The 288,358-nt window shown below is 41.9% G+C and overlaps 1 protein-coding gene across 6 annotated transcripts; it reads right to left on the bottom strand.

Moving 5' to 3' along the window:
- Nucleotides 1-91,504: 91,504 nt before the first annotated feature.
- NRP1 (neuropilin 1) lies at nucleotides 91,505-228,882 on the bottom strand. Of its 6 annotated transcripts, XM_064591869.1 has the most exons (18): nucleotides 228,868-228,882; nucleotides 227,979-228,505; nucleotides 224,384-224,558; nucleotides 171,175-171,356; nucleotides 165,748-165,975; nucleotides 159,378-159,533; nucleotides 156,742-156,908; nucleotides 131,875-132,030; nucleotides 128,521-128,665; nucleotides 121,397-121,728; nucleotides 116,639-116,783; nucleotides 113,331-113,435; nucleotides 108,898-108,957; nucleotides 103,531-103,668; nucleotides 99,356-99,630; nucleotides 98,762-98,858; nucleotides 96,481-96,531; nucleotides 91,505-94,373 (listed from the first exon to the last, which is right to left on the bottom strand). In XM_064591869.1, exons 2-18 carry the CDS (start codon nucleotides 228,049-228,051, stop codon nucleotides 94,084-94,086), a joined length of 2,775 nt encoding a protein of 924 aa, XP_064447939.1. In that variant the 5' UTR covers nucleotides 228,052-228,505; nucleotides 228,868-228,882; the 3' UTR covers nucleotides 91,505-94,083. The 6 variants fall into 6 exon arrangements, with proteins under 6 accessions (XP_064447939.1, XP_045730169.1, XP_045730171.1 ...); XM_045874213.2 differs by lacking the exon at nucleotides 228,868-228,882 and having other exon boundaries at nucleotides 227,979-228,546; XM_045874215.2 differs by lacking the exon at nucleotides 228,868-228,882 and having other exon boundaries at nucleotides 113,352-113,435; nucleotides 227,979-228,546.
- Between the last annotated feature and the right edge of the window lie 59,476 nt (nucleotides 228,883-288,358).

Raw genomic sequence — 288,358 nt, 5'->3', positions numbered from 1 at the left:
CAGAGGCAGGGTTCAAGGGTGCACTTCCCAGATGGATATAGGCTCTGCCGAGAGAAAGTAGTTATCTTCTGGGGGGAATACTGAATGCACCTACCTGTCCCGTAGTTCCCCTGGCTTTGACCACAGACACACGCTCAGAGGGTTTCCTTCATCTGACCTCCCTGGCTCTGGCCTTTCACTGGGTTGCCGTGTCTGACAGCGATCACAGCCCTGATTCCAACCCCGCTGCATCCTCCCTACAATAAAACACTTTTACCTCCTATCCCTGCCCGCTTAGCCTCTGGATTTGGCTTGATATTTACATATCTGGCCTGAGAGCTGGTCTGGTCTTCCCTGGCTACAGGGTGGAAATAGGACACTTATGAGCAACTGATATGAGAGTGCTATCTCTCCTTAAGACCAAGGATGGTGCAGTAGGTTGCTAGAGCTGCAAATTGGGTGGCTTAAACAACCGAAATTTATCATCTCACAGTTCTGAGACCAGAAGTCTAAGATCAAGGTGGTAGCAGGGTTGGTTACTTCCCAGGACTATAGGGGAGAATCCGTTCCATGCTTCTCTCCTATCTTCTGGTGCTTTGCTGGCAATCTTCGGTATAGATGAACCACCTGACCTCTGCCTTCATGTTCACATGGCATTCTCTGCGTGTGTGTGCCTGTGTCCAAATGCCCCCCCCACCATTGTTTAAAAACACTTTTTATTTATTTATTTATTTATTTATTTATTTTAGAGAGAGAGAGAGCAAGAAGGGCAGAGGGAGGGGGAGAGAGAACCTGAGTGCGGAGCCCGACCTGGGGCTTGATACCACAACTCAGATCACGACCTGAGCCAAAACCAAGAGTCAGACACTTAACCGGCTGTGCCACCCAGGCACCCCTAAACCTCCCCCTTTTTATAAGGACACCAGTCATACTGGATTAGGGGGCCACTCTATTCCAGTATGATCTCATCTTAACTAATTACATCTGTAATGACCCTATTTCCAAATAAGGTCACCTTCTGGGGTACTAGGGGTTAGGACTTCAACATCTCTATGGGGAATACAACTCAACCCCTAGACATGCTGACTTTCTCTGCACGAGTACCTAGTAGGGCTCCTGACCAGACTAGAGGGAAGGTGAGACACTCCTATGGAGTGCTAAATTTAGGGGGCACGAAATAGCTCAGCAGTCAAGATAAATATTATGATGATATATTTTTAAAAATAAAAAATTACTAAAACAGCCCAAGATGAACAAAATATCAAAATTTTAAATAAAAGCAGTGTCTGACCCCACTGTCCTCCACAGGGAGAGGCCTTTGTCTTTCTTTACTCTTGAATATGATTCCGCGAAATTTAGAACACCACTGAAGACACTGTTTTGGTTTTTAGAATTCAGAAGGCTCATTTAACACTAGGAGTGAACTTTATTAATTTCCTACCTCAGTAATTCTCTGCCAAGTACTTTACACTTCTTTCAAACTATGTGTTTAATTAGAATACCTTGATTTCCCAGACTCACTTAAACACTTCCTGGAGGGGGGTCTCTCTGCTTCAGTTTGATGTCATTTGGCCCTGTCATTTGTTCCCTAGTCTTTGGTGTTTTGTTTTGTTTTCCTTAAATACCAAATGATGGTGCACTTGATTGAGCAGGGCTCTCTCTGCGCTCCCCTCCCTCCTGGCCTCTTCTGAGGGTGGACTGGATCTCTCTGGATGCTTCTTCCTCCTCATTGTGAGGGTAAGGGTAAGGGCAAATCCTGGGTGTGATGATGAAGTAGCAATTTCCACAAGACTCATTAAACTAACCCACACAATTCTAGAGAAACCACCTCAATTCCTGAGCGATTAGCATTAAGGTTTTTTTTCAGGGGCCGCCTGGAGCTATTTTGCCAAAGTAGCAGAGAGAAAAAGGTAACAAGAGCAGGTAGGACAAAATGCTAACAGGGAACAACGACCCCAGAAAAATACACAATAAACAAATCAGAAGAGACCCGAAACCGGGGGAAAAGAAAGGGAAAGAAAGAAAAAAGAAAAAAAAAAAAGAAAAGAAGGATAGGATCAAATATGATCAAGCTGGTGGATAGATCAGTGCCACACACTAGATTTTGGCATATTTTGGTCTGTTAGAAGAAACTGCCTCCCAAAATTTTAAAGAAAGAAAAACTTATACGTGTACAAAAATAAGGGTAAATATGATGAAGGGATGGAATATGACTGTAAAGATGAAAATTACAAAAGATTTTATAAAAGGAATTAATAAGTTAAGAAGTTGGTTGAAAAAAGAAAGAAGAGAAATTAAAAAAAAAAGAGAGAGAATGTGATCAGGCAGGAGACTAGAACAAAGCCATACACTAGAGATTTAGGGTATATTTTGGTCTGTTAGAAGAAACTGTATCCCAAAATTTTAGAGAGAACAACTTATATATATATCCACCAAAAATAAGGTTAACTACTATGACGGGATAGAATATGACTCTAAAAATGAACAATAAAAAAGTTTTTTAAAAAAGAGATTGATAAGATGTTGGTTGTAAAAGGGAAAAAGAAAAATTCAAAAAAAAATAGAAAAAGAAAAAAAGAAAATTAAAAAAAATAACTTTGAAAGACTAAAGAATCATGGGAAAAAAAGCCATGGATTCTATGTGCAGTATTCCCGTAGCGCCGGAGTTCTGCCGTTTTCATTGACCGGTAAACTTGGTCTTGGCAGGCCGTTCTGCCTGATCTTCTGAAGTAGGGGCCTGTTGCAGTGATTCTCAAATGTCTTTGCCTGAGGCGGAATTGCACAGCACTTGCTGGGGAGCGCTGTGAATTGTGTAAGACTGATGAATCACAGAGCTGTACCTCTGAAACAAATAATACATTATGTGTTAAAAAAAAAAAAAGAGAGAAGATAGTAGGAAGGGAAAAATGAAGGGGGTGAAAATCAGAGGGGGAGACGAACCATGAGAGACTATGGACTCTGAGAAACAAACTAAAGATTCTAGAGGGGCGTGGGGTAGGGGGATGGGTTAGCCTGGGGATGGGTATTGAGGAGGGCACGTATTGAATGGAGCACTGGGTGTTATACGCAAACAATGAATCATGGAACAGTACATCAAAATAAATAAATAAATAGAAAAAAAAAGAGCAGGTAGGGAGGTTAGAACTGGGCCTTTTGAGTTCTGGTGAACAGCACAACCCTTTTACAAACTACATAGTTTGCAGCTCGTCTTTCTCCATGGCGGTCAGGGTGGATGGGTGACTGGACGTGTGGCCGTTCGTTATCTCTGTTCCTAGGCTCTTCCAGCTCCCTCCTGGAAGGACGTTTTTCTTTCCATCACCTGTCAGACCCCCCAACTTCATTCTAACTTAGCTTTCCATAACACGCATACACATCCAGCCCGTGCATTTCTACACCTACACCAAATTCATTTGCCCGCCACCAAATTCATTTGCCCTCCACCTAATTCAATAGCAGAGAATATTTCTTTAAGCCCTTGATTTCTTTTGTGAACTGCAAATATTGACCAGGCTAGTTTCCATGGTTATACTGAGGGGGACGATGGTCTCTGCAGTGGATTTGTTTTATCAATGTTCTGATCTTTTTTCTATACTGTTCACTAATCCCCTAAATTTCATAGCTTTGAGCAAACAATGGCTCTCTCACTGTGTTAATGTGCACAAGACTGCACAGTCCTTGGCACCCAGCTGGAGTCTAATAAATCATAGCTCTAATTATATACCCAATAAAGAAAATCTAGGAATCATTTTGTTTAAGAGTAAGGACATTTTACAGGGCTAGCATTTAGGCAAAAGTGCTGTATTTCATTCTTCTTTTTTTTTAAGATTTCATTTATTTGAGAGACAGAGAGAGAGTAGAGTGAGAGAGAGAGCGGGAGCTGGGGGGGTGGGGCAAGGGGGAAGCAGACTCCCCGCGGAGCAGGGAGCCCCATGCGGGGCTCGATCCCAGGACCCCGGGATCATGACCCAAGCCGAAGGCAGACGCTTAACGGACTGAGCCAACCGGCCGCCCCCTGTGCCATATTTCAGTATCCAGAAGACCAACATCTAGGAGGCTGCAGAGAGCAGGGGCCACAGCTGTAGACTGGCAGTCAGCCTTGCAGAGAGCTAACTGCAGCTCTGCTGCCGGTGGGGGGGACTAGTTAGCAAGTAACCTCTTTCCTGGTGTGTAACATGAGAGCATTAGCACATACGGTGGCGAAGAACCCTTCTGGCTCTAAGTCTGTGACACGTTGATGGCTCCTGTGCCCGGATGAAGGGACACGCCGGGAGGAAGCGCCTGCTGCGCCCGTCAGCAAACGGAAACGGGAGCCCTTTGAGTCTCTGTAAAGGTCGGTGCTGCTGTCGGTCACAAGTCTCCTGAACTCAATGAACTGCGCGATATTCTGGAAACAGCTGCCTCTCAGGAATGGTGTGCAAGTCATCCAGTTGGGAGGACAGAGAACAAGAAATCATCGTAAAATGCTCTCAGGGAGACAGAAGATGCTCGAAATGGAAGCCATGCTCTTTACAGAAAGAATCAAAAGCCGTTGCGCAACTATTTGTGTGACTTGTGCCTAAAATGAATATTTTTAGTTTTTAGGCTTTGCTTTTTTTTCCCCCCCTTAAAGAGCCAGGGAAATTGGAAAGGGAGCGATTTCTTCAGAAGTCGAAGAGAAAGAGAGGGAAAGACACGGGGAAGCCGGCGAGCGGAGGTGGCCGCGTGTCTGTGCTGTAGTCTTGGCCCCGAGCGCGCCGCGACCCCACCTGGAAGCTCTCGCAGGCTTGGCGGCAAGACCCGCGCGCTGTCTCTTCCCGTTTCAGCCGGGCGGGCTGGGAGAACGTGGCCCAGTAGTGCCCCGGTAGTTAGGCTACACAACAGCTGGGGAAAATTATAAGCTAACAGAGAGACAAATGGCTTGGGAGTGAATAAAGTTAGCAAGTCTGGAAAGCTCAGTAACAGTTCATCATGTTGGGCTTCTCCCTAGACTGAGATCCCAGTTCCTAAACGGGAATCCAAATGGCAGTAAACTTTTTAGGTCACTCGCCTCCCTTTTTCTAACCTCTTGTTTTTATGTTGTCGGTTAGAGCTCAGAGTAGATGGCTTCATCTTATTCCATTTCGTTCCTCTTGGCCTTGAGCCATCCTCCTCTTTGTGCCATCATCCCAAACAAACGCATGTTCGTGGTCGTGCAGCGCTCTCTCACACACACGCACACACTCATCCATGTGCATCGCCTCATATTCACACACCTCACACCCACACACTCACATGTGGACACACATGTGCACACACTCGCCCATGTGCATTCCCTCACGCAACACACACTCCTCACACTCACACATGCAAGCGTACTGACTTGTGAACACACACATGCACACACTCACCTCTGTGCATTCCCTCACACTCATGTACCACACATACTCCTCACACGCACACTCACGTGTGAACACACCCTCTCACACATGCACACACTCACCCATGTGCATTCCCTAATATTCACTCACCACACACTCCTCACACACACAGACTCACATGCGAACACTCTCTCACATTCATGCATGCACGCACATACATACTCTTGCACACACTCATGAGGCTCCCAGTTTATTACCGTCCATGTCTGGGCTGTGGTCATAAGTCCACTCTCTGAATTTCTTCTCACTCTTCCAGGGAGCTGGAACTGCATGTGTCTACTCCTGAAAGTTGAAAGCTCACTGTGTTCGTATGTGTAACTGGTTTATTAAATGGTATAAATTGGGTGAGGAACACACATGAGGTGATTTTATTATTTTTCCAAATACAACCTTCCAATATGCTTTATTGAATCTCCCTTTCCTTCACTTAATGGTAGATCCCAGGGCTTCTCAGGTATTGTCAGGCATCTAAAAAATACAGTCTGGGCCAGATGAAAACAGTATGTCCTCAGCTTTAGCGCTCATTCACTCACTTCCCTGAATGCTGTCCAGGCACCCAGGACCCTGTAGAGAGGAGGCGGGTGTTTGGCTTTTTTGCTGCTTTTCACCTCTACTTCTAGCCTCTGTTGAGAGGAGGGGGAGCTATGATCAAAGGGGCAGAAGCTTTTATGTAGTTGTAGCTGCTGGAGTTCTTTCCTGGCCGTTGATGGTCCCTATCAGAGGCATCAGAGGGCCGGCTCTGGAAGGGGTGCAAGTGGGTGCTTTGGAGGGTGACGTGCTGCCTCCCGACAGACAGGTTCCTGATGTGGAAACCCAGCTGGCTCAATGTTTTCTGACTGTCACCCCTCAGCTCCTACGCCATCCAGCACCCCCACGGCAAGCCTACCTCCAGGATGCTGTAGTGGGAAGGCCGCTCAAAACAGACCGAGTTCTGCAATGTTCATGAGCAGCTCACACGTCCTTGTGAGGCAAATGGTGTGGTGCCAACCTCGCCATTGCTGCTGGTCTGGCCGTCCTGTGGTCTAGCCCAGAAAGGCATCGAAGGCAGACCTATACGTCCAACTGAGGAGATGTCCCTAGTAACTTTTCTTGCATTTGCTCTTATTCTTCCCAAATGAGACTTTTGGAGCATTTGGCTTTTTGGAGGGAGTATCTGTGCTAGGCAATATTGTAAGAAAGCCCCAAGATCCCTGCCCTGCATTATTCTGAGATTGTGACTATGATGGGTTTTACTTCTATGATTAGGTCATGTCATATGGCACTGTGGACTTTAAGAAAGGGAAGCTGTTGGCGTGCACCTGACCTGATCAAGAGAGTGCTTAAGAGAGACTGGGGCTCTTCCTGAAAAGAGATGAAGTGGGAGAGGGAGCGGACGCAGGAGCTCCATTTCTGACTTCGAACGTAGAGGGGAACGCATGGTGAAGAGCGTGGATGGTCTCTACGAGCAACCCTCAGCTGACAGACAGCAAGGAAACTGCGACCTCAGTCCTACAGCTGCAAGGAACCAAGTTCTGCCACATCCAGGTGACCTTGGAGTTGAACCCAGAGCATCAGGTGAGATCCCTGCCTGCCGACACCTTGATTTCCGCCTGTGAGACCTTGAAAAGAGAACCCGGGGGCACTGGGCCTGGGCTTCTGACCTACAGAACTGTCAGCTAACGAGCTCCTGTTGTTTTGAGCCGTTAAGTTTTTGGTGATTTGTTACAAAGCAGTAGAAACGAATAGGCTGCTCCTTCTCCTGCAGGCAGGGACGAGGAAGAGAGGACTCCGGTGCTCTCCATCTAAGTCAGCAATTCCCAATCCCAGCTAGTGGGTCTAGTTTGTTTGTGCACATACCGAATGGAGGCAGGTGGTGGGGTGGTGGTAGCCGGCTCAAGGAGCCCTGGGGGAACGTCTGGCTGCCTCTGGGGCCAGCTCTAGTACTATAATTGTCAACTTGGGATTTTAGCTGCAATTCCCAGACAAAGGAAAAAGACATGTACAGCGTCCCGCTACCCACAGGGAAGGCAGTGGCCCCAGTATCTTCGTCCCTTTGTAGCCATTATGTTGACTCAGTGTGGCTCGAAGGTGTAATTGCTCAGCGATATTATTTTTGCTCCTACGGTTCCTTCGTTCTGTGGGACGAATTCGTCTCTGGCTCCTGGATGACCATGACTTTTATGGTCACCTTCAGGTAATAAAAGGTCTTCTAATCAGTAATTAATACGTCTAGTTCCAAGTAATAGCCCAAACTTCCAACTTGGCTCAAGGTCACAGCTGCACCTCTTTCCCAGCCGCTCTGCTGGTGACTTGCAGGGTGGAGGGGAGCAGCTGACTTGGGTTTCCTCCAACCTGCTTTGATCCACCGGCTCCCCTTCCCCGCACTCCGCTTTCTTCCCTCTGTGAGGCTGGAGAGGAAGAGGAATGGAACGTTCCAGGCTTGTCTTTACTGTAGGTAAAAGATCCCTCATACAGGAGGGTGTCCTGAAAGCACCCAGAGAGAAGCCATGAGAGGACCAGCTGTAACCTCTGTCATGCCCAGGGAACAAGAGGCCAGCCCGAGTGGCACTTGGAACTTTCCCTTCCCTTCCCTCCTTGCCTCCTTCTGATTTATGTGACCCTGGCCTCCCCAGCTTCTCTGGCTTCAACATGCGCGCGTCCATCACGTTGCCTCCTTTCCTTCTCCTGCTTCCCGCTCAGGTGGAGAGGTTTCTCAGTCTTCTGCCTTGGATTTGCTTCCCTTGTTCCCCTGCACTCCGGCCACTGATCTGCACACCTGCTTCCGTGTGGAGGACCTCCAGAGCTGCGTTGCTGGTTCTCTCTCTCCTCTGAGCTCTCGTGCTGGGTCCCTGAGTATCTGCTGGGAATCTTGACCTGAAGGTGCACAGTCTCCTACGGTTCCCTGTGTCTCAGGGTCAGGTCATCCCTCTCCTGCCCCTATTCCTCCTCCCCCTTACTTCCTTGTTTTTCTTAACCACACCACTACCCCGCCCTCTGCCCCCAGGCTGCTGATGATCATGATCTTCCTTACTCTCGGCATCGCATCCCCTGCCAAATCCTTCCCTCCGCCCCCCCCCCCTTCACACTAGCTGCGGCTGGGTCTCCTCCTCTCCCTCACAGCTGCTTCTGCCCCACATCTGCCATGCAGAGGTAGGAACTGCTAATATTTCGGTTCATATTTTCCCAGCTTTTTTTCTGTCACTATATTAAGTAAATAAATAGAATGCATATATTTCCATAGACTAGGATCATACTGTTCATATTGTTCTGTAAACTCCTTTCTTTTTCACTTAGCAATGCATTGTGAAAAATCTTTCTTTCTTTTTTTTTTTTGCGAGAGAGAGAATGAGAGAGAGCATGAGAGGGAGGAGGGTCAGAGGGAGAAGCAGACTCCCCGCTGAGCAGGGAGCCCCATGTGGGACTCGATCCAGGGACTCCAGGATCATGACCTGAGCCGAAGGCAGTCGCTTAACCAACTGAGCCACCCAGGCGCCTGAAAAATCTTTCTAAATCATTTCATATTCACCCACAGTATTCTTCAAATACCGTAGTAGTTGAGGATTTTGGGGTTTGCCTTCTATTTTTTTCAGAAAGAGTCCCTATGGCCTTTTTCTCTTCAGTTAATGGTGACCTAAATTCCCATGGAAGGAAGAGGAAGATAAAATTATGCTTCACATGTGGTATATGCCAATCCTGGTGCCCCAAATTCATTAGGAAGACTGCAGTGTGAGGTGAACCTGGATGTCTGACTTTAGAATGAGTGTCTAACAAGTGTTTGTGAATAAAGGAAAGGTGACACGGGAAGGCAGGATGAGATGCAGAGCCTGGCTGGGTTGCCAAAAGCTATCCCCTGGCCCAGCCCAGGACAGATCAAGGGGCCCCTCCCCAAAGGGCTTGTGCAACTCCCATGAAGGCACCCTGCCAGATTCATCTTCATCTGTGCACTGTGAAGAGGCACTGGGTGATCCTTGACAAACACTCCCAGTCTGGGGGGCTCCCAGGAAGGGGGTCTTTCCGTGATTAAAGGGGACGGTCCTAACAAACCAGGACAGTTGGTCACCCTACTCAGTGGGTCCCACCCTGGGTTCAAATTCTTCTCTAAAGGATGCCGATTGATTCCAGAAGCTTTGCAGCCACCACCTCACCCCTGCAGGAAACTTCAATGTGGTTTCTGGTGTGGGGGGTGCTATACTTTCCAGCCAGAGGAGAAATGTGCAGGAGAAATAAATGTTAATTATTTTTTATACCTCTGTTTTTTGGATTCTCTGTCACGGGCAGCCAAACCTAATTCCTACTGTTACAACTGTATAAAAGTAATACTAATTAAATTCATTTGCATAAACTCACCAATTTTATTCTTAATTACTGTGATATGCAATAATGAAGTAGGTACCCCAGAGTGCCATTGTAAGTTTTATTTGATTATAGCACTAAACTTAATTTATAGGTATGCTTGGCTTCCGTCAATAGTTTGTTGATTACATAGTATACTCATCCATTGACAACTTAGAATCTAACACAGGAGGACACATACTCCTTCTGGCGTGTGAATGGAGGCCCAGGGCACCAGGGTCCACTACTGAATTGGAATAAATAGCGGAATCTCTTTTGAACAAAGTCTGGGGGACAGCATTGACGTACACCTCACGGCCAAAGTGCATTTTATCCAGCCTTCACTGCATGCGGTTGTTTTTAGAGACACGGTGTGACCTTTAGCATATCCGCATCTGTGAAATAATAAAGCCACTCTACATCAAGATTTTGCTGCATTACAGATGCTTGGAGAGGGTTTTCACAATTATTATTCTAGTGCTGGTCTGCTTTTCTTCTTCTCTTAAATAATCTGCTTTAGGCATTCAAAGGGTCTACTCATCCCAGGACATGACTATAGCTAATTTGCTGAGAGCATCTAGACATACCCCAAGCCTGCTTAGGACATCTGCTGGGAAGTTAAATCATTTTAAGTGGAGGAATTAGGCTAATGTTTTCTGCTAGGAAAAAACCCTGAATCTTGATATTCTGCACAAGACTTGTAATGGTGGAAACAAATTATGCTGCAGAGATACAAAAGAAAAATAAATCCATCTACTTTTACTAGGAGCTTGACACTTTTATTTAGAAAATTTATACTTCTGAACGCTTCTTTCATCCATTACAGATGCATTTCAAATGTGAGTCTCTTAGGTTAACAGTCTCTGCCTTAAAAACAGATCAGGGTGAAAGTGGGGATTGGGGCCACTTTGAAGTAAGAAAGAAAGAAGAGAGAGGATTTGTCTAATGATCAGATGAATTGAAGAGCGTAACAAATCCTTTTCTTGCAAAATCAGGGAAATTCTGATATGCCTGAAAGATTCGGAATAGAGAAATATTTGCTGGGGTATATCGCCAAGGCTTCAACATGGAAACCTAAGTGGAATTCTATATAATGGACCATCATCCTCAGCGTGCCAGTTATGGACGTACACATCATGTGTGTTTTTAAGATGCTCTGCTATTTGTCGGTTCAACACTGAACGCTATTTGCTATGCACATGGGATAAACTGGTGAGTGGAGGTTATTTGCTGGAGGCAACTTGGAATTCTAGCTAAGGGAATAAAAGGCAGCACTCAAGGCGATTCTGATTGGTGTCCAAAGAAGGCCTACAGTGGGGCTCATGATGCTGAGAGAGGTTTGGTTTTGAGCTAAATAGGCAGTTACCCTTCCTCATTTACTCCTGGGCGCTAGTGAAAGCCAAGTTGTCTACACTGTGATTCACCTATATTTATGATTGACCAAGTCCATGTAATCTATTTCCCCTGGGAAATAGCTGGGGAATCATAGGGCACCACCCACCTCTGACTGCAGACCCTGTACCTTGCTCTGTGGAGTTAAAACACTAATAAATGTCTTTGCACAAAAATGAAACCTGTCCTCACTAATCTTATTGCTCTTGTCCTTCTTCACTATTAGCACCCCCCCCTTTTTTTTTTAAAGATTTTATTTATTTATTTGAGAGAGAGAGAATGAGAGAGAGCACATGAGAGGGGGGAGGGTCAGAGGGAGAAGCAGACTCCCTGCTGAGCAGGGAGCCCGATGCGGGACTCGATCCCGGGACTCCAGGATCATGACCTGAGCCGAAGGCAGTTGCTTAACCAACTGAGCCACCCAGGCGCCCCGAGCCCCCCCTTTTTTAAAATCTTAGTCTCCTGACACAGAACGTTCTTTCTAGAAAGACATCTGGTAATTGACTTCTTCACGTTGCCAAACCACTGTGAGAAGGGGTAGGTGAAGGCTCAACCAGTTGCTTCTGGCTTTTCAGCTGTAAGATCTGATTAGCCTCCTAAATGTGTGCATGGCCAGGAAGCCAGGCCCGTGGGTAAGACTCCAGTCCTGCTGTGTCAGACTCTGGGCCCGCTTAGGGTAACTGTTAGCTCATTTATAAAAGAGTGATTTAGAAAGATTGTGGACCACTTGCTAAGTCCTTTGTCATTGTGAATAAGTATCACGTTCTCCCTCCATGCCAGGTAGCATTATTATTTTTCTTATCTAGCTGGGGAAGGATGGTGCCAGGGAAGTTTCCATCTTGCTCTCACAGAGGGCACCCCAGTGTGACAAGGAGCTCATTCTTCCAGAGAAGGCCTATCTTAGTGTCTGTTTCCTGATCGTGATTCATGGTCCTGAATATCTGTGACCCTGTGGTACTCCTTCTGCCTGGATTTCTCTCCTCAGCTAATTGAGAATGCAGAATTCATCTTCAGAGAAAGTTCAACATTTATTGTCCTTTACTCACCCTCCCAAGGGTGACTGTAGGGGGGCAGGCAAGCGGGCTTCAGTGACTAGAGCCTGTTTGCACAGCTCCTGTGAAGAAAGGTAAAATGTGTTTATCCAGAGAAGAGCCAAAAATGTGCAACATCCCCCACTGTCTTCCACAAGAGCTCTATCAGAAAAAGTGAAGTTCACATTACCCTTAGAAAGATCTTAAATTGTTTTGTTTTGTTTGTGGTTTCTCATTTCCTGAGACTTTGGGAAAGTTTGAACTGGCTTTGGTTTTTTTTTTTTTCCCCCTTTTTAATATATTTTATTGAAAGGGGAGAAGGTGGTGCTCTTGTCACTAAGCAACATGAATAGAGAAAGGAGCCCATGGTTGTTTTTTGTATAAACAGTGCAATAATGAAGATAAAAAACTGAAATCCTGACCTTTTTCTGTTCCTTCATAAACCAGCAGTGCAGTGTCTGAATATGTTAATTTAACGGGAGAGACACAATTCACATCCTGAACCTTGACCTTCACAAGCATGGGGAAGAATGCTAGTGTACTAGTTGTTTTATGAGAATGACCAATATAATTTTATCAGTAGGCTGGAAGCACAATATACACACAATCCCTACTTTGGATATTTATTCCAGGATTTTGTTCTCTGGCTCAATTTCAAAAGAATACTTGACCAACTATTCTGTGTCTGTAATTGAAAATTTTGTCTGGCATTGTTCTTCAGTACAGGGAGACACTTAAAAGATTGAGTGATATGAGGGCTTGTTTTCTTATCTAACAGAAGAAGAAAGAGAGAGGTTAATTGATTTGCCCAAGGTCACCACACTGAACAAGCTCCAGAATTCTGTCACTAGAATTCATCAGCATTGTTCCACAGAACTTGGAGAGCCTAAATAACGAATTTCCCACAGTAAAGTTCCTTCTCTGAAATGGGTGGTAAACGTGGACGTAAGAAGGAAAAATAAAAAGGCCTTAATCTGTTATTCACTCCATAAATATTTACTGAGCAGTCATCATATACCATCTGGTGACTAGTAGAAATAGGATCTTTAGAATTCTTAGCATGGCCCTAGGGGAGAGGACTTCTCTCCTTTGCCTCAACATATAGTCATTTTCATTCACTCGTTCATTAAGTCGGTCATATTCATCCAACATTTACTGAGCACATCCCGAATGTGAGGTACTGAGCTGGCACTGAGAATACAAAGATTCTGAATAGGTTAGCCTCTGTGTTAGAGAGCTCAAAACCCGAGAGAGGGACAGATCATTTCGATTTGACATGCAACATTCGAACAAAGTGCAAGATGTTCTGAAGTATAAAAACTGGGTTTCTAATGCTATGCTAGAATGGGATGGTGGTTTGGGAATGCCTTTTGGAAGAGGTGCTCTGACTTCTGTCTTATGGGAATGAGTGATCTATGGGGATGCTGAAGGGATAAGGTAGGAAAAGACCTCCCAGGCTGAGAGTTCAGCATACACAAGACTGCCTGGTAAGAAATGCTATATGTGTATGAATATGTACTTGATGTTAGTGTGATAGCCTGAGGAAGTTGGTCGTGGACCTCATGCAGAAATTCTGGCTGAAGAAAACTCCGTCTCTACATCCCAGTGATTGCCAAGAGGGAAAAGGGAGAGTGGAGAATCGTAGACTGGCTCTTAAATCCTCTACTCGAGAGTGGTGATTGTTCTTGCTCACATCTCAAGTTGCCTGGCCATGCCTAACTTGCAAGGAGACAGGGAAGCACAATCCTCCTAGTTGTACAGAAGGAGAAGAAATAAAATGGCTCTATTTACCACAGCAACTGAACTACTAGTTGGATATTATAAGAACAACTCAAAATTTAAAGCTATTATGCTTGATGGGTGTTACCTATTTTTTATCTAGGCCATAAATAACTTCCCCCATGAGAAGTAATCTCAATTTGTTCCTTGGGTCATATTCCCAAATACTTTATTTTGGAAGTCACACAAAAACGCAGTCCTATTCAGAATGAAACATTCTTTTGATGTGACTACTTTGACTGAGGTGATCGCTTGGTTTTATCTAGTTTGTAAACTGTGTTCATACTATTTTATTAGAACTTTGAGGGTACGCTGTCCCATTTTCCATGCATTTACAAAAAGGTGTCAATGAAACTCCTAGCTCACCTGTAATGGAAGATGGGTGTATACTGATAACTACGTATTTGCTAGGGAGTACTTAATATTGCCCAATATTTATGAGCAACTCAGTGGATCAAAGTATGCTAAGCCCATCACTTCCCTCAGAAATTTAAAAATTTACACTCTGGATCAAGTGGGGTAGTTGGAACCTGAAGGCTCATGTTACACTGTAATGTCCACCTAAAGAATTGCTTCTTGCAAAGAATGTTTTGGTGTAATGCCATACCCACTAGCAGAAGTAGGCTAGTGTAAAATGTAGCCTTATGTAACTTATTATAAATCTGCTATAAGAATGTTGTCCTACTTAGAAGGAGCCCTCCTACTTCCTGGGGAGAAAGTTGTACTTCCCCTAAGCAGTGGTTTGTTTTTAATGTCATGGACACTGTGAATCACGCTTTTGTTATTAACTGTTGGAGACTGTAACACCTACCTTGCAGTCCAAGAGTTATAAGGGAAGGGGCGCCTGGGTGGCTCAGTTGGTTAAGCGACTGCCTTCGGCTCAGGTCATGATCCTGGAGTCCCGGGATCGAGTCCCGCATCGGGCTCCCTGCTCAGCGGGGGGTCTGCTTCTCCCTCTGACCCTCCCCCCTCTCATGCTCTCTCTATCTCATTCTCTCTCTCAAATAAATAAATAAAATCTTAAAAAAAAAAAAGAGTTATAAGGGAAGAGTGGGCACCTCGGTGGCTCAGTCGTTAAGCATCTGCCTTCGGCTCAGGTCATGATCCCAGGGTCCTGGGATCAAGTCCCACATTGGGCTCCCTGCTCGGCAGGAAGCCTGCTTCTCCCTCTCCCATTCCCCCTGCTTGTGTTCCTGCTCTCGCTGTCTCTCTCTCTGTCAAATAAATAAATAAAATCTTAAAAAAAAAAAAGAATTAAAAAAAAGTTATAAGGGAAGAGTTCATTACGGAATGCACGCTGTCACCATCTCTGGTTCCATTTACATTACTGTCTTTGTTTTCTTTCTTCTGTTCTTCCTTCTTTTAATTTCTGTGGCCCATATTATATATATATTTTTTCTTTAAATCCTTTCTGGAAAAAAGGTGGAGCATACATATGTAACAGAAGGGGAACATCTTCATATTTCTTATAATTAATCTCTTCTGCTCTGGAACCTCCTTTCTTGCTGGTAGTGAAAACACAAGCAGCTCAATTAAAGATAACAGCCTCTTTTAGTTAAAAATGATATTTCTCTGGTAAATATTTTGTATTTCAAAGTACACATTTACTCTGAGGGATCTTTCTCTCATCTTAAGTGATTTCTCTCTATCCCCTGTCTTTTCTCAGAGGGTGCCTAGGAACAGGGGGAGCAGGTGGGGGTGGCTGGGAGTAGATGTTTACTTTTATTTAATATGCATATGTATATATGTGGGGGGGTAGGTGGTGTGTAGACAATAAATTAAGATAGAAGCATATTATCCCTGTGAATATTGCAGGATGCAGATGGCTGGCTGAGTTCATTGTTCAACAAAATCTAATGAGGCCTTATTATCTTGATTTATGAGCTAATATAATTTTGATTACCTTGGGGGTTTACCAATGGAAGAAAGAGGCAGCCATCTTTGTAGTACTCCAGTGCATCTTGAAGACTACCAGGGCTTCTCCAGCTTCCAGATAGATCCCGCTTTCTCTACCTATTTAGTTCTCATTTTCAGGTCACTGATCCATATCTCAAAGCTTAAAATAAAAGTGTTTATGAAAGTTGTCTTAAAAAATAGAAATACTTTAGGATAACACACATTAACAAGTCACACAACAAGACATTACTTCCTGGAGAAAACTGACCAGATGGCATTTAGTGTAGCTAGGGTGGTGGTGGGGACCTGAGGGTCAAGGTGAGTCTGGACCCAGGCTTTGGTGGTGAGGGACTGCAACTCCTCCACAGCCAGAGGTCAGAATTACGTCGTTGAAAAGGGACAGTTTGAATAAAAAAAAGGAAGGATATGGAAGGCAAAGGCAAGGGTTGACAATTTTGTTGAAGTTCTGAGGATGGTGACAGATCCTAGGGGTTACATTTTAGGTAAAATTGGAAGGCTTTTTGAAGCAAATGTGTCCCCCCTGAGGCAGAAGAGGGAATTTTATACCTGAGGAATATATCGCTGTCCAAATACCACAACTCTTGGATGCATCCAAGCTCCATCATGTTCTTGAAGGAACCATATTGCCTTCACTTTCAGCTCTAATCTGAGCAAGGCTCAGGAGTAAAATAGATGCAAGGAGCTCCACAGAAGTAGGATTGGCCTACTTCAAAAGACCTCTGGTCTTTTGGCAAGTTGTTTCCATCCAATCATAGCAAGTATCATGTTGCAAGCCATCATATGACAAGACATTCTGTAAGGAGTTTGCTCATTATTTACTGAGCATGCCAAAGTGTTGGTTGCCTCTAGGGCTCTTGGGGGAGCACATATTTGCCAGAATACTTCCATGAGAAATATAAGCAAAAAATAAGTTTGCTACTCATTTTCAGGACTATCACTGAGAACACATATTCTATCTGCTCCCTCTCCTGCTGAGCCTTCTAGGTACAGAGAAAATACCATTAAGAAATAAATGTAACAGCCCAGCCTGGGTGCCTGCTATGAACTGTGCATCCACCTAAAGTATGCATATGGTCTCCTCTCCTTTGGGTTTTTCAACAGATGACTGAAATCCCCACATACTGTATCAGTAGGAAGCCTAATATCTTCCTCTTGAGCTTTTCTCCCCTGAGCCTGAATTGTGAAAAATCTCTGGGAGCCTTGGACAGATTGCCTTTGATCCTCACTGCCACACAGAGTTGCCATCGAAAGCTTATCCTCTGCAGGATGACTGGTGATGCTGGTCCATTTTGCAGTGATGTCCTGGTGGCACAGATCCCTGACCAGGCTGCCCTGGACCTTCCAGGTCCATGGTCCCATTATCATCCAAGTGGGGCCAAGGCCCCTCTACACTTCAGCTCCCCAGGTTATAATTCTTCCTGTTGGGCTCATTTAGTAACCAACTCCCGCTGTCTTAGATGCACCAGTCAGGGCTGAATTGAGTGTCTCCCCTTTGCCCACGTGGGCCCATAGCCCTCTTTGCCTCTCTCAGGGTCTTCGCTAAACACAAGAAGTTCAAGGTTCTGCGGATGAAACAGTGCCTGAGGCGGACCTCACCGCTTCTTGGTGTAATCTAGCGAGTAGACAGGAGCTTAAGGCAGGGTAAGCTAAGGAAAGCCAATGTGGAAGGGATGGGCAAGAGAAGATGAACCTTCAGATACGACTGAAATGGGGTGTAGGAGAAAATTCAAGAAGTAGAGGAGGTAAGAAGCAAATGAAGAGAAGATAGTCTATCTAAAGGGAACATTGTGCTTTAAAAAGGAGGGATGGTCAACACTGACAAACACCACAGAGGGCTTAAGAGAAGGATGAACACATATCTGTTGCATTTAGCAATTAGGAGGTCATTGATGGAACCCTGGTGAGAATAGATGGTGCGGGGAGTCATGGACGTGACAGTGGAGTGCATGGGAGGTGAGGAGGCTGACACGCAACCAGTATTGATGAGTTCTCAGGTTTTCTGTGGAAGGGGGGATAGAAATAGAATGAATGATAAGAAGAGATTTTGTTTGTTGCTTGCTCCCTAAGATGGAAGTGTCTGCAGGGTTTCCAATGCTGACAGAAGGGAGTCAAGCATGAGGTACAGATGCAGGATAAAGAATAATCCCTACAGAGGGCCCTGGGCCCAGAGAAGGCAGCCGCAACTGGGAATGGGTGGGCAAGGTGGAGATTCACTTGTGGTGGAGGAAGTATGTCTTTCTTTGTAACGGGAAGGAAGAAGAAGAAGGTGGATGCTGATCAGGCGAGGTGGTATATTTGGTGTGTGGACACTGAGGCCGTTTTAATACTTCAGCAAACAGGAGACAAAGTTATGTGCTGAGAAGGAGGGCCAGGCGCGGGCAGGTGATGGATAGGGCTCCATGGGAGACACACACATGGCCAGTTCAGACCCAAATGCTGTGGCCTTTTGGGGGTCTTTCTCCAGTGAGCACAGGTCTCTTCAGAATGGGAGGTGGTTTATTCTGGGGCTTAGCTTCAAGTGCATGAGATGAATAGATGAATTCCAAATCTCATGTGTGTCCTCTGACTCTCCCATGTCACACATACACGTGATAAACACTTTGGACTTTTTACTTAGTAAATTCAGCTCAAAAGCTATTTCTAGGACATCTACAATGAGCAAAGATTTGAGTATACGAAAAGGAGTTATTGGTGTTTCTAGTGTTGAGGATTTTGTCCTCTAGTGACATAAAATGCATTTCAAAGGGCAGCTGACCTTAGAATTGACTTTTTGATTATCTGCTTTCTTTGAATATCTAGTCCATGAGTCCTTTCAACAAATATAGATGATAAATAATGGCTTCTTTGGGAATACTGTGCTCTGTTAAGATGAGCAAATTAGGACAAAATTAACTTAGTGAATTTATATAATAATTAATAATAAAAGTTTCCTGCTTTATGTAGTGTTTTAGCTTTCAAAATGCTTTATATTTAACGTTACTCTTTAGGGCTTATGGGACATTTTCAGATACATTATTTTAATATTTTAATTTATATATCTTTTAATAAGTACAATATTCAGTCTTAAAATGAATTCTTAACACTTCCCATTGGAAGAAAAGGAAAGGGTTAAAAGGCTAACATTTATTTTATACTGCAAATGTTCCAGACATCTTACATATATTATTTAATCTTTACAAACCTCCATGAAGGTGGTATTATCCCCATTTGACAGACAGACATATAAAGGCTCAGATCTTGACTAAGGTCATTTAGTTGGAGGATATCTGAAATTCAGACTCAGGTCTGCGGATGCTATATATAGCCCTTACTACATTTTCTTGGGGAGGTATTAAAATAATCTTCTGCACCTTTGCAGCCACCCTCTGAAATGGGTAAGAATGCCGAAAGATTAGAAGTCTCAGCCCAGGGGTTGGCCAGGCGGGTGTCGGGCTTCTAGTCGGGCATCCTCCCCTGCCCCTTCCGCACTGACTCCATGTTGACCATGACTGTCATCCCGCTGAGCATTACCTATGCTGATCTGCTAAAGAGTCTACAGTACTCTTGGGGAACATCTTGTGGGTCTGACCTCAGGGAGCAAGTCAGCCTCAGGGCGAATCTGGCGCACTGGCTTGTGATGTTTACAGCATCGGATACTGGCTGCATTTCTGTGCTTGACAGACACTAATATTCATGTTTCCTCCATTTCTTACAAAACTTGCAGGTGAGTCAAGGCGGGGACAAAGCAACAAACAAGAGAGGTTTGTTAATGGCTGGGGCAATATGGACCGATTGTGGCAAATTTCAGGAAGAGTCCCAGAAGTGTGAATGATCTGAAGGACAGACCCATGAGGGGAAATGTAACAGCAAGAACAATATTAACAATATACAAAAACAAGCCAAATCTCAACTACATAGTTCTTGGCCTGTCCAGGGAGTAGATACAGTTCTCTCTGAGGCCCAGTGTCCCCTCAGGGCCCCCAGGGTGCACCGTGTCTTGGATATTTCTAGCACTCTTCTTTCAAACATAACTCACTTCTGTCCCACTTCCTCTTTCTTTCATAATGAACAACAATCAGATTCCCTACCGTTTCAGTGATATATCAATTATCCAGGAATATTTGCATTTTAAACAAGCACCTCTACATCCCCTCTCCTTTGTGAAGGAATTAAAGCCTTGACCCTGAAAAACATTTTCAAAGGGGAGACTGTCCTGATTCCTCTCACACTGATTCTCTTAAAGACAAATGGCAGATTCTGAGGTTTTGTTTACTGAATTAGTATCACTCCAAAAAAAAACCAAAAACCAAAACAAACAAACAAACAAACAAACAAGAAACAGGCTGCAAGATATTTATCATTTCCCAAGATAGCAAACTTCCAATATACTCTAAAAACCCTAAGAATGACTCTTTGTTAACAGGTAATGTATTTGTTAAGCAGAGCTCATTTTTTATGTGTTTGTTTGCATCACTTTCCTCCAAGAACTAGAATAAGCTCATTCTGATCATTTCATGCATTTAGGAGGAATACTATGCATTTGGAAAAAAACACGTAATTTAGTGTTTTCATTAGTTCAGATATTGCCCCTACTTCTGAGTTTCGGTCTGCTTTACATAGAATAAATGTTACTATGGAAATAAATGTTGCACTGGGACAAAACACACATTTAAGAAAAAGATGTATCTACAGTATACTTTCAGGGCTCTTGGCTTTACATAAGAGGACAAACTCTTCTTGACTTAAGTCAGAGTGGAATTGGCTCGATGATGTTGGGGACATCGTACAGTCAATGGCAAGACTCAAGAACTAAATGACAGGAACCAAGGGAAGCTGGGAAGCTGAAACCACAGCCAAGGTCATGCCCAGGGCAAGCCAGGTAGGCTCCCTTCCCCGCCCCCACCAAGGCCATTCCGCCCACTGGCGCCCCCCACTGCCCCCCCAAACGGTGCCTGTGGGCCATGCACTTGTCAGAGCTACTGCTTCCCTGCTCCATTCTGATCTCTGACTTCAATTTTAGAGAGATGAACCGTGAGAGATTATGGACTCTGAGAAACAAACTGAGGGTTCTAGAGGGGAGAGGGTGGGGGGATGGGTCAGCCCGGTGATGGGTATTAAAGAGGGCATGTTCTGCATGGAGCACTGGGTGTTATGCACAAACAATGACTCCTGGAACACTGCATCAAAAACTAATGATGTAATGTATGGTGATTAACATAACAATAAAAAATATAATTTTAAAAAAAGTCTCAATTGGCGGAGACCAGGCCATATGCTTGTGCCGTGTGGCTAGGAGGTGGAGAAGGGGGAAACTTGCCCCTGCTAGTTTCAATAATGGGAGCGGGTCCTGTTTCCCACCAGCCCCGAACTAGGGAATTCCCCAAATACACAAAGGGGTCTTCTTCATGCTGGATATCCAAAAATACACAGAGACTTGAATCTAACTCAAGCCGAAAACTCAACACCCTTTAAGGTAAAATTCTCAAGCAAGTGCAAACAAAATTTGGTTTGTTTTAATAACTAACCCAGATTTCAACTTCTTTTTTACCCTGTGGAGATGAACCTGAATCTCTCTCTCTCATGTACTTTGGGAGCGTTCTGATTGTTTTCCCAAGGGAAAGGCAGTTCTATAAGATACAGGGCTCATGTGCAATAGGATACGTAGTTAGGGAAAGAGCAAGCAGGCTGTCCTGAGATCAAATTCTTGCATTTATAATTTTTCCTCTAGAAAATTATGCAAAATAATGAATAATGTTATATAGGAAACAGTAAAGATCTGGATTTAAATATATACACAGCACAATTCCTTTATGGTAATAGGAATTTTTTTCTGTTACAACAGAGAGGCACACTGGAGCAGATAGAACTGGATACATGATTTTATTTTATTTTATTTATTTATTTATTTATTTATTTATTTATTTATTTATTTATTTATTTATAAAGATTTTATTTATTTATTTGACAGAGACCAGCAAGAGAGGGAACACAAGTGGGGGGGGTGGGGGAGAGGGAGAAGCAGGCTTCCCGCTGCGCAGGGAGCCCAATGTGGGGCTTGATCCCAGGACCCTGGGATCATGACCTGAGCTGAAGGCAGACGCTTAACGACTGAGCCACCCAGGCGCCCTGGATACATGATTTTAAAAACAAATCAATGAAATTCAGTAATGATCTTTATGATGAGTTTTTGCTCTTCAAACTAAATTATATAAATAAATGTTATGCACACATTTGATACATAACTCAACTTATTCTATAGCATGATGTATATGTTACACATTAATATATAATGTATAAAATATAATCATCTTAATAAGCGACATATAACTACTTATATATTATTTATACTCTATGATTTATATATATACATAACATAGTATAACATATAGTTTGTCTTATTTCTCTTTTTGCTCAGCTTCTCTCTTTACCTTTTATGATTTGTTTGCACATTTTGAAACTCATTAAATGATAGTTTAATAGAAGAAGTATTATTACTTAAGCAGGTGATTGGAGAGAGGGTTACAGTAGTATTTTTAATGATTTCATTGGAGTCTCTTTTTGTAATTGTGTTCTTTGTTTCTGCCAGTGTAATGGGGAAATTGAAAGTTGGCTGCATATCATTTTAAGCTACTATTCATTCTCATTTCTCCATTTTATTTTTATAAGACAATTTCATTGGCTAGTGCAAGATATGAGACACATTTAATTAAACCATCAATGAGTGGCCAATGTTAAGAACAGTTGGAAGCAGAAGAGGAGAATTGAAAAGGTTTTCGAAAAAAAGCAGAAATAATAGGAGAATGGGCAGGAAAATAAATGGGCGAATGACACCGAAAAGCCTAATGAAGTACATGATAAACAAAGCCAGGTGTGGGAGAAGAAAATCTTGCTTCCTATGCCTTTGCTGGTCCATCCAGCTGTGCTCCCTGGGAAGCCACTCTTTAATCTGGGCCTATTCCTTTTGATAGTGAAAACGGCTGTTATGGACTTAGGAACAAGCATGCACACTTATTGCTTTTTTGTTTGTTTGTTTATTAAGAATGGCGTCATTCTCTATTCTGTTAGTGGGGATGGTTTCTACCTACCCATATGTATAGGGTGGGGATTCGAAGTTCCACCTTATACCATGTGTATTTTACAGTGAAGCACTTCATAAGTTCTAGCCAATATCACATCCCACAGAGCTTGAGAAAGCCCGTGCAGTGCAGAATCTGGCTTCCCATGGTGTGGATGCATCTACTTCTGCACTTGGATTCCCTTCTTGCATAAATGACAGGAGAAGGTTTGATTATGCAACACTCACGATTAAGGGCTCTGGAATTGGAGAAACCTGGGGTAAATCACAGCCCCACAAAGTGCTAGATATGTGCCCACGAGCAAATTGTCCCAACTCTCTAAAGCCCTCTACACTCATCTGCAATGTGGGGAGAGTCACTGTGCTCACTTCCCGAGGTTGTTGGCAAGAGTGCACGAGTAAAAAGCTCTCAGAATGCTGCCTGGCATGCACTACTTATTATAATCAGAATATGGCAGTTAATTCTTCTATGCTTTATAGTTTTATAAAAACTTCCACGTATTTTTTCTCATTTGATCCTCACTACCACCTATGTTGTTGACATTTTTAGTATTATTCTCTTATGCATTTTATAAAAATTCTTCAAGCTCACAAGTGTTGAAACTGATTGAGGTCCCACCGGCTAACAACTGGTGGGACTGGAGTTTTAACTCAGGTATTCAAATTTTAAGACATTTTCCTGGACTGTTGTCAACCAATTTTTTTTTTAAAGATTTTATTTATTTATTTGAGAGAGAGAATGAGAGAGAGGGAGAGCATGAGAGGGGGAGGGTCAGAGGGAGAAGCAGACTCCCCGCCGAGCAGGGAGCCCGATGCGGGACTCGATCCCGGGACTCCAGGATCATGACCTGAGCCGAAGGCAGTCGCTTAACCAACTGAGCCACCCAGGTTTTTTTTTGTCTCCTGCTCCATCAGAATACTCCTTTTGTCTAATTCATCCTTTAAATATACATGTTCAGATGTGTTCCTATTTTCTGTGCTGTAGTAGGTTAATGTGATTATTTTTTTGGTGTCTCAGTTACGATTTCACATTTCTTGTGGGTATATACCAAAACTTTTGAATTAAAATAGAACTACAGTTCTTATTTAATAATGGAGTGTCTGAAGATATGGGTGTTTTTGTTTAATGCCATCTTGATGTACAATTGAAGCACAATAAGCAGCCTATGTATAAAGTGTAAATTTGATGAATTTTGGTATATGTATAACTCATGAATCCATCAGCATAGCCAAGGTAAGGAAGATTTTCGTTGCCCCAGAAAGTTTCCTGGTGCCCCTCAAAACCTTTTCCTTTTGCCTCCTCTCACCCCTTCCCCACCTTCGAGCAACCACTGATCTGCTTTATAGCACTACCGATAAGTTTGTAGTTTATAGAATTTTATATAAGTGAATCATACAATATTACCCTATAATCAGGACATAGATCAGTAATCTGTTCCTTCTTATTGTGGTATAGTTTACACTTCAGGAATGTACTCCAATTGTTTATTTATTGAGCTACTGATGGACATTTGATGGTTCTGGTTTGGGCTATCACAAAGAAAGCTACTATGAGCATTGGTCTACAAGTCTTCGTGTGATTATATGATTACAGTTCTCAACCCAGGAGGCGAATGGCTGGGTTATATGGTTGGGTAGGTGTATGTTTAACTATGTAAGAAACTGCCTAAACTGTTTTCCAAAGTGGTTTTACCATTTTACATTCCTACCAGCACTATGTGACAGTTTCAGTTTCTTCACATTTTTGCCAACACTTTGTAGGCCAGTCTTTAATTTTAGCCATTTGAGTACCCACTGGTACCCAGCGGTTATCACCTTGTGGTTTTAATTTGCATTTCCCTGATGACTAATGAGTATCTCTTCATGTAGCTAAATGCCATCTGTATATCTTTGTTTTGCTTGTTCAAATTGGGTTTTTTGACTTATTACTGAATTTTAAGGGTTTTTCCATATTCCAGATACAAGTCTTATATTGGATGTGTTTTACAAATGATTTTCTCCAAGTCTACAGGATGCTTTTTATTTTCATGGTGGTCAGGCATAAGAATTGTCACCCTGAGTTTTTTGAATCTCAGGACACCCCCTTCTTTGTCTTGGATCTCATTGCCAGCTGCCTGTCTAGATACTGCTCATTGCTCATTGCCTTTACTATACCAGCTCTGCTTCTCAGCTTGGACTTTCTTTCAGTCCTTGTGGTGGTCATTCTTCTGATTCTGTGTTTGGTCCTCTTGCTGTCCAACCATAAGATGTGTTTTTAGCTCACAGAATCATAGACTTCAGTGGAGTAATTGCATTACTTAGAACCCTTAGCACATTCAAGCAAAATACAGCTACCTAGGGACAAAACCAAATATTGACCAGTTTATGATATTGGTGGAGAATCTAGTCATTCATACTTATTTATCAAACAGCCACTATATATAAGGGCCTTCTCTATGACTCTAATGGTCAAGAAAGAGATTCCAAATAGCTGACTACAGATTTCTGGAAGACTGACACTGCATGCTAATTCCATGACATTGACAGAGGCTAGGTGAGGGTGGTTATAAAAAATGTAAGTGCCACTCTTAGATACGGAGGCTCTACAGTTTAGTTCAGGAAACTTTCCAAGACTTTCCAAGATGGATGACATCATCATTCAACATGAACTGTTTATCACTAATCTGGGGCTTTTTGCTCCTCCACTGAGAATACATATGAATTTCTTTCCAGGACTTATACAACTTTCAATGCTTTATTTTCCTTCTGAGTTCACATAACTATCAAAGGGAAATTGTTTATAATGGTTAAAGAATATCAAGCTGCTGACTATTTTGTGTCAAATTTCCAGGCGTCCTGATTATAGACTATGGAATCTCAAATGGTGCGACTGTATTTCAGTTCTGGGTAAGTTTAACTGCAGATTTAGTTGGTACTTAGGTCCATCCATTCCCCATGTTCACAAATTTCTCAGAATTTACTGCATAGGCTTGTCCCTCCCACCTAGAATGTTAATTCAGGATAGATCCTTGGCCCATTTTCTCATGGGTGGGAAAATTTGAAAAAAAATAACTGAGAAGGATCAACTCCCTCTTTGTTGCCCCTACAGCCTGTCTTGGCAATCATTGCTCCTGGAAGGCACTTGGCTGGCCCTGGCAGGGACAAGTTCCTCCTTGTTTCTCGGATGGCCTCTAGCTGGGAACCGTCATCTGTGGCCTTTCCTCGAGTCATGGACTGACATGCTCACACTTGGCTTTCTTTTTGTACAGAGTTAAATAGTCAATTGTTCCTTGCCATCTGGACACTGCTCACTAGCAAATTATGGAACAAATTTTCTATTTTTATTTTCTTATTTGGGGGAAAAAACCACATAGGGTACCATTATAATCAAGTATAGTTTTTTTTTTCTCTGTTCTTTCTGCCTTCAACTCTCCTTTGTAGATGGCTGTTCCATGGTAGAATCAAGGTGAACTCTTGGTTCATTCTGTAGAAACTAGCTGGTTTCCATTACAACTTAAGATGAGCATTTTATAGTGAATTTCTTATACAGGTCTTTCTAAGAAACGAGTAACTGAATAGAGAGAAACCTAGCAAAAACGCTAGTGTTTGGCTTCCTGAAGGGAGGGAGTTTGGGCATGAGAGGGTGTGAATCATAGGGAAGGCTGGTAATAAAATGGGGAGTCTGCAGGAAGGAGCCTTGGAAGGTTTTGAAGGTAAATTCCAATTAGAAGATAAAAGAAAAAGAAATCTATTGCTAAAACAAGGTTGTGTGAGGATATTTGCAGCTGGGAACATGATTAGAATGCAGAGGTGATAATAAAACACAAGTGGGGAAGGGAAACTTTAAAGAACTAAATGAATAAAGAAGTAAGGTAAAATATTTTAAATCATGTTTAATGAGCTTGAGATAGAACAAGCCAAAAAGCAGAACTGAAATGCGCTGAGAAAAAGTGAAAAAGAACCTAAATACACCTCTTCCCTATAATGAGGTGGGGGATGGGAAGGGATGCCAGGATCCTTCTTCACAAAGGGTGATGGGGAGGGGAAATCGAGGCAGGAGGCAGAAAGGAATGGGGGCTCCCCCTCCAGCATTGCCCACTGCGTTGCCCTCCCCCTCCATGTAGCTGCTTTTCTGGGCTGATTATATACATCTAAGTGCCTTGAGTCATTTTTACCCACAGTCCCCCTGCATCCTGACTCATGTCATTGTGCATTGAGCTGTAGCTGGCAGGCCAGCCTGCAGATTAACAGCCTGACACGCCACTGATTGATCACCTCCTCATTTGGTACTTAATCATACAGTGCAGCATATGCCATTTCTCTTTTAAGGTGAGCATGTTTCTTTTCACCGGCCAGATTGTAAGCACTGTGAGGACAAGGACTATAGTCTATTCATCTTTGCTTTTCTCATGGCCCCCCATCAATTGCTATAAACATAGAAAGCGGGTAAGAGATACATGCAGGATGGAGAACTCTGCCCTATAGCGGTTACAGTTTCTAAAAGGTCTTCAGGAAAAAGGCCATCGAGATGTGGGGACCATCTCTAGTGATTCTGCTGTCCTCAGACTAATCCCAACGTTCTCGTGTGTCTAGGGACTGACGAGCAGTCAATCCACTTCCGAGCCTCCCTTTTTGCACCAAATCAGCACTTGAGTGGTTCTGTCTTTCCAAGTGATAGAGACACTAAGAAGCTGCTTGTTTACTGCCTTCTAATTGTGTAGTATGGTCAGTTGTGTGTCAATACTGATGGAATCACATTGCTAGAGGAACAGAGGATGGGGTGCTCTGGGGCCGGTTATGCAACCCACGTCTCTGCACCTGGACTCCTGGACCATACTCACTGTTTTGGATTCAATGGGGATTTTCACTTAGCAATTTGAAAAATAAGTGTGTGAGAACATCTATGTGGCTGGACTATACAGCAATGCATGGCTGATGACAGGTGTAATGTTCAAAAGACATTCAAAAGAATGCCTTTTTTTGGTAAGTAGCAGTTCTTCTTCATAATGACTGGGTTAGCTGTCCCTCATTGATCCCCATTCACTCCAGGTTGCCATCTTGGCCTTAGCTCTAATATTGTGTTCTTGGATTTTTGCTTTCCTAAATCTTGAGTCTTACTCAATATTCCCTAATTTTTGATATGAGGATCTCTCAAGCCCTTGATTAGCTCAATGCTTCTTCAAAGTGTCACTGGACCTGCTACCATTGCTGCATTTGTGGTAATTGTTGATGTAGATGCTACGGTTTCTCTTTTTGCTGCTCCATTCCCTGTCTTGAGTCTTACTCTCTCCTTCTTTTCAATTCTGGAGTCTCTAACCATAGCAGAGACTCGAGTGATTGCCAGGATGATGGTAGGGACTGTCACAGAGAGGAAGGAAGGAGGTTTGTCTTCATTTGGGCTGAACTTAGAAGGATGGATAGGATTCGAGAGGTGGAAAAGAAGGGAATACAGAGGCACTTTTTTAGGGTTGTGGGCGGACCAGGGAGACCATGCAGTGAAGAGATTGGAAAACAGCCAGGATTTGGGCTGTAGATGAGCTAAATGCTAGGCTGAAGAGTTTGGCTCTTCTCCCATTACTATGACAGCCTGATGAAGATGAGCTGGGGACTGAGGCAATGAATGCTTTGTTTAGGAAGAAGATGAAAGTGAATTGATATAGAACTTGCTTCTTTAAATCCGACACCACACTGGTAAAACATTCACATATTACGTATTTCACAGGTGATTTTCCTGGTGCACATTCTGAACCTACTTGAAAAATTTGCCAAGACAACTTTTGCTTGCTTTTACTTGATGTTTGAAACATCGAGTCTTGAAAATTTCAACTGATCATTTTCTCTAAGATATTTTAAAAATATTTCTCTATTGATATTTGAACTGTGTATATGCATGTGTTCCTAAATGTCCACTGTGATAGTCATTCTAAGATGGTCTTAAATGACACCTGTCTTATGAATTCATGCCTTTTTGTGATTCTGTCCCCTTGAGTGTGAGCTAGATGTGGTAACTAACTTCTGACATATAGAGTATGGTAAAGTGATGGTGAAGCACTTCCTAGATTAGGGTACAAAAGGACTGTGGCATCCATTTTGGGTGTCCTCTCTCACATTCTTTCTCTTGGAACCTTTGCTCTGGAAGCCAGTTACTACATTGTGACATGTCTTATGGAGAGGCCCACATGGCAAGGAATTGATATTGTCAGCCAAAAGTTAGTGAGGACTTGAAGTCTGATAATAGCCATGTGAATAAGCCTGGAAGCGTATCATCCCCTGTTTGAGCCTTAAGATGACTACGGCCCCAGCCAAGACCCAGACTGTAGCCTTGTGACAGACCCTAAGTCAGAGAACCCAGCGAAGCTGTGTCCAGATTTCTGATCCACGGCAATGGTGAGACAATAAATACTTGCTGCTTTAAGCCACTAAGTTTTAGATAACTTATAATACAGCAATACATCCATTAATCATGAGCTTGTGGGATAAAGTTATGGTATGCCCTTGTAGTAGGATATAGGTCAGTCATGAAAATGACAAAGTAGAAGGCTATTTAATAACATAAGAAAATATTCACAACATACTCTTATTTGTCAATAGCAGATTGTTACTAAATATCTTGTACTATATAGTCCAAGATATATATGAAAAATACTGGGCGCATTTTCACCAACATATGTGTGCAATATGGATGATGGAATTTATGGCTGGTATGTTTGTTATTTTACAAATTTCCAGCAATGAATGTACATTAATTGTAGAATCAGAAGGGAAAAGAACATACTCTTAAACTGCACACACAGGGCAGACCTCAAACTTGGTCCTACTAGTGTTGTACTTGAAGTTATGAGGACATTTGTGAGTGGATTTCCTTTTTTTAAATTTTTTTTATTATGTTATGTTAGTCACTATACATTACACCATTAGTTTTTGATGTAGTGATCCACGATTCATTGTTTTCATATAATACCCAGTGCTCCATGTAGTACGTGCCCTCCTTAATACCTACCACCAGGCTAACCCATCCCCCTACCCCCCTCCCCTCTAAAATGCTCAGTTTGTTTCTCAGAGTCCATAGTCTCTCATGATTCATCTCCCGCTCCGAAATCCCCCCCTTCATTTTCCCCTTCCTACTATTTTTTTTTTAACATATAATGTATTATTTGTTTCAGTGGTTCAGGTCTGTGATTCATAAGTCTTACATAATTCACAGCGCTCACCATAGCACATACCCTCCCCAATGTCCATCACCCAGCCACCCCATCCCTCCCACCCCCCACCACTCTAGCAACCCGCAGTTTCTTTCCTGAGATTAAGAATTCCTCATATCAGTGAGGTCATATGATACTTGTCTTTCTCTGATTGACTTATTTCGTTTAGCACAACACCCTCTGGTTCCATCCACGTTGTTACAAATGGCAAGATTTCTTTTTTTTTGATGGCTGCATAATATTCCATTTTATATATATATATATATATATATATATATCTCACATCTTCTTTATCCATTCATCTGTTGATGGACATCTTGGCTCTTTCCATAGTTTGGCTATTGTGGACATTGCTGCTATAAACATTGGGGTGCACGTACCCCTTTGGATCCCTACATTTGTATCTTTGGGGTAAATACCCAGTAGTGCAATTGCTGGGCCGTAGGGTAGCTCTATTTTCAACTTTTTGAGGAACCTCCATACTGTTTTCCAGAGCGGCTGCACCACCTTGCATTCCCACCAACAGTGTAGGAGGGTTCCCCTTTCTCTGCATCCTCACCAACATCTGTCGTTTCCTGACTTGTTAATTTTAGCCATTCTGACTGGTGTGAGGTGATATCTCATTGAGGTTTTGATTTGGATTTCCCTGATGCCGAGTGATGTTGAGCAGTTTTTCATGTGTCTGTTGGCCATTTGGATGTCTTCTTTGCAGAAATGTCTGTTCATGTCTTCTGCCCATTTCTTGATTGGATTATTTGTTCTTTGGGTGTTGAGTTGGATAAGTTCTTGATAGATTTTGGATACTAGCCCTTTATCTGATATGTCATTTGCAAATATCTTCTCCCATTCTGTCGGTTGCCTTTTGGTTTTGTTGACTGTTTCTTTTGCTGTGCAAAAGCTTTTTATCTTGATAAAATCCCAATAGTTCATTTTTGCCCTTGCTTCCGTTGCCTTTGGCGATGTTTCTAGGAAGAAGTTGCTGCTGCTGAGGTCGAAGACGTTGCTGCCTGTGTTCTTCTTTAGGATTTTGATAGACTGCTGTCTCACATTTAGGTCTTTCATCCATTTTGAGTCTATTTTTGTGTGTGGTGTAAGGAAATGGTCCAGTTTCATTCTTCTGCATGTGGCTGTCCAATTTTCCCAACACCCATTTGTTGAAGAGACTGTCTTTTTCCAGTGGACATTCTTTCCTGCTTTGTCGAAGATTAGTTGACCATAGAATTGAGGGTCTGTTTCTGGGCTCTCTATTCTGTTCCATTGATCGCTGTGTCTGTTTTTGTGCCAGTACCATACTGTCTTGATAATTACAGCTTTGTAATAGAGCTTGAAGTCTGTATTTGTGACGCCACCAGCTTTGCTTTTCTTTTTCAACATTGGGAGTGGATTTCTAATTAGCTGGAGGCAAACCGATGGCTAGTACCGTTTTAAACTCAAATTCAACATTGCAAATGAGCAGTTTATTTAAAATAAACATTCATTATTTATGAGGATCAAGAAATGCCTTCTGGTATAGGTGACATTCAGCACATCAGAAATGTCCTTGCTGCTTTGGTTGTGCTGGTTATTGTTGCAAGATTCTAGGCCCCTACACTGGCACCTTGTTAGAAAGTTCATGTGGCTCAAGAGGAGGGTACTCAGACCACAGCTGGCCAGCCAGTAAGAACCAGAGGAGGTCTGTGAAGACTAAGCATTTAGGACTTAGTTTTGAAACTGCTTCTTGCACTAAATAGAAACTTAACATTTCCAAACGATTCCCATGCTAGTTTTCTCCCAAGTAGAAAAACACTGGAACCTGTCCGTTGTAGCTCGAGACAAAATCTGTGCACCATAATTAAATAGCTGCCACAGCAAAGGGAAATGACTTTGGTGGTTTGCTCCTAATAATGGTTTTAAATTTCTCTAGGACCCATTCAACTTTGTGGAAGACCTATTGGATTTTGGAAACAGACATTACGGTGATTTGGCTCAAACAGAAAGACAGGCTTTTTTTTCTGACAGTTCCAGGATTTTCTTCAGTTTTGTGTCAGTATTATTTATGGTTGACTTTGGTTTCTCTGAAATACCAATGCGGAGCTCACTTAAGTGCAGAAGGAACAGCTTGGGTTAGTAACTGCTGCGGAGGATAGCAGAGGTAGTTCAGGCTCTGATATCAGATGGTGGAGTTTGTTCTTCATCCTACATTTAGGTACATCTGTGACCTTCCAGATCTCAGTTTCCCTTATCTGCATCAAGAGTACTCATTTCATAAAGAGCGTTAGGAAGAGAAATTGAAGTGATGCTCTTAGAACCACGTCTGCTATGAAGTATGTGTTCAACAAATATACTAACTACTTTGGAGACTTATCAATAAATGCTTAGTAGAGCCCTTCCTGAAAAAAGACTTAGTTTTAATGAGCAGATTTAATCAATGGGAAATATTTTGTAGAAATGGAAGATTTATCAAATTCTTAGATTATCAAATGGTGTATGATAAATTGATGGAGTTGGAAAGAAAAGTGCAGGGAGGGTAATGCAGCCTTGCAGGATATTGGGTAAAACTCAAATTCCACAGTCCTTTGGAAATGGGAAGTAGGGCTCATTACCATGGATCAGGGAGGTTTGTAAAATTCCCAGGAAGCTTCAGAGGAGGGAATGGCTATAAATGTGCCTGACCCCAGGTGACCCTGGCCCAGGAAGTTACAATAGCCTTCCAGTTGGATCAGGCCAGAGGTCTTCTTTTTTTTTTTTTTTTTAAGAGAATGGGAAAGGCAGTAGTGTGGGAACTGGTTAGGAGAGCCTGTGGTCACTGCCACTCTGAACTCTTCTGGAAAGAGAAGAGAACAGTTGAATCACTTTAATGAGGGTTGCAGGTTTCAGGATTTAAACCAGTTTCTGCAGCTGAGAACCCATGCAGACGATCCAGGAGTTAAGAGCAACAGGTCAAGAAGATAGATGGAAAGATGGACTAACTGTTTTTTTGTGCAGTCTAGTGTGTTACTGTTTGGATCTATTCTCCTTTTGTATTCTTGTGAATCTTCTTTCCAATTTTCTTCTAAGAGTCTTCGTGTACGTTTAGGGTTGGGGCATGTCCTTACCAATGGACCAAAGGACAACAACAAGAGTAATATGTGCGTACTTTGCACCACATGCCTCAAGTATATCATCTCAATTGATCTTCACAGTGACCTTGTAAGGAAGAGACTAGAACACTCATTTTACAGATGAGGAATCTGAAGCTCAAAGAAAGTAGACAATTTGTTTGAAGTCACATAGCTCAGACATGGTAGGTTGAAGTTCAAGCACAAATGTACCAGAGTGCAATGCCTATACACTTTTCTTTACTTATTCCAGGGTCTCAGAGATTAGAAAAGGAATAGTTTATGCCCGAGGAATCGATTTGTCCAAAAAATGCTAGGACTTTGTTTTGTTGTGATCATTTCTAAAGCCTGGTCTGTTCACAGAGGGCTCTAGTCATAGTTAACTGGGTGCTATCCTCCTTCATGGAGAGTAATTAGAACTACTCTTCGGGCGCCTGGGTGGCTCAGTTGGTTAAGCGACTGCCTTTGGCTCAGGTCATGATCCTGGAGTCCCTGGATCGAGTCCCGCATCGGGCTCCCTGCTCGGCAGGGAGTCTGCTTCTCCCTCTGACCCTCCCCCATCTCATGTGCTCTCCCTCTCATTCTCTCTGTCAAATAAATAAATAAAATCTTTAAAAAAAAAAAAAAGAACTACTCTTCAAAACCACCTGCGATGTAAGTGACTGTAGGGATGGGACCTTGAAGTGGTTTGTGGTTGCCAGTAAACACAATAAGTATAATAGTGAAGCTCATTAGTAGGGAAGAATGAGAGAGCTTCTGAAACACAGCTTCTGAGAGTCCGGAAGGCCTATGTAGGCAGGACAACTTAGTTTCCTAGGGGTTTCATCAATCCGCTCCCAGCTACAGGTTTCAGATGTATGTGCATATATACTTTTGAAGAAGTTCAACAGATTTATTTGCCGACAGATGCTCCAATCTACAAATGGGCCAATTTCCATTTGAAGTTGAAACAGTTATATAGAAATTGCCATGATTTAGTCCATTCACTACATAAGCAGAGGCTGTCTAAGTCAAATTAGGTGTTTAATTTTCTTCTCCATTTTATTTCTATCTTTAGTTTCCTTCCAAAGATGTATAACCAAAAAGTTAAAAGAAGAAAGAAAGAAAGATCCCTTCTCTATGTATATTTTATCAACACAGCTTCAGCTTGAGATCCCTTGAGAAAAGCCTTTCAAGACAGGCAGAATGATGTCCTTCCTGCCACAACATAATTTTCCAGCTGCCAGGGGAAAACTACATATTGTACCCTAAACAACAACCAAGAGAGACTAGATAATCACTCCCTAGGGCACTTGCTTCAGCTTCCCTCAAAAAGGCAATCTTGAAGTCACTATTAACTCTACATTTTAAAAGAGACAAAATGGATTCCTGTCCTTACTTATTGGAATGGTTGTAGTGCATTTCACAGGTGGGTCTCCATTTTTATTTAACAAACAATAGCACAACTGGTCTAAAGCATGGGAACAGCGAGAGTGGGGCAGATCACATCTGGGCGAAGATTAATCTTAACGGGAAGAAAAGTCTGTGGAGGGGTTCAAATTTCTTTCTTGGTCTTTCTCCCAATATGTTCTTGTAAGTGCCCGAATCCTGTGATATCTACAGCAGTATGTGTGAAAACCACATGTTTTGATGCAATACAACTCTACACAATTCTTATCTGGAAGCTTTTAAGAAACACGTGCAACTTTCTTCGAAGCACCCCCATTGAGAGCAAGTGTAGCCTGAAAAGGCTTCTTTTGCATTTGCTCAGACCTCAGAGCTCTGTGGACCAGCAGTGACCCAATCTCTCCAGTACCTGCCAGGTGAAAACTCAAATGTCCTCTTTTCTTTTTTCTTTTCTTCTCTTCTTCTCTTTTCTTTCCTTTCCTTTCCTTTCCTTTCCTCTTCTCTTCTCTTTCTTTCTTTTTCCTTTCCTTTCCCTTCCCTTCCCTTCCCTTCCCTCCCTTCCCCTAGCCTCCCCTTCCCTTCCTTTCCTTTCCTTTCTTTTTCTTCTTTTCTTTTCTAGAACCACACAATAGGCATCCTAAGGGGCTTTGCAAAGTGGCCCGGAGTGGCCTTGCCCCTCACGCCTCCCTTCATGAAACTCTTATTGGAGGACTCACAGTCGAGCTGTGGCAGCCTCTGACAAAACCTTCCAGCATCCCCGCCAGAGCTTCTGCTAAAACCCCAGAAGTGGTTAGTACTATTTTTATCAAGTGCAAATAGAAAATAATAATTTCCTCAGGATACACATCCTCTTAGCACAGGGAAAAAAAAAAGAGTTCTCGTTTTGACAGAAAAAAGAAAGGTATAAACAGAGTCAGTTGAGAGCTCGCTCCGTTTTTTTTTTTTTTTTTTTTTTTACGTTGTCTACTTTCCTCCAACCGCAGCGGTGCGGGGACTGTGCTGTTCGAAGGGGGTCTCTTGAGGTGGCTTGGATGCCCGCAGATAGGGATCCGTCTCATATCTAAGCCTGCCAACAATGGAGCCTGCCGGCCTCGTCCTGGTGTGGAACAGCCCTGGCCTGGCAGGAAACACATCCCAGGCCGCTGCGGTCCGCGGCCGCCTTCTCCCGACACGTCCTCGGGGAGGTGGAGCATCCCCGCTCTCGCCCGCGTGTCGAGGTCCTTCACAGACTCAGAGACTCAGAGGCACTCACTTCCCTTTGCCAGACCCTACACGGGAAATTCCTTTCTTTCCCTCTGTCCTTTTGGGTCCTGCGATCTCAGTGGTGTTTTTGGCTTGGCCCCCTGCCCCATGGGCGTGCGGCCTCTCCTGAAGGGGGCGTGCGCTGTTGGGAAGAGCCCCCCCCCGCCCCTCTGGGCGGGGGGGCTCCCCCAGACTGGGATTCTCAGATTGTATCTCAGCTCCAGAAATAGCTCTGTTCACTCAGGATCGCGATGAGATTTTTTTTGACTAACTCCTAAAAATAATGCTAGCTTAAAGTATTTCTCAATTTTGTGTCCCTGTGGGAGATGAACTGCACATTTCCCCACAGAAGGTGATACGCACAGAAGGCCTGAATCTATTTGCTGGTCTAAATTGTGGCTGGGTTTTTGAAGGTGAAGAACAGTTACGGTAGAGTTAACTTCAGATAAAAACAAAATCATCAATCGCTTCTCATCTTGTTCTGGTGATAATAATATGAGAAACATAATTTATTTATTTATTTTTTAAAAGATTTTATTTATTTATTTGACACAGAGAGACACAGCGAGAGAGGGAATACAAGCAGTGGGAATGGGAGAGGGAGAAGCAGGCTCACCGCCGAGCAGGGAGTCCGATGTGGGGCTCGATCCCAGGACCCTGGGATCATGACCTGAGCCGAAGGCAGACGCTTAACGACTGAGCCACCCAGGCGCCCCGAGAAACATGATTTATTATCCTGAAATATTAAAATTCGACATAAATGGGTCCCCACATAGATTGATGAGTCAAATCAAACAGAAGGAAAGAAACCAATTGCTAATGAGTCTTGCAAATGTCCATGGAACTCTTTGCACTTTTTGTTAATGGCAGTTAAAGCCCAATGTTTATCCGCTATTTACATAGCTATTCTGGAGATGTGTGGGACCCTTTATCCAGTTCTGAAATAGATCTGGGTGTCCCCCACTCGGGAGTTTATATTCTACGAAATTTGGTTCAGCATGTGCTGAACAACTACTTGGCATTAACTTCTCATGTACGAAATATAAATTACCGCCATGTGAAAGAGACCTTTTGGGTGTAATGTCAAGTTTTGGCTCTTGGTTGGATACCCCCACTCTAGAAATGAACCAGTGAGACCATTCCAGATTTTCCAAGCGTCTTAAATTAAGGAAATTCCAGCTCACCACGTGAAATCCTTTTGCAGAGAAAAGGAAATATGGCCCAAGCTGGTGACTTACTCTGATAAACAGCTTGTAAATTCCAGGGGAAAAAAAAAATCAGGAAGATCATGGTTGTAAATAAAAGCGGTAACTGAGTGCACTCAAAATATTCTTTTTGAAGGTTTAACTTATAAAAGGGAGCACAATAGGTGTTGTTTTAAAAAATAAATATTAGTTACATTTTTAGAACATTTACTTTCATGGAATAAAAAAGGTAAGATGTTGTCTAATTAATTTTTATAAATGAGATCTGGTCTGGTAGGCAGTTTATCACCACTTACAAATGGATAAAAGAAAAAGGAGTTTTAGAGACTCCCCGAGATCACAAATGACTCAGCAGTGGGATGATGAATTCGTACCCACACGGAAGTGAGGGGACTAACATCCTATTCCTTTTCTGAAATACATTATGGAGAAGCCCTCCAATGGACCAACGGCACGTGAGAGTTTTCTGATGTCTTTTGTTTTTCACTGCTAGGTGATGAAATTATTCATCCAAGAAGACAAAATCACAGAATATAAAGACTGAATGAATTTTGGAGAACGTTTAAGCCAATTCTCTCCTTTCTACAGATAAAGGCAAATTAGGCCTCAGTGAGATTATCCCAAATCAGGCATGCATGCCTAACTCATGCCTATAACATGAGTCTTCTGTCTCTTCCATGCCATTGACTGAAGGCCACAGTGAAAAAAATTTCATTTATGGAGTAATAAAACAAACTCAAAGTCCATTTGGGCCAGGATGGCTCTTTTCTTCATATACTCGACACTTCTGGTGCCTATTTTGGGGCTTACTGTTAAAAGTGTTCATAGACTGTCCATAAGGTACTCTGTTTCTTTTGGTAAATCAAAAGTAGTTTTTATGTTAGACATGGGGGCAGATTTCATCTACTAGCATAAAACACTACCATAAACTTCCAATTCACCACCCCCCACCCCAAAGGCATTCCATTTTGCATGTTGTTGGCAACTGCTTGCAAGGAACATGCACCATGTGAAAAAGTAATTACTGTCTTGCCTAAGGAATGAAGCTGATTCTATCAGCTTGCCAAGGCTTCTGCAGATAACAAGGGAGCAAACCAGGGCTTACTAAGAATGCTGCAGGGTTTTCACCTTTTGAAAACTCATTCTTTTCTAATGATTAGGTACGGAAAAAAGTGAGCTAAGGACGACTTGGCAGTTTGCTCAATAGAAGCTCTGTAATATCACCTCCCCTCGTCTCCTTTGGTATAGAACCAGCCATCTGTATCGATGGCTTCTCTCCCTCTTTAATAAGTTGTAAATTGAGCAACATAATTCTTCCCATGTCTCAGACTAGTCAGCCAAAATACCATGTTCAGAAATTGGCTGGCTGTATGTTATAGCTTGTCTGTCATCACTTTCTTTCATTACAGTCCTGTGGTTGGTTTTTGTAGACTTTCAGGACCTATTCACTAGCAGGTCACTTAATTTGGGTGTATGCTCTGTGTTCTTCGGGGCTTGCGTTAGCCCGAAATGCCACATTCCACAACTCCGTCCAGATGATCACGGAGCATGTAAAAGGGCCAGTGTGGGGGTTTGCCAAGGCTTCTTCTGTAAGACTTCTCTCTTCACAATTGATCAGATTGATCACATGGATCAACTTTGGTCTGTTGTGTTGTCATTGCACGGAAATGGCTCCTTCTTGAGTCGTGTAGTTCACTCTCCTTTTACTTCTGAATACATCCCAAAGGAACACTTACAAGGTCCAGTAAGAGAAAGAACTTTCCTTTTGATTATCCTCTGTTGGAGCTCCTCAGAAAGGAGTGCACAACCTTTTAAAGGCAAGACTCTTCGTCAGTGGATGTATTTAGAAAGGAAATGCGTTTCTGTGTTAACCGGAAGATTGGAATAGACAGTTGCAAAATTTCTTCCGAAGTTCAGATTTGCCCAAACTGCGCCAACAGTTCAATGTAGGTGAGCCGAGGGAAGCTGATAAACGTAAGTGGAAGGTTTTTGTTTTGTTATTATTATTATTATTATTATTAGTTTTACCTGAAAAAGTAGCAGCATTCTTCATTGTTCTTTATTTTTAAAGATTTTATTTATTTATTTGAGAGAGAGAGAGAGAGGAACACAAGCAGGGGGAGTGGGAGAGGGAGAAGCAGGCTTCCCACAGGGCAGGGAGCCCATGCGGGGGCTCCATCCCAGGACTCTGGGATCATGACCGGAGCCGAAGGCAGACGCTTAACTGACTGAGCCACCCAGGCGCCCTCTTCATTGGTTTCGTTGTCATTGAGACAGTCATATGGGATAAGGGTTTTTGTTCTGGGAAAAGAGCTGAGCAGGGTTGTTGTCTGGTGTGTGAGAAATCAACTTACGTCGTGACGCACGTTGCAGTTGCTTCTGAAGAGGCCACCTGAGATGGGTGCAGCATTTCCTGAAGGAAGGAGTCCCCTCTGGGCGATTCAAGGCAGAGGTAAGATGTTCCCAATCTATAGACCATCTCCCCATATGTTGAGGATGCTACCCTTATCTACAACCGGCAAAAACGTAATCATTGCATCTCCTGGTTGAGGTGATAAACAACTCAAGTGTCGACTGGTAGAGCATATCTGTGGGCTTCCAGTTCAAGTCAACCGTGCAGGGAGGAGGGAAACAGAGGAAATACAGTTTTATTTCCCAGTAACTCCCCTGACCTGAATTAAGATGGGAACTGAGGAAAACATCTGTAAAAATAGCAGCATGCAAACTTCTGAAAGACGGGGCCATGCCCATTTAACTGTTTGAGTCCTGAACACTTTCTGGTTACTGTGCAATGAGTAAAAAATCCTCAGGGATAAATCAAAGCTCTAGAATTTCCGATGATCTCTGCCTAGGACAAAGAACAGCCGCCATTCTATAGCAGGCCAATTTAAGAAAGCCGTGTGACATCTACTTGCCTGAACACCAAAGACAATGGCAACTGGATGAGAAGAAAAGATCCAAATGTTCTTTCTCAGACAGTCATTATTTCATTGACTTGATCACTGTCAGCCAACTTCAGCATAATTACAGGACAATTTTGAACATATCAAAGACTCTTCAGGGTATCTATCTCTATGGAGATTTTCTCCAAGCCTTGATAAACACAGTGATTAATAAAGCAATTTTGAGGGTCTATAACCTTAAGCTGTGATTCAAGTGAACGGGCATTAGTGACACTAAATATCAAAATGATTTATATATGTACGTGGGGTCACTTAAAATGGGCGGGGGGCTGCTTAGCCACCAGAGGAGACCTGAGACCTCATTGCTTGCCTGTACGTATGTGGCTTTCTGTCAAGTGCGGAACTGTGGACCAGTCCCTCCCCACCCTGGGCCCGGTTTTCTGATCTGTAGAATGGTGCCACCAAGGTCTGCCCTCCCTTCCTCCGCAGACTTGTGAAAGCAGTAGTCAGTTATTATCTGCATCCTGGCCTGTGGCTCTCAGAAGGTACCATAATGGTAGAGAAGTGAGTGTCTGAGTGTTAAAGCGAATTACCAAGGATGCTTCCATGTGTAACACTGTAGGCAGAGCTGACACTTACTGGCCCTTGTGTCCCAGCTCTTCCTTCAACTCACAGCCCACACAATGCCCCACGGCCACTGGGCCGTGGCCAGCCCTACCGTGAGCAAGCCCATCAAATGCAAACATCCGGAGGTTTTCGACTCTCTAGTGTCTTACAGAAAATAGAGCCAGGAGCTCCATCTGGCACTCCATTTGCTAAATGTCCCATTGATGTCAAATACCCGAAAATGTGGCTGTTTAAAGTCCCAGGGAATAAGATTTCCACTCAGCAGCTTTCTAATGGACACGCACCACACTCTGAGAAGCAAAAGCCCTCCGCTGCGCGGGCTGGTCACAGGCCCTTGCACACCAGCTCTCTGGGCCTCTGCTGTGAGGCACGCAGACACACGGTGGAGGGAGATGGGCTGCTCAGCTTCGGGGGCGTATTAATATGCCAGATGCCGACAGAGGGCAGTGTTGCATATCTGCAAAAGCCACGCTCGGGCAACCTAACAAGACCACCAAAGCGCTCAACCTCCGGCCTTCCTCCTCACTCCCGCACCCGTTTAATAACAAACAGGAGCAATCAAAACAACTGGCCCACGAAAACTCGGACTTCCGGCCCAAGCTCATTATTGCTTCATCACCACTTTTATGTTGCTAGGGGCTTCCTAATAATTTTCAGTTGTTCCTTCCCAGTCCATTAGCCTCACTTTTCAGAAGACAGATCTGGGGAGGCGAACTAGATGGCATGAGTCATTCAGTCCAGAACCAGACAGGACTAGAGAGAAAACTCGGGGATTTTGCATTCCAAGCTGGGGAATTCTCAAAATGGCACCGTGCTGTCTTTGAATGAAAACCATCGACAGCCTTCATTTACTCTTGATTAATTAGGGATGGTCGTCTGGCTTGGCAGTTCACTGGGACTTCACAGATGGGTTCTCTCCCCACCAGCCCCTAACTGCCGTTGATCTCCTTTAAAGTTGTTAACTGATGACCAAACTGCCTAATTAGTCCTCTTCTGCAGCCCAAAGGAGTCAGGGAGGGATGGGAAACAGACCCATAAAATCAGGCCAAAGAGTGAAACTGATTCAGGCGTTCAGGAGTATTAGTGCTTCATCCCTCCGTGTTTCCTCCCTACTATTAGCTAACTGAGAACAGATTGTCCAGAGCTGGGGAGGTGTCAGATCTTTCTCTTGCACTCCACCACCATTGACGCCTTTAGTCCTACACAATCGCATTTTGCATCCCACATTCTGAAGGCATAGAATCATTTTTTGGCTAATCGCATATTGGCTTTCGTGTCACCTACACACAGAAACTTACTGCTTCATCTGAGGCCTGGTGACACGTTCTATTATGTAATGTGCTGGCAGTCGAGTGAGACTCAAATCCTCCTTGTTATGTATGAAGTGTCATCTCTAAAGCGCAGACCGTTTCTTGCAAAATGGCACTGATAAACTGATAAATGGAATTCACTGACAAACAGCCCCATAACAATGCAGTATCCTCTCATTGCTGGTTTCTCTCTAAAACACGCTAGGCGAAAGAAGACTTTATGGCCTAAGTAGGTGCCGTTATATATTCTGGAATGACAAATTAAAGTGACAAGAATTTACAGGCAAATCCTGACAGTAAGAGTGTACTTGTCCCTTGTCACAGTGGGGCCCGGTAGAGTACAAGGGTCAGGCCTGGATGATTGGCACATCAGGTGGCAGGAGTATCTGGTTTGAGGCTGTGAAAAATTCACCTCTCTGGCGGCAGCTCTGTCTGGCACCTCATTCACCCACCTACAAAAGACTGTTGGCCCCCAGATAAGCAAGTGTTACTTTCACTCTTAGTAAGCCCTGTGCCAGTCTTGGGGCAGTCGGAAGGGTGGAGGGGAGCTCAGAGTGCTTTGATGGCCCTAGCCTGGTCTAAAGGGACACACCCAAGTCTGAAGGGTTTGTGCCCACATCCTTTCCGCTGCAGCTGGGTTATTGGTGGCAATCATCTCTGCAGGATCAAGATCTGGCGGACGCAGTACCAGTTAGAACTGGATCTTGATATAAATGCGCCATGTACTTATTCTTCTTATTTTAAATCCATCCGAGGGATTCAGAGACCACTGGAAAAACATTTGGCCCAAGGTTTGTACAAGTTCCTCCGATCCAAAGTGGCACCTTGTATCCAGGTGCCTTGGATGCAGCCTCTGTTTCATCTCAAGTCATCCTCAAATGTCACCCATGAAAGGACTCCTAAAGCTAACGTAGTCCAACCTCTCACCTTGTGCACAGGGACACTGAGCCGCAGAGAAGTGTCATGACTTATCACCAGGTTGTGACGATGTGCGGTATAGAGTCTGCTTCTCAACTCCAAAGGGCTCCAGTTTGACTCCTCCAGTCACCACTCAACAGAATCTGTCTTTTTTTTTTTTTTTTAAGATTTTATTTATTTGTTTTAGAGAGAGAGTGTGTGTGTGGGTGCGTGTGGGGGGAGACAGGCGGGGAGGGAGAGGGGGAAGGAGAAGGAGAGAGAATCTTGAGCAGATTCTGCACGGAGAGTGAGACTGTCACAGGGCTCGATCCCTGGACCCTGAGATCATGAGCCGAGCCGAAACCAAGAGTCAGACGCTTAACTGAGTGAGCCACGCAGGTGCCCCAGAACCTCCCTGAATCTTGCATTACTCTTTGCTACCTTTTGAATTATTGAGAAGATGACATGGATGAGCACACATGTTTTAGTGTGCCTCAGAATTGCCTGGAGTATTTGTTAAAAATGCACTCTGGACTCTCTCCCAATACTCCAGCAGAGATTGGGATTCGGGTTTCAGGGGGCCATTCTCTGTGGAACACGGTGGAGACAAGTGTGAGTCTTGCTACCATGGTGGAACAGCCACAGGCAGGTGTCTCTTCACTCTGTTTCCTAGTCTCAGCTCAGCCATCAACAGATAGGATCCTGAGAGTGTAGCTTCCTTTGCTGAGTAGGAATACCGCTGAGCCTTATTCTCCTTACCGCCCCCCGCCCCGTCTCCATCACTCTCTCCTCTGGATCTTCACTTCTCTGCTCCCTGGGCTCTAGTCAGGACACAGAAATACACATCCTATCTAGCTGTTTGCCTTGTCGTGCCTATGGAAGGTCTGGCATTGAGGATAAGTGTGAACCCACGCGTACATTACAGAGCAGAGGCCATTATGTCTTAACTTGCTATGCTCTATCGATAGGACAGGACGCGACAAAGCTGGGACTTTCATTCACGGGCTTATTGGTGAAGGTTACATGGTATCCATAAAATCCAGTGCTTTTTGGGATGCCTGGGTGGCTCAGTTGGTTAAGCATCTGCCTTCGGCTCAGGTCATGATCCCAGGGTCCTGGGATCAAGCCCCAAGTCATGCTCCCTGCTCAGTGGGGAACCTGCTTCTTCCTCTGCTTGTGCTCTCTCTCTCTCTGACAAATAAATAAAATCTTTAAAAAAATAATCCCGGTGCTTCTTCACGGTCTAACACTTACATTGTTCATGTAATAGAACACATTTATAACTGGCATTTAAGTACAGATATATATATCTATGCCAACCCAGTGAGGCTCAATGTATTGTCATTTCTAATTCTGACCACAACAAATTTCCTACCATTTTCTCTAGAACTAGAAAAATTAAAGTCAATGACAACAATGAAAACATAATTCACTAAGTAGTTTCTGTTGTGCCCACAATTTGAGTTATTTATGTTTAAAATTACACACTTCAAAATATTTCAATACTGTCCACTTTATAAAAACCTATATTTCTTTTTAAAAAATGTCCTGATTTTGTTTATTGAAAGGACAAAATTGTAATCAAGGAAAATTGAAGAGAAAATAATTCACTATTCAAATACATCAGCTGACTTTATTCTTTTTAGTTTCCTTTCTGTCCTGTATAGCTATACTGGCAATTCAAGGAGCCGTGTTTTCTCATCTCAGCTCAGCTATTAACAAACGTGATTCTGGGAAAGGAGCTTAACGATTTATTTTTTTTTAAGATTTTTATTTATTTATTTGAGAGAGAGAGAGCATGCACAAGCAGGAGGAGCTGCAGAGGGAGAGGGAGAAGCAGACTCCCCGCTGAGCAGGGAGCCGGATGCAACACTCGATCCCAGGACCCCGGGATCATGACCTGAGCCGAAGGCACACGCTTAACTGACTGAGCCACCCAGAATCCCAGGAGCTTAACTTTAATAAGTGGGAATAAATGTCCAGCTTATTCATGTCCCTGGGTAGTTACGGGCATCTATAATACAGGTGAAAATGATTTACATATTGTGGAGCGCCTTAGATGCCAAAAGGATTGTTATTTTGATCAAAGTCTCTCATTTCATGATGATGTTCTCCCTCTCTCCAAAAGCTGTTGACATCTGTTTTTAGAGGATGGCAAATACAAGGTAAAATGAAGAAAGATAAAAGGATCTGCAAAGATTTCAAAGTATTTGACCCAAAGAAGAAAAAACTGAAAATCTACTTACTTACTCAGTATTCTCAAGGATGTGAAGGCCTATGATAAAATGAGAGTGGAAACCAGCTGTTACCCATCTCCACAGAGGTTAAATACAGAAGTTATGGGCTTTAACTAAAGAAAAAAATTGATTTTTTTTTTTAAGATCAACTTCCTGACCGTGGCATTTTTTACCAAATAGAAGGGGCCAGATTAGCATAAGCTCTTCTGCCTTGAGTCTCGAAGAATGTAGCGTTTATCTATTGTCATGTATGAACCGCCCCAAAACTTCGTGGCGTAACCCAAGCAAGCACCCTTTTACCGTGCTCATGGAATCTGTGGGTCAGGGATTCAGACAGGCACAGTGAGAAGGGCTTGGGTCTGCTCCACAGTGACTAGGGACTCAGTTGGAAAGATTAAAAAAGCCGGGAATAACTTACATGGTTGGGCTGGCATCCTCTGTAAGTTTCTTTACTCACATGTCAAATGCCTGGGGTAATGCTGGGCATCTCTGTTTATCTAGTATGGAGACCTCTCCATGTCATTGCTGCACGTGGCATTCCAACATGGCAGCTCAGCATGGTTGAACATCTGACATGTGACTCTAGGCTCCAAGAACAAGTTCAAAAGCTGCACGGCCTTTAGCACTTAGCTGTGCAATCATATAAATGTCACTTCTGCTCAACTAGGATGGGGAGAGTACTCAGAAACCAATCCAGGTTCAAGGGAAGGGAAGGCAGACATTACTTTTAATGGAAGAGTCTCAAGGATTTTGTAGCCATGCTTGAAAACCAACACAAGGAACCAACTGTAGTTCATTTATTTATTCAACTAACCAGCATTTGTTAAGCACAGTTTCCAGGCTCTAGGTTGGGAAAACTAAAAAGAACTCCTGCCTTGAGAAGTTCAGGGTCTGGTCATGATGGAAAAGACAGCCCCGAGTCAAGGTGACACATTTGGAGAGGGACCCTGAGAAGCCCATTTGGCTTTTCTGCCACGAAGGCCCATTGTCTAGGACTAAATGCTCTAGGGGAAAAAATTCCCAGTCCTTCTGAATTCAACTGAGCTACAAGTAGTTTTTCAATTTGTTTTTATTTCTACCCTTTGGCTTGTGCTTTCTGGACTGTGGGCTCTGGGACTCTTAATCTTTGGCAACGAGTCCCATTCTAAATGTAAACAGATGGAGAAAGTACTGGCATGGCTGAGCATAGTACATTCTAATGCACTAACATGCTGACCCTGGTTGGGCAAACGTAGCTTCATGAAACAACTGTGTTTGCTCAGCCCTTTCCAGGAGGGCTCAAAAGTTTCACATCAGGGAGGCACACAGCCCATGCCTCTCAGGGTCCACCTGGAAGAGGCTGGGTGGCACCGTTTCAGTTCAGAAGATGTTTGTGCAACAGCCTGTGTATGAGCTTTCAGGGGAATATCCTACGTTAGCCACAGTGACTTTTAATCATCATTTTTTTTGTGTTCTCCAGCCTTTGGATTTTTTGCAGTACAATTAAGCAATCTCATATCAGTCTCCTACTGCCACCACTTAAAATAACTTTATGACTGAAATTGACCCCGTTGCCAGGCTGACCACACTTGGCTCAGAATCAGTTTTTTATTCGTTCTGACCACACTTGACTCAGAATCAGTTTTCTATTCATTCTGTCTCTTCCTATCCTTCCTCGTTGGCACAGGAAGGATTGCACGAGCTCAGTTCACCTTCCAGCCCAGTAGCACGGTTTTCTTTGCTTTGCTTTCCTTGGTCAGGGCCAGAGGAAATAGCACTCCATTGCTGGCTGTGAAGGGATGTCTGCCCAGACAACCACTTCTCCAAAAATCTCTCCCTCTGGCCTGGACAAAATGTCCACCACCGATTGCCACTCTGATAGTCTTTTGGCATCGTCACCTCTATAAAGAGTTCAGGAAAAGTCAAGCAATAGTGGCCATAATAATCAACATTTACTGAGCACGGAGAATGTGCCAGGTACTTTGCTGATCTCTTTTTTTGCAGTCTCATGAAATCCCTATTCCACGAGTGACAACTTTGAGGTTCCATCACTATTCTTATTCATTTCCTCGATAAGGAAACGGAGTCTTCTGGAGGTTAAATAGCTTGCCCTAGGCACTGTGGATAAGTTATCAGGGTCAGGATTTGAACCCAAGCCTGTCTTACCCTAAAACTCTTGTTTACAGTTTGCAGCTACTGTTGGCAAACCCAGGACTCTGGGAGTTTGGGAGACCTGACAGGCATGTTTTGATGGTGAGGGCTGGGGGAGAGAAAGAGTATGGTATTCTTCCTTAGGGAGAACACTCAGGACCTAAGAAGATGCAAAAACAGGATTGGGGGGGATGCTAGACGTAAGTCCACACGTTTGGGATTTACTGAAGACACCCTATGTATAGAGAATGATACCAGGCGCAGGGGTTTGTGTTAGCCTAGTTGCCCCACGGCCCAGCACGCTTCATCTGCTCCTACTCGCTGGCTCTGGGTAAAGGCAGGAAGCGTCGAGAAGCTTCCAGGTGGCCCCATGTTAGGTTGTCCTTATTTCCTGGCTTTGAGCCCACTGTATTTCCCTGCCGTTTGCCAGACAGACATCCTTGTCATTGATGGCTGGGGCTGATGATGGCTTGTCAAATAAAACTGACAACAATTATAGCAACAGTAGCTCCTATTTACTGAGCACTTACTAAGTGCCAGGCAGTTGTAAGCTGTTTACGTTTAGTGCATATGACCCTCCTCATCACTCAGGGTGGTGACTGCCATTATAATCCCCAGGAATTGAGGCACAGAAAGGTTTAGGGACTTAGGAAGCTCTGTGTCTTTCTTTGGGTCAGTTGGGATCGGTGTCTCACACCACCTCCTGCACTGTTTTCTGCCCCTACAGCAAGCAGTGAGTGGGTTTGGAGGAATTGCTGGTACGGTGAAGTCAGGAGTACTGTGTAGGGACCGGCAAGGGCAGAGCAGGAGTCGCTCCTGAGAGGCAAGAGGCAAACCTCTTGTCAGCCTCAAGAACCGCGAAGTGGGCGCTTGCCCCTCTGGAAGACAACCACCCACCCGGCTCAGCCAGAGTGTGTGGGCATCCCCATCCTCTGCGATCTGCAGGAGGCCTCCCAGATGAGGCTCACTCCCAGGCATCCTGACTTAGCCCCTGAAGTCCCACGACACCCAGAGATGGCCATTACATTTGTGTGTAGCAGGGACACCAGGTGGAAGAAAATAAGGAAAAGCAGGCCCCCAGAGCCCCAGGGGGCTTCAGTCTTCTGCTGAGTGGCTTGGAAAGCCACGAAAGCCCCCGATGGAGGCGGCAGGAGCTTTGCTGGTGACCCAGTGGACTCCGGCAGCTGGGCTCGCGGCATGTTGTCCTCCTGGGCTTGTCCCTGATGAACGGGAAGTACTCTCCTCAGAGTGAGCACTTAGTGCTGACTGAGAGAATCGATGGGAGAGGGGGGGCGTGGAGGTGCCAGAGGAGTCATAAATATTTTATACTGTTGAATCAAATGGAAAAGGCAAAGCTATTTCTTTTCAAATGGAAGTGGCGGAGACTTCATTCCATTCAAGATTAATAGGTGCACTGCCCAGTCATCAGAGCTTGGAGAACAAAGCAAACGAAGAGCCAAGATCTGAAGCACAAAAGTAGAGCTAGAACATCCAGGACCGGAGATGGGTGTTTAGGCATAAACCCTGAAGGCCACGAGGTAGGCTGGTCTGCAGATTCGTCTTCCTTCACACACTCCTGGCCAGCGTGGATAGCTGGGGCATTATTTTCAAAGCACCAGGAAGATTCAGGTGATGCTTATTAAGTTACAGTTGGCCCTCGACAAACACACGGGTTGGGGTGCCAACCCCCGTGCAGTCAAAAATCCACGTGTAACTTTTGCCTCCCCCCAAACTTACCGACGAATAACCTCCTGCTGACGGAAGCCTTACTGACAGCATACATGGTCAGTTAACACATATTTTGTATGCTATATGTATGCTATACTTTGTTCTTATGACAAAGTAAGAGAGAGAAAAGAAAATGTTATTAATATCCTAAAGATGAGAAAATACATTTACAGGACAGTGCTGTATTTATTTTAAAATCCGTGTATAAGTGGACCCACACAGTTTAAACCCCTGTTGTTCAAAGGCCAGCTGTACTTATATAATATGAATAACAGTGCTCAAAGGGAGCCTGTGTCTTGTGAGCCTGGCTGGGGCAACAAAACCAAAGCTTTAGTGTGCAGCCCTGCGGGTGGAGGTCCGGGAGGAGTGGCCTCATCCTTCCCTTGCCCTCAGCCAGGGCCATGACTCCTCGGATCATTCCAGAATGCTGAGTATCTAGGCTATTTGTAGAAACTGACTGAGACAGATACCTCCCCTCTTCCTTTGGGAATTTCCTTTCGCGTTTAGTAGCCTCCCAAGGCAAATGGAAGGTGATTTTCCAAGGCATTCCCTTTGCTTGACCTATTTTCCCAAACAGTGTCCTCACCTCTTTCTAACAAAGAAGATTGTGGCATGTGGTGGGACTTCCTCAGGCAGTGTCCTTTTCTCTTTTTGAGACCTGACATATTCTTAGGAAGTCAGTTCAGAATTTATGGTCAGGCCAAGAGGTGGATGAGCTGGTCCTTTGCGAAAAGAAAGAGAGCAGGGTGGAGCCCGCTGTTCTGGGGCTTTCCCTGGGCATAAGACAGACCCGCAGAAACACTGCCATACTGCTTACCCTTCTTCCCAAAACTATCCACAAATCTAAGTGGGTCACATCCTGTGTGTCAGGCCTGCCCTAGGCCATACGAAGACTAGAAGATCAGCTCACATTTCCGGCCTGCCAACGACAGGGACATGAAGCTTTTGCACTTGGTCTCCTACGTTCACAGTTCTAGCCGATGCCCAGATCTCCGCTGTGTTCCTGCTCACCCCGGGGACGGCTGGCCTCTCTGGGACTGCCCTTTGCAGCTCCAGAAAGGAGGACCATCAGTCTGAAGACTCCTGACCTCAGGGAAAGTGTAACCTAGTTTGGTAGTCACGGAGGAAAAACAATTAGCAAACAAAGCAAGCTAGAACATTTCCTTTCAGGGTCGCTCTTAACCTTGATACCCGCCCCTGCAAGAGACCGTGGACACACCCGGCTTTGGGCCAGGGGCACAAGGACTTTCTCTTTTCCATTCATGTGTTTCTGACCACATGGCCCTCTCAGCTGCGGGAGAAGTGCTGCTTGGGACCCCAGCGGTGACCCCAGAGGGGCAGCGGCGTCACACCAGGAGCATCAGGCCCCCACCGCCCTCCCCCATCTCCCCCCTGGAAGGTCCCCGCGGTCACACTGGCACGTATGCAGGTGCCACCCCGGCCTCCTCAGTCAGTGCGGCACAAGGCTTAGGACAGCGTTGGCCTTCCCTTCAAGTTCAGGCAGTCCAGGACACCTTCACCATCCACCGCCGCTGGGAAACCAAAACAAGATGTCCCCTTCCCTCAAACACACACACTTGGTCCCAGGGAATCATGGACGTTCAGAGTTCGAGTATGGGAGAAGGTAACGCTACCTCCCTCTCGGGGACCTTTTCTCTCTTTCTTTTATTTCTTTCTTTCTGTTCTTTCTTTTTCTTTTCTTTTCTTTCTTTTTGCTTTTCTTTCTTTCTTTCTTTCTCTCTTTTTTTTCTTTCTCTCTTTCTTTCTTTCTCTCTCTCTTTCTTTCTTTCTTTCTTTCTTTCTTTCTTCTTTCTTTCTTTCTTTCTTTCTTTCTTTCTTTCTTTCTTTCTTTCTTTCTTTCTTTCTTTCTTTCTTTCTTTCTTTTTCTTTCTTTCCTTTCTTTCTTTCCTCCTTCCTTCCTTCCTTCCTTCCTTCCTTCCTTCCTTCCTTCCTTCCTTCCTTCCTTCCTCTCTCTCTCTCTTTCACGGCATGGAAGATTCTTGTTTGGGATCACAGAAAAGGAGCAGGAGCATTTCCTTTGCTCTCTCCGCTCGCTGCCTCCCACCTGCCGGCCGGTACGCGGGGCCAGGAAGGCGGTGGGCAGGCGCCAGGTCCTGGCGAGCGGCAGGTGCGGACACAGGAAGATCGGCCCGTGGAGCAGGGCTGGGCCTCCCCAGCCTGACGACGAGCAGGAGCACTTTGCTCACTTAGAAAATGGGCATCCACTGTGTCGGATGAAGCTCTGTGTGCGTAGTGCCGGGGACAGGGGGTGGTGATCAGCTCCGGGGTCTCCGTTCCCACAGGGCCGGGCGGGGGCCGGGGTTCCCGCTTCCCCTGGGGGCCCGGAGCCACTCCCCAGGCGGCGCGGTCCCACGGGACGTCGGTGAGGCCACACGCAGGCCACGCGCAGGGCGGTCAGCCGGCCGCAGTCACCGTCAGGGACACGCGAGCATCCTGCCCTTCCAACACTTCAGGCTCCAAGTCACCAACTCATTCCACCACTGACGTCAGCACTGGCAGTATTTTTCTCCTTCTTTCCTGCCCATGTTAGGTGCCATGGGGACGGAAGGAAATCAGCTACTAATCTCACTGAGCTGCTGAGGCAGCGCTTTCTGAGGCTGTCACAGCGCGCGTGCCATTCTCGGCCAGGCGCAGCCCTGCCCCTGCAGGGGGGTGACCTTGGCTCAGCTCCCCACTTTGCCTCAGCATCCCAGCGGAGCCAAGCAGGAGCTATAAAAGATGCTGTGGGGGCCAATGAAGTAATGTCTGAAAACGTTTGACAGATCGTTGGGTTTCCTAAGCCTTTTTCTTTCTAGTTCTAGAATGAGACTGCCCCTTTAAAAAAAGAAACAAGGCCATTTGTGGGGTGAATTTAAATATGTTGTGAACAATAATCCGGTCGACAAGCTGTGGTTGAATCCACGATCCCCGGCAGGGCCAAAATGTAACCATTTAAATTATTTATTAAAAAAAAAAAAGTTTTTTCTCATCCCCGCATGGATATTGAAATGGTTCTCTAATATTACAGTTTTAAAAATAAGCTCTCGGTTCAAGACCTTGGCTTCGGGGAATGATTCCGTCCTCATCAGTTGACAGCATCAGTAATCAGTCAGCTCCAAAAAGCATGCTTCAAAGAGCCTGACTCAGCCCTGGCCTTTATAGGACTCTCCTGTGGGATGCAGGCTTGGGTTCAAGGGAGTTTTTTCTACACCGGGCAAGTTCTAGCAAAGCAGGGTTGAGACAGTGGTGGTAGGTTTGTGATTAATCTCCTCCACCAAAGATTAAGCAAGAAGTTAACGTGGATTTCCCAGAAGCTGCTGAGGCTTAAAAGAGTTTGTTTTAGTGAGAATTTCAGAGGCAAGACCTGTCAGGAGCATTCACCATCAAGAATGTAACCTACCCAAATTGATTTTCCTTTATGCCCACGAGACCGGGAATCTGAGGAATGATGCAGATGTCACCAGTGAATTTTCCAAACTGTCCAGAGGTTTCCAACCATGTGAATTTGTTCCAGCAGAAGGAGTGGGTTCCCGGGAAAGTTGTTCCCTTGGAAGCCGATGTGAAGATGCTGGGGATCAGCACCAGCCACACCTCTTCAGCAGGCTGTGGGAGCCATAGCACCTGTTGGGGTTTCTTTGAACGGAGGCCTCAGACCAGATAGGATTATTGTATTGAATTTCATGAGATTGTTGATTTTCAACTATATTTGCCTCAAAAAAAAAAAAAAAAGGCAGTTTCATATTATTTGACCTAGGGTGTGCACTTGAGACTTGACTGTGATCTTTTCACTTCATGGAGGTAGAAAGAGCCCATGTGGCATCCAGAATGAAATCCTACTCTTGCTCAAAGGTCCAGTCTGATTCATAAAAGCATCGTCAGCCCAGGCGACCCGAGGCCTATGAAGCCTCTCATGATTTCCCATCACCCCAATCAGAAGTAATCTCTCCCACCCTGGGGTTTTGCTGATAGTTGGCTCTCGATACTTATGAAATACTACCTGTATTTATACCTATTTGTATTCATGAATGCCTTTAAAATTACAAATTCTTCGAGGATGTGGGCCATCGCCACATCTTTGCGGCTCCTAGATGCTTTTTCACATAGTAGGTGTTATTAATTATTTACTGGTTGGCTACCTGAATCTTGATGCTTTTACTAATGTAGCAACATTGAATCCTACCAGTCAGCTCGTTCAGAATTTGTAATGGAGTTATAGTTTTTGCTTCATGTCACAAAAGTGATTGTAGTCTTTTATATTAACTTTTAATTTCATGAACTGCATAGCGTTTCGATGGTGTGCACTAATACAGTTCCCTTTGTGTTTATGTGATTCAGAGAATACTAGTAGCTGACCTGTTTCCCAGTCCTGCACTACACTTACCTACAGTTCATCGTGCTGTGTCCCCTCTGGGAATGGGGAGCGAGGGTCCCACGGGGCACGGAGGGTCTACAACTACCCACACCTGTGACTCTGGACCACAGGCATGCATGCTGCATTGGACCAGAAATCGAGGAACCTGGGAGCTTCCAGTTTAACACGTTAACCTTCTCAGATGGAACTCATCATCCCCTCCTCCCCCTCCCTGTCCCGCTTCTGCTGACCTGCTCCCCTTGCTGTGTGCCTAGTCTCAGCAAGTGGCTCTGATGTTCTTCTAGATGCTCAAGCCGGAAGCCTGGGAGACCAGGTGCACCCCACCCTCCGCCCCTCACCAACCCCCACATGTCATGGAACGTCTCACGGGTCCTCTGTTCCAACTCCTTTCCTCGTTACCAGCAAGGCTTGGATTCCAAGTCATCCACGTTTCTTTCTGGACTTCCCTCCTGATGGTTCTGCTTCTACTCCTGCCTCCTTCGCTCCTCCACCAGAGTAGACTCGATCAACTGCACTTCTGGTCCTGTGGCTCTCCTGCTTCAAACCCTTCCTGCAAGTCACACAGACCCTTCTTGATCCAGTCCTGCCTTCCTCTTTAGAGCCCTCATTCAACCCTCTCCACCTCTGCAGCTAGGCTGAACATCTCACACATCCTCACTCCTCTGAGCTTTCAGCTTTGCTGATCCCTCTGCATGGTAAGCTCACACCTTCACATGGCCAATTCCTACGGAACCTCGGGGCTCAACGCAGGGGAGGTCTCCAGCATTTCATCACCAGAATGGGTGGGATGTGGCTCCCTGGTGCCCACAGCACCCTGAATTTACCACTAGCAGAGCAGTTGGAACCTTCAGTCCAGCAGCAGCCCATCTGAGCTGGGGACAATATGTTTTCTACTTGGCTCTGCTTATGTGATGTTACATGATTCACAGATTCTTGTCCTTGGTCTATCAGCCACTTGTTTCCTTTGGACAGGACAGGGACTAATGATGAAGATCAAGCTCCAGCTCTTGACATGCTAATCCTAACCTTGAAGGTTTCTATAAATGGCATTTACAATGGGCATGAATTTATGGGCAGTGGAGGTAGACAAAGACCCTTTTAGCTAATTAAATAAAAACGCACCACACCACTACCATCCTGCCCCCTTGGAAATAAAATACAAAGGGAGGAGAAAGATGACATGCTGGTCATTGAAGGTAAATCTCCTGAGGTTTCAGAGTGGAGATCTAGTGACCAAATAAAGAAAGGAATAAATTCTCCAACTATCAGACAGGAAGACCCAGTTCTGGCTGTGAGCAAGGGGCAAAGGCACCCATAGACTTGCCAAATCTGAACAGAAATGATGAGCAGGGGGCAGAAATCTCGCTTTCCCCAGGGGTTAAAAATTGTTATCCACCCTGTGCTGCGCTCAACTTTGTCACCTCCTTCATAATGGAGGAAGAAGGGACAGGCAGCTCTTGAGTCCCAATTGGACGAGGCCTGAACCCTCAACTAGGTAATAAAAACCCAGCCCTGGGGCCTGTGCCTGAAAGTTGGCAGTGCCTGTGACTCATCCGACTCATGCAAGCTTAGTCATTTCAAAGTAAGTCAGTGCCAGTTCAACACTCAGTAATACTTTCCAGTCAACGATCGTCAATAAACAGGAGATAACCAGTCATCTCTAGATTCTGTTTGGAGCTCAGCTCTGGAGCTCAGCCAGCTCAAAGGGACCGGAGGTGGCAAGGCGATCACTTTCACTTCCAGCTCCTCTGCCCACTTGCGCATACACCGTGGCTCCTTTCTCACCCGTGCAGCCCCCTGGCACTGACCTAAAACTGGGGGCTTTTACCTATTCAAGGGGCTTCGGGGTTCAAAGAATATTCTATAACTGGAATCCCATTTAAAACAGCCATGCCACTTTGCTCTACTGGGTGAAGCTAAGTAGAGGCCAGCATCCAACTGTGCTATGAGTTACAGAAACCATCAGAAGAGCACCTTACAGAAAATGTAGCTCATGGCAGAAACAGCGAGGCTCAGCCCAGACCGGCCAGGGGTCTCAAAGGTTGTGTCCAGAGGTGACGGAGGCCAGGCAAGGGCTTCGGAAGTCCTGGCTTAGAACTTGGCACAGCTGCTGTGGAGATTGCTCATGCTGCTAATTCAGGCATTGATGCACGGGCAGAGCAGAAAGGCAGGGGGAGTGGGGGTCTTGCTGCTAATTGGTTTCGTCTAAGCCCAAGTCTAGCCTCCCTTGGAGGACACAACTGTTACTGTTAAGAGAGAGTGAAACTAATCAAAGCTATTGGGGTAGATGTGCCAAGCCACGGAGAAGATGCAATTATGAGCACAGACCCATGTTGACGAGCAGTGCGTGGCAAACTCCCCTGCACAAGAGGGGGTCATGTAGTAGCAAAATGGAGTGCTTTGAAGAGAAAGCCTGCTAATGTAAAATGAAGAGCTGATTCGGATACAACATGACAGGAGACAGGTGTATGCTCCGAGTGCAGCCTCTCTCCATGGAAATTATGGGGCGGGCATGGCTAACCAAGCAGTCTGCAACTTGCTCATAAAACTCTTCTCAACCCAAACAGACATAACCTCTTTTATCTTCCATTAAGTAATTGGTTGGGATTTAAAACTAAGAATGCATGTTTCTTATACATCCTTTCTGTTGGAAGAGGCAGTGAAATGATCAAGGGGTTGGGTGTGTGGGTGGCAGGTGGGAAGGTTACAGGAAAAGGAAGGGATGCAGAGATTAATTAGCAACCATTAAGTGCGCCTCACCTATGTTCTGATTTATCCTCCTTTTTTGGTCAATGTTTACATTGAATTTTTACATTTATATGTAATTCTAACAAAAACCCTGGAGATGGCTAGTATCTCCTTTAGCAGATGGGGACAACTGAAAGAAGGTAAGTGAGTCACTCTACATCACAAAGCTAGGAAGAGATGGAGACAGATCTCAAACCCCAGTACCAGGTCTCCAAACCCAGTGCTCTTCCCTCTGAAATATACTCTCTCCCTTTGGAAAATCATACATATCAAAAGAACAAGACTTTTATTTTCTAGGATTATTTGGGACCCTACACGCATGCTACCATATTGCCTCAGGGGCTCTAGGATTTTCGGTCAGAATGTTAGTTCCCCTACAATTTGAGGTTTCCCTGTCTGGGAGAAGCTTTGAAGGGGGTTTTGGGATTGATTGCCAGACTCCTGGGCCCCTGGGGATGTGAGGAGAAGACCCGTAGACATTGAGATCATGATATTCATACAGCTACCCAGGGTAAGCCTTTGCTATGCACCAGACTTTGCTCAGGGTTGAGAAATCCTAGAGGTGAACACAGAATATGATGGGAAAACAAAGGAGGGGCAGGTGACCCAGCCAAAGGGAAAGAGAGAATGGTGCGGAGGACCAGGGGAATTAAGCAGTGAAGTTGTCCATTCATTCATTCATTCATTCATTCATTCAGTAGCTATTTATTGAGAGCTGACCATGTGCCAGACACTCTTCTGGGTGTTAGGACTATGGCAGTGAACAAAACAGATGAAAAAAAAAACAATCCCTGTTCTCATCCCTGTGGAGATGGTGGGCCTTGATATCCTTGAATAGGGTTCAGTTTGGTGGAGAGGCAAAAGAAGGAGAGGGAATCCTAAAGACAGAGAGCAGTAGAGTGAGATGGGAGAGGTGCAAGCGATAGATGAAGAACAGCTTTACTGAGTAGGGATGGCCGGAGGGGTGATTGGGAGGAAAAGGAGCCTAGAGACAGGGGCTTCTGTGGAGATGCAGAGCAGGACCACTGGGGGAAGAGGAAAAACCGAGGGGACAGGGAGATAGGGGCACAGAAGGGGTTGCAGAAGATGTGCCCACGGGAGCCACATTGCGGTGGAGTAAGTCGGTAGGAGCTGAGTGATGGCGGGGCAGAGGTGCAAGGCGCTGTTAGAGAAGGCAAGTTCATGGACCTGCCCATCCACGGAAAAAGAAGTAACACACAGTCCAGTTTTTGCATCTTCTGCTTATGAAAGGACACATTGTTATTGCCTGTGAAGTAAAACTAACCGTTGGTTATCACCTCAAGCCTTTGGGGTTTGTTTTCTTTCTCTTCTAGGGGAAGTAACCACAGGTAGGTTCGCGTGTATCTCAGTTTTCCTCTTAAAACCAAGCTGGTGCTACATTTCCATAACAAAGTGTATCCTTTCCTGTAACCAGTTTAGAATTGAAAGAAAGGGCTGGAAAGTACCCTATGTATTCCATGCTTTACTTCTCTAGTGGAGGAAGGTAACTTTTTGTGAAAACAGGAATTTCAGTTTTTGTGTGGGAATCACACATATGTGAAATTCCCTGAATATGCATGTTTGCTTTTATAGTTTGTCCCCAAAATAATACACTGATAAACTCTATGTTCTTCCCTTGTATATCTGTCTAATTTTTGTTCTTAATTATAGCTTTGCAAAACAAAAAACTGGTTACATAATTTTTTGTTGGTTTTTTGTTATGCTTTGCTTTGCCTTATTTTACAAATTTGATTGCAGTTTCTAAAATGCCTTGAATTCCTTAAGGGAATCGTGTTATTTGTGTAGATGAATATCTCTACCCGATAGGCCTGGAAGCTAATGCTAAAAGTGCTGAGCAAAAAATGGATACATTGGTAACCCTTGTGTCCCCAGAAAGTTCTGTTCAGAAGGGAAAAATAACTGAAGAACCAAACTCCCAACCACATGAAATGCCAGCACCTGTGTGGGTTTTGCTAGGGCTCTGTGAGCAGCGTCTTAACTAGTCCTTTTATGTAGCAGCGTATAGTGGGGTTGGGAGGCCCACGTTTACACCTTCCCTTTGCCACTTTGTAAGCGTCAAAGCTTTGGTTTCCTCAATTTCACCCTGAAAGTAGAATCCCCTTCTTCCTCTCTCACCTCTCCCCACTCTAGGCCCTCTTCAAGGAGGCTAAGGTCCATCATCTCTATGAGAACAAAGATTTTTTTACCATCTTTTTCGTGTACCAGCATAGTCCCAGCACTCAGGAGACTGGCCGGCACGTCATCAGCTCTCAATAAATGAATTCTTGAGTTCTTGATGAAGGAATGAATGACTTCTTGACATAACTCCCCTGGTCTTCTGTGCTCTTCTCCCCTTCCGTCTAGATAGGGGAGCTGTTCCTCCTTCCTCCTGCGATCACGTTCTGTGTGTACTTTCAGGACTTCCCAACCCCGAGTGAACATCAGGATGATCTGTGGTGTTTTAAAAAGGTATATCCTGAGGCTCAGCTCCAGAGATTTTCAGGGAGGTGTGGGCTGGAGGCTGGGTGTGGAAGAAGTCTGGGTTTCCAAATAGGCTGGGGCTATGTCTATCCCGTTTTATAAGCGCTCCTAAACTGAGTGCTCAGATGACTCGAAAGGTGGCTTTGATTGAGCCATCCTTTGGGTGTGAGCGTCTGCGTCTGGGAAATACATGGTTAGAGTAGTCCCTTCTTCATTTCCTTTGTGACTCTCAGACTTTAACCACTTCTACTTTTGAAGTATGCTAGTCAGGGTGTGGAGGGTCAGTTTTGAAACCTGGTTATAACTTGAAGGCAAAAAAGAGTCGTATAGCTGGGAGCCTATGACCTGAGTGATACGGGGTCTAAGGCATAATGAGCGCCATGCCTGATTTACATTCCTCTTCATCTGATTTGCTAGGGAATCTGGACTTGTCAAGGCTCTTGACTCCTTTGCTTCAGGCAGATGCTCTTATTTGCCGAGCACACCTGGAGTGCAGACGGACCTAGGTCTGTAAGAAGGGAGAGGGCAGCGCTGGTGGGCGGGCTACCTAGGAAGACTCTCCCAGCCCCCACGTAGTTTTCGGGCCAACTAGAACACCAGATGTGGGGTAATGGCTTGACCTAGTCCTGGGGCTTCAGTGAGGCTACCATTCACTCAGGGGCACTGTGCAGCACAAAAGCAGATCAGGCCTAAAAAGACACAGAGTCTTTTCTTTTCTTCTTCTTCTTCTTTTTTTTTTAATTCATTTGACAGAGAGAGAGACAGTGAGAGAGGGAACACAAGCAGGGGGAGTCGGAGAGGGAGAAGCAGGCTCTCCGTGGAGCAGGGAGCCTGATGTGGGGCTCGATCCCAGGGCCCTGGGATCATGACCTGAGCCGAAGGCAGGCGCTTAATGACTGAGCCACCCAGGCGCCCCAAGACACAGAGTCTTATCAACAGGGGCCTGGTCCTTGAGCGAGGAGTTTCAAGGATGTCTCCATTGAAGACATTAAGAGGTTTCCTGGATTGACAAAGCCTTTAAAACCCTCAAATCTGTTAGGAGCTAGTGAAAGATAGAAGCGGCTGAAAACTAGAAATTGACTTTTGGCACCTCCGCATCTCCCCAGCTGAGCACTGCCACCAAAGCCTTTATCGCTTCTCCAAGGTCAGCAGGGAATGATGGAGCCAACAGGGAGGAAGCTGCTGATGGAGGAGAAGGGGGGCGAGGAGAGATTGATGGGGAGGGCCCGGGCAGGGACTGACAAAACCCAGGCAAGTCTGCTCCCAGGGGCTGAGGCTCTGGAAAACAAATTTGGAAACATTATCCCACAAGATCTCCATTGAAGACATTAAGCCCAGAGGCCCAGAGGGACCCATTGAAGAGAGGAGGCCAGAGCTAGGGATCTCAGAGGCTCAGCCGTTCCGGTGAAATCAAAACAGCGTGAGCCAAACAGCTCATGAAGAGATAAGGGATTAGACCACGCTTGGAACCAGGGAAAGATGAGGGAATCTCTAACATTCTTGAGGTCCCCATAGAAAAGGGGTTTGTTCAACTTAGGAATGAACTGTGAAAAGCTGAATTCCACTCTGGGGTCTCTGTTGAAGCATAAAAACCAAAAAATTCTCCCACAGGCCATCTGGGAAAATGGCACGTGATATCGTTTCATACTGTTTCTGGGCTGGCAGCACAGAGCAAACCCCACAGACCCTTGCTTGGGATGGTGCCCCAAAATGCCAGGCAGTTGTGAGTTTAGAGGATTTGGAACTCACTGATGAAGTAATTCAAAAAGTAAACATGAACCAGGGGTATTTAGTGGTGAAGCTTTGTCATCTTGGATTGGATCCCAAGGGCTCTCTGGATAGCTGCCATACGGTGTTGAAAAGAAAAATAAAAATTAAGCAGAGAAGGCTTTAGGTAGCTATAAGTAATAGAGGTGAGTGGTATCATCAGGAAGGAAGCTGCGGGCGGTTGTGGGGCAGGTCCCCTGGTGCTAGGAGGATGCACGGGGCAGGTATCAGGTCAGGCACTGATATTTTATGCGGAACATATTCTATGCTGAACATTCAAAAAGCCACTTCCTGGAACAGCATGGTTCACACCAAGATTCCCCTCCTGAGTGTCAGGGACACAGTGTGAGTTCCCCATCAGGTTAGGGAGTGAATTTTAATGTTAGGCAGAGGGCAAGACCTTTGGCGATCTCTCAGAATTCAGAAATGCCGAAAAAGACCCACTGAGGCTCATCGTCACCTCCCATAGCACCGACTCAAGTTAATATTTAAAAATGAGCCAGCATTCTCTGCTTTTGTGTTCCCAAGTGTCAGAAATGATGTTATAGCTCATTGCATTGTCATGATTTGGGAAGGTTGGGTGGCGTGTGGTGCTTCAGGACCAGGAAGGAGGAAGATTCTCAAGGGAGAGCTGAGGGAATGAACACTAGACCCAGATCCCCGAGACCTGTGGACAAGGCGCTAGACACTGGGGGTGCCAATGCTGTCCTGGGCCTCGAATTTTCTTAGCCCTCTGTTTGGCACCAAAGCCCATGGGAACCAAAGATCTTTCTGCTCCCTCCAAACTGGTTATGTAACATGGCAAGGACATCAACATGGTCTACTCTTAATGGTCTATATGTGACAGTTTCGGCCTCAGTCTATAAGGCTGCCTCCACAAGGGAGCCTGGGGAGCCCGTCCGCTGAGCTGTGTTGGCTTACTTCTATGTAGCACAGTGGTTCCCTCCCTCTTGTGTGCTGGGCCAATGCTGCCCTCGTCAGTGAGGTATTGAGGAGGGGTAAGAGAGGTGAGTTCCTACCCTTTCTTTGCCCTCTGCCTATACATCCTCTAGGAGATTTGAAGTTTTTAAGTATTGTCCTTCTGATAATACACAGGGTTCATCTATCGGTGTGAGGATAACTGAACAGGAGCCCAAGTGACAACAGTTAGTATTATGCAGACAACTGGGATACTAAAGGACAGGAAGATACCGGTCAGAGTAGAAGATTTGGGGGCGATCAGAAAAAATGTATTGAATTATGTAGGATAACCCTAGATGCTGTAAAAATATAAACTCTTGAGTTTTAATGTCTTAACACAACAGACATTTATTTCTATCTCCAACAGTTTGCAGGCATTCTTGAGTGATGGAAAGCTTGCTACAGCGTGGCCATCGAGATACTTGGGTCACTCCCTTTTGTGGTCCAGCTGCCTTAGGGCCTTGGGGAAAGGGTTCCTATAGAGAAGACACCCCTAGTTCTTCAGTGCTTCATCTTAGAAATGACACACATTGTTGTCACTTGCATTCCTGTCCCGGTTCTTTGTTGATGCATAACAATCACCCCAAACTTAGTGGCTTACAACAATGACATTTGTTTTGCTCATGAATTTGCAGTTTGGACAGGGATTGGTGGGGACAGCTTATTTCTCTTCCATTTGGTGTCTCCTGGCATGACTCGAAGTCTGAGGACTAGAGTCTGTTGGCCAACTCACTCCTTCTGCCATAGGCTGGTGTCTGCTGGTACATCAGCTGTGGCTATGGCCAGAACATCTACGCTTGGACTTGCCATGTGGCTGTGGGATCGTGGTGTGTGGGGCCACACAGCATGGTGGCTGGGTTCCAAGGGTGAGTGTCCCAAGAGGACTGGACAGAAGCTGTGTCACCTTTTATGATTTGGCCTGATAAACTTCACAAGCTCACCCAGATGAAAGGGAGAGAACATAGAGCTCCTTGCTTGGTGCAGGAGGACAATGTCTCATTATAAGACTGTGTGAAATGAGACCTATTGGCGTGGATGACTTTAGATAATATGACCCATCAGAATTCTATTGGTAAGAAATAGTCGAATGAAGCCATCTAGATGCAAGACCAGCTTAGATAATATAGCCCTTGGGCAGCCACTTGAAAGGGACAAGGATGGCAGGAAAACCCATATTCTGGGTGTAGCTAGGAACCTCTGCCACATGCAATAAGGAGCTTTTTCATTTCATGAATGGGCCCATTGTAATGCTTCACTGGTCAAATGGAGACATCTGCAAAGACACTTTGTAGGGTGTTGGCAGAGAAAACAGCATCCTGCTGTGAGCACTTGAGGTTCTGCTTAATGGGAAAGTGTGGCCATGTGGTGCCCAGATGGCATTCTGACACTCTCCACCTTTAACACATTCCAGTAGAACCCCCGGGCTAGCCAGACTTTAGGCTTGGCTTGGTGGCTGCAGAAATGTGGTAAGACTGGACGCTTGTCACAGGCTCTGTCTTCACCAGCTATTCTGTCTGCATAGCCTCTGGCCCCTTCGTTCACAGAGCTTCTCTGATTTCTCATGGAAGTCAGGCATTGCAGTGAGGAAAGTGAGCCTCTAGAACATCCATTCATCCATTTAGCCAATGAATTTAATAAGCACATATGACGTGCCAGGCACCATTCCGAGCCCTGTAGAAACACTGGGCATGAGGCTGACGGAGGGCTGGGCTGCCCACTGCTGGACTGGTGCTCGGCGTCAGCTGCGGTCCAGCATGAGCTTGCTGTGCTGTAGGAAAACAAGGTGGGTGGGTAGCAACGGGTCTAGTGACTTCCATAGCATACTGGTGGCTGCGTCAATTAACCTAATTAAACTGCCTAACTGGCAAACGACATGCTCCCCATGTCAGACTTGTAAATCGATGATGAAAGATGAAATGATAGGGATATCCTTGCTTTACACTTATCCGGGGGTAATTAATTATAACAGTCTGGAATGGCATTTGTGCTTTGGAATATGGAGGCAGCTGAAGAAATTATGTATGTACTATTGAGCTAATTTGCATTTAATTGTAATCGGCATTCATTTAGGGCCTGGCAGCCGAGCTGCACTGTGTGTCAGCCAGACACTTCAGCAGATCATGAAGTCACCCTATGAGTGCTTCAGGGACGCTGACTGCATTTGTAACAAGTGGCATTTTGGCATACAAGAAGCGTCTTTTCCTCAGAAAAGAGACAAACCATGAAAGAAATGTCAAAATTGGGAATGGAGAAAATCACTGGGTGCCTTTGGAAATGCTTCTCCCCACCTACTCTTGAAAGAAAAAAGTCCCAGGCCCTTTTTTCTTCTCCCTTTCATTTGTAGCAGTAGAACTAAAGAGTGTTTTTCGAAATTGGCAGAGAATGAGTGGTATTTAACAAAGAACACATCAAATGTGGGACAACTTCATAGGAAGAGCTTAACAGAAAGAATAAAGAAAACAGAGGCCAAACCCTTGCTGATTTTGATGCCTGTCAGAAGAGAAGACTTCATTGGTCATTGAAGATTAATCCTTGTTTTCTTAGGGAGTTGGAAGCTCTTGTACTGGATGTGCCTCATTTGAGTATAACATGTAGCCATAAAATCAAAAGACTTACAAAATATTCATAAGCAGGGCTTATGAATTCGATGGTGTGCTGTCCCTTTCAAAGTACTTATCTTTGGTGGCTTGAGACTTAAGCTGACTATGTCATCACTCAAAACATGCTTGGAATTCTTCAGAGACTAAAGCACATTCTTTTGAATATTTTAGATTTAAAATAACTTAGAGTCAAATCTGGGAACTAAGATAGATGTGCAAGCTGAGTCTAATCTAATCTAAGTTGTGTGTGTGTGTGTGTGTGTGTGTGTGATATCATGAAAGAGGTGTGCCACATGCAATGAGAATGATTTTCTTATACGGATTTTAAGCTGGCTCTGGAGGCATTTCTTGAAGAGTGCTACTCAACTTGTTCGAAAGATATTGGCATTGCTGGAAGCTGTCTGTGGTCTAACGTCTCCCATGCTTATTTGGCCATGAGATCCTTCCTTTACATATCTTTATTAACAGCCCGTGTAACCACTGTTCCTCAAAATGTCCTTTGGGAAATGGTTGGCTAGAGCAATCACAAAGAAAAGGACATGCAGGAACTCAGGAAGGTAGTGGAAACTTCTGGTAAGACAAGGTAAATTGACCTCATGTATCTTTTTCCTCTCCCAATGTGCCAGCAAAGGAATAAGAAAAAAGAAAGATTTAAACTCTCAAAGGCAGTAGAAGACAACAGTGAGCAAAGCATCCTAATAAATTCCTGGGAAATGCAAAGCCCATGGAGATGACAATGATTTAGGAAAGTGAAGGGAGCTGAAACCTAGCAGGAGGAGTTACTGTAGAGAGGAGAGCTGATTTACCCACATCACCCAGGGAAGCGCAGAATTGGGAGGCACAAGATATTGCTTTAAAACATAGTTGGTTAGATGAGATGCTGTTATGGAGTGAATGTTTGGACCCCCCACCCCACCACCACCACCACCACCAAATTCCTATGTTGAAACCTGAACCCTTAAACAATGGTTATTAGGAGGTAGGGCCTTTGGGGAGGTAATTATAAGGATCAGATGAGATCATGAGTGTGGGGCCTTCATAGATGGGATTAGTGCCCTTATAGGAGTCACCAGAGAGTTTGCCTTCCATCTCTGTTCTCCACATGTGAGGCTATGCGAAGCCAGCAGTCTGCAAACTGGACGAGGTCCTCACCAGAACCCAGCCACCTGGGCACCCTGATCTTGGAAGTACAACCTCCTAAACTGTGAGAAACAAATTTCTGTTATTAGCCGTCTCATGTATGGTATTCTATTTTAGCGGCTTAAGCTGACTTAGACAGGTGCTATAATATGGAAGCCAATAGCAATTCTACATGAAGAAATGTTGGGTCCCTGGGTACATTTCCTTTTCTTGTGTCCTCTTTCATCAAGAACTAGAAGTTCATTCTTTTGGGGGGGCAGTTGAACCCAAGAGGCTCTGAATTCCAAGACATCAGACAAAGATATAGAGGGTGGGGAATAGAGGAGGACACACATGAAAACAAGAATATTAAAGTAAATGTATTTATAATGAATGATGGGCTCAATATCCCTTTCCCCCACCCCCACCCTGCTTCCATAGTACTGATAGCCAAGCTAATGACCCCAAATCAGGACATCAGATGGTAGAAGATTCTTCTATGGAAGAATTTGGACACCCCAGAGAAATGCTTGTATTGACATTTAGTGATTCATCCCTTAAAAAGGCTGAATTGCCATTTTATCATCTTAGAGTAAAGCCCACTATTTTGTTCTGTTCATTGTCACTCATGCCCAGTGAGTCCCCATCAGGCTCTTAATATCTCACCTTTAAATCTGAATAACTGCTAAGGCTTAGTAAGTATTTAAGGAAAAACTCCATTATGAAAGACAGAACCAAAACCCAAAACAAAAAACCAACCAAACAATACAAAACAAACCAGGAACAGTGACACTGAAGAAAACAGAGATAATTCAGGCAACAGAAGAAAATGTAAAAAATCAAACAAGCAAATTTGCAACTAATATACTTGCAAGACGAAAGATGCTATCACAGCCACGAAACTAGATTGCATTAGTATTAAAAAGGAAATTAGACATACACCAAAAGCAGAGGCACAAAAGGGGGAAAAATAGGTAAGTTGGACTCATCAAAAGTTTTCTGCATCAAAGGACACTATTGGAGAGTGAGAAGACAACCCACAGAACGGGAAATATATTTGCACATCATATATCTGATAAGGATTAATAATCAGAATATATAAAGAACACTCACAACTCAACAACAACAAAAACAACCCAGTTTAAAAATGGGCAAAGTACTTCACTAGGCATTTCTCCAAAGAAAATAAACATACGGCCAATGAGCACATGAGAAATTACCTAACATCACCAGTCTGGGAAATGTGAACCAAAGCCATAATGAGGCAACATTTCATTCCTGTTAGGATCACTATTATAAAAAAAAAAAAAAAAATCAGAAAAATAGCAAGTGTTGAATAGGACATGGAGAAACAGAACACTTAGGCATCTAGAAATGCGAAATGGTAGAGCTGCTGTGGAAAACATTATGGTTCCCCTCACTCTACCGCTCCCCACCCCAAATGAAACAGAACTGCCGTGTGATCCAGCAATTCCACTTTGGGGTTATAGACTCCCCAAGCTTGAAAGCAGGAACTTGAACATGTTTGTCCACTAATGTGTAAGAAGATATTTGTACACCAATGTTCACAGCAGTCACCATTGCCAAAAGGTGGAAGCAACCCGAATGGCCCTAATGGAAGAATGGATTAACAAAATGTGGGTACATGCAATGGAATATTCTTCAGCCTTAAAAACGCATGAAATTCTGATGCATGCTACAGTGTGGACGAACCCTGAGAACATTATGCTGGGTGATATAGCCAGACATGAGGAGATGAATATTGTATGAATTCACTTAAATGAGGTACCTAGAGTAGTACACTCACACAGAGAGAAAGTAGGATGGTGGTTGTTAGGGGCTGTTGGGGACAGGGCAGGGGACTGCCTGGGGAGTTGTTGTTTAATGGATACAGAGCTTCAGTCTGGGATCATGAGAAAGTTCTGGAAATGGAGAGTGGCGGTGCTTGCGCAACATTGTGAGTGTACTTAATGCAACTGAATTGCACATTTAAAAACAGTTAAAATGGAAAATGTTTATGCTAGGTGTATTTGACCATAATGTTAAAAAAGATAAAAAAGGGAATAATCAGAAAACAGGAAAGAGATCATGGAAATTAAAACTAGGAGACATTCTATTAGGAAGATCAGGAGAGAAGAGAAGGAAACACCCTAGAAAAGAAAGGGTAAAAGGACAAATGGACATAAGGAAATGAAGAACTAGGAATTTACAGATGTAGGAGGTTGAGTATCTGATGGACAAGAGTTCCAGAAACAGAAAACAAAGCAAATGAAGTGCACAGAATTACAAAAGAGATTAATTCAAGACAATTTCCCAGAACCAAAGGGCATGAGTGTCTAGATCGAAAGGGCCCACGGTGTGCTCACAATGATACTCTGAGGACTAAAGAAAGGCCCACCTCGAGGTATAGCATCATGGAGCTTGGGGTAATAAAATCACCCTAAAAGATTCCAGAAACAGGTCACATACAAAGGTGTGGGAATGGGAACAGCACCGAACTTCACTGTGACACGATAAGGCAGGATATGATGGATCAAAGCCTTTGGTATGCCCTGGGAAAATGATTTCCAACCTCTAATTCTCTGCTCAGTCCACCAATAAGAATATGCTGGTAATCATATTGACATCTAAACCGAATTCTTGTAAGATTATTTATTCCCATGGCTCTGCTCTGAGCAAGTCAGACTAAGAAAGAATCTTTGCTATCAAATACTTTTTAAAAAGCATTTTCGGTTCCTCTGTTCTTTCTTTCTTTCTTTTTTTTTTTTTTTAATTTCAGTTTTGTTTTATAACTGACATACAAAATTGTTAAGATATTTCAAGTATAGGGCGCCTGGGTGGCTCAGTTGGTTAAGCGACTGCCTTCGGCTCAGGTCATGATCCTGGAGTCCTGGGATCGAGTCCCGCATCGGGGTCCCTGCTCGGCAGGGAGTCTGCTTCTCCCTTTGACCCTCCTCCCTCTCATGCTCTCTGTCTCTCATTCTCTCTGTCTCAAATAAATAAATAAATAAAATCTTTTTTTTAAGAAAAAAAAGATATTTCAAGTATACATGGTATTGATTTGATATATGGATACATTGTGGTCATCTGCTCCTTGGGAAAGTGTTAAAGGGGTCTTTTCCCAGCAGAGAAATGATTCAGCTTCCTTTAGCCATTCTCCTGTTCTCGAACTCCTGTGACTAGGGTCTGTGACCTCCTGTTTCTTGGTTTACTCTCTCATTTGGCAGGAGCACATCCTCCAATAATTTCCTAGGGAAATGGATAATTTGAGTCCCTACCTGTCAGCAGATGTCTTTATTCCACCCTTAAATTTATTGGACAGGAAATAATCTAAGAAACAGGAGACCCAAAGTAGAGGAGTCCAAAGGTGACGGCTGCACAGTTAGGCAAGGTCCAAAGGACCCCAGGCCATTGTCCAAACAGGATGGAGACCTGTGGAGGGGGACATATTTGTAAGTGTATGGCAGAGGAAAATTTATAGACATCTGACAGAATTATTGGAGTATCTGGAGAGAAACTAGGATATTCATGAAGAAAATCAGGCAAATGAATTAATGGGAGTAATTACTAACCCCAGGACAAGAATTTGTAGGAAAGGAGTATTGACCTGTGTACTAATGGGCTCAGTGGTGAATGATAATTATATAAGCATATGCAATTGACTATTGATACAGCTAAATACTGTGAGAAGTCTGGTCTGAAGGGTGGGGGAACGCAGCAGGGATATGGGGAGTAAGAGGTCAGTTCTAATATACCACAGTGGGATGTTAATAGTTAATGTCTAAAGTGGACAATCAAGAATTAGAAATAGCAATCTATTGTTTAGAAACATGACCATAAATACTTGGGGGCACAGCCAAGAAAGCTGATTATAGTTAGCTCTGGGGACAGTGCCTAGATCATTGGGACTTGGAGGGGCAGGAGACTGCCTTTTAAAACAATTTGATTTTTTAAAAACCACGTAGGATGCAAAATCTGTGTTTGACAAAAATATAAATAACCAAAAAGAGTGTTCTCAATGTATGAAAATTTACGAAATAGGAAGTCCTTGGGAAGATAAGGTTGGGGTAATTTACACATTAAAATCTAGAGATGAGCTTGTCTATGGGATGAGCCTCTCAATGACTTCCCCTGACTACTCTTGGTGTGGAAGTGGTTCGGAGGATCCTGTGGTGCACAGGTGACTGTCATAGCCCGGGACAATCACAGGCCCCTTAACAGTTCATTTTGGGAATTGGGAAGTTATCATCCATAACCTGTTATTTTCTTGCCATGCTCCCACCCATTTTTGACTCCTGTCATGGCATGATCACATAGGGTGGCTCTAGCTCACTGTCCAGGGGCCTGACTGAGGGACCACGCCCCTTTCAAGGATGGCTCCAGGTGCCTGACAATTCTGATCGCAAGCCTCTCAAAGGCAGAGATTTTGCATTCTTTAATCAAATGCACGCTTACTGACTTCCTACTGTGTTGAAGGCAGGATTCTTGGGCTGGAAAAACAAATATGAGCCAGGCACCACCCCCGACTTCAAGAGAGAGATGGACACTCGGCCATAATGCCACAGTTAGATGCTTTAAATACTTTAGTAGACAAATTGGAAGAAATTAATTTTGAAATGGAGCTGCTGTCTTAGCCTGGTTTTCTTGGACAACAGAGCCGGAGGCAGAGCTTATATGCTAGTACCTAGGGGTGCTCTCCTAGGGCAGCAATAAGGAAAAAAGGGAAGGGACAATGCGGCATCTCTGACAGACTTTAGGGACCCCCTTGCCTGGAACAGTCCATGGGTGTGTGTGTTGGAGGTGGGATGGCTGGATATTTCTCTGATGGCTCTTCCTTGTCTTGTCCCTTATTAGTCAAAGTTTGCCCTCTGTGGGACACCTCCTTCCCCTACTAGCCTTTGAGCAAGTGAGATCCCACACACTACAGGGAGCATCCTGAGAGCCTGGAGGTGAGGGGAGAAGCAGATTTTCCAGGGAGTTTGGGCAGGTAGGGCCAAGGCACGGGAGCTCTGGTTCCTGCCTCAGCGACCGTCAGGGCCAGGGCCACAGAATGTGGGGGGAGACTGAGGCAACTGGCAGTGCGAGGGGGTAAGCCAGTGGCCTGGATGCCAGACACAGCACCGAGCTGTCAGCGGAGTCAGGATGTGGAGAGTGGACTGGAGTGGAGGATGCAGTTCAACCTGGGGCGGGACAATGAAGTCCATTTCTCTTCCTACCACCAAGCAATTCCATCCTCTGAGAAGTAATCACTGTAAACAGCTTAGCTTGTGAACATTAGCAATTCTGATCATTGGTCGGGAAGCATGACTCCATTTTTTTTTCTTTTTGGTCTCAAAAAAGGAAAACAAAATCTCTCTCACATCATGGCCAGTGGTCTTGACAGATGAGTTTACTGGAAGACTGGAAGCTCCCCGACTGTCTTTTTCTCTGCACCTGGCACTCAGTGAGTGTTGGTTGAATGGACAAGTGAATCAATAGATTGCTGTTGCTTTATTAGATAAGCAGAACTTGCAGGGAAAAAAAAAAAAAATCACGCCGTCTGGATGAACTGTTCTCAAACACTAGTGCACACAGACAACACGAAGGGGAGTTTGTGAAAACCGCGGACCCCGTTTTTCAGGGCTAGAGGTTCCAATTCAGCCCATGTGGGTTGAAGACGGGAATCTGCGCTTCGTAAACAAGCATCTCAGGTGATCCCTGCGCAGGTGGGTGGTGGACCACATTAAGGGAAACCCTGCTGTAAGGTTCTGATCATTTGTGGCCATATGGATTTGAAGTCTAGAAAACAATCGGGCTGTATGTTTACTTGCAACAAGGGCCACACCTAGAGGGCACAGCTGCAAATACCACACTTGCCTTCCTATCCGTGTGGTATTGCAGTGGCCCCCTCTACAGAAAAAGGAACTTGGCAGGGATGGTAACAAACAACGTATAAATGTACAGAGCGTAGAAGTGTCCAAACAGGATGGTCTGAGAAGTGCCCAAAGTCCCATTTCTGTTCCCAGTACCCCCAGCCCGGAGCACTGAATTCTACCAGCATTCATTAGGCACTGAGTTTGTGCCAGGCGCTGGAGACTGAAGGTGTTTAAGACACAGAGCTCTTAAAAACTTTCACTGTGTCTACACTTGGGGTAAAAATGCAGCCATGTTCCCTGTGAAGCCAGTGGCCAGACCGGTGAGTCTGAAGCTCGTGATGGGGAGCAGGAAGAGGTTGGTAGAAGGTGTGAACCGGGGAAAACTGCCTTTGTTCATTAAAAGCAGTGAAATTATGCTGAGAAACTCTTTTCTCCCATCCCAGGCTGTGAGAAGCTTTGCTTTTGATTCATTTCAGTGGGAATGAACGCCCCACTCTTGCCTGGAGGCTCTGAGCCGGTGGGTCACCTTGACACAGGGATGCAGCCTTGGATACCACCCCAGGCAATGATGGGTGTGGACACAGCATCGTGCAGTTAGCTTAACTTGGCGGTTTCCAAGAAAACAGGACCCCGAGTTCACTTCTTAGCACTGCTGCTAATTAGACTGTGATGTTCCTAGAACCTAAAAAAAAAAAGTTTCTGATGGGGTGTGTCCAAGGCCACAGAGACAGGGTATCTCCAAGGCAATTCCACAGCTGCAAAACGATGGGGTGACCTCTCTCCTGTCAAATGATCCCTGCTTTCTTACCTAAGGGCAGCATTTGTCCCAGTGGCTTCCTCAGCCCCACTGCCTTCTGCCTCCTGAACAACGGGACGACTGCCACACACCCCGTTCCGAACCTGCCCTTGCTTCATGGCAGTCTCTGATGTAACACTGTCCGCCCTTCCCCAGTCCCTCTTAAAACTCATTTTACATGAGCCCAAAGCCCACAATGGGCCCTTTCCAACTCCCTCTTTTTAAAAAATTTTTTATTTAAATTCAATTTAATTAATGTATAGTGTATTACTAGTTTCAGGGGTAGAATTCAGCAGTTCATCAGTTGCATATAACACCCAGTGCTCATTACGTGAAGTGCCCTCCTTAATGCCCATCACCCACTTACCCCACGCCCCCACCCACCTCCCCGCCAGCAACCCTCAGTTTGTTCCCTAGAGTTAAGGGTCTCTTAGGGTCTGCCTCCCTCTCTGTTTTTGTCTTATTGTATTTTTCCCTTCCCTTCCCCTGTGTTCATGTTTTGTTTCTTAAATTCCACATGTGAGTGAAATCATATGGTATTTCTCTTTCTCTGACTGACTTATTTTGCTTAGCATAATACCCTCTAGTTCTATCCATGTCATTGCGAATGGCAAGATTTCATTCTTTTTGACAGCCAAGTAATATTCCATTGTATATATATCCATTCATCTGTCGATGGACATCTGGGCTCTTTTCATAGTTTGGCTATTGTGGACATTCCTGCTATAAACACTGGCCTGCAGGTGCCCCTTTGAATCACTATGTTTGTATCCCTTGGATAAATCCCTAGGAGCGCAATTGCTGGGTCGTAGGGTAGCTTTATTTTTAACTTTTTGAGGAAACTCCATACTGTTTTCCAGAGTGGCTGCACCAGTTTACCTTCCTACCAACAGTGCAAAAGGGTTCCCCTTTCTCTATATTCTCGCCAACACCTGTTGTTTCCTGAGTTGTTAATTTTAGCCATTCTGACACATGTGAGGTGGTATCTCATTGTGGTTTTGATCTGTACTTCCCTGATGCCGAGGGATCCAACTCTGTCTTAATGAGATGTTCCACAGTGCCCATGGTGCCCCTTCACCCTTGGTGCAGCAAGTTCATAAACCCGAATTTGTTTGGCTGCAGGTGTGTTCCTGGTGGGCTTTATCAAAGGGCAGACATTGGCACAAATGGGATGCTTCTCCTCGCGGTGCTGCACTGGTAAATGTTTCACAACTAGATCTCCGAAAGAAAGGAAAAGGAGAAAGCCCTGATGTGTAGTGCTTGGCAATGTGTGTGGTGTCAGTACGCCCACTCTGATCCATTTCCAGCTACCAGTGTGGCTTCACTGAACATGGGGATGGGGAGGGCCGCGCACAGTCCACTTTTGGGAAGCCCACGTTAAGTGGGTGCCCCCCACCACTGCCACCTCCTCACCCGCCTTTCTCAAGCCAGAACTTTTTTTAGCCTTCGTTGAGTTTCCCAGAATTTGTTTCTCCGTGGAGTAGCCTATGTTCTTTTCTTCCCCGGAATTTGTGCGAGGTATCTGGCACTTTGCTGATGTATAAGCAAGTTCCGAGAAATGTTATGACTGAAATAGATACGATACTCATGGATAGAGAACTTGCATATAAAAATTGGCAAAGAGCAAGGAACCCCGAGCTTTAGAGCCTAGTAATTATGCATCCAGCTAGCTGTCACTGACGACATATGTTTCACTGATGGTGGTTTCATGGCGAAGGCAGAGGCCAAATGGTTTTGTCCTGGAAAAAAGAAACACCTCCACTTAGATATCAACACCAGCTCATCTTGCTTTGCCCAGGGCTTAATCTACAAAATCCTCCTCAAGACCTGCCTTTTTTTATCCTTCAAAGAAAATTATCTGTGTGGAATACCCATGAAGTAATTATAGATAATGGTCCGTGATGTGGCAGCTTGAAGTCAGCCATTTGGCTGAGGAGTGAACTCCCCATCCTCGGCTGCAAGGGCTCATTACCTGCCGTACCGGCGAATTGGTAATGAAGAGGCTTAAAGAGTGTCTGATAGCAAAGCAGCTCCTTTCTTAGCCTGACCGGCCTACAGAGCAGGGCCCTGGGGAACAGAGGCCTGAACTCAGGGCAAATTTCCAACAAGATTACCAGCGGCTTCTTATCATCCTCTTGGAACTCTGGGAATGCAGGAACTGTGAGAAGCCCACAGACAAAGATGGAAAAACCGTCACTAAAAGAAAAAAAGCGTACTTTTCAATTTGATGAAGAAAAAGAAAGTGGTTTAAGGTAGGCCAAGAAGGTTGATATTATTTTCTGAAACGGTGTAAGCCCCTTTGACAAGAGCACAGGGAAAATAGACCTCACTTTTTCAGTACTTTACTCAACAGATTCATGTAGTGTCTTTCTTAGGCTGGGGATACCGAAATGAAGTTACAGTCTCCTGAGGGAGAAAACTGAGGCAAGCCAGTCACTGGCTTCTTGGCTCTCAGATCCCATGTCACACCTTCTCCTGAGAGCTGCCTTTTCCAGGCCCCTTAGCAACCGGCTCGGGACCACAGTTAAGGCCGTGGGAGCACTGGCGGGAGATTGGAGATGGGCGTTAGGGAGATGCCAGCGTATCTGTCCCCCTGTCTCTCTGCTTTGGGTGCCCTCACAGTGGGCCCAGCTCTCATGGACCAGATCTGGCCGTGGCTTCTGGGCTTTCATAACAACTCCTTTTACCTCTGTTCATCCAGCCCCGGAAGCTCGCTGGCCCTTTCTAGTGTCACTAAAATCTGCATTGTCTCCTTCTTCCCTCTGTGGCTTCTCAACTCTTTGAACACCTTTGTAACTGGGTGATTGCACTGAATTCCTCCTATTGAACCACCTGGAGTGGGCTGTATGTTATTGTCTGGAGGCTGACCAATACAGGGAGGAAACACATAGTTATAAAGTTAATGTGACGCTACCATAAACAGAGTCTGTGCAAGGTGCTACGGGGACCTAGACAGTGACTCTCTCTCAGTTGTGGGGACTAGGAAGGCTTCTATCAAATGGGAAATTTGAATTGCAGCTCCAAGAATGAGTAGGAAGTTCCAAGACAATCAACTGTGAGGAGGAAGCAGGAGAGGAGGGAGATTCCTGTCATTTGCAACAAGCATGGCAATGTGATCGAACATGGAGTTCAGAGGAACAGCAAATAATGGAAAACTGTCGAAGGATGGGCCCGGCACAAATGAGGAGACTACTCAGAGGATAGCTCTTTAGGTTCCAGTTTCTGTGACTGTAGGTGTCTCTACTGCCAACAGAAGCCTTAAATTTCCCAGGATGCAGAGGATGGGAGGACTCACACAGAAAAGTTAGCACTGTGTCCTTCACTCACTCTGTCAATACAAAGGACTGTTTTCTGTATCAGCAACCACTGTACATGCATATGATTCCTATGTTACTTAAAATCTCTACACGGCAAGGCACTCTTGTTGAGAATCATAGTGGGGCACCTGGGTGGCTCAGTTGGTTGGGCGTCTGCCTTCGGCTCAGGTCATGATCCCAGGGTCCTGGGATCCAGTCCCGCGTCCGGCTCTCTGCTCAGTGGAGAGTCTTCTTCTCCCTCTACCCTTCTCCCCCACTTGTGATCTCTCTCTCTCTCTGTACTAAATAAATAAAATCTTAAAAAAAAATAAAGAAAATCAGATAGTAACCTCCTAGAAGATTCACTTCTTGCTTACCTTTGTTCTGCTATGGAGTGGAGAGGCAGAGGGACACTTTCCCAGTCACTGATAAGCCAACCAGACCCAGGGCTTAGAAACAGCCCAGAGCACAACTGTTTAATCTTTTTCTTTTGATAGTAAGACAAATGTGTCTCAAATTTAATCTTCAATGACCAATGAAGTCTTCTCTTCTGACAGGCATCAAAATCAGCAAGAAAGAATGTGTCTCAAATTTAATCATCACCCCCTCCCCCAAATACACACCTCCACAAGGCAACAGTGGTCTTTCTGCTGGGAGCAGGTGTCGAAGCTTCCAGCTAGAGAAACAAGATTTGAAGACAGCCGCCCATATCATTCTTTTTTTTTTTTTTTAAGATTTATTTATTTATTATTTGAGAGAGAGAGAGAGCAGGGAGAGAGGCAGAGAGAGAGGGAGGGAGAGAGGATCTCAAGCAACCTCCCCGCTGAGCACAGAGCCTGTGGTGGGGCTCAATCCCACGACCCTGAGATCAGGACTTGAGCAGAAACCAAGAGTCAGCCGTTTAATCGACTAAGCCACCCAGATGCCCGCCCCCCCAATCAGTACAAAGCGGAAGTATTTGTTTGCTTGCCTTTGAGGAGGATATTTACAGTTCTATGCTCTAGCAGCAGAGAAAGGTATATTTTCAAAGATGCTTCAGTTCACTTAGCACTTGATGTTTCCATATGGCCCTGTGAGGCGAATGGAGACAGTTCAGCTATTTGCCCCAGAGCCTCCAATAGACTCATCAAGACCAGGGGTTGCACATAGGTCTCTTTATTTATGGTAGGTATTCCACCGTTCCACAGTCCTGGTAGGGATGGCCATTCTTGCTCTCACTTTACCAGGAGCTCCAGGGCCAACATTCCAATCTCTCTTAGGCTCCATTTAGGAGACAAGGCTCAAAGAGAGATGCTCAACTCCAGACGATGCCTCCAGGGTTTCCCTTTCTCACTACCAGCCACTTGACCCCAGAGAGAAGTGCCCTTCTGACCCCTGCTGGCTATCATGGCACACGCACTAGGCCTAGAGGATTGTTTCTGAGCTGATGTCGGAACCCACTCCACACGCTCCCTGACTCTGATTGGACAAGGAGGTTAAACAGAGGAAAGTTGACTCAGTTCTGATTAAACAGGCTGGAAAGACAGAAACAAATAATCACCCTGTGTGTAGCAATAATGGAGCAACAAAGTAAATATTAAGGGAGCCGCTTGCTATCAATATTTAACTAGCAGATTAATGTACAGAGGATGCGCTTGGGAGAATATGAAGGTGACCAGAGAGGCAGAAATGGCTCAATTATGATACCCTGTCATAGTCAGGGAAGAGGAAAGTCTTGTCTGCGTTGTTGAACCTGAGGTTCTGAACGCACAACAGAGGCAATCAAGGGCGATTAAGCAAGGCGATGATGATGAGTGATAATGCAGCGTTCATTAGCATAAACAATCTGTTGAAAGAAGGGAATAGGGAACGAGTTGTAAATTCTGTAAGTTCTTGCCTAAAATTCCTAAACATCTGTGCCCCCTCATCAATAATTCTCTTGTGTTTTTTGGTCCTTTATCTGCTCAACCAGAACAAAGGATCTGAAGGACCACTTCATTTTGAGGCAACGTTTCCAACCATGACGTGCCCTGATATTTCTGTCTTTTCTTTCATGCAACTAAATATATCTTTTAGTCTATTACTAAGTAACCATTTCTCAGAATGGGGATGTTATCAAAGTATTGCACACACAGAATTTTTCCATGGGTAAATAAATGTGGGGAAATTCTGAATTAAAGATTAAAGCGTACATTAGCATATCAAAGCAACTGTGATTCGTTCTTCAAGAAGGATGTAGTTGGATGTAGTGTTTCTCAAAAACATTAGTTCACAGAATCCTTTTTATAGAAGTATCTCAAATAACCAAGATTCCTTTGGAAACTTTTGGTGAGGAGGCTTTCTCTCCTCTTTTTCTTCTTCAATCAGCCCACTGATTTCATTTCCTTTGTTTGCTCTACAACACAGTAGTGTTTGGTCCCCCTTCTTCTCATGTTTGCAGTGAGACAGCCATGAGTGCTTTTTGGAGAATCTTTGCACCAGGGAAGTGAAAATGCCCTGTGGCAGCCTCTAGAGAGCCCACTCTCTCATGTGCAAAATGATTATGTTATCCCAAGCCTTCTTTACAGCAGTGGTTCCATCAATGTACCTTATCTTTCATGTTAGACACCTTGGCACCTAATAAATAAAAATCAGTGTTCTCAGCATGAACTGACAAGTTTCAGTCCCAGTGGAACTGTGCCATATTCTGATGCTATTCCTCTAAGAGCTAATGAATTGTGAACCTCTACAATTCCAGGAATTTATGTATCACCTCTCCATGACTTAATATGACAAGATCCCCAAATTTTCCTCCTGTTCCTTACAATTTTAAGGTCTTTAAAATTTTTTCTTATTTCAAGGTTAGTACATTGATTTCTTTCTTGATGTTGAAGGACAGTGGTACAATCCTTTTATAATAAACCCTAGGGGATGGCCCAGTTTCAGACAGAAATTAATGAATGACTTGGCTGTGAGTCACCTTTCATCACGTTATTTATATTCAGACTGAGATGAGTGGCAGTCTGATTACAGTTATGGGCGAGGGGACAGCAAGACACCTGCATGTTTTCCTTGTGTCTTGGTCGTTGTCTATTGACTATGGCTTTGGGGCAGAAGTCAGGGAGCCCTGGGAGGCAGCCCATCTTGCCCAGGGAGAGCAGGAATCAGCGAAAAACAGGTTCATCCCAGGAAGAGCAACCGGGAATGTGGCCAGTAGAGGACATCAGTCAGAGGCCCAAGACCGTGCCTTGCTTTAGTCAAGGCCATGGGATTGGATGAGGACAAGACAAGAAAGCTGACATTTCTGGGCACCAAACACTAGGAAGAGTTTTTAGCTTGGGGCCTGGAAGGTCAGTAAAAGAGAGACCAAGAGTCTCTGGTAAGGAGAGACATGGTGGGTTAGGGAAGCATGCCACGTGACCTTGAACTCCAGATTGCTTATCCCTGAGTTCTGCCTCCATGTCTTTACCGGGGCCACCTTTGTCATATTCCTGAGCCTCCTTGTACCTACGTTTCAGACTTTGTAAATGAGGACAGCAATGATCATAATGATACTCAACTCACAGAACTGTTGTAGGGATTAAATAATACATGCTTAAAATAGTGCCAGGTACACGGTAAGCTCTTACATATCGGTAATGTTGTCAACACTAAATAAATATCAGCTGTCACTAGGGTTGGGCTGGGGAGGGGTGAAGCAGGAGCAGTGCCAGGAAAGAAGGAACAGAAAATGTACCCATGCATCTTAGCAGCCGAGGGACTGCATGGGGTGGCTTGTGGGCCCCAGGGCTTTCTGAGAAGAGAGGCCCATGGAGAAGTTCCCCAGTGTTGGGAATGGCTTCTTCGGGACTTTTAAGGGATGTATCATGCGCAATTCTGTTTTTTTTTTTTTTATTTTGGTATAATTCTGTTTTAAATCATTTGATATGACATGGCTCCTGTGTCTGCTTCCTACTACCCCACCCCCAACACACACACACACACACACACACTCACTTTACTCCCAATCTTTAAATAAAACTCTGTTATAAGTAATAGCTTGCAGGCATGGTTCTTTGGGGAAATCAAAAAACAACAAATGGTGAGTGCTGCTTATTTAGGGGGCTGTTTTGTGATGTGGGGAAAGGAGATTTTTCCTAATGGATATCCTTGTCTTTTCTCCTTACTCTACTCACATCCCCTGCTCAATCTACTGCTACCTAATTAAACCTTTCTAATCAACCTAAGTAATTCTTCTGCCAAATATCCCAAGTGTCTCTCCAATGGCAGATAAAAGTAACTTTTAGAATGGAAGATGTGTTGAGCATCAGTGAACTCAATACTGTTCTTGCACTGAGGGAGATTTCAGGATCTGGAGAGGTCATAGGACCTCATTATTCTTATGGGAGAGTCAGAATTTGTATCCAGCTCTTCTGACTTCAAGTCTAGGATTCTTTTAAGAAAAGAACTTGCTGGACAATTTGCTGGGTATTTTAGACACATTGCCAATTTACACTCCACAGGCAGTCTTTGAGTCAGAATTACCTTCATTTTTATAAGTAAACTTCATTTTGATGAGTAAACTGAGGTTTAACCAAGTTAAGTAATGTGAATGAAGTTACACAGTCTGTGCACAATTACATTTGCATTTTCATCTAAGACTGGTAAATTTCAAACCCATGTGATGTCTTTATCATCCTGTCACTCATATTTCCCATACAAATCTACAGATCACTTGAGGGCACAAACTGGATCTTATATATCTTTTTATATCACATAACACCTTGTGTAGGTAGGTTTTAGTGAATATTTATGGAGAAAGGAAGGGGGGGAAGGAGGAAGAAAGGAAGGAAGGAGAGAGGGAGGGAGGGAAAAAGGAAGGAGGGAGGAGAGAGGGAAGAAGGAACAGAGGAATTAGATAAACACTCAGGTCTCCTGAGGACAAAGCTATTGTCCTCTCCGCTATGCTAAATGCTACCTTGAATATTATTGATCAGAAGAAATGCAAGGTATAAGCCTACATTGAATTATCTTGATACATTTCTGGTTTCCATCTTTCTTTTATGTGAGGAAATATGAATATATTGATTTAAAGTAGCATGTGTTGACTTGCAAGTTAGCATGAGTTGTGAAGAGTTAATGTTAAGTTTAACAAAGAAATTTATCTCCACCACTTAAATGGCAGTGTGTGAATTTAGAAATAAGATTTGTACAATGCAGATCATTCAAGATACCTGCTGCCAACTAGGTGTGAGAATGGATTGAAATGTCACTATATAAACATTAACGTTTTGCTTTGTTTTCCTTCATCCAACAATCCTTTATGTATTTGAGAAGTAAAATGGAATCATTTAGAGTTTCTTTAAGATCTATAGCACTCTAGTTGATTTAAATAATAGATAGATCATTGTGTTTGTAACTCTTTTCACTTATGGTTTCTGCCCAGTGTACTAATAAGAATGGGTCAGAGGGGCTTAATGGTAGCATTTGACATGTATTCCGCAGAGCTCAGAGTAACAACCTGAAATGGATGCCACCCAGCGTGACAAATCGGCTGGTTTAGGAGGTGCTCTTTACCTCCTGACTTCATAATAAGAATACTTTGCACTTGCAAGTGTCTCTCTGTGGACCTGTATTTTGTAAATATTCCCTCCATCTCCCTGCCCCATCCCCCCAGGATGGAGGAATGGCTCCCAAGGTAAGCAGGCACAACTCTGTGCTTGGGCTACTCCACAAAGAGCTTTCACGGAATTCAAAAGGAATTCTGAGCATGATGGGAAAATTGGACCTAATGATAACATTTCCTTTTGGAAAAGCTCCTTTTCTAAGGTGCTTACCTGCAAGGTGCTTTACCTATGATAGACATGCATAAGCTAAAAAGAGGGGAGATGCAGGAATTTACAACAAGGACTTACCAACTTGGGTGACTTAGTGGGGTAACACTGTCATGTGAAGGAACAAAGAATGCCACCTTCAAGGTGACCTTCAAAGGCCAAGGATTTGACAATGAAGTGTGACAATGGAGTGAGATTAATGGGCGTGGTACCCTCAACTCTGACAGCTGTCATAGCTTCTCCTATCTAGAGTAAATTACTCCCACGGTGGTTTCCTTTTTTTTTTTTTTTTTAAGATTTTATTTATCTGAGAGAGAGCAAACAAGCTGGGGGTGGGGGTGGGGTTGCGGCGGAGGGAGCAGATTCTCCGCTGAGCAGGGAGCCCAACTCAGGGCTCAATCCCAGGACCCTGAGATCATGACCTGAGAAGGCAGACACTTAACTGACTGAGCCTCCCAGGCACCCCCCAGGTGGGTTTATAAAACAAAGATGGTCTTGAGGCCAGTACTATTTAGATGCTTTATTACGAGCGGTTGTTTCTTTCTTGTGATTTACATTGGCCAGCCAAATATAACCATCTAGACCCCACTCCATGGAACCTTATATTCTATGGATTACGGAATTTTCCAATCATTTATTAACTTATTTATAGAGTTTCCCATTTACTTCTTTTTTTTTTTAAAGATTTTATTTATTTATTTGATAAAGACACAGCGAGGGAGGGAACACAGCAAGGGAGTGGGAGAGGGCGAAGGAGGCTTCCCGCCGAGTGGAGAATACCATGTGGGGCTCGATCCCAGGACCCTGGGATCATGACCTGAGCCGAAGGCAGACACTTAACAACTGAGCCACCCAGGCACCCCTCCCATTTACTTCTTAACTCACTGAGCTCCTACTTTGTGCCAGGCTGTGTGGATTGACAACCTACTGGTTTGGAAAACCAAGGTAACCAACAACTCATCTTCTTCCTGGGACCTGCTTGAGAAATGAGAATACAAACAATTTGTTTTTGGTTTTTATGCCTCCTTCCCTTTTTGGAATCTTCTTTCCCTTCTTGATACTTTGTCCAGGTATCCAGGGCCCCCTCCAGAGCTGTGTCCTGGGCCGGCTTGGACAACACGTCATGCTCCTGGTTTCCTTGCTCTCCAGAAGGTCTTCTTGACCTGATGAGTCATCTTCTAAGAGCCACACTTGCATTCAGTGATAGTGGGTAAAACTAGCGTTATGAGATAAACCAAGCCCTAGCAAGGTTTCAACCAGCTAATACATTATCTTCTTAGTAATGCAAATGCCTTAAGAAAAGAACCCAAGTGGGGACTTTAAACTTAGACTGATGCTTTTCATTATTTTGACAATGCATTTTATTTCTTATTTACAAGGTAATAAATATTCATTTCAATTTTGTTTGAAAATTTCTTCATTGTTCTCACCTTCGGGCTGTGAGAAACTGTAGGCCTGTAGGATCTCCCCTCCCTTCTTAGATGCCATTGTGGGTTGTCTAGAACTCAAAGACTTTCCTTCCATTTCCAATCTGAGCGAACCTCAATAACATCATTCCTTGGCCCCCAAATCTTTTCCCTCTTCTCTCTCACTGTAAGATTCTTAATGTTAATTTTTATTGGATTAATGTTTTTGCAAAGTTGACATCAGCTGCTTGTCACCTAGCAAAAATGCTGGAGGTGAGGAATTACAGTTGCCTGCTAAAAGTGAGAGGAAAAGGAAAAATAGATAGTAAAAGAAGCACATACTGTGAGTCAATAAATTGCCACAGCACACCGGGTGTTTTCACCAGTCAGATACAAGTTTCTTTCATTCATTTATTTATTTGTTTGTTTGTTTATTTATTTATTTTCTTTTGTAAGTAGGCTCCACACCCAGCATGGAGCCCAATGTGAGGCTTGAACTCACGACCCTGAGATGAAAACCTGAGCCGAGATCAAGAGTCGGCCACTTAACGACTGAGCCACCCAAGCCCCCTGTAAACTTTTTAAAAAGAGATTTTATTTATTTATTTGAGACAGAGAAAGAGAGCATGGGGGGCTGCAGAAGAAGGGACAGAAGGAGGGAAAAGCAGAAGCAGATACCTCAAGAAACAGGGAGCCCGATGCGGGGCTTGATCCCAGGACCTTGAGATCATGACCTGAGCAGGAGGCAGATGCTTAACTGACTGAGCCACCCAGGTGCCCCACCTTGTAAATTTCTTTTTTAAGTACAGAAAAATACAGGTTAAAAAATAACAGTCATTAATATTCCTACTTTTAGAACAGTAAAGATATAATACAGATTGATAAATGGATTGATAGAATTATTTTATATAAATACGATTATATTGTAGATGCAATTTCAATGAAAAGTAAATTTTAGTTCACTCAAATTCAGTTTTACTCAATGGGAAAAAATTAAAGGAAAACAAAGGAAATGTGGAACTTCAAAAATGGTTCTTTACTACGAGTAATATTAGTGACTAAAAGATCAGTTTATGTTCAACAAAGGAGTTTGGGGAAGTCAGAGTTGTGAAAAAGAACAAACAGGTGTTGTAATCTAAAGCGACACATTCTGAATCCTAGATCTGAAAGAAGAGGGCATCAGCAATCTCTTGCACTCTCTCTACCCACTCTCCCTACATCCTAATATATATATTCTAGCCATATCATTAGTTCTACATTATTTAGATATATAACATTTACATTCTGTAGTGCAACTTTAATTCCCAAGTGGCTTTTACCGTTTGCCATTTTCTCTCTTCTTGGCTTTCTTATTTTCAATTCATCTCTTACTTGTATAAAGTTTTTTTTTAAATGAGTATACTACATTTTTTTATTTTTTATTTTTTAGAGAAAGAGAGAGAGCACATGCAAACAGGTGGGGGAAGAACTGAGGGGGAAGGAAAGAGAGAAAATCTTAAGCAGGCTCTACGTCCGGCATGGAGACTGATACGGGCCTCGATCTTATGACCCTGAGATCATGATCTGAGCCGAAATCAGGAGTCAGATGTGTAATTGACTGAGCCACCCAGGCGCCCTGACTTGTATGAATTTGAGTGTTCAGTAGTTCTTTCAATAGCAGCTCATGGGTACTGTGCTCTTCTCATTTTTTGTTTTTAAGAATGTCTCTTTGTTTGCTTTACTTTTGAATAACGTTCTAGATTGGCAGAGTTTCTTGGTGTTACATTTTCTTCCCTTTGGCACTGTGTAAGCTTCACTCCATTGTTTTGAATGGAGTCTTGCATGTTATTCTGAAGAAGACTGAGGCCAAACTGACTTTTCCCCTTATTTCTTAGTAATTTGCCTTTATTGCTTGGATATCTGAAACATTCATTAGTATTCTTGTAGTCCAACAGCCTAACTAGGATCTAGCTCATCGTCGACACTCGGTACCATGTTTTCCTGAAACACAGTATTCTTTTCAATAAGCAGATTCAGTATCCTCTTTATTTCAAGGTCATTTTCTTATATTATCTCTCAATACACCTTCTTTTCCTTAGGTAGATTCTCTCATTTAGGCACACAATGTGTTTTTATACTGGACTGCATTTTATTTTCCGTTTATAGTAGTGTTAATCGAATTGCTTTAATATATTTTTCTTTTTCATCTGCAGTTATCAAAATTATCTCAAACCTTGGCTTTCCCTGTCGGTAATTCTACTTTCAATAGCATTTTGATTTTTCTTAAGTTATTTATTAAACCTGAAATAATGCTATTTTGCTCCTCAATGTGTCTTAAGTTTGAAAGCCCCATTTCTGTCATTTTATATTTTTGTTTATTATGTTCATGTTCTCTACATAAGACCTAATAATTGTGAGTAAATCTCTTTTGGTTTTTGATTTCTGTTTTCTTCTAGATTATGTTACTTGTTTTTTTCATGATGTTTTCATACTTTCTGTTATTTGTTTTCCTGGTGCCATCGTGCTTCTTTTTATCTTATTTATGCTCGGACCACTTGGCCTGGACCTTCCCTTTGCTCTGATTTAGAGTGGGCAATTCTTGACTCTTTCCCCACTATATCTGACCCATAGCATGAGAAAATGAGAAAGGAGGGGCTCCTGGGTGGCTCAGTCGTTTAACGTCTGACTTCGGCTCAAGTCATGATCTCAGGGTCCCAGGATCCAGCCCCCCCATCCAGCCCCGCATGGGGCTCCACCCTTGGTGGGGAGTCTGCTTCTCCCTTTCCCTCTGCCCCTCCCCCTACTTGTGTTTTCTCTCTCTCTCCCAAATAAATAAATAAATAAATAAATAAATAAAATCTTTAAAAACCAAAAGAAAGAAAATGAAATGAGAAAGGAAACAAGGTCATCTTGGTTGATCTGTTGGTCAGTATCTGCGCTCAGTTCTCTCTTCTAAGATTTTGTTAAAAGTTCTAAATTACATATCTAATCCGATGTTATAGCACACCCGTATCCAACCAGTGCAAAGGGAGAAAGAGGAAGGAAACGGCATGATTGCTCTCTTTTTTAAAGCCATTAACCTGAGGTATCAAGCATCCCTTCTTCCATATGATTGGCTAGGGCATAGTCACATGGCCACACTTAGCTGCAAGGGGTCTGGGAAATGTAGTCTTTCTTCTGGGCAATCCTGTGTGCAGGTGAAATTTGGGAATTCTTTTATTAAAGGAAGAAATTGGAGAAGCAGCAGGCTCTGCCTCACCAAGTTTCCCTTCACCTAATGGTGGAGTGTAGCTCTTTCCCGGGGTGCATGTATTCTTGGGCTTCACATGCCTTCCCCAGTTCAGAGAGCTTCATGGTGCCCTCCTCTTCCCAACCCACCAGTTTTCCCTTTATTTTGGCAAATAATTTCCAAAGTCGTTTACACTTCTCAGTTGAAAAAGGAAAAAAGATGGGCACATCTGTTTAGTTTGTTTAACTCAATATTTGGCACTGTTAATGAGAATCCTTGGTATGTCTTCCACTCACCTGGATGTGTCCCTCTGGGAGTAGAATCAGGTGAGAAGCCAGGCTGTGTTCACCCCCCTCCCCCGGGCTGCTCCTGGATGTTCTAGAGTTTTCTGTTTGTTTGGTTCCAGGTTTTGAAGTTAATTGAAGTAGGTTTAAGTCAGTACCAGTTTTAGTTACTTTTCATGATTATTTTTGCTGGTTTTTTTATATTTTTAATCTCATCAAGGAAGGAAAGTTTGTGATACAGGGTTTTTTTAATTACAGTTTTTCTCTATTTTCTCTTTTACTATTTAAGCTCCCCTCCTAGTGTTCTCTGTCTCCCTCTTTGCTTAATGTTCTCCCCTGCACTCATGTGAGGCTGTTAAAACTACTTGCTATTTTAACTCAGAAGGTCCAGAGTCTAACTTGCTTATTTTCCATCTTCCTAGATTTCCTCAACTTTTCCATTCTGCAAGTGTACTTGTTTTTCTATTTCTAGCCATACCACAGTTTTATTATTTTGAAAGTATCATTTTTATATATAAAGTGAAATCTTGGGAGAAGAGAAAATACTAGCTTATGCTTCACATCTCTTCTGGAATTAGAAGCAGGGTCAAAGCTAGGTATACAGAGATCTTTCAGTAATCCTCAAGCAACATCACTCAGGAAGATGTCTGCTTCCCTCACTGATCCTGCTGGTGGCCCAGTTGTGTTCCCAAAATTCATCTCTAGTGTTGGCATCCCACAGAGCTAAACTGATATGCCTTCTTCAACAGGATATCTAGGAAGTTCATCTTTCCATGGTTGTTAGGAGATGGGCAGCTATGAGACCGGGGGTGATTTCTCACTTGATAAACCGTATGTGATGACGATGTTGCCATTGGGTAAGAATAAGAAAAAGAAATTTGGGCAGGAGGATTGCTTGCCTCTATGCAAGAGATAAATATTAGAGGAGACTCCATCCTGTTATAGAGGAAGTCTGTAACAAGCAGGGTGTGAAAGAAATTTCTTTTAAGAAAAAATTGCGGTATATCAAGCCTCCAAGTTCTTGCTCCAGAAGAATCTCCCAGTAGGTTAAGCCTGCCCCTAACTTTGTCTCTTCATGTCTCATTTCCATCAAAATTCTCTTACATCAGCTGTTCACCACGGCTCCTTTATTCAACAAATATTTATCACTGCCCTCATGGAATTTGCATTCTTAGTGTGGATGGATAATAATATACATAAATAAAGTCAGGTGACACATTCTATAGAAAGAAATATAATAGGGAGTGGAGATGAAAACTACAATGGAGAAGGATAGGTAGAACTCTGGGTATCGTTTGCCTTCTTTTCTTATGTTTTGGCTGCATATGGACAAAAACATTTCCCTGTCTCCTATTTGGATAGCTGAGATGTATAGGGACTTTAACAATTACTAAATAGTACTAAAATGACTAAATAACTAAATATTACAGGAAAGTCAAATAGAAACACACAGAAGGCATGAAAAATATAAAAGTTGGCTCCCCAAACTCACAGAGAGCTCTCACATACTGCCTCCTAAGGTCCCTATTCTCTGGTCCCATCGGTTTGACATGATTCCATACTTCCAGTCTCCTGACCCACCTCCACATGGAGGATGCCCCCTCCTACTCCAACGTTCAGGGGTCTCATCTTCGATAGGAGACATCTCATCTCATGTGACTACTCAGCCTTGGTTATTTCTCTCCCTGAGGTTTCCAGTCTGAGAGACCTCACTTCCCTAGGAGGCAGGCGTAGTGACTAATCCCTGCTCCCTTCTACAGTAGGAGGGTGGCTTTGCCCTTGCAAGTTGTGGCAGAGACCCCTCCTATTCTTGAGTCTGCATGTGCTCCCCCACTTTTGTCAGAGACCTTAAAACTAGGGCCATGTGTCAATTTCAGCCTGTAGCATGCAAGAGACAGTGAACAAATTTCTAGTCCTCTCTTGCATGGAGACTAGAAGCTACATGTTCTGGTTGGTATTGCAGAAAGAGGCAAACAGCCTAGATCCTTGAGTCACTGCTTGGAATACAAATGTCCCGCACAGTCACCTGATTCACGGTAGCCTTTGTGTAAAAAAAACATATACCTTTATGTGTTGAGCCAGTAATGCTTGGGAGTTGATTTCTTACCACTGCATAGCCTCGCCTAAGCTAACACTTGGCCCGATAGTAAAGTAAGATCACAGTTCTCTACATTCCAGAACATTCCTACAATTGACATTGGTAACAAGAAGACCTTTTCTTCAGCTGAGGAGGCGGTTTCGAGGAGCATTTAGGATGGTAGAGCTGGGTTTGAATCTTGGAAATGTCACTTACCAACTAGTTGTGTGACATTAATTATATTTCTCAGCATTTCTGGACTTCAATTGTGTAGACTTCAATCATAATAACGTTGTTTTGAGGGTTAATCGAGACATCTAGTAAAGTTTGGTACACAGTGAACATTCAGGAACCTATAATGGTTATGATGATAAGGGGTTGAGAAATTTATGCCAAGTAGATGTGGCCATGTGCTCACTCATTAGTTAAAACAAACACATCTGATGTCATAGTCTGTATGCTAGAGACCAGGGAAAAGACAGAACTGGTGTTACTTCCTGGACCCCTCCACCTACCCAAACTTCCTAATCAATAGGTGAAACTAAATCAAAGGACTGATTTGTTATTTGGATACCAGAAAGAGTATTTCTTCTTACAGTTAATAGCAATTTAGGTGACATAGAGGATTACAAGTTGACCCAACAAAAATTATGTTTGTCTCCAAAAATAAGATCCTTTTAGATGGAGGGCTTGAATCACAGAAGAATTACAAGAAAGACCTGAGGATAATGGATGAATCTGCTTTAAAGATATCACATATTCGAAGCCCAGAAGCAATTTAATCAACATTGATGATTTTTCAGAAGCTGGACAAGCTTAGGGAAATGATAGCCCTAATTAACAATGGCGCCGTTTCCCGACAGGATTACATCAAGATCACTGGCAGTGCCAGCACCGCATCTCTGCAAGATGATGATGGGGTCTTGAAGAAAGGTGTGGCATTAGAGGTGTCCGAAGTGGCGGGTCGGGGGAGATGTCCAAATCAGTGAAAGGAGCATCCCAGGGCACCAGGGCCTGCTTTCCATCTGGGCAAGTCATCTCATTCACGCAGCACCAGGGCGAGACTCAACTCAACTCACGGGACAGCAGGTTCATTCCCACCAACACTCTGCAGCAGCAAGCGACTTCCCAACTCTATGAACAGGGCAGGGATACACGCAGATACCGGCTATAAATGGCACGCATTTCTTGAACTCCTATACCATAACAGGCACCATTTCATTCAGCTGTACAGATGAGAGACAATCTTTCTGTAGAGGAAACCTTCTTCAGGAGTCACTGTTTGACAACGAAGCTCTATGACCTGTAACAAGGACCTTAAGGAACAAGATTAGAAATCACCAAAGAAAGATTAAATAGCAGGACGCCTGGGTGGCTCAGTCGTTAAGCATCTGCCTTCGGCTCAGGTCATGATCCCAGGGTCCTGGGATCGAGCCCCGCGTCGGGCTCCCTGCTCAGCGGGAAGCCTGCTTCTCCCTCTGCCTGCCGCTCCCCCTGCTTGTACTCTCTCGTCAAATAAATAAAATCTTTAAAAAAAAAAAAGAGAAAGATTAAATAGGATTCAGTCTAGTTTGACCATTCAGGACTTTAACATCTTTGTAAAGTAGTAAACTGTGTGTGTCCAGTAAATAAGGCAATTTCTTTTGGAGAGGAGGCTTTGGCTCTTCACAAACTGGTCTTCCTTTTCCTCCCCGACCACACTCCGATGAGTCACAGAGTATTTGCTGTGCCCGGTAGCACTTTCAAATGTTTGCCCAGCAAAATACTTGATCAGCACTATTTCTTCACCCTCAGAAAAGCCCATGTGTAGATCCCTGCTGAGCCATCAGGCCGATGGCCACAACGTGCTCGGAGTGGGATTTCGGGTTTACTAATTTTACTGTCTGTTTTCCAGGCTGCATCATGCTCGGACTCTTCTGAAAAGTGTTCCATGAAACTCACAGGGATATTTTCCCCATCTTTGAGGGTCTCAAAATCACCGTTGGAAGCAAGGCACACTCTCAGTCCCGGCTTAGGGTAACTGCAGACCATGTTGCACCTTCTCAAACCCGAATGGAGGGGAGTAGGGGTCATCTGGGGGTATTGTTAAAATGACTCGGTGTGTCTGGGGTACGGCCCGAGATTCTGTAGTTCTGACAGGTGTCTGGATGATGCTACCACTGATGCTGATTCTTGGGCGCCGCTTTGAGTAGCAAGGCCCTGTGTGAGCACCTTGCAAGCTAATGCAGCGCTGGGAGGTGGTAGAAGCAATGGAAGGGAAGATGAGATCAGATACATACTGAACTCATCACTCAACCTCCCTCAACTTTGGATTCCTCACAGAGCTGCTGTGAGAATAGCGAATGCTCTCAATAAAAAGTACAATGACATGGCCGTAGAAGATTCTCGTGAAGTGGAGTTTACTCCTTTCCTCCTAAAATGTTAGGATCGGTTCACTGGACCTGCATTGCTAACACGTTACATGCGTGTGATAGTAAGATGCACCCATTTGCATCATCTTGCTTTGCTTCTTTGGAATAGTTTTTTAAAAAGGTTATTAGTCTGATCTTGCCTGCTTTTGGTGCTTGGTTGTACTTACTTTGAGGCTCCCTTCACTCCCTTTCTCCACCGTCAAGTTGAAAAGCTGGTAAAGATCCCTTAGTGGGTATAGTTTAGGGAACTAGAGCTAATTCTTAGCAGAACTGCTTTTTAATGCTACACAACAGCTATAATTACCATTGGGAAGCAGACACATTATGGGATGTTACAAAATCCATTTGATTTGCAGAAAGACCCAGTGCAATTCAGCCCGAGTGGCAATTAATAAGTTATTAGGGAAGACAGGAGATGGAACAATAAATAATTTTCATGCTTTAAGTTAAATGTTTCAACCCTCGTGACACATTTAATGCCTGACTTTGGGAAGTATTACACAATGATGTAGCTCATTTAACCCAGTAAGAAGAACCTAGCCTAGCAGCTAACCAGGGGTGACGGACGGGTGAAAAGCACGTATGTTTAAGGCCTTTTCAAACAGTGAAATGGAGATCGTGTTACTCGAGGACCCTTGGCAATTTTCAGAAAGCATCTCTAGATTAATCCTGGTAGACTCCTTGCAAGTCATCATGCTTTCTGGGAACATCCTGGAAGGTAGGTAGAATTTAACTTCAGTGAAGTGATTACCCAGCTCTGTCTCTCTCTGACTCTTCTCTCTAAGCAGAGAGTTCTGAAAATCCCCTCAATAGGGTAAATATCCTATTCTTGGATAAATCTGGGAAAACGCAAAAGGCAAAAATGTCCAGAGAGAAGCAGGAATATTGAATCACTGCAAAGAGCTGTGCAGAGCAGCTTACTTTTCAAGAAGTTCCTATGCTTTCAAATTTTCCTACAATGGTAACGGAAGAATTATTGGTCTGTGGAGAGTAGAGTTTAGCCTAGGCCAATTTTGTTGGAGCAAGTTTTATAAAGGGCCTTACTCAGCATGCTTTGGCTTAACACATCCGTTGCTTTGTTGTTGCTGCTGCTGTTGTTGTTATTATTACTATTACTATTATTTTGGTCCCAGATGGAACTGGAATTTTCCCAAGAACTACCAAATAGCCAGTTACAATGCCATGCTCACCTTTGCCTTACGCCTACATTTAGCATCGGCACACACATAAACGCTATCAGTTTATTATTTGTTTTCTGCAAGAACAAAACTCACCAACAGGTATTTGTGAATTTCCTTTAAAAAAGTGGAATAGCGATAGACCATGTGACACAAGATTTGGGGTTGGAAACTTTGCACGTAGAAGGCTAAGTTCTCTATTCCTTATCCTGACAGGGTCCGATTTGGGTTGATTGTCTACTTTCAGCATATGTCTTCTTAATCTTCTCTCCTTACTAGGATATACTTTTTCAAAAAGAACTTTAAAAAATCTTGAAAGTTATCCAACGCTGGAATAATACCAACTTCTTTAACAATAACAAAGCTAATAGAACAAAAGCCATCAGGTGTGGGTATTTTATGAAAATGTTTAATTCAACTGTCTCTTTGGAATGTAGTAGTCATAGTTTGGGATTGAAGTTACAGTTCGGTTCTATATGGTTTTTATGCTACTCAGTGTCTGAGAATACAAATGTCATTTAAAGTTAAGGCTTCGCTGTTCATTTTGAAACAACAATTTACAAGTGTCATATTGTCATAGAAAATAAAAATTTCTGTAAAAAAAATTTGCACAAAATTTGATGATGGTACAAAACATGAAGCAATCATATACCAGTAAAATGAAAACATTTTACTACAGAAAGTCTTATAGATTTCAATAAAGAAAAAATATGTTATTTTACACCTTTAAAAATTACGAAACAATCTAAAACAATATAAACTGAACATTTTGTAACACTGCCTTTACAAATTAATAACTTTATAAACATATAATTTTTAAATATATTTATCAGTGCAAGATACTTTAAAATTTAAAGTCGCAGTATCATTTTTCCTTGGCTAAGGACAACTTTAAGTCTGTTGCCTTAAAAAAAAAAAAAATCAGGTCTTACTTAGTGCTTTCATCCCCGTAGGATCCTAACAACTGAATGAATGCCTCTGGGGATAAAAATCTATTCTTTTTTCATGGTGATCGATACTTTCCTGGAAACAAAAGGCATCCTTAATCCAATTAAACCAAGATGAATGGACTGACCCATCCATGATGCAAATGTGACTCCCACAGATGTATCTGAACGGGACCCCACAGCAATGTAGAAAGGGAGGAAAATCTAAAAGTTCTTCTGTACACCATGGCCTGACAGGAACATTCTGAAAACAACCACAGCCTTCTTTGGATTAATTCACATGCTGCCTGATAAGATATTTACTTCTCTGTGCTGTTGTTCGAGGCTTCGGTCTTAACCAGCCCCATGGCAGGCTTTTTCTTTGTGAGCCACTGGAAGTTTCTAGATGCATTCATTCAAGTCTCTTTTTTCAGGGTTGCTCCTGAATGGATGTTTTTAAAGATTTGTTTTGACTCTACTCGTTTTCTTTCCCCCGTCTTATCTTAAAATACTTCACCCCAGGCACCAGGATTTATAGTCACTTTCTTAAATTAACTGTTCTTTCTTCTACTTCCCTTGTCTGATTCAATAGCAAAACAAGCAGGTTCTCAAGGGCCATTTTGTAGCTTTGGATGTAAAAATCTCATATATTTGGATATTTGGAGAATTGTATTCAGTCTTTCCTTTGGGTCTCACTTGAAAGCCAATTAGTATTACTTCTTCCCTCAGCTTATCTCTCTTTCTATTAAATGCAAATGCTTCTATCACAGATCATTTTGATTGGAGCAGACAGACAAATGGCTTAAGGAAAAAAGATACTGTCACTTTAACCAGTTAACAAGAAAACCAAAGTTAGACTTTGGAGGGCAAAGTTAGGAATTTCCCTTATTTATTTATTTTTAAACATAAAGTCTAGCAAAATTGTTTGCCATTACCAGCAGGTTAAAGCTGCAAGTTTCTTTTCTGGACAATGGCAAATGCTTAAGTTCTAAGAGAGAAGAAAGACAGACAGAGAGAGAGAGAGGAGAGAAAGAATTTACATTTGAAAATACATTCCATATGAAAGACCAATAAGAGAGAATATTGCAGCTTTATACAAAAGGGTCAAGAGACATGAAATTGAACCACAGAAAAAAGCAGAGCAATTAAGCCACATTGCCAAATCTTCGGAGCCCTTGCCCTCCCGGGGGCGGGGGGCTGACATCTCACACTAAATTATACTTTCTTCTTAGTCAGTGGGCCACCAGGGTTTGATTAAAGAGTAGGGCTTTCACCAGCGAGAAACGTTCATGTAACACAATGAGAACCAGTACAAACAAAAAGGCACTTGAGAGGACATAGACTAGCCAGTGCCAAGGAGTTGCCGTTGCGGTGGCCAGCAGTGTTCGGTGATGGCACGGTTTCCTGTATGGAGTTCACAAGCACGAGGTTTAGTACAACACTGGAAAACATCAAGAAAATTTGACGGTATTGCTTTGTAAACAGAGCTGACACACGATAGCGGTACTGAGGCGATACAGTACGTCCACGTGAAACATCCTAATCCTTCTCTGCCTACGTACGACGTGGGCAATTATACACAACTACGGCTTCAGGAGTCCACTGAAGGGCGGTTTTTCTATGAGATTCTGGGCACTGGGCTGCAGGTAGCATGTCCGTCAAAAGGGCCCCACTGAATACACTTGGTGCCAGCATCTTGGATTTTGCACAGTTTCCGAAAGGAATCCATCAAAGGAAGAGGAGAGAGAAGGGGAGGGAGAGTCGAAATGAATTATTAAGTCATTCATACTTGGTCTCAACACCAGCATTTGATTATTCAAATGAAACCAACAGAAAAAAGCTGACTGTACATGATTCCGATTGTGAACACGGCGAACTTGTTCCTGTCTGTCGGCCATACTCCTCGAAGCTCCTGAGAAAAGCCTGGCTCAGCGTCATCAACGCACTTCCCAGCCTGGACAGTGAGAGAGATCAACAGTTCCCCAGCACGCTCAAGTTCTCTCCTTCCACGTCAGTTCTCCGACTCGTCTTTGCCTCCGTCTGTCTTCAGGCCTCCGAATAAGTACTCTGTGGGTTCAATTTGTCTTTTTTCAACTTCACGCCATCCACGAGTTCGAAGTTATAGTTCTCCAGGGCAGACAAGTTTCTCTCTGAGAGCCCGTTGTGCCAACAGGCACAGTAGAGCACTACTCCGCACACGGCGCCCAGGAGGACACCCAGCGCGCTCATGGCTATGATGGTGATGAGGATGGGATCCAAGGTCTTCAGCACGTTGCCCGGCTTCCTGGAGATGTTCTCATCACCCTCTCGTGGGCCTTCATAGCCGGGGGTGCTCCCTAGGGGAGAAGCAAAATGGGCCCCGTGAGCACCGCCAACATAACCAGACGGAAGCAGACAGAAGACCAGAGAAAAAGGAGACAAAAAGCAAATCACATGCTCCACATTAGGCTGTCCTCTCTCGAGAGCCTGTGGGGGATTTCTAAGTGGGGTCTGGCTCGGCATCGCCGGAAAACACCAACATTTGTGTTTGACTCGTTGCGAACTGAGGCGTGGCAGGCGCTGTGATTCTAATACATAGCTCAGCACACGGAAACCACGGATTCTGGACGAACACGGAGGGCTGGGTTCTAATCTAATTCAGATTCCACACAGCCCACCACCTGCACTAGATTATAATCTGTGTTTATAGTCCCTGGCTAGAGACCAGCCAGGTCGTTAAAGCTTTGCAAGATGCTTAATCACACATTTGGCTAGTGGGGGGATTTCACCCTGCCCTGTGCATTTGCCTGCTCCCCAAACCAGGCCCAAGGAGACCTTCCAAGCTGCCCCTCGTGCCGTGCCGTCTCCAGTGTGTCTGGGCACGGGTTATACACGTGTTTGCTCCCCCACATGTAAAATCTTCCAGTCAAACAGATTCTAACCCCCCCTAGTCCAGCATGGTTTCACTCAAGAAGGACAGATCTTTCAGAACAAAGCAGATGCTTGCAGCTGACATTTAAAATGGGTTATGGCTCCAAGCTAGAGAGCGAGCGTGTCTTGTGTTGTGCTGAACAGAACACATTTAATAATCAGCATCTTTGCAGCCTTGGTGGTTTCACGGGAGACAGTCACTCTGCTTTGCAGTTCAGTCACTGGGGAAATGTTTTCTTTAGAGTGGAACATGAGAAATTATTAACATGGGAGCTTTGAGCCTAATTATGTGGTACTAGAAACAAGACTAAAATGTTAATGCACAACATGCATAGTGTTTACTTAATGGTGTTCTGATCAACAAAGATTCCAATCAAAGACAACTAAAAATATGAGATGCAAGTCCCTAAACAGGGGGAACAAGCCTTGGGGCATATTAATATTCTCTCCCTTGAAACATTGTTTTGAAACAACCTCTAATAAAGTTTACATCTCAGCATGGGCTGTGTAACTAAGCTCGATGAGCCGCATGTTAATGTTATTAACAGCTTAGTACAGTGCCGTACTTATTTGTCTCTATCAAGTCCTAGACTGACTATGGTGGGTCCACATTTCTACCGGCCACAGGTGCTGATGTTGACGGGCAGGACAACACAGAATTGCTGGCAGCAGCTGTGAGTGATGCTGGGGCAAGTCTCCAACAACCCACAGGTGCTGGCTGGGAGGGGTGGAAGCTTCTAGAAATAAAATAACATGAGGCAGGGCCCAACTCTGGTCAAATGTCCTGTATCTGATCACAAAGTAGTCAAGGAAAACACACATTTTCAGATTAATCGGTGTAAAGTCTGAGGCTACCACCCAATTAACTGGGCTACTGAGGGCGATTCCTGGTTCCAGCCTCCTCATCTGCAAAATGGGATCAATATGCCTCAGACAGCGTACAAGATAACACCTGTAAAGTGCTTGGGGCATACTAGCTCCTCAATAAATCCTTACCATCATCATCATCATCATCATCATCATCACTGTCTTCATTATCATGAAGTTAGGGTTCCCATGGAGAGAAGGAGGGCCACAAATGGATCAAACACAACAGCTTATCACAAAAATTGGACTCTGGTCCTCAAAGATCATATCAGGATATCAACCAGACAAGAATTTAGGAGGGTTTCAAATTACCGTAAGAAAATCAGTGTCGGTCTTTGGGTAGGTCATGGGCTTCACTGGTTTCCTATTTCCATAGATGTAAAGGGAGAGTATTTCATGTGGTCATCCTCTAAGTCCTCCTTCAGCTCAGACAGGACAGGGACAGCGCGAGCACGCTCCCCTGGGGCCCCGGTGCTCCCCTAGATCTCCAGGCGGCTTAGAAGAGAGCCCTCTGTGACAAGAGTCCAATGCACAGCAGCACGGGCAGAGATTTTTATTTTATTTGAACCGCTTTGATCTACCAGTGCACTAGAGCTCCAGAAAGTTGCTTCATAAATATAATGAAAGCCATAGTAAATTTTTAATTGGTCAGCAAGATAAACTTACCTGTTTCATCGATTTTGCTTTCTGGGTTCCTTTTATCCAGGTCAGCCGGTTCTGCCAAGTCAAACAAAATTGAAAGGGATATTTGAACTGCCAACAAAATCCAATACACACAAACTACATAAACCCTTACACACACACACACACACACACACACACACTCAGACTAATGGTTCTGCTGGATTTCCTTGGTAGTTTGTAGTGCAATCCAGCCCCACCACATAACTGCAGAACAATGGAGAGGTGGTGTCAAAGGACTAGGAAACTGATGTCACATCAAAATCCAGCAAGCACTGCTGTTAGCAGAGCGTGTTGTTTCAGAAGAAAAGAGTGGAGCGAAATAGTTCTGGCACCTGGAGTGTGGGGGAAAGCTGATGGAAACAAGAAACAGTAATGGGGTTGTGCATGGGGCTACCATCTTGTGCTTTTGTAGAGAACTTCTTCCTAAATTTGGTGAGGGCTAGTTTGTTTTCCCAAATAGTATTATAAGCTCTTTGAGGCAAGAGACTGTGTTCTAGGTCTTACCTCCCCTCCCCAAATAATAATAATAATTCTAAAATAATAATTAAAATAATAAAGTAAAATAAATGAAATCTCTGGGAGTAGAGTCCCAGTAGCCCATGTGGTTTTGAGGAGAGGGCAGGGAGTTTTGAGTACTTTATTCACTGCTATATTCCCAACATTTGTAATAGTGTCCAGAACAGAAAAGGTGCCTTAAAAATATTTGTTGCATAAATGTGTGGATAACTAATAAATAGTTGAAAGTTTCATAGCATCCATAGCTAAATATTCAAGGATACATATTTGGTGACTCATTATACAATTATCTGAGGCATCTTTTTATCGGGACAGCAACATAGAGTATTTTGATGGTGCTTTAGTTGTGACTTTCTGAGTATAATGCCCAGCAACAACGACAGCCATGTGGACCAGTCCCATGAGAAGAAAAAGGCTCATCGAGTTGTCTTATCCCTTTCTATATTCCCTGGAGCACTTGGATGCTGCCTTGCCTACAGTATGCAGTCCGCTAAAACTTGTTGAATTGGAATTAAATTTTCTTTCTTTGTTTTCGTTTATGGAGTTTGCTCGCACATTCTAAAAACCTCATTTTCATTTTGGGCTAGGAAAGCAGCGCATTGCATACACTGTGTAACTACATGAAATACATATTTTCACAACAGTGTAGACCTGGGTGTGGGCAATCTGGAGCGTAATCTCAACTGACATCTTAAGTCTTATCATTTTCTGTGAAGATTGGCTAAATGTGTAGCATTAAGTAGATCCCCTTACGTAGTACGAAAAAGCAGATCTTTATTCACTGTTCTTTTTCCCCCATTTTCTTTAATCAACCATATCAAATTATTGCCACTTTAGGATTACATATGTTCAATATATTGTATAATAAAAGCTTTGTAAATTGCTGAAATGACCAAAAACCTGTTACAGCCAACAGACCTCCTTTGTCTTAAATTTGCCCAATAGGCTTATTCCATTTTGTTATAATTAACATCCTATTATATGATATATAGCAAAAGTTGAAGTGTAGCAAATGGAGCTTAAGACTAATTACTGTGCGATTACATTGCCATTAGTGATGCTATTTATAATTATACATCAAGAACCAGGGAGTACGCATTGGTTTTCGATGTCAACTTTCATCCATATACCAGGCCAATACAAACTCATAAACTCTGTAGCACTAGGCAAGGTCTCAAAATTTCACTTATTCTTTTGAGTCATTTCAACTACTTTTAGAGTCAAAAACATCTACTTATTTGTAATAGAGCAAAGAATTATGGCTTCTATGATTCATGAACAATGTAATCTTAATTAAGTTCACTGTGCTCAAAATTTTCAAAGACCTGCTGTTTTGTTTATACACCCAGATATTTGGAATCATCCAGATGTCTGAGTTTTCCACTTTTCATCAAAATGTTTTGGTATGGAATATATAGCCTGTGAGCTGTGAGTTTTCTCTTTCTTTCTTTCTTTCTTTCTTTTTTTTGTGAGTCTTTCTTTTTAGCTATAATTTTTGGATTCCACATTATTTATGTGGTTTTGCAGGTACCAAGCAGGCACTAAATGAACGAGGTTAGGGAATGGGGTAACTAAAGGTAAACCGACCTGGTTTTATGCCCTGTTGCAGCAAAATATGCGTTTCATATGATGTGCTTATAGCCCACATTGAAATTCTAGGTCTAAATGAGCAAGACAAAGACCCTTGCATGAAAATCTTCATGCCCTGGGCAAGCATGTCCTGGCTTGTACAGCAGTTCATACTCACTTGCACAGTCCTCTTGGGAAATGTGGTTGTTAATACTAATGTCATCCACTGCAATCCCACCAAGATTTCCTTTTCCAATTTCACCTTCAAAAATCACCTAACAAGATAAGATCATTTTCACAGTATTGAAATGTTCAGTCCCGAGTAGCAGTGTTTACAAATGCTTGTTCAGTTCAATCTATGGCACGTAAATTAAATTCATGAGATTTCACCGAAGCACGCGCTTTGCTCATCAATCTATATTAACTGCCTGGTGATGGCATAAAACTTCTCCTAACACTCTCTTTCCATAATTCAAAATTTAAAACTGAGGAGAGCAGCGAATAAAAGGAATGTTCATTGTGACAGCCCAGAAATAGATTATAAAGTAGTATTCTCCCTTCTTTCACAGCAAATTGGTTCTATTCCTGTAATCTTAGAGACTGAAATATGCTACTGGGAGGATCATCGCTGCGGCAAAATCCCAGGTTTGGGAAACACCTGAAATAATTGTTGGAATAATTCCCGCATCTCATTTACATAATTTCCAAAATATCATCCCCATCTCCCGTCTCCCTGAAGGAGCTGTCCTCCCACCCGGGGAGGACATCACACCTGATAAAGTTTCAGAGACTTGTGGAGCAGGACCCGCCCTTCCTTCCAGTGGTCTCCTTGGTGCCCGATGGCCATCCAGACCAGCTGATCATACTCCTCTGGCTTCTGGTAGTGCAGCTTGACCCGCAGCGTGCCCACGTGCGAACCAGACATGTGATACCAGAAGGTCATGCAGTGCGCAGAGTTCTGGGAATAAACCACGGGGCTCACCAGACGAGCAACTTTGCCCTTCTGGTTTTCATCCGCCTGGGAATAGATGAAGTTGCCATCACCTGCTGTGACAAAAAACCAGGTTAGGGATAGTGGCCACATTCACGACTCCTCCATCTCTTCTTTTAAGTTCCACGACTTGAACCTTCTCTCCGAGGCTGAGCACCAAGAACCCAAATATGCGGTGGAAAGGGAAGAGTGTGCGGTTTTGGGGGAACCTTTTTGGTACCTAAGGCTGTGCGCCAAGCCTCTGTGAGTGGGGTGTTTGATGGGGAGAGGGTTGTGAAGCCGCACTAATTCGGGCACCCGGGATTTGGAAGGCATTTTCACGTGGCCATAGATGACGACTCCCATTGGCCTTTGCCTCGTTGGAAGCCCATTGAAAGCAGAGGGCAGACCTATTTTCAGGCCACTTTAAAACAGTTTCAGCAGCACAGATACGAACACAGACATGACATGGAATAATTTAGATGTTTTCTTACTTATCGTTTGAGCTGGGTGATGATACTCTGGTTACTATAACTGCTTGATAGTAATAAAGTTGCTGTGTTTCCAAATCATCTAGTAATCTTCTTCCCACAAATTCAGATGACTTTCCCTAGTTTATTTTAATGGCTTATAAATCCCTTACATGCACCTGAGAGTTTGAATCTCAGCTGCAAGCCCCACTCCTGTTTGATGTGGGCTTCTGGTTCAAGGAGAGGCAAGGTTGCATTTTTGAGGCTTATTAGAACGTGCCATTTTGGCAACGCAGATACTTGCCGAGCTGCAAGGACTTACTCTTGGCTTTGCTTTTAATTACCCCCGGTGGGAACATTTCCTCCTGCCACCACCTGGTCTACATACACAACTCATGTTTCACTGTTTGCTCTGCAAATAGAAATACCTACTCTAAGGCCTCACCTGATGTAAGTGTGAATCTGATGCTCAGGCCTCAGTGGGCAGCGGGAGGTTTTGTTTGCTGCCCAAGGGCTTTGCGTGTTTGTGAGATACTTTTTCCCCGTGCACATGTGGGCACGTCCTTGTATCTTTTCGCCTGTGTCCAAGTTTCCAGGTAGAAGTGGGTGTGTCAGCGGGCAACTTGCTTCCCTCACCTGGCTGCTTAAACGAGATTGCACCAAGACCCTCTTAAGAGAAGCAACGGGTGGAATAATAAAAGGAGGGTGGAAATAAAACTCACGGCTCCGGCGGCATGTTTGACGCGGTCTTTACGAAGCGCCCCCTGTGACCACGCAGACCCAGTCGCTCTTGGGGTTTGCTTCTCTTTACCAAGTGGTGGTTCCCTAACTGTGTGACAGCACCATCTCACTGAGGCCAGTCGGGTCTCAGTCCCCCAAGAGGGACAGGTGAAAAAGGCACCCGTCTTGCCTCTGTGCCCCATACCCCCATTCTTAGGGAAAAATACTGAGGTTGGAGATGCTGCAGAGAGGGGGGCACATAGATGGAGCCCATGACGTTTATTCTGGCTCATCAGAGAACAGGTGGGAGAAAGGAGGAGAAAACTGGACCTGGGTAGAGGGGGGAAGGCTGCCTGGGAAATCTCTCCTGGCCTCTGCCCTGACACCTCTGTGGGCTTTTAAAAACATGTTCATGTCACTGTTCTGCTCGAAGCTTCTCAGTGGCTCCTCAAGACCGTTAGCCTAGCCACACTCCTTCATGGGGCACCCGAGGCTGCACACCCCTGCCATATAGCTAACGGCTTCACAGAGAAGCCTGTCCCCCCACACCACCTGCAAGCTCTCCTCCATACCCGCGCACGCCAATCCTAGCCCAGACTCTCTGGGACAGGACTGCTTTCTCTGAGCCCCCATGTTATCTCTCCCATCGCCGCTCACCTCCGCCTGGGGCCCCCTCACCCCCTGCGCGGTAATCATTTCCCACCTTGTGCAAGCAGACCGTGAGCTCCTCAGGGCAGGGCCCCCCTCCTTTATTCTCACATCTCCAGTGCCTGGTGCAGCATCTACCAAGTAATAGGGCTCCTCAAATAACACTTGTTCGACAAACCAGGGAAGATGCTGGGTTTCAGGAATCCTCTGTAAGGAGGTACATCGCTTCCCTCTTAGAAGTCAAATGCAGAAAACCAAGTGGGATTCCTTCCAATAAATTCCAAATTGAACAGCAGGATATTTTACCTAGATTGTGTTAATTTAAAGAAATCTCCTGATTTGCAAATTGCAGAATATTGTCTAATGTCCGTCTGTGTGCATGTGGGCTGCTCTTTTCATCTACTTTTTTTTTTTTTTAATGTTAACAAGTTCCTGCCTTTCAGATGTTGGGCTCACTCCCCCTCTCTCAGAAAATGCTTGTGTTTCTAGGGCTGTAGGAGGCTTTTTCCCGTCAGAGCAGACCTGGCACCACAGCCAAGTAAATTTGGGTGTCTGGGAGAACAAAAGAGACAAATCCTTCCGAAGGAATCACACTTCTCAGCTGTTACTCTAAGACAAGCCCCCCTTTTCTGATACTCCAACGCATAAAGCGTTGATATTTTTCCTTTCAGGGGTTTTATCACAGTTCTGGGTCAGGAACTCTGTCTTCATTTTCTCAATTAGCACTTTACTTCGGCAAGCCTTTTAGCTTTTGTCTCTGGCTAACATAGCTTTTAACCTCCTTTGAATGTCAGATCCTACTGAGCCATTTTGCTTCACTTTGCATCAATTTTTCCACCATTACTGCCTTCATTTCAGCTAATTGCATTTGGTTAATTTGATGCCATTTATATGTACAGTGCCATTTACAGTCAAAGTATTTTAAGTTTTCTAAAACTGCTTGTCTTAAGATTCAATTGAAAGTGTCTCAGAATTGAAGGAGTCCAATTTTATCCAATTTCCTTGTCATTCTCATTAGGCAAAGAGGTAGCTGTGGTGGAAGGAGGCCAATTCAACCTACTTAATGGTTATGTTCACTGGGGGGAAAAAAGTGAATGACGAAATGGGAGAGGCATGAAGTGCCCTCTGCCAACGCATTGGCCCACTGACCCACTCATCCAAAGCCCCAGCATGGGGGAATTTTGTTTAATGAGATTTCTCAGCATCAGCAAATGGCTCTCTGGTGTATCATTTGGGAAGCCACCTTTTGAGCAAACAGTCCCTTAAGTTTCACTGAGTCGGGGAGATGTCGGTTGGTTGAGTGTTCGTGGTGAGTGTGTGGGAGCGTGTGTATGTGTGGGCATTGTAAGGACAACCGCTGGATCTTCATGCAGCACCTCAAGCTGGATGACAAAATGACTAAGAGGAAAGCAGGATGGCAGTGGATAAAGAGTTCACTGGAGTGGCAGTCAGCCCCCAGTGACCCCCAGCCCATCCCTCTGCCACTAATTAATCCTAGCAGGAAAGTAAGACAGGAGGTGGGGCAGGGTGGGGTGAGGTTTCCACCCGCTCAGAAAAAAATGGGCCAGATTTACAGTCTTCCTCAAATGAATAAGAATCCCACCCCACCTTGTTCCATTTCAACTTCAAGGCTCAAGAGAGAGGGAGCAGGAGGCTCACTTACTGTTTCTTTAGCTGCAAAATAAATGAGATGACCCATGCCCGGATTTGCTTCAAAATAATCCAGAGGCAGGGGTGCTAGACATAAAGTAAGAGTCCTGTGACTCGGTGCTTGTTGAACCTGGGTTATATGCATACAGGGTTCATGTCACTAAGCCTTCTCTGCTTTTGAATGTATTTGAAATTTCCATGAAAACGGTCAGGAAAAGTATAAAACAGGTATTTATTCACACATCTTTGCCCAGTTTGCTATTTTTCCGAGAGGCAATCAGTTGCCAGATTTAATCGGGCCTTCTCTGCTACCAGGCATCGGAGCACCTCTTCTAGGAAAGGAGATCTCAGTAATTCCAGGAAATGAAAGCACGAAGTGAATGCTCGGGAGTGTTTTCTAACACCCCTAATCTCACAGACCCCAGAAACCCTCCACAATAACACCCTCTCTAATTTAAAGCAATGAGGCCGCAGTGAACTCTCCATTACCTGTGTGATCCTGAATGGGTCCGGTTTTGCTGGTCAACACACTCCACTTGAGCTGCACGTGATTGTCGTGTTCCCAGTGACAGAATGTCTTGTGAGAACCCCAGCCAAATTCACAGTTAAAACCATATGTTGGAAACTCTTCAGTGGGTGGAAAGGAAAAATAGAGACAAGCAGAGAAAGACAAATTTAATCATTTAGGTCAGAAAGGCCCTTAATTTGCTCACGAAAGGCACGACTTATATAACTTAACGTCTGTTTGAAAATTCTGGGAAAGCCTCAAAACCCAGGATTACCAGGAAACTCAAAAGACTGCATGGAGATGTCAAAATGTTTGCAAAATCACGTTTTGGATTTTTTTTTTTTTTTTTATCCAGCTTTAAAAAGATTATGGACTGCCTGTCAAATTGGTTTTACATAAAATTTCCAGGAAGGTTACTTTCCAAGGCAGATGTATTACATCTATAACATTCTCCCTATGCCCATGATATTTAATATGAAAGATACTCTGTTCGTGAGAATGAATCATATACATTGTTATCCACCAATGAGAAGAATCTTAAGTACAGATTGACCCGTGAACCTCAAAAGTGAAGAAATGTGACTTGGCTGGATGTCTCATTCTGGAGGCTATCTGTATTCTTACCACACTGGGTAACACTTCAGGTCTTTATGTCAAATCTCTGAAGCGTTTCTTAAGGTTATTTAGTCTCCTGTGCTTCGTATCAGGTCAATTAATTTCAAGTGTAAGTTTCTGCTTTTTTAGTGAATTTTAAAATTTGCATGTAAATTAAAACCTCCATGCAAGTTTATGTAGAGCCAAAGCATTTTTAAAGAGCTGTCCACTTAAAAGTTTCTTTTAATGTTAAAAAAAATGTTTCCTTTGAATTTGAAAAGAAAATATGAATGGATTCTCAGGAATGATCTGTCTTGTGTGTTCTACAAGGTGCTATTTGACTGTCGTGTTTTTAAGCCTCTATAGCTTTATTTTTCACTCCCCCCCCCTTTTTTTTAAGAAGTAGCTTAACTTTTTAAGTATGAAAGAAATGAAATCATTGTGGCTTGGAATTTGTTTTCGGTAATCTGAAGCTAATAATTAAAATAATCTTAAAGATAAAATTCTCATGCTTCAGTCAGTCCTACTCCTCCCCCCATGTAAAATTAAACACACAAAGCAGCTGTTTTCTCTAATGAAGGGAGGTCACTGCTTCTCATTGAGTTTAGGTAGTCCACAAGATGGCAGCATTGAAACGGAGAGAAAGGTGCCTAGGGCACCTTGCCAGTTAATCTTGAACATGTCTCAAAACCATTCGTATGTACAATAAGGGAAGTATAGTGTCGTACGCTGTATTAGGGTCAGGCTGAGATTAGATCTTGTTTTGATCTTTTCTTTAACTTTGTCCGTGTTTAACACGACAGGGCTTGCTTGCGTTCTTCTGGGAGCCCCGTCGCCATGGCCCCCTCCCCCACTTTAACAATGGCAGTAGGGATTTTTATGGGAAGATTCATTGAATAGATAAGGATGATTTACCTTGCATGTTTCGCTTCCAAGGAACCCTTTGCAAACGCTAATGTAGAATTTTGGAAGGAATGCACCATATGCATTGTCAAAATGGAGCAGGATGGACTCCCCCTTCTGGTGACAATAAGACCTCCCAAAGGTGCGCAGAGCTAGTTTGGGAAAGTCACTCTAGTGAGCCACATGACGTGTCTAAGGTGAGTACTTTCGGTGAGTGCAGAAGGGCTGTATTTCACAGCTATGGTGTCACCGGAGAGATATATTTCATGTCTCGTCTATCATAACCATGAAATAGGGCTTCTTAAAGCATGAGAAACCTTCTCCAAAATTTACCACACTTTTGAGCAGCAAGATTGAGTTATGCAGATGAACTATAGTCAATTGAACAGTGCCTGAATGGTTGAGCAACCTTGGATGTCAGCACCCATGAACCTAGAATGTACTGTTGCATAATCTCCTATTAGAAAGTGTTAATATTGGAAAATGTTAATACGTGTGTGGTTTTGGGTTTCCTCCTTAAAATGTAGTTTATAAGACGTGCACATGCAGGACGGCAGCCAGCCATTACAGCACACACATTTCTGGCTGTATTTCTGGCTAATACATTAAATTTATCGTACAGTATAGAAACCACACCATGCATTATTTTGGCTCTTAATATTCTGGTGATACCATAAAATCTATGAGTTTGGATGTGTTGCTAATGACCAGGACATAGGACAGCCTTGTTTGAGAGGAGGGCTCAAGCATTTCTGCAGCTGTCCTGAGTGACGGTCCACGTTGATCTTCTCATGTGCTCTCCGATCCTATGACTGTAACAAGGGGATCTGCTCTAACCTTTTGTATTTTACTACCCTTTCATCTTCTTGTCCCGATCATATAATCTACGGCAGTCTTGTTAATTTAAAAGAACTATTCTTTTTTTTTAACCCATGTATATGGTGGGGGAGGAGTGTGGGGTGAGAAGATGTTGACAGTTCAGGGCTGGCCAGAAAGGCTATGAGACACATAAAACACACACAAACATTTATAGGGAGGAGAAAGAAAGAAAGAGAGACAGAGAGGAAGAAAGAAGGAGAGAAGCAGAAGAGAAAAGAGGAGAGAGAGAAAGAAAGAGAAAAAAAGCAAACCGAGGAATGAAGTAAGTATAGAGGACTAGTGACCTTTCAGTCTTCAAAATATTACCCAGGCCCTGTGGCTGCACAATTCTTATTAAATTCATTGGGAATAATCTGGCTAAATCCCTTCTTGACTCTTAAAAATAGCAGGAAACAATATTCTGAACTTAAAACAAATTTATAGCCGCTGCGCGCCGGCCCCAGCTGCGCTTGTGGAAACTATCCTGCCCGCATTTGAATCATTAGCACCATATATGCACAAGGATTTAATTTTGGAACCTGGTATTCAAAACGTCTTTTGAGGATGTTAACTAGCTTACTCTCGGACGGGTCTTTCAGTCCAAATAAGTGGAGATGCTTAGGCCCATGCAATCATAGGTTACGAATCGACCCTGAGCTGCTCTAGGAGTGTTTGAAGATCCTCAGAGCGTGAGACCTTTCAGTGGGGCGAGCTGGCTGGAAAATGCAGGGTTTCTCCTCATTTTCTGGCAGAGCATTAATAGGCTTTGATGCATTTGATCACAACCTAGACAGTATCTGAGTATTATAGGCCCACTGAGTTGATGATATTGATAAGAATCCTCAAAAATGAAATCTTAAGACTTTACTTGAGTCTATAATGGCTTCAGCAAAATCAGATTAGATGAAAGTTTAGGGGTCCAATTTGCTGCTTGTAAATATGCCTGGAGAATCTGAAACCCGCAGAAGAGAGTGGATCAAACTATCAGAGAGGTGGGTCCCACCCTGGGTGAACAGCTCAAAGTTAGGCTTAACCTCGGACTTGATTCACATGCAGGGCTTCGAGAACTGCTCTGAACACTGGCTTAGCCAGATGGTGACAATGAACAGAGCTCCTCAAAGAAGGTCAGACAGTCCATTATCCACAAAGACTGGGAGACAGGTTCATGACTCAGGCAATGAAAAAATGAGAAACCAGGGTGATTTGGAAAGGACTCTGGGCTGACCGTGGAACTCAAAACCGGAGCAGACCCCTTCTATCAGTAAGCTCTGCGGTTTGACATGAACTGATTCAGATGGTGGTGGCCATGGGTCTTCCTGATTTGGGATTTGTCTGTCTGCGCTCTGACCACAGTACACCCCACAGGATGGCTGGTCTTTGAACTCACACACAAACCACATGTGTTCACAAAGTCATTGCTGACTTTCAACGTCCAGGGGGAATTATTCCACTTTGGAATCTGGTGTGTACCTTTCTCTTGTCTCCAGAGCTGTTGCTCAACTTTCAGTTTTTCAATGATCCCTAGCTCTTTTGATAGGCAAGAAGAGAGAAGAGATAAGACAAGTTCGCTGGCAGCTTTAGAGGGGTTTTAATTAACTCTCTGGCAAGAGAAAAAACTAACAGGGCAGTTAACACGTTTGTTAGGTTACTAGAACTTCAGTTTGTCACCTCAGCCCTCTTCCTTATGACAGAGGGTCCCAGACAGCCAGCCAGTGGGTACTCCACAGAGAACCACCCGAGAAGGCCCAGGACCCTCAGGGAAGGCAGGAAGTGAGCGAGAGGCCAGACTCCTGAGGGTCCATGCAGGGTGATGGTGCAACCCTGAAGCCCGTATCTTAGACCTCAGAAAGAGTGTCCTTTGGACTACAGTGTTTTCTGAATTAAGGGGAACAGATATTCCTTTGTTTCACCTTTTGGTAGCTGGGGGTGTTTGAACCGTGGGGTCACAGGAATTCTGTCAACCTGAGCCCACCACAGGGAAACTCAGGGTTAAGTTCAACCATAGAGAAGTTTGTTTTGCAGTTTAATCAGGTCAACAGTGACAGCATCCTTTAAGGAAGCATACTAATTAGAGTAGCCCTTTCTACTTTCTGCCTCGCTGGGTGGTGTCATACTGTTGAGGAAACATTGATATACACCACACACCCCATTAATAAATGACTGTGGAGGCCAAGGCTCAGTGAGCTTCGATAAAGGAAATGGGAGAAGCTGGAAAACTGACCTGTTCACCTTACTCTAATGATTAACTTTAAAGTATTTAAAACCTCTGATTGCTTGCACTGACGATTTCCCTTCGTGTGTGTCTGTGGGGAAGAATTTTACCGAATACCAGCAAAATACAAAAGGCGGGGGAGGCTGCCTTTTAACTGCGGCCAGCCCCTGGTAAACAGCAAGCCACGGGTTTGAAAAGTCATTAGGCTTTTCTATTAACAAAAGGATGCGGAGGTGCTGCTCCCCAGGGCGCCGCTCTCCCCGCGCACAATCGCAGCCGTGGCTTCCGCACCCCATTTCGTGGCACGCCCACTGGAAACGCTGTTGTCAAACTGCCAACTCCGTGGCAGGCAAAACTGACAAACTTTGCCTGTCTCGGTTTTGCAGAATTGTGATGAAAATAAATAGTCAGGCTGCTGCCTGTGAGCTTTCCTTCTCTCGGAGTTTGCAAACACAGTCCATGTCCTAGATGTGCTGCGTTAAACAAAGTATGTTACCCAGTTCCTTCCTCCGAGAGCTGGGATTGTCACCATTTGGCAATTACTGATGGAGAAGGAAACCTCACTCCCTGCTGCATATACATGTGGATGAAAGGAAAGCAATATTTATGGCTCATGCTTGGAGACCAGATGCTGCGTGGCATCTCTCTTCTAGGACTTTGAGAGAAACTGAAATTGAGAAGCGCAGCAATGCACTACTTGGGGGTGGGGGGCGGAGAGGCACACGTGAAATCTACCCCATATTCTGTTTTTTTGTTGTTGTTGGGTTTTTTTTTTTGATACCTGATTGTATGGTGCTGTCTATTATGGTTGGCTTTTCTGTGGCCAGCACAGTGGTACCGCCTGAAAAACAAACAAACAAAACAGTAACATACGAAAATCAGAAAAAGGAAGCATTGTGGATAATACACAGTAAAGAAATGCTCTATGCTGACGTACATCTGTTGGAGGCAAACTTCTCCGTAGAAACTCCTTCCTTTAATTCCGCCTGTGGTAATCGTTTTACTTAGATTTTGCCCACCACAAGATCAAGCGCAAATAAACCACGATGTTTTACTCAACACATGTATTCCTAAAAGCATCCAGGCGGTATGGAGAGTCTGAGGCTTCCTTCCAAGGGCATTCCCTGATTCCCAGGTTAAGCGTGCTACACAACTGTACCCATGAAAAGCAAAAGCCTCCACACATCCTCAGTGACTTGGGAATTAAACTAGACCCGGGCCTCTGAGCTTCAAATAGTTTCCCAAGGTCTCAAATGCACACGCAGGGCTGCTCCCCACAATCTATTTTAAAAACTGAAGGTTTAAGTGGGTGGTAGCAGTTCCTCCTTTCTTTAGCTGCTTGGAGTTGTTTGCTTTTCCCAAGGACAAATATTCTGCCCAGCATGTGATTTGGACAAGCTGCACAAAAAGGCAAGAGCAGAAACCCTGCCTCACAGGCCCAGAGCACTGGAAGATGGCACAAATAACCTCCTGAACATTGTCAGCTTCCAGTCAGTTGGGGTTGACTCTGGGATTCCTGGTGAGGGAACCACGTGACAATCTAGCTTCACCCTCTTTTGTTCTGCATCTTGGCACTTCCATTTTCTGCTCCTCTTCATTAAACCTCTGTGTTTTTGGTTTTTTTTTAGATTTTATTTATTTATTTGACAGAGGGAGAGAGCACAAGCAGGGGGAGCGGCAGAGGGAGAGGGAGAAGCAGGCTCCCCACCGAGCAGGGAGCCCGATGCGGGGCTCGATCCCAGGACCTTGGGATCATGACCTGAGCCGAAGGCAGACACCTAACTGACTGAGCCACTCCCGTGCCCCTAAACCTCTGTTTTAAAGTAGTGTTCTTGACCTTGCCAACCATAAGAATCACCTGAGGGCCTGTTGAAGCTGTGGTTGCCAATCCACTAATCCTCCTCAGATCTCACTGAACCAGAATCCGAGGTAAGGCCTTGAAATCTGAATTTTTGAAAGCTTCTCAGGTGGGTCTTAGAACCCATTAAGTGTGGGAGAAGCTGGTGTGCTGTTTATTACTTAGGTGTTTGAGAAAGCCATTTCTCCTAGCGTGTACCTGCTATGGTCCGAGATCATCTATTTGTTGCCCTAAGAGATAAAGCCCTGGGTAGACTCCGGGGCAGGGCATGCGGTGGGCTCCTGAGTATCACAGAACGCTGTCGAGGTCGTTCTCAGGTGCCATCGTACACCTCCCAATAGTACCGTTCAGTCAAGCTCTGTGATCATCTCTATTCTGGCCGGGTCTTCGTTTTACCCTGCGGCTTCCACAGATCAGAAATCATCCAGCTCGTGAATCAGAGAGCTGTAAAATCGTGCTCTTGGGATGGTAGGAAGATTTTGGAGCTAATCGACTGCAGCACCAAGTCATGTTACCCTTGCTTTCCCAGTAAATATGCTGGATGAGTGGTCACACGTGTGTGTGGCCTGAATGAGGCAGGTGCTAGGAAGAAGGAATTATATATATTATGGGTTAAGAAGGTGAATCTATAATGGCAGAATTGGAGGGAGGCCAGAATACATTAGCGTTCTGTTCCTAGTGGTCTTATGGGAGAAAGACTCAAGGTGAAAATTCACTTTTTAAAACCGATATGCATTATCAGTTTTGTTATAGGTTGGGAGCCAAATTCCGCTGTTGGGTACGCACAGATCGAATGTGAAATTTGGCCTCCTGGTGCCTTTGAAACCAACTGTATTATCTAATGACTTCAAAGGCATTTGCAAATGAGTAACTTCAGGGGTGAATTTTCACCTTGGCAAGCAAGTACCAGAGAGTGAAATCTCTCCTCATTTCCATGCATTCTGTACAGTTCACCTGGAATTCAGTGTTGTTTGTAAGTAATGAGCATTTTGCTACAATACTTATTTCCCACTATATTCAAAGCGGTCACCCCAGGAGGAGAGATTAAAGTGACACCATCTGCGTGAAGGAACCAAACACCACCTCGCGAGAGGGCCTTCATCCTCCTCTCCACCTTCCCTCCTCTCAGGGTTAAAGTGAGGATGTTTTTACTTTGGCTCCATTACACTCAACGTGCCAAGTTTGAGGCTGGGACGGAAGGAGCAAGAAGGCTGCAGAGCTGTGTGTGAGCCTAGGACGTGAGCTGCTCCCATGCAAGAGGATATCTGGGTGACGGGAGGCTTTTGCTCCTCACAAAAATGATTACATATGAGCACACCCTTTCTCAGAGGATAACCCATAGCTCCATAAAACAAAATAAGTAAAAAAACAAAACAAAACAAAAACAAAGACAAAGACAAAACCCAAGTTGCAGCAAATGAAGTTGAAACATGAGATTCCTTCTGAAATCACCTCTTCTTAATGGGGGCGTGGAGCGGGCATTAACAAGACCTCTGGAAATTCTTCATATATGTATGTATTTATAGAAATAGACAAATGGGCGTGGTTTTGTTTTTTTGTGGTTTTTTTTGCCATGGTAATACATAAAAAAATAATTAGAACTTTTTTCTATCTAACCAGTAAATGATTTTAAATGTTATAGATAAACTATAACCTTGTACTTTTAGAGGACTGTCAGTGTTTCCACCATAAATGACCCATTTTCTGTGGTGTGTGACTCGTTGCCATACATAATTTGCTCCAGGCTAACATACTTGCTCTGTTTCATTCAAAGGCTTTAGTTTCAATTGATTCAGTCATGAACTGATGCAAAAATGAGAAGGTTGGTTGTTCTGATATGAGGAGTAAATCTGAGGCTTTGTTTCTAATCAATATTAACTGACCACTTTAGGGTTTATAAAGAAAAGAACCTCTCCACAAGAGGGCAATTGAAAGGGTATACTGTGATGACTATAGTCGTTCCTTTTTATGAGGAATTTCACTACGGATGTGTGACAGGGTCCACAGAAGGCCTGAGGTCTGTGGCAGGGTGTTTACAAGCAATCCTGGGAAGGTTCCACAGGACCTGGTTCACAAAATGGTACTCTGTTCTTAACTCTAGCTGTAGGGTTTTCAGCTTGAACTTGACATCTCACAAAGAAAATGCCTCTGCATTAATTAATTTTTGTGGCTTGTGGCTACTTACATACAAGATTTGTTTTCAAAATCCCATGGTAACATTTACTGGACCTATGACTGTAGGCGATTATCCTGGAAATTTAGAGGGAGGCAGCCTTAGGAGCTGGGATTTAAATGGGAACCCGGTTCATGGTACTAAATTTCTGAGCTAGATTTGACCCCTTATTCTATCTGAGTGCCAAGCTCTCTCACTCCTTCAGAGGAGAGCTTTTGAAGTAATTGGAAATGTACTGTGGGACGTTTCCTTGCAGATTTTACATTAATGCATTAGCCAATAACATGGCGAGGTTACAAAGTTACATGGTAACACCTTTAGTTTCGCCCATGGAAATTAATTATGTGGGCTCTCTGAGTCCCTTCTGGGTAAAAATACAGACCTGCAGCCAAGGGCTCATGTTTAATCTAAAATGAGAGTCAGATGCTAGATGGAACCGCATTTTGACTCAGGTGGCAGTAAAGGTCCCACAGCGCCTTTGGCCACAATAGGGTGAAAATCCTACTGCCTTGGCCCATTTCCAAGTGGTACAATCCTATTTCCCCCCTTGTCTAATATTTCCTCTGCCATTCCAAGGAGAAGAGAAGGTCACTCTCTAGCTCTTAGGGTTTTAGAATGTTATGGAGTAATACTCTAAATGAATTAGTGAGGTATTTGGCACCCACCATCCCTGATACATTTGCTAGTTATTTCTGATGTGAAATAGCAACTAATTCTGCCTTTGTAAATTTTAATGTAACAGGATTTACAAAATCCTCACTTAAAAGCAGCATTTCAAATATAAGCCCAGTTTCATCAATTCGTTGGGTAAAGGTTCCTCTCAAGACATTTTACCCTTGTTAGAAAATGAAAATAAACAATCCAAAGTGTGTGGTTATGTATGGGTCGTGCGTGTGTTCTGGGGCAGGGGTTTGAAGATGAGGATGAGTTGAGCGCGTTTAGCCATGGTGGAGAAATTCTTACTCGATGAAGACCATCCTAGCCTCTGGCTCTGAAAATGGCTCAAATTATTGTTTTGAATGGTGGTGGCAGGATAGCACAAGGGAAGGAAGATGCCAGCCACCACCCCGACCATGGCCACGGCCGGGAGGAGTTATGCAAACACACAGAGACATGAACTAGCCGGTCTCAACCGCAACGTGACTGAAATGGCACAGCAATGGGATGAAGATGGTTTCTGCACCTGTGAGCTGGAAGTCATCACCTGTTCCGCTGTGGCAGTTGGCCTGGTCGTCATCACATTCGTCCACCAGGTTCCCGTTGGGAGTGGTCGGTCCAGCTGTAGGTGCTGCAACAAGATCCAAGGGTTATGATCTCACACCTCTGCAATGTATTCGCAGGGCTCTGGCTAGGGAATCCACTAATGCCTTTGCAGAAAACTCCAATCCGTGGTAAGAAGGCCACGAGCATGGTTTGCCTCTCTTTCAGGAGCTAAATATACTTGGATTTGGCAGAATGCATTGGGGACTGCTTTGTTTTAGTATTTGATCTGTATCTGCCGAGGAGAGTTGGCAGCCCTAGCATTTTATACATTGCTATCTACATAAACATCCTTTTTCTGAAAAGTGCTTGAATTCTCTCACTGGTTATTTATTCATGACCCTGGAATTGAGAACGTTGATGATAGAGATTCTGCTTCAACTGTTTCTCCTTTTGTTTTCATTGTGCTAGAGAACTCGCTTGTCATGAACTCTTTTACATTCTTAGTATTTGCTAAGCTGGTATTATAATTTTTCCCTAAAAGGGAGTCTCAAGATTCTCTTTTAGTACAATATTGTTCTTTTTTTTCCTAATTGTTTTGAGTGACTCCATTTCCCTCAACTTGGGATTCCTCCTCTCCTGTGCAGGTGTTTGAGAGGAGCTGTCTTAGATATCCTGGGGTCATTTTCCCTGAGCCCCCTGGGGGGTTGCATTCCACCCCTGGCAGGTATTCTTGTATCTTTGAGTTGGCAGTTGAAAGGTAGGCAACATTAATCAAAGACTGCTTTTGAAGTTCTTTAAATTAGTTTGGTCTATTATTTTTCAGCCTGTTACTCATTCTTGCAATCTGTTTAATATTTTACAGTTTTCGGCATTCCATTTCACTTTACAAGACTTGAGATAAGGTACAGCGCTCTTGATGTCTGAGAACCAGACAAGATACTGGGAGTGGAGGGGTGGGGGAGCCTGTTCTCTGAGAGCTTCTGGCCAGTAGGAATGCATCGGTAACGGCTTCCTTCTCAATAAAAATTGGATACTCTTTGTTATTGTGCTTAATTACTGAGCAGAGTTATGACAAATATAGAAATGTAGCTAGTTTCAACTTCCCCAACTGCCCAGAACACACACCAATAATAACTAGGAAATCACCAATAATAACTAGGGAGAATGTGCGTACCATCTAGGCATCCAATGTAGACTTTGTAAAATGTCTACACACACATTCTGGGCTCTACTTGTCACTATCACTGGATCAAGGGAACCCTCTCTGGCAATCCAGATGCTGGTCTTAACTAAGTTTTGTGCCACTTTTAAGTATTTAAAACTCTATTCATCTGCATTCCTTATGGTATTTACTGGGGAGGAGATCCTCATTGGAAGAGGCCCAGGGTAGGACCTGGTTTAAATTGAAAAAGTAGAAAGTGAATAATTTTTTTTTCCCCAATTTTACTACTTGAATATATTTTCTCTTCTGTGATTCTCTAATTGTTTCTCATAAATGCTAGCCCAAAGTAGGATGGACACGTGTGCAAGGCTGAGTTGTAGCTCCCCCTCTTTCTGTATCCCTCTAGGTGTCTTTCAGAGCACGAGGCACAGAGCAGATATTTATTAAGGGCCTGTTAATTGTTCTTAAGGAAGAAAACAAAAACAAAAACAAAAAAACCCTCCCTTTCACCAATCGTGTCAAAAAGCTTTGACATGACTTTCCCCGGATGTTGGCTTCTCTTATGGCTCAGGGCAACTTCCTCACTTCTGTGAGTGCTTGGGAACGCTTGCAGCAAATCTCTTCACCAGCCATTTCCACCTCGCTACAGAGTTGACCCTGGCAAACTTTCTCAGTCTTTTCCACCAACCATTCATTCCACCTCTTAAATCAGTGCTGCTGTCCAGAATCCAGGCTAAGGACCTGCCTCATAGCAGCAGACTCCCTTTTCCAGATGAGCACATTTCTCAGCCAATGGAATGAATATGTCTGCAACTGGTTCGATCTGCCCATCTCTTCTTCTTCTCGGTATCTTTGCCAAAGTCCTGGCACATAGTCATTCTTAGTCTGTGTTGATAGTGACTGGATAATTCAGAGGTCTGAGACATGACTCCAGATATAGAAACAACTACACAATAAAGAATGGGAGATAATGGCCTGCTTTAAAATAAATACATACGAAAGTAGCTATGAATTATTCACTAGTGTGGTGATTTATAGCTTAAGATTCTCTAGTGCATAAGAAGAGTTTTATGATGTTTAACGTGCTCAAGAATGTAATTATATTTGGGTAGCTCAAAACACAAATAATTTTGAAACCACAGAAGGTGATATTAAAAAGCATTCTTCAAAACAACCATGAGCATATGCTCAATTGATGAACATCTGGGTACCAACAATAGCCATCCTTTGAGCTAACCTGAAGAAAGACCTTTATGGGGATGGAAAAGTTGGTTACTCACTGATGCCCAAATCTAAGGCAGATGGGAATTCTAAGGCACAAAAGCATTAGATGGTACAATAAACAAACACAGCATTGGTTTTTTCAAACATTCCTCTTATGTATTATGTGATAAAAAGGCAGAGCTGCGTGCAGTTCTGAGGTCAGCGTGTGAAATGAATTTGTCCTTGGTATGACTTTCATATGATAAGTGTATGCAGTAATATCCTTAAGCGGATCTCACCGCACATTCAGACGTATGATCGCATGTAAAGTTTTGTTTCTCTGCAGCGGCCTAAGAAATTCATTCAAGGTAATGCTGGTATTTTAGTCTATCAGATGCTCCTTCCCACTAGTATGTGATGTAGTCACCACTGCAGACAGAAACTTGAATTGGACATAGAGGGCTAAACAACACTTAAAAAGTCAAAGGAGCTGGTGGTTTCCAGGGGTCAAGGGCAAACTGCTTAATGGGTGGGGGGGTTTACTTTAGAGTGATGGGAATGTTTTGGAACTAGACAGAGGTGGTGGTTGCATAAATAATTGTGAATGTGCTAAATGCCACTGAATTGTTCACTAAGAAATGGTCAGTTTTGTATTATGCGAATCTCACCTCAATAAATTATTTTTTAAAAAGTCAAAGGAGGCAACCCACAGAATCTGCAGAGAGTTCTGCCAACAACCAATACGAGGTACTGTTGCGTGGAGTGGGCTGGAATGTTGCGCCCCACGGGCTGGCAGACCCAGAGGCAGGGTCACGCAGGGGAAAAAGCTGGCCACTTGCAGCAGCCCCATCAGGGGCATAAATGCATGAAGACAGAGATTTAAAAAGTGGGAAACGAGATGGGACTCTGGAAATTGTAATTACCTTCCACTTCACAGCCCAGCAGCTCCATCCTCAGCCCTAGTCCTCCGTGAGTGGCTCTCTCAGGGTAGATCCTGATGAATCGTGTGGAAAGAGGTGAAAAAGTCCGTAGCTCAGGTGTATCGTAGTTGTTGTTGCCTTCAAAAGACTGTGAAGTATGAGAAACGCCGTTATCAATAAGACCTCGCTTTCAGCAGAAGAGTCCCTCCTTTAGGACTCTTAATAGGGCAGAGAAATAGACCCCATCCCACCACTTCATAAAACGGCTGACACCTTTGTCATAAATGAGCAAGTGAAAAACAAAACAAAACAAAACAAAACAATTAAGGCTTTTCCAAGAAGTGACAGATGTCATTTCTCAGAAACTTCGGCGCACACACTGAGGCTATCACAGAAGCTGAAGATTTAATGAGACATGTTTTCAATGATATGCTGATGTGTCTGGGAGAAGTGACCCTTCCTTGAGGAGGAGGAAGATAACTCAGGAAGAGAAGCTGCCATTTTTCAGAGCTATAATAGACACTACATTTCCAACAAGGATGCCGGTTACATTCTCTTAAAGGAGCGGGTCCTAGTTTTGCTAAGACTGTAGAAGGTGGAGAGATTAAATTCCTGAAGTTGGAGATATTAAATTTAATGTCATGCAAGTGCTATTTAGTCAGGAACTGGGGTTATCCAAACCCACTGAAATTGCTATTTACTGAAGCGGTACCACCCGTGGGAGGCATTTGTAGATAAAAGACCTTCTCATCTCAGGAAGGTAACAAAGGTCCTGACTATTGAAGGAGGTCCTGACGCAGGTGGTCCCGAACTGCAGTGTGAATGGGCTCCTCTTTTTGAAGTACATTCCTAACTTGAAGACACTGTGACCTTCTTCCGGAGCCAAGCCACCCATTGCCAGGGCGGCGACTTTTTACACTGACAGGAAGGTCAAAATCCTTGAGTGGAATCATAAGAAAGTGGAATAATAACTTTTGCAAGAAATAGATAAGCCTTCTTATATCCTCTTCTCTCAGCATCATTCTTTTTTTTTTTTTAAGATTTTATTTATTTGACAGAGAGAGACACAGAGAGAGAGGGAACACAAGCAGGGGGAGTGGGAGAGGGAGAAGCAGGCTCTCCGTGGAGCAGGGAGCCCGATGTGGGGCTCAATCTCAGGACCCCGGGATCATGACCTGAGCCGAAGGCAGACGCTTAACGACTGAGCCACCCAGGCGCCCCTCTCAGCATCATTCTTAATCCTGTCCAGGATGGGAGGTGGGGAAGGGGGATTAGAAGACTCAAATAGCCTTATCATTGGGAGTGTCTTATTATACATCAAACATTGCATGATATTTATGGGTGCGAGGCATTGTTCTAAGTGCTGAAAATATATGAATTCATTTAATCCTCAAAACAACTCCATGAGGTAGGTTCCATCACTAGCCTCAGCTTACAGATGAGGCACAGAGAGGTCAAGTAATGTGCCCATGGACACTGTAAGTGTCCGAGCCAGGGTTCAAACCTTGGCAGTCTTAACTGGGGCCCTTCACCACCCTGCTGTGATATCTACCCTTAGAAATGATCTAGTCTAATCTCATTAAATTCAGGAAATTGAGGTCTACAACCAAGGCTACATATTTAGTTTCCTTAATGTTTCTTTACATGTATTGCAGTTGGGGCTACCAAATCTGATCGATCAGATTGAGTGGATGGCCAGCCCCAGGCTATGTCAATCAGGAGCGGGGACTGTACCCAATTGCTGGGTCAAGAAGTCCTAAACCAGCAAAAGATGTGATCATTCAGTGGTAGAAATATCAGGGCTAAAAGGCGCACACATGTAAGAGAAGATAGACAGATTGGGTCGGCTGTGACATAACCAGAGGTTCTCTGTGTTCTAGAAGGAAATTAATCAGCCTTTTCCAATTCAGAAAAGCCTCCAGGAATCTAAAAGGACGTAGTTAACATAGATCCAGTTCTCCCCCTTAAAGCGTCCTTGTATTATTTTCAAGAGTTAACTCACGATTGGGGTTCTGCCCTCTTGATAGAGCACAGTTGCTTCTAGTCATTGAGAATCTGACATACGTTATTGTTAGGCCCAATTAAGTGTCATCAGCGAGGTATAATTATGATGAAAACAACACTGCTACACACGTGTGTTCTCTTGATGTTAACACAGCTCCAACAATCATAGGAGAAAAGCACTTATAGTTATGGAATCCGGGCTCTTCTTCTCATTTTAACTTGAGTAAAGAATTAGCACAATGTAAAAACATAAAAGCTGTTGGGGATGAGCTGGGAAGAATACTAGCCGTGAACAGCCATATGGAACTGGGCTAACTTCGTTAAGATAACGCTGTTTATGAAATATCTTCGTGTCCTTTTACTAATTATGTTTAGAAGAAGAGGGCTTTGAGGCTTTAGATCTCCTATCTGCTCCTGAGAAGTCCAGTTAATTCAGAGACTCTGATATACCTTGTCCATCACGTGCTACTTGAGGGTAGGAAGTGAGGAGCAGGTATAGAGGATTTTCAATCCATCAAAGTGCTGTTTTATTTATTAAAACCCAGTACTCATTCTAGTATCACATAAAAGGTACTTGGCAGTCTAAGCAGGTAACCTTCGTTTGTAAGTTTAAATATAGCTATGTGTTAAATGTCATTATACAATTCAGTAATATGTACTGCTCCTAAACTGAAGGTTTTACCCGTGTCCTTTTGCATCTTAAAGATTTTATTTCAGGAGAAGGACATGTTAGGAATCACAGATTAGGCTCTATGTAAATAATTTAGACGTTTTCGTGGTTTTAAATATCCTAGGAAGACGATAATGATGGATAAAATAATGTTTTAGGAGAAAAACCTCACATACTCATGAATGGAGTTTTTTATTATTGTTGTTGAAACTGAAAACTGTGTGCTGGCTTCCAGGGGACTTCCAAAGGCAATGTACTACAACAGAGTGATAGCTTTAGCTTTAGACTTGATTGAAGACGCAATGAAGCCTACTGTATGCTTTGGATAAGACATACGTGTCACAAGAGCATCAGCTTCTGGACGCTGCTGATGGGTGGCATAGTCATGCTTAGTGATAAAGTCAGAAGGCTCACAGCTCCTCAGGAAAGATCGGCTCTTAGGGGAACTCCAGTGTCTGATGTTTATTTTACTTTTTCTTTTGCAGACACAAAAGGGGGAAATGAAATGAACACAAGAAAGAGAGTAGCTGCACGTAGATTAAAAAAAAAACACTGGAAATGTTTTGGAAACCACAAGTGAAGCAGGGGTGAGATGGGAGAGAATTTCTTACATTTCTGACAGCGCCCCGGCTCTCAGTGGCCCGCTGCACTGGTGCTGACCACAGCTCGTGGGGGACAGGCGGGCTCTGCAGAGACAGACGTGGAGCTGGCGGTCCCCGCAGGCTTCTGTTTCCTGCCTGCAATGCCCTTGGCCTGAGTCACTTATATCAAGCCACATTCCCACACTCGCTTAGAGGGGGAGCAAGGGTAACGTTCCCGCCAACGGGCTAAGATCTTTTCACAAAAGGAGTAGGTCCCGGGCAAAGCAGGGATGGGAAACCAGTTGTGTTGGGTGTGAGAAGTACCATGGGCTGAATACCATTCCCACAGTGCAGACAGAATGGATGGTCTGTGGGTTGTTACTTACTTCATCCTTAAACCAGCTATCAGGCCACCCAGCATACTCTTGGGTGTCTTCTCCTGGTTGGTGTTGTGTGCTCAGGGAATGCAAATAAGTTTGATCGTCAGTCTAACTAAAACGTAATCACTAAAGAAGATCTGTTTGGTTGAAAAAAATGATACGACATGTTGCGGGGAATGTTGGAATATCTCCCTTTTCACCTCAAGAACCAACTGTATTTTAAAAGGTTCCAATGTATAAAAAACATATGGAAGCACGGTTCACAAAAGCCAAAAGGCAGAAGCAATGATAGGGTCCATCGGTGGAAGAATGGATACACGAAGTGTGGTACATGTGTACAAGAGAGTATCATTCAGCTTAAAAAAAATGGAATCCTGCCACATGCTACAACTTGAGGACGTTGTGCTAAGTAAAATAAGACAATCACGAAAGTTCAAATATTGTATGATCCCACTTATGTGAGGCTCCTAGAGAAGTCAGATTCATAGAGACAGAAAGTGAAATGGTGGTTGCCAGGAGCTGAGGGTCAGGGGATGGGAGTTATTGCTTGGTGGGTCTAGAGTTTCAATTTTGCAAGATGACGAAGTTCTGGAGATTGGTTGCACAGCAGTATGAATGTACTTAACACAATTGACCTGTATACCTGAAAAGGTTAAGATGGTAAATTTTATGTTATGTGTATTTTACCACAATTAAAAGGTAAAAAAAAAAAAAAAAACAAAAAAAAAACCACATTTAAATGAGGGAAGGGTAAGAGAAGGGGAAAGGGATTTGTGGGGTGCTAAGAGAATAGAATCTGCAGAGAGATTCTGAGTTTCTACTGGCCCTGTCAGCCCCAGACCCCCAGCCTCTGGGCCGCCCTGCCTCCTGAGTGTTGATCTTTCTGCTGTTCCCTAAGGAAGGAAAAGTGAGCAGCAATGCTCTCAGAGACCATGTTTAGCACCTCATTCCTGGCTTCCCTAGAATGGAGGTCTTATGGACACCATCGAACACCTCCACTGATGTCACGGCTTAAAAGAAATACAAAGTCGTACTTCTTCAGGAAAATGCAGGAGGTCCTTGATCTAAGGCAACGACGCGGGAAGGGACTCCCTGCCCTGCAGCCGCCCCCGTCCCTGGACCTCACCTTAGCCTTGCGCTTGCTGTCATCCATGATCATTTTCCAGTCTGAGCCATTGTTGCTGTACCCGATCTTGAATTTCCTCATGAACACTTTGTTCTCCCGGTGCTTCCCCCCCTGAATGATGATGCCCCTCACAATCTTCTCTTCCCCCAAGTCCACCTGGAGCCACTCGTTTATGTATGGGTGGGGCGCGGGCGGCAGTGCCCAGCCGGAGCGACTGGTTACCAGGCGAATATTTTCAGGCATCCAGTTTCTCTCCCCTTGGTTTGATGCTGTTATCTGGGAGTCAGAGATAAGTCCAGACACCATCCCCAACATGCCAGAGCAAGGATAATCTAGAGGGTGGAATGAAACAGACGGCGTAAGATCGTTTTCTACAAGTCTCCATGCTTAGAGAATGCCACAGATGGAATAGGCACGTTGTCTGTTCCCGTTCATACACACGTTCTGGGTCATTTGACATTAAACCAGGGCCTTCCCTCCCTCAAACCTTTCTCCTACACTGGCAGAACCCCCCTCCCAGGACCACGTTCCAATAGAGAAAATCTTCCGTAAGGGCACACATTTCTGCCTTTCTGAGTTCTTCCAGATTTAATGTCAAAGTATTGATGTTTCTATCCCTTTGGTATCCAGAACTTATTCCCAGATCCAGTACAGGCCCTGGACAACAGAGTTTCAGTTTATGATGGGCACGAGATGTGAAATCAGTAATTACAGCAACAGGATGCTGTCCTGCCCACCCCTCATTCTAACAGCATTAGGAAGTTTCCACACAAATATCCATTGTCATCTCAAATGTACCGTGTCCAAAACCCAATGGTCCTTTTCCCTTGACACTGAATCCCTTTATCAAACTCTGTGTTTTAACCAGTGGAACCACCAACCAGCTAGTTCCTGCCTAGTCATCTTGTCTATCCCTATTTTACATTTTTGCTTTCCTGTTCTGCTACTAAAATCTGTCATGTTTTTGTTAACCAAAAAAAAAAAAAGAAGAAGAAGAAGAAATCTGTTGGCCCTGCCTTGTGGTCCCCCTTTCCTTATGCATCATCCTGGTCTGCGCCCTCCTGGCCAGGGTGCTCAATGGCCTGTTAGACACCAGTTGTGAATCTACACCACCCATAACTGCCAATTCATTTTTCCTAAAAATTTTTCTGCAGTATCATTCTTATGTCCCCAAATCTTCCATCGCTAAGTAAAATAAGCCAGACTCAAAAGGACAAATACTGTATGAGTCCACTGATATCAGGTACCTAGAATAGTCAGATACATAAAGAAAGGAAGTAGAGTGGTGTTTGCCAGGAGCTGGTAGGAGGCAAGAATGGGGGTAGAATTTAACGGGTACAGGGTTTTAGTTTGGGATAATGAAAAGCTCTGGCAATGGATGGTGGTGATGGTTGCACAGTAATATGATTGTACTCAACACAACTCAATTGTACACTTAAAATGGTTAAAATGGTAAATTTTATGTAATGCATATTTACCACAATAATAAAAGACAGAGCTTTAGAAAATTTCCATGGCTCTCCATTATTTATAGGACCATATAAAAAGTCTCTATCCAGCTTTTGAGACCTTCATTTTGGTTTCACACTGTTTATCTAACTTTATTTCCTCTTACTGACAGCATATTCCAGCTAATCCATTTTCTTCTCCAATCCTCACCATTGCCTTTGCTCAAAATGTTCCTGCTTCTCCTTATCCTCTTGTGGACAGAAATAAGGTCTGCTAGGACATTAGAACCCGGCCTCAGACTCTTCATGAAAACTTCTCAAACTACTCTAGACTTTATTCTGAAGTCTCCCTTCTCAGAAATATGACTGCCCGTGCGAGAAGTAGCTCAGAGTTTCGCATTAAACTGTTCTCTCCTTGTTTTTAAGACTGGTCATCTTGTATCCACAGCTAGATTATAAATTCCTCAAAGGCAAGGAACAGCATCAGATCTTTCTACATCTTCTACAGCAGCCCAAGAAGCTTCTGAGCATAAGGAGAGTATCAATCATTGATTTATTGGCGACTTAATAACAAACCGTTCAATCATTCTCCTTTCAAAACTGTACACCTCAATCAAGGACATGCATAGGAACGATAACCTATTTTTTCTTTGAAATAACTCAATTCTGCATAATATAATCAAAATTTAGCTTAAAAATATAACCATCCTAAGTGAGAAGCACATATTTAATGCAATTAAACTGTGTCCATGTTATCAGCTGCCCTTAAGAATGAATTACTCAGACACTTTCCAGATGAGTTGTACATTTCAGGTCATGTGATTTCTTTATCCAAGCATTCAGTCCCAGCTCATCTAGGAATTATGCATGTCCTGTCAACCAAGCCTGCCAGGCCTTCCAGATCATGGCTTTGCAAAGCCTCTCCTCATTTACCGCTTTTGCTAGAGGCAAATGGAATAAAGCACTTCCTTACAGTAGTGGAATGGAGGGAGGCTTTCTCTCATTTTGTTCCCTCCACTAGAATGTCCCCATTATCTTGCCCTTCCCACTGTCTAAACCACTAGAAATCTTGAGTGGTTTTCAAATGCTACAGTTTTCCCCATCTTTCCAACTAGGTGTGGTTTTCCTTTTCTAAGACTCTTTATTAGCACTTGATCTGCATTTCTCCTAGACTGATGACCATATTCTGTTCCTTGGATTGCTGTTACTTGCCTCACCACATTTTAAGTTCTTTGGGGACATGAACCAAGTCATATCTAAAAATTTTCTATGACTCCTTGAGCCCTGCTTTCTTTATGGTATTTGCTTAACAAATATTTGTTGAATGAATCAACTTATTAACACAATAAAGGCAGTGGCCAGTTTCTGTCAAGCGCCCCTTCCTGCAATTCAGTCACAGTATTTGCTCCAGGCTGGGATCTGGAAACCAAGGATAAACTCAATGGGGATTAAAAAAAAATTATAAAAAGCATTTTACTGAGGGTCTATGAAACTATAGTGCTAAAAATAGAAGTCACATTTTTGGTCACTGTGGTCACACCTGACTGATTCAGAATCAGCCTTTATAAAGAAAATGTTTAGCTGGTAATAAGGACCAGATGTTACCATCTGGAGAAATGCACAATAACCTGAATATTGTAAGGAGAGCACAACCTTTACCAGATTAACGTCCTTTCTCTAATGCAGACTTGGCTAGGGCGCAGTTTACATATCCACAGACCATGTGATGCCCTGCCCCCATTCAGCCCACATGCAGTTAGATACCCATTCCTTCTTATAAGCCTGCCTCATCCAAAAAGAACAATGAAGAGGCACCTTGATTTGCCTTTGACTAAAAATTATGTGACTCACTTTTAGCAATGACTAGGAGAAAAATTACATTAACATTTCAAAGTCTGAATGAGATACTAGGATCTACTTCTATTCTTCCATAGCAGGCTGGCTCAGCTGTGCGTGGCTACATGTCAAAGCCTTTGGAAGTAGTGTTGCCAAATTTAGAAAACAAACAATCCAAGAAAAACAACAAAACAAGAAGCAGGATGGCACACTAAATTAGAACTTAAAATAATGAATCATTTTTTAGTATAAGTATGTCCCAAATACTGCATGGGATATGCTTGTACTAAGAAATGATTTGTCACTTATCTGAATCAAATTTAACTGGACATTCTGTATTTTACTTGGCAACCCTGTTTGGATAGCTTAAAAGCAATCCTCTCCTAGGGAGAGATGAGTTCTGAGAGATGAGAGATGGGGAATTAAGGTAGTTCTTTCCATTGATATTGTTTTATAGCAAAATCTCTGTACTCAGTTTTAAAACTGAGATATACTGGTAAACCAAATACTCAGTTTCCAAGAATGAGAAGGTGATAGCTGCATTTGATGGATGAAACTGAATGAGCATAATGTAATCTTCCCATGATGACTCAGGGTATTGTGGTGCCTGAGGTCATCCTTGCAAACTTTGGCTAACATAGGAACACAATGATGTGTGCAGAAACGCCAGTTAAGAGACTTCCGGTTAACAAACACAAGTTAACAGAGTTTGCAGTATGTTCTCATACATCAAGCAGTAACTCTCCAAGGTTATTTTCCTCAATATCCATATCTGCCAAAACGAGGAAGCCTGCTTTGTCAAAATAATGAAAATGCTCCTTTGTCAATCATCTATAAAGCAGAATGGTTTGCCTCAATCTTATTTTCTTTATATCTTTTTATGGTGACACCCACTGTATACTCTGGATTTTCTAGGATTATTGTATTTTTTAAAAAATAATTTCTGAATACAAAAATTAGGTGAAAACTTGAGGGCTCTGGAGACTTTGGAGTCAAGTGATGTATTCATGGGGTAACTTTTAATTCAATAGTTTTTGTTGGTTTTAATCCAGTTTGAGTTAAGACTTGCCAACCCAAGAGGAGAGGGTGATATTTTGAAATTCAGTCATTTGTTTGTGGATAGAAATGCAAGTCAACCATCGTTCCATCCATTCATTCATTCATTCATTCATTCAAAAATAAGTGTGTTGATCACGTGTTATGGTCCAGGCATTACAGGACACAATAGAAGATAAGGCAAACATGGCCCCTGCTTCCACGTGTCTCCCGGTTTAGCAGGGATACTGAAGCCTTGTTTCTCTTGCATTGGTCTCCACTCTGAGGGGACCGTGGCCTCTGAAGGTGAAAACTATCTGCTTCTGGCAACCAAGAAGAAAACACTGATATCATCGTCTCCTCAGAGGCTCTGCTTGCTGGGACTTGTTCTAGGCCCCGTTCATCGAGCACCATGACCTCTGTCATTTACTGGGTACCGTTTAGGGAGCATTTACTCTAAGCCAAGTGTGTTATATTCTTTCAACTTAATCTTCATTACAGCTGAATTAAGGTCAATCTTATTGACCAGGAAATGGAGGTCAGAGAGACAAAATGTCTTCCCCGTGGTCACACATTCACCCAACGGACAGTCCAGAGTGAGGCCTGGGTAAATGTCTGCACACTTTCTGTCCACGTGACTATCATTATAACATACTGCCTTCCCCAAAAACCTGCTTTGGTCAATTATTTGGAGACTGTAGCTACTGTCCTAGACAGGAGTATCTAAAATATATCAGGGGTCATGATAAAGAGATTAGCAACTATGAGCCTAAAAGCAGTATCTTTTGAGGGAAACAAATAGCTGCTTAAAATGATTATAAAATAAAATACATGTGAAAATAAGAATATGCTGTTGTAGACATCGATGTTTAAATAAATAGGTCATTCACCTAATCCTTTAACATGTTCCACTAAATCATTAACATTTTCATTTTAAAAATCCAATAAATTATTCACCTTCCTCAGATGTGAAGACTCACATGCCTAGAATGAACTCTCAGCGAAATCCTTGTGAAAATGGAAAAGACCAGTTCAAGTTTAAGTGAATGTCTTATTTAACTGAAGGGAGAACCTCAGGAGTCCGAGTTCAGACCAACATGCTTAGAATCACGAAGTTTCTTCTTCTTTTTCTTTCTTTCTTTTTTTTTTTTTTTTTGGTATAGTGACATAAAATTAGAAATGAGCCCGAAATTTCCACCCTGACCTCAAATGGCCTTGTTTCTATGAATTTATGGGTGGCTTCTCAAATTTCTAATGCTCTGAAAATTACCTAGAACTTTTCCTCATGTAATTGCTGATCAAAAATCAAGCCAAGGTTATATCTAACTTTTCAATGTTCCTTGTTTCTCCAAACCTCTTTCCACCCAACTCCTCCTGCCTCCAACGCCTTGAACTTTCTGAGTCTTTGAACCTAAAACAATAAACAAGTCTGTCTCTGGGATGGAAATAAATACGATTTTGGTAAGAAATCCGATGTTAGTTTTTACTTTCCAAAATGGAATCTCCTAAAAACTAGTATAGTTTTTTTCTCCTTAGTTTTTTCTCGAGGTGCTTTTCTCCAAATGGCTTGTAATTTCATTGAAAACTGCCCAGCTGGGTGTTTTTCCCCACCTTCAAAAATCAGTGTTTTCCTTCTGTAGACATAATTATACTAAGGAGGATAAAAATAAAAGCAATAGTGTTGGCATTCATGGAAGAAGATATTAAATGCCCTAACTATGTATACTAACATAGTGTTTAAAGATAGTTCAGAGACTTTTAAAAGTTATTCACTTGTAATGACTTTTTGGTGAATCAGTTACTGATTCTGTTTAACTTTTAAACCTACTTTGAAGGTTATATTGGATTGCTTTTTTTTAAATGAAACTTTTGCAATTTATTTACTTAAAAGAAAAGGAATTCTGGTGTGACTGCTATTAGAATACTCCAGAATACAGCAGGATCATACAGCAAGGTCAGTGGACAAGTCATGGCTGCATTGATTGCCACAGGAATACAGCGAGAATAACAGTCGTGATGGCTCTTTTATTTTCAGCTCTGCCCCGCCTGGCCTACCCTTTTAGTCACTTAATGCCTCCAGAGTGCACCTTCTTCATCTCTCAAATGGGTAGAATCCCTCTACTTACAGCAATTTAACAGAAACTTTTAAAGTCCTATTCATGTCAGAAGAAACAAACAAAAAACTAGAAACGTTGACAGATCAATTTCTAACATTAATATATGCACTCCGCAAAGGATGGATAGATACTGAGACACAGAGTTGTCAGGGGAATTAGTAAGTAAAGGAGTTAAACTGCTCCTTGATCTTGGCCGACAGAGCCACCTGTAGCCTTCAAAATTAAAAAGATAAAGCGATGGAGAGCATGTCATGTAATAATTTTTAATTGCAACTCTACTGAGCACCTGTCAGTGGGCCGTGCATCCAGGAAATGGGGACGGAAGCTTGGTGCTCGCCTTCATGGAGTTTGCCGACTAGTGGGAAGGCGCTGCTTTAACAAACACCTGCCACACGCCAGACTGTGCTGAGTGCTTTAGACCCATGAGCTAATCCATTATCCCAACAACCCTGCATGGCGTCCACTGTCATGTTTCCTAGGTGAGATAAGTAAGGCTTTGGAAAATAGTCAATTCTCTCCCCAGATAAGCTAGCGAGGGGTACAAACAGGACTTAACGTCAGATCTGTCTAAATCCAAAGGGCATACTCTTAGCCACCAAATGAAAATGACCACATTTGTATAAAATAACTGCTTATATTTAAAAGTTCACGTAAGTCAAAATGAGGCCATCTTCAAGCTGGAGCTTACCTGTGATCTTGCAGCCATATACTTCAAACCGCATAGAAATGCCAGTTTCCCAAGTCACAGGTTTGATTCGGACGAATCGAGTTATTAGTGGTTTAGGGAAAACTCCAAACACAACATCTGTGGGGTTGGTGTTTCCCTGAAAGATCTATATAGAGAAAGAAAAGGCCCGATTTAAGATGAATACAAAAATATGTTTTCACAAATGCCTATAAAATTATTTACAACTTCAGCATTGTCCATCAAGGTTGAGGCGACATTAAAAACTTGTCATGTTATTTTTTCAAATGATAGCAATCAGAAAATTCATGTGTAATACAGAATGTTGCCCTAATCATCTATTCAATTTTCTGAGAGCCTAGAGCCTCCAAAAACCCTATTACAAAGGTAACATTTGTTAAAGGCTAAATGCAATCATCTAAAAAAGTTGGAGGTTATTAACTTTATCATAAGGACCTACAGAATACTATAGACATTTCATGGAAACTCACACTACTTTACTTTCCCAGGAACCCCCAGAAGGAGTACTTTTGGAATTCAGTGTAGGGTCTAGCTTTTTGAAAATTCTAGGCTATGTTCCCAGCTACAACACTGGGGCAAGTGGTCTCCCCACTTTTAACTCCATTTCTTGATGGAAAATCTTATCCCTGACATTAATTAATCACTTCCATCTTTTTTGGGTTATTGGTAAAATCATGTTTTAGTGGTCAAAATCTAAACCGAATTAGAAATGATATGCAACTAGAAATCAGCTTTTCTAGGGCTCCTGCCTCTAGTTTTAAAAATGAGTCATTTTATTCTAAGAAAGAGGAGGCATGTAACTGCAAATGTAGTAAGTGCCAGTCATGAATGAGTTTCCCACAAGATCTGTTGGGGCCACGCTGCCTGGGCATGGCACCACAGCCTGTTCTCTAGCAAGGTCTCTGAGGAGTGCAGACTGTTTGCCATGCTGGAACACTCTGGCACTAGACTACCTCTGGAGGAGCTGAAGGCCTCCACTTCTCTGGTATTTACTTCAGCCCTGAACTGGGGAGAGCCCACGTGAAAGTAAAAGCAACTAGCACTTTGCTTCTCACACAGCCTAGCCGCGCCATATTCCAGTTAGGTTGTGTCACTTGGGCGTTGCTGGGCCCCTCGGAGGCCTGGAGATTCCTCCCCACCTTTCCAGATAAGTTCTCAGAGGAGGAGCACAATTTCCCAGGGCTTGTTCTTCCCCCGGGAGAGAAGACTTCTAAAAGTCGGGACGATGTTTTTGCTTCATTTAGCTTAAGTGGCCTGCACGACAGAAGGTGGTCAAATGCTTTACGAAGTTGGCCGTTAGCCTGATCCCTCTCCAGAGATGGTTTAATATCATAATTTATCTAGCCTGTGATGGCCTTTAGATTTCTGTCCTACTTCAGCAAATCTCTCTGGGAAACAATCTGTGTGGGAGCATTTTTGTGTGACAAAGAATAATGGGTAGCTACCAGAGGGAGTAGAGTCCCAAACCGTAATGCTTGAAGGGTCAACAAGTCCACTTCAGGGAGAGACCGGCAGTCAGTTAAGAGGGCTGCATCCTCCAGCACAGGTTGGGGGTGAACTCTGGCTCACACTGAGGGAACTTTACGTTTGCTGAAAACCATGTTAAGGGCATACATTCCGTTCAACATAAGGAGGACGGCTGGAGTTGTCGTTGATTGAAGGCTGGTCTTGATGAGGTACGGCCAACTCTCCCTGAAGAAGGCAGGGAAGAGGTTGGAGGCCACGGTCGGAGAGGCCCCAATGTACAAGGGAAGGAGGGTGGGCAACAATAACGAGACTACAGGTGGATGTTCGGATTGCATTTAGCTTCAACGAATGTGCTCAGACAGATGACACACCTATATTTTTGCTGAATCCTTCTTTAATCTGTCTGCCTCCCGCTCTGGAAGCCCTTCTGCATCCCAGGATGCTCCAGATTGTGGGCCTAGCTGTGTGCATTGCCAGACACTCCCCCGCCCCCCACCAGAACCTGTGAGTTCTGGGCCATGCAGACAACCGATGGCCAACAGCCGACGAGGACGTGTTGGAGAAGCAGCCCTCATGTTTTAAAGAAATGGCCTGAAGGCCTGAGGTCGGTTCTCCTTACTCTCTCTAGATTCTTTTGTTTGTTGGTATGTCCTTGGCATCAATGTTTTGGTTTATTTGTTTGAAACTAAGGCATGTCTTCCAAAAAATACTTCAAGAATAAGTCATGAAACTTAGGGTCAAAATTTACTTGCTAAAGCTTCACAAGCTTTAGTGTTGTGTTGGCTGTGAGGGTTTCTCTTTTCCAGATGGAGGATTGGTTCCATGTCCTCCAGGGCTAGGCAGTGGCCTTGAACTTGCTATCCATAGAAGTTGCCTCACACAAAGTAGCTGTCTATATATCTACTTTCATCTTGTTTGCCCTCAGTAAGCGTGGGGGCTTCGCAGCTAATCAAAGGGAATTAACAGTTCTTTCACTTCACACTCAGGAGGCTTTTCTTAGTTAGGAGGAGAAAACCGGGCCACATATGCTCAAAAGGAGACAAAGACGTGTTAATTGGCCTCTTCCCAAACTCGGAATTTCAAGTTACCTGGATCTTTGCTACTATCCTTATCAATTCCATGCATTTTGCTTGGCTTCAGGGCAAGCTTTCAATTTGGGGGAAACAGTGAATATGTGTTCTCAGAAATCTTTTGATTAGTAAATCAGAGCAAGCGGAACTTCAAAAAAACAGGCAGACTGAGAAGAACATCTCAGTTCCAAATGACTTAGGGCAGGGTGCCCGGGGCGGGGCCCGGTTGGTGTGGCTTCTTTGGTTAAGAGCCGTGAGGAGTGAGCGTCAGGCGTTTGTGTGATCTGAGGGAACACTGTGAACTGCCTTTCGTTCCCTTCATTCTAACAGAAGCAGCCAAACACACTTGTAAATTAGTTTGTGGGCCACAGAGGGTAGATGAAAAAGAGTTTTCTAAAACCAGCTCATTACGAAGAGGAAGAAAGAAGGAATCTATGAAAGAGAATGAAGAAACACAGGGAAATCAAACAAAACAATATGCCTAAGGTTCTAAGAGGACAGTGCTTATCCTATGCATAGTCCCTATCCCCATGGGAGGTTTAAACTGATTCTTGAGTCTGACACTTAATTTGGCAGGTATTGACTTTTCTTGGAAACATCTGTATAATTTCCTCTTGGCTTCTGGATCTGGGAACATGAGACCCCCTTGGTCAGATATAAACCTCTAATTGCACTTTTCATTTTAAATCAATCCAAAGCTAAACCAGGCCAGACAGAAAGCTCCCAAACAAACAAGTAAAAATTGATCATCCATTTCAAAGACTTAATTGGTTGGGGGGTGGGTGGCGGCCACACTTACAACAGGTTTATTTCCTTCTTTTATGGTGATCCAGTCTTCCCCATTGGAGCTAATGTCTATTCTATAAGTCTTGACGTAATATTTCTTCTTGGTTTCCTTTGAAATGGCTCCCTGTGTCCCAACAGCAGTGACAAAGCGCAGAAGACCCAAGTCTACCTGCAAAACAATACAAGCATGGTCAGTCACTCACCCTGCACCACCATAACCTGAAAAATCTTTTCCTGTGGATTCCCCAGTGTAGTTTTCATCCACCTCAGAGCAATAGGCCCTAAATCCATCTGGTGTCAACAACCTCTAATTTCCCCATTTCATTCCTTCTAAAGGTAGGCACAGATATGGGGCGCCTGGGTGGCTCAGTCCATTAAGCAGCTGCCTTCGGCTCAGGTCATGATCCCGGGGCCTGGGATGGAGCCCCACGTCAGGCTCTCTGCTCAGTGGGGAGCCTGCTTCTCCCTCTCCCCCCACTCGTGCTCTCTCTTCTCTCTCTCTCAAATAAATAAATAAAATCTTAAAAAAAAAAAATAAAAATATCTTCCTAACAACACATTAGTATACATTATTTTACAATTAGAAAATCAAGACAAATTTGCACATTGGACTTTCGAGAGGCTTGGACTAGAACTCAGGTCTAAGGGATCCTATTACACTGGTCAGCATCTACCCCCTCCCAGATTGCAGACAGAAATTATATGTCTCTGAAAGCACTGTGAGTGTTGTGGTTTAGAGAATGGGCCAGAGATTTATAATCCGGAATGGAGGGCAGACAAGGAAGGCAAAGTAAGGATTTTTGTTTCATCTTTAAATTTCTTCCTTCCCCCTATCTTCCCATGGTCTTTATTGCAGTTGGGCTCGAGAAGAAGGTGGATTCCAAGGCGTCATCTGGGAAAGACTGATGCCTCCATGTGACAATGTCTAGGGCTCGCGAGCTCCAACTGTAAGTTTCCAGCGGAGTTCCGCAACACCAGCACCTGTCTTCATCTCTTACTAGCCTGTCTCACACCCCAGAAGGCTGGGCTGCTTGAAGGGCAGCACAGCAGTGATGACAGAGGGTGACCAAAGCCTCAAGGTCCATGATTTCCTGCCAGAGGTGTGCAGTGGCTTGGGTTGTTCCTGTGACCCTGTGACATGAGTGGGCAGGACAAAGATCTAGGCATCGGGCACTCAAGGGTCTAAGATTGGTTCTGCCACTAGCTAGCTGTGGAGCCTTGGACAAGTCACTTCATCTTGAGGTTTCCAGTTCTTCATTTGTTAAATAAAGGAGTTGGACTAGATAATCTGGAAGGAGAAGATCCCTTTCAGCTCTGACTTCCGATGATTCCATGTTTCCAGTAAAGTAAAATATAGTTGACCCTTGAATGTGGGGAGTTAGGGGTGCCAACCTGCTGCATAGTCAAAAATCAGTGTGTAACTTTTGACTCCCCCAAAACTCAACTACTAATCGTCTACTGTTGACCAGAGACCTCACAGATAACATAAATAATCGATTGACACATATTTTATATATGTATTGTATACTGTGTTCTTACAATAAAGTAAGCTACAGAAGAGAAAATGTTATTAAGGAAATCATAAGGAAATCCATTCACGGTACCATACAAAAAAAAAAAAATCCACTTATTAGTGTACCCTCACAGCTCAAACCCAGGTTGTTCAAGAGTCAACCATAGGTTTTTTTTTTTTCTTATACCTTTCTTATTTCCATCATTAGTAACCAAGAATCATCTTAAAACAAAAATCATTACTAGTGTCTATATATTAGAAATATTTTCAATTTCCTTTTAGAGATACATTTGATTATTTGTTTAAAATTGTTTCCCTCATTTATTATACCCTCTATTTTATTTGTGTATAATGCAGATACTTTAAAGAAATGATACACAAGTATATGGCAAATACTTTTAAAGGACACAGAAAGTAACTGCACGTTACAACTGCTTAACATTAACAAAATGTTTCAATAGCACATTCATTATTAAGAGGTAAAAGAATGCCATTTTCCAGTGAGAACAGCAACAAAAGCCAAAAAGACAAAAACAAAAAACCCCCTAACATACCCCCTACCCATCACCACCACTTCTGAATCCCGTTTTCCACTTACTGCATGACAACCCAATTTTCAGAAAACAAAATTTCAATTAACCCTAACAAGCACATTAAACCTGCTTTCCCTAAATCCAATCAGCTCCGTTCCATTTCCAGCCTTATGAAGAATGACTATTGTCTTTCATGAATTGCTTTTTCCTGAAGGTCCTTGGAGTAGTTAAATCAACATGTTGCCAATTCACTTCAAAAACTGAACAAAGAGTTACATCCAGGAAAAACAGCTATATCACTAAAACAGCTATATCACTAGTCCATAAAAGCCAACTTAAAGTTACACAATTCAACAATGGCAGATTTCATCTAGAAAGGAAGGGAGCACCATTCAATGTAAAACTGTCCTTATTTCATTTACTTGATTTTAAAGATATAAAGTCTATGCTATGGTTGCTATCGCCAGATTTAAGAGGAAAAAAGAGCAAGATTTTAATAGAAATTAATAGTTTAGGATAATAATGGTAGATGCTTTAATCTTAATTTAACAAATAAATATTTACCCAGTACATTTTTACCAAGGGCCTCTACTCGTTAACTGAAATTTGATTTTTTTTCACAAATGAACCATAAGACTTTGTATGAATTTGTGCACAAATTTCAAAAAAGGGAGGCAATCCACGTTTGCCAGATTTAGCAAGTAAAAATAGAGGATCTTCAGTTAAATTTGAATTTCAGAGAAACAACAAATATTTTTAGTACATGTATGTCCCGTGCAATATGGGGGCATACTGACAGCTGGTTCATTGTTTACTTGAACTTCAAATTTAACCGGATGTTCTGTATGTTATCTGGCAACCCTAAATCTAACTCTATTCCAGACAAATAATCAGGGGATTTTAAGTTGCTGCAAAAACTCTCTTGATTTCCTAACACTGTGATCTGAAAGTTAATGGGTACTCTGGACATGGTTGCACTCAACAATTTCAACTCTTTTCAAATGCTCTCAGAACACTTAGTGCTTTACTGACTATCCATTGAGTCATGCCCAATGCCATATCCACTTTCATGCTGAAGGGCCCTTAAAATCTTGACGTCCAAGGGAGCATGAAGCAGAGCTATTTAAATAAACTCTTCCTGTCAAACTTACAAATGGCTCTTCAGTGTGGAAATGATTAAATCCCCAAGAGTGCATATTCAGCTCAGGCTGATTTGAAATAACTCTAGAACTTCATTCCCTGGCTGTCCCTTTTCCTAATTTTTAAATTTTGTTTTTAGGGTAAAATTTGGTTACCAGGTAGGAAAGAAGTTAATTGGTTGTCAACTAGAAAAATCCTAGGCATTAGAAACAATTGACTTTAAAGGAAGGAGTAACTGACTGAAATTAACAGGGTATCCAACACGGGAAATGTCCAATGTCCCAGATAGAAAGGCCCCCAAAACATGTGCAAGAATCCCTTGTAAAAAAGAAAAAAATATTTTCTTTTCTCAACAGCAATGAAATGCATTAGCAACCTCCCCTTGTAATTGCTAAAATTTCCTGCTGTGCTTTAAAACTCTGCAGATTCTCTTATTTATCCCACACTGGGATACTTGAAATTTCATTTCATTTTTCTTCCTCACATTACTGCCACTGGATTTAGTAAGGATGAATGAGGAACCTCCCAAATGATTAGGGCTGGGGCCTGAACCTTTGCAATTAAAACCGGATGTACGCAGAGCTCTAACAAGACACAGCCTCCCTGGCACTATGGGGGCCCTCACACTGGCAACACCAGGGAAGTTCTTTCAAGTCTCTTCTCCCTAAGTATCTTCGAGGAGTGCCCTCACAGCATTTGGGCTTGGGAGAGATGCATCACCATCAGCCTCAGAAGCCCTGCTGCTCACACTTCCCGTGTCTGTGTCAGGAGACCCAGAAGGCCTTGCTGCCTAAAGCCTGGCTGTTCACACTCTTCTCACCAGTGAAGCCGGCTCCGCAAATCATGACATTGGCCTCCGTCGACCTCTTTCATCCCACCTGCTGCATCTATCCCTCTCCAACCGTACCTTCCCGCCACGTTAAATTATTTGTTATTCCTCACACAAGATGAGCCCTTCTGTTTCCTTGCCTTGCCACGTGAAGTTCTCTTGACCTAAAATAAACTTTTCTTCTTTTCTGACTACAAATGACTCTTTTCTTTTTCTGGTTTGGTAGGCAGAACGAAGTCCCTTCTTCTCTGGGGATGTTTGGTGCATAGTTCATGTCTCCACCGCTGAATTCATCATGTTGTGTTTTTGCTCTACTTCCATCTAGACTTTTAAGATTTCTTCTAGGGAGTATCTGCTTTTCTATAGAGAAAAGTAATAGCTGCCTAGTGAAAACTTGTAAGATACAGAGAAGATTAAAGAAGAAAATAAAATCTCCATAAGACCAACATTAGGAAAAAGCCACCTTAGGTAACAGCCTCCCAGAATATTTTTTTCTATGCAAAATATATGTGGATGGTGTATGTATGTTTTGTCATTATAAAAATAAGGTTGTATTACCTCTAGGTTTGATAACTTGCTTTTTGTTTAGTTTGCTGGATATATTTTCATGCCCAAAGTATTTTTCAATGGCTTCATGTGGTAGTCCACAGTGAGGCTGTAACATAATCTATTTAATTGGTCTGCTACCCATGAACATTTTCATTCAACTTAATTGACATTCACTCAGTGGACACTTCATACCACTTCTCCTCTAAGTTCTAGAGTAAGTGGTGAGGACAGAAAGAGCAGTAAGAGTGTGGGACCCCCCCCCCCCCCCCGCCAACACACACACGTGATGACTGAATGGGGCATTGCACAGAGGAAGGAGTCAACGCACTGCTGACATTTTGCAGCGGACACTGATGTCTAAGACAGGTGTTGGAGGATACACAGTAGAAGCTGGCAAATGGCACAAAAGGGAAAGAATGTTCTGGTGAGAAGGAGGATCAGGAGGTGCAGAGGTAAGCAGGAGGAAATGAATGAATGAAATAAACGGACCCTAAACAACTTATTGTGTTTCCTTCACCACTATAGCCCTTTTTTGTCAAGAAGTGTATTGCTCTTTGTTTTGTTTTTAAGAAGTGTATTGCTCTTTTAAGAGTATTGCGCTCTGGTCATTTTCAAGCCGAAATAATTAGTTTTCATGAAAACTATTCAAAATCAGCCACTGGCCATCCTCTTGGTGGTTTAGCTTTTTGAATTATGATGAGATCTCACCAACCTCACATCATAATAGACAAGATTGGCGACCCAAGACAGACAGCTGGAAAGATAAAGCTACAACCCCAGAACGGTTTTACATAATGCCACCCCTCTGTGTTCTGGAGGGTTCATCGTCCTGAACAATACTTCCTTTCTTTCCATAAAAACTCAGACACACAATAACCATAATTAAGTAACCTGCTTTCCCTAAATCCAATCAGCTCCATTCCAATCACTATCTTCTCATTCTGAAAGAATATCATTATTCCACAGCTGCTTTATTTTTAATTGGAAGATGGATGTGATCTCACATCTGAGTTTGATGCACTTCTGTTTAACATTAAGGGTGATGGTGAGGGGGTGTGAGGATGGGAGGGGGGATGCATGGAGCCGCGCATCAATGCATTCACTAAAATTGTTGAATGCTTCACTCTGTGTGTGTGACGAACATAAACATCTGGTACTTATCTGGGAGTGTGTAGACTATTTTACAGAAGTCCAGCACACTCCTTTTGAATTCTGGCAGACACTCTCTGGCTTAGCTTATATAGCCCCATCAGCAGAAGTGACCCAATATGATATCCTGTTTCCAATATAAATATAAAATTCTAACACTGTTGGTAGGCTGTCTACCCACATCTTACTTTCACTGTGCTCCACCCCCAAGAAGATGGTATCGCTAGACAGCGGAGACAGAAGAGGAAAGCCCAACTTTCATTTTGGGCTTGGGGAGAGGTGCCCTAGTAGAAGAAAGCAGCTGTCCTCGTCCACTTCTGGGGGGCCATGGATGGGTTCCTAGCCACTCCTGTGGCTGGAGGGCCCCCCATGGCATGGATCCTGACCATGATCCCAACTTGCTCTTTGTTGGAAGATGTCTACACGTATAATCCACAAGCTCTTTATGGCCATGGCATTGTGTTAAGAATGACAGGAAACACATTCCCCAGATAAAGAGAAGCCAGGAGAGGCACACTTTTTACTGGGAATCATTTGAGGACAAAGCGCATGTTTCAGCATTGTGTAGTAAATCATGTAGCAAACCTCTGCAAACTGCTGGTTAAACACCAGGATGCAGCCTCCGAGCCATGAAATGAATATCGTTGCTTTCTGTAATAATACATAACCAGCTATTGGTAATGTCATAATGTGGAAAGCCTCATTTCTAAAATGAAAATCTGTCTTGCTCAATAAAATACTGCCCATTGAGCTAGCATTGGCCAGAGAGTGTTTACTAGCTTTTAACATTCCCAAAGCAGGTCAGTACAAGAGCCTGAAAAAATACAGGACAAAGGACTGAAGTCTGATTAAAAACAGGAAAAATATTTTGAAGCAGGGAGAGCATGTTGGGTTTTTTTTTAGAGCATCTCTGATGACTCAAAGAGCTGTTTAATTCATCACTAGACACTACAAGCTAAAGAAAATATTTTTAAGCAATTGTCTCATTTCCTTAGATAACACACATATTTTCTGATAGAGCCTGAGCATTTTAACATCAATGCTGTTCTAGGATCCGTGGGCTTAAATCAAGCATCTGATCATTGCATTCCTTAACTTAACATCTTGGACTTTGTATAGTGACCAACTGGAATGTAATCACTTTATAGCCAGTGACATAGTTCTCTATCTCTTTATGTATTTTTTCATTATTACTGTATCACATAAAAAAATACTGATGGCTAAAGTTACTATATTAATAGAAAAATCATAGGGCAATCCCTTTGTGTCCAGCATTTTATTAAGGGCTAAATTTACAATCATCACTTCTTTCAATTCTCACAACAGTCATGCATGGAAGGTTTTATGGACAAAGCAACTGAGGAACAAAGTGATGTGTGGACCCTGCCCAGAGTCACATAAGTCGCCAGTGACTGAGCCAGGACTTACCCAGATCAGATCAGTGGCCCATGTACAAACACTATATCCATGCTGTTGCCCCATTCGTGTGGTAAAACGTGGTAATTACTGAAAGAGATTGCTTCCTCAACAATAATGAAATCTGATTCTTCTTTTTTTTAAAAAAAATACATTTTTGTATAATTACAGAGAATTTGAAACCATTTATGATTACCTTGACTTAGGGTTTAATATTTACACTGGCTACCAGAAAGCAAACCTTTGCAAATGATTCAGTTACGCTGTTGAAAAACAAGATGGTAGAGATGGGTCATTGTTAGCAAAAGATAATGAGGAAACGTTTTTAAAATTCTGGTAAAGAGTAAAAATATCCAAGTATGAGAAAAGTGTAATGCAGGAAGAGCCTCGCCAATTTTCTTTTCTGGTCTTAATTGCCTGCATTCATCTCCCTCTCTCTCTTTTTCATAGCTAAATTAAAGGAAAGCATTTTCTCGGGTGGAAACAAACTACTGGTTGTAACAAAACTCTGGTAGTAAAACAATCCTACATGAATGAAAGATGAATTCTATTGGAAGCCGTGAGCCAGCCACTTAGAATAACATTAGATAAGGCTGTCAGAGCACAAATGCTGTGGAAAGACTGGTTTCCTTGACTTGCCACTGTACTTACAGCACAAGAACAAGGAAAGGGGCAAGAAAAACTAAGTCCCCAAACAAGGGCTGACCTTTGTCTTTTTTGGCTGATAAAGAGAGATAATGCTTACGTGGGCTCCTTTGTGTCTGAATTTATTGCACATTCTTTCGATCTCATGTTATTTTTTTTTGCATAAATCAGAAGCGACTAATTAAAAAAGAAATATTTAATTCTGATATGTTCTTTGAACTGGAGTTCCATCTGGTTTTGTTTAAATAGTAAAATCTGCTGTAGTTGTTAAAATTGGCAAGTGGCATAGGCAAAAAAGGAAACAAAAGGGACTCCGTGCAGCAGGTTAATACTTTCGCATTTCAGCTAGAGACATTTCCAGAATCCAGCTACTCAAATCACTCCAATATGGAAACCATAAAGATCGAATGTTCTAGAATGGAGGCACCACCACTGGTCTACATTTCCTCAGTGTGATGGAGACAGCATTAGGTTTTGAAGACCTTTGGTTTGACACACCCACCCCAAAATGCTCATCTTAGTTTATGAAACATATTTAAGACATGTTTGGGCAAAAAGTCCTCACATACTCTGCAAAACCTGAGTTTTTTGCTTGTTTGTTTGTTTTCCTTCCATATTTTCTTGGACAGATATAATTGTGTACAGAAAAATCAGACAGATATTCCATTTGAATTCCTTTTTTACATGAGAAACCTATCAAATCTGGACATCAGGATGCAATCTATTCTGATAAAAAAGGAGGAGAAAATGAAATGTATTGGGGTTTCTCTAGACTCTGGGATACAAGTAAACAGCATCAAAGACAAGTTGAAACTCTCCTGTAGAGTTGAAGAGAAAGGCTGGTTAAATCCCCATGCCCAGATCTTGAGAAAAGATGAATACTTTTAAGACATTCACCGACCTGTGAACTCCTTTCTTCTTTTTTTTTTTTTAAAGATTTTATTTATTTATTTGAGAGAGAAAGAGAGAGGGAACACAAGCAGGGGGAGTGGGAGAGGGAGAAGCAGGCTCTCTGCTGAGCAGGGAGCCCGATGCGGGGCTCGATCCCAGGACCCCGGAATCATGACCCGAGCCGAAGGCAGATGCTTAATGACTGAGCCACCCAGGTGCCCCCTCCTTTCTTCTTTAAAATGAAGAAGCTTCGTTGCTTCAATAACATGTCACTTTGCACATGGGTACCTCTGAAACCTTCAGTAGCTCAGTCACAAAGATGACACTTAAATGGCCCCCTTTTCCAACTAAGATTTTCAGGGACTCTTGCTGGGCAGTAAAGGACTCGGGGACTTAAAACCTTCAATTAACATTTTTTGAATGCGTGTTTGTAAGCTACATTAAATTTAAAACCTGAGCCTAATCCTTTGATGTGGGAAGAGGACAAGTATTCAGAACAGACCAAATGCAACTTCTAGAAACTCAGTTAAGATTCTAACTTAAAAATGTTACAGTAAAAATTGCTTAATTGGAATTTTTTAAGAGAGAAAAGGAAGTACGCTACAGGTTAGAAATAATTGCAACCAGGGGCGCCTAGGTGGCTCAGTTGTTAAGGGTCTGCCTTCGGCTCAGGTCATGATCCCGGGGTCCTGGGATCGAGCCCCACATCGGGCTCCCTGCTCGGCGGGAAGCCTGCTTCTCCCTCTCCCACTCTCCCTGTTTGTGTTCCCTTTCTCACTGTGTCTCTCTCTGTCAAATAAAGTCTTTAAAAAAAAAAAGAAATAATTGCAACCAGTTCAAATATGTATAAACCATGTAGATCTCCTAGTGAAACACCTCCTAGAGTCATAGCATGTGCTCTTGTTAGGTGGGTTCGCAGCAAAGCTTCAGAGTGCCTACTACATGGAGGGCATGCACTGGCGTAGTGCTCTCTTGCCATAACTCTTGGTTCCACCGGGACCCACGAAAACTTGGAAAGTGTTCTCCTAGTAGAAGACCTGAAGTTTAGGAATTGTATGGGGGAGGTCGGCATGAGCAAGCCAGCGGGTCCAGTGATACTGATCTAGCAGACAGCAGGGATGCAACACTAGATATCCCGTAAGATCGAGCAGATTGTGTATACAGATCTCTGGCTCCTGATACCTGTCTCTGCCCAAACCAAAAAAGTACAGTATGGAAGAATGGATAAAGGGCTGTCTGGGTTACAGCCATTTTACAACTTAGCACAATTTATTATCTCTGCACATAATTTCAGTAGGACTGTATTATGTAGATAAACATCAATTATTGTTCTTCTTCTTACTAAAACATTTGGGGGCAAACTATAAGCTAATGAACAGAGCCGGGGGCATGCTCACGTCGATGTGCTCTTACAGCTCAATCATAGGGTTTCACGTATCAGGGATGCTTGAACTCAAAGTGTGAAATTAAACTGAAGGATGCCGAGTGTCCAGATAGAAACGTCTAGTCCATTAAACTCAACACGCATTTATTGTTTGCCAGGCTCTGGAAGCAAGTAGGCCTATGTGGAAATAATGATAATACAACACAAAGTAAAAAATGCCACCATGCTGACAGATGAGGCATTATGGGATTCCAAAGAAGAAAGACTCCTTGCAGAAAGAGAAAGAATGGGTTTTATGGAAAAGGGGTCAATTGAGTCATTCAAACCGGATCTCGTAAGATAGGGTAAGACTTTGGCCAGAGAAAAGGCCAAGATTGATGAGCTCAAGGCAGAATCAGCTGGAAAAATATCCCACCCAGCTGCCTGTATTTCGAAATATCTGATATGATGAATATTTTCCTTCTAACTAATATCTACTTTTCGAGGGCAAGTTTAAGGTTCCAACCCACCCCCTGCTCCCAACACACATCACCCTTTGCGTGGGCCTTCATGTGGTCCACAAGTCCAGGCCAATAAGGGCTTGGCTGGTGACAGAGAGACAGTGAAATCTCACTTGTAATGGAGCTTTGAGCTCATGAGCATGCACTGCACTGCTGAGGTCATTCTGCTGCAGTGCATGCTTTCCCTGCCTCTGGGAATCCCAGCATTCCAGGGGACACACCTCAACCTCATTCTGCGTGAGTCAGGGACTTCCCTCGGGGGCCCTAATTGCACACTCCGCGGTCTGGTCCTGCCTTATCTTTATATCTACATTTAAAAGAAAACATTTCAGCAAAGTGGCATAAAAACAGTTATGTTTCTTCAGGGATTCACACTGCTGTTGAAATCATGCCATTCACTCCTCAAACATTTAAGGAGCAGGCAATGAGTTCAGAACATGAGCGTATAATGGTGAGTATTTTTGTTTCTGTGGAGGGAAGTTGGTGACCGGCAATTACTCAATTATCACACAAATGAGTGCTGGATAGTTGGGTGAAAGAAAGCGAAGGTTCCCAGATTCCTGCCCTTTAGTCAGTAGGGGAAAAAGTCAAGTAAACAATAAATCTCAATACAAAGTGGGTAGACTGCATTAAAAATGCTCAATAAATTCTAGACCACAAGGAAAAAATTGGGGGGATGCAGGCAGCATGTGGTGGCATAAAGCGCAGGCCCCCAGAAGTACCTCTGTCGCTTCGACATTAAAAAGTGACCTGGACAATGTTACACAAGTTAATTAGCCATCCCAAGCCTTAGTCTTCTCTTGCCAACAAAAATACCAAGGCTTACTCCATTTAGTTGCAACGCGCAGTTATTATGAGGATCATTATGAAGCATTCGTACACACATTAACCATAAGAATGTGACCCTAAATTTTTTTTTCTCTCAGTCACTTGGATAATTGGGGTGTGTGTGGGTGTGTGTGTGGTTTTGCCTGTGGTACCTAGATTATAACTTTTGAAGGAGGGACAGAATCTTTCATTTTAAATTCACCTGGCCCTTACCTATAGCATCTAATCCTTAGCAGATGCTCAATATATTCTTTTGAATTTAAATTCAATGCTGTGTCAGTCCAGCCTTGCTGGCAAGGTCTGAAACTCCTTTCTTCCAAACAAAAGCCAACTGCCTGTCATTAAAGTTGAAGTTAGTGTTTGAGCAACTAGCTTGTACACATAAGCTAGGAATTCGATTATTTTTATCTTGGTGTTTATAACTGCAAATATTAGAACTACTCATAAAATTTCCAGTCCTTTGAAAAGTCTACTACTTGATGCTGGAGTCTGCTGAACAATGAGTTTCACTGGCTAGGCTCATGCTGTGTGAAGTATTCCTTTTTACTTATTTCTCAAATGGCCTCTCAGTAACTTAGTATGTATCCTTCCTCCTAGAAGTCACCCCAGAGGACAGTAGGACTTAAATGATTTTTTTTCACAATATCTATCATGCTCCAAATCTCATGCAAACCTTTTACTTTAGAGCTAAGATATTTGCAAGCGTGATGTGCACAGGATGTTTATGTTTTGGATGTTTATGTATCTGGTATCTTAGACTTTTCCCATACTCTTCCTCTGTTTTTTAAAAGAGAGCAACATTAAAATTTCACTGCATAACTATAGGTCTCTATGGTTTTACCTAATTAATGTGTGGTCTTTATAAGATGTTGCAATTATAAGGCGTCTGGGTGGCTCAGTTGGCTAAGCGACTGCCTTCGGTTCAGGTCATGATCCTGGAGTCCCAGGATGGAGTCCCACATTGGGCTCCCTGCTCAGCAAGGGGTGGGGGGGATGTCTGCTTCTCCCTCTGACCCTCCCCCCTCTCGTGTTCTCTCTCTGTCTCTCTCATTCTCTCTCTCTCAAATAAATAAATAAAATCTTTAAAAAAAGATGTTGCAATTATAGCTGTGTGTGGCTAGGAAACAAATGCAGATTTCGGGCCTTTTGCGATCTTTGTGTTTGTCTGTCTTATGGTCTCAGAGAAGCAGCTTCACAAGCAAGCCTCACGGGAGAAATACTGGAGCTGACTCCGCCCCCAGGTAAGGCTGCATAACGCCTTTCTACGAGCAATGACTTCAGTTACGGACATACACATCTTTCCAATCTATTGGCAGTTCAAAGAGATTTTCAAATCTAAAAGACCAAGAAACTATTAAATGTCCTGTGCAGGTAAAGTATATTTCTGTTTCAGAAGCTGTGGTTCCATGTTATCCATAAAGTTTCATCTGCACTAGTGGGGAGATCCCTAAATGCCTCCAGATAAACACACATTTGTACTCAAACAGCATCTGTCTATTCCAGCACAAACAAAATGACTTGTTTATTATTAGTTTTCCAGTAAGTCAAGCCTTTAATTTTTCTCCCTCTTCCTAAAAGCTTGGTTTCAAAAACAAACACAAGGATGAATTTCTGGAAACTAAAGACTTGCAGATGGGGGTGATGCTCTAAATCAGCCTCTTGGCCTATAAACTCTGACGGCCTCCTTTTACACTGATTTTCCATGTATTTCTTCAGGGATCTAGGTGGGCCTGTCACGTTAATGAGAATTTCATGTGCTGATGGAGAATCTGCAAGTGCAGGTGTCCAAGAAAACTCCTTTCCTTGGCATTAACAATCCTGCGAGGAGCTGATGGGATTATTGAGATTAAAGTCGGTCACCCGCCTAAGGTTATAACGAATGCTGCCCCAGAGACAAGAAAGGAGAGAAAGAACAGGCAGCCTAGGTGCAGCCGGCTGTCAGAAAGTGCGTGTAAACACTCAGTCTTGGAAGGGATGCCAGTCATTCCTGAGAGCAGATGAAATGAACTTCACGATATACTATTTGGTTTTCCCTGTTGGAAGCTGACCATTCGGCCAGGAAGTATATACCGATTCTTTTTTGAAGATCACTTATAAAGGGAGGTAGGAAAAGCCTTGAAATAGTGCATTTAAAAAAAAAAAATTACTCTCTAAGAGAATCGTTTGCAATTACATTTCACAATTGATGTTCTGCAGTTTTGGACTGACCAGCTCTGTGGTGCAGGTGGAAAATGAAAACAAGGAAAGGAGAAATGTTATATAATGATTAGGGATTTCCAGGCTCCTCTTGGAAGAAAGGGACAAAGCACGGCATCATTCTGTGCTCTGAAGATATGCTGCTTTGCTATCCAAATGTGGTGTGAAAAAAAAATCTACCTATATTAATTTCATGCATTTCAGCCTGGGTCAGACAATGGGAAAAATGCATCTGCGCGACTACTTTCAAACCACAGGAGAATAAGCACAGATGTTACACTAAGCATATCATGTTATTTGTCCTCTAGCACTGCCTAAAGTCCTTAACATAATGGAAGCTGTGACTTGCATTTATCCACTGAAACCATTCTTAACACGTGGTTGGATACATCTATTTCAGCCACATACTTGGAGGTGACAAGAGGTGAAATGCTTTCTTGGTGAACATGGCCACACTCGTGTGTGGGGGGGGGAGGGGTGCTTCTTGACAGAAAAACAGGGAGCTGAGGCACATATTTGGAAATGCTAAGCATTCCTTTCATATAACCTTACAGGTTTTCAGAACAGTAAGAATCCTATCCTATTGTTACTATACTTTTAGATGCAAAGTTAAGGATAAGAACACATCACTATGCATGGTTTTACTAAAACTGCCAGTATTAAAAAGAAATTGAATGAACTGGTTCATAATCTGTTTGAATTTTACTTTTGATAAAAAGATTTTAATTCAGATGAATTGTATATGCCACATATGGATATTATAAATCTAGACACTTTCAAAGAAAGGTAAGTAGATAAACAGATGCTCATGTAAATTCTTCTTGAAAGCAGCAAAGTTCTTAGACTAAGGAGACTGTATTATTGTATTACAGAAGTTGATAATCACAGTTGAAATTTAGCAGATACAGGAACCCCAAATTACCTATTCCTGCCTCCTTCTCCTTTTTGTCCTACTGCCCAGAAGGCACAGTAATGTGCAAGTGGAGATCGTATAAGACGCCTTCCATTTTTGTCACAATAAATGAGATTCATTTATTTCCTAGTGGCTGATGGAGAGGAAATATCATGTTAAATGCACAAATGTATTGACTGGTTTTTCTTTACATGGAAATGGAATTGTTAAGTAAATGAATTCTTGCCGTATTGGCAATTGAAGCTTTCTGAATAAATAAAAGCGTTCTTATAAATGAATGCAATATTTGGAAACGTAAGGTAAAGCTACAGAAATAGTGTAATATATGTGCAATAGAATGTTGCTGATTGAGAGCAGTCTGGATTTTTAAAATAATGTTTAAATAATTAGGCCAGGAAAATCCTGCATGCTGTATCTTCATTTTTTAAGATTGCGAACTTAAAAAAAAATTTTTTTCCCTTCTACACAAGAGCTTGGTGTATCTCCTAAAATATCAAAAACATTTTCTTCAGTATTTCACATTTCATGATGCTCTAGCTTCTTTTTATTATCATGAGTACTTCCCACTGCAAATTTTATGTTTCATTTCCAGATTCTCAAACTGAAGGTTCTGTCAAATTTCTTGTACCTATAGCCATAAGGCTATGTGTCTACCTGGGTCTTGGTCTTTCTCTCTTCTGAGAAGGATCTATCTGCATTAGCTTTAGCCCAGAGTCAAGTCTTAGAGGCATAAGACAACTGTAATGTCCTTCACACAGCTTCATCCAGGACCCTTGGGGCTGCTTTTTTGTTCTGTCACTTTTCTGGGCTAGTATGATGGCCCATAATGTCCTTAGAATTGCGTGTGGTATTTGTTTTCTTAAGGAAGGAAAGACTGGGTATGGGCAGGACTTGAAGGTGTGAACAGTCTGAAATGGTTGGTGAGCCTATGCCCTACGGATAGTTCCTTCAAAGATTGGAAAGACACGAAACATGAACTCTCTGGGCTTCCTTTTATCCCCCTAATGGGCTGCATATCCCTGAGAGCTGGTACCAAAGAACCAAGGAAAACCACTAGTGGAGTTTCTATGTGAAATCCTCAGAGAGGCTTCATGATGAAGCCAAACTAAACAATTACTTGATCTAAGGAGAGAAAATCTTTTTAATTAAAAGTAAATTTTTCCTTTGTGCTGCCTCACACGATAACCGGTAGCATTTAAAATGAATTCCAGTTATGCTTCATAAATTTGTTTTCATTTAGGCAAGCCCAGGGCACCAGTTGATAAAGTACATTTATTTTTAATACAATCACAGAATCTTAAATGCTTGAATAGACAGTAGAAGCTGTCTGGTCCAATCACCCCTCCCCTGAAGAATTTTATCTATAGCCCTTCTCAGGCCTGCTGAAAGAATAAAGGTGCTTATTTATTTTTCTGCTAAATCCAGAAAACAGTTAGAAATCTAAAGCATTAGAATTGTAAGAAAATACAATTTTGGTAAAATTAATACTTCATTCTTCTGAAGAAAGGCAAATAGAAGAGTGTCATAAATGAGCTTTTTAACCCCATAAGGCAAAGAGAGCTAAAAACCCTCAAAACAAAAAAACCCCACAAAAAACACCAAACAAATCTTCACATCACTTACACAAGTACATATGTGATTATTCTCAGTCATAATATGTGCAAGTAGTCTCAAATCTTATTCTGTTCAATAGCTGGAAATATAAAAGCATTTTATTACTATTGGGATGTATAGAGCATTTTTGATTTAACTTTCTTCTCTTTATCTGAACATAGAACTGAATGAAATTTGAAAGCTGGGGGCGGGGTGGGAGTGGAGAAAGGAAATAAGTATGCGTTTCTGTCCCTGTTGCAGGTCAGCATCCCTAATTGTTATTTTGATGTGGATCAAAATTGTCATTTTGATGTGGAGCTTTCAAATGGTGCATTAAATGAGAACTATATGAGGGCATGGAAGACCCATCCACATCCTGGCTTTGGAATTTCCAGGGTATACCTTTTTCACCTTTGCAGGAGGTTGCCTTGAACATGCCAGACAAGTTTTAAACTGTGGGTTGTGCCAATTCTAAAGAACATACATTTTTTGCCCTGGGGCTTTCAAATTACGATATGAGAGTTATTTAAAGCTTAGGAGTTCGTGTGTTACATTACACGCTGCATAAACGTAGCCATTGCTCCTAAATGTGAACATTAATGCACTCTGTAAAAGGTACAATTATTACCGCCGGGACAGAAATCTACAAACCCCACTAAAGGAATTTCTTAAAACTGCTATCATAAAATCTGTGCATGTTATGGATTTCATTAACATTTTACTCCCTGAGGATTCCCAATTGTATAATAACAGAAGTTCTTTAAATTTTAAATACCACAGACAGGAACAGCCTTTCACCCAAAACAGATGTGAAACCATCAACCTTGCCTTCTTATTGGTCCACAGATATGAAACTGGTTGGTAATTGATAGCTCTTAATGTGTTGTTGTTTAGGTTACAAAATTGGAAACTTAATAGTATTTTTCCCATGAAAAGATAAGGTAATAAGCAATAGGCAAGCTTTTCAAACACAGTTCCTTACTCTCCATTACTTGGAAGTGAAAATACACACACACACACGCACACACACGCATTTGATTTACATACTGCAAAAAATTAAAATACGTCGGCAAAGGTCAGTGACACACAATGTCCAGGTGTGGAGGAGTTCATTTCAGTCTTATTTTTCCTAAATCTTGTCAACGATGACTTGTGATTTTATCCTTGTGTTTCCTTTCCTTAATCCAATCCTTATCAGTGCATTTGGAAGCCCAGGCCACAGTATTGTAAAATCACATCTGTATATATTTAGCTAAAGACAGTTCACTTTTAAAAGCTAAAAATAGTGAAGCTTAAGATAAATAAGCAAGGAGGTTTATGATGCTATTTTCCTGCATAAGGTAAACAGATGCATCAGTATTTTTGGAAAACAAAAGAACTACAATTCTGTTCAAATGATATCTTTGATAAGCTGTTGAAGTGACAACAAACAGCCAAGCAACCAATTTACTTTTTCTTTCAAAACAGTGATCAACCTTATTATTTAAAAAATGACTTGATTAGGACTTAGGGTGTCTTCTACACCAGTGGTTTTCAACCGAGGGTGATTTTTTTTCCCCCAATAGGACATTTGACAATGCCTGGAGACATTTTTGGCTGTCATAAGGAGGGGTGTGTGTGTGTGTGTGTGTGTGTGTGTGTGTGTGTGTGTTACTGACTTCTAGTGGGTGAAGACCAGGGATACTGCTAAATATCCTATAACGCCCAGGATAGCCTCCACAACAAAGAATTATCTATTCTAAAATGTCAGTATTGTCCAGACCAAGAAAACCTGCTCTAGACACAATCCAATCATTGGTTTAAGTACAGCTTCCACAGTGACTGTTCAATTTGATAGACATCACTTACCAATCACTGACTGAGCAGGTATACGCTGGGATATAAACGGTCTTCAGGATACCATCTTCAAAAAGGATCTAAATCCATTTTTGCATATTATTACAATTGAGCAACAACAAAGCAGGGGCAGCAAGGCTACTAAGATTTTAGTCCAGGTTCTGTCATTAACTTGCTATGTGGTCTTGCAAATCACTTAACCTCTGAACCTACGCAAAATAAGGAATTCAGAAAAGATGACGTTTACATCTGCTTTTAGTCTTACATTTAAAGTTGAGCTATCCTGGAAAGAAAACAATTCTTCTCTAGAATATAACTATGAATACTGGTTCCAAATAGACACAGCATAAAATAATAAGAAGCCAAAACTGTAAGCAAAATGGAATGTGTGTGGTATGCAAATTAATCTATTTTAAGTGTAATTCTAGCTGAACAGTTGTGGTTCTTTCAATATTATCTTTCCAGTGGTGCTTCATCATAAAAATCTAAGAGGTTTATTTAAATTTTATACATTTTCTTTAGGGTGTGTTGACAAGAAATACTAATTAGTAAAATCATTTGACTGATTTTTAAAACTGAATTAAGTGGTCGACTTAATCAAAATGGTTACAATCATCCTGGTATTTTCTGTATGACAAAACAATCAGTTAAAAATATCTAAAGAATTATGTCATATACTTATTCTGTGTTCCCCAAATCATATCCTCCTTTAAAGCAGCAAAAAACTCTGAATTTAATCCATCCCTACATGCATTTCCTATATGTATTTCCTTCAAATGACTTCCTATTACATGAGAAACCAAGGTACCAGAGAAAGCATTAGGAAAATTTCCTCGAGAGAGGAATTTTTGGAACAGGGACTTCCTGGGTGGAACCCTAGTCACTGAAAACTGACCTATGATGCACTAAGGATAGGACGTTAAGCATTCGTTTTATGCAGGAAGTAGAGGTCACTGCAGAATCAGGGTAAGACAACCAAAGGCTTACCTGGGGGATTTTTTAAAAAGCAAATTGTCTCCCTTCCAGATCAATGTTTCAGCTAAAATAGCATATTAATATTAGTTGCAACACACACACACACACACACACATAGCACACCTGGGGAATAAACGTTCAGTTGAACAGCTGTATTTTCCCTAAATTTGCCAACATTATATTTTACATGCATCATTCCACATTTGGGTAAACCAGTGAGCTATTTTTGTCAGTTCTCTAGTTACACATTTATAAAGGATCATTTTATTGCAATTTCAGCAATTTACTAATGATCTGAATGAGATAATGTACCTTCTGAAGTGTCTGGTTTATAAGCAGCATGTTTACAATCAGGATAACCTGGCTCAATATATGTTCTGGATTAGTCAATTTAGCAAACGGAACCAATTTTGAATATAGCATATAGATTATAAACTTGCTAAAAACTAGCAATTGAATGAAAAGTCAAAAACTATTTCATTGGAGATACCTGTTCCATACTTAACACATTATTATGAGAACAAAAGATGTTTCCGGGAAGTTTTGAAGGAAAGAAAATTATATATGAAACTTGTTAAAATAGATGACATTCTAAAGCTTTAAGATAAATGACTCCAGTTTCTACTTTTAATTTTGGAAGGCAACTAACTTGAAAGATAAAAACCCAGGGTTCCAAATAACAAATTCTTTTCATTGAATGAGCAGCACTCCCTTCTCCCACCTAAGATTTGCTAAAAATGTGTAATAATTCCACGTGTCAGAGGGAATATTTCCAAGAACTCATGAGTTATTTCATTCCATTAGTTACTTACAGGGCATCCAGCTGGCCTCTCCTCAGCTCCTGAAATCAAGCCCACACCTTTAAATTAACTTTTGTCTCTGTTCTCAGTAAGTTGTAACTGTTCTATTTCTGAATGATGACAGAGCCTGATGTTACTGGGAGATACAACACACAGCCCCGGAGGGATGTTGGGGGGAGCTTCTGGGAAGTGAACCTCCTGGCATTAGAGGAAAGCCCCTTGGGGCTGGGGGTTCTAGGAACCTGGCTATTTGAATACAAACTCCTCTGGGACCTGGCAGCCCCCACAACTTTGAAGGCTCTGTAGTTTTTCTCTGTAGAGGTGGAGTGGGGCAATTGCCCCGCTTACCTCATTTGAGGCAGCGTAAGGTGAAAAGCCCCACAATTCGAATGGTCAGAGAGCTACACAAAGGCCAGCTGAGCACTGGGCCTGTGTCAGGCCTGACCACAAGTGGTGATTCAGCAGCTGCTGTCTGCCTTCCAGACCTCTCGGTGCCCACTGACTCCATTCCCAAGTCTGAGGAAGGAAGTCCACGTCCTTTCCCACAAGTCGCATCTTTTCCCCACGTTGGGATTCATGAACCATTGAACTTCTCTGAACCTCTGTTCTCTCACGTGAAGATGGGGATGTGAATCTTTGGTCTATTTAACGTACATTTGAAGACTAAAATGGGCTGCGTCCAAAAAGGTGCTTTAATAAAGGAGAAGTGCTATAGAAACATAAGGCTTTGTTGTTAGAACACGTCTTACAATGAATTTTAAAATCCACAAAGCAACCTAAAGGCCTCCTGGATTTGGCCAGTTTCTCATACTGAGTGTGAACAAGGGCACCTACTGTCTTCGATGCTACAGTTGCCAGTGAGTAAACGGAATGTGCATGTGCTGTGTGGGTGTGTTCTGACTCAGTTCAGACTACCTCCTTTCCACACACTAAGGCCTTTTGCTGCTCATGTCTGCTTTCCAAGTTCCTTCAGTTAGAAAATGTGGAATATTATCCAAGAGAAATACATATAAGGCAAAGGGAAAACACAGAAACAAGCTTCCCCATAAAGTTAGCACTACCTCCTCTCTTCTGGAGTTTTCCTCCTCCTCATACTTCAGAATGAACATCTATGCAAGGAAATGTAGTAGAGAGAGAAGGCACTTTTGCTCCGGGGGCTTGCTGATGTATTCTTAGAGCTACAGAGTGTCTTCATGAGGCTTTCTTCTTCTGTGTGATTAATCAATGAGGGCTGTCTCACCAAACCAAACAGGATAGGGTTTAGGAGCCAACCGCTTTCGTTTTCTGCTTCTCTGGAATAAGTGAGGGCATAAATAATCTAGTACCCAAAATTTTCCCACAAAAGACAATGCCCCCAAATCTGGGGAAGAGCGGAATTCCAGCCTGAGTTGGTTTATCAAGTAATTCTATTTCTAAAGTCACTGGGGGTGTGGTAATCAATTAGTCCCTGGCGCCATTTTTATGTCTTTGGATCAACAAAGTTCATATCCCATCCAGGCATTTTATATCTTGCCTTTTTTCCCCCCTTGTCTCCTGGCATTTTAATCAGGGAAAAGTCACAGTTGTTTTGAGGAAAGCACTCCCAAGAGCTTTAATTAAAGTGAGAAGGATAAATCTGTTTACAGTGTGTGAACACTATCATTAATAAAACATTGAAATAATTAACGAATTAAATTCTGCATTGTGTGTGAATGGCTACACTTAGCATCTATAAGAACATGTTCCCTGAGCAGACAGTACGCAACGCACTTAGTATACAGAGAGGAGAAGAAAAACGGAGACTGCTTCTCTCCAAGATTCACAGTATCACGAATGGCTAGAGCTTGAATGGAGAAGCCTACAGTACCTTTATTTTTACAGGGGAAGAAACTCAGCTTCAGTGAAGTTAATGGCTTGCGCTCTAATGAGGTGCTCGAAAATGAAGAATTGTTACAGCACCATTGATATCCTGAGTCTTTACTTTGAATCCTTGATTGTTTAACCAGAAACAAAAGGAAGAAAAAGATTAAATTAACAATTAGATAAGCAGCTCTAGGACACAGGACAGAATGGCATACTCTGAAAAACATGGGCGAATTTCACAGTGTGATTAACTCTGCTGTGGACAATTAAGAGGTTTTAGCTGCTCAGGATATGAAGTGGCCTTTTGAGCAGGATATGACCATGTGCAAAGCTCCGAGCCGGGACTTCCCTTATGCCCCTTCCCACCAAACTGCCTCTTGACTTGTTTTTAAGCTTTCTGGCAGACAACAGATCTCACAGGAAGCCCCACGGTGGACGTTCATACCCATGGTTAACGACGCATTGTTTTTTTATGTCACTCAGTAATTTCCTAGAGAAAACAATGGCAACCAAAGACTGTTCCTGTCTTGAAGGAAAGTCAGCTTCCAATACTGCCTTATTAATTTAACACATGCAAGTGTTTGTCCTTGTTGCTACAGCAACATGTTTTGTGGGGTATATTTCATGCAAAATGTGAAGAAGTGGAAAAAGAAAACAAATACCATCCGCATACTGATGTGCATATAAACAGAAATGTATGTGCGCTAACTTTCCTGTGACTAGAGGTATGTGCCTCTTGCCCTCAGCCTCAATTATGCTTTACTTGTTGGTTAATTTAAAACATCTATCCAGAGAAAACAACAAGCCAACCACTTCCAAGGAGTTTCAGAAAAGCTGGAAACATATGAAATTATTCATAATTAGGTGATGGGTGACGATAAGAACCCCCACCACGTACGCAGACACAACAAGCATGGAAATGAGCCTGCTCAGCTCCAGAAAGAGCACAAGATAATTTTACCTCAAGGTGCACTGATGCTAAGTTTCTCTGACATTCATCTTCCATAGGGATGGAGAGGGCATAAAGGCACTGAATTCTAGGTTCAGAAACAGTAAGCACCCAGCTCATCTCGGTGCGTCTTCTCCCGAGGAAAAGCATAAAGGGAGTCGTGTCGCAAGATACACCTGAATTTATATGAAAGGTAACGCATGATAGAACAGAGCAGACCAACGTGTAAAGAAGCAGGTGTTGGGAGTCTGACAGCCCGGTCATTCACTGTGACCTTGGGCATTTACTAATCTCTCCGAACCTCAGTGTCCTCATTTTTAAAATGAGGATAATTGCACCTTGTTCCCAGGATCGCTGGGAGGATTAAATGCAAATATGTCAAGTACTCCGCAGAAGTTGGGCCCCATAGTAAACACTCAATAAATGATAACTATTCTATGAATGGCACAATTGTCATGAATGCTGTTCACCAAATTTCTAGCTCTCCTTCCTCCAGCACACATTGAATTGCTGCCCCTCAGAAGCTAAGTGTGGCCATGGGACGTGCTTTGGCAATGAAAACAGTGGAAGTGTTCTTCGAGGGGAACTTAAGAGCTAGCACGATGGCCGTCCTCTCTTTTTCCCTCTGCTTGGTGACAAGCAACGTTTGGGATGATGGCCACTCCCTCTGTCTGGGTCCTGGGGTGAGATGTGGAGCAGACCCCCAGCCGACTGGAGTTGAAGAGGGCAAGAAGCTTGAGCTTGAACTAAACCTCATTTTGGGGGGGCTTGATTACCTAGCTTCTCCTAACCATTGCTTTCTATGCTTTGGTGGAAAGAGTTGGGCCGTTTCAGATTTTTTTCTTCTGCCTAACTCCTGAGAATGATGTGAATCCTGTCCTGTTGACAAATGCTTTGTGAGAGCCCATTTTGTCTCCGTGTTTCTCCTGATATAGAATTGCCCTGCACAGAAGAATTGCTACAGTTGCAATTTCAGAACTCTTGCAAGACCACTGTCCCTAAATTATCTAGCACTCTCCACATTACCAATAGGACTACGTTACCATGCAAAGATGCTTAGCACTGCAAAATCCAAGCTCTCCTCTAGAGGCGCGTCTGTCAATCATATGCAACTATTTGTTGGTTTGGGGATGTGGAAAAACAAGTTGCCAAGAGCTATTTTGACATAGGCAAATTCATTTAACTTCTCACTTAATCTAGAGCTGGATTCAGCAATCCACAGGTACAAGTCTCATCTTTTCTCACTCTCGACACATTTCTCAGTGTTATCATTTAGAGGTTAGCAGGAGTTCAGTCTTCCGTAATAGGCCATTTCACTTTAAGTGTATGTTAAACTAATATTGACCTTCTCAAAGTAAAACAAAATCTGGTATTTGTGCTCAAAAGACTGAAGCAGCAATAGATGTAGAAAGTAGGGGATTAATCATCGTGGTTTTTTTCTTGCTTAGAAACTCTCTCTGGGAATTAGTCATTTTTATATATTTAGCAATGAATGTAAGTCAAGCTTTGCCTACTCTCTGAGAAGGAAGCCTGGATCCTTCAGCAAATAACTCTGTATAATTTGCCCACAGTTAAACCCCCACATCCAGATATGGATGTTTCATTTGACAGTGGGTGAAAAAGTCAAGAACATGAGCGTCAGGCCTTGGGTGGGAGTATCCAGACCTCAAGGCTGGAAAAGCTGAGGCATATTAGGAGTGGTGCCAAGGATGAGTCGGGGCAGGGGAGTCGTGGTGCAGGGGAGGAGAGTCTCTGGGGAATGTGAGACAAGGGCAGGGAAGGGAGGGCCAGGGCAAAGGAAGCAAAGCAGAAGCAACATCATAAGGATACAAATGTGTCCATTTCATACTTATATGTGTATATACATAATCCACAGAGACCCGAGCCCTCAATCAGACTGCTGCCTTGGGCATGTGCTATGTATACCTATAGGAAAAGTAAACCTCAACCCCTTTCTTCCCTTCTTCTACTCAGAACAAACAAACAAATAAGAAGCCTTATACTTAGATACAATTATTTCATGCAAGTCTGCTAGAGCTAATGTATTTCATCAAGGAAATAAAAATCTGTTGTAGGAGGAAGTGTATGAATAGAAAATGTGTAGTTGTGGGGAAAAATCAGATCTTTTAGTTGTTACCGAAGTGAGACATCTGTGCTCAAATTCTCTGAAGAGTTGTATATACGTATCTGAGAAAACAAATGCATTTTCAGGGACATCAACTGGGCCTGCTTTTCTCAGATTGTGGTGACGCGATGATCCTGCAGGGAGATTACACTCGGTACCCATTGTTCCTCTCTTCGCTTTTGAAGGCATTTGGAATGGCACTGTTTTTTTTCAGCAACCCTTCTAGATGACCTAAATCTTCCACCCTATGTGTGCCAGGTCTCGTGCTACGTACCTGTATCCACTCTCTGTAGGAGTCTTCCCCAGGAGTCCACCCGTTTTCGGGGTAGTTCAGGCGAGAACGTTCTGCAGACCAGTTGGTGCTATACTGGGAAGAAGCTGTGATTTGGTCAGAATGAATCTCCCCTGATTCCATGCCCAGCGCTTCCATACATTTGAAATCTGAAGGGGAAGTAAAAGGGCTCAAAGTCATCACAACATAAGGGACCCGACCGAGATGCATATTTCTTCTTATAATCTGGCAGACTAAAACCATTTTGATGTTCACCAACAATATCTTCCAGAAGATAACAGTGAAGGACTTACTGGGACGTAGCACTGATATGTGACAATAATAGTAATAATGGCAATAATTTTTAAAAGCAAGGCTATGAAGATCTCATAGTGATTAGTTATTTTCCTCACTGGACCTAGGTTGACAGAAATACTATTAGAAATTTATTAGGAAATAATGGGAATTTTTATTTATTTTCAAAGTTTAACATAGAAGCTATATTTAAATAAAATTTTACTATTTTCTTCAATATCTAATAAAAGTGAAAAAGACCCCATGTCTGTGTTATAATCCATATTTGGTGGACAGCAGACCTTAACTCTCTGTTTTTCAGATTCCTTGTATTTGGCACCCAGGCAACCTCTCCTTGACTCTCTTCATTCTCATGCCTCCTGCCTCTGGCCTGGGCATGATTATTCACGTCTTTAGTTTATATCATTAAAACACGGGAGTATCCATCAGAAGTAAACTGCAGTATCATATAGTCCCAAAGAGGACCACCACTTTACAACATAAAATAATAACACTCACAATGATGACGATGAATCACAAAAGCATGTATTCCATTAGGCCTCATATACTCAGTGAAACAATGAAATATGACATTGATATGAAATATGATAAAGGGAGATTAATAATCAACTTTAGGAAATGTGAATCTAAAGTGCTAAGGTGAAAAAAAGCTTTAGAGATTAAAGATTCTCAACGATCAAGAAAACTCTCAATTAACCAAACTTCCACATTTTCTGAATGTTTTATCATAATAGATAAAGTTTTAGGGCATAAAATGTTTTCTTTCACCGGTTTCATACTTTTAAGCTTAGGTTTGTTATTTTGTAATAGAAATATTTATAGACACAAAGATACATAGATTAATTAATCAAATTAAGTACAAATAAGATTTTGTGATTTAATTGGCCTTTTTATCTTTCAGTAAGATCTGGTAAAAAAGAGACTAGCCTGTAGGACAGGTCTCCAAACATCCCCCGTCCTCTTTGCTACAGCATCTATCCTGTAAGCCTGCCCTGTCAATAAACCACCACATATGTGTTCCTATCATGTCTGATTGAAACCTGTCCATCTATGATTCTCAACCCAATACACATTCAAGGGTGCCAGACAGGTGGTCTGGCTATAACTTAGCGAAGAGGATGGGGGATGTTTGGAGACCTGTCCTACAGGCTAGGTCATATACAACCTAAAGCTAGATATGTTGAAACACTCAATTTTATTCATTGTTCTTTCTGATGTTTTCCTTGGGCCCTTGAAAGAGCCGGACACCACATGGAAGGGTTGAGTTTGTTGAGTTGCGTATTTTAATAAGATGCGAAACATATTACTTTCTCTTTCTTTTGTGGAAAGTTAGATCAGGAATTGAAACATGCTTCTTTTACACAAATATCCACTTCTATTCACATAAGAAAGAAAAACAAAATGGCTTCCGTCTGGGTCTTCATAACCCAAACCATATGTGTTAGCATCTATCCTATAAGCCTGCCCTGTCAATAAGCCACCACATATGTGTTCCTGTCACTTCTGATTGAAGCCTGTCCATCTATGATTCTCAACCCAATACACATTCAAGGGTGCCAGACAGGTGGTCTGGCTATAACTTAGCGAAGAGGATGGGGGATGTTTGGAGACCTGTCCTACAGGCTAGGTCATATACAACCTAAAGCTAGATATGTTGAAACACTCAATTTTATTCATTGTTCTTTCTGATGTTTTCCTTGGGCCCTTGAAAGAGCCGGACACCACATGGAAGGGTTGAGTTTGTTGAGTTGCGTATTTTAATAAGATGCGAAACATATTACTTTCTCTTTCTTTTGTGGAAAGTTAGATCAGGAATTGAAACATGCTTCTTTTACACAAATATCCACTTCTATTCACATAAGAAAGAAAAACAAAATGGCTTCCGTCTGGGTCTTCATAACCCAAACCATATGTGTTAGCATCTATCCTATAAGCCTGCCCTGTCAATAAGCCACCACATATGTGTTCCTGTCACTTCTGATTGAAGCCTGTCCATCTATGATTCTCAACCCAATACACATTCAAGGGTGCCAGACAGGTCTGGCTATAGTTCATTGTTTCAGGGCCCTGTTTTGCCATTTTCCATTTTCTCCCATAATTTCAGAGGCTTACAAGCAGCCTTCTCATCCACGATTTTCTTAAGAAGGCACACCAAATAGTTTTTCCTATTGATGTTCATAAAAACCATTTAAAAGAGAAAAACAAATACTTGGCACTCCAATTCACAAAGCATTTCTTTAGTGTTTCCTGTGGCCACAAGGTGTGTGAGGAGGAATAACAGGGAGTGTTTACCACAGCGCTTTGCAAGATGAAGAAATACTGACCTTCTGAGACACTGCTCTGCAAGACACTGTAGTTTGCTGAGAAGCCTTCTTTTGCGATTGCACTGTCAGTATAAAAAACCATGGAGAGAATGCCTGATGAGGAACGGATCCGACCTGGTGTCTTCTGTCCACAGTAACGCCCAATGTGAGGGCCAACTAGAAAGGGAGAAATGCAGAGAACATTTAAATATCTTTTGTTCCACAGCAGATGCAAGAATAACCATTTGCGAACATGGGTCCCTGCAGAACCCAGAAGTGTTTTCTTACCCAAAGCAAGCCTTCCCTGGTTAATTGGTTTGCAATGAACATACTGGTCAGGTTTGTGGAGAGGATTTTAAAGTGTGCTCAGAAGGGCAATCACAAATGTAACTACATTTCTCACTGAGCAGGACTGTGTTTAGGAACAGAATCGAAATGCTTGCTTCAACTGCAAAGTATGAGATTTGGGCCGTCAAGGGGCACCTTGACATTCATCTCCAGGACCAGACTGCACACACTGCCCAGTGCTGAGATTCCAGAGATGCTGTGATCACCGAGGGTTCCTGAAGTTGCCTTACTCAACTTCTCCCACACTAGGAGGAGATCCTGGGAACTGGTCCTGGATGGAACCAGACCAGTATCAGGAATATGATCCAGCACTGAGTAACCCTGATGTCCTTCTTCATTCCATCTTTTAGTCCTGGAGCTTTATTACAAGGAACATCACAGACTTGGACAAAGGATGATGTCCTACTCAGGGCTCTATCTACAGGCTAATTAATAATTGTAACAGTTGAAAAAAATACAAGCTACAGATACCAATAATTTATACATAACAATAAGTTGTAAACAAAACGAAAAGAAAAAGCATCTGACTTTTCTTCCAGTTTTTTCTTTCCCAAATGTAAGAGAAGTGACTGCATTGCACTTGTGTCCTGTGGCCAAAAGACGGCCCAACGCAGCCATTAGACTATGGGAAAAAAGGAAGGACCCAAGGCAGTGAAAGATTGGGAATACTGATTAATTTTGATAAGTCAAACTGCTGTTTGGCTTAAATTGGCCACCCCTTTATTGAAGAGCTTTTAGATAAACCTTGGCAATTAGTAATTGTGAGTTGCCTTATAGACAGTACACAAGCCCTCTGGGCTTGGAGAACTTTCCAATTCCCTGTCCAGATCATCAACAAGGCAAAAAAGAAAAAAAAAAAAAATCCCCTTTTCTGTAGGTTTTTTTTTTTTTTTTTTTTTTTGCACATATGGTAAAAACATACCAGATGGTTTGGGCTTAGAAGGACAATCTGGTGTGGACCATTTTCCCCTCCAAGAAATCCATGGTTCTCTGCATTTCAAGTAAGAGTTATTGCTTTGTTCAAGGAAGCACAGTAGGTGGACCCCTCTCTGGAGGGATGGGGACACAGTGTGCCAAGGCCTGTGTGTGTAACTTGGATGCAGAAGGCAGCTGATGGGGACTAGGAGAAGCTTCAAATGTGATTGAAAAAGTGAGCCTCAGAAGAGCTGATCTCCCTGGAGCCGCACGTACCCGCTGAGTTCCTGGTAGGCAGCTGGCTAGTCTGAGCACCCTGCTTTTTAGAGTACTCAGATCCTTGGCTAACAGGTTTTCAGCTCTTGGCCAACCCACTTAAAACAGAATAAAACAAAACAAAACAAAAAAACTCAAAAAACAAAAAAACCAACCAAAGTGTTTCCACATTTGAGTTAGTGTAAAGTGGTTACATTGAATATCTGGTAACTTCTCCATGCATTCACAGTAATTGATTTGATTGAGTTCTAAGAATTTTCTCTACTGAAACCCCTCGCTCTCCAGCAACCAAACATTGTGTGTGTGTGTGTAGACTGCTTTATCATGAAGAAAACAAGGACATAGCCCATTAGTGGCATCGATATACCTATTATCTACAGGGCACCACGTGGTCATGAACAGTGGCTCTGCATCATGGGAAGAAAATGTTGTTATATCAGACTTCCCAGCTGGCAGAAGAAAGCATCTCAGGAGATGAAACTCTGTTTTGTTTCTCTTCAGCTTTAATCTGAGCCTCAGGTTCTTCTACAAGTGTTAGTTGTTTGCCAGATTTTCTTTCTTTCTTTTTTTTTTTTTTAAAGATTTTATTTATTTATTTGACAGAGAGAGACACAGCGAAAGAGGGAACACAAGCAGGGGGAGTGGGAGAGAGAGAAGCAGGCTTCCCGCCAAGCAGGGAGCCCGATGTGGGACTGGATCCCAGGACCCTGGGATCATGACCTGAGCTGAAGGCAGACGCTTAATGACTGAACCACCCAGGCGCCCCATGTTTGCCAGATTTTCTTCATCCTGAATGAATTCAACACTTTTTTTTCTTCCCTATGGAATGCAAAGTTGCCCATGACACATTCATGAAAACATCATGCTAGAGCCATGAACTCAGGTCTTTCTTTTCCTCACAAATAATCCCATTTCTGATCTACAATCTTAACGAGAGGCCCAGAGTCCATTCATATGCTCTCACTCTTTTCCCTCGTTTAAATTCTATTATTGTGGCTTCATAACTTTCCTTTTCTTTAGTCTGTGGGCAAACTTTGACAGCCTGAGTCCTTGGAGGCATTCTCTAATCCCCACAGCCACTGACCCCTCCAAGAATACAAGTGCACAAGGGAAGCTGCCTTGCCCCCTTAAGCTGCAGATTCTTCCCCTCCACTACCACCCCATTCCTCTGGGGAAGGGAGGGGAGGGGAAGTCCCTTTGAAAGAGCAAACAGAAGAGAACTTGTCTAATGCAGACTCATAATTTAGAGAGTCTCCATGACTCACTGGTTTATAATGTTTAAGACATGCTGGGTAAATCTGCCTTCTGTCCTTTAGAACATTGCCCCCGGACAGCAGTGCGCAACTCTCTTTAGGAGCCCTCGAGATATGAGAGTGAAAAGGCTTTTTCGACCATCAGACAAAGAAGTATTGAATTTTCCTGAACAACAGCAAGACCTTAGCTGAGCAAGCTAATGCAATATTGATCTGAGCAAGAGTGGATGCAGTATTCTTATCCATCTCCTGTGTGTGCTCATTTGTGTATTTACATGAACACAGCTATTGGATTTCCTACTTCCGTTATTGTAGACCCAAAGGCCAAGGACATGAATGGAAACTGTCACAAAAACAGCAGTAGAACTCAAAAATTGTATTCTTGAATAATTTAAGCAAGCAATGTGTGCTAAGCAATCTCTTGTGGGGACAGTAGGTCCACAGTGATCATATCTTTTCAGGTGTGAAGGCAATACAGTATTTATGCTGTTTAAAGGATATACCAGCAACCCTGAATGGCAGTACCCTGTTCTCTGTATTTTTCCATTAATCTTTCCAGTAATTATAACCCCACCTCTGAATCAGAAAACTTGCTTTCTGCCCCCTTTCTATATGGATAAAAAAGGGCAGGAATCTACTATGAAGATGTACTTTTAAAATGAGACATTCTGAATAACTAAACAAGGAAGGGAATCATTTTGAAAAGGTACAAAATAGACCATGTACTCTTCTCCTACAATAGTAAACTTTTTGTTGGAGAATATCTGGACTTTGCAACTCTTCCCCAGAAAAAAAATGTGCACATTTGTGTCATTTATATTTTGGAATGTGCGTATTTTGTGCTGATATCACTTTTATATTTCTATCTCAGAAGGTTAATTTTAATATTAATAGTAAGTCAATAAAAACCAAACAGAACTCAATCTAGTTTTCATGAAACCTATTCCTCAAATAGTTGATAATTTTTGGTATGTAGGTAACAACTGCATTTCCAGTTCTTTGGCCCAGCCTAGATGGAAAGCTGACTTCATGCATGCCCACACCATGTGAGCTAAGCATTCGTATTTGGCTCCATAATTCAGCACAAACATTTGCAACACCCACCAGGGTGGCACGCTCAGCTCATGGCTCACAAACCATATGTAAACTTCCACCAATTACTTCAGGGTCGCTACTTGTGAATCCGTGGAGCTTCAGAGAGTGATACATGGGGATGTGTGATTCACCCCGTGCATGCCTCGGATTTTGAGTTCGGGAGTAAAATTGCTTTTCTTCAAAGTCAATCTGAATCAATGAATAGCTTTCAATTACTTAGTCATCTCATTCAATGTGTATGATAAAACGCAACCTAAAAATCACTTGATGGTTGAAAGCCTTCAGCATGTTCTGGTTGTTGTTTTTAGAAGGGGTATCAAAGAGTAAAAGCAGTTTTGTTGGCAAGGAACTGTATGTGTTGAACTAGTATGACAAAAATGTTTCTAGTGCCACTGACAAGAAACCCAGGAGGGGCAGTCTGCCATTTTGCCTAAAAACGAGAGAGCTGTTTTTGCTGGCGTAGGCTGGACGAAGCCAGATAAGTTTTAACAAATATACAAACACAGTTTTCACATTCCAAGGCCAGTTTTCTCTGGGAATAAGTCAAGTGCACCATAGTTTAAAACATGAGAATTGCAAGGCTGATAAATCTTATTGTTAATTGTTCCTCGCTTCAACTCAGTGATTTTCTAGAGCCAGAAAATTACTACTTTGAAAAACCCTTGACACTAATAACAATGTGCTTCTTTCTGAAAGTATTCTAAATAAGTTGGTTGATTGGACCTCCTTTTCAGATGTCAATTTAAATGTAAGTTCTGGAAAGGAAGGCTGCAAATTTGGGTTGTGAACAAACAAACCCATTATTAAATGTTCCAACTATTATTACAATACTATTATAATATTGTTTTCCTAATTATCAGATTGAATACTTGGAAATCAATCAGCACTCTGTTTGGGCAAATCTCATTACTTAATGAATGAGTTTCGATAAGATCATCATAACCCTATTTATATAGTAATAGACCAAAGAAGAAACTAAACCAGTGATAGCTCACCCATTTACTCCAATGACAATATAAGCTTTCTCTAAACCCAGTTTATCTCCATTGCTGTTTACTGCTGAGGAACACAGCTGAATTGAATTACCTTGATAATTTTAATGTCATTTCAAAGGCAAAGGCAATCTCTTTCACGTGATACTTGCCCTTCATTTACAATTTAATATTTATTTAAATATTCCTCCCTCCAGCCTGATCATAATATCTGACTTTATTTTATAGATGGTTATACATCTCTAACTGCATGATTTGTACGAACTTCCAAGCTGCCCTTTCTGATCTGTGTAGAGTGTGTTCTCTAGAGAAATCTTAATATTAAACCAGACTAAACACAAGACAAGTAATGCAGCTGCAACAAATTATTTGATATTATCTCCCTCTGTTCAGGATTTGGGTGTGTATTTTTGCCATTCACCTCCTAATTCACAAGGAATCAAATGGAAAACTTTCATTTAGCTGTCCACATGGCTACCCACCCCCTTCTTCAAATCTTTACTAAAATGGCATTTTTTGTAATAAGGCTGAACCTGACCACCTTATTTAAAATTTCAACCTACACATCCCTCTTCCTAACCCTAGCACTTTTCATGCTTTTGCTCTCCTCTACTTTTTCTTTCTTTCCATTTTTGCTGCTGTTGTTGTTTATAGAACTTCTCACCTTCTGACATTCCAGTCACATAATTCATTCATCTATAATGTGTATTGTTTATTGTCCCGTTCCCCTGGCAGAACTGAAACTCTGAGAGGGCAGTCATCTTTGATTGTTCTATTTAGCAGGTGGCTAGATCAGTGCCTGGTACGTGGTAGGTGTTCAGTCAATATTTTTAAAATGTAGGATGAATTTAGATGATAAGAGCAATGTAGATAGAGGATGTTTTGAGGCGATTCAAATTGCCAAAGATAAAAATTCCCTAGGAGCAGACAAGGAATCTGTCTAAATTAGCAATGCCTCCCACCCCCCCAAAATTAGGAATGTTCAAACATTCTCATTCCTTTTCTAAATTTCTAAATTTTTGGTAACTACGTAACAGACGCACATTTCCCCCTTAAAATTATATCAAGTACTTAACCTCTCTGGTCCTTAGTCTCTGCATTTGTAAAGTGAATGGTTTGACTTAATTGCTCTCTTAGGGTCTATGAATTAATGACCAGTAGGAAGGTCAATGAAATGAGCAAAATACTTTAGTCAGGAAAACCACGTGTTGGTCCCAATTCTACCACACACACATGCACACAAATGCTATGACACCATATGTATAATCTTTCATGGCCTCAGTTTCCTTATCTATAAAATGAAGAAATTGGACAAGATAATTACTGTCTTTTAAGTTCAAATATTTCATCGCTGCTGTGCATAAAGAGAGTTACCATTTTGGTTTCTTTTCCCTCCTCCTTTTGAGCTATTTTTTTTTTTTAAATGATGCATGTATCATGACACTTGTAAAAGGATCCGAGTGCCCTTCCCCCAGATTCTTCCCTTTTTGGGATGCTTCCTGCCCTTCTTACCATCAGGGAATCCATCCCAGATTTCTAGCCGGTCATAGCGACAGAACATCCCCCCCGGAGGATTTGAGTCGAGCTCCAGGTCAAAGCTTTCAAATTCCAGGATAATCTCTGACATCTTTGGTGCAAAGATAATATAAGTGCATTCAAGGCTGTTGGGATATTTTTCAGGGAATCCAGGCGACTTTATCACTCCATTAGGTGCTGTGTAATTCTGGGAACATTCAGGACCTGTGAGTAAAAGAAAAGAAGGAGCAAAGTGAAAATCCCACTCACACGACTTCACCAAGAAATAACCTGAGCAAAGGCAGCATATCTTTCTAATAAAAGCTCACTATTATAATCACTGTCCCAATCATTCATTATCAGCCTTTTCATAGGAGTGATAGGTATGGAAAGTCAAGTTCAGATTTATTGTGTTCCCCTTAGTTTTCCATTTGTGTGAAGCAATTTAAAAACTTCTGCTGTTGCAGAGGAAAAAAATGACAAATATAAAATCATGTGGGAACAATGAATGAGTAAGCTACAGAAATCTCGACAGAGCCCTAGAGAAATAATTATAGCCCCTTCAAGCTTGAATCTTTAAATCTTGAGGCTGACAGCCCTTTATTGGTGAAATAGAACATTTACAAAGGCGAGGGAGAGAATTCAGTGGAGGGAGTTTGGGTTTCAGATTCCTACACCAGTGACTCAGTAACTCTGCCAGATGTGACCTATGCCTCTTTGACAAACTAAATGTGAAAGGTAATTCGTACATGTACCCAGGGTGAGTGACTCATTCTGAGTGGTGTTGACACAGGTGTGCCGGTAAAGTGTGGCTGTTAGTGAGGGCACGATAAACTGTGATTACAGGCCGTGTTGCTAGAAGTCACTTGATATCAATGTTGACATCGTTGCCTTCCCCAAAGTATCAGATACAGCGCCATTCTAAAATTATTTTTTAATATATATGTGTGGGTGTATAATGTGTATATTTATAGAGCATAATTTTAATGACTAGTCAGTGTTATCAATACAAATTATGGTAATTTGTAATTTAAATTGGTCAAGCTCATACACACATATATTGCAAGTTGACCTTTTGACGGTACGGATGACCACAATTTCAGTTCACGGCATCCAGGACCACATGGGGTGGTCCTCACCACCATTGAAAATGGCCCATCTGCAAGACTGTGAGCACCTCAACTTGGCCCTTTCCACTGCCACCACTGCCATGATTTTCAAAGAGATCTTAAGACTCTCCTGGAATCAGAGATGACTTGACCCTTTTGAACCTCAAATCCAACCTGGGGGAATGTCCAATTCAACAATTCTTTTCCTGGGCCATTGTCTCACTGATGGGCATCCTGTGATGGTATGCATGGGTTCAACCCTAAATAAGGAGGTTTGCTGAGAGTGTTCACAACTAAATATTCTCCCACAGAGCCAAGTACTTTAGAGGCAACAGTGTGGTCATCAATACAGATTAAATTTAACTAGCAGATCTCTATTTTTAGTGTCTAGGGTTGGTAGACTGAATCTCCACCTCAGTGCATCTGGCAGCCTTTTGAAGAAACAAATCAATTTCTTGCTCCCCATGTACATATTAGATGTCTATGGCCCTGGAGATGCAGAAGAATAAAACGTATTAACTGTGCACAATAAACCTGGCCTGTAGAGGTCTGACTTGTTTAAAATGCCTCTGAAAGCCTTTTCAGATGTGGCTCACCCTTCACCATGATGGCTTCAGATACTTATCTATTTGATTATAGTTAAAGTTACTAACATGTGGCATTTTACCATGTCAATTACAGGTGAGAAGATTATGAAATGTGCTATACTGTTTATAATCTGTTTCCAAGTTAATGGGTTGCTTCTAAGATGACAGTGACTATGCTAATGTAAACCATCAATTTACAAATAATATATATATGATACTGGAAGCCCTTTTATTTTTTTTTTAAATGTAGGAACAATGACCCTGGAGACCTCCAGCTTCCTCCCCAGGGCAAAAATAATGCTTGGCTAGGCCCTTGTAAGGCAAAGCTGATAGCAGGGTTTCATTCAGATACTAATATTTTCTCCTTCTTAAAAAGATAAAATGCCTAGGCGAGATCAAGATTTGATGAGAGAAAAAAAATGACAAGAATTAAGGGCATACTTTTTTTTTTTTAAAGATTTTACTTATTTATTTGACAGAGGAAAGAGAGAGAGAGAGGCGCGCGCACAAGCCGGGGGAGCAATAGGCAGAGGGAGAGGGCGAAGAGGCTCCCCGTTGAGCAGAGAGCCGGATGCGGGGCTGGATCCCAGGACTCTGGGATCATGACCTGAGCAGCAGGCAGATGCTCAACCAACTTAGCCACCCAGGTGCCCCAAGGGCATACTTTCAAAATCAAATAAATTTCAATGCTTTCACTGAAGCTAGCCCAGGTATGTGACAAAAATTGGAGAAATTCCATGGGGTAATGGAAGAGAACTGGATTGAGCACCAGATCTGAGTTCCAGTGCTGCCTTTACTGCTAACCTGTTGTGTAAACTTAGGTGGCCTCCTAACCTTCCTTGTCCTCAGATTCTGTGTATAACAACTGGGAGGTGGGCTTTGGGATTTGGAAAAAAGAGCCCTTCAAACTTAAAGATTCTATAATTTCCTGCTTCCTCCAGGAAACATCAAGATTTGTGTTGATATTTTTCTTGTTCACTGTTGTATAGGCTTGCCACTGTTGAGCAAGCACTTCCCAAAAAGGAGCAAGGCAGGGGCATGGGTTAAGGAATTCTGCAGAGAGTACACGAGCACTAAATAGGAGGGAGTCTAGCAGCCCCACATGCCTATGAGGGAGTGAGCTGCTGCTTGGAGAGATGCACACGTGGCATTGGCAGCCCGTGAGCACTGCGCTTTTGATGTTATTTGTAAGACTTAGGGGACCTTGTGCAGCTGTGAGAAGGCCATGCTTCACTGTTAATGACATTAGGATATACAATAATAATAGCTAAGATACTCTCTTTGGAGATACTCTTAACCAAATAATGTAAGAAGTGACCAATCTTGCTCTCAACAAATGTGCCTTCCCCGCATAGAAACCCACAGAAAATGTCTCCAGCTTCTTCCAGCAGTTGAGCTGGGATGACTCAGGCCAAGGGAAGAACAGAGGAAGAGTGATAGGGTGGGAAGCATGGGTTTCGTGGAGAAATTTTTTTAAGTGAGTGGGAATAATTTTAGGGCAGTGGCCCAAGCTTTCAGCGTCTAGGAAAAGACATGGAGAAGGGGAAAGTGGGGTACCTGGGGAGAAAATTAGGTGTCCAGGGTGGCTCCAGGAGGCATGGGAAGAGGTGGGGACTGGCTTTGCTGTCAGTTAAAGGTGGTCTTCTAGAAATGCAACCTTAGGGATGCAGGAATGGCCTAAATATTCCTTAGAACTGTAATCTATTGCAGAAAACCTCAAGCTCGACAGGTGAAAAGACTCATTTATTGGTTCAACTATGATTAGTATAATTTATGTGTTTTGAGGAGACTTGAAATTGCTGCATTCTGGAAGAAGTGGTGTTTTTTTGTTTTTTGTTTTTTTTTGTTTTTAAGGAGATTCATGGATTCTATAATATCATTAAATGGCTTTTGAGGAAAAAAATGTCCATGAACTCGTATATGTATGCATAAGTGTATTGTGTTAGTTAATGACTTTCTATGGAGCACCTATTAGGATGCAGTATGTACAGTGAGGTGGGGGGGAAGATATTTTCTTTGCATTTTTCAGGTGGTACCAATCTGGTTGGGAAATGGACTATGCACACATGAACAAATTTGAAAATATTAAGGAGAAACATAATGGTTAGTGAAACACATCTGTATATGTATGTGTGTGTGTGTATATATATATATATATATATAGTATGCATATATGTGTGTCATATGTGTGTGTTGTGTGCATGTGTAGGGAACAAGTTGGGTAGAAATGTAGGAAAAAAAAGTAGAAGAATTAGGAAAAGCTTCCTGAGAAGAATAAGTTTAGAGCCAGGTTTCCCTGGAGGTTAAGGGACATAAACTGTTAGGGAGCAAGGGCTCTGAAATCTGATAGCACCATCTGTATCCATAAGCATTGTAATGGCTCGTGTTTACTGAAGACATTTTTGGTGACAGGCACTGGCTCCATGTTTCCCACGTTTTCATTTCAACTGATCTTCACCACAAACTTGTGCTAGACACTGTTGTCCATTTACCGGATAAGGAATCTGAGGCTCAGATATAACAGGTCAAGCAGCTTTCCACACAAGAAGGTATGTACATATGTAATCAGCTACACATACTGATGTTGTATATAGACTATTATTTATGCTATAGGTTTTCTAAGTTTGTGCTTATATAAATTTTTGAAGAAAAGTTGTCTCCATCTATTCATACTTATATGGCGACAGTGTCAGATTTCTTTGAAATTTTAAGAAGTTGTACCAGTGTTCCCAGAAACTCTTAATGACTCCTTTTTTTATTCTCAGTTGCTGCTGAGAATCTGTAATTGGTGTGGCTAGATTTTTTTTTCTATTAAAAAAGGCTTTCTCCTATATTCTAGGACAACACACTCAAACGTTGAACCTCTGGCCCTGGATTGCCACCCCCCCACCCCCCACATTACTGTCAACTTAAAAGGGAAGGCTGAATTTAACACATTAAAGGAATCTACTAGCTCTTGTGAAAAACAGTGACATCCAGATAAAGATACATTGTTTATCAATCGACTGATATGTGCGTTCAATTCCTCAAGGCTGGGAGACTATGAATTGTCAGATTCTATCCATCTCAATATATACCATTGGAATAGATTACTAAGTGATTATATTGGAGGGGGAGAAGGATCTTTATTTCCTAAGGGGAATACCATTTAAAGCTTTACTGTTCTGTTTCCTCCAAGAGCTTCTTTCCTCAACTATTATTCTTCTTAACAGACATTAATAGAAAAGCTCTTCTTCCTTCAATAGCTTTAGAAACTCTAAGCCTAGTGAACTGCTTTGCTTTTCCTGGGAAATACCAGTTTTGAATTTTGTAATAAAACAAAGGGATCAGGATGTACATGGCTTTAAGGTAAAAGGGACTCACGCATTTTTAATGAAGGAAATCAAACCTCGAGAGCAGACTAGACTTATTTTTGAAGAAGCAAGCTAAGAATAAAGGCTCTTAAAAGAGTTTTACAGAATGCATGCCTTATAAACATTGGTCAGCATATTAGTATGATGCAATTTTGAGTCCTGAAATACTGAAAAAAATATTTAAACATAACTTCCTCCATACATCAGGTAGTTTTTCTTTGTGTAAAGTATTTTTCAACAGTTTTGTAGTGGGAATGTATGATTTTTTACAAAAAGATAAAAGTATTACGCCTTGTCTTCTTTTCGCTGTCTTTCATGGAATCAAACAATGTGAATGAACATTGAGCCACACTTGTTCTACTGGAAGTCACTCACCTCTCTTGAAGATTTCATAACGTATGGAAAATCCAGCGCCATGTGTCTCATAATCAGAGACAAATTTGATAAAAAGAAATGGCCCTGAAGACACTACAGGAGAAGGGGCGATCTTCCCACAGAACTTCCCCCATAAGCGTCCATTTTCATTTTCTCCATCGATGACTTCCACGTAGTCATACCTAGCACATAAATATGGAAGAAAATAACAGGTGAGCGAGAAATGCCCTTCTAATTTGAATGATTTAGCAGGCAGCATCATCCAGCACAGGAAAACAGTGCTATCTGCATTCACCATTGTACTTCATGGAGGGAGAAAAATTCAGCAAAATGAAATAATTAAAATGGACTACATCATGTCTGTATACATCATCTGGCAACACAGAACTATTAAGAATAATGGTGTCCATTATACTTGCAGACAATGTCACTTAAAGTAACCAATTAACAAGAAAAATCTCATGAGCACAATTCTTTATTATTAAATTGTGTTCCTTTGTCTATGGTGGTGGGGTGTCAATACATAATGCTATGCATTCTTTTCAAACTGTGAAGTTCTTTTATGGATTCAAAATGTCTCCTTGGCTGGAGCTCTCCATGAACAATACTTTGATTTCTGTGAGCAACCCTCTAAACATATGGCCACAGAATAATAAACAGATTCTTTACTATTTAACTCAGTTCTACCAAACTCCAGACTCTTAGGAAAAAACCCTCTCTCGGTATCCACAGTGGTTAAAACACAGATCATCTTCCCCCAAACTATCTGGAATTGCAGAACATAATCTCTCTGAAGAAAAACGTTTATTTAAAAATGGGAAGTTACTTTGTTTACACCCACCAGCCTGAATCTTTAAAGGAACATTGTTGTTTGAAAAGGAAATATGACACACTTGAAGTCATCAAAGTGATGTGATTAAAAAAAAAATTCAGGCTGAATAATAATACACTGAGGAGACAAATGGTAAAGGAAGTCATGATAAAATATTATTCTAAATATTGCACTGAGTTAACACATATGTTTCTTTATCTCCAAAAGGTGGGGGGCTGTCTCCAGTAGACTGGCATCCTCCTGGAAAACAGGAAGATTCTTGTTTGTTTGGTGTTATCCTTTTCTTAGTGTCTTTCTCTTTCCTCTCTTGTTATTTACCAAGTCACCTAGGAGCCAGACAATCTGAGCTGTCTTCCATTTTTCTTCCAGAACTGACATGAAAACATTACAGTCCGCTCATTTCAAACCTTCATTTTATTTCTGTGTTTAACTTGGTTCAAAAGTCCTGGCATATATTAATTACAGGAATGGCTAAAATATGGCAGCAATATAAACTGTATCTGGCAATTTAAAAGAGATCAAAGTGGGGGAAATCTTCATGATGACCAATGTCATCTTTAACAATCTCTTTTCAAACTGTCCAGGACACATTACTTATGTTTACATAAAGCCTCACGAGAGAACTGCAAAGATGATATCACTAGTTAGAGTGGACAGCTTAAGGCTCTCTAAATTAAAAATGACATTACCTCATCAGTTAAAATTGTCTGCCAGCTTTGTGTATATCAAGAAGAAAAGAAAGCTGACATTGATGGAACTAAGCATTAACATATGTGAATTATTGTATTAACTGCATTTCCTTTGCTGCATCTGATGTTTCCAGTAGTAATCACTGGTCTGTTAGCATCACTGTCCCTTTGCAAAACTATGGACATACACAGAGGAACTGTTCAGTTCTCGGTACTTTGGGAGATGCTTTGCATGTTAAAAGAAGATGAAGCAGGAGGAGGAGAAGAAAAAGTGGAGGATGAGGAGGAAGAAAGCATTAGGTTCAAAATCCTTATGAGCCTTTTACAGCCGACTGGGGGCACCTGGAAAGAACACCATCTCTGTATTCGTTAAAGCCTCCTCGTTGGCATTTAGGTAGTAATTCCTTTTATCTCTACTGCTTCATTGACTAGACAGGTCTGCACGCTTTGCCCCACGCTTGCTTATGATTTAACTGTGATTTGAACTGTTGGTTGGGTTGGGTCTGGTGACGATGCAATACAGGCTTTTTTACTTGAATCTTGACATGGTCTGAATATTAAGTGGCCAACTCCGAGTGCATTTTGCTTTCCAGGCACCAGTAAGAGAGGTGGGTCAGGCTTTCCTAAGAAGTAAGGGTGCTTCTGGGAGGAACCTTTTCTCCCAGGTAGGAGAGAGCTCAGCTAATATAGTGCTAGTGAGTTGTGACAGGGAAAGAAGCTGGTATTTTAATTCACGTATCTTCTAATAGTAAATACCAGGCTCTCCTCTTGGCAACAGGAAAAGCTATTTTTAAAAGGAGGAGAGGGATTAGAATCTCCTCCCAGCAAGAGATAAGTCATTTCATCATTAAGTGCCAATTTTAGGAAATTGAATTATTCAGGGACACAATAGTTACATTTATAAACTGGAATGCTGCTATCATTTTAGCACTTCCCTTCAAAGTACCATCCAACAGGGCCCCAAAGAGTGTCACAAATAGCAGTTCATGTAAATATTCAGGAGGATTTAAGTGCACAAGTTGCAAAGGGTAGTACTGCCAAGGAAGTTAGGAAAGCAGCTTGCATCTCCCTCTGGAGTTGATACCAGTTCCACTCCATAAGTTTCTTGCTGGCAAACGTGGTGCCAGGAATGCAGCCAGTGTGCCAGCATCCCTCCCTAGAGACTAAATGTGTCACCACAGCAACGCACCCAGCCTGCCTTGGCCTGAGGCCCAGGATCCTGAGTTTGCAAATTTCGCTCCCCCAGCCTGCTATACATTGCTCTGTTACTGCTCCAGCGTGGCAGACGCTGCATTTCTTGGAATGTCCAAGATCCCTGGTCATGACAGCGGGACCTACGCAGGTGACAACAGGGGCATGTGTGTGCCTCTCATTCTGAACCGACACGTTACAGCTGCCAGAGGAGAGCTGGGAATTGCGTCTCGGGAATCTGACACACAAAAGCTAGACAAGGGGTCAGCAAGTGGACGCGTCTGTCCGTTCGGAGCCCTGCTCCAGAAAGCGAATGCTCCAGGTGCCAGGGGAGCCGTGTCTGAGTCCAAAGGGCACCACCCTTCTGTGCAGGGGCCTGGGCCAGAGCAGACATGGGTCCCGGCCAGGAAAGCCCTTCCTCAAACCTCATCCTGCCCACTTACCATCACAGGAATGTAAATGTCATGTGGGTATTTTGAATATTTCAGACGACAACCAACCTCTCCTCCCCCTTTAGGCATCCTGCCATTTCTTTTCTTAAATCTCCTGCCTAAATACTTTCTCTTTCTGTACTCATAGTGGTAAAGCAGCCCATATTTACTAGGAACAAACTTTTTTACAATTAAAGGATACCTTCCCATGGTTCCCATTTTAGGGCAGAGTACGCCGGTGGTTCTTATCAGGAGCGTCCCCAGCTTGAGAGTGCAAGCTCCTTAAGCCAAAGGACTTTTTGTTCCCAGACTCCCCAGCTCTCATCCTATATGCGCATGGTAAAAACACTCTGAATCCTAATACTAATCACGAGTTAGGTTTCCCCTAAGAGTGATAAAAGAATAAAGATTTCCTTCTAAGAACTCTTGAAAGGATTACCCAGAGATTATTTTTTCTTTCGGAAAGTTTGAATTAGAGTTTTAGGAAAATAGCCAAGTAGGGGGAGAAGTGATGGGAAAATGAGAAATGTACTCCGTCACTAAAGAGCGGTTTCAGAGGCTTTATAGGTAAGCAGTGCTGAACAGACGGATAGCACATTTTACTCAAGTCAGGTTTTCTCTTGCGAGTACAATGACCCCTGACTCTCCGTGGTGGAGCCCGCTAATGGAAAGAAAGCTAATCCTCTGCAGGGTGTTGTCTGGACGGGGGAGCTACTGTACCAACCCCTCACAGCTCCTGGACATGTCGCATGACTAGGTAGAGGGGTTATAGGTGCTGGCGGCTTTTTAATCTCCTTCCAGGAGGATCTACCCCCATGTGCATCTGTACATTAATAATGGAGAAATTTGATACCTGACATCATAAACCAGAGTGAGAAATGATGTTGGCTAACATAATTTTCACCTGCAAAAATGTGTTTCTTTGGATCTTTGGTTTATTTTGCACCAGGCATTAGTAGCTATCCATACTGAACAACCTGTAAACGATTACTACGCCACTGTCCAAGAATTACCTTACATATTCCCCAGAAGAGAACAGATTTTACTCTCAGAGCATTAGAGAGAGGATTTGGAAATAAAAATATACAATGATGGAGCTAGGAGGAGCCAATTAGTCTGCATCTGTGTTTCTGAGCGATTTTACATGAGATTTACCCCTAAGTTCTGGCTTGCTTGCAGTGTCCTAATCAAGATATATGAAGAGGCTTACAAGGTTCATAGCCTCTTATTTAGTAAAAGCAATTTTGAGAAATCCATTCAAAGGAAATAACCTGGAATAATGTCAAATATTTATGCAAAACCAATGCCTGAAGCTTTATTTAGAATAATGAGGGGAAAATGGACATAAGGCAGGCAGGAAAAAAACAAGAAGAAATTTATATACAATCATATCATGGAATATTATTCAGTCATTAAAAAGCCTATTCAATAAAATATTTTTTATAACATAGGAAAAAGGTTAATGATATCATTAAGTGAAAAATCAGAACATAAACCCCTATCTACAGTATATTCTCAGTTCTTAGTCATATGCAGAAAAAGAACTGGAAGTATGTCGAGCCGTGTGAATAAGTGATTATCTCTGCGTAGTGAGATGATGTTCCTTAGTTATTTCTGTATTTTTCAAAATTTTTACAATGGGTAAAGTGTTCCTTTATTTATTTATTTATTTATTTATTTATTTATTTATTTATTTATTTTTATTTATTATTTAAGTATGGATCCCAATGTGGAACTTGAACTCACAACCCTGAGATCAAGGCCTGAGCTGAGATCAAGAGTCAGATGCTTAACCAACTGAGCCATCCAGGCACCCCAAGTAAGTGTTCCTTTGTAACCAAATAGAAGTTTTTTTGAAAATTATTAATTACCTATATATAAAGTAGCAAATCAATACCTATTGCCTAGCTAATAATTTTTTTATTTCTTGGTCAGAAGACACTATTTTTTATGATGTTTTATTTGGAAGTAAATCAAAGGCTTTACCTTTTTTTTTTTTTTTAACAACTAGATCATGGAAAGTCTCTGTGTGCTTTTTTAAAATTAAAAAAAATTTTTTTTAAGATTTTTATTTATTTATTCATGAGAGACAGAGAGAGAGAGAGAGAGAAGCAGAGGGAGAAGCAGACTTCCCGCTGAGCAGGGAGCCCGATGTGGGACTAGATCCCAGGGCCCTGGGATCATGACCTTAGCCGAAGGCAGACGCTTAACCATCTGAGCCACCCAGGTGCCCTAAAATTTTTTTTTTTTTTAAGATTTTATTTATTTATTTGAGACAGAGAGAATGAGAGAGAGAGCACATGAGAGGGGGGAGGGTCAGAGGGAGAAGCAGACTCCCTGCAGGGCAGGGAGCCCGATGCAGGACTCGATCCTGGGACTCCAGGATCATGACCTGAGCCGAAGGCAGTCACTTAACCAACTGAGCCACCCAGGCGCCCTAAAAAATTTTTTTTAATTTAATTTAATTTTATTATGTTATGTTAGTCACCATACAATATATCATTAGTGCTTTTTTATTATGTTATGTTAATCACCATACATTACATCATTAGTTTTTGATGTAGTGTTCCATGATCACTGTTTGCATATAACACCCAGTGCTCCATTCAGTACGTGCCCTCTTTAATACCCATCACCAGGCTAACCCATCCTCCCACCCCCCTCCCCTCTAGAACCCTCAGTTTGTTTCTCAGAGTCCATAGTCTCTCATGGTTCATCTCCCCCACCGATTCCCCCCCTTCATTCTTCCCCTCCTGCTATCTTCTTCTTTTTTTTTTTTGTAACATATATTATTTGTTTCAGAGGTACAGGTCTGTGATTCAACAGTCTTACACAATTCACAGCACTTAAAAATTTTATTATTATTTTTTGTACTCGAATGTTAAAATGAATCAGATTTGATCTTATACTGTCTGAAATGCTGGCAGTAACACTTGCCATTTGTTCAGTAATTTCCGTGTTACAAAGTGCTGTCAGATGTACTGTCTACCATAGTCTGTCCGGTGATCCCAGGAAGGCACCTGTCAGGCGGCAGCCCAGAGGGAGCACAGCCTTGGGGAAACACTGGGGGGAGGCATAGAGATGGAGTAATTTGTATCCTTTTGACATTGCCTACTTTTGGGCAAATTTGATTCCAATTTCTGCTCTTGTTACTCCCTTTCATACATATTTTTTGGGGGGTGGAGAGGATGAGTATGACCTTATCAATTTAGAATTATTCATTCACAGCTCAATTCATTTTGTAACTGGTCATTGTTGCTAGAAACATGACACATCAACTAATATTTCATTGATTTTTTTGTACCAGTGCACTAGACCTATAGACACAGACATCTTCGGTGTGTAGAGGTCTATGTGCGTGTGTATATGTAAGAGACAGAGAGAGACAGAGACAGAGACAGAGAGAGCCCTTGGCCCCCAGGGAGTCACATGAGTGGAAAGTTGCAGTGGAATTGATGGTGACCATTGAATGGGCCTCCTTCTAGAGCTATCTTAGTCCTGGTCGTGGTCCTCCCGCTTGGCTGGATGTTCAGGGACGACGTGATGAGAAGCCCAGCCCAGGCTGGGCAGTAGAGAATCGACATGAAGCAGGGGAGGGGTGCCGAAGACCAGCTGGAATTTGGGTTTCTTCCCAGTGCCAGCATGCGGCGCCCTGAGCACAGATGGCTCCAGTGAAGATGGAGTGGGGCCGGAGCCTGGGTTATGCAGGCTGGGCTGCACTCCCTGGGATGGCTAAGTGGGAAGGGCAGGCCCTGGGGTGGGGTGGGGGGGCTGGAGCTGGCCTGGGTCACTCCCCCTCCTGGAGGAGGTTACAGGCAACACCCCAAACTCAGAGCAGGGAGAGGGCCTGGCCAGAGAGTCCTCCACGTTTTCGGAGGAACACAGAGCCTGGGTTATGACCTGGCCTGTTCTACCAAATGCCAATGTCTATGCAAGCCATTCTGAATCTGACAACATTTTAAAATTTGTACAATAGACAAAATACTGCTTTGTTTATTATTTTGTCATATTCCCCTTTAAGGTTTGTTTCTAAGTTTAGAAAGTAATTTTCCCCCCATTAAAATAATGGGAAATACCTTCCTAAAGATACATATTTTTTCATATATATATATATTTTTTTCTTCCTGTATGCACACTGTGTATTATTATAAGCAGGACTATAGGACATTAGTCTTTGAACTAGCGCTCCTTTTCACTTGTATTGACCTTTTCTAAAATTCAGTCTCCCTTACTTCTGTTCTGGCAATTCTTTTGATCCATCCCAAGTCTAGTTATCCTTTTGATGCACCCCTAACTTTTAGTCCATAGCCTAACCATATCTATACTTATTATGTGTTTATGCCTATTTGCACTAAGTAATATGCTCTTGACACTGTCAGGGCATGAGGTGGTGTTTTTCAGTGGGGGTAGCTACCTGCCATATTGGTGACCCCATTCATTGTAGGAGAGTAACATTTTATCAGCATTTCCATTTCCCCACCCCGGAGTTCCTCAGTACAGAGGACAAGTTCCAGAGTGCAAGGAGGACACCCTGGCTAGCTGGGTCCATGCCACAGAGCTTGGGAAGTACTTGGTGCTAAAGAAAACAGGTAGCTTTGCTCAGTGGCTTCTGGATATACCGAAGCCAAACCATCTCTCCTGTAACCAACTCCACTGATTGTAAATGGGACACCAACCCCCTCACCTCTCTCGGAACAAAAAAACTGTTGCAAACACTTCTGTCTTTTGTCTTCTCATTGTCCTCCTCAAAGGCCCACATGGTGTTAATCTTGCACTGGTCTACAGGCTTCCAGATAATTCTCCTCCAGGAAATCCCAACACAATACAGTCTCCCTAGCATCTTTTCCAGAAGGTGGCTCTGCTGATACCGTAGAGTAAGAGTTTCTATATGTAGGTAGTTGAGAACTTGTTCTCAATAATCAGAGTATAGTAAAACTCATAAAGCTAATCTCACACATTAAAATTTTCATCTTTAAGCTTTTGTGATGCCTCAGGGTCATAATAATGAATATCCATAACTTTATTGCAGCTATAGAAAACTGATGATTAATAATCTAGATAGTAACATAATAATATGTACGAGAGTTAACAGTCCCAGGAAATGAGGCATTACTAAAGTGAAGAAAGAAAATGTTAAAGAAAAAAGTTTTACTGGAGTAAAATTAAAAGAGATATTAAATGGCTCTCCCTGCAACAGTGCAAAGGGATGGCAATTGATCCCGTGGGCTGCCATGGGTCATTGCCAGTCAAGACCAGCATAGACCAGGACAGGAGAGAAACTGAGGCAATAAATGTCCAGCAAGTAATAGACAGTTTCCTACTGCTGCATAACAAATCACCACAAATGGAAGGGCTAAAATGACACACATTTATTAGGTCCCATTTCCATAGTGCAGAAGTCTGGCATGGCTTGGCTGGGGGGGTTCCTTGCTTGGGGTATCCCAAGACCAAAATCAAGCTGTTGGCGGGGTTGCGTTCTTATCTTGAGCTTGGTGTCCTTGTCAAAGCCCACACCGTTAGCGCAGAATTCAGTCTCTTGCAGTTGCAAGACTGTACTCCCCACTTTCTTGCTGGCTGTCAGCTGGGGACTGATCCTACGGACCACCTGCATTTGTCATCATATGGCCCTCTCCAGCTTCAAAGCCAACAGCAGAAAATCTGCCTCACAATGAATTCTTCTCATGCTAATGCTCTTCAGGAAAAGCTCAATCCTTTCTAAGGGTTCACCTGATTAGGTCAGGCTCATCTAAAATAGTCTCCCTTTCTTGAGGTCAGCTGGTTTGGTAACTTAATTAAATCTGCAAAATCCCTTTGTAGCAGCCCCTGTATTAATGAATAACTGGGAGGAGGTGTGTGCATCCCAGGGGCTAAAGACCCTGGGGGCCTTTTTTTGAATTCTGCCTACCACACAGACCAAGCTCCGGTAGGACACCTGGAGATTGGAAGACGCAGTAGAAACCAAAGCCAAGAGGGATCATCCTCTTGCATTACCCGATAGAGCAGAGACTAGTAGATCCAGGGTAAGACTAAGGGTGGGATTAGGAAACCGAAGTAATTGTGCAAGTAATTTTCATGTTCTCATGTCATGTTGGCTGCTGGTTTGGGAGCTCTGAGCCTGTAAGCATTGCTTGCAGTGTAAAGGAAAGCAAGGTTCTGGAGTGAGCCAGATTCTCCTGATTGAAGCAAAAACAGAACTTCCAAGATTGCCCAACACATATGTCTGGAGACAGAAAAGTGATAATAGCTTAATTTAAAAATAAATATATAAAGGAATTCAAGACATGTGGTGTAAAATAATGGTCAAAATACATAATTTTAATAGAAAATGTTTAGAGTTTAAATTTCTCATTTCTGAGGAATCTCACTTCGTAATTAAGATTTATTGGCATGGAAGATAAAAAAAGTCTTCCGCATGGGAAAATATTTCTATGATTTAACTCAGATTATGAAATCCAATGATGCATTTTAAATGGAAGAGAAGGAAGGCCTCCCTTAAAACAACTATGCTCTAGAAGTGATGGAGTCTTCCAGTGTCAAATTTGCGAAGTTCAGTATTTATAGAAAAATTCACATGCCTTTAATTACAATAAATTCAGTTCCCAAGTTAAACTGTGCCATCTGGAAGATATTAACATCATTTACAACTTGTTCGCCTCCCTGTTTCATAGAGAATTTTTACTTCTTGCCAACTTTCCACTGTTCTCAGGGGAAAAAAAAGGAATTACTTGTATGGATTGTCTCAAGATGGGTTTATATAGCAAGTCAAGCCATCAGGAAGTGACAGAGGGGGCTTTTTGGACACATTTACTTCCTTCTTACTTATTTTAAATCCTTATATCTTTAAGGGTTTTTTTTTTTTTTTCTATAAAGGATATTCTCTCTGCTCCTCTCCTCTCGGCTGTCCACAGGGAATAATTTTGTGTTTTTTTAAGTTAACTGAGCCTCTTTTAACATGGTCCGCTTGAGAGAGCTGGGGCAGGAAGGACTGCGTTTCGGTTGAGGCTCTGAACTTCAGGAGCCACTCCTGCACCTCTGATCTATCAAGAAGTGTCACTATATTTGACCTCTTACAAAGTGTCAAAGGAGCCAATGAGGCAAGGAAGTGCCACCTGCCTGACCATCAGGCAGTCAACTTAGTCAAAGTGGGATGACTATGATCCAAGTCCTCACACTCTGACCCTGGCCAGCTGAGTGTCTTGGGCAGGTCACTAACCAACCTCTGTGAGCCTCAGTTGCTCACCTGTAAAATGGTCAACATGATAATTAACCTACAGGCTGATAGAGAGGATTAGATGACATAATGTATGTAATGGCCTTTACAGGGCTTGATGTCCCTTCCCAAGTGAGGGTGGAATGCAGGAGAAGGAAAGAGACAAAGACATAAAAAGAAGAGGGAGCACAGTTTTGTTTTCCAAAAGGTATACTACCCAGTTCAAAACCGACTGTAGTCGAGTTGGTGCAGGAATTATAGCTCCTGTCCGCTCCCAGGGGGACCTGTCAGTCAGATGGCTAACTCTCAGAATATGACCGGAACCTGTTATTCTGAAAAGTACTATTTGGAATGACAGTAGGTCCTGCTCCAGTACCACCACCAAAAATCAATCAATTAAAGCCACTGTCAATAATGGAATTAAAGAAATCAATTTATATATAACCACGATATGTTTTTTTAAATCACTAAATCTGTTAAGTATATTCACTGATGTACCCAACTGATTTAATGATCTGCAGTTGGATTAGTGCTATTAGCAGGCAGTGCTGAATTTGCTCAAAAAGCCCCCTTAATTATTAGGTATGATAGAAGCACCCAGAGTGAAACTGCCCATTCTAGAAAGGCAGTGACTCTGGCTGATGGTGTCACAACATCAAAATCCTCAAGTTTCCTTTCTCATCCTTTGGAAAAATAAATAAAGCAATAATTCTGTTTTAGACTATAGGACCTAATGTGCTAATTATAATAATTTTTAAAATATCCTCCTGATTAATTAGTAATTATTCAGTGGGGATCTAGGTAGTTTGCAAATCAAAGCTGCAGGAACTAAAGTTGGCAAATATTCATTTTTTAAAGGTTTTTCTTTTCTTTTTCTTTCTTTTTTTGGGGGGGCAGTAATTACAGTAGACCCATTTTGGTGTCAGGTAGGTGAGATTATTCATTCTGGAAAGCAGAAATCCCTTACCCTGAAATGACTACCCATCTTTTCTGAAAAAGTGAAAAGAAAAAAATGCTGAAGAAAAATGGGTCTAGTGACACAGATTAGATTTCTTTTCCTTTTAGTGACACCAGTAGTGAAAGCAAACTTGAGTTGAATTTTAAGTTGGGCAGGGGACACTGACCGAAGTTGGAATTCTGCTATTCTGTTCAGTAGACCCTGAAGTTTACTCAGGGTACAAACCACCAATCTACCCATAACCAAGAAACACAAATCTTTTAGCCTAATGCATTGATGATACTAGAAAGAAATGCACATGAGAAAAATAGATCATGTCACAGGGAGATCTACCTTTTCCTTAATCCCTAATGTTTATTGAAAGCAGCATACTGTTTGCAATTAAGTCGTCTTTAGAGTCTGATGCATCCATGTGTATAGTATTTGTTCTATTTATTTTCATTATTTAAAATTCTATTAACTCAAAAGGCAGGTGTATCAGCTGCACATGACTGGGCCACTATTAGTTTTACTACCTAGCATGCATGTATTCTGAAACCCCAAGTCAATTTGTAATATGGAGAAAAAAATGTATAATGAGAAGTGTATCTGTGGACATAAAATACTTTAAATGTCAACTAGGGCTTTTTTTCTATATTACAACATGCAACTCAGTTAAAAAACAAAATATTCAGAGACTCGTCGGTTACTGGCCTAAACATTAGTTTGTATGTTTTTTTTTTTTTTTTTATCATTGACTTGCACGACAGACTTAGTAATTAATTGGCATAAGAGCAAGATTTGAACAATCTGTGTGTTAGGAGTGAGCTCATGGAGGGAAGAAAGGATTTTAATGACCTAGGCGGCCTCATGATTTATACAGACTTTAAGGACTAATTGTGTGTTTAGAAGAAAAGAAAGCAGTGGCCATAAACACTGCCAGTAGCCTAAGAGCAGGAACACCACCTAAGTTTAACCATATGAGCACAAAGAGGGTCAGCTCGCCGAAATGGCTCTGTAGTTGGAGCATGGATTTAACTCAATGGGGAGATCAGACAATCTCAGACCTACCATCTAAAGTACTCCCCGACCCTAAGGTATCTTTATGGCAAGCTTAACAAAAAGGAAAAGGGATTATGGTCAAGTTCATTAAAAATAAAAGGGAGCATAGAGGGAGGATTCCAAATACAGTCTTCTCTTTAGTACAACGTAAGCTAGAGAAAGGCATAAAAAATTTCCTCTTGATAACACTAAAGACTCAGCTGTAAAAACAAGACAGATAGGCAAAGGAGAGAGAAGTTTGTGCTTTACCTTCCTTGCTTTGACTAATTATTCCATAAGGAAAGTGATTTTTTTTTTTTGCATTACAAACCAGAATACATAAAACGATTTAACATTTCACTACATTTAAACAGCCTAATTTCTTTGAAATGAATTTCTTCTTTTAATGTAGAGGGCTCAAGTTTACTGCACTTTATCTATAAATAAAGGTTTCTTAAGAGAATTGATGGTGTAAAATCACAAGGTGGTTTTTCAGCATTTTAGTTCTTGAATTATTTGGGGACAAATAAGTGCTTGCTTACAAATGTACAATAAAACAGGCCCCTTGAGAATCCTTCCAGGGAAAACTTATTTAAAACATTGTAAGTTCTTAAAATTGTCATATTACATTAAAAATATCCATTTCAGATATTTCATGAATTCTGATTGCTTTTTTCTCTAGTAATGGCAAATTACATAGATCATATTATTGTTTTCATCACTTCCCAATCTGTTGTGTTTGCTTTTTTTTTTTTTTTTAGAGAGAAAGAGTGTGTGCATGTACCAGTGGGGGGTCGAGGGCAGAGGGAGAGGGAGAGAGAGAATCTGAAGCAAGCTCCAAACCCAGCGCAGAGCCTGATGTGGGGCTTGATCTCACAACCCTGAGATCATGACCTAAACTGAAATCAAGAGTTGAATGCTTTACCAACTGAGTCACCCAGGCGCCTCGCCCTTTTTTTGGTAGTAAGAAGTAGAAATAGTAGAGAATTGGTCCTAAAATGTATTCCCCAGAATACTTATCTTATGAAATGTTTCAAGGAAAAAATAAGGTTTTTTTTTCCCCCAAATCACTTGGGAATGTTACATGTCATAATGTTCCTTTCATGAATCTTCACAATTTATGTCAGTATATTAAAAGCTCTGAGGAGTCCCACAGGTATGAAACCTGGATTTAACTTGATTTAACCCAACATATGCCTATCTCATTGGTCTTAAGACTCTTTTATTACAGAATACCTGTGGAACAAGTGTTCATCAGAAAATATTTTCGGGGCGCCTGGGTGGCTCAGTTGGTTAAGCGACTGCCTTCGGCTCAGGTCATGATCCTGGAGTCCTGGGATCGAGTCCCGCATCAGGCTCCCTGCTCGGCGGGGAGTCTGCTTCTCCCTCTGACCCTCCTCCCTCTCATGCTCTCTGTCTCTCATTCTCTCTGTCTCAAATAAATAAATAAAATCTTAAAAAAAAAAAAAAAGAAAATATTTTCAATGTCCTGTTTTGGAAAGTCACTGACTTTGTACTAGCCACAGGTCAGCAGTAATAAAACATTCATAAGGGAATCGATTTTGTATGTGATGACAAATTTGAGAAGACAGAGATAAATTTGGCAACCTAATTCCTTCTTCTTTTCTGCCTTAAATGTTAGGAATTTAATTTTAATCAGTGCTTGGAGAACTGTTTTAGCAACTGTTTCTAACTAAACAAGTACAATGCTGATACTGAAGACTGCCTATACTTGGTAAAATAGGCTGGCCTGTGCCTGACAGATGTCCTTGGCATAGATTACTCCAGTTTGCTTCTCTGAGAGCAGGGAATTGGAAATGTCCTGGTTTTTACTCTGTAGTTCATGTTACGGTGACCACCATGAATAGAACTAGCAAAATTGTACAGTGGGAAGAGATCTAAGGGACAGTAGACCAATATTACAGTCTATAGATGAGAAAGCTAAAGCCCAGAACACTTAAGAGGACTGGAACAACATTTCAAATCCAGTTAGCAGAAGAACCAGTACATTCTACTGTATTTTTTAGAAGATTTTATTTATTTATTTGATAGACAGAGACACGGCCAGAGAAGGAACACAAGGAGGGGGAGTGGGAGAGGGAGAAGCAGGCTTCTCGCTGAGCAGGGAGCCCAATGCAGGGCTCCATCCCAGGACTTTGGGATCATGACCTGAGCCGAAGGCAGACGCTTAACGACTGAGCCACCCAGGCGCCCCTCCATTCTACTGTATTTTGATGAAAAACAAACCACTACCTCTCATTTGTGAGGAGATGATGAGAGAGGATCTTTATGTTCATCTGGGTTTGCTTCTGATTTGAAAATCCTACTAGGGGAATGCTCAGCCTTGCTCCAAAACCTATAGGAAGAGGAGGCACATGATTCCAGAGAGGATAGCTCGTTCTGTCCTTGGCGCCCTGATGATTACTGTGTTCATTACTTGGCCTTGGCTCTGTTCCCTCAATAAATGTTTCTTCAGTATTTAGTGTAGCTTCCATCATTATCCTAAGACTACATTTAATTACTCCTCCACAGGAGAGCCCTTCAGATATCTGTGGATAAGCATCGTGACCCTAACGTTTCTATCGTTTTTGGTATTGTAAGAAGAGAAAAAATTAAAGAACCAATATATGAGGCTGACACTTTTTAAAAACAGGCAAAACCATCGATAAGTAAGAAGACCACTTCTCTAATTGCTCAAAGGTTGTCCAGACAACCTTCTTCTAGCAATGACAAGGTTGGTGAGCACTTTGATGTATTTCAAAGGCTCTGTAACTGTTCTGGGGGCTTGGAGTTGTGGCTGTGCTGCAAAAGGCAGGGTAGGTGGCTAGACTTGTATTCTCCTCTGTTCCACAGCCCACCGTGCCGTCCTTCTCCCTCCATTCCCACACTCTCCAGCCTCTGCCCTTCTTACTGACTTGGGACTCGGCAATCTTGACGCAGGGTCTTGCCATGGGAATGACAAATCGGTTCAGTGGAGCAAGGACCCAGGTAATGGAGAGAGGTGCAAGGCAGAGGAAGGGCTGATCTGGGTCTCCCCATGGAGGAGCCAGAGGGCCAGAGAGACGCCCGGGTGACAATTTAACACAAGCATTTTCCACATCCATTTTGAGGGTTGGCTTTCTGATGCCAGAGAAAGAATTTAACTTATTCTGCTGATGCTTCTTTTACAAACTAGGCACACCAGCCAAGAACTCCAAATTCTGGCCTGAGAATGTTCCTATTTTTGTAACTGTTAAATTTCTAGAATGAATTTTCTCTTACTCCCTCCCTCCTCATACTACTATGTAATTTCATGCCAACTGCTAGTCCCTTTAACATTTGTGTGTGTGTGTGTGTGTGTGTAATACAGTAAGATTATGGCTGTATGGTAAAAATGTCATTGATTCAGGATATTTTCCTAATGACAGGTTGTAATAATTCTCCTTGCCAGACATAGGCCAAATACCTATTTTCACTAATTAAGCACATACATAGACTTCATTATTTTTTTTAACCTTAAAATAGGCTTTTGTAAATTTATATGTCAAATGGCCTTTATATCGGTTACTTACTACCGAATTCCTCCCTAATTATTCACTGATGAACATACACTCCAGAAACATAGGTTAACAGTTCAAATACTATCAAAGCAGAAATAATGTTGGGTTTGGCAATCATTAAAAATAATAACTTCAATTTGATGTTTTTCTAATTTTTCTTCTTTAAAATCCAATGTCTGCAAAAATACTTCCCTTTAATGGGTGACAGACATGTTAAACACAGACTGTGTAAATGTTTGAACAGCAATAATATTGATCTGTTCAATGGAAATTTTCTGTACAAATGGTAGACCATTAGCAAAAGCTTTGATTTTTATTCCCATTACGCTTTGCAATTAAGGAGGAAAGTATTCTTAGCATTGTGTGGTATATGTATATGTATATATAATTTTTGGTGAAAAAAATAATAGTTTATATTTATGTAGTTCTCTTTTTTGAAAAGCTGAGAGAGCTTTCAGACTTGGCATGGTTATATAGGCTTGAAAGGACAAAGTGAACAGGTAGTATCCTGCGACATGTGAGCGTGTCTTTACTGCAGCTGTGTCCCCATCACGACTAGAATAGCTGGTCGATTTTGTAAAACCACTGGTGTCACAGGCGATTCTTTACTGAATTGACTAATGAATCCGCTGCATTAACTCCTGAATTGTTCACCTAGAGTCACACAGAAGTGCCTGGAATAGAGTCAAGGGGATGAGTGGTGGTATAGACAGAGCCAACTCCTCATCCTTGGCTCTGGACTTCACTGTCAGTGACCCGGAAGCGAACCAATAACATGGATGCTAGAGAGGAAGTAAAAAAAATAAAAGTCGTGCCAGTTGAAGATAATTAGATGACATTTCTCTAGTAACGTGTTTTCTACTGCCTCCTGAACACGCTCTGCTCATTCAAAACTTCAGAGCTTGAGGTAGCATTAAGCCTGGTTCTCCTAGGGCTGCAAACAACATGGAGCATCTCCCTCTATGTTCTAACCCAGACTTTTGAAAAACAGTGTTTGGGGCACCTGGGTGGCTCAGTCAGTTAAGTGTCTGCCTTCCGCTCAAGTCATGATCCTGGAGTGCCGGGATCAAGCCCCACATCGGCTCCCTGCTCAGCGGAGAGTCTGCTTCTCCCTCTGACTCTCACTCTTCCCTCTCTCAAATAAATGAATAAAATCTTAAAAAAAAAAAAAAAAGGAAAGAAAAACTATTTGAATGTAGATAAAACAAATTTTGATAATGACCTTAAAAAAGGAAAAAGATAAAATATGAATCCTAGTAGAGAAATGGCAGGGTAAAAAGGAAAATAGAAAGGACAACTTGTAGTCAAATGCATGGCCAGGTATTAGTTACAGGGTTTTCGTTTTAAGGCACAAACTGAAAGAGGCTTCCCCCAGCGAGTCCTGTGGGTCTCTGCTCTGAGCCTCTGCCCAGTCACCACCCCTGGGATGGTACCAGCTCTTCCAAAGGTCAGAGACAGCTGCCCTGATGCCCCTTACCTAAGGATAACTGCACAGAACTGTTCTGGCATCAAGTTTCCTAGAAGTTTCTCTTTTCTTATTTTTGCAGAACCAAATTCCATTCTTTCAAAGCCCAATTTAAGGTTCATCTGTTCTGTGAGGCTTTTCTTATCCTCAGTCACCTGTAAATGTTTCCTCCACTTGAGTTTATGGAGCCCTAACTTAGCCAGTATGGACTAGTTAATTATGTTTGCCCAGTGTTGCACTGGAATTATTGTTTAGGTGCTGCCATGCCATAGTTTTTTTCCCTGATAAGATCATCCCCCTTTTTTTTTTTTAAGATTGTATTTACTTACTTGTTTAGAGAGCACACGGGAACAGGGGGAGCGGCGGATGGAGGGAGAGAGAGAATCTCCAGCAGACTCTACACTGAGTGTGGAGCCTGATGCAGGGGCTTGATCTCACCATCCTGAGATCATGACCTGAGCCGAAATCGAGAGTCTGATGCTTAACTGACTGAGCCACCCAGGCACCCCAATCATCCTTCTTGCAGGTAGAAAATATGTCTATTTATCTTGGGCTTTTATGAGAATCAGAAATAAAACTGTTCCCGGGAAAAAAGTTCATGCTTACGGAGAAAATGAATAAACAAGAAAAACCAGAATAAACATCGCATAACTCAGGTAGTCCAACTCCTTCGTATTGATTTTAACAACATTGAAACTGAATCCTCTAACTTGTTTACTAAATGGTTGTGAAGGAAAACGTCTTACCCTTTCAGAAATTTTTTCTACAAATGATATAAATCACTTTGGGGAAAACGCAAAGACACTGGGTGGTTCTGCTTTTGTTCCAATTACATGAAACCTTATTAAAATAGCCATCATGACAACAACACTTCTGCTGAAGAGCATACCAAACACTTAAGGGCATAGTTGCATCTATCATCCTGGGATTCGGGTACCTAACTCCTATTAGCGATAATAAGTATTACGTCTATAAATCCCTAGTCACTCTGTCAATCCTGTTTCAGTTTCCACAGGTGGAATGATAGTTCTAATGAGGTCCACATCTGCAAGATTTCTATTTAGAAAAATAAACTGTTTAGATCTCAACTTTTCTGGGATCTCTGGCAGTGTTACTGATAAGGGTGGCATTGATGCATTTCAAATTTTATGTTTTAATTCATTGTCTTTTAAGGACATTTGCTCTGCATAAAGTCTCAATGTAACTGACATTAGTGTGTGCTAGAAACACACTCAAATGGTAAAATTTGCCTAATGAAGCTGCTAATTATTTTCTTCCCGTTATGTTCCCTCCCTGCATTATCCATCTCCTCTACTTCCTTCAATTAGGGGACAAGCAGCAAAAGGTTTAAGAGGCTTTATCACCAATCTTCGGAGTGAACTACACACAATCCATTCTCTTCTCTTTAGTGCATGAACAAAAAAATTCACCACCATTTGTACGTAAGGTCAGTATCTGTGGGAGCCAACATCTTAGACTATTTTTTTCATCATTTGAATTTCAAATTCTGATCCTCAAATGCTTTTCACCCGCTTTAAATCCAGAGCCTAGGGAGAATAGCACGACCTGTTCTAATAATCTTTGTCTGTACTAAGGCTTAGAGATGTAAATTACAGGTTTTGCTCTGTTATTTCTCCTTTTTAGTATCTAACTAGCATTAAAATGGAATATAAGTCCAGCGGGCATTTTGCAAGTGAGAATGTATATAATGCTTTTATGGGATATGTCTATATATATATATAACCGTATAAGCACGAACATAAATACAAAAGATTGCAATCTTATCTAAAGAAAATTAATTTACAAAATAAAAAGATTCCAAAGCTATGCTGGTTTACACAAAATGTTGCCATTTGGAGTTGATTTTGTGTGCCTCTGACACCAAGAGATTTTCTTATCCATAGGAGCCACCGAGGCAGTAGGGGATGACCGACCCCAGTTAATCCAAACCACAGGACTGACAAATGATTAATTCTGGTCGTCAGATGATTAGCCCTATCCATGGGGTCACAACCTTGGCTGCCAGTAACTTGCACCTAAACTCCTTCAGGAAAGGTAAGGAAACTTGAACAAGCTGTTTTTTAGAGGCCAGCTCTAAAAAGTCCAACTGCAACAGACCCTGTATTCTGTGCACGCCTTCTCAGAGGAGTCTGATTTCCAGTTTTTGTTAAATTAGTTTCATATCAGTCAATACTTGTTTAAAAACATGTCATAAGTCTCTGTGGCTTGTGCATGCTTCAATTACCTCTGATTATTACATCAAGATTCACAAACAAGATACCAGAGTCACCCTTATTTACTGCAAAATGCTACTGAAACAAACCAAAATTCAATTTCAGAACAGATTGCAATAACCCATCAAAACAGAGCAAGTGGAGAGGAAGTTGGGCCTCGAGGTGTGCTGGGCCATTGTTAAATGCAGGACGGCATCTCACCTAATAATTTAAACATGGTCTTGTGGCCTGACATTTTTAATGCTTTCTTGATCCCTTTCTTCTGGCTCTGTGTGTTCTTTGCCACTGTAGGGTGCAGTGCATTGCAGGTTATGGATTAAATACCAAGCCCTCTTCTGCCAATAGCACTTTTAGGAGGGGAAAAATGATTGGGTACTTTTATAAATAGTTACGCCATAGGTGTCCACAGAAAGCAATGTTTATTCAGGGCTTTTAAAAGCTGCCTGCTTTTTAGATACAAACCAATCCATAAAACTGCCAAGTTCAAATTTTCAGCTATTATCTGGGCAATATGTCTCTGGCACCTTGGTAAGGTGATTGGACATTTTTGTCGGCACACATTAAGAGCCCCGGCTTAACAAATGCAATCTGGTTCTAAAAATTAATTTAACTTACACAATTGCCCTGATATGCAGCCCGTGGCTCTCATTTACTTAGTGATTCATTGCATTTGGAATAAACTAGAGGGTTAAGAATTCTATGCTCGAGGCAGCTCTGACTCTGAAGAACAGAAACATATACATATTTCTCCCATCATTTGTTGCTTCAGGGCAAGAAAAAAGAAAGCCATTGTAATTTGGAGACAAGACTTTTCCAGACAACTAGGAACAACAGCAACCATAGCGCGCCACTAAACAGAGCTGTGTTGTGGGGACATGGAGTGCAGTAAGACATTAGTGGGGGCACACAGAGTAGATGCAAATAGAATCCTCAAAAGTGCATTGGTGTGAATTCTGGAGAAAACTCAGAGAGCTTGCAAACTCCTTTTTAATAAACATTTAAAACATAGGTCAAGAGTGTTTCCTGGAAGCAGAAAGTCAATTAAATGGGGACAAAATTTAGAAGAATTTTATATATATCTACATGCACATATGTTTTATATATTGTTATATAGTCATATGTGTGTGTGTGTGTGTATAAAAAGAGAGAGAGAGGAAGAGAGAGAAGATTATATATATCTATTTTCAAGTTGAAATGACCTGCAAAATTGGTTTGATCTCCTTATTTTTTAATATGGAAACAGACAGAGAGGTGGAATAGTAAGTTTTAGCATCTAAAGGCTCAGGTCTTCTGATTCTCTATCTACTACTTTTCCACAGAGTTTCCAAATATGTTTCTCACTTGTGCAGTTTAAGAATGTGAACTTTCTCTACAAATGTATTTCTGTCCCGATTTTTCTTGAAGATCAGAATTCTGCAGTTGTGGGCTCTCTTAAATCTCTAGCGTATTTTGAACACTAAGCAAAGTGATTTTTAAAATCTCCACTCAAAAAAATACATGTTTTCAAGCATTCTGATGGGCTCAGTTAATATTTAATTACAAATAAAGGTAGAGAGAAAATTAACTTTTTTATGCATGTGCCACTGGGCTGACTTTGACCCTGAATCTTAATGGGCAGAGAAAGGCATCTGAGCATCTTAGTGGAAATGAACATCAAAAGACTTGAGTTCATTTGTAGAACCTAATCCAGTTGAGGCAGATGAGCAGATTTGTGTCTGTCCTGCTTTATTTATTTTTTTAAAGACTTATTTATTTGTTATTTGAGACAGAGAGAGAGAGAGCAGGGGGAGGGGCAGAGGGAGAGAATCTCCAGCAGGCTACCTGCTGAGCACAGAACCCAATGCAGGGCTCAATCTCAGGACCCTGAGATCATGACCTGAACCGAAATCAGGGTCAGATGCTTAACGGATTGAGTCACCCAGGCACCCCATGTCTGTCCTACTTTAAAAACCCATCGAAGAAAGAAATTCCACAGCATCCCTAGTAACTTATTCCTGCATTCTGTAACCTCTACTTTGAAGAAAATTTTTGAAGACAGTTCCAATCTGTTTCATTTCAGTTTCAGAAAATTTCTTCTTTTTTCCAATTTATTTAAATGTACACATGCACATACACTTAAATAACACAATCTATTTTTATCCCAGAATACTTAGATTCTCTATTTCTTTTCAGACAAGATAAGAGACATTTGTAAAATATAAACTTTAACACAGTAATCTGGACAGGGACTTTTCCAGGCTTTTCCTTCCTTGGAATGTTTTTGGCCCAGCCAATTTTGATTCTAACATCTTTAGTAGATATCTTGGCTTCTAGTGAGGAGGAAAACAGAAACAGGGTGCTTCCTTAGAATTTTACAACCTGTGTGGACTGTTACATCTTTGTAACGGTGATGGCATATTTAATCACACACAATTTGTTTTATTGTGCTAGAAACAAAGAAAACTCATGAACAAGAATTACAGAAGGGAATTTGGAGGGCATCTTCTCTGCTCTTAAATGTTACAGATAAGGAAACAGAGCCCCTGTGGACCGCTCCGGGTCATACGACCCTGAGACAGCAGCAGAATTGGACTTTGGATTCTGTCTCCTAAATCCAGCGCTTCTATTAAAACACACTCAGCATTCAGTGGAGGAAGACAGAAAACATATTTGTTATGTTTGAAAGAAGAATGCTTGGCATCTGCTAACAGTGAACACACACACACACAAGCATGGGTGCGCTCAAAATCCACAAAAATCCCTTAAAACATAGCCAATTTGTATGATAGGGATGTGGCACTATTACCATACTGTGGATTTATCAATTTCTGCATTACCATGTGAATGAATGAATTTCACTCATCCATACCCGACGTGTAGAGTCTTTTATCCATCACAGTTATGGTGTGGATAATGTTCTTTCTTCAGGCAAACCAAGAGGTCACTAATACCAATTAAATACATTCTTTACTTCATGTTAGCACTGAACAATACCATTGAGAGCAAATTCAACTAAGTAGAACTTTATATACAATCAGAGTGTGGTTTGTGACCTCAAGTTAAAATCGCTGTATTTCTTTCAATATAAGATGTTGATCTCCTACTGGTTTTTATGTATATGTGATGTTTTATGTAGTGGTGAGATTCCTACATTTTCCAAATGCTTCTGATAAGCTCTTAGAATGTGAGAATTGTAACAGAGTCTAAAGTGACATCTGACGTTCTGCTAACGTGCCTCAGTCCTCATTCTGGGGCTTGATCTTTTTACAGAATAATGCTTCAGCAAAACTCATTTCTAATAACTGTGCTGAGACATACAAGGGGCCAGAAGAGTAAGCATTGGAAAGTTAATGAGGAAGAAAAGCAGTAATATGCCACTCTTGTGAAATCCTGAAGGTTTCACCCTATATGTACGTGAACCTGGGAGAGAACCAACATCCGTTTTGAATCTGAGCAAAACCAATCACATTAAACAAGCAGCATTTCCTCAGCACCATAGCTACCAACCTGCTGAGCTGTCGGAGTTGACTGCCCAGCCAAAGCCAGCGCTGTGATGAGAGAGCCTAGGTCAAAAAGTCAGGAGGGCAGAGTTCCAAATTGGACTCTGCCATTCAACAGTGGGGTAATGCTGGGCAAGTCACTTGACCTGTCTGGGTCTTTGTTTCCTCATCTGTAACCTAAAGGGATTGCCCTAGAAGATCTCAAAAGCCCTTTTCATTAACAACACACTAGGACTCAAAAATAGTCATGTTGACTCTGGTTTTATCATAGCTCTGATCAAGGTCTAGAGCCTGTGACTTGCCCGGAAACCACTTCTACTATGTCAGACATGGGTAGCTGGACCCAAGGCCAGTCATTCTTCAAGTGTTGAACAGTTATAAAAGAATTTAAAAATTTTAGGTTTTCCTTCTGATGATTATCTTTTAAAAACTTCACTGTGAACATGTTCTAGATCACCTAGATAACCACCATATAAGAAACACTGTCATGTCTTTTTGTGGCCACGTGTGTATTTGTTTATGATTAAATGAGCGCCCAGTGCGGACCACATGAAGGCATGGCTGTCTGTGTGGACAAAAGCTTCCCATTCATTCAAACAGATACAAGTGGTTGGGATGGGTGAGTCATCCGTCACCTGGGAACACGGGAGTAACATACAACTGACCTCCAAAGCACCGACATCCTGGCCATTGGCACCATGGTCTAAGTCACTGGGAAATTCATAAGCGGTAGTTCACAAGTAACAATTCTAGACATAAATAGGCAATAAAGGACTTTTCATTACAAAGGTATTTATTTTCCAATGTAGTATTTTGGGCTACACCATTAAGTTAATCCATTGTTAATACACTATTACTTTGAACCACCATCAGTGGCTACAACAAATTAAACAAAAAATTTTTAAAAACCAGCAAAGACGATGATAATAGCTAAAAGGGTTGTCCATCATGCTGAAACTCAAGGAAATTAAGTTAATACTAAGTAAAGCATAAAATTGCAAACACATCATACTATTATTATGTTACCCAATGACATAATAATTTTTTATTATTTTGTTTCTGCCAAATGCCATGATTCATCACGTCAAATTGATGTTGTCATCTGAGTGTTTTGGTTTTGTTGTTATGTTAGGATTAATGTGTAAACTTGCATTATTTTATTTATTCTATGGGAACGCTAAACATAAGTAAGGTATGAATATGTTTTCTGTACATATGTAGTAAGCAATATAATAAAAATATAATTTTCAACACTCAAGATTGGTGGGAATGCTTTTCTTGAAAGGGTGGTCAGTATACTCCTTAAGTTTGGGAAATACTTTTCTTTGAGCTGTATCCTCAGGTTTTTCAGTGAGGACAGGACCTGACAGCCAGACAAGAAGGTCTGTTTGAAAGCAGGCTGCCCATTGGTCCATTGACCTCTCTAGTTAGTCTGATTGTTCTGGAACTCTCTAGAGTCTCCTTTTTCCATTTGGTTACTTCAAGTGGACCTATGAAAAATGATTCTTTTCATCTTAATCCTACTTCTTATACCCAAGCCAGCCCAGAGCCATCTGGAAACAGGCTTGCTCTCTGATGAAGACAGGAAGTTTCTGGACTCTCGGGGTTGGCCTGGATGCAGACAGCAGAGCCGAGAAGGTTGATCTGGAGCAGTAACTGCCCCGGGGGTGGCCCGGGGGGTCTATTCTTACTCTAGAGCTTGAGGGGTAGGATGGGAACAGGCGATGTGGAAGCTGAGTGCTCCAAGACTACACACCAAGTTTGGTTTAGGCAAGTCAGTCCGTTCCCTGGAAAGCGCCTACTGGGGCCACCAGAGCTCAGAGAGGATTAGCATTTCAGTCCTAATAATCCAGTTTAAACAAGGACAAAATCTTTCATTCAGTGCAACTTTAAATACTCTACAAATTGATTATAAATTACAGATTGGAAGTCCACACAATCTGTAACACAAACCAAACACTAAACACGACTATCTGTGGTGATGCCATATAACTTATGGCAAATTTAGTTACAGCCACAGGCTGTGTGTCTTATTATAAGAAGCAGGACACTTTTAAGGGGTGAATATTTCATCTATAGCCTGTGAATGAACAGTTTTCTCCAAGGATGTTCCTAGAAGCCATTCGCTATGAATTTCTCAGTTTCTTTAGATTTCGACTGAATATAAATATGGATCCTGAAATATTTCTGGAGCCTCTGCAGTTTTTACTTCCAATCTTACAACTTATGTAGTCAAAGTACACCTTGTTCCAGCAAACCTACTTTTCCTTCAAACACTTTGGGTTTCAAGGTAGGGTTAACTACCTTAAATTGTGCAGGCCTGAGGGTAGACGGAGGGGAGGGTGAAACAGAGGGCCGCCTGCTCCGTGAGCTACTGGGATAGTCAGATGGAGTTTGGCTTCATGGCTCTAGAAAATTAGACTCTTGGATGTTGCTCTAAGAACAAATTCACAGGAATTACATTAGTCTTTGAAAATGAGTACTACATCTTCCTATTAATAATATACTTATCGACTTCAGTTCACAGTGGAAATTCAGATATCCTATTAATCTTTCTCATTTTGGCAGGCGTTAAAGTATACCTGTTTTTCTGGAGCCAAGCAGGGTTTTAAGATCTTGGGATCCCCTAGAAATATTTTTTTTCAGTTGGTGAAAGGGAACTGCAAGAGAACCTATTTTCAGCCCTGGTCCTGGGAGCAGCATGTGGATGTCACATTAGACTTATTTCTGCCCTGACTGACCAGGGACTTACTGGATGGACCACCAGAGATGCAGGCGGGCCTCCTGCAGTCTCTGCTTCACCGGGACATGCTGCCCAGGCTGAAGGGAGTCTGGGGGATCTGAGGGACCTGGCTGTGTGCAGGCAGCCCCCACCCTTCTCCACAGCCTCTGTCCATTCTTCACAGCCATCCTTCACCCTGAGAAAAGCCTGATGAATTTTCAACCTCGTAGTCGAAGGGCCCATTTAATGCCCTGACCTTATGTCATGCCTAATTCCCAAGATCCCAAGTGCTTTTCAGTTACTGCCCAGGAAATAAGTACATTAGGACCAGTCATGCAGTCAAGGGCTCTGGGATCTCCTCCGGTCAGCTGGAAGGGAACACAAGGTCCCATAATTCAGTATCTCGTTGGGTATCGCAGACGGTATGGTGGGTTGGCATCAGAAGGACCTGGCTTCAAAGCCTTGTTCTGCCACTTCAAGTTCTGTAATCTTAGCCAGAGCTTTTACCTTTTTTATGCTTCATTTCTCTTTTGTGAAATGGGGATGACAGTATCTTGCAGTGTGCTTGTGAGGATTAAAGATACACACCCACCGTCAGGCACACCGTAGACACCACATGAACTGTCGCTGTTTTTGTTATAGGCTGAGGCTGGAACGGTGCCAGAATGTAAACTCCGTATTCTTCCCACTAATCAGAATACTCCTACCACCACCACCACTACTATTCACGAGCATTTACTCATGCCAGGAACTTTGCTAGGCGCTTGCCCTCTATAATCTCATTGCATACTGCAATAAACCCACAAAGGTACTATTTTTACGTCCACTTTGTCCTTGAGAGAAATGAGACTTAATGAGGTCACATTGCCCAAAGTCACAGAGTAAGTGGCTGAGCCTGGCTAAACAGAGCCGTACTCTTTCTGGAGGCTGAGCCGAACCTGCCTCATCCCCCACCACAGAAGCCTTGCCCCCTGCCCCCAGAACTAACCTTCCTCCCATCCCCTGGCTCCCCCAAGCAGCGGTCCATCTGCCCTGCAGGCTGGGTGCAGCATATGGGCTTGCAGGTCAGAGGCCTAGGTGCTGAGACAGGTCTCTGTCTGTGCTGTTCACCGGGATTGTCTCCCATCCTTGCTTGAGTGCCATCCCCGTCTCTTAGTTCAGTATATCTGAGGCAGGGCCTAATTTTAGGTATTTTTTGAAAATTGCTGCAGGCAACTGATTTGAGGGGTGTGTTTGGTTAAGCATCACAAACAGATCCTGGTTGGCTGACAGAGCCTATGGGACTGTAGAGCCGCTGACCTCTCCCTTTTCCCCATCTGAAATCTGTGTTATTAAATGCTCTCTAATTACCTAAAGAAATACGTGAAAAGGAAAAGATTACCTGTGTGACTTGGAAAAGTCACTTGAGAAAGTTCACACTCTAAAAAATTTCCTGCTGTGTCCTACTTCCTACCAAATGAAGGTGAAGAACTTGACATGACTTTCAAGATGTCTGCAATCTCCACAGTTCCCGGGGCTCCTGCACAGCCTGCTCCCCCTTTCCTCCACCATGGGGACACCCTGTGTTTGTCTCAGTATTGAAATCTTTCCAATGACCAAATAACGTCACTCCTCTAGATTTGCTTTCACGAGGACAAGAAAATACCTTCGTCCTATTTCCACTGACCTACAAATGAATAAAACTTCTACCCATTTTGAGTGGCTACCTGGACTGAGGATGATTAAGTCAGGAATGCCAATGTCCAGAACAACGCCCATCTGTGTCAGGAAGAACTATTTTCAGGTGCAGACCTGTCGCTGCCTCCGTGGGAACTCTGAGTCTCCACTCTGGGCAGTGGCCAGGAAAGGATTTGAGAAGGGCTCCCACCTGCTGGCCTGGGCCCACCTGAGTGCCCCTGGCTTGCATGCCCTCCCAGGACACTGGCCACCTCCTTTCTGCGAGGTGCCTGCCCCATTCTCTCCTCCACAGGAGCTGACCCAAGCCCAAAGCTGACAAATCATTTCCACACAAAAGAACACAAATGTTGTATCATTTGAATAAGTAAGGAGGCTACCCCCATTCTCACTGGGGTTCTGCCTGCAGTCAGGACGAGCAGCCTATCAGGGACGTGTGTAGGGGGAGCACTACATTTGGAGGCCTTGAAAGCCTCTTTGTTTAGCAACTCTGTCCTGAGATCACATTCAGGATTTTTCCTCCAGTCTGAAGTTAGGGAGGTAGATAGAGGGAGGCTGACCTTTGGAGTGGGATTTTCATAAAATAAATAAACTGGATGACAGCATATAAAAGTTACAAACCTCTTTAGAATGCCATATGTGAGCAACTTGTAAACAGTCCATAAATATCACCTGCTGGGTGCAAGTCAAGGAGGCTGATGCAGAATTCTGTACGAGCACATTTTCTGCACCACGGAGCCATCTGGTAATGACAATTTATTCTCTAGTTGGCATAGGACTACAATTATAAAACATGTTACTACAGACTTCTGTCTGGAAACAGATGATCGTGGCTCATCCTGTGGTGGGGGGTGTAGAGCTGGGTGGGTGTGGCTCATGGTCACATGCAGGCTGGGTGGAGCTAGCAAAGGGATTATAAAATTAGTGGGGCGTTTCGTGGACATCCCCACTCCACACGGGGGATCTCAACGGCCACTACGGCCGCCTCCACCACCACACACACAGAGTTTTTTGAAGCAAAAAAATTTGTTCCTTTCATAGTAATGTCTACGCCATTTTATTAAAAAGAACTCACAAACATCTATGGCGTTCTTGGAGAACAGAATGTAGAAAAAGCATAGTGAATAAATAGCAACCTCATCCTTTACATACTTCTTTTATTTTTGATCTCCTAATTATTCTAGAATAATTAATTCTACTAAGGATAATAAGGTCTTTCCCGGGTTCCATCTCACACAGAAATTAACAATAATAAAAAGAATGTAGTTTGACTGTGTTTTCTCCCAAATAGACTTAGCGCAGAATCTCCATGCGGGGCAGGGCGGGGGTGGCGGTGGGGGTGGGGGGCGGGTGTGGGGGTGTGGAATCAGATTTTTCCAAAGTGGAGAATAATGTGACAAAAAAAAAACCAACTGAAGGAAAGGTGGGCTAATGGTTGTATTATTACAAACACGTACAAAATCTACAGACATATTTTAATGCTATTATCCCCTTCCTACCTAACACGAACATTTCCAGTTATACTTTTAATCAAGAGTTCCCTCTTATGTTGCTGCTTCCTGCCCTTCTGGGTTCCTATGATATGTAGTTTCCATCCTGGTCTCATCCTGTTTGCCCCTTTGCGTAAAAGCTAAGGAGCCTGGTCCATAACCTGCCAAGGCTTTTCAAAGGCCCCAGAAGTCTGTAAACAGGAAAGATTTCCTCTGAGGCGGAGGGCCCCTCCTTGATCCAAAGATGGCTTTTGGATAAGGACTTCCCCCCGGTTCTTAGCCATTAACACTTTGCAGATCAGACGTTCTCTTGGGGGGCACATTCCTACCATCCGCAGCAGAGGGGCCGGCATCTTGCCAGGAGTGCAAGGGCCCCACAGACATTGCAGGAGGGTAAGTTGCAGCTGCTCTGTCTGTTAATGAGGAGGTGGGGCCAGGAGAAAAGCAAAGGTTTCCTCTGAGCCAGGGCCCGGGCTTGGAGCCCCTCCTGGTTAACGTTTGGGGAGGGCACTCCCATCAGACCTGTTCCCAGTACAAAGGGGGACGGAGAAGTTGTGGGAGGGGCTCTGGCAACCATGGGGACCCCAACGGTTGGAAGTAAGAATAATAACTCTAAACATAAAGATCGCTTTTATCCCTGTGATTAGCAAATGCCCTGAGGCCACTTCACAAGTGATTTAGAGAAATGGGAGCACAGTCAATGACGTAAAAGTTGGAGACGTCATCCCATGCAAAAATTCCAGGTATGTTTGTTTGTCGAGGAAACTTTATTACTTTATAGTCACAGCTCCCATTTTTAAAGTTGAGCACCTCTTTGTCCAAGGTGGTTAACTAATCGTCCCTCTGTAATTTCATTACGATCTACCAATTTCAGGCAAAATTGGTCCCTCCACAGTAGCGATATTTTGCATTCCTTTCTAGTTAATCTCACCTGTGTGAGAACCTCATTATGTAAGAGTGAAGTGAGAGAGAGCAATCAACACTATCAGTTATCTTCTTTCTAAATTGGGCAAATAGATCAAAGTGTACCCAAACAAACAAACATTTTTAGGAGACCTTTCTTGTATTGGTCTTATCTATAGAACTCATTCTTCTTTTTAATTACCTGACAAGAAAAACGGGCACTTTGAATTCTTATCGCACATTCCTGTGTAACACTCGGCTGGCACTTACAGACGGCCTTGTTTCGTTCGCTATCTTATTACTGGGATAAACTCCATCTTCCGAAAGAGATGATTAACTTGTAAATCCCAAGGGATGAATCCCAGGGTACAATTCTTTGTCTCTCCCTTCCAGGCTTCGTAGCTACTACGGATCAGTAACAATTTCACGTTTCTCTACCTCATTTCATTTCCAGTTGACAATGACTGGGGCCTTCTTTCATGATAATAGGGAAATGAAGCAAGGGTGGCCAAAACTTATGGGTCTGGGAATGGATATTCAGTTTCCTCTCTAAATGAGAGGTTGGTAATGTTAAATGTGGTGGAAGCGGCTGGAGAAAAAAGGGAAGGTTTGCCCACACAACCAAACTGGGTAGCAATTTAGAAACCATCTCTTTTACGCACCCGTTACGGCATTTGCCGTCTGAAACTGTAAAATATCCGTTTACCAGTCCTGTCTCCCCCATCTGCCGTGACCCCTTCTAGGACAGTGAACGAGGCATTATTCATCTTCCCGCACCCAGGGCTGACTGTGGTACTGACATATGATACACACCCCTGCCTTTTTGTTGTTGTTGTTGTTGTTCCTGAATATGATCAAACAATATTGGCATGCTGATGAGAAAGAAGAAATGAAGATTCTGATTTTTTTTCAAATTTTGAGAGCCTGTCTTCCCATCAAGATATAAACGGGACATTCAACCAAATCGTATGACAGAACAGGTATTCCCTGTGTGATGCTCAGCTGTTCTTGGGAATGAAAGGTAATTTGGTCAACACATGAACAAAGGCCGAACAGTTGAAAATAACCGAAATCCATTATAAGAATTAGTTTAGGGTTTGACCCAAGACATGTTTTCACTGCAATACTTTCTATTTTTGTTTTCCATTTCCTCTCCTTTCACTGATATACTTTTCTTTATTTGAATCGAACCTCTACCCCCAGAAGTACTAAATCATCACTGCAAAAAACAGAAAGCTAGGAGAAGAACGGGGAAGAAAACAAACGCCACCGTAAGAGAAACCTGGTAGCATTTTGTCTTCCACGAGGTCCTCTGTCAGCCGTGTCTGTCCTGCTCTACAAGACCCCTCCTGGCTGGGATGCCTTTTATTTTTTTACTTATTTTTAACCAATACTGCCTCACTGGTTCCGTTGCTCCTCAGCAGCCAGGGGCACAGGAATCTAGAACACGATGATTGCCCTGTTGTGATGCCATTATTCAATTCGAACTTAGCTCTGAGATAAGTTGTGTCTTTCATTATGTGCTCTGGGGAATGAAATGAAAATGACCCCATCCAAACCAGCAGCCGTGGGGTTGGCACTCAATCTACTCATCTCCATTTATTTGTGAGCCCAATTCAGTCCAGGAATGCATGGCACTCCTCACGGATGGCAGCAAGCCATTACTTGAAAGCTTCTGGGGTAAGTGGAGCTCACCACTTTATGAGACAGTCCCTCACCGGAGTAGAAATGGAGTAGAGAACCATATACTTTGAATCTAAACAATGAAAGCCAAAAAAAAAAAAAAAAAAAAAAAGCAAAAGCATCCATGTAACCAGATGGATTTAAAGTAATGTAAAGAATCAAATAAATTCTTTGTCATTGAAGAGTGATTTGCTATAGAACTGCGCATCATGATGGGGGTGCTGCCAGGCTACAGACGGGCTCTCTGAGGCCTTACCATGGCCCAGTGCACAGCTCACAGTGGTAGTGGAATTGGTGATTTAGGGTGACCTCGTGATAACCCCGCCTGAAGATTGGCTGTCATGTAACAACTATTATAAGGCCCTGAGTTGCATTTGTACAAACATATATAATGTACTAAAATCATTTTTTTTCAAATGTGTAAACCTTTCAAGTTGAACTAGCTCAAGATTGAAACTATGTTCCCAGAAAGTCATATTTTATGAAAGTTAGAAGGTTTGTTATGGGGTATTAGGACTAGAATTTCTACCCTTCAAGATGACACAGAGTAAGTTCTCAACCCCTGATGGACTAGCTGCAAAAGGAGTGCACGTATGCCCAAACAACGAATGACGAATATGCACTACCTGGACCGAATAACAAACAGGAAAAGCAACATAGCCAAAGAGGAAGCACAAATGGGTGAGGAGATCATCGTTCTGGGAATCAGGAGAAATAAGTTTGTACCACAGACCCACTCCCTGGGCAAGTCACTCACTTTCAAAACTCCAGTTTCTTCATCCATCAAACAGAAGGGTCGGAATATAAATCTGAGGTTACCTTCTTAGCTAGCTGCCAAACAGTATATGTGTTTATAACGTCTGCACATTTTAAAAACTGTGTGTTAGGTCTAAAAGCTTATGATGGGAACACAATTTGGGGTCTTCTAGCAAAAAAAAAAAAAAAAAGTATTTCTAACCAAAATTGTGACTGTAGCTGTTATACATATATGGTGTGTGTGTGTGTATGAGTGTGTGTGATGTGTGTAGGGAAGTTATTGTTTATATTAATTTGCTAAGGTCAAATCCATTTTTTTCCAATTCTTTGTTACTTGCTTGGGCTCACCGGCAAACACACTTCTATTATTGGCAGAGAGCTGTCTGCATCTAGCTCGCATTGTTTCTCTAGCATAAATAAAAGAGACAGAAACAATGAGCATAAAACTACTGCTGGACTCAGATGTGGTGTTTACCAAAGCAGCTGCTTTTGCATTCTTGAGGTCAGAAGGATATGTATGTGCACACACACACACACACGCACGCACATCTACGGAAGATCTGATAGTCCCTGAAAGCAATTTCCTTCATCCTCTATTTTGCCATAAAGACTAATAAAATATATATCATCCCCTTGGTCAGTTTACTAATTTCCTTGACAGATAATTGCTAATTATCTATGACACAATGACATTATTGAGATTACACTTGGTTTATTTCCTTTGTTTTACACCTTTGTTAAAGGTAGTCTTTTAGCTGTTCCATAAAGGGTCACCTAAGGAAAAGCAATTGCATGCTTAACATCTGGGGAAAATATTCCCTGTTTGGTAGGTTTCATGAGAACAAAGTTATTTCTCATAAGATTTTCTTTTTCTTCCAGCATCAGATTTGTTTTCCTAGGAATTGTGCAGTAATGCTTGTATTAATGAGTGATGGAGCCCTTGATTGAATCAATATTGAGTGAAAATAGTTTGTATACATAGATGTGACTACTTTCTTGAGAGTTAGAGTGAATTCCTCAAGAAAGCACACTGAGAAAAGATACAAGGCAGAGCTACAGTTGCCTAACAGAGGCAAACAGAAGCCTAACTGTATAGACTTCTCCATATTCTACCTATGTTAAAGCAACAGGCTGATTCATAGCTTCCTTGCTTGGTTTCCAAATTGCCTTGCAACAAAAGAAAATTTACTCCCTTCCCTAGACTATAGTTGGGATTCACAATCCTATAAGCTCAAATTTTTACAAAGGGAACACTTGCTCCCAAATCTTGCTGGTGACAAATTTAGATCTTTTCATAGCATGGCAGAATTTTCAATTAAGACAGGGGTTGGCAAACTATGGCCTATACACCAAATCTGTCTGACAGCCTGTTTTTATAAATAAAGTTTAATGAAACACAGCCATGCTCATTGATTTACTTGTCTCGGGCTTTCACACTATAATGGAGGAGCTGAGAAGTTCAGGTTGAGACCATCTTGTCAGCAAAGCCTAAAATATTTACTATCTGATCCTTTTCAGAAAGTGTGCCAATTCCTGATTTAAAATAACAATTTATGGGGCGCCTGGGTGGTTCAGTCGTTAAGCGTCTGCCTTCAGCTCAGGTCATGATCTCAGGGTCCTGGGATCGAGCCCCGCGACGAGCCCCGCGTCGGGCTCCCTGCTCAGCAGGAAGCCTGCTTCTCCCTCTCCCACTCCCCCTGCTTGTGTTCCCTTTCTCGCTGTGTCTCTCTCTGTCAAATAAATAAATAAAATCCTTAAAAAAAATAAAATCGCAATTTATGTCATACAAATATCAACTTCTTTGAAATGTAGATGTAGTTTTAAAGTAAATGTCACCAACTTCCCCTATCCTGAGAATTACCCTCTCACATAAGCCGGTAATTTGTATCAAGAGTCTTAATACTGTCCTTATTGTTCAGTTCAGAAATCATACTTCTAGAAATCTCTTCTAAAGAAATTCTCAAAGATACATAAAGATATTCATAGAGATATCATTTCACCATTATTATTACTTTTAATTTTGAGTAATTGAAAATATGTCCTAAGCAGTTTGATAAAAATTATTATTTTGCAAAGATAATGTGATTTATAAAAGGCATGTTTTAAAACTACTTAAGGGCCTAATATAATACTTAAAATGTAATTTTAAGAGAAAATGGTAGGATAAAAAGTGTCTATCTCAACTTTTTTAACATACGCATATTTCTAGATGCAAAGAGAAAAGGCTAAAAACAGATAAACAAAACGAAGATAGTGTTATCTTTGAGTGGTATGATTATGGGTGACTTATTTTCTTGTGTTTTTCCCCCCAATATTTATTCAAAGGAAAAATATGAGGCCCAATTCCATCAGACATAGAGGCGACCTCAGTGTGATGTGTATGTCTCCATAAAAGGCCTATTGTGTAAAACAGAATGTAGGGTTTGCCAAACCACAGAACAAATCTTTATTTAGAACTATAAGAATGATAACATATATTTTTCCAGTATCTGCAAATCTTGAGTTTTAAAAATTGATTCTATAGAATACATACATTAGACTTTTTTTAAAACAAAGGAATTAAATATAAAACTTTATTTCTGATAACTCTGTGCTCAAGAAAAATAAGTTGCATGCCTTTTAATTTAATCAACAAAATGTTTGTTCCAAATAAAACTCTTCTCTACCATTCTGTGGTTAGCCTGTCTCCGGAAGAGGCCCTTCTGTGTACAGATTAAAGATGGAGATCGCTACCACATCTTTTCAAGCCCGTGGGAGGCACTGCAGTATACTGTGCTATTCCTCGCCAAGCAGTTTTCTCAGAAGCACTACCGAAGGTCACTGCTAATCCATACTGAACAGATTTGCCATCCTACACAGGGCCACGTCACAGGTTTGGTAAGTTAATCCTAGTTTTCCTTCTTCCATTAAGACGAAGTGGTCAAACCCATTTTTATCACCATTGAACTTGATCACATTACTTCCAAAGCAATAGAATGTTATGTGTATATTTCAAAAGCATCTCAAAATGCCCACAATGGGACCTACCGTCTTGCTTTTTTACTAGTTATGTTGCTGGTACTATTGTTTTTTTAGGCCTGAAGATAGGGACACTGAGAGTCACTAACGCCCAGCCTCCATCTCCCCTCAAATCCAATCACTGGTCAGGTTTTGTCCATGTCTTCTTTTTTTTTTTTTTTTTTTAAAGATTTTATTTATTTATTTGAGAGAGAGAGAATGAGAGACAGAGAGCATGAGAGGGAGGAGGGTCAGAGGGAGAAGCAGACTCCCTGCCGAGCAGGGACCCCGATGCGGGACTCGATCCCAGGACTCCAGGATCATGACCTGAGCCGAAGGCAGTCGCTTAACCAACTGAGCCACCCAGGCACCCCTGTCCATGTCTTCTTAAGGCTATCTTTTCATTTCTGTTTCTATCACCACTAGCTACATTCAGGAGATGGGTGGGGGCCTTTCGTGGAAAGAGTCAAAGATGGAATGGTAAGATAAAGCATTTTCTCATTTATTTAGTCATTAATATTTTTGTTGAAGAATTATTATTTTTATACTAGGGATATGAGGCAGAAAAGATTTCCTATAGTTTCCTTCTGTCTTCTATTTAATTTGTGCCACTTGAAGAGCCAGTAAAATGGTTGCCGAGACTATAAACCAACTCCAGAACATGAGACCTGACTGTGCTTGGTTCCCACTGAGAGATTCCTATATATGAATCACCCAGAGGCCATATCCCCAGCAGCCCCTCTGAGCCAGCTCTGGCAAACATATATTGTAAAGCAACCCCAAATCATCCTGAAGCTTTGGAAGCCACATGTTCACTGTGTCCTTGTCCATTGCTTCCTGAGGCCTGTCACTCAGGGCCTGCTGGAGAGTAAAAGAAGATGGACTGGGATCCATAATTATAGACAAAGGAGCCAAGGTCTGAAGCGAGACCTTGCTAGCCAGTACCGGGTGTGGAGAGTTTTCATGTACTGGTCAAGTATTTAGGGCTGGAGATTGAGTGAACTTGGGAAGCAAGAGTAGTGGCTGAGGGTTGAATTGTAGAATGTCTGGAACCCCAGCAGAGGTTACAAGCAGAGAGCATGAGCAACCAGAAACACACGTGACATTCAACCAACAATTGCCTCAGCCAGATATTTTTATATACATCTTGTTTGGAGTGAGAGTCAGGTCCCAGAGAGACTAGGCCTGTCTTGGTACTGCAGATGAGGATAATGAGGATCAAGCTGGAGGGCACAGGGTGAACACAAAGGACATCTCCTGACAAACAGCTCTCCTTTGTTTATCATCGTCTTTCTAGAATGTAAGTACCATGAAGGCAGGGGATGATGTCTGTTATGTTCACTGCTCTATCACTAAACAGTAATTGGCACATACTCTGTGGTCAATAAACACTTGCTGAATGAATGAATGAATGAATGAATGAAGTAGCAGGCAACAGTTGAGGTATTCAGAGGAAGAGTTTTGGTATCCAAATAAACAGTGCTTTGGAAAGTGCCTGAATTTACCTCAACTTAAAAGTTTATAAGTTCTGAATTTATTACCATATATTTTTCTTGACTATATGTTGTGATGGATGTTGAACAGTGAACTCACGTTCATCATCAGTCTCAGGGCCTGTATAATCAGTATCTACACCAAACCCTGAAACAACATGGGTAAGAAACATAAATAGCTTAAATCTCAAGGTCCGTCTTAGGAAAGATGTAGTGACAAAAATAATGGGGGTTGACAGTTCAAGTTCTTTTTTTATTGAGGTGTTTAGAAATGCTAGACATTTTCCAATTAATGCTGGGAATTAGCTAAATAACTTTAGCCTTTGTCCACCATTGATCATTTGCTTTAATAAAAATCTGGCTCAGGAGGACCCAACAGAGGTGAAAAGTACAATTAATACATTCTTTCATTTCAGGTCCTGCTTGCATTTGCATCTCGAATGATTTGGATTTATTGTTTTAAACCAAGTTTCCTGCCTGTAATAGAATCATTAATAGAGCCCTTCATTTTTATTGGGAACACATGCATGTTCAGAAGTGCCTAGTCACATGTGCTAAGGAAAGGATACAGATAGAAGGACAGCACATTTTAATCACATCTCTATCCCCTTTGGCAAGTTTCTTTATCTTTATATGTTGTTGGTGATTTCACTTTAAAATGGATCTGGTACAAACAATTTCCCAAGGATGTGTGAATTAACCAGTGGTTATAAAGAGCTTTGAAATGATGATGTGCTATCAGTGCTAAATCAAATTATGAAATTGCACCTTTGCAAAAATGCTATTGTGGAAATAAATGAATCTGAACATTGTATTTACGGTGTGATTTGCCTCTGAAATAGAATATTCATAATGGGCCCCAGCAGGCGACAACAAAGTGCCATCTTATCTCCTGTTGATAGACCACAATTTCAGAAAATTATTTTTACAATGGCATCTGAATAAGCTCCTTAATTCAAGACTGTTTTACAAATAGATGCATAGCTTATTACATAGTTTACGCTGCCTCTGAGACATAAAGAGTGAGGTGGGATTCATTAACAAAATCGCTGTTGTCATTCCTTTGTATTTTTTCCAATGTAATTTCTATTTTTTACAATCTAATTTTAATAAGCTATGCTGAACAAAAAGGTAAGGTAGAGCTACTTCTGTGTTAGTGATCAAATCCGAGTTTTGATTAACACTTAGGTTATCATCTGCAGTGAAATTATACCTCGAACTTGGCCTGTGGCCCATCTAGTTTCAAGAATAAACAGCTCATTCCTACACAGAATTTCCACTGCTTGCAAATATCATATTTAGTGACAGCAGAACAAGAAACGAGCATTTCTTAGGAGCACATTCCCAGTTCTTCCAAATAACCGATTAGTTAAAATAATCCCCTGTTAATGGAGAAGATTAAGGTCAAGGTGGGGAAATGGGCAATTCCCTGGAATAAATGTTGCCGAAATAGAATCTAAAATGTCTGATAAAATTTAGGGGTAGAAAACTGACATAAAAGAGTGTCTCGGAGGAAAAGAAATAGTAAGGAAAGGGGAGCGGCTATTTTGCAAAAGGCAGGGAGGGTCTGGACTGAGCTGGGGTAGCTTAGAGCTAAGAGAGACAAAAGAGAAAAGGTGTGGGGGGTCTTGTCAAAGACAAAGGAAGGACCAGGGATCAGGGTGAGACTAAATAATCAGAAAAGACATCTTTGGAATATGCTCTTATGGCAACAGGATTCCCCTGCACACACAGAACCCTGTTAAATTAGAGGCAAAGGGGCTGAAAGCACAGAACCCACCTCTCGTTTCACAGATGACGAAATGCAGGCCCAGAAAGATGAAACAGCCCACAGTTATATAAAGGCTGAGTCACTTCTAGAATTCAGGATCTCGATGGGATCCTATAGGCATCACACATGAAGGCCACACTGTTAGCTAAGCAAGTCTCCCAAGGGAATGATGAACGTGGTCAACACGGGACTGGCACAACGGAGAATAAATCAAGGGCATGATCAGGCAGCACTTCTGCCTCTGCCCCAGCTCATTTTTTACCCCCATGGAAATGCAAGAGTTTATCATCTAAACATTCTGTTCCCCGGTTGCGGACAACCTGGAGATGGGAGGATGGGGGTGTGCTATGGGTTTCTAGACTAGACAGAGAGCAGAAACATTTGGAAGTATCCCAGAGAACTCAGTATAAGGTAGTAAGAAATACAAAATGAGCTGTGGTGGCAGGGATGACTCACTATTGTAGATGTAACCATGCACCCGCCATTCTTCATCTCTTCCTCTTGGGTTGACACCAGTTCATTGTGACACACAGTTTTAGGAAACACTTAGGAAACATTGGGATTGTGTGAACCAGGGGAGCAGCTAAAACCCCTTATTGTCTATTTCAGAAATCACCCCCTGCAGCAACCTCTGGGCTAGCTCAGTCTAGTATCTCCCCAGAGTAGTATCTTCATGCAGTTGCACCAAGACTTGGGGCTTGGTATTTAGCTGGCAATACAGACTAACATATTTACACCATTCTGCACACTATGCATCGTGTGTTGACTTCTGTCCTGGAGAGTCTCACTTTATACAACTTCCCCAGCAAGCCTGCTGTTAAGTTAACGTGCACGTATTGGGGTTGCCAGCTGGAATGGAACAAGGCTCTAAATTATTTGTGCTAAATTTATATAAAGGTGGCTTGGCCATGAGCCCAGATATGAACATACAATGGACAAAGTTTCCAGAGTAGTGACACAAAGTCCCGAGAGTTGTGGGGATGTCAGAAAACACTCAGCAATTAGGACATATGCCTGTACCGTTAATACATGTGATGACTCTAACTCCAAAACAGATTATGGAGATGAGTATGAGACAGAAAGCAAAACTTTCAGTCAAGCACTACCTCTGCCTATTTGTTGAGATTTAGCTAAAGCTATTGACATGTAGAAATCTTAGATTTTTTTAAAATAAAGATTTTTAGGGGAAAAATGTAAAGTTGACTCCACTACCCACAAAAAGCAAGGGTTTACCATGTAAATGAGAAGCCAAGGGTTTACCATGTAAATGAGAAGTCTGATTAAGTGAGAGCTTTTCCTAAAAAGCTGACTTGGTTCTTCCATGCTAGGTGAACACCCTCGAGAAGACTCTCTAGGCTTCAGTTGGTCCATTCAATTCGGAAATGTTAATTAAGCACCTATTACAGGCCAAACACTACGCTAGGCTCTGCGAGTGGTAGAAAACAATATCCTTCTCTGTTCTTGAGCATCTTATGAACTAGTTGGGTGAAGAGTAGCAGAATATTAATGATTATGACATTATGACAGGACAATATTTTAAAGAACATGAAAGTTGTAGAAACACGGTTCTTGGGGCGGGGGGTTGGAGGACAGAGAAAGAGAGACCACATTTAATTGGTCGTTGGTTATCAGAAATGGCTTTACAAAGGAAGCATTTCAGATGGAACTAGAAAGATGTGTAACATTTTGACAGGGACACAAGGTATGTGAAGGGCGTTTACCCTTCCCACATCTGTGAAGAACACATTCAATGAATAGGCATGGGGTGAGAAAGCAGGAGTGTCTAAAGAACTACAATATATTTTGGCAAGACTATATCGGGGTGCCACAGGAGATAGACCAGAGGGACAGGATGAAGTTATGTTGTAGAAGACTGAGAAGCACAGACAGAGCAGGGCAGGGAACAGGAAGCTCAAGATTTTAAAAGAGGAAGAATCGAGAAAAGTCCCTTTATGAGGTTACTGCAATAGCACCAAGAATGGGTTGAAAAGTGTTAGGATTTGAGCAGTAGCAGTAGAAATGGAACAGAAAAGATAAACAAGAAGGGTATTTTAGATTTGTAATGCAGAGACCTTAAACTGACAGCACCTGGGGGACAAATAGGAATTGGGAGACATTCCAGAGAGTCAAATTTGGATACACAGGAAAGGAAGGATTCAATAAGAGAAAGAAAAGGCAGGGGTGGTGCAAAATCAGATTTTTTCATTTGTGGCAATGGTCTACCACTCAGGCAGTCAACATTGTCTAGAATGGATTTGGAAGTTTGAGTCTAATGCTTAGGTCAAATGTAGGGTTGGACCTAAATTTGGGTATTATTTGAGCTGAGTGGCTAAGATCAATAAAGCTATTCAGGGAGAAGACATTCAGGGCAAAGGCAAAACCTTGGCCAATGCCTGTCTTTTAGTGTTAGAGGAGAAAGAGAAAGTCCAAAAAGAGAGGTAGGGAGGAATCCAAGATGGTGCAGTATGACAACATGCAGGGAAGAAGAAAGCTCCGATGTATAGAGAGTAGCCAATTGCGTGTAATGTTGTACAAAGGGTGAAGAAATCAGGGTCAAGGCAAAGCCAGTGGTCTGGACATTAGAAGAGTAATTGGAATGGAACAGTTAAGCAAGCAGTTTCAGTCAACTGGAGGGTTCAGAAATGATGCTGAAAGTTTTAAGAGAGAAGGTAGAGTGGTAGAGTGTAGATGCTCCTTTCAGTACCTGTGACCATAATGGGGAAGGCAGAGGATGAAATATTTGTTTGAAGGGTAACAAGTTCCCAGGAGGACTTCTTTTACTCATGAGTATGAAAGCCCCACAGAATCTCTTTGACCCGAAGAGGCCCACAACGGTCCCACGAGAAGGAAAGCAAACCCCTTCTGCTGGATGAAGTAGCTTTTCATCATAGTCACTGAGACCCTCCTCACTACTGGGAAATCCAACCCAACCAGAAATGTGGGAAGGAGATGGCAAAGTTAAAGGACCTGGGGTCACCAGAAGTGGAGGGAAAGGGACGAGAATGGGATGGACCATCAATTTAAAAACATGTATTTTCCTAGTTGCTTTTCTCTATGGATTTATAATACAAAATCCACCTAATTTCCTCCTTCTTGCACATGAATGTAATGGCAGAGTTTTGGTTAACTGATGGGAAAGGACTGGCATCCTTGTGGTAACAGCAACCATGATCCTGGCTCCTGCTTTACATAAAGTATGGACTGCTTTACCATCTGGATGTGCCAAATATATTTATAAGTTCGCAGGCACACTTGAAGAAATTATGATTTCTTTAAAGCCATTAATGCTATTATCAAGTTTGTGACATTGAGATAGTATCTTCTATGGGACTTTTCCAGAAACTCCACCCATCAGGAGTTTTAGAAGATGGCAATTATAACCCACTTATCCAGCCAACTTATTATACGAACATTCAGAAACTCTTGGTTGCTGAATACACGCTGAGCATGAGATACTATCTGTTGCGGACATGTGCGGTGCTTTTGAAATATTTATAAGTGCCTCCTGCTGAGGATGCAGACGTTATTGTTTATAGTCTGAACTTATTTTAAGGAACAAAACCTGCGGATGCACTTCCTGTTATAGTAATACCTAGGCTTTATGTAACATATTTCTTTTGTATTCATAAGATACTTCCACCTTCATTATGTCATCAACACTGTGTCACTGAGATAGGTAGGGGAAGGAAAGCATTTTTTTTTTTCTTCAAAAAGAGAAGGAAAAAGATGAACTGAGGCTGTGTCTGTGCTGTGAGGGTCCATCAGAGCCTGATGCTACATCCTCCTGAGCTGAACTGGTCGACACTGTCAAAGCCACGGTATTCACGGCCATAACCAAGCCGTTCACGGACTGTGAGCCAGCCCTCCTGCCCGGAATCCTGCCTCACAGATGGGGATGATGGGCAGACATGCAATTATGATCCACACGCCCCTGATCCTCACCAGAACACTTTTCACAGGAGCTGCTAACAGAGTCCCCTGACAGTCAGAAATCCCCAGCTCGAGTTAATGAACTAACGCACACACTAGGTATGAGGCTAGAAGAGCTAAAGAAGGAAATGAGGATGTGTCTTAAAGGACTGAACCAAGATCACCTAACAATTACTCAGGGACAAAGAAATTGGTAGTGGAATAAAGGATAAGGAAAATGTAAAACTTCTTCCTTAAAAAAGGGGGGGGGGGTGACCGGGTGGCTCAATTGGTTAACCATCTGCCTTCGGCTTGGGTCATGATCTCAGGGTCCTGGGATCGAGCCCCACATTAGGCTCCCTGCTCAGCTGGGAGTCTGCTTCTCCCTCTCCCTTTGCCCATCCCTCCTACTCGTGCTCTCTCTCGCAAATAAATAAATAAAATCTTAAAAGAAAAAAAAAAAAAAGAAAAATCCAATCAGTGCTAAAAACCCCCACTCTTCCCTCTGCCCAGGGTCAACAACCTTAATGGAAAATAAAATTAGGGGCTACCCTTCGTAGAAGTGAAGAAGCTGCTAGGGCAGTTTTAGTGATGATTTGGCTCCCGTGGAGCCGGGGCTAAAATGCGTTTCAAACACAGACAGTAGAGGGGCAGCAGGCTGTACGGGTGGGGAGCCTGCCCCTCCGGCTCGGCCCCTCCTGCCTGTGGCTGTGGACTGAAGCTCCAAAGTCCCAGTTCCGATGGCTCTGACTGGGTAGGTGGGGATGGAGGAGGAGGGACCCGGACAGATTTTGAGAACACAAAAATGCAGCTACCACCTCTGTGTCCAGGAAGTGGCTGGTGTCAAGTCTTTTCGAAGGGCTGGCGCTCAGACCAACTGACCACCCGCTTGAGTAGTTTTCAAAATTGCCCCTTTTGCTCTCCCTTCACTGAATTTTGCTATTCTCTCCTCCAGACTGCCTACGGTGAACCGTGGACTCTACTCGGCTCAACACTGTTTGCTTCTCCTCTATTCTTTCTGGTCTTCAATCTCGGTAAAACTGTCAGCTGTGGAGGCCCATTAATCTAGTGCCTGCTATGTGCAAAGCATTGTGGGGACTGATATAAGTCAGACACGGTGTCTGCCCTAAAAGAGCTCACCACCTAATGGGGAGACCAACCCTTACCTGTACAGTTAGAATGATGAACCTGGGCAGATGGGTGGTCTGTGAGAGCCGCATGCATAACAGCCTCACTGTCGAATTCATGAGGACTTGCCATTTCTGGCGGCTGCCATTTTTTCCAAGAGTGGATTGATCCAGAAATTGAAGTTTTCATATATTTTAATCATCTTTGTCTGTGACCATCTGTGTTACAAATAAACGCCCACTTTCCCAAGTTATTCAAGAACAGATGGGCAGGTCTGAACTGAGAGAAAAGGCCAAACAGCAGCCTCATTTGCCAGGTGTTGCTCCATCTAAAACAACATCACCCCAAGTGAGAGGAAGTCAAGTGACCGAGCTTGGGGGGCTTTGTGTCCTTTATTTTCTTCGAGTCAAGAACGTGTTCTTTTTTTCTTTAAATTTGGGAAGTTAGTGCTTTTAATTAAAAAACAAATTATCTCTGGAGGACTAAGGTTTTGACCACATTTTATTTTTTTCCATGCCATTTCAGTGATTGCTTCTACTGCACACAATACCTTCCCAGCTCGTAGCATCTGTTGGTTGGAGAGTCAAGCAAGAAGTTGGAATCGGGAATATATTGCCTGGCCTTTGCCACCTCTGGCTGTTCTAAAGAAATTTAACAACTTGAAGAAGGAGACATTTAGCGTCCTCTTTCAGCCTGGGACTGGCTGCTCTCTCCATGACATGCCAGTCACTCACAGAAGCAACAAGCCATCACCTCCAACCTGGCCGGCTGATTATACAAGTATCTGACCAGATAAAAACAAAATACTCTGGAGCATCTGTTTCTTCTCAAAAAACACTCTTCTGTTTCTCATAGGAATCCAGTGCCTGAGCAAACATTCTCCCTTTTAACCCTTCAGAGTCATCATGGCAAATACAAGTATTGAAATTTTACAAACAGGGGAGATGTGGGAGAGCAAAACTTGCCTGACATTTGCCTGAGATGAAGTCAACGAGCAGTACTTGGAAGACAAGGCAGCCTTCTGACTTCGGGCAGTGAGGAAGCGCAGCATGCAGCTGGATCTCACACATCCCTCGAACCAACTGTATAAATCGAACCCTTGTGCTGCCTGGTTATCAGGCTTTAAGTAAATATTGTGTTTGTATGTGCTTTGTGCTTTCAAACTCCATCAACCAAAAGGAGTGGAATTTAGATATTTTCTGCTAGGATTTTATCCCCAGGTTCAGGCAAGTTTTTACTGAGTGGAAAATCACCAATTGGCTGGAAGTTTCTGTGCACAGTTTTTAGCAGTTCTTACCTAATCTGAACCGAGAGTTTAAAAATTAAGTCCTTCCTCAGAATGAGTTAGTTTGTATTCAAACTTTTGTGAGGTCTTTCATAGAAGAAAATGGCTGTTTGGATACCAGATGAGCTGGCAACACTTCATAAGAACTTCCTCCTTCAAAAGGCACGTCCCAAGCCCCATCAGTCACAAAGGTGGAAAAATAACTTGGTGCAGCTGCTGAGCGTTTGGGTTCAGTTGATCTAACTTTTCTAAACCTCAGTGCTGCCATCTGTAAAATGGGGATGACAGGAAGATTGAGTGAGATCATGTGCACAGAGTGCTTAGTGGGTGTCATGGAGGGCATAGACTGAGGACCTGACAGGAAGAACCAGCCATGACCATTCCTTCCCAAACACTCTATTGATTACTTAAATTAAGGGAGAAAATTAAACATGGTGGCTGAATAAGATATAAGATGTGTACAATATAGACCTAGGCTCGAGCGGGAAAAATAGTTAAGTTAAAAGGCAATTGAGTGGAGAGAAGCCAAAAGATTATTTTTCCTCTCTGCTCTTCTGCAGAATTTTGTAGAGTTCTGAATGAAGGAAGTTCAATTGCTAAGCTAACTGCAAAGACTGATTTCAACCATAAGCCAGCATAATGTGTTTGGCATGCTTCACAGCCAATCTGAGAGTCATCCTGACCTCATGCCATCCCTAACTGACCTAGATACTAGACACAGTTCCATCAACCACAGAAGAGCAGGAAAAATCTTTTTTTGGAGGTGCTATGTTCTGCCAAGTCACTGACTCCTACAATCAGGATTGATTACAAACACCCAATTAGAAGGCATTTGGAACCTGATCTGAACACTAATCTTGTCTCTTGTTCTTCTTTGGGCTTAATGATCAGCCTTGATGAATAACTACAACGGCAATTAGTTAAGTTTATTTTGTAGCCTCCTTCACAAGCACACACACACATGCACATATGTGTTTGTGTGTGTGCTTCTGCCGGAGTATGTCAGCATGCAGGCAAGTATCAAGTTTTATGCCGGAAAAAAAAAAAAAGGAGCTGCGAATATGCACGCCGGCTGAAGGCATATGTCTCACTTGGATCAATTTTTAAGTGTCTGCTCCCCAAGTGAAATCTGGTTGGAAATGCCATGCACATGTTGATTCAATTTGATAAGATTTCAAGTAACCTTCTCTTTTAGCTTCTCATAAAGGTTGCTTCTTTCAAATTACAGAAATGCCTAACACACAACAGCCTTGTAATGCTCAAAATTCATTATGATCAAATGTGATTGCTTATAGTAAAAAAATAATAAAGGAACATTAACTTTATTAAACACATGGGGTTTTGTTCAAATTAAATAAGTGCTAATAGGGAAAAATATCAAAAGGAAGAAAGTAGATAATTATCTGCCTGAGTAGTAACCAAGGATGCTGCAGGTGGTAGCAACAACATTGTCCAGCAGTTGTTCTGAGAAGGGTTCATTCTCAGCCAATTAAAAGTTTTTTAATTGAATCGAGTTTGGTGGTGGTTCCTCCCACATTGCCCATGTTGGGAAATTACTTGAGATGAAAACCAACAATGAAAAACTGAAAAATAAAGCAAGGGGAAGATTTTTCTGTGTTTGCCTTGCATCTAAAACAAGCTCTAGATCGAAAACTTTGTGCGTATTTTAACATTCCCATAGTATATGTAACGAATACAAGATATTTCTACAGTAGTCACTGAAAAACATTAGAATACACTTCAGTATGACTCTTTTTTTTTATTAGAAAAGGAATGGTATTCATTGTTCTATCTCTATGCCAAAGAGTTTTACCACATTCAAAGGATAGTGCCTACAGATTTCTAAGACTATAGTTTAGTTTTGTCTCATTTTGAAATTTATAAAAATGGAATCACACAAGTTAGGACAGTAGTCATCCTTGAAGCCCAAGGCTAGATGAACATAAGGGGGATTCTTTGTAGGAAGCTGGAAATGTTTACTCTGGATTGGTTATGTGGTTGTGCTCACCTTGTAAAATTTTATCAAACTTTATACTGTGTGTATTTTTCTACATACATCTTGTACTTTAATTAAAAGTACATAGACTTCCATACTTAATACGGAAAATGGAGAAATATTTTGGCTTAAAATACTCACTGTTTTCCATAAAACAAAGACTTCATTTTGGTCTAAGTGATACTCTAAAACACAAGACTGGGACTAGAGTAAGGCACTCGCCTCATATACAAAAAGCCAAAAACTCACCAATCAAGGTAAATAATATTTTAACACAGCATTTTAAAAATTAAAATTAATGAAAAAACCCATGCTGAACAAAGTAAAAAAAGAAAGGATGGAAACAAAAATAGTACTCAGGGATACAAAAAATGGAACTTATATTCCCCAAATTGCCAATAAATGACAAAGTGGCCACTGTATAATTCAATTTGTGAAAATTATCAGATCTGAGAAACTAATGGAAGATTAATTTTCATTCAGTGAGTTTATGGTCTATGAAAATAAATGAAATGACCAGTGTTTCAAAGTTTGTAATAACTTAGGTAATTTTATTTTATTTATTTTTTATAACTTAGGTAATTTTAAAAGTAGCATTAAAGAAACGATGTGTGATTTATTCCAACAAAATTCCAAAACTTGAATATCATCTCATTTAGTTAAGATTTTCTTGTAATTAAACTTCATACGAAGTTCCAAAAGTGAAACCTCCCTTTGATTGCTTTGAATTAGGAAAAAAACACCTATTTTTGGTTCCACTAAGAAAGGATTACACATCCAAGTTATAGACAGAAAAGCATCTGTGCCACGTTAGCCTGAGTCTTGGTGAAATCCTACAAAACGGCACTGACAAATCAGGCATTGAAGTCAGGAACCAGTGAGTAAGAAGACCACTACTGAGCTTTCTCCCTCCAATACTACCACCTTTTTAGACTCTTTCTGGAGCTCCACATTCATTTTCTTAATGTTTTTAACCCAATGTCTGTGAAATTTTTATTGCTCCCCAGATGATGACATCTGATCTGAATGTAATCACACACCTCTTTGCTCAGCGGTATTTGTCACAACCCATTATAAATTATCATGCTGATAGTTTGCATTACTGGGAAACCGGAAAAGTTCCATAAATTCTAACTACTGTATCAATGACATTCTTGTTTATTATGCAGATATAAACTTTTATGAGATTCAAGATGTCTGTGTTACCACCGAAGAAAACTATCACTGAGTAAGATCTAACTAGCTCAGTGTAAATGCAGAAAACCATTTACAGTGCACAATGAACATTGCTTTCTGAAAAACACCCAGCAGGTTGCTTTTTTCTTCCTTTTCTGCTTGTAACTGTGCTTCGATACTTCACAAGCATGGAGGATTTTGCTGGTGCATTCCCTCCACACCTTCTCCTTCAGAACATTCTCTAACCACCTTTTATCAACATAACAATAAAACCAGCTGGTATTGCTACACATCCTAGCACAGCGTTAGCCCACAGACAGATGTTCTCCTGCCTGACTGATTGATTGATCGATACCACACTATGTTCAATAAAAGAATTCAGGGAGCTATAATACTATGTTTTTGATGTTTATTTGTCATGAAACCTGACTCATAATGGAACCTGAAACATAGATTGTTGCATTTTAAAACAACCAGCACAACCTGAACATTCATCTTTCCTAAGGAAATCATGCCCCTTGATACTCACTCTAAAAACTTTTTGTAAGGTTAGGTTCATAGTTTGTTTATGTATTAGGTCAGTCTTCATGATCTTCACATGAAAAGTAGTAACTGTGTACATTTTACTGTATTGTTAAAACTATGAAATGGTTCTTAATTTAATTATAAATAAAACAATACAAATTTAAATAAAAATAAAAATTCCTCCTAGAATTCATCTATTTAATTGCTCATCCATCCCTAAAGAAGTTGTGGTATATATATACAATGGAATATTATGCAGCCATTAAAAGGAATGAGATCTTGCCATTTGCAACGATGTGGATGGAACTGGAGTGTGTTATGCTGAGTGAAATAAGTCAATCAGAGAAAGACATGTATCATATGACCTCACTGATATGAGGAATTCTTAATCTCAGGAAACAAACTGAGGGTTGCTGGAGTGGGTGGTGGGGTGGGAGTGATGGGGTGGCTGGGTGATAGATGTTGGGGAGGGTATGTGCTATGGTGAGCGCTGTGAATTGTTCAAGACTGTTGAATCACAGATCTGTACCTCTGAAACAAATAATGCAATATATGTTAAAAAAAAAAGAAGAAGAAGATAGCAGGAGGGGAGGAATGAAGGGGGGGAATCGGAGGGGGACACGAACCATGAGAGACGATGGACTCTGAAAAACAAACTGAGGGGTGGGAGGATGGGTTAGCCTGGTGATGGGTATTGAAGAGGGCACGTTCTGCATGGAGCACTGGGTGTTATGCACAAACAATGAATCATGGAACACTACATCAAAAACTAATGATGTAATGTATGGTGATTAACATAACAATAAAAAATAATTACTCATCCATCCCTACACTCCACAAAAAAATCTGTTTACTTGGCTTTTAAGGATGTTTCTCAACAAGCAAATGTGCTAAGGAATTGATTTCTTAAGTTTTCACATGGTGGAAGTTGACTGTACATATACTGGATGGTTTCAAGAGAAATTGCTGGGTGTATTTTATGCAGGTCATCCCATTACTGGATCTATATATTTAGTTTGACATATGCTTAAGTTTCATATTTCCAAATGTTCTAACTATCACCAAGTTGTTCAAGATATCATAATAGCAATGATAACTTCTTTTGAGGAAAGCTTTCAACTTTTCAAAAGGCTTTCGTATCCACTCCCCCATTTTATCTTACCAATAACCTGATTACATTGGTAAAGCAAGTACTTTTTATTGCTATTAGACACATAATATAGCTGAAACAGGGAGTGATATTAAATATCTCCAATAAGACAAACAGCTTGATCTCAACAGGAATGATAACTACAAGCTTGCTAGCTCGTTGGATGTGGTTTGTTGTACCTAATTTTGTATTATCTCAAATTCCTTTTATGGAAGTAGCCTAATGTAAATTACAAAAAAAAAAACAAAAAAAAAACAAAAAACAAGCCCCAAGCCCACTAAAATAAAAACAAAAACAAAAACGAAACTATGCTTTTGCACATTCAACATAAAATTTTCAAGTCTATGAATTTGTTCTTCCAAGGGTTATTGGTATTTTCTATTTTTGTAGGGAATTTTAACTTTAAATTAAAGCTGTGGATTCTTCTTGCAGACTTCACAAAAGACTGTAAGAATTGTGCCCCATTTGTAGAATCTCAACTGCAACCTTCAACAGTGACCAGGAGTCATGTGGACCAACCTGGAAAGATAGTGACAGCAATGTCTTCAGTTGCTCTTCCTCTATCATTTTTGGGATTTTCATTGATAAAACAGTCAGATAGCAACACTTCCAAACACAGCAGAAAAATATTTTCTATGCCATAATCTCCATTGACTTCATCAGGCTAAATATATCAGCCTTCTGAGGCTGGCCAGGAGATGGCACCTTCAGAGAGAACAAACCCTCCAGTTGCTAGAGTTAAGAAACCACTTCACTTGGTAGCCTTAAAAAAGTCTCACCAGTGGAATGACAGAAACAATCTTCTTGCCCATATCAGTTTCTTGAATACCATGCTGATATCACTAAAATTGTCCCTTCCTATAAATAATAATTATCCTTTTTCTTGTCATTTTTCAAAAGGAAAACTGAGGGGCACCTGGGTGGCTCAGCCAGTTAAGCATCTGATTCTTGATTTCAGCCTGGGTCATGATCTCAGCGTCCTGGGATTGAGCCCCACCTCGGGCGCCATGCTCAGCGTGGAGTCAGCTTGGGATTCTCTCCCTCTGCCTCTGCTCCCTCCACCCCTGCCCCCACTCATGTGTGTACACTCCTTCTCTTTCTCTATCTTAAAATAAATAGATAAAATTAAAAAGAAAAAGAAGGCGTCAAAATGTTAAAAGAAAGAAAGAAAGAAAGAAAGAAAGAAAGAAAGAAAGAAAGGAAGAAAGAAAGGAAGAAAGAAAAAGAAGGAAGGAAGGAAGGAAGGAAGGAAGGAAGGAAGGAAGGAAGGAAGGAAAGGAAGGAAGAAGGAAAACTGAGAAGGTTCCAATTCCACCATACTCCACCTCACATCATGATACAGCAAATAGTTATTGAAGACTTACTGTGTGCCAGGCACTGTTATAAGCACTTAACATGTATTAATTCACTCGACTGGCTTCCCCTTCATACTGGCTTCCCCGGTTATGTGCTGGAACTGGCTTGTACCAGCTCACAAGAACCCATCGCACATGTCTCTTTAGGACTACACAAGTACACAAGTCTGTGTACAGTGACATCACATGGATAGTTTGAAACTGGTCACAGTGGGAATATTTACACGACAGGAATTGGTAAATATTACAAATGAGGTCTTGAACCACCCCCTTTCAAGATCCGGTCATTCAGCATTGACCAGCACACCACTGTTAGTGACTCCTGATTATTCTGAATTTTTGAACTATTATATTATACACAGACATGGTCACGACTCTCAGATCAGGATTTAGTAGACATGAGTTTACTAAAATGTAATGGCACCTTATCTTTGGGAATAATGTTATTACTTGAGTATGTTTTACGTTGAGTTTCTTAAAAATATCTTTTAGAGAAATTTAAGTATTGTCAAAAAGCAAAAAAGATAAAATAAAACAAACGAAAATAAAATGAAAGAGAAAACAAATCTCTAGGTTGTCTAGGTGACTGACATTGTAAAATCACCATACAGAATATCGTCAACAACAACAACAACAACAAACTCCCTGTTTCCTAGCAGTCACTGAACACTATTAATGGAAACTTTCATACAAGATTAAGAAGTCAATATAATGCCCTGAAGCACAGAACAAGGATTAAATTGGAATCGGCATAATTCTATTACACTGTAGTGTATGCTGATTATTTGGAAATTGATCGATGAATATATGCTAATTCTTTACACACCAGAATGTTGAACTAACCAGATGACCTCATTTCCCTGCGCACAAAACACTAGTTTTACCGCACCAACTCAATAGGTTGTTAAGGACCTCCTACAGGTGGGAACCTTTTCATATCATTCTGTTCTTCCCTAAAAGGGCTATGTGTTTGCAAATAGAACACTTTTAATAATGAATGTCCCTGTACAATAATGTTTATATCCAACGGAACTTGTAACCTATTTACATTGTATACAGTTATATCAAACTGACCCATTTTAAAACTTCGGAAAACATATCAGTCCCTGAGAAACACTTTGGAACTGAGATTTAAGTAGATTGTTTTCCTTTGCTAAAACTATTTCTATATCCAAACTTCATTAAAGATAGATATTCAGGTTCAAGTATCTGCAGAATATAACCTGTGCAGGTTGGCAGAATGGGGTAATGTGGGCAAGACAGAGACAGGTGGTCTGCTTGGTGTCCAGAGAGAAGAGCAAACCTGGATCTGAGTGGACTGCTTGCGCCTGCAAAGTTAAAATACGTTTTCCATACTGTGCAAAGCAAAACTTGCACAACTAGTACTTTCATATAAAGTGAGGAAATATAATTTAGGCTGTCTCTATAGTGAGAATGTTTTCATAATAATGAAATCTGACATAAATTGATGCTTAGTTACTTAACAATAGAAGGAGTTAGCAAGACTAAAGCTGATGGATGAAATATCAATTTATAATTGAGCCCCATTGTATTCACTGTGCATTAACAATTTTTTTTGCGTTTTCCATTAAGACTTGCAATCATTAATCTACTAAAAAAAACCCTCGTCTGACTTATACTATATGCCTCATTTTTATTCAATGACAATTTGTTTTTGTCATGTCAAACTCAATAAGATACAGTCCTTAAATCACAAAATGTGTCACAGATTTGTTAAAAAATATCCAACCTCACCATCTGTTGATGCTATATATGCTAGTAACCCACAATATTTAATAAAAACTCAAGCGAAAGTTTGGGTTTCCATTCTTCCTCTTTTCAGGGGAAAACAAAGAGAAAAAGAAGCACATAGACACATTTCTTAACAAAAGAGTTCTGAAACCAAAAGTGTTAACAGGAGAAAGAATATGAGGGATTATACATTTCAACATAATATTCCTAGTTTGGGGAACTCAGAAATCGCTTACCATAATTTAATTTCCATACCATTGACATATGATCTGGCCTAGATTAGAATCCCTCCTGGATTCATTTATACCCCATACTGTACACACTGACTTTCCCCCTTAGACATCCATGACCACGAGATGGCGGTGTGGTGCCCTGTTCAAATACTTTCTCACTTACTTGCAGTCTCTGTCCTCCAAATCAAAGTGAGGGTTGAAGTTGATCATAATTCTCTGGTATGGGTCGGGAGCCTGAATCAGCCATTCACATTTTTCACTTGGATGATAAGAATGAGGATAACCAGGAGATGTAAGGTACCCGGGGCTTTCAATTTTTATCGTATCGCCACACTTATCTGTAATAAAAATAACATTTTGGTAAATCTTCCCCTGACAACCACTTAGGTATTCTAGCTTTATATATAAATTACTGGTTATTATTCCATAACTTTTTAGGGGGAACTCCCCGTGGGTCCTTCAGGTGGCACTGATACAACCCCGCCGCCAAGGAACACTCTTTGATCCCAGGAAGGTTAGGTCAGGAGAAAAGTAGACTGAGATCTGACAGGACTCCACCCTTACCCCCCACAAAGTTCCTTCCCAAGAAAAAGGTCTTCCAGCGTTAAAAACATTAAATCCTCTCAATGGATGTTAACATGGTCCCCAGGGAGCTCCTGCTAGACTTAATTATCCCCCCCAAGAAGTGTAATCGCATTAAGTAGCAAGTTCTGAGTGGAAGGTGACTAAAAGAAGCTATTCGACCCCTTGTGTGGCTTTTTGATGATAAGCCTGGTCTATGTCATTGATCAGTGGGGATTGTCATCCAAGACTTCGATTGGCTTAAAGCCAAACCTTTTGTGTTGTTGTTTTATCTGCCCATAAATCTAAGTGATTTCGAGTTATCTCTGCTCTGGAGATCCAGATCAACAAAGAACAAAGTGTATTTGGTGAAGCAGAAATAATTCTGCTCTACTGCTCCAAGTAAAGTTGTTCAGTCTTAGAGACCAGATCAAAGCAACTGGGCAGAAAGAAAAATAAATAGCCACATAGCATTAATTCTAATTACCTAGATGTTGGGGAAAAACAACAACAACAACAACAACAGCAACCCACCACACCAAGGTCTGGATATCACATATGGTAAGCCACAGTCTCACATTCTGGGAAAGGTGAGCTAACTAGTTTTGAGCCCTCATTTCAAAAAACCCCAATGCTGAAGTGATTCACTGAGAGCCAAATAAACCAGTCACTGGGCTGCTTTATTGTTCAGTGTAGATTCTCATTGTCACTTTTTATGATGAATTTCATGCTGGAAAGTCTCAGCCCGAAATGCTACCACATTTACTGATGCTTAATTTTAAGCAATAAAAATTTGGTGCATAAACTATGTAAGAGGAATAGGTATGAAAGCAGTGAAATATATAAGCCTATCAATCACAAATTTTCAGTAATGGTATATATAGATTTTAATATTGCATCTAATAGATTCCCTGTGGAAAGAGAATGGCATTCTTTGCTCTCAGCATGAATTTATAAATCTACAGAATTTTATTACAGGAAAACCAGGTCAAATGGAAATGAAAGATGAAGTGCACATCAAAAATGCATAAAGCTACATGCATTACAGAAATCATTTCTCATAAATTAAAAAGAAGACAATATAAATCATATTGTTTTTCTCAATTGCTAGATATTTCTGACCATGTTTCTTAGACTGGGGGTACCCTTATACTGGTTTCCTTTGCCTTAGCTTTTAAAGGCTTAAGGTTTGCCAAGAAGAAATGTTGCAACCGGAGTTCGGAATCTCAACTAATGATTATATTGGACTCTGTTATGTGATTCTACTGAGGCTCTTCCATTATTTTAAATGTGCAGAAAACTTGGAAAGTGACCCCATCTCATTAAGTCTCCTCCAGCTCTATACAAACATCATGGCAGTGTCTGGCATCCGTTAGAGGAGTGAAATAAAACAGTACTGCTTCTAGTCACTCCACAGAGTCACTTCAGAAGACATTTAGGTGGACTCGGTACCACACCAGAGCTCTTTAATCTGTGACTTCTGAGAAAGTGACAGTGTAATAAGATAATGTGGACTGCTAGACTCCCTGGCTCTGTTAAATCTCTCTAACAGTTGATTAAGAAAGAGCAATTTCTAATGACTCTGGACCATTAGACCTAAATAAGGTTAATGAATTAATTTAGCAGACACTGGTACTCCGAGGAGGTGGACATGGCTTTAAGAGGTCTGCTGTGTTATAGAGGCATTTACTGACTCTGGTCACTGCAAGCATAGCAACATGGCTTTAACCAGTCACGCTCACAGACTGAGGCTCAGGTTCTCAGCATTCCCTAGATTTCTGCTAAGAAAATTTAAAAATATATTTCATATATATATACATTTGTGTATACATTCACATACACACACATATACATGGAGTTCACAACCTAAAGTCTGGAAGTTATTTGCATTAGGTTTCAAATCCATCCTGTTAACATCTTGACTATGGATTTAATCTCAGGAGTTGTAGAGGGCAGAGGTTGGGTTACTGTAATTTCTAAAGTCTAACCACTTGACCTCTTTCAATTGGAGGAGAATGTTATCCTTTGCCAGATTATAGAAAGATGCCACCAACTCAGGTTCATTAATAAATTGAACTCCACATTCACAGTGTGTGTGTGTGTGTGTGTGTATGTGTGTTGCCTCTAAGCATATCTTTTAGAACACCGCTTGGTAGCTATTGGGGGGAAATCTATTGCTTCAATCATAAAACCTCCAAAAAGCATATTAAAGAGATTAACTTCCATCATAAAGACGTGATTTAAATTCCTCTTGGTATGAACCCCTCCACTTGTGGTCCCTTATTAAAACAATATACCACAGTAAGTAGTGGGTGTTCTTTTCTTCTAATTACTTTGATTGAAATCTAAGCCAGACAAAAGTAAATATTTGATAATTAGTTAATAATAATTGCTGAAGACTTACTGTAAAGATAATTTCATACTCTTGCCTTCACCTACTTTAAAGCCTAAGTTAAACATGCCTACAACCAGATCACATTTTAAAATACATTATTTAGGTTAGGGGATACTGTTTATAACCCAGCATTCTTTCATTTACTTAACAGTTAGTGGTTTTAAAAGCTAAGTGGAAGCTGCAACTAGGTTAGGGATTTTCAGATATCCTGGTGTCTTACACTGTATATATCAGATTCCTTTATTGACACTATGTAACTTTCATTCATACTACAGACACATTAGGGGCGATTTGCAAAGGCGGAGGAGGGAGTTCCAGCAACCAAAAAACCCGCTATCTCTTGCAGGCACCCACCCGAGGAAACGGTTTCGAAGAGCTGCAGAAGAACCAGGAAGTTCTCCTGGTAAAGTGTTCATTAACTTTCAACAGCCATCAAATTTTTGAAAGGGAGTCTCATCTAATTGCCTTTGGGAGGAAACATTATTAAGATAATTGGTGTGCTGATCATAGAAGGTAGGCAGCTCTGCCGTGTAACAGGCAGGAAAACCCCCATAACCAAACAAGCAACTTCAGAAGGGAGGCAGTGGCCTTGAAATCTTCCTGCCCTAAACCGACTATCTTACTTCTTTATTTCTCCTCCTGGACAAAAGTTTCCTTCGCCCAGGAGGTGGCTATTGCCGGTTCGCCCCGGCAGCTCTGCGTGAGTCCCGCGGCTGGGGCGGGAAGCCAAACCCCGGCCGGACGCGGGCAACCGGTGAGCCCGGGCGCCGCGCTGTCACACGCGCCTCCGCCTGTCACTTACCGTTGCGAAAAGCGCTGGCCGGGGCGAGGGCGACGGCAAGCGCGGCGCAGAGGAGCGGCAGCCCCCTCTCCATTCTCCCTTCGCCGGATCCCCAGGCAGAAGCGGGAGAACGAGAACGTGCGGGGAAAATAGAGCAAAGGGGGAATCTAAACAATCTGAAGAGCTTCAACTCCGCCTAGAGCTGTGAAATCCTCAGTCCGTCTTGGAGAAAAGGGGGCAGCGAGGCAATGCCTTGATGCCAGAGAAATGCTTCTCTTTTTGTGTCTCAAGTCGCCTGCATCCTGTCATTTAGCTCCGGTTTCCTCTCTCTTTTCCCACACTTGTTCCTCTTCCAGGAGCCACTGCCCGGGCCATGTCTCAAAAAAAAAAAAAAAAAAAAAAAAAAAAAAGGAGGGGGGCTAGCTGAGGGAGGAGGGAGGTAGGGAAACACACCAAAGCCAATTTCCAGAAAGAAAAAAAAAAAAATCCGACTTGTTTCTGGACCCGTTGGAACCGAGGAGCTGGCGCCCAGGGGAGGTCCGGGGTGTCTGCGCGAAGGAGAGGAGCAAGCAATGAAAAGATGAGCGGGAGACAGAGGAGTTTCACCAACTGCACCCCCGCCTCCCCCACCTCCTTCGTCCTCCCCCTCCCCTTCTGGAGCCCTTCCCTCGCTTCCTCCCTCCCCTCTGCCGGCACAGGCTCGCCAGTAATTGCCTGACGGGAGATTGGGAGGAACAAGTTTCCCTCCGTGTGCTTGCCCCGTCCGTCTGTCCTTCTCTCCCGGAGGCCCCGAAGGATCTCCGCGGGAAGGGAGGCGTTGGGGGTCTGCGCCCAGGGCGTGTGGGTGTGGGTGTGTGTTTGGAGAGGAGGTTGCGAGGTCGGTGCCAGCGACTGGGTCGGGCTAGCCTACCTCCGCTTGCTCGCTCAGGACCAGGGGGCGGCGGGGGGGCGGGGGAGACCGGCAGCTCGCGGAGGATCTCCGGGATCCAGCCGCGGAGGAGTGCGGCGCGCCCGGGAGGTGGCTGCAGTTTCTCCCAACTCCGAATCCCCGGCCGGCGGCGGCGAGGAGCGCGGGGCCAGTCGCGTCACTCCCGCTGTGCCGGCCCGAGGCCCGGGGCAGAGAGCAGCAGGGCGCCGCTGACGCTCTGGGCCGGGCCTGCGGAGACCCGGGAAAGCTAGGCTGGAGTGGGAGACGCACCACAGAGCCGGGCGAGGGTCGACAGCGTCGCTGCCGCGTAAAGCCGAGTCAGGCCATTCGATCGGGCGAGGCTGGGCTGCAGCCGCACTCGGCCTCTCTGCCGGGTAGCAGGGCGCGCTGCCGGGCGCCAGTCGTGCCCGGGTGCCCGCCGCACACCGAGGACTCCATTGTTAACCGAGATTTGGTGCCCTCTCCTCCGGGACAGAGGGAACGCCGGAGGGTGGGAGGTGATGCGCCTCTCCAGCTAGGGGGCAGCCGTCGCCCGACCCCGCCCAGCCTCATGTCTCTATGGAGCCCAGGTGTTCCCGGGGTTGGCAATTAGGGGTCCAGTGGCCCCCGTTTCGGTGCCTCTCGGGGGAGGGAGAACAGTGGTGGGGGAGGAGGGCTTTTGGCAGGGCCCGCACGGTGCCCACCCCAGGCCACAGGCAGTTGTCACGCCAGTCCTCTAGCTCCTGTCCACCCCCACCTCCCACGGCGGCGCGTCCTCACTGTGGGCTGGATGCCCCCCAGTTCCACCCCCAAGGGCTTTCCGGGAACTGCTGCAGAAGGCCCCTGAGGATATGAATAGCAAAGACATTTCAGGGAACAAACAGGTTTCGGCCACCAATCTGGCCTTTGAGGGGGTGAATGCCCTCCCAAGGACCTCTTCCCAAGGAGTTCGTGGGGAAGGTGAAAAGGTCACTACACCTTCTGGGAATTGGCGTTTATGTACACACCCTGAAAGCAGAGCCTTATTCCTACCTGGCGCAAAGAGCTGGCACAAGACATATAAGAATGTTGGCAAGGGGACTCTGGTCAAGGGTTTTGGCGGAAGAACTAGGGGCGGGACGGGAGAAGGGCAGCCCAAGGCGCACGGGCCCGGCTGGGCGCGATGAGGCGCGCCCCTTGGGGTGCCGGCCGGCTGGGCGCCGGGCGGAGGTGCACCCTCGGCGCCAGCGCTCGCCGCGCTCTCTCTCTGGGTCCAGCTTTTCCTTCGCCTGCCCGCGCGCGGGGAGCCCCCGCCTCCAAGCTGGAGACCCGGCCCCCTGGCGCGCCGAGAGCGGGCCCTGCCCCCGGGCTCCTCTTTTCCCTCACCAGTTTCCCGGGTCTTGGCTCTCGGCCCCCCGGGAGGCGCTGGGTGGGGAGGTGGTACTTCGAGGCCGGGAATCAAATGCTTGGGTCGAGCGTAAGGGACAGTGGCGGGGCCGCGGGGAGCCCAGCGTCCGGACCCCGGGAGGCGGGAGGGCGGGCGGGAAGGAGGCGAGACCCGGACGCCAGCCGCGCCCAGCGCAGACCCGGGGGAGCAAGCGCTCTTGAGGAAAGCCCCGGCGCTGGGCTCCGACGGGCGCACGTCGCCTCCTCCCCGTGTCCTCTCTGCCCCTAGCGCACCCCGCCAGTCCCAGTCCCTGCATCATCAGATTTGGGGTGACCCAGAGCGACCTCAGTCCAAGGCTCAGAGAGAGAGAGAGGCGCCTTTCAGAACTGGCAGGTTGACAGAGAAGGGGAATGGGGGTGTGTGCAGCGGTCAGGGCGTCCTCGAGTCACAAATACCCCGCCTTCTTCCTGGTGGGAACTAGGAGGCCGCACTCGCTCCGGGGAGCCGTTTCTGACCGGACTGCGCCTCGGCGGGGTGAGCGAGCGGGCACACGCGGGAGACTTGAGCTGTATTGTTTTTATAAAATTGCCGCCAATCTCTCTTCCCCTTTCCGTGCTGAGTGTGCATTTCCCAGCCTGGACCCACCACGCTAACAAATAAAGCCACCGGATCATGCACGCAGAGAGGGACTGCCCCCACTCCGCAACCTGGCTCTCTCTGGCTCCCTTTCCGCTCTTCCCGGGGAAGGGCTCCTCCAGTATGTCAACACGCAGAAAACCCCTGTCTCCTTTCTTGCTCACCGTCTGAGCACTTTCGCCAGGCTTTCTCCAACCAACTAATAAGACATGCACTATGTGCTGTGGAGGAAATATCAAGTTTAAGTTCTGCCTCTGATTTTTCTGGTCTTACCTGATCTGAGGCTTTTCTAGACTCCTTAGTTTCTCCACAGTACTGGGTAATGGAGCCCTACCACACTGATTGATAATTGCCAGCTAGTGGGTTTGTACAGAGCAAATCGTCCTTGCTAACAACCTCTTTCCTCTGCTGTTAGATTCCACTAAGTGCTGAAAAGGGTCAGTTTTAGATTTCTGCAATTATCCAGCAACGGAGACAGACCGACCTTTATATGAGAATAAGTGATAGACAGAGGAAGAATTTGGCAGTGTTCCTAAGTTGATTTTATTTTGATCTTACGAACACATCACTCTTTCTGACATCACAAATCCCCAGACTAGATAGGACCTAGTTCCATTGAAGGGAAGATTCAAGGAGCACACTTCCACAATGCCAGGCCTGGGCCTTGGGTGGGCAATACCCAGCCTCATAGACTCCCACGCAGGAGCTGCTGCAGGAATAAGGCACTCAGACCTCCTGAGCAGGGCTGAAATCTTTGCCCACTTTTAAGAATAGACTGGGTGGTAAATGTTAGGTTCTTTTCATCAAGCTCTCATCAATTTGTCAGAAATAAGATGAGATCCATTGCTCCCAGAGGGCTATTTGAGTCACTAACTTCCTCAAAGTATTTCAGGTTGATGCAATATGGAGATTGAGGCTGGTATTTCAAAACTATATCAAGTCTAGTCAAGTTTTTTAAAGCATCAAACCCACATATTTCAGAAAAGCAATAAAACAACATATTTTTAGTAGGAGCTAACCTACATTTGAAATAGAAGAATGGAAGAAGTGAAACTGGGAAAAGATTAAAAATTTATAATTTACTATTATTTTATTTTTTAAGTTTATTTATTCTTAGTAATCTCTACACCCAGTGTGGGGTTCGGTGTCACAACCCCGCAGAGCAAGAGTCACATGCTCTCATTCAGCCAGCCAGGAGCCCCTACTATTATTTTTAAAATTTCTACTAAAAATGACAGTTCTGCTGGGGCACCTGGGTGGCACAGTCGGTTAAGCCTCCCACTCGGTTTGGGCTAAGGTCCTGATCTCAGGGTTGGGAGATGGAGCCCCACGTGGGGCTTCCTGCTCAGCATGAGTCAGCTTGAGACTCTCTCTCCCTCTCCCTCTGCCCCTCCCCACATTCTCTCTCCTCTCGCTCTAAAATAAATAAATAAATCTCAGAAAAATTCTTCAAATATTGGAGAAAATACTACCATCTAACGTTATCATACGGAGTTTTTGTATTAAAGCACGTGCATTAATAAGATGCAGGAAGACAATGCTAAAATTTGAATAGTGTTAGTGGATTCAAAACATTTTTTGGTGTTAGAGGTTAGGGCTAGAATTTGAAAGCTGTGTATTTTTATTTGTCTGAAAGAACAATCTTAGATTATTCTGCCTTCACTTAATTACTTTTTAATTAGCAAAATTAAGATGATAATAACCAGTAGAAACACTCATCAGACCAATAAAAACATCATTAGAGAGAACACATTCAAAATTTCCGTAGGACTGTTTTTAAATAGGAGAATCTATAAAATATAATTTGAGTAATTAAGCAGGGAAGTAGCTCTCTCTTAACATTTAATTACAGTTTTATAAAGAGAACTAAAATTTTAAGGAATTTTGAAAAAAATGAGTAAAAAATAATTTTAAAATTTAAAACAAAGACCAAAACAACCAATGAAAGAACACAAACCCACAGTTAAGAATTGTCAAATTTATCCTAACAGAATTTAGTTTTATTTTGTATTCTTATCAGATAACTTCAGGGGCTACATGGAGAATGGGTTATGAGTAGAACAAGGGAAGAAATGAAGAGACCAGTTAGGAAGTAACTATGGTATATCTAAATATGAACATGAGCAAGGATTGTAGCTGTGGAGGTTGGAAAAGGATGTATTTCTGGTGTATTTAGAAGGTATAATCAACAGGGCAGATAGTGAGATGGATATGCCAGTGAAGGAGAGGGTGTGGTCAAGGACAACCCCTAAGGTTCTGGCTTTCATAACCCGATGGGTGTTGGTGATAGCCTTTAAATAGGCAAGGGACACTAGCAGACTAGTGTGGAAGGAAGATCATGAGTTTGATCTGATCTAGGTTTAGTGTTTAGTATCTTTGAGACAATCAAATGTAGAAGGAATACAGAAGAGTGGTTTGGATGGGAGATATAAATTTGTGTGTTGCTGATATGTAGTAATATATCATGATATCACAATACAGTAACTATAATAAATTAGTAATCAAAGTGGAAGGAATGGATGAAATTGCTAAGGAAATTGGAAAAGGAGGCCAAGACAGAATGATGAAGAACATTTCAAGGCTGGATTGTCAGGATGACTCAACAAAAGATCTTGAGAATGAGCAGCTGGAGAGGTAGGAGGAAAACCAGGAGAGTATATTGTCATAAAATTCAAGTAGAAGGGAGATTTCTAAAAGGAAGTGCTAGACAAATGAGTTGAATACTGTTCAGAGTCCTAGCTGGATGAAGACTGAAATCCAATTGGATATAGTGCCAGATGGTTACTGAGAGGGACTTTAATAAGAGCCTTTTCAGTGGAGTGATGGAAAGACAGGGCTAGAGGCCAGAATGGAGTGGACTAATGAGTGAGGGGAAGGTAAGGAAATAGGGACAAGGAGCAAAGATAATTCTCTCTGAAAGTTTCTACTGAAGGTAGGGGAGACAGACAATAGATCTGGAAGGAAGAGGTGTGGAGGGAGGTTGGTTCTTTTTCTTTTTTGTTTGCTTTTAAGATGGGTGCCCTTGAACATTCTTGAATGCTAATGGGTAGAATCTAGTATTGGAGAAGGTATTGAAAATAAGTCACAGAAAAGATAATCAGGATGTAAATTGCTTGAGAAGGCAGGAGGAGATATAGTATAGAGGCCAGAAGGACAGACTTACCCTAGATTGGAAGTGGGACAGCTCCTCTGTCATAACTGTGTAGGGAAAGAGGAGCTGATGAGTATAATTGCAAGCAAGTTTGCCCTTCTGGGAGGGGGGTGGTTTCTCCCTACTGTCTTCCATTTTCTCCTGTCTCATGTAATAAGAGGGACAGGGGGAGATATTGAAAGTTTCCGGAGAGGAATGTAATTAAAATGAAGAGCAGACTGACCAGAGAAGCTGTTGCTATTGTTTCGATAATTTGGTAGGCTGCAAATTTGGGCTAGGAACACATTTTCCTAGAAAAATTGGCTAGTATTTCATGGAACAAAGTTTGCTTAACTCCTCCTAAAGTAGTAATAGAATATTAATGGTATTATTTCAGTTTTGTGACTCAACGTAGGTGCTCAATAATCCTTGAAGAAAATGGAATTTTTCTATTATTTATAACAAATTAATGTACAGGAAAGTGTCACTCCCAACAACTCTTTGCAATAGTGTCTTCCACTCCCACCCAATCTCTTCTTTGTCCTTTATCTTTCTAGAGATGACTCAAGAAGAATTTTAAATGGTCATTCACCCCCTATACCAGACATCCACAGACTTGCTTGTTTGGATATTCCATATTAAATAACCTAAAATGTTTCTTCAATTTTGTAAAGTCAAGATTCAACAACATTGCACACACTTTTTGTAAATACATATGTGATTGTTTTGCTTGCTTTGAGTTGTTCTACAATTTCCCGCCTATCAAGTTCAATCAAGTGTATTGGGTAGACTACTTGTCAGTGTACATCATTTTCAACAAAGCCTACTTCCTTTAGTTTATTATGCTAAACCATCAGATTGTCAAAGTGCCTTGCCTCCTATGTAAGAAGTGATAAATTAATACTTGCTGGTTGATTTTCAGCTACAAAATTCATTGCCTTGATGGCCTTGCGCTAATGCCACACCAACGTTCATATGATCTGAGGAAGTCATGCAAAACAAGGCAGGCCTTTTTGGAACTTTTGTATTGTAAAAAGTCTTCAGACTATTCATAAGTTACCTTTTGCAGGCATGTTCTCCTTCTGCACAAATGTTATAAACACCTCAGCAGGGACAGTAAATAGCAATGTAGACAGGAAGGAAAAATATTTGGTAGGAGACATTCCTGCACTTTCTCTTCTCAGTTTTTTTCAGTGTAACTTTCAGTTGTAGAAATTGAAAATAATAGACATGTAAAAGTTGAGACTGCAAAGTTGTTAAGTGATAGGTGAGAAGACGAAATATATAGGTTTGCATTTTGAAATGTAAAGCCAAAAAAAAAAAAAAAGAAGAAGCAAGTGTCCATCAGAACTTTCTACTTATAATTTGCATTCAGAGTTTCAAAGTGGACCTGGGTCTCACCAGCCTCTAAATGCATCATTTCTCCTTCTTATGCCACAGGTAGAAGAATCAAATACATTGAGAGTTCAAATTTGGCAAGATTATGCAGCAATTCTGTGATGGAATAATCTGTGGGAAATTCATGTTTTGAATTTATGTTTATGTTTTAAAGAAGGTAGAAGTAAAGCTATAAAATAAGTTTAACACAACTGGTTTATTCTTTTGAAAATTCACAGTAATATCCATTAGGTTGTGTTTTCTGTGGCCAAATGGCATCTTAAATTCATACTGTGCTATTGTCTCTAGTTTGGTATGCAAAGGCATATTTCTCCATTGTAGTTCTTTTTCTGGATTTTTAAATTCCATTGTGAGATCTCAGACTTTGGAATTAGGTTGAGACATGGACTGGATGTCTTCAAACATACTCAAATTTAACTTGTACTCAGATTTACTCATACTCAAATTTAATGTTGTCTGCCAAACAAACCCCTGTCTCATTGATTTTTAAGATTCTTTGGAACTTGGTTTGAAATTGTCTGCCTTGGGTTTTTAAGCAGGAATCTTTCTGAGACAGATCAACTCTGATATCTATATAGTTGATATTAGTCCTAATCATGTCAAGTGAATATCTTTTATTATGTAGATAGAATATAGCAACTTTCCTGTCATGTATAAAAGGAAGCATCTCATAAATTCCAGGATACATGATGAGGGGTAATCAGGGTTGTCAGTTGTCAGTCCAGATTAGGTTAAACAAACAGATGATTTAATGATCATAATTGGGAAATCAAGGTGTGGACCTAGCCACAGGCATAGCTGGGCCAAAGGTTCAATTGGTGCCAGTCAGCAGGATACCTGTGTTTTCATCAGAGCTGGCCTCATTCTCCAGTAGGCACTCTCCAGCCAGTGTTAAGGGTAATGGTGGCTCTATGCTTAAAGCTTCTTTCCTTCTAGATTGTGATTCTAGAGAAAGGGTTCAGAGATAGGGTAGTTTCTCTCTCAAAGTATGTAATTATAAAATCCAGATGGCTCCACTTGGATTATGTGCCCATCCCTGGAGCGGTCAGTTGTCAAGGGAGAGGGGTTCCTCTTGTTAGTCAGCCTGGGTCACTTGCCCACCAGGGCTGTGGGAACAAGAGTGTGAGGGCGCATGATAGACGGAATTCTCCAAGAGAAAAAAGAGGGTCTCTGATTTCTGTGAGGAAATTGGAAGGAGTCCCTGGTCACCAGAAGCCACAGGTGTCCATTATTCAGCAGACCACTCTTTTTGTTATTGTTTGTTGTTTTCGAGGGACAGTATATGAAACTTTTAGTTCTTCGCTTCTATCATGGTTGATGACAGTGTGTCGTGTTTGTTTTGTTTTCCTTTGTTTTTAGATTTTTATCCAAATATCCAACTGTGGCAGATAGGACGAGTCCATAGTTTTTATTTCAAACTTTATTTGGGGTTAGTGTCAGTAAAAGGATAAAGCAGGTGAAGGAGTTCATTTTTAACTCCACCTTCTTTTCAGTGAATTTCCTGCATTTTATTTCTCTTCTCCCTGCTCCTTCACAAAGGCCTTTAGAGAAATAGATCACTGTAAGAACACAAGACTTAACCCAATAAATGGTGAGATTTCAGGGGCTATGTTATCCAAGTGGGGAAGGTTTTAGAGGCAAGGAACCTTCCAGGATACAAGGATATGAATAAGGAATCTGTGCACACTGGTGTCAGAATACTCCACTGGGGTTCCAAAATGTTAAGCTGCCTTGGAGGGGGAAATGAGGACATATTTACTTTGGAGAGATTGCCGTGAAGACATGGCCTAAGAATCACTTATAAAATAATTTGTTTTCTTCAACAAATGAAAGGTTTTTAGGGTGACATGATTGGTAGACTCTAGTATGAAGTTTGCAATAAACAGTAATCACATCATAAAAGGAACTTGGAACAGTATGTTCTTCTGTCAATCTTGTGGGGTATGTTTTCTTGAGGTATGTTAAGCCTCATGGAACAAAAGAATTACTTGACTATATTGAGATATATTTGGAACAGGCCCACACACATTTATAGTGCCAGATTGTTTTTTTTTTTTTTTAAGTTTTTTTTAAAAACTTAAACGGAGATGGGAACAGTGTCAGGGAGACTCTCACCTATGAAAGCATATAGCAGAAAGCACAACTTAATTTCAGAGCACTGTGCTGAGAGTACAGACCCAGATGGTCCAGGCTACCATTTTACCACAACTCTGTGCTGTTCGGAACACATTGCTTCATCCTGCTGGGCTTCCAGTATTTTCATCTGTAAAAGACAGTCATTGGGTTCAGTAATCTTTCAGGGCCTATCAGTTGCAACATTGTTTTTAGAAAATAAGTTAGAGTGGGCATGTCATCTTCCAATATTCTGTGAGACCTTGAATGTATGGATGCTGTACCAGGACAGCTCATGGAATAGCTCACACGAAATGGCTCCTTTGCTTATCTGATATGTAAAACCTTCTCAGTGTATTTTCTTCCTGGAATTGTGTTCCTAACGTGGACCATGAAGCTCTGAAATGGACTTGAAGACCGTGTCCTGTGTCTACTTGTATATACGGTCAGCTCTCAGTAAGAATAAAATAATAAAATAAAATAAAATAGTACTATTGGAGGAATAGCCAAAACCACAGGAGAAAGCAAAATAAAGAAACCACAACACACCCCTCACCAAAACTCTTCTCTGCCTGATTTCTCGTACGTATAGGGCAAGTCAGGATTCCTATTCAGCTGGGGAAAGGAGTATTTATTTCATGAAGGATCCTTGTGAGTCAACTAGATTAAAAATTTAAGCAAAGGTCTATAGAGAAAATACAGGTTAAAGCATGGCTGTTCGTCTTTACTTTTTTCTGATCATGTGCTACTAGAAATGCTCTGTCTTTCTGGACACCCTTATCAATGGAAGCAGAATATGCACCAGACTCCTTTCTGCTCCTTTGTTCCCACTTCCCTTCAGGAGAGCAATAATGGAGCCTAGGCGGTGCTAGGTCAAGCTGAAGACAAATGATTTGGTTTGTGGGTTTCCTTTTATATTACCTCTAGCTTCTATATCAAGAGTATATTATTTTTCAGACCAATCTTGAGCTTAATTACAGTCTTGCTCATGAGGTTGAAAGATCTACCAATGCAGTACCACGCTTTTGACAGAGAAGAATTTTCTGGAGCAATTTTTGGTTCTTAGTGATCTTAGATGGGCTCATACTGATTAAACTGTGGTTGGCTCTAGCAAATTTTCCTAATATTATTAAGTCTAGGAGGTAGGTTTTGTTGCTAACATAACAATATTCCTGTGTCATCCTGGTCCAAAGCATGAGGGGATCAGAGTAGAGCGGCTTCGTCCATCAGACAGAGCATATCTTTGCTGTGATTTTAACAACCACATCCCTTAGTAAAAGCTGTCCTTGGAAAACAATATAAATAAAATAAAGTTTTATAAAGGCTCCCGAAACATTCCTCCTTTTCCCCTGAGGCTTTAATGACTATCCTGATTTTAAAATCCCTTTTCTTGTTCCCTCTGAGTTTTCCTATTTCATGCTCCCTGGGAGTTTCTCTGTAAAATAAGCCTGTGGAAAATGGGTAATGAGGAAATCATTGCCTTAATTGAAGGTCACATCTACAAAGATCCAGGTAGGTGTACTTTGGCTGATGGAAAAATCCCCCAGAGTGATATCCTGCCGCCCTAAAAGAGAGGCTTGGCTGTAATTTGTCAGAACCATGTTGGCCCCTTGTTGGCGACCAGTACATTGTCTTCCTTAATCTCACAACCAGGTAATTTCCATTACTGATGACTCCCCATATTTGAAGGGGAAAAGGAAGAGCCCCCAAGGGCTTCCATAATTAAGCACAAACGCTTTTACAGTATTAAGTCAAAGCCAAATGACTTCCAAATCCTCTTGGTGTTGAGTTCATGCACTCTACACAGTTGTGACCTTTATTACGTCCCTTTCAATTCTGACTAGATTAGTACCATGGCCTTGTTATTCTTCTGTTTCTTCTGGTGCTTCCATTTGAAAAGAAGAAAAAGGAGACTGATTTGTTTGTTTGTTTGCTTGCTTGCTTTTCCTTTTGGTTATTGTTAACATCTAGTGTTGACACATTTTTTTAGCCTAAAGCAGAGAAGACATTCTAAATACAAATGATGCTGCTTTCAATAACTTGATTTCCTAGACCATCAGAGGATTCTGGTATCTCTTAGACTGCAATGTAAGCATTTTATCAGTGTTCCCATGACAGCATTATTAGCTAGTAGTTTCACCTAAAAAGCCTTCTTAATTTGACTTTTTTTTTTTTTGCCAATTTATTTTCTCTTCCTATAACTACAACTATTAAATATATATTCCCAATATCTTAGTTCCTCTTCTTTCCCTGGTGGAATATTTTCAATTCTGTAATTTCAGCTCCTGCTGCTTATTTTGGGTGATTATTATTATGGGTGGTCCCTAGCCTGGGAATGGGTTATGCTCTAGATATCTGTTTCAAAATTAGTTGATTAGAGTTGTACATGGTTCCCCACAGAGACAAGGTTAAAAAAAGATAGGCCACAGGCCTGTTCACTAAGACATTTTAAACTCACCCATAGCTGAACTTTCATTACTGGTAGCCCTCAGCTGTGAGGCCCCTTATGATCCTAAACCTGGTTATTTTTAAGAGAGACCTGGTTATTTTTAAGAAGGACGAGGACACTAAGTCAATAGGGTAATAATAGGGGAAGGCTCACAAAAGCCAGGCTTTGGCAGCTGGGTTCCTCTCCTGGGATCGAGAGGGGGAATTTTCTAGATAGTGGGGCTCAAAAATAGTGGCTTGGTTGAGGTTCTAAGAGTACTCATATTCCTGGAAGGAAGTGCCCTAAAAGCTGGAGACATCCACTTGAAGAAGAGGGTCAGAGGGAACAGCTGTCATCAGTGAGGCCAGGGACAGCTTTGTGGTTTTGGGAGGGGTGGGGGGTGGGGGGTGGGGGGGTAGGGCAGGTAAGTAGAAATTGCTTCCTTTTTGTAAACAGCTTATTTGGAGGTTCAGAGCTGTTTGAGTCAAGGTGGGTATAATTATAACTTTGCAAGCAACCATATCTCACTATTACAGGATTGTTTGATGCTTTCAAAGACTTTTGAGGTATGTTCTTCCACTTTTCTCTCAACACAAGAACATCTGGTTCTCTTTGCTCGAATCATGTCTTTATGCTTTTGTTATTGGATGAAAATAGTTATATGCAATGTACTATTTTAAAATTTTCAAGACTAGGTTTAAAGGGTTATTATTATCCTATACTCTCCCTTTCTTGACTCAATTTTTTGCACTTTCATTTAGCCTTTAAAAGCATAACATAATGTATTCAAGTACAGTGTCAGTTGCAAGGTGACCCCAGTAACTTTTGCTTTAAAATCACTATAATATGCTACTTATAATATCAAATTGTCATTGTTTGGAGGCAAAATGATGATTTCAAATGGATTTAAACAACCTAGAGAGACATTAAAGGAATATTACCCCCAATCCTGCTATAGTTTGTCAGATATGTTCTTATTGCTGACAGTTGTTTTGTAAAATCTTTGTGATTGCCTGTCTTGTCTTGTCTTGAATGTTGTAGCCTAGAAATATTTAGATAGCTTGCTCTTATGTCTGACATATCCTTGAACCATCAGAAAGGTTGGCTCCTTTTCCCAAGATGTATTTGATATCTTGTATGTATCCAGGATGGAGTTTAGAAGACCTGCATGACATGATCAATAAGCCATTTTGAGACTTGCTCAGATCTCCATTTTATCTCTCCCTCTCTCTTTTTTAAAACAACCTTTAAAATCAGAAACCCTGGTATAGCACTCTCCAACTGTGCCACAGAAGGACATAAGGATGTTGGTGCTTTTTCCTGTCTATTTTTGTCCCCTACCAAATCATAGCCCTGGAAGGAAGCTTTAGAAGTCATCAATCTGTTCTGTTGCCTTCATGCTAAACATCACAGAGAGGAGATAATCGACCCCGTTCTAAAAGGCTAGTCAGTGGAAAGTATTTCAAAATTAAACAAGTATTTGTGCTTATTATGCATAGAGAACACACAGAGAGAAGAACATGGAAAATGGAAAAGGATAAGAAATTATCCATACCCCCCTGAATCTTACATTGTATTTGGAGACGATAATTACATATATGCACATAAAACTGCCATCAGAGACTCTTGGATTGGGAGTGGATCTTGAAGTCTTAACTTCTTGACCATTGCAAATGTGCCCTGTTGACATCCCTGCCATTTGATTCTATTAGTTCATCACTGGGAAATTCTAATTGAATTGAATTTCTAATTGAAATTCTAAATTCTAATAAATTTCACTCACTTCTAAATTCTAAAGCCCTTAATGTATGATAATTAGGTCTACAGAGATTAAATGACTATTCTAGGAATAGCCTGGATACAAATTTTAGCTTTGCCAATTATGAACAGCGTGGCTTTGGGCAAAGTGCTTAATATTTTTGTCTTTTGATCTCACATCTGTAAAATGGGGCAGAAAATAATACCTACCTCATAGGATTGGAAGAGTTACACATTTAATTTTGGGGATGGTGCCTGAAATAGGGCAAGTGCCTATCATAGTAAATGGTATTTGTACAACAGTCAGGCATACTCATTCAGATATTTGCCTTTAATGTCCCATTTCCCTTACTTCCTTCTGCCTCCTCTTTTCCAAGTGAAACTTCTCCATTTATTCAACTTTTGATTACAGAAAAGATTTCATAATGGATTCAGTCTCCTTATTGGTTTTTAATGTTACCCTTACTCCAAATATGGTGTGAATAGAAAAGAGTGGTCAGTTACTATGTTCTAAGTATTATAATTGTAACACTGCATACCAAGTTTGCAAAAGAATTTTAGCAAAAAAAAAAAAAAAAAAGGTAACAAAACATAATCCTTTCCTTCAAAGACCTTACTGTTGCAGTAAGAAAAGCAGATACATAAACAACTTTTTTGTTCCTTCATCTTAAGTCTGAAGGGCCAACCATGGATCACCAAGCATTTGAGAAAATCCTGCAGCATGAAAGCAAAACACCGGAAAAGAAAAATAGACGCAAAGGAAAGAGAGATAATTCAGGGAGGAGAAAAGAACTTAAAAAAAATATGGAAACTATGACTAGTATACTCAGAGAGACTTGAGAGGTTATTCCACCTCAAAATGGGACAATGTGCATGAGAGGGGGATATGAGATGAGTCTCAAGAGGTCATCAAAGTCAGGCAACAGGAACCCTAAATTCATTTTATTGATAATGTTTTTGAAAGCTTAGGTTTGTTCGAGGCCTTTAGCTTCCAATTTTGTGAAATGCTTGAATTGATTCATGACATTTACTGTCAGTCTATTCTGTATATATGTTCTTTCCCAAACCCAAGTTCATTGGCAAAGTGCTAGTATCAGCACATTCATTTCTTTAGAAGATATTCAATTTCATTCCTTGCTGGAATATTTTGTGTGTGCACACACCCAGTAACATGGTTTTGTTTTGTTTTGTTTTGTTTTGTTTTGTTTTGTTCTTATCTCTTTAGCTAAACATACACTGCAGCATATAGGGTCAAATTGTTTCTGGGTGAACCACGGAGACCCCGAGACCTGGGGCCTAGACCCAGCCCATCCTGAAGGAGGCGCCCAAGGTTCTTGGTCCTGTCTCAAGAAAGACTTCAAGGACAGATGTACAACACAGCAGATGAGCAATACAAGCAGGAAAGTTTATTAAAGCAAAAAGTACACTCTAGAGATATGAGAGTGGGTGACAGAGAGAGAGGGAGAGGGAGAGACAGCTGCATGCCCCGGGGGGTTGGGTTTCTATCTTGTATTGATAGTTGTTAACTAGGGGGAGGAATATTCATTACTTGGGGTGGGAAGCAGGGTTTCATGCTCTTTCTTCCTAATTTGGTCAGAAGTTTCCTGTCATGGCATCCGCCATCTTGAGTCTGTCTGGTTTGATTTGACTTCTTGTGGAGTGCTGCCAGGATGGGCCTCTGACTGATAGTGGCCATGACTTCCTCTTTGTTGGTCTCCAGGTATCCTGTTAGAACCCAATGCCTACTTTCACAAAATGATTTTGGAGCTTGAGAATCTTGAAAATTATTTCATTTTACAGATGAGAAAACTGAGGGCCAGAGATATTTCCAAAGGTTACAGAGTCATTTAGGGGCCCAGCTCAGATCCTCTTGCCTCTGGCTTGATAAATACCAAATAAAAACTATCAAAGGTCTAGAAAGCAGAGTGGACTTCAGTAGGAATGGGACTTGAGCTGAGTCTTCAAGATGCACTGGAATTCCATAGCAGCATTTCTGTTTGTTTCTAAGTGTAAGGTGGAGGGAATTAAAGTATTAAAAAACTATTAGAAGCATGATGCATAGGATTAGTTTGAGGACTAAATAAACCAGAGAGAGAACACTCATGTAATAGAGTTAACAGGACATGAGATTGTTGCTTGCATCTGAAGGGTGGTTAATGACAAAGATAAGGATTTATTCTTTATCCTATAAGCAATTAGGAGTAACTCAAAGTTCTTTGAATAGGAAAGTAGCAGTTTGGTAGTCTCAAGAAAATGTATCTTGTGTCACTATATGGGATTGATTGTATTATAAAGAGAGTGGACACAGGAAGACTGAATGGTGCCTTCAAGATCACCTAAAAATGAGAAAAACTAATATTCTCTTCAGGAAATGTTTCTATTTGGAGCCATTACATAAGACATGGAAAAAATGAGATAAACATTTCTTTTTAAATGTTTTTTAAATGGCTAGTAAAAATATATTCTTTATGTAGTATGGGCATATGATATATATTTATTTTATATACTTATTCATTTTTATATAGTTATCATATATTATATTTTTACTTTTTATATATATAAAGGAAAAAGACATATATATGTATTTTGCCTCTAAATATGTTTTGACCTTCTTTCTGCTTAAAATGCAGTTGGTCTTTTCTGGCTTTCTCTGTTGACTTCCTAGACATTCTTTTTCCTGGTTCCTTTCCATTTGTATTATTTATTTTCATTTTATTTGTTATTTTTTTTAAGTAATCTCTACACCTAACATGGGGCTTGAACTCCTGACTCTGAGATCAAGAGTTGCGTGCTCTACAGACTGAGCCAGCCAGGTGCCCCTGTATTATTGATATCAATCTTTTCTCTTTTTTCACATGATGTTTCACACTGTGAGCCCCATCATTCTACTCTTAGTCCTCTTTCATTCACACTCCAAATTTTCATGGTTGAACCTGATCACATGCTTGGCCCCAGCCTTCACCTATAATCTGTGATTCCTTGAACACATAGTGACCTTTCTCCTAAACTTCAAACTCAGATTTTTGTCTGGTTGGGCCATAGCCAGTTCAAGTCTAAGCAGTCCCAAACAATTTTATCTCACTCCTCAACCCACTTCTCCCTACTTCTTCTTGAACCCTTCATCTTGGTTACAGTTTCTGTCATGATACCAACACTGGAAATGTGAAGAAGGTCTCTGTGGATTTGGGAGGCATTCCTGCTCTGGTGTTCTAGTCCATCCTATTGCACTACTGTCTAAAATATCAAATCTACTTGAACACCTTCTGTGGTTTCTCCTTGTGTACAGGATAAAACTCACACTCACAGTTGGATAAATATATTCCTTAATAACCTGGTCTCATACTCCTTCTGGAGTCATATTGGATTAGTGAACCCTATTGGCCTTCTTGCTTTAGGAACTCCCCCTTTATGCCTCTGTGATTTGCTCACACGTCTACCTCCTCATTCCTCAAAGCCTAGCTAAACTATCTGCTCTAGTGTGCAATCTCAGATCCACTGGCTAGGATTAGCTCCCGCCCTCAACATCCCCCGTATTTTGTTAATTCTCCTTACTTGGTGTTCTGCTTATTGATGTGGTTTCTGCCTCCTTCACTAGGCTATGGAATTCTTGAGAGAAAGAGGCTTATTTTATTCATCTTTGTGTCCTAGGGTCTAGCAAGTTGCCATATAAAAGTGTCTCAAATTGAATAAAGAAATAATAAAAAGGCTTACATAGGGGATATTTTCTTTCTGATGTTATCATTCTAATTATTAGAAGACGTGGAAGGCCTGGGAGGAGAACTGACTTATAATGAGCACTGACTTTGTACCATATACTACACAATGTGGTTTACATATTCTTTCATTTGATCCTCACAGGGACTTTATAAAATTAGTATTATTATCCCCACTTACATAGAAGTAAAATGAAGTTCAGAGAGTTTGAGTCACTGGCAGGCTTAATTTATAGATTCCAGGTCTTGGAAGTCAGTAAAAACTAGGACAAGGACTCAAATTAACTTGATGTTACCCTAAAGCCACAGACGTATTTAATGACTCAGAAGAATGTGAAGTGGTTTGAATTCTATGGAAAAAGCTATATAAATATGATAATGCCATTGTCTTATTAAAAAACCTTCATGCTATCTTTGCAAACAAACTAAATTCCAATTTGTCAGTCTAGCATTTAAGAGCCTCAAAACTGGCTGGTGACATTCATTTCTGCTCTCCACTTTCATTAATTCTACCTACACACTCTGTCCTGCTGGAATGAGCTCCCTGGACATGTGCATCTTTCTACCGTTCTGCTTTCACTCACTCTTTCTCCGGAATATACTTGCAAGGTTAATTAGCTTCTTAGCCCTAACATAATTAAATATATGGTTTTCTTAAGCTTTTGGAAAAATGAAATTCTTAATGGACCACTCTTGCAAACTCTGGTAGGTCAGGAATGTTGGGTTAGAAAGATTATCCTAAAAGAAAACAGATTTACTACAGTAAACTACAAAAGAAAAAAAGAAGGTTGGTACTTTGAACAACACTATGAAACATTGCTAAATGTTGGCATAGAAACATTGCTTGATACATAGAAAGATTATTAAAATTTAAGGTTATATAACTTTTTATTGATTGGTAAAATAATATTCATATCTCATGTGGTTTTCTTTCTTTGTTTAACACCCATCCTAAGAGATCATTCTGGACAAACTTGTCACATTCATCAACCTCTTAATCTAAACTTTCACTCTACTAATTCTTTCACTTACCCCATGCCCAGCTCTATAGCCCTAGTTATCTATAGCTGTGGCCTTGAAAATATCAGGATTGTCCTGTTCATCTGCCTGCTGGATTTGGTCCAGGCTTAGCCACAACTTGTTTAATTCTTCAGTTTTCAGTCATTTTCTGGTACAGCATGTATATAGTACAATAATTACACAGTTACACAATGGAACATAATGTATATTTACCAGCACATTCAACTCTGTTTTTTATTACAATTCACTAACTTGGGGTAGGGGATGGGAGACAGTGTCTCTATAGATGATGGAAGCACAGCTGTTGGGTGGATCCTCCCCACGAATATAAACCAGAGGGATGAGGTGACCCCAGAGCAACTCCAGAGCTGATGCACTCTGGGATAATTATCCCCTCTCTGAATGGAAGCAAGTCTACTTTTGTTCACATATTTTTATAGGAGGTTAAGTTTTTCATGGGTTGTGTGTAAGACTTTATTTCTCTGGATGAGCAATGGTAAACGTGTGACATTCAGAGAAATTGCACATTTAAAGTTATGCCTATTGTTTGAGTGTTATGGCTGTCTTAGGGAGTACATGAAGTTTCTTGGAGAAAAAGAAAACAAGACAAAATTAAAAATCAAATGACTTGGGGGCATAGAGGCTGTTGTATTCACAGTCTCTTATCTGAAATCCCCAAATCAAATAGCTCTGACACCTTCGTTTGGTTTAATATTCATTTATTTATTTGCTACTCATTCAGAGGCCAAATCTGACCAGATCTGACAACTCACTTGGCAAGATGTCCTGATCTGACTTGTTCTTAGACTATTAATAGTCTTTATTTATCCTACTTTGTGTGAAAATTAATGGTTTTGCTACAGAAATATTAATGTGTTTGATTGGGGGGTGTCCCTGTATCCCATTGGGATATGACACATATACACATATGTTTTAGGGACTTTGAAAAATTCTGAATAGTGAATACATCTGGCCAGAGGAGCTTTGAGTAAGTGATTATGAGCTATAATGCTAGAGAGGCTATCTTGGTTTTAAACCTCACCCTCTTGAGACACCACAACCTATCCTTCTAATTCATATGCTCTAGTACCTCCCACCAGAGTTTCTTAAATGTTATCAAGATCTCAAATCTAGTGATCTCTCTTCCTTCCCTCCTAACCCACCTTAATTTCCACAGCCCATCATGACAACCACTTCCTTCATTTTGTTGTGCCTCTCTTCCTTTATTGTACCTGCCTGGTGTATCTCCACCCTGGTTTCAGCCAATTAGCCATCGGCCCATGTTCAAAGCAGCTGAGAAATGTTAGGGGCAAAAAAATTACATAATTGTGCTGACTGGTTTCACTTAAATTCATAACCAGAATCTGTACTAGACATTGTTGTATGCCCTGTTTTATTTCCCCTGGTAGTTTCTTTTTCCACTTGCTTCTATGACTATGTCACACCTTTTAATCTACTTTAAGTATCTATATTCAATTACCCTTCCTGCTCAGCTGATGACCTCAACTCATTCTTCATTGAAAAAATATAAGCAGAGAGTGAAAACAAATTAATTCATCTTCCCTCCACCTTATCTACCCACCCAACTGCTCTCTGTATCTGTACCAACCTAACTAGCCATGCCCACAGAGTATTCCTTCTCTCGTTTCAATTGACGAACTATCTTTCTGTCTAAAGCCATCTCCTCTACTTCTGTCACGTCCTTTGGCCTTCTCAAGGACTTAGTCCTACAGCTATTCTCTCTCTCTCTACCCACCCCCTGTCACATCACCAATTTATTCACTGACTCTGGCTCACTGGCACCCAAATATGCTATAGTATTTCCCACATCCCGACCAGCTACCATGCCGCTCCCCTGGGTTTCGTCACAACACAATTTAGGACAGAAGTAATCAGCATCACTCCCAGTGCGTTTTCTCCTCACTGTGATTCCATGCTGCTATCACTGCCAACATACTACTGGCATCACGCTGGTCAAGGTCACAATGACTTACAGGTGGCCATATGCGTGGCACTTCTCCAGTCTCATCCTAACCGTTCAGCGGTCCCACATTGGACCTTTCTCTCCTTTTCTTGGCTTCTGTGACAGCAGAATCTGCTGTCATAACCTTCCTGGTTATGTCCTTCTCTTGGCTGTTTGCCCAACATCTACAAGTTGAGATAACCCAGAGCTCAGTGTTGTGCCCCTTCCTCTCCCCTGTCTCTCTCAGTGATCTTATTCAATCCCATGGCTTTAGATAAAACTCCAAATGTACTCTTAGTAGCCCTGGTCTTGAGTTCCTGGACCCACATATCTACTTGTCAGTGTAACTCCACTGGAAAGTCTTCTGGGTGCCTTAACAACACATTGGACACAGAATCCTTGATTTTCCCCCACCAGAGTGGCTCTTCCCCAGCATACCCCATATTAGTAAATAACAAATACCACCATCTATAGGTTGTTCAGGCCAAAATCCAACACCCATGTTCTTTTACCTGCTAAGTAAAATGCATCAGTAACTTCTACCATGTTCACATCTAAAATATATCTGGATTCCATTGTCTTCTCTCCATTTTCCTAGTTTAAGCCACCAGTATCTCTCACCTAATCTATTATCATAGATTCTTGCAAGTCTTCCTATGTATACTCTGGTTTCTCTATAAACATTTCTCTACAAAGAAGCTAGAACAATTTTTAAACGTGTGTGTATTTCTCTGTCCTGTCTAAAACTCCTCTGTGGCTCCCATTTCATTTAGAATAATTCTGAACTCTCTGCCTTGGCTCTCAAGGCTGTGACGATCCAGGTCCAGGCTCCTTTTCTACTCTCCTCCATACCCTCCCTCTCGCACTGCCCCCCAGCCACACTGCCATCTTTCTCTTCCCCACACACATCAAGCTCATTCCCACATCAGGGCTTTGGAACTTGCTTTCACCTCTGCCTGCAATTTCCCTGCCTAGATCTTTACATTTCTGGTTCTTCTTTATCACTCAGGTTTCAATTTTAAAGTCACCCTTCAGTCACTCTCTGTCACCTCTCTCTGCAAGACAGAAACCAGAGTCCTTGTTGGCACTTCTCCCTCAGCCTTCAAATTCAGTTAAGCAATGAGTTTTACCTTTTCTCTTTGATCTTGCTAAAGTTCGTTCATTTCTCACCTTTTTCACTGCCAACACCATAATGTAAGCCATGTTTCTGTCTTGCCAGGTCTATAACAGTAGCCTACCAGCCATTATCCATATTTGTATTTGTTACTTTCCATCCCACCATACAACTGTCTTATATAGATAACTGCAGGGGCTTCCATTGTTCCTAGGGTGGATTTCAGAATCCTCAACAGGATGTATGAGTCTGAATGATCTGCCCCTGGTATTCTCTTCAGCTGCATCTTTTCATACATAAACATTCGATTCCTTTCAAACTAAGGACATGGCTTTTCTTTGACTTGTAACACCACTTGACTCTCTCTTCTTTTGCTTTCTTTACTCCTGTTTGTACTTTATGTTTTAGCTTAGAAATTATTTTCTCAAAAAAGCCTTTCCTGACCATCCCCAAACACTGTGTTTGCCCCTCCCATCATATACTATTATAGCATCTTGTACTTCTTATTCATAATTCATAGTAGGATTGTATTTAATTCATTCTTCATTACTGTCCACCTCCCTTGCTAAAATAGGTTTCTTCAGCTGTAGTATCATGGTAAATGGCATGGCTCTGAGGCTGGATTGCCTGGGCTCTAAAGCCTGGTTCCTTTTCTTCCTAGCTGTGTGACCTTGAGCAGATTACCTAGACTTTCTCAATGTAAAATTAAAGTAATTACAGTACCCATCATATAAACTTGTTTTGAGGTTTAAATGAGTTAATAAATATAAAGCACTTAGTATAGTGTCTGGCAGATAATAAGCACTCAATAAATCATCATGACTGTCTTTATTATTATAAGGGCTGGGATTAGGTCTGCCTCATTCATCATGGCACATCTAATACATATTTGTTGAATAAGTAAATAATATTTTTCAGGAGTCAATTAAAATTAGAAGTAACCTTATTAAATGCTTAAATGTTCATGAAGCTCTTTAGGGGATATAAAGATTAATAAGACATAGTTTTCACAATCCAGGAGTTTTCAACTCAGCCAGTGAGAGTGAGATCCATAAATGAGGTCTCCTCAAATGGAAAATCTGCAGTTTACACATCTTTGTGTTCTGGACATTTTCCTTGAAGCCTAACCCGTAGTTTGTCCTCAATGTGTGCATGCTGGGCAAGCATCCACCTAGCTGTCTCACAGAGGAGAACATGGGGAACTCTGTGAAGAATAGAAAGCTTGCTAGAGTGAGCAGCAGTAAATTTTGCCTTGAAGTGCCTGAGGTGTCATCAGGTAGAGCTCAGAGGATGGAGTGGGGAGTGACAAGAGTGGGAGGAGGCATTCCAGGAGGGAAATGCCAGGCATGGAGCTGGGAATGCAAATGGAGAACACAGATAGTCTAGAATGATGGAGCAGTGCCCTGTGGGGGGCTTGTGCAGGGAAGGGTGGCAAGCATGGAGGTAAGTGGAGATTGGAATAAGCAGTTATCACGTGGCTGAACACCACTGGGTTTCAATCATCATATAGTTTTTTAATTGATTTTTTTCAATCTCATACTGGGACTGACAAAGGGGCCTCTGGTTTAAGGCATAAAGTAAGGAATGTTGAAGTGAGAAGTTATTGAAAAGCACATGATAATATTTTGCAAATTTGCCTCAACATGATCTTCACCAGATCCACAAATCATATATCAAAATTCTTAAAAAGCTCATCAAGATGTCTCAGATGCTTAAAAAGATAAACAGGAAAAAGAGAGAAAAACACCATAGTTATCATATCTAGTCTGGCTTTTCATCTAATAAAGATATGTTATTTGGAAAGTGCTTGTAAATAACAGCCTGAAAACTCCTTTCATATCATCGTTAGAACTTAACAATTATATAAATGAACCAGTTGATTTTTAAACTGCAAAATGTAGGGATTCTAAATATCAGCTACTAAAGTAGTCAAATCTTGATGATGTAACACGTAATTAAATTTTAATCTACATTTTAACATACATCAGTCTCCAAATGGCATACAGTGTCATTTTGAGATTTGTTACTAAACCATCTCTTTTTTCTTACATAATTAAAGTAAATCCAACAATATATGTCATATAACAAATGGAAAAAAGCTAAAGTTTTTATACATAGAATTAATATTATAGAAGAATATATTAAATGAATTTTGCAATATGGTTTTTAACAATACACTGATGTAAAATTTAAAAAAATTTTTCAACTTAAAATTTCTTCATTTTATACTGTGAAGAAATTTTAAAAGAGATGATTTGCTAGATCATTATGAAAAGGGTTCATGAGTTACAAGAGACTGGAAAATTCAGGACTAGGGCACAAGGTATGTGGGTCTGGGTGCTGGTTGGAGAGAGACTCAAGGAGAGGCCCGGCCAGGAATGTAATGAAAAGAAAGTCTAAGAGATCTTCAGGGGGTGGGAAGTTTTGAAATCCTATGCATAAACAGAAAGTTTAGTTTGGGAACAGGAGCTCCTTCTTGAGAGATAAAGGGGAAAGGGTACAACTTTGAGGCATTTTTAAAAATATTGTACCTACCAAAAGTCAGAATGCTCATTAAATTCTCTAAGTTCTGTCTAAAAGTTTCTGGAACATTTATTCAATGAAAGCCACCTGTGTTCTGTGTTCTGGGATCCATGTTCAGGGCTCCATTGTCTCTGGTCTCCTCTGGGACTTGTTCAATCCATTCTGGCTCCTGTCCTGTGTCTCCCATCTTTTACTTTTCATTCGCTTTCCATTAGCTAATGAATGGAAACACACTTTAATCCTGTATTAGTCTTTCTGGGCTGCCATTACAGGCTGGGGGGCTTAAACAACAAAATGTTAATTTTCTCACAGTTCTGAAGGTTGGAAGTCCAAGCTGAAGGTGCTGTTAGGGTTGGTTTCTGGTGAACCTTCTTTTCCTGGCTTGCACTTGGCCACCTTCTCATGGTGTCTTCACGTGGAATTCCTCTATGCACTAGTGGAGGGAACAATCTCTGGTGTCTCTTTCTGTTCTTATGAGGACATCATCACTGTTGGAATAGGACCCCACCCATATGACCTTTTTGAACCTTAATCACTCCCTAAATGTCTTATACTCAAATGTAGTCACATTGGAAGTAAGGCTTCAACATATGAATTTGGGGGAAGGAGCACAATTCAACCCATAACAAAATCCTTTCATCTGCATACATTTGCACCTTCTGTTTTTCCTCCATATTCCTGCCATGGCCACCTAGTTCTAAAGAGCAGTTAATGCATACTACACCTGCCGATGCTTTTATTTCTATTTCTTTGGTAAGAGACACTTTTTGTGCCTATGTGACACTGGTCACCACCCTCTTATACCACATGAACACCAGAGATAAGACTCGATTTAAAAGAGAAAATAAATAAATAAATAAATAAACAACAACAAAAAAGAGAGAATCTGATAAATCTGTGTTTTTCTTATTTAATATTATACAGATGAAACTCTCAAACTATTACCGAGAACAAATTCTATTTTAAATGCACACAGCTTTTAGCTGTAAAAGAATGTTGAGTTTAATCATCTGTAGACGAACCCCATTCTGTTTCCCATCTTTATTACTTTACTCAGCCTCTTCATAAGATTGGAAGGTCAGGCCCCATCTTCATATTTACCCCATGGACCCTGTGGTCAATGTATGGAGAGAAAGAGCCACAAGCTAGACTATCAAGTTCCAATCACCTCTGCTTTGAGAACTCAGATGACATATAATAAAAATTTTCACAATAGGCAGATGAAAATATACTGAGTTGTATTTCTTTTTCTGTACATATTTTGAATATTGAAATGTTTGGGTACAAGTCAGTACACAGAAAGAGAATGTTACTAAACTGTACTCTGTGGAAAGGAAAATCTTTTGGGCCTTTCAAAGATTTCCGACAAGGAAGACTTTAAATACAAAATTCTACCCTCCACTGACAATTAGGATTTGTGTGAAAGAAACATAAAGATAAATATATTCACATTCTATATTGATGTATTGCATTTTATATTTTAGATTACATATTAACATTATATATAAACCATATTAAATGGTTTTCATATTAAATAGTAACCTACTCTAAAATACTGTTTTTATTTTTCATATAAAGCTGAATAAGCCTAAGAGAATTAAAGGTAGAACTTTTATTTTTAATTTTATAGGTGTCTACCTTTTTGAATTACTTTAACAAGAAGAAGCATGGCTTTCCCAGAGAAAGAAAGAAAGAGACAGAGACAGAAAAGAAAAGAGAGTGAACAGTGCTAGAGTATTTCTGCATATTTCCTATTTTGGCTTGACAAAGTATGCTGATTATAGAACTTTTTAAAAGGTCATTTGGTAAAGTGAAATAAATGACTTGGAAAAAATACTCCTAAGGGAAAATTGTTTTGAACAATTAAATCATAATAACAATAATTTAAACCACTTTGCAATTAGTCTTTTTATAAACATCTATAACTCCAAAATGATTTTTGCAAAAATGAATCTTGGCAACCAATTAATGCTTGGTCTAGTGTAATTTATTTGATTTTCTTGAGGGCAGAGAAAGCTAAAGAAGATTCCTAGAAATGATAGCCATTTAAGATATCCACACAATAATATTTTTTGAAAAGCATATTACATGGAATTTCATTACAAATTAAAATATTGTACCTTCTTTCTTCTCATCTGAATACACTGCAATAACTTTGAAGCAATTATACATTCTTATGCTCCAAGTAAACCTGTGTGATACAGACTTACCCTACACACATTGAGGCTTATCATTTTCATTTACTTAAAAAAGAACCTAATAAAACATCTTCAGTAGATGTTGCTAACTCTTTTTAGAAACAAAGTCTCACCATCTGCATTCTAATGATTATTTTTGTAACAAACTTATTGTTACATTAAATGCAAAAGCATCCCCTTAGTTACTTAAATGTATACTTAAATTTATTTTTGTAAGTAAAGCAGTAAGGATGAATTTGCAATAATACTGGCTATTAGTGATATTTGCTAAGCCAAATCGGTCTCCCCACCCCCCAGTGTGTGTGTGTGTATGTGTGTGTGTGTGTGTGTGTGTTTAGTGACTATAAAGCTAAGAAACAGATTTCACATGTAGCTTATGGAATGTCTTATTACATGGAAATAATAGGCTTCTGTGAGCTGATACAAATATATGTGATATTTTATATCTTAGGTTCATTCTTTGTGAAATACTTTGCATGTGAAATTCCTTTCACATTCTTCATATGGATCTTTTTATGATTCATCAAAAATAAGACAATAAAACAAAATGTACACCCTTGTTATTTATTTCACTCAATGCATTTGAGAAAGTTGACTGCGTTGAGAAGAAAGGAGAGAAAAACAAAAATTAAATGGTAGCATCAATATATAACTAAAAAACTCAAAAATTGCCATTTATTTCTCAGATGGTACCTGTGATCAAGAGCTTAATAATAGAGTTGTATGGGCATGACTATGTCCCTGTAGGAGACACGGTACAAAATTTCAAAATTGCATGGCTTGTATCTCTCAAGGGCTTGTGATTAGAAACAAAAACAAAAACAAAACAAACAAAAAAATCCTAAGGCAACATTTACAAAATAGAGAAGACCACTGAAAGGTTTGTTGTCTTTTACATCTCTTTTCTTTATCATCTTCTTATTTCTTTTGTTGAGAGGCAGAGGGGGAAAAATGTGGGAGAGTCAGAGAGAAGGAGCAAGAAGAGCAAAGGGAAATAAGAACAAGGCAGTGAAAATAGAGGGGTTGTTTAGCTGACATTCCAACACGTTCTTCAGAAAGAAGGCACAGCTGTCTTTATTTTGATCATTGCCTTTCTCTCCCTGCCCACTCCACCCACCCTCCTGTCCCACCAGGCCACCACTAATGTCGGCCTCTGGAGGGCTTGTGCAGGGAAGGGTGGCAAAGGAAGGCCTTCATATTTCCCTTGAAGCCTTAGGAAAGATCTTTCAGATAGATGCTTGTGATTTTGGGGAAGCACATTAGCTTCTCTGAGCCTCTTTTCTCTTTTCTAAAATGGGAAACCTGCTGATGTTACAAAGTGTTTTGGAGAAACAGCAAAAATAACACACATATACACATGTACACATATATGCTCACATTCTGACCCTTCCCCTACCCCGAACAGGCATGGCCTTATAGAGTCTAAGAAATAAAATAGAGAGATAGATAGATAAATAAATAAATAAACTCCAATCATATATTTTCCTGATTACCCAAGTGAAGACAGCAACTCTGTAAAAATACTTTTAAATAATATATAACTCTCAAAGTAGTGACTTAATGGTTTTTGGTACATTCTTTTAGAGTTTTTCTTCAATGAATTCCAAAACGAAGTTGTATATAACATTCTGCAACTTACTTCTTAAATGTGACAGTACAGTTTAGACATCTTTTCTTGTCAATACATATAGATTACTCTTGCAATTTTTAATGGTTGTCACTTACGTGGCTATAGTATAATTCATTATATTTTGTCTTCTTGATGGACATTTAGTTTGTTTTCCTTTTTTTTTTTTTATTAATGCTAGCTATGCTGCAATAAACATCTTTGCGTGTGTGTGTGTGTGTGTGTGTGTGTGTGTGTGTGTGTGAGAGAGAGAGAGAGAGAGAGTCAATTTTTCTGTAGGATAAGTTCCGAGAGTAGAATGTGTGTGTGAAAGATATGCTCCACTTGAGGTTTTGATGAATAACACTAAGTTGTCCTCCAAAAATTCTATCTTGCTAGCCATATTTTTTAATTTTAGTTTTCTGAGCTAGAAATTTCAGGGTCATTACCAAATGTCTCCCTTTCATTCCCTAGTCTCCTTCCAAAGTGTCACCACGTTCTGTGAGTAAACTCAGAAATGTCTCCTAATTCCATCCTTCCTCCATATTATCCTCTTTGCTACTTTGTCAGCTCACATCTTGTAAGCAGAAACTTCCAATAGTTCTCCAAAATCCATTCTCTTTGTCTTCCCGGGCACATCATGGAGTACATGCTTTTCCCAGGGTCTACTGTGTCATCCAGGCCATGCCAAGGGACACAGAACAGAAACAGCATGTGTTCCTTTCAGGTGTGGTCGCTAAGAGCTTGCTGGACAAGGGCTTCCGTGCTCTTTCATCCTCTGCCAGCTGACCGTTGCTCATGATGAGGCCCCGTGGGGTGGGCCAGCTGCCGATGGCAGAACCCATGTGGAGGAACTACCCCTGCTGCTGACCCACCGCCCAGGAAATGCCTCTCGAGTTGAGCTGTGGCATGCTAGGGTCTCTTCATTACAGCAATTGGCCTGCACAACAGATGAAGACCTTTATGCTTCATCTTTCGTTCACACTACTGCAGCAGCCTTCTTACTGGCTTCCCCACCATCTGCTTCTTCCCCTTCCAGCAGCCCTGACACCAGAATGAGCGTCCTCTGCACCACGCTCACCAGTCAGTCCCTCCTTTAAAGCCCTTAGGGACTCAGGATCCTTTACTAACTGACTGCAGCCTCCCACAGGGGGCTGTGTTCTGTGCCTCCCGCCTGGCCCGCATGCTTGCACCCACTGACACTGGCAGCGATGGTCGATACACACATGCTGGATGAGTCAATTCATGATGTTTGCTTTGGATGCAAATGCAACATCTAGGAAGCAGATTCATAAAAACTGTTTGTTTCATAGGACTATTAATTTGTGCTTAACAATTGTTAAAAATAGTGACTTCATCGTTCATCTCTCAGGTGGGGGTGGTATCTTTCTGATATTACTGATTTCGGCCCCAAATATTCTAAGCTTTAAAGGGCCTTAGATCTCATCTAGGATAATCTCCTCATCTTGCAGATAAGAAAACTCCAAGCCAAAGAGCTGAATGAACTTGCCCCGGGCCACGGGTGGAGTGGGCAGATTCAAGAGCATCTCCCAGGCAAGCAAGTCCCTAGTTCACAGATCTGCTTTTCCTGCTACCGGGCTGTCCCCAAGGGCAGTGGCCATGGAAAGCAAGTGGTATCTGCCATCTACTGTCTGCTCACTTCTGGGCTCAGTTTAAGGCTCTATTTAAAGCTTCGGTGCCTGTTTCTCTGGTCGGTTCCCCCAGTCTGCTCTACCAGGCTGCTGTGCAGGGGACAGGGTATTAGGTCTGGCCTCTCAATCCAGATTCCCCATCATCATGACAGCCTTTCCATGAACATGGCTTTCTTTACTCATCAGGGTCTGAGGTTGCGAGTGTGTGGTGGGAGGAATGGCAGGTTTAAAATTATAATTATACCCTATAGGAAATAACTGTTACTTAAAAGGTACATTGTTCTTTGTCCATGGGTCTAGAAGCTCAGTGATGGGAATGTTAAGAAATCAATAACACAGTGAGCTAAGGTTTCAGCTCGAGGGGACTCTGATTTAGCGGGAAGACAGGATGGGCACAGCAGTGGTTTTGGTCATGGGCACTGACTGTGTGAATGAACTGAAATGTAAGATACTTCTGATTGCCCTGCACTCATTCTGACTGGGATTACCTTCTCAAATACCTTTCCTATCCTCACTGGCACTTTGCCATCACAACTTTCTCTGTTACCAAGTCCCTATATGTATATGGACTACACATTCTAATGGGAAGATAACAATAAAGAAAAGTAATATGCCATTGGAGCTGTATTGATTATGTTTTAGTGTATAAAAAACCAGCCCAAACTGAGTGACTTAAGCAATGGTTTATTACTTCCCACAATTCTGTGGGTGAGCTGTGGTTTTCCTGCTGGCCTTATCTGGGCTCACTCATATGACTGCTTTGAACTGGAGGGTCAGCTGTTCAGCTGGCAGAGCTGGGCTGGCTGGACTCCTCTGTCCATGTGGTCTTTTGTCGCTAGGTAGTTCTAGGGTGCCATGGGAACAAGCACCAAAGAACAAGCATTTATCAAGTGCATCATATTTGTTCATGTCCCAGAGGTTCAAAAGAAGCTACTTATGGGCAGGGACACGGGAGCCATGATTGATTGTGGACCACTGTGGAAACCATCTAACACATGGGTGATAAGGGGTACTAAGGAAAATAAAGCAAGGGGGAAGGGATTTATAAAGAGTGATAGGGCAGTTATTTCAGATATGGAGGTCAGCACAAATCTCTCTGAGGAGGTGACAATAGGACAGAGACCCGTGCAGTAGAATAGGGGGCCATGAGGGTGTGGGGGAGAGGGTTCCAGCCAGAGGAGCTGCACGTACAAAGGCCGGGAGTGGGAACGACGGGGGGTCACAGTGGTTGGAGGCCAGTAGGTGGAGGGAGAGTATATACACGTTTGGTTGGATGGCCAGGACTGACCCAGGTAGGCCTTTGCAGAAGATGGTAAGGATTTCCCAAGCTATTCTGAGATTGAAGGGAAACCTGTGGATGAGTTTGTTCTGGGAAGGGACAGGGTTTGATTTATGTTTTAAAAGGATCACTCTGGCTGCTCTGTAGAGAATAAACCTTACCAGGGCAAAAGTGGGAATAGGAAAATACGTTAGGAGAGAAGTGAAAGGGAGGTGGCTTGGAATGCAATTATAGCAGACAGAAAGATTCACATTCGGTATATGTTCAGAAATCTTTTACTCGTGGATTGAATTTGGGTTGGGAGAGAAAGAAGGGCATGGAAGACATCTTCTAGGTGACAGGTGTGACCACCCGAGTGAGTGGTGTTTCCATTTGTGAGGTAGATTGGCATTGGTCAGACTGGGGTAGAAGCAAGACAGGGAAGATATTTCGGTAGTGAAACCAACTCCAAAAGTCTCAAAAATCCTAAAGCTGGCAGCAGGCATAACCCCATCATTTTATAGGTGAGGTAACTGGGACCTAGAAAAATGAAGGAGTTTCTTTTCAAATGCCATATAGGAAATTCCAGCACATTTGGTACTAGAAACCTTGGTTTGTCTCCCCTCCCAACCCCACCAGAATCTCAGGGCAAAGATTTTCTCACTACTCCATGCTGCCATCTTAGGTTTGATGAGATCATGTCTGACTGACATTAAAATTGCTCTTAAAGGTTTGTGTCCCTCAGTATACTCTCCTGCTTGAGAAGCCAGAGCTGTTGTGAATCTACTCTCCTCAAAAAAGAGTAGTCTGAAAGAGAGATTATCAAAACATGTATTCAGTTATTTTCAAAAGAAAATAAAGGTAGATGCCCATAAAACGCTTCAGTTTTATCCCACAGGTAAAAATTAGTTTACTAATAGATGTCAACTGCTATAGAAATTCTAAGTTGCTTGAATACTCTGACTCTAACTCTTTTTTTCAATTCAGTGTGTGGGGATTATATTTGATGGATACTCAAAAAAATAAGAGTAGGTCAATGAAACACAGGCAGAGGAGTTTGGGGGAGGAGATGATTCTTTGAAAATATTGTTTTAGGGACCACTGCTTATTTTAATGGATCTCACCTTTCTGCAACTATCCTGAGACAAATGAGCAGAGCCTAATGGGCCTTCAACAAAATTTAGTGGGTTTTTTTTTTTTTTGTATATTTTGGATTTGCTTTTTAAGGCTTTAAACCATTTTTTTACATTTGACAAAAATTAAGCTAAGTTCTACACAGTCTGTTGAAGTAATTTTTTGTATCCATGTCACTCACCTCTCTTTATTGAGTGCAGAGCTGGTATTTTTGATCTTAGTGGGTATTCAGCATTTAGTATTCAAAGAAGTAGATGAAGCAAAAGATATAAGGCAAAAATGGTGTTAAAGCAAAGAGCCAGGATAAAAGGGGAAGGGTTATCATGAACTGATATAGGATCCCCATCCATGAAGTTAGCAGCCCTCCTTACTCCCCACTCTCCTCCCCCTATCTTTTTAAATTTTCTCTGTAGCACTTATCATCCTGACATATTTTAGGACAGAAACTTATGACAATGATTTCTATTAGGTATTTACTATATGCCAGGTTTGGAGCTAATCTCCAAGCATTATCTCATTATTATTCTGTCTCCAGAGCCAATGTCTATCTGACTATAATCTTCCTAGAAGTTGGGTTCCTGGTTTTTTGATGTGTTCCCTGTATGACTTCAAACAAAGCACTAAATTCCTTATGCCTCAGATTTATAATTTATAAAATGTAGGTTTTTTTGGTATGTATTCTACAAATTTTATTTCTTTTAAAAAACATGGCTTTTTAATAACTCCACATTTGGCTTTAAATAAGGAGAATGGGGTATTAAAGAAAAAGATAAAAACTCAGAACAGAGAATGAGGGGTTTGAGAAGTGAAAGAATGAACAAGGTCATGCCAGAAGTTCAAGTTTTTGAGGAAAGTGAGGGAAAAGAAAAGCTTCCTTTATTATCTTTTTTTTTTTTCTGCTTTGAATGGCTAAATTCCCTCGTGTGTTTCCTAGATCAAATTAAATTTTGTTGTTAAAATGATCCTGTTCCAACTCTTGGAGGCAAACAGAGAATCCCATTTGCAAATTACTTTAAGGAATGTTGAGTAACACAGATTCTTACCCAGGCAGTTCATATCAAGGATGATGCTGGGGGAATATTGAAAGATAGGTAACCCTTAGCCTCCAGTACAGAATCACCAATACTGTGGGTATTCCCAGTAGAGAATTTCCAGGAGAATCCCATAACCAGTTATGAATATTATCTCCTAAGGTAACATCCGTGCCTTAAGTTTCTGTGGTTCTCTGGAATACTTTTCTAAGTGATTCATGAGTTTTCAGGAGAGCACATTGTGATAGATTCTATTTCAAATCTGTCAATTCATGAAAAAGTTTTTGACCCAGATTTTTAAAACACTTACTGTTTTTTTTTTAATTATTATTATTATGAGTAGATAGACAATCTCTAACACTAAAATTTAAATGTTACACTAAGGTATAATTTTAAAGTCCAAGTTTATGATTTCAATTTCTTACTTCCCTCATCTCTGATGTGCTTGTTATTTCATCTATATTCTGCATAGGGAGAAAGTGCAGGATGATGGTCATTAAGGATCTAAATTGGTTGTTACCATTACCGTGGACATGACGTAGTCCCTTCAGTGGCCTAGCTTTGTCTCTCGATGCTGAGAAGGAGGACTGGCCATGTGCACTCTGCTTGAGGTGGAGGAGCAGGATGAGTGTGTATTCTGCATTTCTCGTTTCTGAGCTTTAGTCTTGGATCTCTGAACCTCCTTTGGGGGACAGGAGTCATCACTCACTATAACCAGAAATAGGTACCAGTTCGTTATTGATAAGAACATGTAGGCACCGAAGATAAAGTATCTAGCTTTGTAAAGATAAAGAGGCCATTCTTACAGATTCTTCTCAGATTGGATCATCCATCCAAGCCATAGTTAATTCTTGGCCCAGGAATTGAAATAGGCTCCCCCCAGTCTAATTTTCTTCTATGTTGAGCTTGTCTCTCATAAGTTAATTATTAGTCTTTTGAATATGACCCCGTTTTGACAAAATCCAACCCAGATATTGCCTAGTTCTTTTGTTTCCCTAATTCCTCTATTCAGAGCTCTCCATCCTTACTTTGGGAGAACAGAGAGCTCTCCTCTTTTTCTTGAAAATCACCTAGTTATCAAATTGGTTACAAGATTGTAAACTCCTTGGGGACAGAGCTTATGGATTATTCATTATTGTATCATCATTAGTGTTTAAAAACTAGACAAATATTTGTTTTATAAATAAGGTATATGCAACCAAATTGCAGTAGAAGAAATTCAACATACACCATATTTCCAAAAACCAGATTTCCCAGCATTTCCAGTATTACAGATACATATTTCTGTCCCTTTCCTCCTCTTTTTCAAATAACTCCAACCAAACTTCTAGATTGTGTACCTATTAATGTCAGAAATATGTATATCTGTGTCTCCCATGGTACTAAGCACAATGCTTGGCACATCCTAAGCACCCTGTATAAATTCTTTAAAGTGAATGAATGTGATTCTTTAAACCAAGTTAGTTTATTTTTCAGAAGAATTGAGTTTTAGTGAATTAAACTTTTATGATCTAGCGAATCCTTTATACAAACCAGTTGGGAAAACACCTATAATTTATGCTTCACAGACCTTCTGTCTGCATTCTAAAATTTTATTTGCAGTGCCTACACTAATTTGAATAAAATGAAAACCAAGTTAAAAAAAAAACTAAAGTTAAACATTTTTAGAGATTTGGAACTGTAATAATTTTCTTTCTTCATTTCCTGTTTCTCCTCCTAAATTGAAATGCAAAATTTAAAATTTGGTGAATTGAAAGAGCTTTGTATTAGTTTTAGACTCAACATGGTTGATAGAAATTCTACACAGAAGTCACCTAATGACATTAGGTTCACATTTTGTTGAACTGAAACTTAGTTATTTAGTTTTTACTAATAATTTATGGAATGTAACTAGCTTTTATGAATTATATTGAAAACATGTCCTTTTTTTGAAGTATTGAGGCCAGAAATGAAACCTTAGAGGGAAGAGTTAGGTTCTCTGGAAATAGTAGGGCAGAGGTTGTAAGTAGAGGTCTGGGTCTGAAGGCTCATGCCACCACTTCCTGGAAGTAGAGTTGTTGGAACACACAGAGCCCTATGAGGGGGCAGGTACTGAAGGCTTTCTCCATGGCATGGCCCCCTCTGTGCCTCTCAGGCTCTCTTCTTTGAATAGATGTCTTTGTGATCCCAGAGGGGGTTATGGAAGGAGAAGAGTTGGAAGGAGAAAAGAAAGGCCCATTCATTGGGTCCAGTTAATTATTTAAAAAAGGATTTGCAAAAGAAAATAAACTGAAGTCAAACAAATGGGTATTCTCCAATACCTGCTCCCTTTCACCCCCCATGTAGAGATTTCTTGAAACCAAACAAGCCACACTTCCGTCACCATCCACGTCGATCTCAAGGACATGAAATAAAACATTTGCAGTGTTTGATGGTATGAGAATCACATGGCTTCCCAAGGAAGAAAACACTGTATTTCCCATAGCCTGTATGTTACTAATGGGATCAGATGGCAATGTAGTAATATGCAGGCCAGTTTTTAGTGCTTCATCCCAAACCCATGTGGTAGAGAGACAGCTGGATTTAGGGTCTGGACACTGAATTTGTCTCTTTGTTCCTATGATTTTGGGCAGTCACTTAGTCTGAGTAATGTAGGCAGCATCAATGTGTCACCTGTCATGCCTGATGGGTCTTGAGTTGGCAGAGTGAAAAACAAGTATGTAAGTTTGACACCACAAAGCAGTAAGTACTTATGTGGATGTATGCAGGTCTTATCTATGAGAGGTATTAGTCAGATCTATGGGAAGCCAAGATTAAGTTTATTAGGATGTGCTTGGGAGTGCCTAGAAACCGAGCATAGAAATGTGTCCAGCCATTACCAAGAGTAGAGATGACAAACAGGAACCAGAGAACTAGCCCAGAGACTAGAGTTTTACTCATGCCAGAAGCACTCATCTCTGGCTCCTGGTAAATTCTACAAGCCAGCTTTTGTTTCCCTCTGACATCTTTTTTTGCAGCCCAAGCCCATGAAAAGCTGTAACTCCATCACCCCCAACATGTCCCATGTCTCAGGGTGGCCCCAAGGATCAAACAAGATTGACTCCAAACTCTTCAGAGATATTAATTAGGGTTCTTGTCATGGAGGACATTATAAGTTGTGTTCTTTTAAGCATATTTTTCAAAAACTATCTTTTTGGGGCATTGGGGTGGTTCAGTCGTTAAGTGTCTGCCTTCAGCTCCAGTCATGATCCCAGGGTTGTGGGATAGAGCCCCGCATCGGGCTCCCTGATCAGCGGGAAGTCTGTTTCACTTCTCCCTCTCCCACTCCCCTTGCTTGTGTTCCCTCTCTCACTGTGTCTCTCTCTGTGTCAAATAAATAAATAAGATCTTTAAAAAAACAAAAACAAAAACAAAAACAAAAACAAAAACAAAAACCATCTTTTCTTTCAGGTAGCCCTTTTAAATTCAACTTGCAGCATGCTGTTGTGAAAATATGGATTTTGGATAAGAAAAGCCTGCATTAGAATCACTGTTTTATCATTGATTTGAGATTAGTTAACCTCTTTAAGCCCCCATTTCCTCATCTTTAAGTAAAACTAGTATCCCCAATAGTGTTGCAAATTAGTAATAAAAATAGTAAAAACGACAACAATCATCACCTAAATATGATTAATACCACTCTGCCTTTATGCTAAGATTTATTATTGGCAAACACTTCAACCTATGTTATTTCACTTGATCTTTGCAGAACCTTGGGAAGGCAGTGAAGCTCCTACTATTTTGAATGGCCTATTAAGTAATTTGTACCACCCTGAAAGCCAGCCAAATGGAAAGGTGGTATGAAAGAAGCAAGAGGGCGTTCATTTTCCTACAGTTATGGAGTCAGCAACTAATAAGTGTCTGAGAGCCTTTGGGATAGTTCCATTCTGGGGGTTTCAAACTCCACTTCCAAGAAGCTGGTGAATGGAGCAAGGACAAGAAGATGGGCATCTCATCTCCTCCCCAACTTCAATCACAGCAACTATGCGTTTGTGTGTGTGTGCGTGCACATGTGCATGTGTGTGTGTGTGTTGTTGATTGGGTTTCTCTGTAAGATTTCGATTGAAGAAAGTTCTATTCAAACACTTTCATTTTACAAATGGTGAAACTAAGGCCCATTGTGATCGTGTCTTATCCCAAGAAGATATCCCTGTAAACTTCGATGGACTAGGAAAAAGACAGGGGAACTCATAATTTAAAAGAACAAATGTATTCATTGACTCATAGATGTGATTATTTCCTCTGCCCGCTGTCTCCACTGACTGAATAAGTCGAGATTTTAGTCTTCAATTAACTCACCTGAAAATGATGTAATTTTAAGCTATTGAAGTGGCTTCTTTGTAAAACAATATTTTTGAGGGTTTACTACATACAAATCACTGTTTAGGTACAAAGATACCATTAGAATAAAAGTCTATACAACATGCATGCTGATGTTTATAGCAGCAATGTCCTCAATAGCCAAACTATGGAAAGGGCCAAGATGTTCATCGACAGATGAATGGATAAAGAAGATGTGGTTCATATATACAATGGAATATTATGCAGCCATCAAAAGGAATGTAATCTTGCCATTTGCAATGACGTGGATGGAACTGGAGGATATTATGCTGAGCGAAATGTCAATCAGAGAAAACATGTATTATATGATCTCACTGATAGGAGGAATTCTTAATCTCGGGAAGCAAACTGAGTGTTGCTGGAGTCGGGGGGTTGGTAGGAGGGAAGGGGTGGCTGGGTGATAGACATTGGGGAGGGTATGTGCTATGGTGAGCACTGTGAATTGTGTAAGACTGTTGAATCACAGACCTGTACCTCTGAAACAAATCATACATTATATTTTTTTTTAAAAAAAAAGAAGAAGAAGATAGCAGGAAGGGAAAAATGAAGGGGGGGAATTGGAGGGGGAGATGAACCATGAGAGAATATGGACTCTGAAACAAACTGAGGGTTCTAGAGGGGAGGGGGTAGGGGATGGGTTAGCCTGGTGATGGGTATTAAAGAGGGTATGTACTGAATGGAGCACTGGGTGTTATACGCAAACAATGAATCATGGAACACTACATCAAAAACTAATGATGTAATGTATGGTGATTAACATAACATAATAAAAAAAGTCTATACAACCAATATAAATACAATTCAGATTGAACAGAGGACTCCAATTTATGAGAAGGTGGCATATGATGCCAAAATAAGTGTGACCATCTTGAAAGGGCACTTACTCAAAAATTGAAGGGATCTATGGAAGCTTTCTACAGAAGCTGGGGTTTCAGCTGGTCCCTGAAGAATGGATAATATGGAAACAGGGGGACAAAAGACAATACATTCCAAGTGTAGAATATCTTCAGTAAAGTCATAGACCAGGAAATGTCAGTGCCCCTACAGAGAGAATGATGACACAATCAGTTTACCTGGAGCTCAATGTTTATGACAGGAAGTTGGTAAGAATGGCCTTGAGTTGCCAAGCACTGCTTAGTGGATCACTGGGTGACACTCCACTCTGATCACAGGTGTGGGATTTGTTCCAGTAGCCAACTCCATGGTCTAACTCTGTGGTACAGGGACAATCCTTCCCTGCCCTCTCAAGGTCTCCCTCAGGCACTTCTTCCTTGCTCTATTCCACTCACAGTTGAGATTTAAGAAATCATCTCTAACACCTCTTCCTTGCTACCACTAACCACCCAATTTCCAATAAACTGGTAAATAGAAACTATAAGAAGCAGGAGATAGTAGAAAAATTTTGAGTAGGGGCATGATGTCTTTGTCTTCAAAAGATCGATATGGTAGTGGATAAATTTGAACTGGAAGAACCCGAAGACAAAAGCAGTCAGGGAGACTGTGTAGGAATCCATGTATATGAACAGTTCTTGGGTCACTATGTGACATGTGTTTTATATACATTTTCTAACTTAATTTTAAGGCAACCCCATGAAGTTGATAATAATATCCCAATTTTATAAATAGGGAAACTAAGGTGCAAGGAGATGTAAGTAACTTTCCCAGTATCAATTCACCAACAAACTTGAGCTATGATAGGAACCTAAATGTTTATAATGTTAAAGTTCATTCTATTTGTTATTCTTTATTTTGAAGTCAAGCAGATGGTTGAGTCAATCATTCTCCTCAGATTAAGGCACATTACTCTCTTTGATCTGTGCAAGACCCCTTCCTTATTTTATTTATTTATTTATTTATTTATTTATTTATTTATTTATATCCCTTTGAAAAATTCTTATGCCTTGTTTCCATTACTCTCTTTCCATAGTCAAAAATTTCAGTGTGCTTGTTGTGTATTTGTTTTTTGTATGTGTTCTTAAATGTTATCACATTTTGTGTGCATTATTTTTAATTCATCCAAAGGATATTAATTATATATCTTCTCTTTCTTCCTGTTTTTCACTAAGGACTATATTTTTAAGATTTGTCCATATTTCTATAGATGCTTCTAATTCATTGCTTCTAACTGCAACTCCTGCCCTTTCAATTACATACAGTTAATTCCCTAAAGCAAGGGGCAGACTTAGGAGACAACAATCATAAATATTAATTAATTAATTAGCATATTAAAAGCAACTCAGTCAACAAAACATTTGTTGAGTACTTACTACCAGATACTGTGTTCAATGTTGGGAATACTGCGATGAATAAAATTCAAAACTGTCCTTAAGAGACGTCTGGTCCAGTGGGGGACCCAATCATGCAAATAAATAATTACAGTTTAGTGATTTATATACAGTAATAGATATGAGCTCAAGAAAGAGTAACAGCGCAGAGCTGGTGTGATTGTTTCTGCTTGGGGCTCTGAGCAAAATACGTGAAATGGGGGAACAAAAGAGTGACCCTTTCTGGGTTTCAAAGAATGAGTAGGAGGAGTGTTCTGAGTGGATGGGTGGGGAAATAGTATTCTAGGAAACAGCACTTTTGACAAGAATTGTTTCATTGCCTGTTCCATGGCCCTTTCTAAAGACTGTCCTCCATCCACAGTCTTTCAAAACAGCAGTGGTATTTATGGCTCCCACTTCTTGAGCGGGGCTGATTGCTTAAGGGGTAGAAACATGCTACCTGAGACAAGGGCAGTCTATCGAGGGTCCAGCAACCAAACACATGTGTGGTCTTGGTTGAACAGGTAAGGGGGTCCAATCTATTCTTTCCCTTGAACTTTGAACTAAGAGACCCAGGCATGTTGCCAAGTGGTGACAGAAAGTAGAGCTCATAGGTCTTGATGCCTGGGGGTCATTTGCATGTTAATGAATAAACAGAGTTGGCCTTCCAGCAAACTGAGGGAATGAAGCACCTCTTGAGTAAAGAGAAGCACCCCCTTGGTTCCTGGCCCTTTTCCCATTCTCAGCTCCAGGCCTGCCAGCTGGACTTGGCTTCCTACCTCAAGTTGCACAAGATTTCTCTGAAGCTTTACAATCAATACCCCTTTATTGAGAATTTTGTTGAGTTTCTATTGCTAATTACCTAATGATACTTGAGGAAAGCACATACTCCAAGGAATGCAGACCTGAGCGACCATGGTCCGTGTACAGAACTGTAGTTCCTTTGACATTGCCAAGTGTAAAATATGTGGGCAGGTTTGAGGGGGATTCTGAAGGAAGAACCGGCAGGACTTGGTGACAGATTAGATATGAGATGTGAAGGTGACCAATTCTGAAGTTCTGACTGGAAGCCTCGGAAGAGTGATGGCAGCATTGATAGAAGGCTTGGGAAATAAAGGAAAAGGGAAGAAGAATTCACCTTTAGATATGTGAGGATGCTTTGGGAGACATGTAAATATTGAACGGTCAATTGGAGAAAGGGGAGATGAGGGGCCTACAGTGATGTTAGAGCAGGAGAGAACGGGATCCTGTGAAGAGCTGTGGATGGGACCAAGAGCACTCAAGGATGGGGGTTAGGAAAACCAAAGGAGAAGAGTTTAAAAAGCAGATGTATAGTAATAGTAATAATAGTAATTACTATTAATAGTAGCAATAATAATAATAATAATAATGTAATGGTAATAGTCTATAAAACACAGCTAAGACAGCAAGGAAACGAGAGTTATAGGAAGGCAAAATACATGTGCAACAGCTCCATAAGTTCTCCCATTTTAGAAAAGTTTTCAGTGCCCTTTAATATCCTCCCGCCCCCAGATCCGGCTATGAGAACATGGGTGTTATTTTGGATAGTAAATCTTAGTTTATGGGAATCTGCTCTGTTGAGAGTTGCTTTATTTAATATTCAATACAACGCCATATGTACTTACCAAATATATTTTGATTAATAAGATGAAGAAGGTTGTTGTGCTATAGTTATCTTAATAGACTTAAAATTAGGAAGTGGTAATCTTGGCATCTGCGGCTATGGGGAGGGACATTTGAAGGCTCTGTGTATAGAAATTACATGTAATGTAGCCTGTTCCCTGGGCATCCTTCAAGTAGTCATAGCTAATTTGGATCTGGAGTTTTGAGGGAATTTAAATTTGGGGATTTCCCATGTGAAGCATCATTTTGCCATCACGTGCTTAGTTAAAAATGCTCCTTTTCTAGGAACACTCATACTAGTGAAACGTTGTTAGTTTGGAAAGAGAATAAAGGACAAATGTTACCATTTTTCCTGTGCTGCAGACTTAACCAACTAATTAAATCCATTTTGCTTTCTGGGCTTATGGTGACTTTGTGTAATTCAGACTGGAATCTTGTCACATCCAGAAGATCTGTCGTTGTCTAGGTTACCATGGCAGCTAAATTTTTTCCTTTTTGTAAAATTATCCCCAGCCCTTGGCTTCAGTTAACCACATAAGCCGGTGTATTATTAGCTTAATGAAGGGACCCTTTCGGCAGGCTTCTTCGAATGCTGTCAGGTAGCTGTCCAACGAGCATGGTGTTGCTGTGTTTAGTATCTTATTTTCAGCATCCATCTGGAGCTCTCTTACAAAAGCTGGTAGGTTTTGTGCCCGGGAACATCCTGCTGCTTCTGAAGAAAATTCATCTCCTTCTTCCTTAAATGTGACCCGTGACATCACATTGTCCTCCCCAGCCCGTCCTGAGCTCCATGCTATTAGACATGGCTTTGTCTCCATCTAAACATTCATAGTTATTGTCTGTGCAAAGATTCATTTTTCACGTCTGTAGCTATAATGCAACATACTCTGGGATCAGTTTCAAACTCTAATGATTAACACATGTTTATTCATTCCAAATGGAGCTGAGGCTGCAGGTCCTGCTGCACACATGTTATTGCGTTTGGTTTTGCTGTTGTTGTTGTTATTGTTATTATCTTTCCTACCTAGATTGGCCCTTCACATGGCTCAGAAGAAGCTACTAGCAATTCATTCCAGAAATCTTTGTCTTCTGCCTTGGAGGCACCGTTCCGCACTTGTCATTTACCCATAAAGTGTGTCCCCAGATCACTTTCTCAGCACCATGCAACAGTTATTGAAGTTCAACTTCGTGTCCTGCATTAAGCTTCACTCTGTATGTACGCGCCCACAACATAATGACAGTCAACTAATGGCAAATTTACCTTCACGTACTCAGGCTATAATGCACATCAGAGAAAGACAGATAGGAAAGAAGCAATCTTTGATTGAGTCTAAAATACTCTAGATGAACATTTAATGACATGGAGGTGGGCATTCACAATAAGATTAGGAAAATTAGGAACCTCTTTTTTGTTTGCTAGAAAAAAAAGTCCAACATAGAGTTGCCATTATCAGCTACTTCAGCTGGTGCTCATGCTTCCCTGGGAGGCATCCCAGAGAGGCATGGTCAGGTTTTTGGGAAGAGAAGGGAAGTTACTTACCCATCACCGTCCAAATGACAACACTTTCAACTCTACTTAGTGAGTAGAGCTTCATCAACCAATATGCAAAGACGCAGATAATTTGGAGCCAACTGTGATTTACTGAGGGATTGCTTTTGGTTAAATGATGTTCCCTCCTCTCTAAACCTCATCCTAAGCTGGATCCCTGAGCCAAAGTGAAGTTTCTGCAAAAGCATCCTAGCAGTAGAGGTTAAAGAGCCACTGTGAAATTTATTTCATCCCTGAATTTACAGCTTTGTTAAGCAAAACTATATAAAAGCCATAAAAGGAAAAAAGCTAAAGACAAAGAAAGGGAAAACCCGATAACCAACAAGCACTTCCAGCCAACTCTTTTCCCCTGCTTAAGCTGACATGAAGAAAGTAAGCATGGCCCATAAAAACTGTTTGTATTCTTCCCAGCTTTCATAATCTCTAAGTGATCGCAGGTAAGAGACTGGTGGATACCTCATTCTTTCTCCTGACCTAAACATTTCCCTCTTGCCATTTACCTCTTCCGAACGCAAGGTCTCTCTGGTAGAACCATCAGGTTTAAGTCTTGAAGCAGTGTGAAGCAGCCACTGTGATTTTTTAAATAGTACCTAACACACGAGGAATGCGGAGTGAATGCCAAGCTATAATCAGTTAAACGTCCTCTTTTATTTATTCCATCTCTTATGTTCTGCGTTTGAATGAAGACTCATGGAACCTCTTGTTTTCACAGGACGCATCTGATCACCTGGTGCCAGGTGGTCCTGGACCGAGGCTCCAGCACAGCCACTTAGCAGGTTTTCGGCCAGGGTAAATTCATCCTCGATATACTTCTCTGATTGTCTATAAATAGCGTCACTTGTGAGGATTGTTGAAATAATTTGTTGCTATAATTATAGTGACATTTCTAGCATGTTATAATCATATAAAACTGCAAAAATAGAAGGATGCTATTTTGGAGTTATTTTTTTCCAACTCAGTTTGTGTCGCACGGAATGGAAGGAAAGACTAGGAATGCCCCTTGTTTAGAGGAACCCACTGCATTGTGATAGGAGAGAACAAGGACACACAAAAATCAAGAGTACTTTCTTAAGAAGGATGGCAGCTGGCTACTTTGAAACTGTCTTGGTTTTAGTCAAAAAGAAGAAAAGAAAAGAAAAATCTCCCAAGTATAATTCCATACATACAAGAGAAGTGAAGACATGTGGTGATATCCTTCCAGCTCAGGGCCTCAGCCAAACCAAAGTCATTTCAATTTTTCATAGGCTTTTACATTTTTGATGACAACGTCCCAGTTAAGGAGTCACAAGTATCTGAAAAAGAAATAGCTAGGATGCTTGTACTATAAGAATCTTTGCAAAGGACTGTATTTTGAGTTGACAGAATATTTTCATTGCTTCTGAATGTTCAGCCAATGCCAATTACGCAAAATAATTGTCTACTGATACGATGCTGTTTGCCGGTAAACAATCACAGTTTGAGGACTGTGCCATAGTGACAGGTGCTTTAAGCCATTTCTTAAGACTCTATAATAGCATAGTGTATGTACATATGATATATTAACTGACAACAATATAAAGTGCCTAAGTTTATTTTATTATAAATACAATTGTAGTATAAAGTATACAATGTGGTGATTTGATACATGTATACATTGTTAAAGGATGCCAACAATTGATTTCATTAACACATCTATCACCTCACCTATTTACCTTTTGCGTGTGTGTGAGAGAACTTCTAAGTTCTACTTTCCTAGCAAATTTCAACTATAAAATACAGTATTATCATCTATAGTCACCAGATTATGTATTAGATCCTCAGACTTTATTCATCTTATGACTGAAAGTTTGTACTCTTTTACCAACCTCTCCCCATTTCTCCTACTCTGCAGCCCCTGGCAGCCACTTTTCTACTCTCCTGTTTTGTAAGGCCATTTTTTTTTTTAATTCCATACACAAGGGAAGCATGCATTATTTGTCTTTCTCTGTCTGACTTATTTCACTCAGCATAATGTTCTCTAGGTCCATCCATAGTCTAACAAAAGGCAGGATTTCCTTCTTTTATAAGGCTGAGTAATATTTCATTGTGTATATATGTGCATATATCACATTTTATTTATTTATTCACCCTTCGACAGAGACTTAGGTTGTTTCTGTACCTTGGGTATTGTGAAGAATACTATAATGAACATGGGTCTACAAATATCTTTTCAAGATAATGATTTTGTTTCCTTTGGCTATATACCCAGAAGGGAGATCCCTGGATCGTATGGTAGTTCTATTTTTAGTTTCTTGAGGACGCTTCATACTGTTTTCCATATTGGCTGCAGCAGTTTGCATTCCCACCACTGGTGGACAAGGGTCCCCTTTTCTCCACATCCTCTCCACTATCTCTTGTCTTTTTGATAATAGACATCCTAACAGGTGGGAGATGATCTCTCATTGTGGTTTGGATTTACATTTTCCTGATGATGAGTGATGCTGAGCACTTTTTCATGTACCTGTTGGTCATATGTGTGTCTTTGGAAAAATGGGAAAATGTCTATTCAGGTCCTTTGTCCATTTTTGATTTTTTTTTTTAACTTTTAAATGTTTATTTATTTATTTTGCTGTTGAGTTGTATCAGTTTTTTCTTAAAATATATTTTGGATATTAATCCCTTATTGGATATGTGGTTTGCAAATATTTTCTCCCATTCCATAGGTTGTCTTTTCATTTAGTCAATGGTTTCTTTTGCTGTGTAGAAGCTGGTTTTTTTTAAGACTTTATTTATTTATTTATTTGACAGAAAGAGCAAGAGAACAAGCAGGGGAGCAGGAGAAGGAGAATCAAACTTCCTGCTGAGCAGGGAACCCGATGCGGGGCTTGATCCCAGGACCCTGGGATCACGACCTGAGCCGAAGGCAGACGCTTAGCCAGCTGAACTACCCAGGCACCCCTGTGTAGAAGCTTTTAAGTTTGATGTAAGTTTGATGTATTTTTGTTTTTGTTGCCTTTGCTTTTAGTGTAAAGCCAAAGAAAATCATTGCCAATACCAATGTTATGGAGCTTACCACTTGTGTTTTCTTCTAGAAGTTTTACAGTTTCAGGCTTTATATTCAAGTCTTGAATGCATTTTGAGTTGATTTTTATGTATGGTATAAGAAAAAACAAGAGGGCCAGTTTCATTCTTTTGCGTGTGAATATCCAGTTTTCCCAGCACCATTTATGGAAGAGACTGTCCTTTCCCCACTGTGTGTTCTTGGCATCCCTGTCAAAAGTTAAGAGACTAACGTGCATGGGTTTATTTCTGTGCTCTCTCTTCTGTTCCATTGACCTATGTGTCTGTTTTTATGCCATTACTACACTTTGTTTTGATTACGATAGCCTTGTGTAGTTTGAAATCAGGAAGTGTGATGCCTCCAGTTTTGTTCTTTCTCAAGAGTGCTTTGGCTATTCAGGGTCTTTTGTAGTTCCAGAAGAATTTATTTTTTCTACTTCTGTGAAAAACGCCATTGGAATTTTGATAGGAATCGCATTGTATCTGTAGATCACTTTGGGTAGTATGGATATTTTAACAATGTGAATTCTTCCAGTCCATGAGCACAGAATATCTTTTTGTCTTGCGTCTTCCTCAATTTCTATCAACAATGTCTTATAGTTTTTAGTGTATAGATCTTTCATTTCCTTGGTTAAATTCATTCCTAAGTACTTTAGGAATACTTTTGATGCTATTATAAATGGGATTGTTTTCTCTATTTTCCTTTGTTATTTGTGCTGAGCCCAGGGTGGGGATAGCTACAGGAAGTACTTGCAAATCCATTGAAATTTGCTTTTTTTATTTGATCTGGTCCTGTGAATGCTGAGCCCTATTGGCTATCATAGCTAGGTAATTTAAGGGCCCGTCCATTTGGGCGGCCACCACAAAAGTTGGGAAGTTGGGGCACTAATTGGGTGGACAAGCTCCTTCCAGGGAGAAGCTGGAGACTTGGTTTTATTGTTGGAGTGAGCCAGAGGGGGAAAGCAGGGAAAGTGCCCACCAGCTCCTTTGGGCTCTGGGGAAGACCCCAATCAACACCTAGAAATGGGCTGATTAGAAGCTGGACCCATAGGCAGCAACTTGGAAAGTATGAAGTTAAACCCCTTCCAGGAAGAAACTGATGGATGGGTGTTTTTGCACCCTCTGCACTGAGCTGGGGATATAGCCAAGGGGAGTACTCACATGTCCATTTAACAACTGCTTCTTTGTTTGCTATAGTGCTGTGGGACTGGTAAATGCCAATCTCACTGACTCTCAGAGCTAGGTGATTTGGGAGTCTGTCCTTTGGGTGAGAGGCTGTCCCTTGAATGGCAGCCTTAAAAGTTAGGATACTATATGTATGGTCCAAACTCTTTGGTCCTCAGGGAGAAGCTGAGAGTTGGGGGTTCCCTCCCGATGGCATGTCACCACGCCATGGGTGCAGTTTATGGCAAGAGTGGCTCTCAGCCTTTTCAACTTGTTTTGATGTGGGTATTTTCTGTGTCATCCAATGTGCAGGAGTCACTCAACTAGTTCTAGATTTCTCTCAGAGGCAACTGATCTATGGGTAGCTGTACACTCAGTGTGTTCATAGGAGGAAGGTCAGTCAGAGACCTTCTATGTTGCCATCTTGGTGATGTCACGCCTATCAAATTTTATTTAGATGAAACTCCTCTTCTGAGTGCTGATGCTGGGACCTACTCTTTTGATCTGACTGATGACATGTAACAGCAAAATGAGAATAGGCATGGTCTGTTGTGTTTTTTGTTTTTGTTTTTTTAACACTGATTAGAATTATCCTTTTATTATTTGTGTGATTGTCTGTACATGTCTGTACACTCCAAGAAGGAGAAGATCCTATCTGGTGTGCGACACAGCCTTATGTCCAGTCCTTGGCTGAGGGCCTGACATGCAGTAAGCTGACAAGCTGTAGGTCAACATGAGTTGAATGAATGAATGAGGGAATAAGAGGACTTCAGATTAATTCTGGCTTTGCAATATATGTGTTTTGTAAATTTGGCCAGCATTTCACTTCTCGGAGCCTCATATTCTTTATTTACAAAATGGCTGGTTTGGCCCAGAAGCTCTTGGGGGTCCCCAGTTTTAAATTCCAGAAACGAGCACATGGTAGATGCCTCAGAGCCCTACCACCACTTCTTTTTCTGGAAACCATCTGCTCAGCCCCCAACTCCATCTCACTCTGCAGGAGCACTTTTCCTGGCTGGATATAGCCATTTAGGACAGGGATGGACTCTGGGATCAGGCTGGAATGAACAGATTCTCTTTTCCAGGGAGTTGGTGAGACCTGCCGTCCTGCCAGTCAGAATCTGCTTGTGGCTGTGCTGTGACCCATGGATTGGGGAGTTTTGGAGGTGGCAGCCTCCTGCTCAGTGTGGATAGCAGGCAGTGGTAGTCAGAATGCAGAGAGGGAAGAATGAAGCAATCCGCAGGGCAAAGCAGACAGGGCAAATGGAGAGTTCTGGCAACTCCCAGTCCCTCGCTGAAGCCTGAGGCTTTCTTGACCTTGGGTTCCATAGGGTGGCTTGTATGTTGCCAATAAATTTCCCTTTTTCCCTCTTTTTTGGGTGAAAAATAGTTCTAATTAGTTTTGTTACTTATTTCCAGAGACTGATAAATATATACGCACACATTCTTCTCAGTTATTCTCGTTTAATTGGTTATTTGGGCAAGTCTGCTCGTTTCTTTAAATCCTCATTCTTAGAAGCCGATACCCAGGATTTTCTGTGAGTGGCATTTATCAGGACCTGTAAAACATGCCTCTCTTCGGGATAGTCTTTTTTGTTTCTAACAGCATAAAACTGGGAGACAAAGAGCCTTTGACCTGGGTTGAGTAAATATTCCATTTCTTAGCACCATATCTGGTGCTAAGGTTGGTCTGGACTGCTTTGCTGACTTTTGTGCCTGTTCCCTGCACACCTGCTGTAATTCTCAGCCCTTTCTGCACACCTCTGCAGATTTCCCAGACCCTGGACAGAAGTCACCTTCCTGATAGATATCAGCACAATCCCCCGTCTACGCTTTGAACTGCCCTATCTTGTTGTCACACACATCCTGACTTCATATTTCCCTTCCTGATCTCACTGAGAAACGAGAAATTGGGTTATGAGTTATCTAATTCCATTAGCCTCATTATTCCTCAGAAATTTGTGTCCTGGAGAGGTAGTGCTACATAATAGAGGAAGTAGAAGACTCGGGTTCTCCTGGTAACTGTGTGATCCTGAACAAATCTCTTTCTTTCCTCATTTGTAAGATTAGAGCCAATTGCATGATTTCTGGGATCCTTCCACCCTCACCCCAAGGTCTGTTTCAATGGCCCCCTCGCAGTACTCATATAGTATCTATTTCTAGCCTCTTACACTACTCCCTTGTCATCCTCCAGGACCTTGAAAGGCCAGGGGTCTTGTTTACAGGTGTACCTTTTCCCCTGTAAGGTGCTCAGTTTTACTGTAGGTGTCTTAAAGTTTTAACTAACTGACCTTTTAAAATAAAGTGGCTCCCAGCAGACAGAAGGAAGTCAGGGCCTGGGAAAGCCCTGCTCCTCCACCTGGAACGTCCTGGATTAGCCAGGTCACTCTCTACATGCTAGCGGCATTTGCCCACATTTCCCCTGTCTCCTTCCTTACCAGCCCTGGTTGTTTTTTGCCTTAACTTGGTGTTAAGCTTTTCATATTTCTTCTCCATTAGGATGCTTTTTTGTTTGATAAACATGAAGTTTTCTCCTTTTGCTTGCTTCATATTCTAAACTTGCAAGGGATTGGGATCCTTGAAATGTCTTTAATAATCATTTTCTCTTTCTGCTGCCATCATGGGCCCCCACCTTGCTCTGTGGATAATATCCCCCGAGCTGTAAGCAATGAGACAAGACTCTAGAGTGGCTGGCCTTGGGACTTTAAGGTGAATATGAAGACACTAAAGGGTTTGTCTTAGAACCGATGTTGCTGTCTTAAGAACCAATTTAGCTACTTTGGCCCAAACCCTTCTCCTCATATGCCAGGCTGGCTGTTCACACATCCGTCAGACATCATTGTTAAGCTTCCTGAGCATAGTTGTCCTACAGTGCTAGGTCACACAGGAAGGGGAGTGCCCACTCAACTGGCCACCATTTTGGAAGTCTTTCCTTACCACCATTATATTGGGGCAGATTTTGAACAATAATGGTACTTAAGATATTTAAGCCAAAATTTTACAGATTTACCAGGGCTCTGTCATGCCTCTCCCTGCCAACTGCAATCCCTTGCCCTTGTCAGTCTCCTACGAGTTCCTCAAATCCTTTTCCCTGAGGTCATACCAAAAAAAGGGACCAAAAATAATTCACTAAGTGGAAAAAAAGGAGATTTTCTTTTGACTATTAGTTTGCAAAAACAAAATTAAAGATAATGCAGGTTCACACGATGTCATGGATAATGACAACAATCTAGATGACAGCCAAGAAAAAGGCAACTTTATTGCTTTCTTGCAAACAAGCCAAAAACAATAGTTCATCATGTTTCCGCTACATTCATAATGGAGCATTTTATGATCTAAGAAGTTTGATGAAATACAAGGCTTGTGCTTTGGCTAAAAAAATGCCAATTTTTGTTAAAATCTTTAAATTTGTTTGTCACACTTTCTAAATTCCAAGCTAATTTCCTTGAGGCTAAGGTCTCTACTAATTTGTTTCTTTTGTAACACAAAGGCCATGAAATTTACACTTAAAATGACCATTGTTTTGTACTGGGTTTTCTTGGTCAGTTATTGCCTACATAATTTTTACTATGGCTTTTGGGGGCTGAGTCATTCAGTCTTGGCAGTTGCTGACTATTCTTGTCCTTTACAGCTATTAGGATGTCTCAAGTTGGCAGGAAGGAATAAGAAGTCTTTGTGCTGTTGAATATCAAATCTGGCCTCTATTACAGCACTGAAAGAATGCTTTTTGGAATGACATTGGAAACAGCCAAAAGAACATCCCAAAGACCTTCTGACATTGATAGAGAGAGGTTCCCACTGAGTCACTGGTGTTCAGAAAGGCAGGTGGGGGCAGCTAATTCTGAATAAGTAGAAATTTCAGTTATAGTGTTTGGCTTAGATAATATGTTTCAGAAGTGGCCAGATAGCATCACGAGGCACCATAGCTAGATGATACTCACAAATGCCCATATACCAAACAGCCTTCCACTAACTGTTGTTTACAACTGAGAAGTGATGATACACCCAACAAGGAGATTCTTTCCAGAATCATAGGTATAGTTGTCACCCAGCAGACCAGCAATTTAGGAGAGGCTGCTGAATGGGGTGAATCCACAGAGTGGACTCCAGTAGTCCTTCTTGGGCCTTCTGGAAAGGAAGTGAAAGAAATTCTGGAAACTGGGGATGGGGATAGATGGGAGGTAAAGGAAGGCTTAAGAGAGGTTAAAGAAAATCCTAAGTTTGGCCCTAGAGGCCAGTACGTGGGAACCCTGGCTGAAACAGGAGAGACAAAGGAAAGGACCTTGACAAACAGCCACTACACACCCAGGGCACTCCCTGCTGGCTCTTACCGCTTTCTTTCCAGAGTGAAGCAGGACCAAGGAGCCAGCCCAGACTGGTTCAAACTGATCCGAAACAGGATGGTCACCAGATTTGACCTTTCACTAACTTTCCTCCTCATTTTAATGCTAAAAAACACACCCAGAGCATGTTTTGTCAACTGGGCCTCTGCATCCACTTTCTTGGGACCTCTGCCCCTACATGCTTAAGCATCATTCCTTTCAAGCACATCAGCCCCTTTACACCTTTCCCTGGCTATTATTCAGGGAACCAGGCCTGGTTCCCTGAACACCTCTGTCCTGACTGTGTCTCCCTTTGGCGGCAGGTGTTGTCCCCAACAAAGCCTTGCCTGTACCTTTAAATTTTGGGTCCAGTCTCATTTCTACTGCAGCTGGGTCCAAGGACCCCAGTACAGTACAGTAACAAAAGCAGTGTTAGGACATGGAATCATTTTGGGATCATGACTGAGTCTTCTGCACTTGTTGCTCCACTATGGTCTAAGCCCCCAGTGTTTGTGGCTCTTCTCCTCTGTTCAGGCTTGGGTTTGGGAGTGACCTGGATGAGGCAGGGTAAGTGGGAGGAAGCGGTGAGGTGGGTACAGAGCCTGGTCACAGCACTGGTATTTGCATTCTTCTGGGGAGAAGAACAAAGCCAAGTCCTAACTTCCAGGCTTTCATTGTCTGAATGAGCTGACATGCAGCAGGGTGAGGACTTGGTATTCCCAGTTTTCCCAGCATAGACAGTTGGGGCAATTTCACAAGGGTGTGAGGCCAGGGAGCAGTAACAGTGCCTGGATGTGCGTGTGTGTGTGTGTGTTTGTCCGTAAAGATATGGAGAATACCCAGGATTTCACAAGCTCTCTTTTCAGAAAATGATCATCATGTTTACTATCTTGCCAATTAGACCTGTGTGAATGTGTGGACAAAATACGGAAAAGATACGGTTATTTGATCCTCTGCTGCTGTTTCTTCTTTACCTAAGAGAACACTGAATGAGAAAGAGGGTGATAAGTCATGGGAAGCAAAGACCGCTGCCCTGTGAAACCCACAGGTCAGCCAAAAGTGTCTGGTGCGATTTTAATTCTAGTGATTTTTGAAATTTCATGGGGAAAAGAAACACTGAACTCCTTTTCTGGCGTGTTAAGTAATGATAATATATGCTTTAAAAACTCATTATAACCATTAACATGAATAACTAGTGATTTAGAATTTGAGTTAAATAGTTAGGCTGCTGCATTTGTGCTCTTTGAGTGTTTGAATATAATTATTTGAGGATTAAATTGAGAGACATCAAGCAGTACCAGAAATAAATAGCAGGCTCACTTGCAAAGCCAAAATTGGAATGGAGAAATGAGAATTCTTAGGGAAAATGTCTGTGGTATGAATGAATGAATAAAAAGTAAAATATTCCATACTTTAATTATAAGGAAGATTTCAGGAATAAATTGATTGAAGTTTTTAAGGAGAAGATGAGAGAGTAATATAAGACTTTAAGAAACGTGTTGCTTTTGTTTTTATGGTCTCTAGGATGGACGAAGGGATTGATTAAAGAGGCAAAAAATGTATTTTTATTATTTAGAAACCTTGTTCACTTAGACAAAAACAGGTGGTAGGTTACCTTTTTTGGTATGAAAGGAGTATCTAGGACCTATTTAAACATTATCTCAGGTAGCAATTACCTACATAGTAAATCAAGACAAAACCCAGTGCATCACCCTTGTTTCCTAATAGACAAATCCTTGGTGGTTTATATTGCACCTAGAAAAAAAAAATGGAATTTATCATCAAAGCTCAGCAAATCAGTAGCTATTTGCTTTATTATAAAGATGACCTTGGATTTGGAATATACTTAGGCTCAGATGACTACATATATTTTTGAAAAAAAGAAATCCTTTCAATTAAATTTTTTACAGTGTAAATGTGTTTCTAGTGATTTAAGTCAGACCCTGAAAGCTGATTTTAATGTCCTTTCATTAAGGATTTCTTTGATGTATGAGTCCAGGGTACTTTTGGCTAAAAGTACTGTCTATTGAGATGTTAGTGAAATATCAAGCAAGGTGAACAAAATAGCCAACTCACAAACAGGATTCTGAAGGTCCTCCAAAAATAAAATCATCAAAAAGAAACTTTGAAATGCAATGTGGAACAGAATGCAGGAGGCATTTTCAAAGGCTTTGCTGCCTTTGGACTCACAGACCACCAAAAGATTAGCAAGATTCTGATGTACGGGAATGTCAGGAAGTTTCTGGGCTCACTCATCCCTCGGCGACTAAAAAGCCAACAAAAATTCAAAACGTCAAACCATTTTATGATATAAAAAAGAACCCAATCCATGCATGTTTGTAATTTCCATAAATTAGCCTCGTAGGCCAGCATGGTGTTGCGTAACATTGTCAAGCAATGCATCATACAAATTAGACAAGGGCTCTGGCCAGGAACCGTTTTAAGGAAAATTACAGATCCTGTGCCCTTTCCTGCACACTGAGCTCAGATCTTCTCTGACTGGAATCACAAAGAAGAAACTAAACATTTTACCCAAAATATTATTGTAAAATGGTGGCACAGAGGCCTTTTCTGAGAGACAGGACTTGAGCAAGTATGAGCAAGGTGGGGGGAGGAGCGTGTCCTCACACAGCCTTGTCTGAATCCGTCAGGCAGTTGCCAGGACCCAGGCTCTGAAGCGGTGGGCTGGATTTGCAAATCACATTTCAAACGAACAGTGAGATACAATTAGGGAGATCAGTGTATGAAAACAGCACCTGAGGGCTACTGGAGTGGGAACGCAAAATTGTGCTGAGGATTCCAGAACCGTTCTGACAGTTCTGGAATACGGTGACGTGGGACTTCTTAAAATGCTCCACTTTCCTGCCAGAGCCCCCAGCCCTTGTCACGAAGTCTCCTCCCTGAGCTTTCACCCCCTTCCCTGTACTCTCCTTCTCTCCCTTACACGTATTTGCACCCCCATGCCCTCGCAGATACCCTTTGCCCCTCCCGGGCTGCCTGAGCTGCACACGCTTGTCCATGTTCTAACAATCAACAGCTACTCTCTGTGTGCAAGCACTGTGCTAGAGATTGATGATAGTCAAAGATCTTTAAGACCCAGGCAGTTTCCTCAGAGGGTTTAAAATCCCCTTAGAATGAAGAGAAACACATGTGTAAGAGATAAAAACATAAGGCAATAAAATAGCCAATGTACAGGAGTGATAGAGGAATTCAGAGGTGAGAGCTCATCCCTCAGGAATCGTGGAGACTTCATGGAGGGGATATTTACCTAGCCCTGAGCAACAAGCAGGATTCAGGTAGGCAGAATCCAATGGGGCTGAAGCATGGACTGCCATTTCCCAAGGAGCTCGGCACGAGCAAAGGTAAGCAAGCAGGAGGAAGGAAAAAGATAGGCAGAGATGATGCTGGTGATGTTCACCAGTCCAGAGCAAAGAGCAACTTACATACTGGGCTAAAGCACTTGCAGCTTGACTGTCTGCTAGGTTGTGCAGTAAGTGAGGAGATACTAGAATGAAGGGCTGTTTTGGGGATAATATACAGAGCCTAGTGCAACCTTGGGCACAGGATACTCTCAAGGGAAGTTCGTGCTCCATGGTGCCTGGGGGCCCCATTCCACAACTTGGCAAGAGCCCATCATGCAGCTGCTAGGTTCTCCCAGTAGCAGTTGTACCAGTGTGCTTTGCCCTGGCTTGTTGTGAGGAAGTCAAACCATGCATCTTCCCTTCCACGGCCTGCTGTCCTAACCCCTGGCAGATGGGGGTCCTCAGGGCATTGCACCTTGATGTATGGGCTAGGTTCCTGGATCAGGATGCATGAGAACCTCCCCCCTGCCAAGTTTCCATCCAATGGTGGGTGATACTGCCAACCTGGGCCAGGGAGGGCCATAGCCACACTCCACCCTGAGATCCTGCAAGGCACATGTGTCCAGCTGTGACCTTCCCTGAGCCTTTGCTTACCCCCTTCTGGGAGCGGAGGGTAGCCATGATTGCTGAGCAGAAGCCAGGTAGAGGAGGCTGGCTGGACCCAGGGAGCCAGGGTGCAGTCCTTTGGGAACCCAGGAGGGAGACAGAAAGCCACAGGGAGATAGGCCCCAAGTCCCAACGCACACTGGTTGTCCAGTGTGAAGCCTGACATGGGGGCAGCAGAGAGACCTGTGAGAGGTCAATGCCCTGTCACAGGGGGCTGGAGTCTGTCACGTGGGTAACGCTAGAGTAAGAAAAGTGAGAAAAGAAGGAATCGTACTTTTATGGGGTGGGGGAAGGGACTGGACTAAGGAGAAAAATAAGTCAGAGGCAACTATGGCATTGAAGGCTTGGGTAATGCAGAAAAGAACGACACCCTGATACAGAAAGGAAAATAAGCAAGAGTCAGTTTATTTATGTTTTAATTTTAGTTTTGGGGTGGGGTTGGAGGAGGAACAAAGGCCAGCTGTTGCAGTCGAGGTGGCTAGCATCGCTACTAGGAGGAGGTGCCCACAGGCAGGTGGGTATGGACCGGGAGAGGTGGGGAGACAAGGAGGGGCTGAGAGGAAGACTCATGAGGGACTTTCCCAGAGCAGAGCTTCCCAGGGAGTGCTCCTGAAGATATCTTCCAGAGAGAGGATAAAGAGGGGCAAGCAGGGGCGCCTGGGTGGCTCAGTCGTTAAGCGTCTGCCTTCGGCTCAGGTCATGATCCCAGGGTCCTGGGATCGAGCCCCGCATCAGGCTCCCCGCTCGGCGGGAAGCCTGCTTCTCCCTCTCCCCTCCCCCGCTTGTGTTCCCTCTCTGGCTGTGTCTCTCTCTGTCAAATAAATAAATAAAATCTTTAAAAAAAAAAAAAAAGAGGGGCAAGCAGACCTCAGAGAAGGTACTTGTGGGATACTTGCCCTTAAAGGAAAGAGAGAAAGAAGCTCCCCAGGAAAGAATAAGATCAGCAGACAGGAAACGCCAGTATAAGGCTAAGTAAGAAAGGAGTAAATTCTCAGAAGAAGACCAATGGAGTCAACCCAACAAATCTTGGAGAACAAGGACAAAAATAATTCTTCTTTATAATTCCCAAGGGAATGGTTTCAGCGTCATCATTAAGTAGCTTACTGCGTGAATGGGAGGGCTGTATGCAAATCATGACTTTCTGTGGCTGAGCTTGGCCTCGGAGGGACAGTGTAAAAGGGGCTTTGGAAGCAAGCAGTGCAGATGCAAAACTCCATTTGGACACTTTCTAGTTGCGTGATCTTGGGCAAGTTACCTAATCTCTTGAAGTGTCAGTTCCCTGGTCTCTGAAATGAGTATATCAGTCAGGTATTCTTCATGTGGGGAATGAATGAATGCAAAGGGTCTGGCACACTGCCTGGCACATGATTATCCTTGGGATTATACTGAAGGCTTAGGAGCAAGAATGAGGACTAAAATAGCTCTGTGACCTCAGGGAGTCCTGAAGTCTCATGGTTGAGACAAATAGGCACAGAAACGACTATAACACAGACAGTATGAGTGCTTCAATAAAAGCACAAACAACTTGCTAAGGGAACAAGAGAGAGGAGGGCAGAGCTGTGAACTGAATGTGACACAGTGGATGTGACAACAGTGGTAAGTTGTTCCCAATACCTATTCTTTCGTTCTCACATTGCACACAATTTTTAAAACTAGATTCATGGCTGCTCTGCTAAACATTATAATTCTCAGCCTCCCCTGTTACTAGATGTGAACATATGATAAAGTTCTGGCCTATGGAACATGGGGGAAAAAAAGTGGGTATGTTCTGGGTTATTTCCTTGAAAGGAAGGAACATGCATTCTTATTTGCCTTTATTTTTCTCCTTGATGACTGGAATCCAGATGTGATGGCTGGAACTGATGCACCTATCTTGGGCCATATAGCAAAAATTGTGGGTTGAGGATAATGTAACAAGATAGAAGTGTCTGAATCTGGACAGTTTAATTTTGGACTATTAAACAAGTGAGAAATAAATTTCCTTATTGCTTAAATCACTGATATTTTGGTTCTGTTATTATAACTGTACTTGTATCCTAAAAAATAATATACTTGTGCACATTTATAAATTAGGATAAAATACTTCATAGAGTTGTGAGAATTGAACCCTCTGTAATGCATAAAAAGCAAGAGGACCAGTCCCTACCATACCATATGTACTCAATCAATGTTTACTAAACACTTGTGAACACCTAAGTAGTATACTCATGGAGAACTTCCAAGAAATAGTATATACACGGAGGGGAAAAGTTAGGGGAAATTACATTTTAGGCTACCTTGTAGATAGATGTTAAAGGATTTGAACTTTATTCTTCAGGTAATGGCTGCTTATAGTTAGTAACATGTAGAAATTAAGAATGGGCTCATACATTTTGATACAAATGAAAAATTCATTATTTATAGAGCCTTTACTTGATGCCAAGCATTGGGAAAAATAAAGTAAATAAATCAGAGTCTTTATCCTCAAGTCACTTGCTCAATGAGTCATCATATAGTATACTGCTTAAAAGCTTGGACTCTAGCTCCAGACTTTCTGAATTTGAATCCAGGTTCTACTACCATCTAGCTGGTAACCTTGGCAAATTATTTCACCTCTCTTTAATTCAGTTTCATTCTCTATAAAACAGAGATAATAAAAGCACCTACTTCAGAGTTCTTGTAAGGAATAAAGAACTAATACATACAAAGTACATAAAACAATGCCTAACGTTGAGTAAGTGCTCAGTTTATGTTAGTTATTGTATTAGTCAACTACTGCTACATAACAAACCACCCCCAGCTTGGTAGCCTAAAACCACAAATGCTAAGTTAGTTTACAGTTCTTTGGGCTGGCAATTTAGATTGGGTTCAGTGTGTGGTTCATCTTGGCAGGCTTCTTTTTTGTTGTTGTTATTGTTGTTGTTGGTATGCTTCTTTATGCATCTGCAGTAGGCTGCAGGTTGGCCTGGTGGCTCTGCTTCTGGAAGTTAGTTAATTTCTATAGTCACTGGGTAGGAAGTAACAGTGGCAACTGAGCTTGTTCTTATGGCAGAAACAAGATTATAAAAGAAAGTGAAAGTGTGAAAGGTCTCAAGACCTAGACAGAGAACTGGCATACATTGGTCTCACCATATTCTACTAGTCAAAGCAAATAGAAAATTTAGCAGATCCAGGGGCTAGGGAGCTAGCCTCCATTTCTTGATGGGAACAGCAGAAAAGTTACATTGCAGAGGGTAGATACAGGGAGGCTGTTAGTTGGGGCTATCTGTGCAATCAATTCACAGCAGTCTTCCTCTTGTCTCAATAATTCACACTCGTCCTACATGCAAAATATAGTCACACTCTTCTAAGACTGACAAAATCTCATCTGATCATGGCATTAAACTCAATATTAGTTCTGCATGTGGCTCTTTGAATGTGGCTCCTCTTGATCTGGAGGTCTATGAAATGTAGAGACAAGTTACTTGCACCCAGAGACCCAACATATAATTATGGCAGAGGGTCAAGGCAACTGCAATAAATACTCCTTTTGAAGAAGAGAAAGGATGGGAGGCACTAGCAGTAATTGACCCATAGCAATTCTGAGATCTTACCAGGTAAATGTTGTCACGTTCCCCAACTCTGGGGTGGAGAGTGTTTCCTGATTAGACCTTGATTCTGATTCTTGTGACTGGTTATTTGATTTTTTTTTTTTTTTAAGTTCTTACTCCATCCTCTGAGCTCCTGCTCCTAGACTCTGAGATGTTTTTTCTTTTCCATCATCCTTCTTGGCTACCTCTGAAGAAATAGCCTGTGTTGGCAGATGAATGGCTTTCTTAACCTGCTTCTGCCTATAGAAAGTAGGATGCTCAGAGTCTTTTGAACATTTTGGACAATCTCAATCACTTTTAGTATAGAATAGCAGCACTTTTGCCTGTATAATTTCCTTAAAAATGTAGTGGACATCTATTTAATCTGATTATTTTATTCACTTCATAAGACAAAGCCAATACCCAAGATTGTTCTGTTGATAAGTCTCTCTAGATTTACTGACTGCTACTTTGGGATTAGGTTTTTGAGAGATTTTACCATTAATACTTTAGAAGTCTTTTGGTTCAGTGGCAATTGAGTCATTTATCTCAAGGTGTCCCTTAATTATTTCAGAGGTTTTAACAAGTGGTCACACAATGATACCCTGATTTGATCTGTGTCTTCAGGCAGTATTTTGCATTAGGAATCTTTTGCTATCTGAAGAGACTGGAAAAAAGTAACTTTTATTTTTCAACCCATCAAGTCATCCTGCTTATAAATTATCCAGTTCTTTCTTTACCTCATCTCCTTCTTATGTACCTTACCAAATACAACTAGAGGCAACCAGCTAACACTTTTAACATTTTGCCTCGGGAATCCACTTAGCCAAAATCAAGCATTTGTTAGGTTTTTATCATATATATATGATACTTTATTTATTGATTAATCATCAATCTATCAATTGATTGATAAAATATACTTTATTTTGCTTCAGGTGATAGCTTTTTCCATAGCAGCATTATTGAGAAATAATTCACATACTCTAAAATTCACTTTTTTAATTGTATAATTCAGTGATCGTGCCACCATCATTACTATCTAATTGTAGAACATTTTTGTCATTCCAAAAAGAAACCCCGTATCCAATAGTAGTCACTCCCCATTACTCCCATCCCCCAGCCCCTGGCAAACATTAATTAATTTAATTTCTATTTCAACTGATTGGCCTATTCTGGCCATTTATGAAAACATAGTTATATAACATGTGGTTTTATTGTCACTGGCTGCTTTCACCTCATGTAACGGGCAGGAGTGACCATTTTACAAGTAGCTTTGCTACTTCAAAACACAATCACCATTTTTCTAGCTTTGCAAACAATTTTTACACCATTTCTCCAGCCTCTGCTAAGAGTGTGCTTACCACTTTCCCATCCTACACTCACTCATTGGTTCCAAAATCAATGCCACACACTTTAGATGTTGGTGACATCAACATTCCACTTCTGGTACTAATTTCCACACTGTTACTTATTACCAAACTAATGTTATATCAGAAACAACCAAGCATCAGTGGCATGCAATAATGATCACTTAATCTTGTTCATGGATCTACAGGTCATTTGGATGGTCCTCTTAGTCTACACTGGCTCACTTATATATATCCTGTCAGCTTCAGGT

The sequence above is a fragment of the Mirounga angustirostris genome, unplaced genomic scaffold, assembly GCF_029215605.1.
Source record: "Mirounga angustirostris isolate CCGP_5_RB_7025 unplaced genomic scaffold, mMirAng1.0.hap1 SCAF_5, whole genome shotgun sequence".
Classification (NCBI taxonomy): Eukaryota; Metazoa; Chordata; class Mammalia; order Carnivora; family Phocidae; genus Mirounga; species Mirounga angustirostris.
Note: the sequence above shows the minus strand (reverse complement) of the source record. Positions and strands in the feature narration are given on the sequence as shown.

What these genes read in the sequence shown, in the direction of transcription:
- NRP1 (XM_064591869.1), bottom strand. Translation starts at nt 228,051, where the DNA reads ATGGAGAGGGGGCTGCCGCTCCTCTGCGCCGCGCTTGCCGTCGCCCTC. An exon ending in TTATGAAATCTTCAAGAGAG is followed by an intron (nt 165,976 to 171,174) that starts GTGAGTGACTTC and finishes TTTTACTCACAG; the next exon opens with GTCCTGAATGTTCCCAGAAT. An exon ending in ATATGGCTGCAAGATCACAG is followed by an intron (nt 121,729 to 128,520) that starts GTAAGCTCCAGC and finishes TCCACCCTCTAG; the next exon opens with ATTATCCTTGCTCTGGCATG.